A 288,358-nucleotide genomic window follows, 5' to 3' on the forward strand; every position below is an offset into this window, starting at 1 on the left:
TTTGCAAAGTAAAAAAAGATAGTTATATAGTGATTTCATTCAGTTAAATTCATTCCACTCAAAACAACACATGGGTAGTTCAAAAAGAACAAAGCCATAACAAGCCAGATGGAAATACTTCACATCCATTTACAAGATATTCTAAATTAACTTAGAAATCTCTGTTTAAACAGCCTGTAGTAGAGATGGTGTCCTTAGTTAGCTTTTGCACACAAATACTATGCATTTACTTTAACAAAGATAAAATCAGTACAAACAACTGAACTAAAATAAGCCTGTTAATCATCCTGCAATATCTCCTGCTCAGCAAAAAGAAGAGGGCATATGATCCGCAGAAATGAATTCCCAGCAGATTAATTAAGTTAGTTTTATAATGTCACAGTGACAACTGTGGTTTGGAAACAGAGGAATGAGCTAAGCAGAAGTCTCTTTTAGTAATATGAAAGCAGAGTGCATTATAGAGAAGCTGGAGAAAAAGCAAGCATTTGTTCTAGAAATAGATAGATGAAAAACAATTTTAAAACCAAATGTACTGTCCTATTTCATCAATAGCACCACAACTGTAAGAGTGATAGTCACAACAGTAATAAATATTTTGCTCACTGAATTGCAATAACTAGAAATGTATGCACTTTTGCAGATACAACAACTTAAAACATTTTTCTCTAAGAAAAAGACCTTACTGTACAATTATTTTTCCACAATATATTTATTGCTGTTGCAAAATCTGTTTAAATGGGAAAAAATAATAGGCAAGATCAAATAAATTTCATTGCATTCCACATTACATATAGATTTTGATTCATTTATAATCTTAGATAGTCTAGCAATTTAATTTTCAAAAGTTTTAAATCCTATTGACTGGGTCTTCTAGTAATATATTTTAGGTATTAATATCTCTAACAAAATAAAGTGTCAAAGTCTCCACTATAAATAATGGGTTTTTCATATGCCCAATTACTGTCAGTTTGGTGTAAATGTGTGAAAACTCCCCCGTTATCCAAAGATAGGTAATTCAAAGGGAGTTTGTCTGATCAATGTTGGGGTCAGATTCTCAAAATCTCAGTTTCTCAATCTGATTATCCAGGTCGTTTCCGCTGCCAGCTTGCAATGCAACTATATTTGTTGGTAAAGGATATTTATTTCAGAGACAAAATTAAGGAAACAATTAAACAGATTCATATGTTTATTTTAAAGAAATATGTAATCAGCACTAATCAAAATATTTCTGTGGTTTTTTTGTTTTTTTTTTTTTAATTTGGGATTGTTTTGCTTCCTGAAACATTAATCTCTTGCTTGAGATTAGTCTTCTTAATTAATATTTCAATCTCAGTAGATAAACCTCGATGTACCACATTACTGAACAGGTCAATTTTTAATAATGACATAACCTCCAGAACATCATCCTTTACCTGTCTTAAAGATTTTCTTTTCTATGCTTTCCATGTGAAAGCCCTTGGCTGGTTTTGCTAATTTGTTTGTGCCTCTGTAAAGTACATAGTACACATTGCAAAAGCAGAATTTTCTGCTCCCTGGTTTCAGTTTATGTAAATGGAATATGTGAGCCACAAAAGTAGCTGACATTGATCCAGAACACACATACAGAAATTCATGTTCATTATATTCACCCTGACACAAATGTGTCTTCACTAGAAGCAAAATCAGGATCATTTCATTTAGCAACTTTCGATTACTATTTTTCCTTCTCTTCTCACAGTCCCTAATTCCCATAAACTTTCAGCATATGCAATATGTTTTGAGTGAAAGAGTTCCACAGCTTCTCTCCACATTGTTTAAATAAACACTTTTGCGTTATTTTTGAGCTTCCCAGTGGCTGGATTTGTTTGATGACCCCTGCTACTGCACACTCTATGCCATCCATGATCTTGTCACTGTACTTCTCTTTCACACCTCTGTTGAGCAGAACAATTACCTGCTGTCACTTCACAGACAGAATCAAATTGTACTATTTTATTTTTCTACCTTTTCATTCATTCTCTGAAGCTTTTTCAGTTTGATCACATTTTTGTTTATTTGTTTGCTTGTTTGTTTCCCAGTCAAGGAACTTGGCACAGTGTTTAAAAAGTTAAATATTATATTAGGCTATTGCATATCTGTTGCATACAATGATGTATGCAATGTTCACTTATTCTCTCTGCTGCTTTCCTAATAAATGTTAACTGCATACTTCCATTTTTTCTGCCCTCCTAAGCACAAGACCAACAATTTCACAGAAACATTTAACTGGTAAATTAAAGCTAAGTGAAATATATAAAATATAAAATTGTTTTAAAATCAGTTTACTATTATCTTCATTCAATTTAATTTTTAATTTTAATAAATTAAAATTAATTTAGTCAGTCATTTAGGACCTCTCCTATTTACCACCTTTATTAACTTAGTATGATCACCAAATTACATAATTATACACCACTTTTCCAGCATATTCACATGTTCAAATATATTTTGAGACACATGGATCACAGAATATGTCCCTTGGAACTTCACTCTTGGTCTCTGTCGCTTGTGAAAACTGACACAAAAATCACTATTTTCTCCAATATTTTTCATCTTTTTACGAATGCAGGAACTTTCCTCTTAGCAGTTTCTTTTGTGTTTTCTCTTAGCCATCTGTGCAATATCCTGCGGTGTTTGGTAATATTGACACCGTTAGATGTGTTCTACCTCTTTTTAGAGAGATATTATTAAAGTTTGAACCCTTTTGCTTCATACTGATTTAATGGACCATACCCTTTCAATCTAAAACTGGCAATATAGTTGGAACCTCACATCTCAAAAGGTATCAAAATGACTTTAAACAAAGAATTTCATTCCACAGGTACGATTTGGCTATTTCACCCCTGAGTGTCTTTAAAAATCTTAGCTTTATATCCCTTCATTTTGTTCTGTACCACCTCAAACTGGCAAACCATGACGTCATATGAACTCCCCCACAAAAAAAATTAATGTCTGAGAACCTACAAAAGTTCTTCCATAGCACGAGCAGAGTTAAAGTGTTCTGACCATTTTGTTCTTAAAGCTTCTTGTAAGTGCTTCTGTTTTCCTTGATTATCTTTCAGCATTACAGATGGTCTCCCAGACTTCTCTCTGCTCAGCTGTAGAAAGAGAATTTCTTAATTCTAGTTTCTTTCAACTATTTTAATTGAGAAATCTCTTAAGTATCTTGGAATTGATTTGATTAATGTTGCTCTGGGTTTGTTGTTTGGGTTTTGGGGTTTTTTTTTGCTTTTTAAATTTGTATTTAGTCTTACATTTAGCCCTTACACTTCCTTTAAAAATCTTCAACAATCTGAAGGACATCTTGCCCTCAGTAGCCTCTGATACCCTGCTGATTAGCCGTGTGGTTTCCCTTTTACCCTTTCTCAAGCCTTTCTAGCTAAGCAGAATGTATTTACTCTCTTCCTTCAAGAATACCTTAAATAGTCTCTATGCCACCTGCCATGACTTTACCCTATTCTTTCCAGATTCTCCTGAACAGGAGACTTTGTTTATAGTTGTCTTTTCCTAAGTTCAGCCCAGCTGTGGGGATATTTTATGGCTTCCTTGCAGATCTGCAAGGATATTGAATCTAGAGAAGTATTTTGAACAACATCCATTTGTTTCCCCTCTCAAGGCATCTTCAACAGTCCAGTCCATGAAAATCATTGATTTAGTCTCAGCAGTCCTCCAAGATTCCTTCTAAGATCCAGTCTCAGTAGCAGCCTCCTCCCTAGCAGGATGCTCTCGGGCAGAGTGGTGGCTGTCCTTCCTCCACCCCTCCTTAGACAACAGCTTACCACTATCTTGCGGTCAGCTTTTATTAACAACATCACTGCCTTGCTACGTACCCAGCACATCACTGATCAGAGGGCTAAAAAAAAAACCTGTCCCCTCCGGATATTCTCAACATGTGACACTTGGGGCAGCTCTGCCAGGACAGGGACACTTTTATATCACCCTGGTGATCACCAGGTTTTCATAATCTTTGTCTTCCACTCCACAAAAGAGCTATTTTAACATATCCCAATTTTTCTCATGAATGATGGTGATCCTTGTCTCTTAAAAATTTCAAGGGCTGAAATTCTGTCTTGTAGATGAGTCTAGAACTGTCAGCATTTTGTTTTGCACACCTCATCCTTTCAAGCCTATTGGCTGCTCCAGGTGACTTTTCAAATGCCAGCTAACGAAACAATGCACTATTACTCCAGAACTATTTCTGTAGGTGTTTCTTATATGCATGACACATAAACCAACAAAAGGACCCATTAATTGCTGAAAAGTCATCTTAGTTGAAAAAGTTCTGCTGGTCTTGTCAGTATGCTTGAATGAACATAACAGAAATACCACAATTTTTTTGCTGTTCAATAAGATAATATAATTTTATCCTCTGGTTTTAAACTACAAAATTTCAGTGATAATTATTTGCCAGCAATTTCTGAAATTGTGTTGAAATGCTATCTCATGGGAGTATCTGCACAATATACAGACATAATCTCAATTTATATCCAATATTGAACACTTATCTAAGGATTTAATTTAAATCTATGAAAATCAAGCTATCTGAATTTCTCCCAGTGACACTGCTAGTAAAATAAGACATGATATATAACACTGTATGAGTGTGCACGCACACTGAAATGTACTTTCCAGCATGAAGTCCCAGTTAAGCAGAGGTGCAAATAACAGCATGTGATTAATGAGACCTGTGGTTTGCAGTGCTATCTTCCAATTACATTTGTCACTTAAATTAGGCCTACATGTTGGTATCTGTTCATCATTTTTGCATTGCACAAATTATATAAAACCACTCCTGGGACGAAGTAATTATTTTTCATATCTCATGTATTTTTCTGAAGAAAACTGAGCATTGTTTTAGGTGGGTTTTGTGCAATAAAAATTTTACACACAAGCTGATCTAGAACTCAGCATAGCAGAAAAGTATTTGCAAGTAGTAACAAATTATTCCACTGGATTTTTATTGGGCCATTTCAAATACAGATGAATGCATTTTGTTCACAAAAATAAGAGCTTTTTCATGTGTTATTATTAGGCAATGATGGAAGTGTTTGAAGTATTATTCTGAAATTTTCTTATTGTTTCAATAATGTTGTCCCCTTCTTAAACAACTGAATACTTGTCTCAAAGAAGAAGTTCTCCAATTTTAAAATACTGATTATCCAAAAAAGGAGGAAAACCAAGCCCATGCCAGTTATGTGTCAAATAACGTATTCTAATGACACAGGAATGACATCACAGTAAGAACACTATAAGCCAAAAGCTGAATTGTGTGTGAACAAAACACAGACATCATTCTTTAACAAATACAAAGGTTGCATTTATCCATTGCACCAAAGGAAATTGACCACTAACTTTCATAAAAAGAGTCAAATCATAAGATCATCCCAATTTTTGCCAAATGAGGGAGCCTAACATAAACTTACTTAATTTTCTGATTTCCTGACAAACTTCAAAAGCTGTTTATGGCTTCAGAGTCACAAGCAAAGACAGAGGCCAGGTCTTTCACCAAAAAATACAGTAACATGAGCATCTTTTGCAGTAACAGGACTTGTGGCACTTACTTCAGCAGAGCTGGCATTTCATTCATGAGCAGGTAAGGGTGCCATGCGTGCACACACACACACACAAACATACACGCATAACACTTGTTAGCACATTAGAGCAGAGCAACACATTTTTAAGACATCTGCCCTTCACAAAGTTAACCCACAGCTTTTTTGAAAATTATTTCTGTTGTCGAAAGGTATTTTTTCTGTTAGTGAGCACTTAAATGCTTCCATAAAGCAATCAACTGAAAAAAAAGCTATTCAGCTTTAAAAATCACATACATATAACTGGACTTAAGACAAATTATTTAAGTGAACTGGGAACCAAATGCATTACTTTTCTCTTTGAATTACACATAGGGTAATGCACTAAGGAAAAAAAGGAAAAAAAATATTCAAAACAGCTCTAGCATTGAAATGTTTAATAACTCTACAACAAAACACTGCATTAGTTTGATAACAATGACTGTTCTTAACTGCAAACTGTAGATTGTTCTAAGAAACAATCTTTTATTCTGTAGCTTTTCAAATTATGAGCAAATAGTATCAAATTCATGGTCCTGTCAGTATGCCAAAACAAACAAAATACCAAACAAAAACCTTAGCACACACACCCCCCAGTAAAACCCAACCCCCCAGATGATTAAATCAGTTTTTGAGTAAAATGAGACAGCTGGCAAAAGGTCTTTGTATAATTTGGGAAACCAACATTATTTGACTACATTCATTTCATTCTTAAACATCCAAATTTTCACTTAGTAAAATTCATTGATAATAAAAACCCTATCCCATTATATATTTAATTTCTTCCTGTGGATATTAAAATAAACTATGTTCTGAAATTAAGAGTTAAAATACCTCCTTTTGTTTTCCATACATATTTGCCTATATAAATATACTTCATCATTTTACAAATTACAGTATTTATATTAAAGCTTTCATTCAGCAAATCATTACAGTTTAACAAGAACAAACAATCCCTGTGTTTTGGTTCTGTCTTTAAATCACTTTTGGAGATAATGAAAACCAGCCAAAATGAGTGACTGCAAATAATACAAACAACACATTTATTTAGAAAAATAAACTGAAAATGTTGCTTGTCTGTTATATTTCTCCATGAAGTAGAGACAAATGGCTAGAAAAATTTTATGTCAAGTACATATTACAAATGACTTCTTTAGCAGTAACTGGGACTAAATGTCAATGTTCAACAGGAACTTTTTTTGATGTATAATTCAATAGATTAAATTTCTCAGCTGCTAATATGATAAAAAAAAAGGATGCTATTAAAAAAGATTATATCCCCTTTTTAAATACACCTTATCATGTTGCTGCTTTTTCATATATATACATATGTATATATGTATGTATATGCATGTATTTATTTCATCCTAAGAAAGGACTGTAATCCTTTCTGTGAAGAGATCCCCATAGTGAAAGAGAGCATAAATGTCTTTCGTCAGTTCTAACTTTTTAATTCCATTTGGAGCCCTGGCAAAGTATAGCTTGTTGTGGTCAAAAATCTCCTGGGGCCATCTGTGCAAATGGTAGCACACATCATTACCCTGAATGGAAAAGACAGTGCAAATAATAGAAGTGCATCGAGATGCAATCTCTAAGAGCGGAACTTCCTCAAAGCTGGGTGGAGGACAGGAGTCAGCATCCTTTTAAGTGACTTAACTTCACTTATGCCCTGTTCCTGTATGGCTTTGAATATATACAAGGGACGACAGAGGTCTTCTTCCCCACAGACAGTAACATTTCTCTGTTACAATAAATGTATCCATTTTCTGAAATTACTAAGTGCTTCCTTTTTCCTTTTGGCTACATATTGAAATATTTGTTGATGCTGGCTGTACCCATAAAAAACTCCTTGTTTGGTACTCTGGTTGGTCAGCACAGAACTCAGGTGTCAGGCTTGGAGACAGCAGTTTCTGCAATGGGGCACACTGAGTTCTCTCATCCTTCTTTCCCACTGAATGGAATTTAAGGCTGTGGCTTTTGCCGGGACTCAGCTTGGAGCTGTCAGATCTGAGAAAGATGATTCAATGCAGATTACACTAGTGCTCAGTTGTGCTCTGACTTCAAGGGTTCTTCCATTCTCCACTAAGGGTCAGGTTTCCTGGTTACTTCTCAGATCTGGCCTGCAAGAAGTCAAAATGATGAATCTGATATGCAAATTAATAGACGTGCCTCCAAATATAGATATTCCTTCAAGCCTGAAGGTGCTGTTAAAAAGAAAAGAAGGGCAAAGTTATAAAAAATGTTACTTTAAAAAGACAAGTTAATAAACAAAATATAATTTTTAATGATAATTTCAGTTTTCATGTAAGCAGGAGTTCAAAAAATAATGGTATTTTGAAATGATCTGTTATAGTGGCACTTTATTATGTATACAAGCCTTTTTTTCTGGGGTAAATGGCTTTGACTTCAGTGGTGTCTTTGAAATCACATTATTTACATCCCCTGTGAAATCTGGGCTCTAATACTTGTTCATAAATTAGATAGAAAATGAACTCAGTAGAAGCTCCCCATCTGACGAGTAAGTTTTCTAGTCACTAAAATATTATATATAATTCTGATTTGGGTCTTTCATATTCATTTTTGTGAAACTGTTTTAATTTTTATAAAACACTAATATGCTGCAATCTAATGCTGAGGTTCACTGACTTACTGAGTTTTCCTAGCTTTATTTATTAGGGAAGATAAAGCAGCAGTGTCTAAAAAAGACACCTTAGAATACTTACTTGTTGGTAGCTAGGACACTAATTTTGGTTAAAGTATTAAATTCATATCTCCTGAGGAAAAGAATAACAACTTCCTCATGCACTTTTGGTGACTTACACCTGAAGGTACAAACTTCAATGAGGAGGAAGATCACTTCTTTGCCATTAGCTTTGTAAATCTGGCCCCTCATTCACATTTCCTCATATTTCTTACTTGAACCACTTAAATTGATGAAGATTTTCATGGGGTAGGACAGAATTGCACTGTCAGACAAAAAAAAAAAAAGGAATTTGAATTTGGTGCAATGTAAATTCTTTTTGGTTTTTCCCCCAGCGCTAAACAAAAAGATAAAATATTCAGTGAAACTTATTTAACACTCAGAACTGTTACAGTGGCCCAGTGTAACCCAATAGCCTAGCAAACATGGTAGATTTGTGATACCACTGGCTTAGCAGAAGTTGTTTTCCTAGTCAAGTATTCAGGGTTTGAGTCACATTGTTAATGAAAGAGTGTTCCAAACATCTGTTAGCAGCTTACTTTTAAAATGAAGTCAGTCTTCATATCACTGAAAACACACAACACTTTCTCAGCTGTCACAATTTCAAGCTTCAATTACATTTGGGCTAATGATTCCTGTATGTTATTACCTCATTAGAATCACCAAAAAAGACAATATTATCCATAAATGCAGCTTAATTCTCGGGAACAAGATGAATATGGTGCAACTAACATACATTTAAAATAATAACAATAATACTCACAAAAGAGATAATGCAAATAATATTTGTTGTCAGAAAACAACTTAGATTCTGAATACAGTAAAATACAATGCTGAGCACAGTAGACATGAAGAGCAATATGATCTTTTCCTCTGAGTTGTAATTCATAAAAATAGACAATCTCATGCTGTCATAGTTTAATCCCAGTAAGCAATTAAGTAATATGTGGTTGCTCAATCATTTCCTACCACACAGTGGGCTGGGGAGAACTGAGGAAAAAATTGATAAACCCAAATAAAATTTAAATATTGTAATAATAATGATAACAAAAACAACTGTAACAAAAGTGACACTAAAAAAAAGAAAAGAGAGATAAATAAACCTCAAGAAAGAAAAGGGATAGACAAATCAATATGGCTCACCAGCTGCTGACCGATACCCAGCCTGTCCTCAAGCTGTATGATCAGCTCCCACCCAACTCCCCCAGTTTATTGGACGTGAGTTTGTGGTATGGAATGTGCCTTTAGCCAGTTTGGGCCACCTCCCCTGGTTTGCTCCGTCATGGCTTCTTACGCACTTCCTCACTGGCAAAGCAGAGGAAGCTGATTTAGGGTACACATTACCAAGCAACAATAGAAACACCTGTGTGTTAATCATCATTATTCTTATTCTAAATCCAAAACGCTACTAAGAAGAAAATTAACTCTATACCAAGCACACCCAGGATGACTGCTTACAAAACCAGGAAGTGATTTATCAAGTATACGTGAATTTCTCCATCATTTCTGTCATTGACTTTTCAACCTACACAATTCAATTCACTCCATGGTTATGAGACATCCACCCTCATTTCATCAACATTCTACCAAGAAAGAAAAGACTGCCTTCTTTTCTTTATACTAACTGTGCTAAAGAGTAAAACTATGAAAATATTTTGCACCTTTCCATATTAATAAAGAATATGTTCAAACTAAAAATTACGGTTAAACTTGCTCAGCGGAAAATTCATTAGGTACCAATGCCTGCATCAAAAAACCAGCTGTACCTCTTGCTACCTCCCCCAAAAATCTATATTTGCAAACCATTATTGTACACATGGAGAAGTTAGCAGCAAGAGAAAAAAGGCCAGTCACTGAAAAAAAACCACCTGCCTACTAATTACAGACTCCTATCCTGAACTGTCTAGCTTTTAATCCTATAGTCTGTACTGTTTTTGGTAGCAAGGCTGTACATTCAGATATGTGTATTTAATTCATCATTACAAAATAATTTTGTTACAGCATACCCTATCAATAAACTCATAATAAAACTCTGACCCTATTAAAGTCATTATTAGGGAGCTAGGGCTCAGACAATTTATAGGAAACCATTTTGTTCACTCACGTCCCTTCTCCTTTTCAGTACTTGGGCAGCATTGCCATGTCAGTCTCTTCTTTCTACAGCATCATTATTAAGCCCCAAAAGCTAGAGAATCAAAGAAACCAATGTTGCTCTTCTCCCCATTATTCAAAACTAGATAACCACTCTTCTGTACTAAAAAAATAAATTTCACTTTGCTGCGTGTATTACCTGAAAATCATCTATGTCCTTCTGCACAGTTCTTAAAAAACTGAGAGAGAGAGTCTAGTCCCCTCTACAAGGAATCCTCCTTCTGATCATGGCCATGACCATATTGAGTCTGGACAAATTGCTATGCAGAGCCCTGTGAATGGAAAATGTTAAGGGACAAGGCTACGAAGGGAAGCCTCCTTTCAGCCTCAGACCCATGAAACAGCTGCCCCATTCTCAGATGCAGAGAAGCCACTGCATTTATTGATCTTTAAATAAAGTCTTTAAATAAAGACCAATAAATCCAGTGACATGATTGGAAGACATCAAGAAAATTATACAGAAGACATCACCAACTTTGAAGTGATATGCACAGTGAGGATGTCAATAATCACAGAAAGAAATACTTTTAGTGATGCTTTCTATACTGGGCCTCATGCCTTTATCAAGAAAAAAGGAGAAAACAACTATGAAATGTAATTCATGTTCAATTGAGAAAGGGAGATTTACTTGATTTTTACTAAGCCATGTAATTTCTGCATCATTTTAAGTCTGGTAGAAGCACGGGAAAGACCAGGCAAAAAAAAAGCTTTGTTATTTTGGCTATTTTAGCCCAGACAGTGTAATTTGGACATATGTTATCATCTGTCTTAAGTACACTGCAAGTCAGAGCACATGCCCTGTTATTAGTTGTACTTACATATTTAGGAGTACAACAAAAGTTCTTATGTTTTGAAAAAAAAGTTACAAAAAATCATATAGTAATAAATCTTCCTAAACATAGTGCAGGTATCTTCTTGGTATTGTTTAAATACTAATGGCATCTGTTAAGTTGTTGTAGTGGTTTTGGTTGGCCAACTTGAGTTTTCCTGGCCAATGCACCAATTCATTGGTGGGTCTAGCACTGGCTAAATGCCAGTGCAACCCACTAGGATATACTTATTTCCTGCTGTGATACAGGATTAGGAGAAAGGAAAAGCAGGCTCAAAACTTTAAAAGGGTATAAAGAAAAGTTTATGAACAGAACTAAAAGAATAATAAGAATCAGAAAAAAAACTTCAGAACACTTCTCCTCTCCCTACAACTTTTTCTTTCCCACTACCAATGTACAGAAACAATTCAGTCATTTCATCATCTCTAGAATACTCTTTCTTCAATTCACTAAGGGAGACGAGTCCCTCTTGTCATTTCATGGAGACTTCTCCAAAAGAAAATGGTTGGCTCGTGGCTTTTAAATTCCATGAATAGCAGCCGCGCAGGAATCTGCAATCGTGAGGTCCCTCCCTTCTTTTCACAACCTTCCCACAGCTGCATTTATGGGCCATGTCAACTTATGGTGTACTGTTTTAAGGATGACCTGTTGAAGAGCAAAGATTCTCATTATCTATCTGTAAGATCATCTTCATCTCTGGGAACGGAGGTCGTCTTCTTTCCCTGGGGGCAAAGAGTCTTCATCACTCTTCTCTCTCTTTCTGTTCAAACTTCTCATGGGATCACAGCTACTTCAACATCTGCTTGTTTTAGCATAGATGCCTTTGCTACAATTTGAACACTTCATCCCCCATACTTTTCAATGAGTTACAGGGAAAAAGAGTCTGATATATCAATTATATTCTTCTCCACAGCTTTACAAGAGGTTTTCAGACCAAAACTAAAGGCATCTCCTCATTCTCCTTCCCATCTGGAATTTGACTTCTTCTTTACTGACTTCAGTGTCTAATGTTGCCTTCTACATGCCTTTACTCTCTTTCTTTTCTTTCACTCAAGTAAGCATCAATGCTTTGCAAGTTTCATCTATCTGTGCAGTGAAGAGTCAAATCTCACCCAGGCCTGCAGGTTACCCTGTGATCCCTGCCGGGCTGGGCCGGAGCACTTATAGTGATGTATTTCAGCCCGCACTGGGGGGGGGGCTGTGTCAGGGTTGGTCCAAGACCATGATTAAAGTCTGTGGCTGGCTTTGGTTTTGCTGCATTCAATTCCAGCTGCAGGGCCACTCTCTGTTCAGGCTGCAGGGCCGCCTCTGGCCTCAGCCGCAGGATCTCATGAGCGTCTGTCCTGGGAAGGGGACCTGGCGACAAGATGTTACCAGCCATGGCCCAGCCCTGCCTCGGCCAGGGCCCACAGCCTCCCCTCTCTCTGCCTGGCAGCCGCTGGGGCCCAGCCTGGCCAGGGTAGGGCCTGCTGGGCTCCACGGAAAGGGCTCAGCTCTGTTATAGATGGATAATGAGATGATTGGCTCTCACAATTAAAAGATAACTATTGTTATCTTTTAACTATTGTGTGAATATTAAGAAAAGCTTTAGTGATGTATAGTTATGTTATTGTAGTTTAGATGTACTATGTTCTCCCCATAGTTCCCCTTTCCCCCCTGTATTGTTACCCTCAGACAGCCAGGGTGGTTGAGGGCAGGTAAAAATAAGGCGTGCACGTGTGTCCCTTGCATGGGGCAATTGGGAATGGACAAGCTTGTTGCTGAGGGGGTGCAGCATGGCAACACCTGGCCTCCAATCAAGTTACAAGAAAAGAGTTTCTGCTGATAAATGGCACAGAAGAGCTGACTGACAGACTTTGGGAGGGGCCAGGGCTGGCTGATGCAGCCCCCAGGGGTATAAAAGACTGAGCATCCATCTTGAAGATGAGCCAGCCACATGGTATGCACACAGGGCAGTTCCCAGTGCTGCAGCTTTTTCCTTATGCAGTCCTTTTGTTGTATTTTTGTTAAGGTTTGGAAAACCTTTCTACATTTTCAAAGTGAGCAGTTGTTTCTCACAGCCCTGTGGCAGAGCCCACCCAGCCCGACGCAGCCGAGACCAGGGAGGTCAAGCCAAGCTTGTTACTTGTTTCCAGGCCTGGAGGAAAAGAGAGCATTCCCGAGGTTTGTTCATTTTAAAATGCAAATCTCACAGAGGTGGATCTAGTTTTTAATCGGTTATTAACATAGCCAATTAAAAAGCTATGTTAAAAAGCTAGCCAGCAATTGGTTTTGCTAGGCACAGAGAAAGCTCTCAGCAGCTCTTCTCAGAAAAAATCACTTTTGTGGGTGGCTCCTATGCAAAACCAGCGCAGTTGTCTGTTGTATAAATTACTTACTTATTCCTGAAAAATACAGAAATATTTAGATTCAGACATGACTATTTTATTTATTTTATCTTAAAATTTTTACTCTTTTAGGTAAGATTAATTACTATGCTAAATTCCTCATTTGAAGAATTACTAAAAGTAAAGGGAAAGCTTCCCTAAAATCATGGGAATTTTTGCTAGTTTCTACTGTCCAAGAAATCCTCATCATGATACCTGTTGAGACATCTTTTTCTGTAAAAACTAAACCACCTAAATCTAAACAACACAGGATGCTAACAAACCACCACCAAACTTTTTTGTAATTATTCCTACTTTTTCACCAGAAGCTTCAGAAAACATATTTATGTGTGATTTCCCATCCTGCTGTTTTAATCTATAAATAATTTATTTGTCAATGAGTAAATAAGAAATCCCAGTTGCTTATTGGAAGTTTATCTTTCCAAGCTTAGGAAGAGATTGAAAATGGCAAGAAAAGTGAAAATATTTACACATTACAAATGAAATGTACACATTTCCCTTTTCTTCTTTACATACTACATTAATTTATGCATTGACAGTGTGTATTAGCTTCTACAATGGTATTCTTGTGATCTCACTAGCCACTCCTAGCAACACTTCCTATTAAGTTCTTTGTCATGCCAGTTTTGCTATCTCCAGAGCTTTCCCTATTCAAAGTTCTATAAATATAATCCTGAATAGAAAACCATAAATTATGTCAGAATGTATATGATGAGAGTATTTACTAAATACAGTTATCCAACTGAACTCCAACTGTTTGAGTAGTATATTCATAGATATTTACTATCTTTGTCTGCTTGCACAACCAAATGAAGACTACTCATTGACTCTGAGAGCTACTGTAATTTTTTATAGTGAGAAGCATGCAATCAATGTCAGCGGCAATGTGCTTATCAATATATGACACTCATAAAATCTCCTGCTTGTTACTGCTTGTTAGTACTGGCCACATTTATGTAGTGCTTGTCCTGGTCAAGTATCAAACAGTTTAGATTTGAGAGAAGTAATATTGTAGGACCTACAACATGCTATCAAGCCTTTTCTTTGGTTTTTTTGGTGTTTTTTGTTTTGTTTTCGAGGTATTTTTTGTTGATTCCACTAGTTCCCAATATAGCTGATATCTAAGCAGCCAAAGTTACAAGTTGAGAGGTACCATGTGTCTTGACATCACAGGAGTCAGTAACTTACACTATGGGTTGCTATGATGAATGCAAAAAATGACAAAATTCCAATAAAAAAAATGCTAATAGGGAAAAGAATGGTACTGGGAAAAGACCTAATGATGTATCCCGGGAAAACCTGGCAGTCTTGTTCACTGGTCAGAAGCATGTCACCTTTTAAAAGAAGAACACATAAATTCTAAGTAGAGTAGTATGTACAGGATGCACAGAACGTACAAATTAGATTTTTAGAATTCCTCAGACATACTTTTGGCAGTGACAGTACACTTCTGTTTACCATTTCAAATTTTAGAAACATTTTCATTGGGTAATTTTTCTTTACATGAGTTTATTTTCATTTGCCTTTTTGGTTCATTAGGTGTTAGAAAACTGTTTTAGCGGTATCATAATGTATATTTTAAGATAGAATTGGTTATGCCAAGTGTGAACACAGTCCTGGGAAGCTTATTTATTTTCTCATGACTTTTTGGCTATGTTATGGTACATCTTTCATGAGAAAGGTACTCAGATATTTCTGGGAGGGTGGTTTTGATTAATTTTCTCTCTCAGATATACATTCACCAGCTCCCAGAAAATTATTGTGCTTTTTCTTTGTACTAGAGCATAAAATTTGAGCTATGCCTTTCATTTCAAATTAAGAAGTTATAGCTCGTCCCAATATTTATTGGCAGACAGGCTTCTGATGTAGATTTGCTTAAAAAGCAAGTCTAATTACACATAAATGCTTGCTTATCAATTGTTGCAATAGAATATATATGTCAATATGTAAATATAAGCATTTATATGTATATTTATGCATTATTCATGTGTCTTATGTATGTGTATACATATAACGTACATACAGACATATTAATTCACTTTTTCTTCTACTCCTTTGGACTAGATGCTGGACAAATCTTGGACAATACCCAGACGACTGCAGCCAGTTAGTCTGTAGTTCACAAGGTCACATCCACAAGCTCAAGTGGCCACTACAGTTGTGCCAACAGCAGCAACTCATGTGAGAATTACACTGGGTGGATGTCTTTATGCAGAAGCACTCAAACTTCAGCTTAGTTCCATCCCTAGAAGATACATCCTAATGATAACATGGAAATTACTGTGAACTGACAAATACTTTAATGTCTGGGGTGGTTCTTCAACAGGACATATCAATTGTCTAGCTATAAGTTCATTTAAAAAGAAAAGTACTTGAGCATTGCTTCATAAGGGGTTATGAAATAATTTATACCATGTGCTTAGTAGACAATAATCAAACCATAAAGCCAGTTCTTGCATATGAGGCACTTCACTCTGTAAAAGAAAATTTGGCTGCATTTCTGGTTTGGTTGCAGATTTTTTTTGAGATCCAAGCAATAATTTTAATCAACATGCTACAAGCTAGCATTTTATTTCACTCTGTCCTTTTCAGGCTCTACAGATTTCTGTTTATTTTCAGAAGTGAATAATTTGAAATATTCAACCTGCAAGCCAAAACACTCAAAAATAATTTAGATGCTTGTTGAGGTTTGGCTACACTTGTGAAACAAATAAACCCTGCAATGCTAGTGGTGAACAACTTGTTTCTTCAGCATCCTTCCCTGAATATGGAGGGATGCAGATGGACATTTACCTAAACCTGAGGCCTACTGCTGTTTTCCCAAATTAAGGCTGTGTATCTGAGATGCTCCAAGGGAATCTCCTATGGTCCAGGGAACCCACCCATTCATTCTTATTGCATTTCTTTTAATATAAGAATTAGGTAATATCAGATACTATTTTCATATGCTCTTATTTTTGCCTGCCTTTTCATGCTGAGTCAAAGCAAATTTCCTTAATTAGTTTGAATGCATATCTGTGTCAACTAGAGGTAGAACAAAGACTAGTAAAAGAAAGAAATGAACATTTTATTTCTAATGATTAGTGAAATATAACTACTGAAACACTTGGGAAGTTGGTTACAAAGTTTGTCTACATGGGCAGTATCATAATAAGTAAATATTGAAACAAAAAAATATCAAGGATGAAGGAGGTTTGCATTTGGAATTACTTCCAAAGTATGACACATCCAGTATCTAGCTCTGGGAAGTTCCATATCAGTGCTGCACCTAATACCTCTTTAATTAATCTGAGGACCTTGCCATCTCTGCCTTCCAGTTCATGGCAGAAAGTAAAAGGATGGAAGATGTGATATGTAAGAAAATATACCAGCACCCTGTACCCCATGTAAGTCAGTAATTTTTCTGTAAAAATTCAGGTATCCTGTGGCATACTTTTGAAACAGTCAGTTCCTGGAGCTGATTATACAACAGAAAACAGGATGATAATAAAAATCCCTGTGAACCTACACTCAATGAATAAAAATAAATTACTTTGGTATACAGCATAATCTACTTGACAAAGGAAAAACCTTTTATCAGTCAGGGAAAGGGACATTAAAATCATTACAACTGAAAGTTCACACAGAATAGTTAAATGCTTTAAAGACTTGCCTCTGCTATTATTTAAAAATTTTTATGTTTCAATTTTTAGAGTTTTGAGGTTTTTGTATAATTACATGTCTTAAAATGACCTGTGAACGGCTTGAAAATCATTCTCCCCTGAGTACATCTTCCAGTTGACAGGTGTAACCTTTTCTTATTCAGCCCGAAGCTAGGAAGGATAAATGATAAGTGAGCTGGCAGCTCTCCACCTCCTTATTTTTCGAAAAAAATAACTATATGGGTGAAAAGAGACATGTAGGACACAATGTAACTATCAGTATTTCTGCTTTTTTTTTTTTTGTGACATTTACAGATCTTTCATCTATTTCAAATTACTCAAGCAGTCCATCACCCTTGTAGGAATAGGCCTACTTTGCAAGCCAAAAGGACTTTAAAGACATCAGAAAAAATCCATAAATTCTCTGATGCATTTTTTCTGCAATTTACCTGTTGAGGGATGAAATAATTTGTGATTCTAGCTAACCATTCACTGTTCATTACCATGTGCTTCACATAATTTATTTTTTCCTTTATCATTTGGCACAAATATTTTGCCACACAAGAAAAAAGTATTCATTTCACTGACGATAGATATATAGAGATTACTGAAATTACATTATCCTGCTCTCCCTAAACACGCCATTGTGACTAAAGGCACACAGTGATTCATTATTATTACTATTAATTATTATTCTGGTTAGTCAAAATACTCAAATTCAATTATTTTCTTTCTGTGAGGTTGCTGGACACTGGGATGTTCTGTCTTTGTTTCTAGGAAGTTTTAGCTACTAGAAATTACTGAGTAGCTCACAACTGAATCTTGGGCAGAAATCTCTAAATCTAGTAGAGGTCCTGAGGCCAACAAAGAGAGTTTACTACATAATTTAACGGCCTGTTGGAAGACTTCCCACCCACCCAATCACAGCCCTTTTCCAGCAGGTAGAATAGTAAGGGTTCCATCAACTCTTGAGACTTTCTCCACTGTGAAATAAAAGTACTAAGGCTTCTATGCATTCATTTACCAAGACTTAACCAGTTACTATCTTGAGCTCCCAAGGAAATTATGGTATAAGGAAGAAATGGAACATAAGCCACAACAGAGACTGAATATATTTTTAGATTGGAAGGTGAAAATAATATCAGGGTATTATTTGGTATCTTCATATATGTTGTACTTTCAGCAGCAAATATGCATGAAAGAGATCAACCTGGCATGACACTTACATTGAAGATATTTGGAAGTCTCCTTATGGAAAACACTATGTATTTTCCAGGAACATTAACCTTGGAAAGAGCTCTAAGTTTTGATTACTCTACTAGAATGTATGTACTTACAGGATTATAAAAATAAATACAGGAATGTATAACTTTTGCAAATATACAATGATTCAATGCAAACTTTCTTTTCAGGGGTCAACTTTTGTTTCAACAGCTCTTGCAAATACCCGTATATAAAAAAAGAGATGGTCCTCTTCAGCCTCTCTTAAAATCTACTTATTAGTTTTCTTACCTACCACTCAAACACAACAAAACATATGAAACTGACTTAAAAAAGGATGAAATAGCAGTTTATCAGAAATATCAGTATTTACATTCTTCTTAGGCACTCAGAATTATGCCTTTTAATTTATTTTGAGCAATCCTAGAAATGAGTTTCCAGAACTGGATTATGTAAGTGTGACATAACATTGTTAAAGGTGTTACAGACCATGTGATAGGAGCAAAAGGGGAAGGAAAGACTCCTGAATCTATTATTTGGATAATTCCCCCTGCTTCAGTCACAATGCACTCTGTTTTGTTTTCGTGGTGGGTTTTGGTTTTTTGGGTTTTTTGTTAGTTTTTGTGTGTCTACGTGTGCACATTGTGTATGCATGGAAATGTGCAAATAATTGCGTTTTGGACAGCACAATGGAGAGGGGAAGTATTTACTGAAAATTCTTACCTAGTTAGAATAGTAATGAAAAGTAAAATGGCTTCATGTTTCCCCTGCAAATTCAAGGAGAGAAGGCGTAGTTTTGGCCTGATGAAATTTTCTTCAAGATTAATATTGAAAAATATATTATTCCTCACTAACACTTCCCTTTAAAGTTATCTAAGAGCCTCTTAACTCTTAATGCCTCAAAGAGCATCTAAGGGCAATACAATAATTTTTTAGTGATGAAAACTGGAACAGCTGCTTTTATGTCCAATTATTGTATTTTGTAGCCACAAACATGTCCTGGATAATAACCTGAATCATCTGTATCAATAATTGGAACAACATAGTTACTGCTTGCAAAGAAATACTGAACTTTCAAAATACATTCCCTATATAATAAAAAAGGCATCAATTTATAAGCATCACTGAAAGTAAAGATGCTAAATTTACTTCTGTAAACTGTTTTATCTGTGCCATAGTAATTCTCCAAAAAGAAAACAAGGAAACAGAAGAGCAGGAAGAAATATAGAAAATTCTTAGCATGTGAGCATATAAATCACTGCACTAACCTCAACTGTAAGTCAGCAATCAGCTGAAAGCTCAGTGATGATGTAACAAAATTTTCATGTACCGTATCAAAACTGCAAAAAATATAATGTACAAATGACAAGCTGACAGCTCCTCTCTGAAAAGTCTTTTTCCACAACACCATCAGACTCCATTTTGAGTGAAGTCTTACCACTCCTCCCACCAACATAGAGTGTGTGCTGAACAGTAAATTGCTAGCTACGTCCTTCTGAAATTTTCTATTAAAAGTCTCAGGACAGCCAAAATTATTTTACTTTGAGAACCAAATTTTAGGCTATTTTAAAGAATGTCTAAACTTACTCCAGGAGAGAATGGTTGGCTCAGCTGCCTTTGTTGCTGCAATAAGTGTCAGGTAACTCCACTCCACAAGAGAATGTGGCTTTACTCAAAGGACTGGGGGGAGAGAAGTTAAAGAGTCAGAACACTTCACCTCCTCTGTAGCTTGTGAGAAGTCAGCTCCTGGTGTAGGACCTGAGAAGGAAAACAGAATTTGCTGAGGTTTTCACTGGCTGTTGAGAAAGAAGAACAGCTGGCACAAAGCATGACCTGGCTGGTGATCACATTTGCAGAAGCAGCAGCTCAGGGTCTGAAGGAGATCTGATGGGAAACTGTGGCTAATGGGGAGGCTTTACGGGTGATGCCCTTGGAAGTGCTTACATAACTGCTGGACACACTGAAGAGGGTGTGTTTGTGGAGGCTGCAAAAGAGAAATTCACCCTATCCCTCAGGTATAGGATACAGCAGATGAAAAAATGGATACTCTGTCTTTTCAGCATGATACTTGTATTGCTTTTCCAAAATCCAATGATCATCTCAGTACTCTCTCTTTTTTAGCAGCACCTTCCTCTACCAAAATCTCAGAGCAGCCATGAGCAGCTGAAGCCATACTGCTACATACAGAAACACAGAGCATGCTTCAGATACAGGGAGCTGTGAGTTTAAAATGCCTCAGGCAGAGGAAGCAAGTCAATTTGGATTTCTCTTATCTGTAGCAACAGAGGGCAAAAGAAAGGCAGTCTATAAACACCATCTCCTTCTCCAGCAATTTGTAAACCTAGCACATCTGTCCCATGCTTTATTTATGAGTGAATGAAAAACAATTGGATTTGTGTCAGATAGAATATCTAAATGCTGAAAGGAATGACAGATTTTGGTTTTTCATTTTGGCCATACAAATACACAGTTCATGTTTACTTTCACTACGAGTCAAAATCCACTGTCTTTCCTTAGAGTTATAATTAAAAGGATGGATAAAAACAAAACCTTTGGCCCTGCTGGCTTGCATTACTTGAAACAATGCCACCTCAGGTAGTTAAAATATTGGAAAACTAAAACTGCCACTCCTCTTTTTCTTTTTGATGACTTGGACTCTGAGACCAGTAGCGTGTTAACTATATTTCTCATGTTACTAATTTCAAGGGAAATGTCACCGTAGAGCTACAGATAGCAACAAAAACAGTGAACCTTCTATTTCGCCTGTGGGCTGAAGTCAAATTATACACTAGTTAAAAAAGGGAATTACATGGTATGCAAGGATTTTCTACAGTGGAGATTAGAGGTGAATAATTCTTTCCATGTATTATTCTCCTTCCTTTACCCCAAAAATAGCTCCCATAAATAAGAAAGTTCAAAAACTGTAAATTGTTTAAGAGTTAGCTGAACACTGTACTAAATGATAAGGACGCATCAGAAGTAGCTAAAATCCATACTGTGCTTTAGAAGCTTTAATTGAAAAACAAGTCTTCTGCTGTTGAGATGGAAATTAATTTATAAATCTATGTGTAGAAGCAATTACAAATAATTTTATTTTTATTGCAGCTGTCTAATAGTGGCACTACAAAAACTAAGTTGGATGATGGTATCTCAGATAAGTTTTTTCCCTTTAAAAAATAAGCAATCAGGAAAAAGTAAGATAAAGGCTTTTGCAGAAGGATCAATATGCTCTTGATCTGGTTTGAGAAAGTACCAGAAAGTTCTCTCAGAAAATCACAGGATTATACAGACAAACTCCCTTTGTTTAATAGGATTTTTAAATAATCACAGAATCACAGAATTTCTAGGTTGGAAGAGACCTTTAAGATCCTCGAGTCCAACCCATCTTCTAACACCTCAACTAGATCATGGCACCAAGTGCCAGATCCAGTCTTTCTTTAAACACATCGAGGGATGGTGACTCCACCACCTCCGTGGGTAGATGATTCCAGTATTTGATCACTCTTTCTGTGAAAAACTTCCTCCTTAATTCTAGCCTGTATCTCCCTTGGCGCAGTTTGAGACCATGTCCTCTTGTTCTGTCTGTTGTTGCCCGGAGAAAGAGACCGACCCCCAGCTCACCACAGCCACCCTGCAGGAAGCTGAAGAGAGTGATAAGGTCACCTCTGAGTCTCCTTTTCTCCAGGCTGAACAACCCCAGCTCCCTCACTCGTTCTTCATACGGCTTGTGCTCCAAGCCCCTCACCAGCCTCGTTGCTCTTCTTTGGACATGCTCAAGCATCGCAAAGTCCTTCCTAAACTGAGGAGCCCAGAATTGGACACAATACTCAAGGTGTGGCCTCACCAGTGCCGAGTACAGGGGAAGAATGACCTCCCTGCTCCTGCTGGTCACACCATTCCTGATACTGGCCAGGATGCCCTTGGCCTTCTTGGCCACCTGGGCACACTGCTGGCTCACATTCAGTCCGCTGTCAACCAGCACCCCCAGGTCCCTTTCCACCTGAGCACTGTCCAGCCACACCATCCCCAGCCTATAACGTTGCAGGGGGTTATCGCGGCCAAAGTGCAGGACTCGGCACTTGGACTTATTGAACTTCATCCCATTGGTTTCTGCCCATCCATCCAACCGTTCCAAGTCCCTCTGCAAAGCCCTCTGTCCCCCTAATAGATCGGCACATGCTCCCAGCTTAGAATCATCTGCAAATTTGCTAATGAAAGACTAAACCCTCATCCATGTCATTGATAAAAATATTAAACAGAACTGGCCCCAGCACAGACCCCTGAGGGACACCACTGGTGACTGGCCGCCAGCTGGATGCAGCACCATTCACCACCACTCTCTGGGCCCGGCCATGCAGCCAGTTCCTAACCCAGCAAAGAGTGCTCCTGTCCAAGCCACGGGCTGCCAGCTTGTCTAGGAGTATGCTGTGGGAGACAGTGTCAAAGGCCTTGCTGAAATCCAAATAAACAACATCTACAGCCTTTCCTGCATCCACTAGGCGGGTTACCTGGTCATAAAAAGTGACCAAGTTGGTTAAACATGACCTACCTCTCCTAAATCCATGCTCACTGGGTCTGATACCCTGGCCATCCCGTAAATTCTTTGTGATGGCACTTAATGTAAACTGTTCCATTATTTTGCCAGGTACTGAGGTCAGGCTGACTGGTCTATAATTACCAGGATCTTCCTTTGCACCCTTTTTGTGAATGGGTATCACATTGGCCAGTTTCCAGTCATCCGGAACCTCACCAGTGAACCAGGACTGTTGGTAAATGATGGAGAGTGGCTTTGCAAGCTCATTTGCCAGCTCTCTCATTACCCTGGGGTGGATCTCGTCTGGTCCCATAGATTTATGAACATCCAAGCATTTCAGTAGTTCTTTGACTGCCTCCTCTTGGATAATGGGGGGACCATTCTGCTCCCTGACACCATCTACCAGCCCAGGCGGGCAGGTGTCTTGAGGGCAAGTCATCTTCCCACTAAAAACTGAGGCAAAGTAGGCATTAAGCACTTCTGCCTTCTCCTCGTCTCCAGATACTAAGTTCCCTGCCTTGTCCAATAAAGAACAAAGGCTGGTCTTACCCTTCCTTCTAGCATTAATGTATTTGTAAAAACATTTTTTATTATCCTTTACAGAAGTCGCCATTCTAAATTCAAACTGAGCTTTGGCCTCCCTATTTTTTTTCTGCATACTCTAGCAGCCTTCTTGAATACTTCCTTAGAGACCTGACCCTCCTTCCAATGCTGATACATCCTCTTTTTATTTCCAAGTTCCTCCAAAACCTCCTTGCCCAGCCAGGCTGGACGTTTACCCTGTTGGCTGATCTTTCGGCACACAGGGACAGTCTGTTCCTGTGCCCTGAAGATCTCTGTTTTGAGGCATGCCCAGCTTTCCTGAACTCCTTTGTTTTTAAGAGCTGCTTCCCAAGGGACTCTCTGAATAAGTCTCCTAAACAGGCCAAAGTCTGCCCTCTGGAAGTCTAATGCAAGGGTCTTACTGGTGCTCCTCCTGACTTCACCAAATATTGAGAACTCTATTATTTCATGATCACTCTGCCCCAAGCGACCTCCAACCACCACATCTCCCACCAGCCCATCTCTATTTGCAAACAGCAGATCTAACATAGTCCCTTCCCTGGTAGGTTCACCCACCAGCTGCAACAAAAGTTGTCCTCCATACATTCTAGGAATTTCCTGGATTGACTCTTTACTGCTGTATTAAGTTCCCAGCAGATGTCTGGTAGGTTGAAGTCACCCACAAGAACAAGGGCTGATGATCTTGAAACATTATCTAGCTGCTTATAAAATAAGTCATCTACCTCTTCTTCCTGGTTGGGTGGACGATAACAGACTCCCAGTAGGGTGTCGGCCTTGTTGGCCTTCCCTTAATTCTTACCCATACACATTCAACTCCATCTTCCTTAGTTCCAATTTCTACAGCATTGAAAGTCTGCTTAATATAAAGGGCCACCCCTCCACCTCTTCTTCCTTTTCTGTCTCTTCTGAAGAGCTTGTATCCATCCAGTGCAGTACGCCAGCTATGTGAGTCATGCCACCATGTTTCCGTGATGGCAACTACATCATAGCTCTGCAGTTGCACCATGGCCTCCAGTTCTTGTTTGTTGCCCAAGCTGTGTGCATTGGTATACACGCACCTCAGCTGGGCTACTGACTTCACCCCTAACTTAGCCTTGCAACCCTTGGGTCTGCTTACAGATAGCTCAGCTGCTTCCCCTTCCCCCTTCAAACCTAGTTTAAAGCCCTCTCAATGAGGTCTGCCAGTTCATGAGTTAAAACCTTTTGCCCTTAACTGAGAGATGTACCCCATCTGGTTCCAGCAGAGCAGATGCTGTAAAAGTTTCCCCATGATCAAAGAATCCAAAATTATGCTGATGACACCAACCCTTAAGCCACTTGTTGATGATGCGGATTCTCTTGTTTCTTTCATCATTTTCCTCTGCTACCAAAGGGACTGAGCAGAACACTACCTGAGCTCCTGCCCTATCAACTACCTGACCCAGCACCCTGAAGTCCTTTCTAATTGCCTTGACACTCCTCTTTTCAATTTCATCACTGCCAGCCTGGAGTATCAGCAGTGGGTAATAATCAGAGGCCTGAATCAGCCCAGGGAATCTCTCAGTGATATTTTGTACCTGGGCCCTGGGGAGGCAAGAGACCTCCCTGCGGGATGGGTCTGGTCGACATATGGGGCCTTCAGTTCCCTTCAGAAGGGAATCACCTACAACAATTACCCTTCTTTTCTTCTTGATGTTAGAGGTAGTGATCTGTCTTACAGATGAATCATAACTGGAGGGTTCACTGGGCAGAAAATTTTCTCCTATATCATCTAGTTGGGTCTCTAGATCCAGGACCTCATACCTATTCTGAAGTGGCACCTGTTTGAATGATGGGGATGGGGGGGAGTTTTTGTTATTATTAAATAAAGGCCTGTTAACTGAGATGGAATTAGAAGGAAAATCCAAGGAGGTTATTTATGTTTTCTGTATTAATAAAAATGTAATTCCTATTGTTGATTCCTACAGAAACCTGTGCAATAATGATGATTAATAGAATTTTAATTTCTCATATAATTTTCCAGCAATTAGAAAATCTATGTTTAAAAGCACCCTAAGGTGACATATTCTTAGTGAATACGTTAAAAATGTGTCTTGTACCCAGAAACTGCACTTATTCATAAATATACTGGGCACCTTTCAGTACTTACAAAAATGCATGGGTACTTAAAAAGCTAATTTTAAAACATCAGCTAAACTAATAATTGTTTGATTTAATGCTTTTACAATAGATTTTTTATTTTATTCCTTCTGTCATACCTTATTACTGATAAATTGATGGGTTCTGATGGAAGATACAGAAATAAAATTTGTATTAACTGTTTCATGCTGAACCATTTATGCTCCATGTGATCTAGTGCAGATTGATTTCCACCTTTCAAACATGCCTTTAAAAAAGAAGCTGCATGGAAGGAACACTGCACCTATCTTTGGGTTGTTCTACTCTCTTCACTGTGGTGATGCCTCAGAATAGGTGGACACCTCCCCACCTACATAAGCTGTGCACCTGGGACGACGGAACAGCCTGGACATAGGTGAGAGATCTGCACCAGGAAGAAACAATCTACAAGAGCTGCAGATGCAGCCCCATGGCAGGGATGTGGATGACTTGTACTGCCTCTTTGCAGGCTCCCCAGAGTGTGTCTACACTGCCACCACGGAGTGCAGACACAACAGCCTGCTGTTCCTGCCCCAACATCTCCCTGTATCCCACCTGCCTGGCAAGTCTCCAACCCTCTGAGGGCAGGCAGGCTTACACAAGGTGCAGCAGTTCAATGTGGTACACACTTTTACTTGGGAAAATCACATTCCAAAAAATTCACAGAACTGAAAATTAGTATTGTCATTTAATTTCTTCTGGTATTTTCTGGAATACTTCTATCAAGACATTACTTAATGAAGGTGGAATTTGCTTCATGGAAAAAATGCAAATGTCCTCTCCATGGAAAGGTATATTCATAGTCTTGAAACCTTCTCAACATGTTGATCCTTACTGCTATTGTTACATTACTACTTTGAAAGACTAGAAGACACTCCAATATTTCTGACTTTTTCCTAAAGACTGACACTGTTGTAAAACATTCATGTACAAATGGGTCTATCTATCTAATCTCTCTGGACTTTAATACTTCCATAGGCATTTATGGAATGGGACATTCTGGTAATCTAAATTTAGGTATTTTTCTCTTCATTGACATATAATACATAGGAACTTGTCACATGTGAAGGAGGTGATAACCTCAGAATGGATTGTTCCAGTTATGCAAACTCATGTAAGTTTAGGTAATGCTAAAAGTAGACTAAATTTTTCTCCACAAATGGAAAGTTTTCTTTTTATTTTGTGAGATATCTGAATTGCTAGCAGTCCCCTCTCCAATTTTTCATCCATACTAATTGTGCTTTCTGCATGGTTGCCCAGCCCTTTGCTCTTACACTGCTCAATGCCTGTTGGCTGTTCTGACAAAGCTTCAACGAGGAGAGCACACTCTCTACCCATCACATGCATGTACCTTCTTCCCACAAGTTTACATCACTAATGACTTACAAAATTAAAACATTCACTGGTTACACAGCCAAAAATTCACCTCTATTTTCTGTCATAGTTTCCTCTTTGTTATGAATTCTCACGGATCTTTGGAAAAATCATTGAAACTCTCATCTAGCTTCTTTCTGCAGTTCCTGATGAATTAGTCAATGTTCACCCAGTATGGGGTCAGCTGATTTGCACTCAGAACCATCTTTTATTTAACCCTGTAACATCTACTAGAGTTGCTGAAAGTACAATGGTTTTCTAAAGCACAAGCATTAGAATACTATGAATTTACAGAGTTTCTCATAGTTCAGTTCAACCTCAAAGCAAAAATAGATTTGTAGAAGAAAATTAGTTAAATAGTTTGTTTTTCTCTTTGATAAATTACATGCCCTGCTTCAATTTAAATAATAGAAAGAAAAAGAGATATTGCTATGTCCAGGAAACACTCCTGTAGAATATGGAATTTATAGACATATTTCACACTTAAAACAAATGCACTTATAAAAGTACTTTGAAATTGTATTTCCAAGTCTTAGTAGTTTTTTTCCCTGTCACTTTTCTAAAATTCAAGGTTAATTAACAGTAACAATGCAATTTGGCCCTGCTGTCAGATGTCACAGCATTAATTATTACAGAAAATACATAAAACAGTGATACCCAAATCCTAATGCACAGGAGAGTTATTCATTAATTTTAAGAAGGTTTAGCAAGGAAGCCTAGGTTGAACATAAAAACTAAGATGAGATTTTAATGTCTTTACATCATTACCTACTTCAGGGTGTATGTCAAACTCATAAAGCTCTCATTTCATACCCATGGCAGAAATCACATAGCAAGCCAGAACTTTCTAAATAATGTATTTAATAATTTATTCATAGGATATCTAAATGCAAATAGCTGCAAAAGATTGAAAAAGGTGCTCTCATAACCCAGGGTTTAGTTAGGAAATGCTTATACTACTTAAAATTTCAATGTTTTAAAACTTACATTCTATAGCTTCATCTAACCTACAGGGGTTAATTGTAACATTTCACAGTAACTATTAGGAGGTATATTTTCTTTAACCCCTACTTAATTTCAACAAAACCTGTTCAATGCACAGCTAACTGTTACATTGATTCATTTTAAAGGTAATATGAAGATAATGTAAGACTCTTCAAGGCAATTAGTAATATTATTATATTTGCTTAAGCTGTCCACCTGATTGAATGCCAAAAAAATCCACTAGTCATCTTCAAACTTTCTGGTAATCTTATTTCTGTCTAGACACTATGCTTTTTTTTACTGATGAAATGTCTGTAAGATACAAATTTCAACAATCTGAAGGTGCAACTGACACGCATAAGCATAAGAATTTGTAGATCACACAAGATTTGTACTACCTGAAAAAATACATGATCATACTAACATAACTGTAGTCATCTTTAAATGTTATTATGTGTGACCATCAGTATAGAAACTGCAAAAAAAAGTATTTTTCTTCATGTTTGATCTTAACCATTCACGTTTTCATATCTGGTATTTTCTTAAATAATTTTATTTATTTAAGCATTATTATCCAATTCTGATCATGACCACAGGGCTGAAATTGGTTTGTTCTTCTCCCAAATGCCTACTTTTTATTCAGCTTGTGACATAACAGACCATGAACTCTGAAAGATGTTCTGGCTTACAAACCACACATTTCTGTCTTCATTAGAGACATGCAGAGGACAGATAACATGCCCTTTTTAACTAGCCCTCAGCTGAAAATTAATACTTCATTTTAAACTATTTTCTCAGTAATTGAAATTCTAAAAGTTTCTCCTCCAACAGGTGTCTCCAAAAGAACTCAGAAATGTGTACTGTCTGAAGTTCATTTCTGCTCCAGAATTAATCTCCTCCTGTAACTAGACTTGTTCTTAAATTCATCATCATTAACACCCCAAACTACTTGTACTGCTTTCTATCTGACCCATGTGGTTCCCAAGAGAAAGAAAACCTGGGTATTTTTCCCATTCTTATTGGTGATCCTGAAATGAGAAAAATGCTAAATTATTTTCCAACAATCCCTCATATATCAGAAATGCAAAAAATACATCCTACAACTCATTCTGAAGGAAACTGCAAGACAAGCTTCTTGTTCAGGATCTGAGTACAGTCTGAGAGGTTTCTGTGCCTCAAAGTCAAATGCCACAGCCATGGAAACTTTCCACTACTATTTTCAGAGTGATTTCTAATAAAAAGTATTTATGGCAAAATTCTCTGTTGAACTTGCCATGTTGAACTTGCCAGCACTTGCCTGTAGACAGAAATCTCAGGTACCCTTTTGATTTTAAGAGCATTCACCAGAGATATGAGCTGCAGTACCAGCCCCAATGGTACTGATTTATCCTGTCTGCTTGGAGGACCTTCTGGGAACAAACTGGATTTTTATAATCTGTAAACTTTATATATCCTCATTTTGCTGTGACATCAAGTGTTGTTCCTCTGATCACCATCTTCCCCAAATGTCAGTGTTCCAGTGAGCCAGGACAGCAAAGAAGCAAAGACACACACACAGTGAGGAGATCAGAATAGAACTATTACTATTAAATCATACGCATGATATGAGAACTGGAGTCTGTAATATTACTAACAGAGAAAAAACAGAATGCTCTCCACAGCAAAGTGAAAAGCTTGGACATTCAAAAGCACAAAACAAAGCTGCCTTTTGTGGAGTAGGGGAAATTGTAACTACTGGGAAACCAAAACGTAACAGAAGATGGAGAAAAAGCCTGCTTGGGCCAAACTGTATTTTGATTTGCATGATAAAGAATGCAAATAGGACAGAATTTAATCTGATTGTACATTGTGACAGTGGTCACAAGGGTTCTTGGTTGAGGGAAGAGATGAGAATGTTGACTCCATGTTCAGAAGGCTTGATTTATTATTTTATGATATATATATATATATATATTACATTATAACTATACTAAAAAGAAATAAAAGGAAAGGTTTCCTCAGAAGCTAGCTAAGCTAAGAATAGAAAAAGAAAGAATGATAACAAAAGCAGCTGGCTTGGACTGAGAGAGAGAGAGAGCCAGCTCTGCCGTGACTGGTCACTGAACCAAAACATCCACATCAGACCAATCACGGATCCACCTGTTGCATTCCACAGCAGCAGATAACTATTGCTTACATTTTGTCTCTGAGGCCTCAGCTCCCCAGAAGGGAAAAAATCCTAAGAAAGGATTTTTAGTGAAAAGGATGTCTGCGACAGTACATGTAAAAATATAGGTGAAAACCAATCAAAACAATACCAAACAAGGGTTCTCATGGGTGAATATTTCTAAAGAAAAAACGTTATGCATACCAAACTAAAATTCCTAAGACACAAGATAATACACAGACAATACCATATTTATCAGGATTTTACTTTGCGTTTATAGGTAAGTATCATCAGCCAACTGAAAGTATGATCTCTATTACGTATATTCCATGCAAAGCAATTTCAACTAGACCATTCCAAATACACAAGAAAAGCAATCCAGTAAAATTGAACAGCAAGAACACTGCCCTGTCAAAATGAAATAGGGCAAAACAAAATAGGAAATAATAACTTTGCTTTTGTTCCTAGACATATCTGAAGTTTGCCAATAGTTATTACAATTTCAGATAGTGATGTGGTACAAATCCACTAATTTATCTTAGAAGGCTCATTGGAAGTTCACCTAGCCCTGTGTTACATGCCACAAATAAACCTGGTAACACAGATGCCCAGAAAAAAATCACAAGTACAAAACTGCAACTTACTACCTTTAAATGTCTATTTTTAGTGACTACTGAATACCTGGGATTCAGAAACAAACATTCCTGTAAATAATTTCTCTATGAACACAGATTTTCATAGTAAAAACTGACTAGATCAAATCCACTTGAAGAGCTTGCCCTTTGTTTGTTTCTTTAATCCATCCAGAGAATGTGCATAGAAGAGAAAGGAAAGGGAGAGACCTCAGAGATGAAAGTAGATTTTAAATGTCAAAATATCCTTCTAGTAATGAGAAAAGCAATGTTTCTTTCCCTCCTGTGATTGGATTTTAACCCTATCGTCTACTAAGAAGACAAACATGATTCCAAATTACTGTATGAGATTTTCCCTCATTGCTTTTGGTGAAACTATGCAACTTTTTCAGACAATAATGCACACGTCACTGACAAAGAGACAGCATGACTGCAGTTAACTACTCACTACAGACATAGGGAGCATCCTGATGAAAAAGGATTATAAACAAAGAAACACATTTTACACTGAAACAGTCTTGTTCTCTCATTCCTATCCTAATACTGTGCTATCCAAAAGGATTTTCACAGCTACCCAAGGGCACTAAGCAGAGAAATTATAAGCAAAAATGCTTTCTCAGGACCTGACACGGGCTGCAGTTTTCAGGTGGATTCGCCAGCATACTTCCTGAGCAGAACATGCTTCAGACTCAAAAACTCTTTCCATTTTCAGTGTTGGGTTTCAGTAGAGATCCTAGACTATGGTAACATTTGAAATAGGCAATTTGGTTCTTCTGGAACAAAATGAAAATTATTTTGAACAGTCTGCCCTTCCTCAGAACGTACCTCAAGGCCTCCTCTACACTCAGCATTATTTGGTAGCTTCCTACAAGTTAACAATCCTCAAAAAATAATTTCTTCATCTTTTCTTTTACTAAATAAGTGTCTATTTCTTAATATCTGCCAGTGGCATAATGCTAAATGTTCTCTGTCTGTTCAAAAATTTTCATTCCACATGCCCAAATCTTGCTCTGCAGTACACTTTGTTCTCCTCCCAAAAACCTGCCCCCATAACCTGCTGTACCTGCAGGACCTAATATGATGCAAAATATATGAAAAATATATGCCCAAAAATATATGAAAGGACAGACAGAATAGTTATACCAGCTGTCACACAGAGACACGTCCTAACAGAGTCACTGCAATTTACCTCATGAAGGGAAAGAGCAAAAACAGAAGTCTCATCATGGAGTCAAGCCAAAGTCATCATATCATTGACTCCACAGTTTGTACTCTTATTGACTGCTTCAACTGGTAATTTCTTGAGTATTTGCAAGGCTGTAAGGCTTGCAAGTAAGGCTGGTATTTCTTGTAAATGCCTTTTTGTTATACAGCAATATAAGAAAGCAGGTAGTGTTTCCTGGGATCTACTGATGACTAATAACTAGCTAGCTAACTAGTTATCATAACTACTACTATAGTTATTGCAGATTTTATAACTACACATAATTATTATTATAAATAACTTTAGATCTAGCCAGGTAGACAGGAGCAACAGAAAAGTCTGGATAATATTTTCCTCAGGTGCTTCTCTGGATAAATTTTCCAGGTAACTGAATGCCTGAAGAGAGAATCTAGATTAGGGAAGCAATCTAGATTAGGTTTAATGTCAATCAAGTTACTGCAGTAAGAGACTTGGGAAGCAATTGAGTGCTCTAATTCCACATAATTTCCACCTATTTGCATTCATCTGTACATGTAAAGTGCCTGAGCTGCTGTCCATAGTAATTTAATCACCACCATTCCCAACCTTTCATCTAGCCTGAACATTTTATGAGCTAGCTATGGGATTATTTTATGCAGTTGTGATTTTCTCTCTCTGCAAGGCAAATGAAAGTGCAAAGTAAATGAATACTTTCATGAGAAACTATTCTAGAAGATCTGCTGCTATTTCAGAAATTGCAGTAATTTTCATCCCTCAAAAGAACAAACTGCATCATGGGTTGCTTTATCACAGGTGATATTCAAGAAAATAATGTCTAACACTGATGCTGGAATATAGTGGTAATATTTGCAAAGTGATTCTAAGTGTGAAACACTTTTGAGAAATGTTGAGTGTCTATTGAGAAAAATGGACTTAGAGGTGACTAACAGTAAGGTAACTTTATCTGTTCCAAAAGTTTCCAACTGAGGAGTTTGGAGTTTTTTCTTTCTTTTTTTTTTCAGCAACATCTTGCTCAAACTTTTTGTAGTAATATGACAAAGTTATCCCTCATGTAACTTTTGTTAGTAAATTCAAAAAAGGAAATACATATCTTAGGCAAAAGAAGTAATTCAGATTAAAGCATCCTTTTCTGACCAAGTTATTTCTGCATGGAACTTGCCTCTCAAAGACCACCACATCCAGTCACTAACTCTGCATACTACTAAATTAATTCAGTGGGCTGGAGCATCTTTGGACAGTACACTGGCAATATCAATGAATATTGGAGCAACAGAAGACACATTCTTGGATTCAGGACTGGAAAGACAGGAAGGATTGAGCATAAAGACATTAGTATGGGAAAACTCTAGGAAGGAAGCTAACAGTGTCACTAATTAAAATCAATGAAAATCCTAAATGCCTTTATTCTCTCTAACTATAAACAACCATGATATATGGTACACAGCAACACAGTGTTTTCATTTCAGTTCACAAGACAACACAATTAAGAATATATGTAGTGGTGGAAAAACTGAATAAAAACTGTGGAAAGTGCTCAGTGAACAGCCTGAATGGAGAGACTCACATACTTAGAGCATCCCTAGAGGAGGAGAAAAATGGTACTAAACATGACTTCAGACAATACTCAGTGTTAAGACAGTAAGACTGAAGCAGAGTTTACAAATTTATGAGGAAAATTCAGACTCACAGAAACATACACTTCATGATTTTGCCACTTTTCAACTAATTCAAGAAAATTAAAACCAAACTACCCAGAACCACTGCATACACAAAAGAATTCTAATATAGCTTTCTACAGCTTGCTAAGCCTGAAACAGCCCATCGCATACACATGCATTAAAACCTACCTATCACAGTACATTAACCTCTGAGCAAAAGTAGTTTTAGTACATGGTTTAGAAAATACATAGCAATAATCTCAAACATATCTTCTGGAGAGAATTTCACTATTAAACTAGACATTATTATTAACGTCTGCCTATTAGTGAAGCTCCACATGTTGAGGAATGCTGAAACAGGCAGCAACTTTCTGAGCCAATTTTTATTAGATCAGTTTAGTCATCTCCAATAAGCTCCTTGAGATAAAAAGATCAGAGAAAAACTGGAAGGAATAGGTGGAGTCCAGTCCATATCAGAGCAGACTTTAGAGCTAGGCCAGGTTGATTTAGGCCTTGTCCCAAAGAATCTTTCCAGGGACTTGGCATGTTTCTATGGCATGCTGAGCCTCTGCCTTCAGCACTTACTGACTCTCAGCGTAAGAAATGTTCATAAATAACTCTGTTTTCTGATGCTTGAATGCACAACCGTAAAAAATTCTCAAATTCTGGGAGGGTTCAAGGCTGGGTTAAATGGGGCTTCAAGCAATCTGGTCTAATGAAAGTTAAAATTTTAAGGTATATAGGAATTTAATCTATAAAATGAAAATATCTAAGAAATATCTACCAGTCTGCATTAGGAAGCAATACCAGTTAGATGGTATCTCCTCCCCTGTTTCTTTTAAGATGACAGGAAAATATATTAAAAAAACCCTCAAACCCAGAAAAAAAACCCTAAAAATAAATACAAAAAAAATCAATTACCACAATAAAATATACACAACAACTATGACTATCAAGGATAATTCCACTAATGGAAGTTAAGTTTTAGTATCCAGAATAGTACAGGTCTTGTTAATTTACAAATCTGCACGAGCACTACACTGCTTGGAAAATTGCATGTCCTGAAACAATGAGTATGGTCCAGAACAGCATATGTGAGTAACTGCAAATTTACTTTGCAAGAAAAGTATTTTTATACAGCAATACAATAAAGTTTATGAATTTATCAAAAATTATGTCATCTTTTCAGGTGGGCTGGAATGAATTTTATTTATTTATTCTTGTGGTTAATCCTAGGAACTTCCGCAGCGCAAATCTTCCCTCTTGAACACGGCAAATCTGTGTGTAGTCCTGGAAAGAGACAGAGCCTGGTTTAATTCTGGAGGATAATCTGTCGCAGACTTGTCACAGCATGTTTTGTCAGCAAAGAGCAGGGGAGAACCTCATGCTCCTGCTGCCAAAGGCCAGACCCTGGAAGAGCTCTCCACCACTGCCCAGCGACTGCTGTAGAAGTGAAGCACCTTTCTGTGATTCTTCAAGATGTTTGCAAACTTACACATTTCAAACTCAGGAACTATGCTGCAGCCTTGCTCCTGAGTTGCTAGCACAATTTTCTGTAAAGTGGAGTATCTGAGTTGCTCTGCCAGCTCTGTCTAGGAGGTCTCTGTTTAAAGAGACAAACAGTTGAAATTTTATTATGCAGATTTCAAACATGTTGTTTCAAGTATTTTGAAATATCTGTCATTTGAATGTAGCTAGTTTCAATAAATACTTAATTATTACTTAATTCTTTAAAAATCTTCTTACCCTGTTCCTCAATTACACGATTAGGCCTTCTTTTCCTAACTATAACATAAGCTGTTCCAGATAGACCCTATAATATAAACACCACCATTTTCAATAGTTGACCAAATGTTATAACAGTTCTTAAGAAACAATGTTTTATAACTCTGCACAGAGCTGACTTCTGTAACAAAGACAGTAAAAAACCCCTTTTTGTTCTCCTGTAAATTAACCTTTTCAAAGAAAATAAAATTTTTATTTTCTTTTAAAGAAGATTTCTTTTTTAATTTTTGTGAGTGTACACCTAAGTTGTCATTCATCTTCACCTTAACTTTAGAAATGCAATTTTGCTTTATCTTACACAACTCAATGTGAAATTTAACAACATTTAACAACATTTCACAAAAATTTTAATAGGACTCATTGTTTTTCTAGAGATGGTGGGTTTATGTTAAACCTTTAAAATTTCAGAAAAAACAGGCATTAATATGTACTTAAAAGCAATGCCCTTTTAAACTATTCCAGGTGACTAATTGAGAGTTGGCATCCAAACCTGAGGAAATCTGCAGTAATTAATGTTCCAGAGCTCAGAGAAACTTTTTCATTGAAGTGTAAGACGTCTAAGGATGACTTACATTGCAGGAACGTTGAATAATAATTTCAAAGCTGTAATTTGGACCAAACACCCTATTTGTATAAATAGTTGTACTTACACTGGTGAAATCTGTCTATTTCTGCGGGTGCTGAATTTGGCTATGGGTCTACAACAAATGAGGCTCCACAACCACCCTTTAACAGAGAAAAGCAACAAGCAGAAACCTACTGCAAATGCTACAGGGTTTTCACAATGAAACAGAGCACTAACTTCTCTTTTTGAAGTGCAGTGTGAGATTATAGAACAGAGCAGCACAACTATTTGTGGCTTTAAACCTTCAACAACATTTACAGCAGATCACCATGAACGTGAAATATTATCGTGTCACAGATGAGCACATGGATTTCAAGCTGAAAATACTAGAAAATCAAATTACATTTTTATGTGATTTGTGGTGGATCAATTGCAATTCCATTTTGTTGGACGTTTAACTGAATAATGAAATATTTGGTAAAAATCTGTGAAACTGTGGATTCATTTATCAGCCTCCAGATCAGTCCAATACTTTTACAGATTGCTACATAACAAATTCCAGCAAAACAAAACTTCCCTTACACCAATTAAATGAAATGCAACAAAAACAATAACACCACCCCCACCCCCACCAAAACCCAACAAGCAAAACACCAAACCAAAAAACAATATTGTGTTTGTAATATTTGCAGCTGATTTACCATAAGGTTTCAACTACTTCTAAAATATAGAAGCTGTCGCTACCTATGAGTATTTGCACTATGAAATCATAAATCCAAAGTAAAAAAGGAAACACTAATACTCCTATTCATTTCTTTCAAGAGGTAACTTTGGGGGAACAAATTAAGCACTGAATGGTATCCCAAGAATAAATTTCAAGGATAAAAATTTTTATTTCTGGAAAACCAGTATGATGATTTTGTTATCTTTGAAGCAAACAATGGTAACAGAATGTGCCTATACTGAATGAAATATGATATATACTGTCCAAATGAAATTTGATATATACTGTTCTATTTGTACCACAGAAAATGCTTGGAATTTTTAAAAGTATTGATTGATTGAAAAGATAAAATTAATGGCATGCAATTTTGAGCAATTAAAGCAAAAAGGGATAGAATAACAACTGAAAATGATCAAAATCTTTGGGGCCTTCAAAACTCTTACAGGTGAGAAAGGCCAAGTGAGGATCACCTCCTCAAGGCAACTGGGACTTCAGTATCATCACAAAAAGAATAGCACAGAGTTGATGCACACTTATCTGGCATTTTTGGCTTTATTTAATCTAAAATGGGAAAAAAGCAGGTGAATTTCATTTCCTGTATTTTCAGAGCTTTGGAAGATTCAAGTCATACATCCTGTTTCTCTGAATATTTTAATGACCAAAACTGCACTTTTCCTGGTGTAATGAAAATCAGAAATATCAGTTCAGCTAAATTACACCTTTGGTTATCTGGTATATGTGGTTTAGTACTTAGACCAGCCCTGGAAGTGGCTTTCAAACTTAGTGCAAGTCTAAACAGCAAAGGAGACTAGTAGTTCCAGTTAAGCTCATATAATGTGCTCCTTCTACTAAAGAGTTTTTGAACTATCATGGAATTGTCCAGGTTTCATTTTACCTGGGATTTCTACTGCTAACTAATGCACAGATCTGTGACTATGTATGAATCTCAGAATCCATATTATGTTTTTATGCAACTGGTGACTGCCACCAGAAAGAATCCTTGAATCAATGCCTCAAGTTGAAGTTTTCATCTCTACACTAGACACATGACTTTCTTGAGTGCTTACCTTTGTGCTAAATTATTATAGTGTGATTTAAGTGGCAAAAGACTTGGATACAGCAAGTACTGTTTTAAGTCTAATCAGAAATATTATCTGGGAAAAATCACTTCATGTCTTCTCGCCGCAGGCAGTTGGGTACATGGCCTGGAATACATCCAATGGCCATCTGATGACCTCTGTCAGTAAGTATCAGTATTAAATACATTATTTACGGCAGCATTAGTAAGAGCTTCCTAGAAGTAATCCCGTAGTAAGTGTCCCAGCACCAGAGGCTTCCTCTGCCTCACTACACTGTGTAAGCAGCTAGTTTCTCTGAAGTTCTGTGAAAACAGTCTTTTTCAATCTGGAGTTATGAAAAGTACCTATAAAATTACTTCCATAACCTTAATAACCTGGCACATGCTGAATGAGGCATGCAGGTGCTGTGAAGCAGGCCCTCATCAACCTCAGGAGCTTCAAACAAGGCCAAGTGCAGGGGGGTTCTGCACCTGAGCTGGGGCAACCTTTGGCATCAACACAGCCTGGGGAGTGAACACAGGGAGAACAGCCCTGCCAAGAGATATTTTTGGGTGCTGGTGGATGAGAGGTTAGACAGGTGCTGCCCAGAAAGCCAATTATCCTGGGCTGCACCCAAGGCAGGGTGGGCAGCAGGGCAAGGGAGGGGATTCTGCCCCTCTGCTCCGCCCTGGTGAGACCCCACCTGGAACCCTGCATCCAACTCTAGGGTCCCAGCACAGGAAAGACATGGACCTACCTGTCAGAGTGAGTCCAGAGGAGGGACACAAAAGTTGTTGGAGGGCTGGAGAACCTCTCCTATGAAGAAAGCCTGAGAGATTAGGCTGAGATTGTTCAGCCTGGACAAAAGACTAAAGGGAGACTTCATTGCAGCATTTCAATACTTAAAAAGGGGGCTTACAAAAACAAATGGGGACAGACTTTTTAATAGGGCCTGCATTTGTAAGGAGTAATGGTTTTAAACAAAAAGAGCATAGATTCAGGCTACATATAAGAAAGCTTTTTTATCACGAGGGTAGTGAAAAAATGGAACAACTATTTGAGCAACCAGATGTAGCTGAATCCACCCCTGCTCATGGCAGGGGCTTGGAATAGATGATCTTTAAAGGTTCCTTCTAGCCCAAACTATTCTATCGTTTGATGACTGATACACTGCAAAATATTAAGAGACAGATTCAACATGTTTCAATATTGCCATTTTACATCTTAATGTGGTAGTGCGTAGAAGAAGAAATGTTAGGGACATTAGATATCACCTGCACAGATTGTTTTAGCTGAAGCAGTAAGATATGCCAATCTCTCTTTTCCTTCTTCTTGTTCCTTTGTGTTTTTCATCAACTGCCTTGCCCAGTAGCTACTACATAAATGTATGACTCTAAAAATTTTTTCTGACATCTGTTTCCAATTCATCTTTGTTCATGCCTTTTCAAGCTCCATATCCTATTGGGCCCAATTCACCCCTGATGCAATAACCTAGGCACTGGCTCTAGGGATGGTTTTAGTCTTGTCTATTCAGAGGGTTAATTTCTGTCTAAGCTAGTTAAAATGATATTTCAATGCAATTCCCTTTTAACTGTCATGTTCTATATAAGATGCATCTGTACTTCTGTAATTTCATTTACTCCCAGGACCACTTCTATGGCTTTTATAGATTGTTATCTACTTCATGCTGCATTTCTTCTATTTGAAATCCCAGCAATGCTCTTAGCTTTCTTGTGGTTATGTTAGTCATAAAAGTTCAAAAGAAAACTTCCTGTTTAGTCAAAGGACTTCCAGGCATTATGAGAATTAAAAAAAAAAAAAGCACACACACTAAGATACAGAACTAAAGCAAATGTCCTCTGCTCATTCCTTGCATATTCAATAGAAAACCAACGAATGTTAAATGTTTTATCATTTCATGTCACATGCCTTTCAGGAAAGAAATTTTGTGAAGAGATCACTTAGAGATTACCTTCAAACCTAATCTGAGATGGAATGTCAGATAGTGATGATGAAATTAGAATATTTTCTGGGTTAGCTTGTTATTCTTGCATTCTTCTTTCTTCACCTCTACTTCACCCTCTCCTTTCCATTTCAGTGTGGTCCTTCCTTTCACTGCCTCTTAATCCTGTTTATGCATCTTCTCCCAAGTTCTCTCCTTTTCAGCCCAGCAATGCCATGGCTGGCTTTGACAACGGCATTTGGCCATGTAATGCTGTTTCTGAGCTGTAAATTAAGGCCTTTGGAGGGGGGAGTAGGTAATAACTTCCTATTGCTCTCCACAATACTTGCTGCAATCAGCAGCCCCTTAACAAATGTAACCCTTGACAATGCCCCAGGTTCCAATATCTGATGCTTAATAACCTTTGACAGGTATTAAAGGGATTCAAATCATAACGGCCCAACAAAATTTTATGTCTTAAAAAGGCAAGAAATAACAGCATAAGCTTGCAGTTGTTTGCTACAACACTGTTATGTACAGATATGCACACAGAGAAATGCTTATAAATGTTTTTAAATTTTTCATGTTTGAAACAGTAGCAAGTTTCTCCATTCAAGTTGGGGCTTTGGTTTTTTAAAATAAATTATTAAAGCATCATTCTAAAATTATGTGCCCAGAAAGAAGTTTCATACTTTGAAAGCTTGACCAGAGGAACATTTTTTCTAGTTTTTCCACCATTCTTGTTAGCAACACTTAAATATTTGCTTCCATACCAATATGGGCATGCCATAATAACTGAGGAAAATAAAATAGTTTTAAAATTTTAACACTAAACCAAAATACTTGCTACTGACTGTGTTGAAAAAGCTTCTAATGCAAAATGAATGTGGCACCTGTATAGTTTGGACAGCCAAAAAGCTCTCTGACAGTAAGCAAAAATGATGAAAAGTGAGTATGCAAAATTTCTGGGTTTTAATACCTCATGTCACTTTAAGCTCTTGGGTTTGGAAAATCATTAATAAATAATGAGAAATGACCAAAACCCTTCTCCAAAGGAAAGAGGCCAAACAAACTTTTCACTGTTGTGCATCACAAGAAACAGATGGTAAGTGATAAGTTACCACAATAAATTGGACCCATACCAGGGAACTAGGGAGTAAAGTGAGCCACTAAATCCCATGTCCCTGTGGCACATAATTTGTTCACCCACTATGTGCACTAGATTTCTCTCCCTTTCAGCTCCTCAAGAAATAAGTCAGGGAAAATTCTTCTAATCACCCTTCCCCTGCACTCTTCATCATCTCTTTACACTTCACTGCTGCCTGCCTTTAGGTGGATTCAATTTGCCCAGAAATTAATTCTTCTGGGTTCCTGCTGTAACTTATTACCAGTCGTCAAAAAAAGAAAAAAAAAAAACCAAAAAAAGGATGTGAAGAAGATTAGGTCTACGGTCTACAATAGTTAGCTACATTAACAATAAACATTGTTTATAAATGAAGTTTGTACTGTAGTATCTGCTCCATCCAATAGCAATCACATTTGGTTGCAACCAAAAATCATGTGTTCTGCTTGCTTATATTCACTGCAATTTGTAAGGTTCCTCTGAAGATACATAAAGCTGACCTCAGATCCCTTATTTAGAAAAGGAAGAGGCAGATCTATCTGAGGTTCTATCACAAGTAAGAGATTATACAGTATATAATTTCATAATCAAACAAAAGTTTTCTGAAAAACTTGTTCCTGTGCTGTGATCCTCCTATTTAGTCCTTTCAACATAAAAGAAATTGGAATTGTTCTTTTAACACAGAATAAAATAAATGTGAAATTGAAATGTGAAGAAAATTTTCCTTTGATTTTGTTCATGTAATGCATTATGAAAACAGACTGCAGCACGTGCCACTGTGTTCAAGCTTCAAACTGTGGATACATTTGAGAGCTTGGGCCATGAGAAGAAAAGCCAGGTACACAAGGTAGGCCAGCCCCTTCCAATTTCCATGTTGCACCAAACCATAACAATGGCATCAGGCTCATATTAATGAGAGTGCCCTTTTTTGCCATCATACAAGTACCTAAGCAAATCTCAGTGGGAAGAAATGGTGAACATGCATTGCATTCCAGCTGCTATGACTTTCACCTGGGCCAGGCTTGGGCACCAGATCAACTCCACCACGGTAGTGCCAGGCTGGTGAACATGAGTCCCTTGGTAGGCTGCCCTCAGCCGTGCGCCCACTTCACCAGGTGCCCACCAAGTCAAACTACTGCTCTTGTCCTCAAGTGGATGGGGGGGACAAAATATGACAAAATGCTAATGGCATAAAGAGGTAAGGACAGGGAGATCCTTCATCTATTACCATCACAGGCTCAAAATTGAAAAATTTTGAGACTTGAAATTGAAAAATTCTTCAGACTTGAAAAATTTGACTACTGCTAGTCAAAGGCCAGAGTGGACTAATGGGAAATAAGGATAATACATTATCACAGATGTGCACCAACATGGTTTACAGCTCAGCTTTGGTCAGCTGCAGATCCATCTTTGAGAAAATGGCTTTGTCTGATGTGGGGACGACTTCTGGCATCTTTTCATAGGTGTCACCCCCACAGCCCCCACCCTTTTGCCATGTAAACTGGACATACGCCGTCATCCAGCCCATCTAAATCTGGGACCCTAGGAAATCTGCGAGTTCCCTATTCCAAGTCTGAACCAGAAACTACAAATCCCTGGCAAAAGCAAAGAGCACAGCAGTGTCCTTAATTGGTCTTCTATTTCCATGCACCAGTTTCTATAAAATGAAAATGTAGGACAGGTCATAGGTCATAGTTGACCATGTGTGGTTGTATCAACACAATGAGAAGACCATCTTCTACCATACAGCAAAGAGTCACAAATTAGAGAAAAAACAAATCACAGAATTCCAGAATGGTTTGTGTTGTAAGGGACGTCAAAGATTATCTACTTCTAAGTCCCCTGCCATGGACAGGGACACCTCCTACTAGACCAGGTTGCTCAGAGCCCCGCGCAACTTGGTCTTGGACACTTCTGAAAATGGGGCATCCACAACTTCTCTGGGAAACCTGTTCCAGTGCCTCACCAATCTCACAGTAAGGAATTTCTTCCTAATATCTAATTTAAACCTACTATCCTTCACTCTGAAGCCATTCCCTTTTGTCTTGTAATAAATCTTTCTCTAGGTTTCTTACAGGCTCCCTTCAGGTACAGTAAGGCTGGAATTACATCATCTCGAAGCCTGATCTTCTCCAAGCTGAACAATCCCAATTCTCTCAGTCTTTCCTCTTAGGAGAGGCGCTCCATCCTATTAATCACCTTGGTGATTAGTCCACCTTGTTCTGGACTTACTCCAATAGGTCAATTCCTGTGCTGGGCACCCCACAGCTGGATGCAGGGTTCCAGGTGGGGTCTCACCAGGGCGGAGCAGAGCAGAGCAGAGGGGCAGAATCCCCTCCCTCACCCTGCTGCCCACACTGCTTTGGTTGCAGGACACGTTTGGCTTTCTGGGTTGTGAGTGCCCATGGCTGGGTCATGTCCAGCCTCTCACCCAGCAGCACCCCCAAGCCCTTCTCACAGGACTGCTCTTCTCCCTCCATCCCCCAGCCTGGACTGATAACAGAGGTTGTCCCAGCCCAGGTGCAGCACCTTGCACTTGGTCTTATTAAACCTCATGACATTCCCACAGGTCCACTACTCAAGCTTGTCCATCCCTCTGGATGGTATCCCATTGTTTAGGAGTGTCACTGCACCCCTCAGTTTGGTGTCATCTGCAAATTTGCTGAGGGTGCACTGGATCCTTTTGTCTATGTCATTGATATTAAATGATACTGGTCCCAGTACACACCCCTGAGGGCACCACTTGCCACTGACATCCTCTGGGACTCTGAGCCATTGACCACCACCCTCTAGATGTGACCCTCCAACACATTCTTGTCCATTTAACAGCTGATCTGCACAATCCACACCTCTCCAATTTAGAGAGAAGGATGTCATGGGGGCCCATGTCAAGGCCTTACTGAAGTCCAGGTAAATGACACCCACAGCCTTTCCCTCAGGCACTGATGCAGCCGCTCCATCACAGGAGGCCACTGGGCTGGTCGGGCAGGACTCACCCTTGGTGCAGCTGCACTGGCTCCCTGTGCTCCACGTCCCTCAGCAGAGCTTCTAGGAGGATCTGTCCTGGGATCTTCCCAGGCATGGAGGGGACACTGACAGGTTGGTGCTTCCCAGGGTCCTCCTTTATACCCTCATTAGAGATGGGTACAGCAACCATTTCTCCTGTCACCTGGGACTTCACCTGTCTGCTATAAATTTTTTAATATCAAGAGAGTCTTGGGAACACCATCAGACAATTGCCTTGGGACTCTGGAATGCATCTAATTGGGACCCAGAGATTTATATATATTTAGTTTGTTCAGGTGGTCAATAACCTTGGTCTTCACATAGAGTGGGAGGGACTTTGTTCTCCCAATCCCCTTCCTGATGTCCATCCAGCCAAGACTTGTGGGAAGAGGGGTCGCCAGTGAAGACAAAGGCAAAAAAGTTGTTGAGTACTTCAGCCTTTTCCTTCTGAAGAGCTGATGTACAGTTCATAGTTTTTCCAATCAATATAGATGAAGCAGAGTTTGTCTTACCAAACAGACAATTTCCTGTTAAACAGAAAGCTAATACCATAGCTTTCTGCTCTTAATAAATAATAATACATACCTCATACCTTTTTTTCCTAGAATCTTATGGCACTATGATAAAACTCCCTGCTTTGTGTTTCTGACATTTAAAGCTTCCATTCATAGATCAAATTTTCCTTGAAAACACACCACAAAGCACAGGTGCTGAAAGCTCATGAAAGATTCATTTAAACACAATTTAAAAGATTCATTGCGTGTCTGAGAGACAAATAATTAATGTCCTGTATGCATGGTTAATGAGTGACAGCAAAAGAAAATTGTTAAAAACATACTAGTACATACAATGCTTTTCTAATGGTTTTCCTGCATCGGTCTGTGAATTCGGACAAGATCAACAGTGAAGCTTGCTACACTGGCCATCCTCTTTCTAGAAATCAATTACTTAATTTATTTACAACTTTATTTCTTATCTCCCTAGCATTAAATAAATGACTGAACACCATGTCTTCTTACAGTTGGAGCTGAGTACCAAAAAAAGAAGTGGATGAAAATAAGCAAGGTATGTAAAAAATGCATTAGTACTAGAAAATTTAAATGTTGAGACTAAGGTTTATATGTAGTTACTCTTCTGCTGCAAGACTTTCCTTGTTTAATTCTTCTTCTACCTAAATAATACAATTCAGGCTTTAAATGCTGTTTCCCACTCGGAGACTGACTTACTCTTAAGCCTGCGTGTGATCAGAATCTATCTCAGATTATAACAAAGATACAAACTACTTGGAACAAAGATCTCCGTCTTCTGAACTTTTGCACTGACCACTGGCATAACTGGTCTGCAGATCACTGTGACAAGTTCAAACCTTAATGAAAATAAATCGAAATAGATGTATTTTAAGACCTCTAACAAGACAAAGTCAGTGTTGCCTGATGGCTTTCAGATGTAGACACTGCTTATTTTTTTAAAATTATTTTCTCATCTCTTCTGGCCACAATGACATGATAAACTTATGCAAATAAATAACAATTTTCTCAACAAATTTGAACACAAGATTTTGCTAATTAGAACAATGTATTGTACTATCATAAAATGAGGACTACTTCAGTATTTACAGCTCTTTTGTAAGTCTTGGCAAACCCCAAGTTTAAATTGTTTTCAAATAGCACAGCTGGTCTCCAAGCAGTGTCCAACAAGAAGTCTGTGACTTAAACATGATCTCAAAATACTACTCTTATACTTAAAAATCAGGTCATGACAGGAAAAAAAAAAACCATCAGCCTCTAAAGTATTCAGGATCATATTCAGTTGTATATACAGATTCCAAATATATAAATTACAAATTATGTATTATCATAGCTGTACTTCCTCATTTCTTCAGTAGGTGTGATTACTGGAAGTGTTAAAGACATCTATCAAATAGTGATATACTTCATCAGTAACATATTATGACTGAGCTTACAAAATTATTTTAAATACATTAATAACAATTCTGAATTTATCATGAAAAAAAATATTTTAGGTTATGAAAACAAGTGCACCACAAAGATCTGGCCTATTGGCTTACATGAGCTGCTTTCCTGTAGAGACTCATAACCAGCATAATGAATCAGTCACTAGGTCAATGCAGGTACATACATATGACATTCTACATAAGCTGTTGGAGGAGTCCTACAAGTTCTTTTTGTAAACCTTGAACTCTTTTTGTCAGAACTCATGAGAGCCCTGAATCTTTATCAGATGAGTCTCTTTTCCAGCCTGTTCAGTAATTATGGATATATGTTTATCGAAATTCCACCGAATTTATTGTTCTGTAAATTGTTATTTTAATACTTTTTGTATGTCAGTTTTTCACAAACTACTATTTAAATTGTCAGAGTTCCTCAGAAGGTGAAAATGTAAGCATTAATAATGTATTTAAAAATGCTAAAACATGCTGTGTTTTATATCACAAATAAATAATTTTTTTTCTTTCTCTTCTCTCCTTTTTTTGCTGGCTGGTTGGTTGGGTTTTCTAGGCTTCTGTTTTGTTTTGTCTTTTTGGGGGGGGGTTTTGTTTTGTTTTGTTTTAGTTTTGTTTTGGGGTTTTTGTTTTTGTTTTTGAAGGAACACAAAAAGGACAACTAAAAAGAGAAAAGAAAAATAAGAACACATGACTTCCATGTCATGCTTGCTTGGAAAAAAATAAAAAAAATCCCCCCAGAAATAAAAAAGTCCTTAGCGAGAAAAAAACCTTGACTACTATCTTACTAATGCGAATGAGAGTGGTGTTTCTTCCTGTTGTAAAAAATCCATCTGTGTTTCATTCATATCTTCAAGGATTATGCTTTAGAAAATAAACATCCACCAGAAGCTCTTCTTTATGTATTTCATACATGTGTATAAGATATTTCTGCACAACTTGGTACAGAAATATATTATAAATGTCTCAGAAATAGGATGCTAGATTTCCTTAATCCTTATAAAATAGACCTATTTTACCAGAAAGATTCATTGCATCACATCATAACACAACTCCAAATCTTATTTTGATTATACTTTGCACTTAGTTATTTTGGTGAAGCCCAACAACATATTTGAAATATTTCTAGATGCGTATACATGAAAACATTTCTCCGGCATTCTTTTCACACTTTGTAGAAACAAGCCAGGTCAAGGAAAAGCCCACATCTCTGTGACAAGGTTGATTCTTTTTCCACTCTCCTCTTTCTGAGGAGGTGAGTCTGACTGATTGACCAATTTTGGGGATGAACATTGTTTCAGACAGCCTGAGCCACTCAACTGGTTCACTGCTACACTGCAAAAATGTTTGTAGTGGACTTATTATAGGAATATATATATATATATATATATATATAAAATATATAAATAAATATTTTTATTTATTCATGTTTATTTATTTATATTTAAATATAATACATATAGGATGCAGGAATGATCAGCAAGGGTGGGTTGGGAATTTTTTCCCAGAAACAGATCAGGGTTAAATAAAGTCACATCAGCACTGGAATATTAAGAGTGTTTGTTTATGGCTGCATCTATTGACTGCTCCTGGGATCGATACCTGAATAGCTGAGAAGCACTTTGGCTGCCAAATGATTTATCTTTACAGCTGATCTAGAGTATGCTGTTCTGCTGCAGATTTTCCACACAAATATAGAAAGATGGTTTGTTCTGAAATCGTAATTCTGGATGGTACAGAAGCACTTCCATATATATTCATAAAAGCCATCCAACACATTCCTTTCAAGTCACCATGTAAGTAGAAGCAATTCATTAACACTCTGAACAATTTGTACTGAGTTGTGCCTGTCTATAAAAAATAAAGTTTGACATTTTAATTTTTTCATTGCTTCTGGCATGCTTAACTGATTTTTTTCATCTCTCCTCTCTGTCAAGTACAAAACTGCACCTGCTGGCTACATCAGAAATGTATATTTTTCATCTGTCTTTTAATGAAAGGTGTATCAGTTCTTTTAATGGCTAACAGTGAGCATTAGAGTAAATTACTTTGCCTTCCTGCTTACGACTGTAGTATTTTCCTTAGACTTAGTGTGTCCCCTTTTTAGAGAAATGCAGAATTAATTCAAAGACTTCATACTGTGGATTACTGACTACTTTTCCAAATAAATTCTTCTCATCGTGAAGGATTTTAATCTTATTTCTAGTTGGATTTTATTAACTCAGACAACAATATCTACTTTTTTTGCAATATTAATGGATCCTCTGCTTTCAGAAGCAGTATTTCCACTGAATTAATGAATAAGCTCCCTCTAAACATTTAATCATTTAAGTTAAAGCATATAATATCCAGAAATTTTTAACTTTTAATATGAAATTTCCTTTTCTGAATTTCTAATTTGCACTTTTTCTGAAGATCAGTTATAAGGAAAAGATATTTTCCAGTAACAGCTCACTAGATCTTGGCACTCTTAGACACTGCTTGTGAGGTGGCTGACCCTAGCTGGATGAAAGCGCATGAAAGATGTTCTTTTACTCCCTCTCCTCAGCTGGACAGGGTAGAAAAAATATAACAAAAGGCTCAAGAGTAGAATCAGGTAAAGGAAGAGACCCCCTCACGAATTACCATCACAGGCAATACAGACTGGATGTGGAGAAATTAATTTATTACCAATCAAATAAGAGTAGGAAAATAACAAATAAAAACTAAATCTTAAATCACCTTCTACTCCTTCCTTCTTCCTGGGTTCAACATCAGTCCTGATTTCTCTACCTCTTCTCCAGGTTAAATAATGCAAAGTCCACCAGTCTTTCCTTGTAGCGAACCCTCTGGTCAGTTTTGAGGCCCTTCCCTGCTCCCATAGGTCCGTGTCTTTTTCATTCTGAGGACTCAGAGGCAGATGCAGTACTCCAGTTGGGATCCCACCAGTGCAGAGGAGGACAATCTCTTTCCTTAACCCACAGGTCACACTTCTGCTGTGACCAGGGTACAGCTGCCTTTCTGGGCTATGTACACACATCACCAGCTCACGTCCAAACCCTGATCCCCCAGTACCCACTGAGTCCTCAGCAGGGCAGCTCTTGATCTGTTCATCTTGCAGCCTACATGGATACTGGGGGCTGACATGACTCAGGTGCAGCATTTTGCACTTGGCTTTATTGAACCTCATGAGTTCTTCCCATGGGCCCACTTCTCAAACCTGTGCATATCCCTCTGGATTGCATGGTGTCCTTCAGGAGTGTTGCGGCACTACCCAGCTTTGTGTCATCTGCTGAGGGTGAACTTGACCCTTTCATCTATGTCATTAATGGAGATATTAAATGATACGGGACCCCTGAGGGCACCACTTACAACTGATCTCCATCTGTACATCGAGCTGTTGACCAGTTCCTTCTTATTTGGATGTGACCATTCAAATAATTCCTACTCCACTGAACAGTCTATCCATATCTCTCTAATTCAAAAGAAGGATGTTGGAGAGAACTCAAATGCCCTACAAGAGCCAGATAGATAATGTCTGTAGTCCTCCTCCTGCCCACTGATGCAGTCTCTGCATTGTAAAAGATCACAAGTTGATCAGCTGTGCTGACTGCCTCAAATCACCCTCCTGTCCTCCATGTGCATTCTAGGAGGATCTGTTCCATGACCTTCCCTGGCACCGAGGTGAGACTGACAGGCTGGTAGCTCCCAGGCTTCTCCTTTCTACTCTTTTTTAAGATGGGTTGGTTCAATGCTTCCCTTTTTCCTGTCACTCGGGACCTCCCCTGACTGCCACAACTTTTTGAGTATCATGGAGAGTGGGTTGGCAACTACAGCAGCCAATTCCCACAGTACTCTGCGATGCATCCCATTGGGTCCCATAGACTTAGATACATTCAGGTTCTTTGGGTGCTCATAGACCTGATCCTTGTTTACAGTGGGATGGACTTAGCTTCCATCCATCTGAGAATGGGAAGAGAGGTGGCCATTGACTGAAGTGAAAAAGTTTAGTGCCTCAGCCTTCTCCTTGTCTGCTGTTGCCAGTTTGCCAGTCTGTGTTAATCAGAGGCTGTATACTTTCTTTGATCTTCCTTTTCTGTCTGATTAACCTATTGTCCTTATTATTCTTTGCATCCCTTGCCAAATTCAGCTCTCTCTATGCCTTGTTCTTCCTGGCCTCACACCTACACAACTAGGCAACCTCTCCCTAAAATCTTCCCAGGATACCAGTCTCTGCTTCCATTATCTCTGCATTTCCTTATTTCCTTTTTGCTTAACCAGCAGTTTTTGATTAATCTATGCTGACTCTTGCTCTGCTTTCCAGATTTCCTAAATGTGGGGAATGAGAGCTCCTGTGCTCCATGGATAGATCTTATAGTCTTGTTCTGCTTCCTTGTTGCAGTTTCCTAGGTTTGCCCATTGGTTCACTTCTCAAAGAGCTGAAATGTTGATTTCCTAAAATTCAAGGTGCTGACTTCACTCTTCTCCTGACTGATGATTGGTACTGAATTCCCATCCAACTTGCCTCACCTTCACAGCTGTCCTTATAGAACATGATATGAGGACCTGGAATCTAGGGAGCAGGGAAATGAGAATGGGGATTGAAGTTCTTCTGGGATGGACAGGTTGCCTAAGTCAGAGAAGCCTATCCCCACACCATGACTTCCTGAATTAAATAAAAAGAAGTCACTGGTGACTCCCTTTTGAAAGGAATGGAGGGCCCAATATGCTGACTAGACCCAAGCCACAGGGAAGTGTGTTGCCTTCCTGAGGTCCACGTAAGAGACATTGCCAAGAAAAACCCAGCCTGGTATGGCCCACCGATTATCAGCTTCTATTGGCTTTTCAGGTAGGCAGCAATGAAATCTCATCAAGGGCTTCAGAGAGTCAAGCAGGTCCTCAGGGCCAGGAGACAACTGGTCTAGGGATCTGGAGTACCAGTTCTGTTCTCTCTGTCCTCCCATTTGCAGGCAATGAAGAGAAAGAAACAGGAAAATCATGAAGAATAATACCTGGCTTAGAGACTGGTGTGACCAGCAGACTTTTGGGGGTTTTGATCACAGGTCAGTTTCTACAATACCAAGACTACTGTCAACAAATAGGGAAAAAGGATCTTAGCTCAGGAGTTACCAGGATTTGTTGAGAGAGATTTAAACTCTATTTGAAGGGATATAGGGACATAGACAATCTTTTAATTCCAGTATATGACTGTATCATCAAATCATCCACATCATCACTGTATTTACCAAGAAGAAAAACCAAAATATCCTGAAGGCGTTAGAGATTTATACAAAAAAGACACTATCATAATGTTCTGGTTTTCACATGCTAATTTGTCCAAGAAGGAGGCCAACACACACAGCTTTTACTCAGGAAAATCAGTGCTGAACTGGAAAGGAAATAAGCACTTCTATAAGAATTTCTGTCACTGACTGGCTTTTTCCTTACCACAATGTAATTATTATATTAAACTCATAATTCAAGATTTTCAAGTAATGTTAAGATCTCTACATGAAGAAAAACAAGCTCTCATATTGATGTTGTTATCATTATGTAAGCACCACTGAGGAATATACTTAAATACATATGTTGAAAGGGGTTTTTTCATAATTTGCCTATTATTTTCCCTTCTTATGCAATTTTTTCCATTATTGCTTGCAAGATTACATAAAAAGTTACTCAAAATATCAGACAAACGACATCTAGAGGCAGCTGTGATATCAGATAGCTCTTACAAAAATGTTTTTTTCACAAATATAATTTACAAGCAACAATGAGATAGATTGGACTACCAATATTTCAGGAGTTAAAGAAAAAACCTCTTGCCATAAGGAGAAGATGCAGCAATTCCTGGACCTTCCTGGAGTATTTATCTTTCCAAAGAACGGCAGCAGAATGATTCTGGTTTTATTCATTCCTCAAAATACTGCTCTTGGCTGGCTGTCGGGTGCAATTTATGTTCTACTTTTTTCTCAGCTAACTATAAAAACTATTTTCATGCAGCAAAAGATACACAGCCCTTCAATAACAAACCAAATCCCTCAAAGTATGAAAACTTCTACTCCACCTTCATCATGGCTGCATGATGATTTTCATCTTATTTGTACAACCTGACAGGAGAACGATTACCTCAAAAGTAAGAAAACCTTTCCTTCAAAATTTCTAAAGATTCAGCATTACAAAAGACCAGGGAACTTAAATACAGCCATGCTTCACCACTGAAACAATACAGCTCAGCTGATGAACACAGAGCAGGTGTAATTTCTTAACAAAACTCTCCCACATGTAGCAACAAGAACATTGCCATACATGAAAATATGCGAGGGCTCGGAGAACAGGAGCAGACGTGCACTGGCTGACTCGAGCACAGGCCTCTCGCCTGCAGCAGGATGCATGGTCAGGTCCATTCATCCCAGCAGCTCCAGTCTCAGCCAACAGGAGAGCTCTTTGACCAGCATGAGTTAGAGACATGTCAAGCATCTAAGATCTGAAATGAAAGTCAGCTTGCTTGTGCTCCCCAGAGCTATCCCAAGATGGATTACTACAATCCCTTTCCAAAATTATGACTGGTGGAGAAACTTGCTCTGTTGGACTATTAGCTACCATAAAACAGGTGATTGGGATAAAATCCCTGCTACTTTTTGCCAACTAAATCCTATCAACATGTAACTGCTACCAAAGATGAGGCTGTACTGCAGTTTGCAAGCACTGCTCCACAGGATACTGACCCAGTAACACCAGTGCTGTTCATGATGCTGCTGCTGCTGTTGCTTCAGTTGTGGTCTGTGCCAATACAGATACAGAAATTTTAGGCTGCAGCATGTAGATATTACATGAGATAGATCACAAATATCCCTACAAAATATGTGTTTATGTAACAGATACCAAATATTCTTTTCAGATTGGGTATTCTAACAATTGCTCTTAGCAAGGTTAACCATACATATTTCTGCCACATGCCTTTGTGCACACCTCACTTGCAAGACCTTTCTGCACCTGTGAGCATTATGTCTTCAATATTGTTACTAGTCTGAGCAGCGGATAGGTATTTTGCTTCTAAGCACACAAATACTGCCCCTGAAAAAGCATGGCTCACAGCATATATACAGGGGTGTCAGAAATGCTGCCTCTGCAAAAATATGTGCCCAATACTCATGCCTACTTTAGGACTACATCAGACAAGTGACACAGCAGCCATGGTATGGTTTTACACGAACATGTAAGATTACTGTTTGTGACATTACTGAAAGGAAAACCATAATTAGAACACGGAAAGAAAGAGATCTGAGCAAACATCCACATAAAATCTCTCTGATAATTAAAGGAGTCATACTGCTCTCTGCTTCAAAACCAATAAACAACTTATCTGAAGAAAGCTAATAACAAGAGCTGTAGTGTGCTTGACTTATTTCACATCACATTTTAAATAAGATATTGATTTAATAATAAAAAAAATCAATGATGATTTGGATTTTTTTCTTGTTTTTAAGAAAATTGATGAAGTGATGAATGGTATAACAACTCAGACAACAAGAGAAAAGAAAGAACAGTGACTTTTACCAGGTGGCAGAAAGATCCACTATCTTTTTGAAGATTCCGACCTTGCGTCCTTCAAAAGGATTGTTATTGGATTTTACTCTCCAAGTTTTCCTTTCTTGCAATGCATTCATGGGTTAACCTTTTTAATGAATGCCATTATTACAAATAAGGTAATTTTCATTTTTTTATACTAATTTTCCTAAACTTGTCCCCTTCATTAAACTGATGGAATCAACCTTCTCCTTTTTGCATTTGGGAAGTCTAGATCTGGACAGTTGAGATTCTGAAGTACCTTAGGGAACTAAAGCTATACAGCAGACTGATGGGATGGCAAACACTGAATTAAAGCACTGCGTACTGCTACTGGACTTTCATTTCTTTCAACTATAAACATATTTGCAAAACACTAAATGTAATCTCAGAGAATATTACATTTACATTACAAATGCAGACAACTCCCGTCCAGTTAGTTTATTGGGTTTTCCTCACTAAAGTGTGAAGCACACTGTTTTGTAGGTGTTCAAAAATGCTTCACATACTTTACATTCCTCATATAAAAGTAAAAAATACTGCTAGCTGAATGCACTACTGCATTTGTTGTTACACCATTTCTATTACCAGTTTCCAAACAGTGCTGCAAAATTTAAAGTTAATTGTTTTGCACATTTTGCAAGTTTACCTGTTTTAACATTAATTTTATTCTGACATGTTATTAATGTGAAATTATTACTCTGACAAAAATACCTTACAATGGGACACAGGCCAGAGACATTCTCATTAAAACATAACTGATTCAATGTTTGTATTATGATTTAACAGAGACCTTGGAACATGTTGTATTAAGGAAAGCCTGGGTTGTCAAACTTTGCTCAAAAACAATGTTTTTCCACCACGCTGTGAAGCTGCATTGCTGGTCAGAGATTGCATTGCATTTGAAAACCCACATCTTTTCATGGCACAGCCATAACATATGAAGGTACTCGGGAGGTGTAGAGAAAGAGATAAGAAAGCACTTCTGAAGGAGAAGACAAAGTATGAGATGCAAGATGTTGGGTACCAAAACTGAACATTAACTTCTAAAACTTGGATGCTGTTTAAGCTTTCCAGAGCTGACAGCTGTAACAAAACTGAAGTTTACATGTACATCAGTCCACATCCACTGAGTACAGCATCCAGTCTGGAGGTGCTAACATATTCATGAGACTCTGACAAGCCCAGAGGAGAAATACAGCACTCTGTTGTCAGACGTGAGTTCATACGAAAAAAAATTAAGCCAAGTGAGGTAACACATATTCACCAAACCATCACCCTCTAAAATTACTCAGCATTATTTCCTTTAATATTTTATGCGCAATATTTGATTTGCATTATCTTATTTCTTGTAAACAGTAGCTTGTATAAGAATGAAAAAAATATTAAACTAGCTCATAACAGGTGTATGATCTGTACAGCAGTGATATTGTAAGGACAGCAGGAATTTTCTTTTTAAAAGAAAATCCTGCAGTCATGCAATGTGGATATATCTGCACATTGTTCCAGTGATTTCAAATGCAGCTTTCAATGTATGAGCAAGGGAGGTGCTGTGGAGTTCCAGCACATGAGCAGAATCCACCTGCCACAATCCTGATCTGGGCAGCAAAGATCTTGTACAGATGCAGGATGAGTTCCTGTTTCCTGCCGAAAGCGCCTGGACTCGCTGCCTTCGGCAGCAGCTCTCGTGGGATCAAGCACAGTCAAACAATACCAAATGTAAAGTGCATCATGAAAAACACATGGGAGACATGAGAGGAAAGCATGATTAAGAATTTAGGATGATTTCCTTTCTTTGCCTTTTATGCAGGGAATACTTCATAAGGCTTTAGACCCTGGATGTGTATTTGCACAAAATAAAATGTTTGCTTAATGCAAAGATTTACAAACAGTAGTCATCTGATGGGACTATTGTTACAATTATTCTTATTATTTTGGTTTAAATACTAGAATACCTATATAAGGGAACACAATATCTGTTTAATACCTATTACTAGATATAAATAGAAATTAAAATTCAAAATCTGTTTTGTCGGATTTTTTTCTGTTTTGCCATAAAGTACTTTTTATATTTCAGCTGAAATAAGCATAATTTTTTTTAATATAGCATTTGCTGTTGGCCATTGAGACTACTTTGGTACATGTTTTGTAAATAACAGATTTATGATCAGATTTATTAATTGACTGGATTTTTTTTAAACTCTAAATCCCTGCAAGTCTCTTTGTGAGAAGGAAGGATATTCTGCCATAAAATAATTAAAAACGCTGAGGACTTTTTTTCAGCTAGTAAGAATATTAATTGGGTTCACCATCAAAATGTGGTAACATGTAAAATATCTTGTTTTGCATGTTAATGCTCCATAATTGCACAGAGCTTTTCAACTTCAAAGCTCTTTACATGAATTAAGTGGATGTCCCTGGAGGCCTTAAGCAACATTTTCTTTGCCTTCAAAAAGAAGATTTGCACCAGACAAAAGCTTCGTGAAAAACACAGGACTGGGCTTTGTTTTTCCAGCCTACTGCCATTGCACAGTGAGATAAAATATCACTACCATTTTGCAGATGGAGAAAAAAGGGGAACTTAATGGGACCATCCCTGCTCATCTCAGACTCGGTACTTTAGATCAGGAGCGATGCACTGAGACAGGGAGAAACAAAACGCAACTCAGTTTTCCAGAGCCACGCCAACACACATTTCAATTATTTACTTCCCCATCAAAGACCAAGCTGCTGAGAGTCCAGTGATTACCCCCTACTGCAACCACATCACATACACTGAGTTTGCTCAAGCACGCATGAAGAGAAAAAAAGCATTTGCTAGAATTCAGTCAAAGGGAGTTACCTGGTACTCCACTTGGCTTCATCAAAAGACATTTGAAAAGTACCAAAACCCAGGAGAGAAATGGTTATATCCTTATATCAGACTGAAACCTATCACATATCACTATGCAGTATTTTCACACTGAACTTTCTTTTCATTGTCTTTTAAACCACGCTACAACTAAGAAACTGCTACAGATGTTTACAACATCACTGCTAAAGAATTAGTATTTTTCCAGCACCCTTTGCCAAAAGGGTAAGACCAACAAGTATTCCTCGTTGTACTTACCATGTGATTTTTATGCCACTTCACTGGACACAGGGTGTAATACATTGGGTCTTTTTATTGCTCAAGTAGAAAGTGCTCATTACCTATTTATGTTTATATATAGGAAAAAACAAAGAGTTATTACAAGGGGCATACTTCACACTGTTGTAGTGGTTGATTTCCTCAAGATGGTCTTCTGGGGTTTTGGCGCAGTTTGTGGAGGCACAGTTGCAGGTCTTGGAGGAGGAAAGCTATTACTGGGACTTATCCCCAGCCCACCATTTTCCAGAAGAAATGGAGGCAGTGGAGGTGGAGGAGGCGGCAGAGGAGGGCACTGGTGCGGCAGCTTTCCTGCAGCCCGGGCCGGCTCGCTGTGCAAGTGCACCTCCCTGTTTTTGATGTTGTAGCGAACGTCACAGTCGGGGCAGTATCCGTGGTACTGCACCTTCTCATTGAACCGCACGCGCTCCCTGGCTCCCGCCTGGGCACACCGCTCCTTCTCCGCCCTGTGTGTCAGCGGTGGCATCACCACCTTCTCCAGGCCACTGTTCGGCACACAGCACACATCTCCATTTGGGATCCGGCCCGGCCCCGTGGGCAGGCCCCCGTTCCGCAGCAGGGTGCCATTGGTCTTGAGGGGGTTGGCCAAGGGAGGCAGCCTGGGGGGCTCATCACACCTGACGGGCGTCAGCCGAGGGGGAGGAGGCGGCGGGTTGGGCTTCCGCAGCACGGTGAGGATGGCAGAGGGGTGCGCGGGTGGCTTGATGAGGGGCGCGCTGCCTCGCACCTTCACCTTCTCCAGGCTGGAGGCTGTTGTGCTGCTGGAGCTGCTGTTCAGGGTGTCTGTTTTGGAACTGTCTGTCATCTCATCCTCCAGCTGCAGATCACATGTCAGTGTGTCAATCTGGTCAACCACCTGCAGAACAGCCAGAGTGAGAACAGTGAGAAAAGCACACCTCAGAGAAGGCACAGAAAAACTAAACCATTCTCCGCTATCAGCTTGTCTTCCCCAGAACTGAAGCATCCAATTTTTTTGACCATTATTTCATTTATTCTTGTCAATGTAATAAAATAATCATAATAAAAATGATGACAACAATAATGACAAGGATGGCTACTTTGCTAGCTCATCACCTGAATACAAGAGAAATATAACTTGAAACAGTCTAGAATGAAATTCCCTTTCTTTCCCTCCAGGGTTTACTTGGTAATATCATAGTGAGTGAAGTGTAATTCTTCAGCATTATGCTTTGCCTTCCGGTGCAGGAGGAGACAAAATTGTTCAGCTTTAGCTTCTACATGACAGCTTCTGAACCCAAAAATTCTGCAGAGCATCTTTTAGCTCTGACCTTTCAAACACTCTAGATTTAAACATTCATTCTCTGCATAGGTGATGTTATACGTGTGGAATTGTATGTTTGATACACAATTTTCTGACATTTTTTTAACATAAAAGAGACTCTGAGAAACAAAATCTCTTTTGTGTTATATCCCTTTATTATGAGCATTTTCCATAAAATCTGAAATCCTCCAAAAAAGTCCTGAAATCGCATTTGCTGAAAGAGAAAATGTTGCTTGGTTTCCACTCACAAGTATTTAAGAACTCATGCACTTTATTTGAAGTTTTCCTCTACCTCCCAGAATTCTGGTTTTAGATTCTACATTGCTAGATCTTTTCTAGTTTTCAAGAATCCCTTCTCTACTGATTTTTAATATGGCATGAAACCAACGGTGCATTTACCTGGTAGGAAGTTTTTCATATGACAATTAAAAGCCCTTCCTGCAAAGGGCTTTAAACTACATTAAACTCAGTACCCAGTTGAACAACTGTAGTTATCAGCTACACATAACTACAATAGATGCCCCAGGAAGTAGCACTGGGACACATTTAAAAACTGATATCTGTCCTTCACAGCCTCCCAGTGTGTACCTAAAGTAATCAGTACCTAAAATGTTGCTAACTAACTCTGGTGCATGAATAAAAACCTGAGCCATTGCTTTGGATCCTTCTGGGAGGCCTGTGATGTTCTGGAGGAGGCAACCCAATACATCTGAAATGAAACCAGATGTGGCCATTGTGCCACAGAAACTTCATTTCTACTTCCTGCTTTCAATAATTTGGTGCTGATACTACTGATTTCAAACTATTTTTAGGCATATGAGCCACATAATAACTGCAAAAAACATGAAAGCCACTACTGAAAGCAGTGACTCTTCATTCAGTGAAATCAGTCCCCCACTTATGTGTCCAGCAGTAAAAGGTAAATAATAAAAGCAAAACCACCATAAAATGGAAAAGCACGCCAGCTTTCACTGCTCATACTGTAAGCTGAGTTGCATAATACAAAATTTAAAAAAGTTCATATGCATCAATTCAGTTTAGTGGTCTCCTTCTCCCCAAACCAGCAAACATGCAAATAAGCATCATTCAGAGAGCTTTCAAGCATTTTGAAAAAAACTGTGCAATAATTTTTCTCTAAAAGTACTGCAAACAACTAATTTATTCAATATTCTAAGTCCAGTATCATGTTGCATTTAAATTTCTATTTTTTCTCAAAAAAAAAAAAAAAAAAAGAAAAAAAGAAAAAAAATATACCCTTAAAACAGAGACATTAAATCCCTGAAATAATAAGGATTAAAAAAATTATTTTAGGAGTTGAAACGTACAGCTGAATCTAGTAGCTGCCAGATCCCACACATCCCCTCCAGGGTACAGCACATAAGAACTCAGGAAAATTTCAGAATAAAGGTAGACAAATCCCATCTGTACCAAAATTCATTCCAAGAATGACAGCTTACAAGTGAAAGAACTCTTATTATCACCTTCCATTACATAAGCAAAATAAGGTAGAGAGAATTTCTCAGAAGGAAACAGGAACAAAGACAAAAAAGTCAAGTTCTGGACAATAAGCCTGAAATTTAAACATCCCTCTGGATGGATTTGTGTAAATATAAGGGTCTGCCTATATATATCTAAATATCCTACTGCATCCTATCATCTTTTATTATATTATAACAGTGATAGAATGCATTGATGCAACACAAACCAAAGAAATTCCTTGGCAGGCAAAGAAACAGAAAAATTATGCATTGCAGAGCAAAAAGTTTTCTCAAGAGTAACAGGAAAGTCTGTTTATGAACTACCCTTCAAGTTAATGACTACAGAGTTTATTTCATGCCTTCTGGGCAAATGTGTAGTACACATCAAAATTTTTTTTGTCACTTATCCGTTTGTAGAACATAAATCCAGCATGAAATGGCTCTAACACAACAACACAGTTTATCTGTCTAGATTCATTCCCACCATGAGTTGTGAGTCTGTGTGCTGTTCTTTTCTTCTGCTTTTTTGTCCCAGAAGGTAAAATTCAAATAAGATGAAAAAGCAACATGAGAACTCATGACTAACACAACAAAACTCTTGTAGTTTAAAAAAAACCATTCCTTGTTTCACAGTGCATCTTCTATGGAAGTAAGAGAAAGAATGTTAATTAATAAAAAAAAAAAAAAAAAGGAAAAAAGAAAAAGGTGCTCTAGTTGTGCAGAAATGTGTCCATTCTTTCATTTCTGAATAAAACAGGACTTGATTCACATGTACAAATATTGGGGATACCTAATTTTATAGTTCACGGAGCCCCTTAGCCATTAACTGGATTTGAACTCTGCAGATATGCTCACTTCTACCCTGCCAGCAGTATCCTGAGGCTTCAAGCTTTGTAGAATCCAATGTGACACTCCTGAATGAACCAGGACATCAGTCTATTCTTATCTAATATATCTAATTATCTTAACAATATTAGGTGCCCAGAGTTGAACTTCTCTACCAAAATACAAGATTACACCCTTAGCAATATGCATTTGGACTCAGAAATTCTGTGCTGCAACTAACAGAGCATGGAGAATTAACCAGTAAAATCAAGTTCAGGTAAAAAGGAAAAAAAAACTATTCAACCCCAACTAACAACAAAAAAACCCCTAAAATCCCCACTGAAGTTGCAAACCATTTGCAATGCAAAGACATTTTACAGTTAACCCAATCCTCAATGTTACCAAATTTTTATATAAAGTTGCTTAAAAATACAGAGCTAGCATAATATATTGTTTTTCCACTGAGATCAAATTGCAGTTCCTGTTTAAAAGAACTTCAGAATCTAGTCCAAGAAAAAGTCTTGTGATTATTAAAAGCAGCCTGTTCTGACCTAATATTTCCATTGTTTGAGCTGTACTTGTAAGTTTTGTCTAGTTTTTAGTTCCTCTGTTGAAGGCCTTTTGTGGACAAATGTCCTAACTTGCTTATACCAATACTCAAAACTCCGTATTTCTCACAGGATGCCAGGATCTCATTCCAAGAATCTAACTTTGCAATCATAAGACTAAAACAAGACACAGAAAGTAACACTTACTTGTACTTCTTGCTTGTATTGGTAAACTTCTCAGAAAAGTGTCTCTACAATTAGTCACAAACACTTTTTTTCACTGTTTCTTTGTGTGATTATCTAATATACATCCAAAGTACATTTATGGAGAGTTTTGATGTCTCCTTAAAATAAATGCTTCACTAGCTTTGTTTTTCCTCCTGTTTAAAGGAAGGTCCCAATGTTCAGTGAATATAGCATCCACTCTCTGCCCTCAATCCACCACATACAATTGTTGAGCTTTTTTTCTGACACTTAAATAAAAAAACAAATTGCTTTTCAGGAAGGAAATTAATATACATTTAAAAATTCATGATTTTTAAAGTTCACAGAAGTAAAAAGGTGTAATATTTCTTAAGATGTTCAGCCATTTGCATTTTTTAAATGTTTTTCAAAGATTCTCATGGATTTACCAACTAGATTTCTTTTGGTTTTTTTTTTCTTTTTTTTTAATTACTTGCTTCTATACAGGCTAGTGGCTCTCAAAAAAGCTGAATAAGCAGGATGGAACTTAGGTGATATTACTTCTGAGATGGAATAGGTATAATTTATGTAGTACTCTTTCGTACTACGCCATAGCTATGTGCAGCTATGAGATTTAAAAGTTTGCTGAAGCTTACTAGAAAATCAATAGTAATGGACAGATGCTGAATTTGATTTTAAATCAACCAAAATCAAATCATGTCATGAGACTAGTTCTTGTTTGGAGCTAAAATAATTTGTGGTGAAATGAAAAAATTGGTGGACAAAATAAATAGAATAAAATGTATTTTCTTTTTTTATTTTTAAAGCAATGTCAAAAACTTGCAAAGTTTGACATAGACAAATATTGCACCATTTGTGCAAAAATTAGCTACCTGACAAGCCACAAAAATAAATATGTAATTAAGAATAAAAGCAATCAGCTCTACCATGAAGAGGCTGCTTTTGGCTTTAAGTAAAGGACCGGGAAATATGCTATATCAGTAGCTCTAACATCTCATGATTGCACCTCTCATCCTACAAAAATTGTTCACTTGCTACAATTAGTACCAGAATCTTCTAGAAAAACTGTCAAACTATTTACATTCCCATCACTTTAGCTTATGATTTCCTGTAGAGTTACTAGACCTTTGTTGACAAAAATGAATGTTCAATATATTCGGGTAACATGAGATTAGCCCAGCTGGTCAGATCATGCTGCTAATAATGCCAGGGTTCTGGGTTTGATCTCTGCATGGACCATCCACTTCAGAGTTGGCTTTGATGATTCTTGTGGGTCCCTTACAACTCAGAATATTCTGTGATTAAGTCTGTGATATCTAAGGACACAAAGTTTCTTCCTTACAAAGTGCCTGTAAATCCCAATCTACCCCAGAGTTAAAATGAATGAAACAGAGGTCCCTGTTAACAGTGAGAACCAATATCTCCCTTTACAGTTTAAGCTGCATAACAGCAGAATAATAACCTTTTTTCTGGTGCTTGCATTTCAGCTTCAATCCATGGTCATATCTTTTGTATTTTCCTACTGCAAGCTTCTCTACATTGCTACCTGTCCCCTTCCCTACCCCCAATCCCCAGAGAATACATCTTCCAGGTCAAGAAGAAAAAGAACCAAAATTAGACTAGAAACAAGTGTATAACACTGTGTAAGCTAAAAAATTGCCAAAAGAAAGCAAAGGAAAAGCTGTATCAGGAGAGACAAGTGGTCTACTTAGTACAATATTGTGAAAAATTACAAAAAGCAAGTGCTCAGGACAGAACACTAGAAAAGTCACACTGAAATATTTGTGTAGAACCTTATTCCATTCTCAAACAATTTCTCACTCAAGAACTTCCTAGCTGATGTTGTACTAAGCAGATCTTGACATACTTATCTACAGTGAGCATGTGAACATGCCTATATCTGGTTGAACTTGCACCAGCTTTTGGCATCTGCCCAAGTATCCTCCAGTTACCTGCCTTCATTACAGGGAAATGTCTCCTACACCTCTTTCGCCTTGAGAAAAAAAACCCAGATGCTTTTATAGACAAAGTGCTTAATGAACTTGCATAAACTCAAGCTGTAGCTGTTTTGGGAAACTACAGCTACAGAATTTCTCTCAGTCTTGCAATTGGGTTGTGGGTTGTTTTTTTGTTTATTTTTACAATGTATCCATCAGCATCTTCGTATATGAAGCTGTATTAATAAGTAATGTCTGTTTATGCTAAAACACTGTAACAAAGCACTGGGGATTAATTCAGTATTTGAGTAAATACAAACTTCCAGGCAGATTAGTTCAGCTTTCTCTTACAGTAGTATCTCAGCAGCTTAGTCACTCATCCTGCAGGAGCTGGAAAGGGCAAGGCTGGTGTGAAGCCCTTGGATGTTAGAGCATCCAAGAGATCAACCGTATCCTAAGCAAACTTACAGATATCAAGTCTTTGCCACCAGAAAGTTTTGGGCAAAGAATACATTAGTAACATCAGGAAACTAGTATTATGCTTTAGAGTACACTAACACATAGTCACAGATACCCTAGGCTGGACAAGGTCTCAAAGATCATCTAATTCCATCTAATTCCAACCCCCTGCCCATGAGCAGGAACACCTTCCACTAGATCTGTCTGCTAAAAGCCTCATCCAACCTGGCCTTGAACACTGTCAGGAAGCAGGCACCCCCAGGTTCCCTGGGAAGCCTGTTCCAGTGCCTCACAACCCTTGCAGAAATGGATTTCTTCCTGAGATCTAACCTAAACCTACTCTCTTTCAGTTTGAAGCCATTTCTTCTGTATTATCATGCATGCCTTTGCAAAAACCTCTCTCCATCTCTTTTCTGATACTGGAAGGCTGCAGTGGGGTCATCCCACTTTTTTTTTTTTTTTTTTTTAAAGCCTTCTCTTCCATGACAAAATAATAAGAAAAAAAAATTACAGCAAGCTGCTACTCATGTTCCCATTTAAGAATTTGACATAGCCGTGGCAATTCTCCTGTGAACACTTTTGGATGAAGTCTCATAGGGATGTTGTTTGGAAGAACAGAGACATGAAGGCAGATATGTAGCATGTATTCATGATGAATAGTACAATTACAATTCTTGTCACACACAGAAGAAGCCTGATAAAACTATGATAAACAAACAGAAACCCTGAGAAAATAAAGTAAAAACCAAATAAAAATCTTTCTGAAAAAAGCAAGTTCAAATAATATTTGTAACAAAAAAATAGCCATTCTAAAATATTAATCAGAATAAGTCAGTTTCGATTCAGTCTCATTTGTTTTTAATGGCAACAGAATTTCACACTTCCAGTGAAATACTGGAAATGAGTGATATAAAATACTCACATAATCTCATATTTGTCAATATAGGAAAAGAAATAATTTCACTAAAAATAAAGCAGATTAAATATCTTTTGTCACATCTAGATCATCACAGAATGATGACACTTGTCTTAACTCAGGCAAGAAAAGCAATGATTTCACGTGTAGCTCGTTACCCAGGCTGAAAGACAAGCTGCAGCTCAGGCTCAGCACTGTGTAAGCACAGCAAACCAGTCCACAGACTTGGAAAAGCAAGTACAATCCATGCCTCTATGGGCAGCAGTGCTAACTAGCTAGCTGAGTTAACCCAGTGCTAGCCTGGAATCTGTTCAAAATCAGATTGTGAGAGCAGCAGGTCTGGTACAGCTTGTCCTGAACGCTGAAAAAGTACTCAGGACTAGGAAATAAAAACAAAAGCCTTTAAGTTCTAAACAAATGAATGAATTAAGACTGCCGTATAAAATATAAGGAAAATTTGATTTCACAACTCACAAAGAAAACTTGAACTTAATGGGAAATAAGCAATTTCTCTTCTACTGTAATTGACTGATGTCAATTATACTCCTTTATTTTTCTTAGTCTTCAAATTTAGATTTGACATGGTAGATGTAGCCAGCATGACTATTTAAAAAGAATATCCAAATTTTATCTTTATATTATTAGATAAGGAAAAAAAAGGATTAAGCTGGGCATATGAAATATACATCTGATAGATAATTCTGCATACAATTATTTTAAATTCATTGGCACAAAGAAGGAAATTTAAAAGACAAATTGCTAATCAGAATTCTATGCTTAAATATGCATGTAATAAAAGTAAAAGGTCTTCCCTGTAGAAAATTTTGGGGAATTAATATTAAACCCTTGTTTACATGTTTTAGTTATACTCCTTGCAGCTTACTACTGCTTTTCTTTCTCAAAATGTAACAAAATTGAAAATGTCTGCATGTTGACAAAAACCAAGGAATGGTTAATCTGTGCATTCTCATTATTGCTCATGTTTTCTGAATAAACATGTTGTAAACCAGCTGTAAACACAATAGCACAAAATCTTAGAGATTTTACTCCCTACATAACAATCTCTGACATAAACAGTCATTCACAACGACTACAAATACAGTGATTTGCTTAATTAGAAATCATATTAATTTAAATGAATGCTAAATATTTGTCCAAGCTCTTAACTATTAAGGTAAACAGAATGTAGGAGTTCCAAAATGTATGTTAATTAATGCTAACCATGGCAACTGTGGAGACTAGAAGTTCCTTTGTAGGATTATAAAAATCACATATTTTTATAAATACTTTCCTAGGTACACTTTTCAAATATGTTAATAACAGCTATCGTTAAACAAACAAACAAACAAACAAAAAACCTCGTAACATTATAGCTCTGAATTAAGTATTTACCATACCTCAAAAAAATTTGCTGAGAAGCTGATAAACAATTCTACTGCAATTCTTTTGTTAATGCTAGTCTAAAGAACTGGGTATATTTTTCTGATTTTAAATAAACCATCTCACTATGCAGAGTATTAACTGGCATCCTTCCTTTTCCTCTGGCACTCTAAAATAGGCTCCAGAAATAAATGTTTATCATTCTTTTGTACTAAAACAAAAAAACCCGTTCTCCAAGAACACCCAGTATTTCTTTTCTGAGACCACATGTTAGGCTGTTGGACTGTATGATTTAAAGGATTTTATTAGTAAAATACTCCTTTGAGTCTAGATGGTATCCATATTTTAGTATTTCAGCACATTCAGGTTACAGCTCCAAAGTCACATTTAAACTCAAATAAAATGTGGAAGAAATTTACATTAACCTGGAAGTACTTACTCCTGTTAGACAGTTTTTAAAATAAAATTTCAACACAGATGAACAAAACTAGAGGACTAAATACAAAATTTAAAGCAAATTTTAGATGAAGTGACAGCATTCTCTGCTTTTTATACACAAAAAAATGGAAAGCCTGCTAAAGCAACAGACTTTCTTTCAGACATACCTGCAATACTCTTTCTGTTGATAAGTCCTATCCTTGAAAGATGTTCTGTTTATGCAACAGGTTGAACTATCTGCCTGGATAAAAACAATGCTACAGGTAATAATGATTATTATAAGAAAGTTTGCATCTTTTTCTTCTGGGAGGTCTGAAATGCACAAGCTCCCACCTCACCCTGCTGGTGAGGTGCACATAACACCAGGAAGTAAGAGTACTACAGACATTTTTCCAAGAATGAGAGATCACAGAATATTTTGCAATAGTGACCCTATTGAAAGCTTCTTGGAACTCAATCTGATCTTTTCCATCTGGATCTACTGGGCAAAACACATCACAGGATACAGCCCATGGTCAGCTTACACCACTAATAAATAAAAGTAATGAATCAGCAAGCTCTGTTAACAGAGAAAGTAATTGCTATGAACCATAAAGGTTTAAAATTAATGTTTGCCTTTTAATTATTTGTTGCTGCAAGTTAAATGACCTCGGCTCACAGTGTATCACAACATATTTTAGTAATTTAATTAAAACCATATTTTATCTTAATATTTAAGAATACAGTTTTTTTCAGATTCCTTTCAATAAAATGCTACATGGGCACCTGAGAAGTATATACAAAAACTGTTTTATCTCATTTTTGGTTCTATATATTATACTTTTGTCTGTTTATTAGACATCTAAAACTGAGCCCCTCAAGTGATTATAACTAATGTATTTCAGACAGTGTAAGAAAACTGTAGCTAAGTATTTTAAATAAATAATTAAATTATTTAACAATAATTGCACATTCACATTATCATAATAGGATCATTGCCAAGAGAGCTTTTAACAAAATTCAAAGCAAACAATGTAATACTACGTGTTTACATGGATGGTCAGTTGTTTCACAGTTAAAGCTGAATGTGATCAAAGTCACTTAGAGTTCAAAGAAAGCTATCTATCTGCCTTCCAGTCCAAAAAGAAATTAATAAATTGGGAATGCATGAGGAGCAAAGGTAAGGGAGCAGAATTTTCAGCTAATGTTTGAATGTTTGCAATGATATACACTGCCCCCTCAAAAAAAAAAAAATTAAAAAAAATTAAAAACACAGGAAATCTCTAGCTCAGGTATTTCCAGAACATTTGATGGAGATAATCATTTCAGTGTGTCAAAATACAATACTGCAGATGCTTTTTTCAAGCTAAGACTATTAAATTTTTGTCCTTATAAGACCATTAGCTCATGTTTTTGGCACAAGTAGCTGCTGCTCCAATTCTGCTTCTTGTTGCAGATCAGCTAGCTAATAACACAAAAACCCAGAAAATTTTCTTTGCTTTTGCTTTTGCTTTTCTTTGCTCTTTCTTTTGCTTTTGCATATCCCACAAAACTGCTGGGCCTATTTGGCTGTAACATACTTGCACTTCCAGCAATACTGAACTATTAGAAGAGAATTTGTGCATCCCACAAGGTACATGGTGTAGTACTCAGTACCACAACACTGTGTTTTTACTGTTGGTGGTCCAGTCCCTGTCCTGTGTACTCAGTTCAGATGCTTCTGCATCTGTGGCATAGGTTTCCTTTGGATAAAGTTAGTTTTGCTGTTTCTAATCCAAAAGAGAGGCATGACTTTCAGAGGTATTAATGACAGGCTGAAGGTGAAATTCTGAAGAGGTCTGTTTTCCTAGGTAAGTCAGTAATTGCCTTACAGAAGTAAACTACAGTAGTAGAATACATTGTGCAGGGAGTAGAAAACCATTTCCAAACAGATTTGGAAAACAGAGTGGTGAGCAGGGTGGGGGAGTAACTGTCTGCCTCAGCCATGCAAATAACAAACTGCAGTCAAGATTCAGTACAGCTACCACAAATTTCCAACCAAAGATAAAGTCAAAATGATTCACTCCTTTAAAAGACTTGCTGACGTTTAGCCTTTGAAGCCTGGTTTTGCTTTTTGGCTTTCATGAAAAGAGTTTTCAGCTGAGTGAACATCTTACTAAAAATTATATAGAATATTTAATTTAAATTTCTATATTTCATTAATTATTTCTATAGTGATTTTGACTATATATGGAAAATCTGATCCAAACCTCAAGACAAGAGGAAAAAAATAGCTGCCTATATTTGCTGTACCTTCCTTTCACAATGTCTTCTGGGGTTTACAAGACAGGAATACTTTTTCCTTCCTTTCCCTTTCCCTCTCCCCCCTCTCTCCCTCCCTTCTTCCTTTCCCCCTCTCTCTTCCCTCCTCCCCTCATTCCCCCCATATATCAGAAATTCTGCTCAGGTCAATCACACAATGCCTCAACTACTAAAGCATTTCTTTGATTGCCAACAACCCACTTTGAAGAGTCCTCACCTCATCTCATCCTTATAAACCTCAATCCCTTTCTTATAACTGTAGTACTTGTGGCAGCAGGAATGAAATGTTTTGTACCTGGTATTTTGAAGAGGTCCTTAGATGTAAAGATGTAAAAAGGGAATTTTTCCAGTGCAGCTGGCAGGATGCACAGAGAAGAACTAGAAAGACAGATCAAGTGCCCCCTTCTGCTGCTATCCAATAGAGGTCATCTTGGCTGGCTTTGATTCAAAGAAAAATGCAGTTCCAACATTCAAAAGAACATGGTTGGTAAAATGTTAAGCACACGAGACCCCTGGTGTATGCATTGAGAGATACCATGAATCTCATCAGACACATTACTGTTCAAAATCTTTCCAGATAGCATTGAACAAACAGTTGTTTCATTTTCTGGGCTATTAGTGAAAAGAAAATTATACACGTAGACTATAAAGCCATAACTCATATTTTAATACTGAGACCTATTATTCTAGAGTCAATATTTTCCCTTTTGGCAAAGCAAAGGCAAGTTGTGAATGTAGACTTGGGGTTCAGGCCCAAAAAATGCACCTGAATACCAAGGTAAAAAGCCTATCTTTTTAACTTAAGAAAGTGCTGCAAAATGTATGAAAAATATAATCTGTGTTTGAAAAATTAATCAATCCTGAAATGTCTAAAGAAAGGTAAGTATTGAAAATTATTTTACAGTTTCAAATGAACATTATTAAAATATTATGGTTTGCACCTGATTTTTAAAAGGCATAAGAAATATTTTGACTAGGTTCAGTCAAAAGAACTACATTTACTTAAGTGCCATAAGTTCTGAGACATTAGGTACTTTTAAAAGAGAAAACCCTTTATACAGAGCTAAGTAGATTGCATCTTCCTGGTAGGAATTAAGACATTTCTTTCGGACTAGATGTAACATATTGAAGATGGTAATTCAGGGATAAGGAAAAGTTAACATGAAATTAAATTTATGAGTTCTGAGGGAGGTGATAGGCAAATTGCTATGTCCCTATCCATCACACTTGAAAAATCATGGCAGTCATGTGAAGTTCCTGATGACTGGAAAAAGGGAACTATAATCCCCATTTTAAAAAAAGGTAAAGTGGGAGACCTGGGGATATATAGAGCAGTCAGCCTTAGCTCTGTGCCAGGCAAGCTTATGAAGCAGATTCTCCTGGAAACCATGCTAAGACACATGAAAAACAAAGAGGTGACTGGAAAGAGCCAGCCTGGCTTTACAGAGTGGAAATCTTATCTTCTGCAATGGAGCTATTGGTGGATAAGGGAGCACTGGTGATAAGGGCAGAGCAATTGACACTGTCTACATGTACTTATGCAAAGCTTTGGACACTGTTTCACAGGACATCCTTGCCTCTAAATTGGAGACACATAGGTTTGTTGGATGGACCATATGGTGGATGAACAGCTGCCTGGATGGCTGCATGGAAAGAGTTTTGGCAAAAAGCTCCTCATCCACACAGACCTGAGGCCAGCAGTGATCCCCAGGGTCAGATCTGGGGCTGATACGGTTCAACACCTTTGTTGGTGACAGGGACAGTGGCATTGAGAGCACCCTCAGCAAGCTCCCTGATGACACCACGCTGTGTGGGGCAGGGACATGCCCGAGGCAAGGCATGCCAGCCAGGGGGACCTTAGACAGGCTTGGAAAGTGGGACTGTGGGAACATCAAGAAGTTCAACAAAGTGCAAGTGCAAGGTCCTACACCTGGGTCATGGCAGTCCCAGACACACCCACAGGTCGGGAAGAAAGTGATTGGGAGCAGCCCTGTGGGGCAGGACTTGGTGGGGATGGCAGATGGAAAACTCCACATGGGCCAGCAGTGTGTGCTCACAGCCCACAAAGCCAGACGTGCCCTGGGCTGTGCCAAAAGCAGTGTGGCCAGCAGGGCGAGGGAGGGGTTTCTGCCCTTCTGCTCTGCTCTGGTGAGACCCCACTGCAGGGCTGTGTCCAGTTCTGGTGTCCCCAGCTTGCTCCTACATGGAATTGTAGGAGCAAGTCCAGAGGAGGAACATGAAGTCAATAAACGGACTGGAGCACGTCCCTTACAATGCCAGGCTGAGACAGCTGGGGCTGTCCAGCCTGGAGAAGGGAAGGTTGTGTGGACACCTCATGGCAACCTTGCAGGATCTGAAGGGGCCTGCAGGGAAGCTGGAGAGGGACCCTTCATCAGGAACTGCTGTGGCATGACAAGGGTGAATAGGTACAGATTGAAAGAGAGCAAGTTTACATTAGATGTTAGGAAGAAATTCTTCACTGTGAAGGCAGTGAAACCTGGAAGAGGTTGCCCTCGTCAAAAGTGGATGCCTCATCTCTGGTCACGTTCAAGGACAGGTTGGATGTGGCTTTGAGTGACCTTATGTAGTGGGAGGTGTCCCTGCCATGGTAAGGGAGTTGGAACTGGATGATCTTTAGGGGCTTTTCCAACCCAAACCATTCTCTGATTCTATAAATAAGATTTATATTCTAGAGATATAATTTTGTACATTCAAATTACTGCCAGCTGGTACTTTATTGGTACTACATTAGTTGTTCCATTACTTACTAAACATTGCTATTGAATATCTATGGACTGTGACACACACCAACTACCTTCTTAACCAGAAGTACTAAGGAAAATGTCACGAGATAAAAAACTCAGCCTTAATGTATAAACAAGGATCATAGTTGTTTGGATGGTTCCTAACATCTCTTCTGTTAAAACCAAAGCAGCTTTCCAAAACACCACAGACATTGTTAGGCGTACAGATTTTCTTCATCTTTTATATACCTTTTAATGCAAGTGTTCTTATGTGCTTATGTGCACTATTATATTCTATTTTACACCTGCTGTCAGATATTTATAATATATCCAGATAACCTGATGACCACTGTATCTTGTTTTTCTTTCCTCTAGGTTAGTAAAATCCAAGGGCAAAATTACATTTCTAGCCTGACAGTTACAATAGAGGCCTTTTTGCACTGATAAAACCATTACAAAAAAAATGTATCGACTGATGATACCTCTCCCCATGCTTAGAGCAGGTAGCTTTGTTGATACCTCCTCAAGTATTTTCAAGATCAAATATCTCCCCCTTGTCCAGATAAAGAAGCTTAAAAACAACATGATCATACTGCAAAACCAAAGCCATTAAGTCCTTCAACATGCTCCTATCCATTCAGAGGTATTGCAGCAGTAGAGATAATACTTTTTTAACAGAAAAATAAAATCACACAAAATGCTTTGAATGTAGTGGCTGCGTATTCATATACTATACAGGTTATCCTAAAGGAGACCACAGCAGATTGGAGTCTGCCCAGTGGTTTCTGATTTCCACCTCTGCTATTCATGTAACTGCTGTGTTAACTCCAGAAAGGAGCTCAATCTTTATGTGGCACCATTTTTCTCTTCTATTTATTTCTTATCCATTTACATTGTATGCTGTGGAACAACAGTTACACCTCTCATGCAACCCTTTCTGCACAATGTGTGCTACTTTTTACTATTATTCTGTTAAAGTACTGCAGAGTGGAATGGTTTTGGGTAATCTTGTTGGCTAATAGGTTCTCCTGACAGTAGGATAAACAAAACACAGTCAAGTACCAAGTGTAGATGTTCTAAAGTTCAAATATCCTTTTCATTAACATTTCCTTGCAACATATGCATTGGAACATTCATTTAGGGACAAAAAGACAACAACCAACAACAAAACAAAGCACTCAAAATTCCCTACATCTAAAATCTTTTGGGGAGTTATTTTTCAGATAACACCTGTCGTAAGCTATTGCAGAAATTACATGTTTTCCAGAGCCGGGTGTAAGTATATGATATATTAGGTTATGTAAAAGTCTGCATGGCAATTCTGAACACATCAAACCATTCACAACCACTAAGTGAGGTTCTCATAGACACTGATCAGCACACCTAGCACTGCCTGGGTCTTAGATCCTGCTGGCATTCAAGCATTACTCATATCTACCTAAGAAATGATATAAACCTCTTGTCTGAGAACCCAAACCTCAAGAAGAAAACAGGATCCCTTTTTTTTTCTAAAGAAATACAAAATAAATATACACATTAATTGAAAGAATTAAATATTTCCCTGCATAAGAGTTGTAGTACACACAGGAACAGCTGTGTTTAATGCATTAGAGAAAATACTACTTTTTCCCATGGAGGAATATGAGAACTTATATTAAGCATTTTTCCAATGAACAAAAATAAACAACAGTATGGTGTCTCAATGACTAGCAAAAACAAATATATGCTACACAAACGTGCATTTGTTTCAAAGCAGAAATTACAGCAAATATTATTAAAAAACTCCGTATGTTGAATCCATATATACAAATAGTCACAGCAGAAAGGTAATGAAGCATATTAAGCATTAAAATTGCTCAGCTTATTCATGAGATTGCATTGTGCGGGCTGCCTTATGCACAGGTATATAAAAAATTCAAAATTTTCAGCACCTCTGACACAAAAAAATATAAATCACAGAACGAAAATAATGCAGTGTACCACACATAGGTAGTCATGGTAGCATTAAATCAGCAGAGACTAGAAGACAGATAATTTAGTTGTATTGGTTTAGGAATTTTTTGTGCTTTTTTTTTTCTTTTTGTAGAGTGAGGGGGTTTGTTTTGCTTTTTTGGAGTGGATTTTTTTTTTTTTTGTTGGCTGGTTTGTTGTGGGTTTTTTGGGATTTTTGCTCTGGGGTTTTTTTGTGTAATAACTATGAAATCTGAAAAGTGTTTGTGGTATATAGTAAAGATGTCATTGCTACTGTAGAAGAAAATATTCAGGACTTTCAGAAGCTTAGCAAGGAAAAAACACCCTCATGTTCAGATTATCTAGTTGCAGATTACAGGCTTCCAATTAGAATAAACTGAGTTAACAGGCAGAACAGAGTCCTGACATCTAAAAGACTAAATCTTTAAAGCATTACAACTGTTGCATGGTTTAAGAAAGCACACCCACATTGCAGATAATGAAATAAAGCTTTTGTTCTCTCCTTAATTAAATCAACCTATTTCTATTCACTGACATCAGATCCTGATTCTGCAGATGAAACTAGGTTCCTTACTACCAGTAAGTATGATTTGAAAGGGTGGCACTGTTATCTCAAAAAAATAAAAAAGAAAGAGAATGATGAATGCATCATGATGATATAAAGGAAGCAATAAAAAGGGGAATCCATGAGCCAAGATGTACAGACACAGAACATGTTCATTCATGCTGACAGTTTTTACTGATGGAGTGAAAGAGGGAACTGCAGAGCATAAGAATCTGTATTTTTCTTCACTGGACTGTAGTAGTGAATCCTAATTAGGAACAAATTCACTAATAAAGTTCTTTACATTGCTATTAATAGCCATAGAGGTATCTTTAATCCTCTGTAAGGGCAGAGTTTAAATATGAGAATTCATGACCACACAAATAAATAATTTCAGGCTGTGGAAATTAATCTTCCAAAGAATACATATTTAAGAGTCTGTAATTATTTTTTGTATCCATATTAAACCAGGAGATTTTACTGAAAACTATATATTAGGGTTTAACTGCAAAAGACCCCTTAGCTTGTCTAGACACTGAAGAGCATTTCACTTCCCGATTAACATGTTTCCTTACAAGAAGAAGCAAGCAGTAATATCTTTGTAAGCCCGGCCAATGGCTGGAAAAAAGCACTCGGGCTTTTAAACATACAAATTTTTTACTAAGCAGGAAAAAAGAGAAAAAGGAAAAGGATTTTCGGCTTTCTTTCCAACATTCTGACCAGTTCAACTCCATTATACAGATCTACTTCCTTCTCTCAATAAAATGAAAACTTTGAAAGAGAAAAAAATCAGACTTGCTCATCCAAATTCTTTACTAAAATCAGACATTCCAACTTCTCATTTTGTGCATTCTACCAAAAAAAAAAAAAAAAAAAGAGGTGAAAATTAATTCTTGTGATCTCCAACGTCAGGGGAGAAATAATTTCCTTTCATCACAGAAAATGAAGACCTAGTTGTCTTTAATCCATGAGTTATGAAAACTTTTGATCAAAGAAGCATCATTCAATGAAAATCAAATTAAATTCTATTTTCTGTTAACTCACATTGCCTTCTCATATATTTTGAAATCTATTATATGCAAATATTGTAGCTATTCATTACACTGCCCACTTCTATTACATTATTTTTAATCCTCCACCTTGTTTTGATTAAACACATGGTCAAAATTAAACACAGTTTTTCACAACTTCAGTATCTGAATTTTCAGACACCTATCTGCTTTTCAAATCTTTCACTGTTATCTTTTGCCAAACAACTTTCCTGAAGTCTTGGGTTCAGTAAAAAATATTTAACATTTGAACCAAAAGCAAGAGCAAAACCATGTTAGTTCAAAGCATAACTGACATTTACACTGTCCAACTTTTAAAGCAGCTATGGCTTTACACAATAAAAATCACATTATTAAAATGCACTAATAAAAGAAAAGGAATGCTTTTTTCATTGAGCTCCTGTTCTGGTCGCTAGCAAAAGCCACTACGTTCACGTTCTTAAAATTTGAACATGGGGATTTGCGAATTGCGATTCGTGCTGCGACATCAATACTCCAGATTGCATCACTCTGAAGTACCGCAATAACCACACTGACAATACTAAAGCAGTCACTGAAGCTTTCATACACAGCAGTACCATGCATATGCAACACCCAAGTAGCAACTAAAATGTACAGATTGCTCAAACTTTAGCAGTCATTAGTAGCACCAACACTAAGAAGAAACAAACATGCTGTCTTAATAATGTTCCATGCCTCAAAGCTACACAGGTCTTAATCTTCAAAGTAGTGAGTGTATCACTGAATGAACTGGCTGTTCCAATAGACCATAAGAGAATAAGCAGGATGCATCTTTGCATGAGAAAGTGTAACATACCTGCTTGTCTTGGATGTCTGATATCTAGAAACACTGAAATAGGGAAGATTAAAGGCAGAAAACTACCCGACAGTGATTATAGCCATATGAAATTAACACTACTACACAAATCAGCCATATATATATTTGTATTTTCCCTTTCTCATTTTTGCAAGTACAATACTAACAAGATGATAGAACGAAGACTTTGAAGAACAAAACTTCTAAAAGACACGCTAATCTTTTAATTTAACTTAAAAACTCTCCTGAGGATGTTAGGAATCCATTACTGTTAGAAATGGGGAAAAAAAACCCCAAACTGCTCATCATCTGAATGCAAAGTGGCTGTGAGACATATTGTGAAGCCCTGGCAGAACAAAACCTGCACCTTACCCTATTCACCACTCCTGTACCAGCACTATTTACAGCTGCCAGGCAGCACAACCACCTTTGCATGTGCCCAAGCACTCCCTCTGCAGCGCTGCCCACCCTGCAGCCCACATTGGAGCATCAGGCATCGTGATCCAGAACAGCTCTGAAGTTCTGATGGCCTAACCACATTCAGTAGACCTTGAGGACCAGCCTAGCACTTCTGACAGCAAAGCCAGGGATCAGCCAGCACCATGTCAATGAAAGGAAGCTCGTGTTGCCTTGTGGTCTCTGCTGCATTGTGCACAGCTGTGCCCTGGAAAAGCCTTCTCCAGTGGCCCATGACAAAGGGAAGAGAGAAAAGGCTTTGCCAATCAAAATGGCAGAAGACTACACTGCAGCTTTGGAGCTACTTCAGACATCAAAAGTCATTTACATGAACTGAAAATAAGTAGGCAAAATCTCCAGTCTCCAGGGCTCATGCTGGATAAGCAATGCTCACACAGTTTCCCCACCAACTGTGGAATTCCCAGCTCAGGACACAATCCAGCATTTTCTGTTAGTTCTCCTGAGACATGTGGGAGATGTATCTGGCATCCCTTACCAACCAGTACTCTACTGAAGTTTCCCTTGTACCACTGGTCTACCAGTTTTGGAGACAGAACAATAAAAAGCTTTTCTGTCCCTTGCAATACCATAGATCATGACCAGGACTGGTTCTGAGGGAGGATTCTGTGAAATTAATTTTATTAACTTCTGAATCTTAAACTATAGAAAACAATTTGTCTGTACTGAATGAAAGAACTGTCAGCATAAGAAAAATTCTAAAAATATAGTCAGTGCTGAAAAGTAAGTATTCTTCTAATTTGATTTTTCTGATTGCCCTAAAAATGGCATGGTATCAAAAGATAGCTATATACATTTGACAAATAAACACAATTTATTGTTTTTAATGTACAGTATAACTTTACTTACTGTTCTGAAGAGTATCTTGGTTTATTTAGTCTGAATTCGACATTGTTACCATTTTCTCTTAGTCTGTTTTTGCACCAAATACTACTTCTGATAAGATCCCAGGGCTTTTTTTACTGATTAAATGAACTTCAGAAACAAGCCCTTACCTTCCCACACCCCCCAAACGTCTTGCTCACAATTGCTTGTAGTTCTTTCTGCTGCTGTGGAACACTGTTATTTAATTTTATACCAAGTTTAATGAACTACAGAGTGTTGGGGAGTGATACTATATTACAGAAAGCAAGCTAGTAAACAAAATTTGGACCGTTGAAGGTTGGCTGGGTTACGTGAAAGGTTCTGTGTAATACATTACTTGAACTATTTTTATTCATCTTCAAGAGATGAGTAACTGCCCAAGCAGAAGCCACAGAATTATGCAAGTTCACACACCAGTGAAATGTAATGTGAAAATATTACATTTGTCAGAGTGTGTGTTTGACTAGGTGCTATTCTTAGAGCATGAGAGAAAAATTATCAACACAATTTTGTGCTTCTACTCCTAGAAATGCTGGCCTAGTACTATAGTAGGAGGAATGATCTGGAGTTATTTCCCTGCAACACTTCTTACGTACCAGAGGAGATTTATGTAAAAAGCTAGAGGGCACCAAGAAGAGTCATTGAGAAGATATAGCCAAACACAAGTTAACTTTTTAATACATCTCATTGGTCAAATGGCCTTTGAGAGGCGACTGAAAATGAAAATAATTATCCAGGCAATTTACAGGAGAATCAGGGTTCACAAGGCTCAAAGCCCATTTCACAATAAAGATCTCATATTTCAGGAAGTGTTGACTGGCTGTATATGTCCAGGCATATTGTGAAAAGCTGGGAATTTTAACTGCTTTTAAATTCAACAGAAGTGGGAATAAGCCATTTAGAGTATTTCATCCTTACTGAATATACTGCTTCATCTCAAAAGCATTAGTCTGTACTGTATTTGTCCTGTGTATGACAAATGCAGTTTTTCACAAAACAGGACTATTTTTCAATTTATATGCATATTATATATGGTCCATTATGAACATTGACACAGACTCATATATAAACACATCAAGTATTCAGCTAATTTCATGCAATTACATGCAAATTTATAGTCTATATAACCACAAAATGCCTAACTATGACAATTAAAGAATGAACTATAAGGAAAAATTTAGCTGGTGCTAGCGATGGAAAATTAATTTTATCACGAATGAAAAATAAAATAAACCTCCTTTCTTAAAGATGCACATGCTTTTCAGAGTATAGTACATATATAATGTCTGAATGTGGCAGCATATTGGATCATTTGAGATCACCTAAACTGTTTTTAGAAGGTAAAAGCTTCTGATAAGTTTTTAAATTATTAAAGCACCAAACAGATCTAAGTAACTCCATATATAAGGCACCCAAGATCTGATTCCCAGACCTCACTTGTAAGGACCCAGGCAGCTAATAAGCCAGGACCTCAGGGCCAGGGAAAGAACCTGCAGATCTGGTGAGAACAAGGCAGTGAGGGTAACACTGAAGTGGCTGGAGCAGCAGCTGCTCCAGGGGAAACTTCTAGGCTTTCTCATGTACTACCTAAACCCCCTGCAAAGGTTTCCCCATGCATACACTGAGTCAGACATACCATCATAAACTTAATTAGACAACAGAAGATAAACTTTTTGAAAAATCTCATTGTGCCTTTCTTATAGCAAGAGAGGGAGTAAGATGGAAAGAATTAGGCCCTGGGAATCGATGAGAGTCATGTTAACAGTCCCAGCCCAGGAAACAGGGAAATTGCAACAGCAGTCTCCTGCTCTAGAGAAGAACTGACAAAATTAAAAAGCTTTTTCTTTCCTTTCTCTCTATGCATCTTATCACACAGAAAATAATAAAAGTGTATGCAGGGATGTCAGTCATGGGAAATGCTTGTAAAACCACAGCAGTTTGGGACATGTAAAAAATAAGCTTGACAAAGCATTGCCAAGATCTTATGCAGTAAAATTTTATGCAGGATCATCACAAAGGACTTAATAAGCCTGATTTCCATAGTTGAGGCCAGAGCTCTGTGTTGACTACTATATGACTACTTTTATAGTAACAGCATAAATTACTGCAATTCCATGCTTACATCTGTATGCTGAATTCACAAAGAGGCATTTATTAATTCATTAATACTTGTGATGATAAATGGCCTATTTGCTCATAAAAGTTTATGAAGAGAAAATCCAATGAGTTCACCTCTAGAAATACTAAGAATATCAGTACATAAATTTTCCTCTGAACATCCATCCTACAAACCCAGAAGAAAATTCTTTTGCGGCTCACAAACAATGACAGATTAATGTCCACCATGAGAAAGACAATCACTCTTATCGTTTACTTACTCTTGGTGTTTCTTATTGCCACTTTCCAGCTAAAATGACAGCCTGCAAAACCAACTTCTTAGAAAACTGCTAAGGTTTATAATAACACAGACCTCTACACAAAACTGCTTAGTGTGGTGTGGCAAGTCTTCCTGGAAGAAACTTGCTGAATGGGGCATCATTCCTCATAATTCCTTTTCTTTTTCATGTTACCCCCTGGAAATATTCAACAATGCCTGGAATCTTCATAGAACAGATATAGAAAAAGATAAATAAATCTTTAACAATTGCTATCTGATAAAAAGCACCATGCTGCTTCTAACTTCAATAAGATTTAAAAATCAGAATCAGAGGAACACCCCCAACCCTGTTTTGTTTTGAGATGAATAGGCTCATAATCACAATTGCTGTTTTCCAAATAAACGCTAACCTTACACGTTACAGGGAGTAATGTTATGAAATTCCCTGAATACTTCAGTACAACTGCTCCAAGCTGAAATGCATGTTTATCCTTTTTCTCCTTTCCTTTCTTGTTCCTCCACTCTCAGTGCAGAGAAGATGGTAGAAATTCAGTCAGGAAGGGTCCCAGCACAGGGTAATCAAATCTACAAACCAAGTGAGCTAACAAGGTTTAAAAGTTTAACTCCAACAAGAATTTAGTCACTGATGGCAGGAGGCCAGTGAATATATCCAAAATACACTGTATTTGGACCAGTGTCCTCAATTCTGGCATCTCATCCCAAAGATGGCACAGTGGCATTAGAAGAGGTAGCTAGAAGGGCAACTGAAAGGGCAACGAAATGGCTTTTGTACAGAAAAGATAGATAGATAGATAGATAAATTAAGTTTCTTCATCTTGGAAAAGTGGCAGCTGAAGGAAGATCTAATCAAATCACAAACTGCTGTTCACCAACACCTTAGCATGAGTGACTAATCTTTTTCCTATTCACCACTACCAAGGAAAAGATTAGTCACTTGCTCTCATAATGTAGAATGTTAAGAATTAAATGAAACTATCAAGATGGAATTTCAAGACACAGCATCACTAAAATTCTTGTCTTAGCTAAAGTCAGCCATTCTTTTATGTTTCCTACACTCCTTCATTTCAGAAAATCCCTTAAGAAAGTTGAACTATAACTTGAACGTTTTATATGTTCATATGAACGGATTATACATTCTCCTCCAGTAAGTTCCTCTTTTTTCTTGCAGGGAAGTGGAGTTGGGGAAATACACAAAGTCCTAGGATTTAAGGTAAATATTAGATTTCCAGCCATGCACCATCCCCTGACTTCTTCACCCAAAAAGGCAGAGCCACGACTTACTGAAAAAACCTGCTTATCTGGGGCAATTAAAGACATGTAAGTGCAAGTTTGTTCTAAGAGTGGGAGAGTCATCCTGTTCTCCTGTGTGAATAAACGTGAAATAGGAAGGACTAATGAAAAGATAAGAGTGAACACAGCTGCAGATAATTGCACTGTCAAGAAGTAAGACATATCTGGACACTTACTGATTTAACTGGTGTGTCCAGCAACCCCAAACCACCACATCCCTTGAGTACATGCAGGCTAAAGACAGATGTCAGGGTAAATGGAATAACATGTTCGACTGTACATTTAAGATGTTAAAATTGATACAACCAGCTTATTGTGATGAAGCTACATCACTTATTGTCAGCTTATTGTCACTTCAGCTCATCTGCAATACCAGCACACTGAGGAAAACATGTTGTTTAAAAAAAAGAAAAGGCATTCACAGGTAAGAAAAACACTACTTGTAGTATGTCTGCTTTATTTATTGTAACATTCATTCATGTAAATTCAGTCACATCTTAAGGGAATACCATTATTCCAGGTTAACACACAAAAATTAACATATGCTTTTATTTTTCACGCATTTTTAATTGGCTACCTTTAGAATACGCGACTTCCTAGCACAAAATATTCTAATTTTCTTGCTTTTCTTTTTTTTTTCTTTAATGGAAAGGAGGAAATAGAAATAACAAAACAATAACAGAAAAACCAACAAACAAACTTGATGAGTCATAAGTCGATGACATGAAGAGATAAAGTCAGTGTCAGTACATTTCATAAGTCATCAAGTACATTTAATTTTCTGTCTCACATCTTTTCTACATGTTTGCTGAGCTGGCAATAATTTCCTAGACTTCATCTTACAGCTGGTGAGCTTCAAGCTACCCTTTCCACAGAACAAGTTATATAAACACAATTTCTGTACTTCTTCATTTATGCAGCAGAGGCAAAGAATTGTGTTACTCCTGAAACTTTATTTATCCACCTTTAGTGAGGAGAAAAAGAAGAAAGTGATCTTGATTGCCATTTCCTTTTACCCTGGATTATCATATAGTAAGTCCAAAGATTCTTTTTCCAGTTATGTACTATGCCTTTCCTTGCCTAACTTGTTCTGAATTCTTAAGTACTTTGAAAACCAAGTTTTAAGAAAAAAAAAAATCTCTATTTTAAATGCTGTAATTGAGTAACACTGTCTTCTGGGAAATATCTCCATGAAAGGAAGATCAGGGTGTTTTGGCCCTAATATATAGGAATTATGCCTACAGATGATTCAAATTAAAGGCAATCATTCAGATTTTAATTATAAATTAAAAAGGCCAGTCACTCTGACTCTTATTTTGGAGAAACTTTAAAATACTGCATTTTGTTGCTTCTTGAGCATGTAGCTTCCTTCACAATTGGAAACATATCATGAGTATTACTGATACCTAAACAATGCCTGTAAGCAAATACCGCAATAGCTTGATGGAAAGAAAACCAGCACTGAATTTACTTGGAGGCTCATATATTGGCCATCATGGTCTGTTGTTGGAAAAATGTGACATTTTCAATAATATGAAGAGTACTAAAGTATTCAAACAAATGGAACAGATGAGTTCAAACAGCACAAGCCTTGCTTAGATGGACTGACTGAATTAAAGAGCATCTGACTTCTATTCACATCATGTTGACTGTAAGATAACAAATGTGATGACTGCATGGCTCAAAGCTCCCAAGAAAGACCTGGTCTTTTCCTATTGTCCTGATTTGCCTGAAGCATTGCTTTCCTTACGTTGTTGTATAAGGCAAGAGTTCTTAATTTTTTTGTTCAATATTTTTAAAGGAATGCACTTGAACACTGGTTCCCAAAATAATACTGACTGGAAAATAGGCTAAAGGGTCTCTCAGGAGTGCAGAATCTTCTAAGAAGCTGGCTGTGCATTCACAAATGTGGATATTCACACAAAAAACTATCAGACTTAGGAGGAGTGCAAAAATAGGTAGTTGGAATTTTGTGCATATTAACCACTACAAGGGAGCTACAAAAGCCAAGACTTCTTAGCTTATATTAGAATCAAAAATCTTTATATGCCATTGTAAAATTAGCCAATTAATTTCTCATGCCCTATGAATATAAAATGCCCTATGAATCTGTTTACTGGAAATCATTTCTAATTTAAAAAGGTTAGTGAGCAAGTATTTTTATAAATGGGAGCTGATAGTAATTATCAACTTTGATATGATTTATTATTTGTCCTTGTGTATTTGTTGACCTTACTGAGAGATCAGCTATTCCAGCTTCTGGAATTAAAGGCATGAATTTCTCATCAGATAACAATAAAGAACTTTAATTTTTCCTCGTACCTGCAGCCTACCCTAGCAAATGGATTTAGAGAGAGTAGAACCTAATTTCAGCCAGATGTCACAGGAGAAGAGGCTCTAATGTATATTCAGTTTGTTTACTCTTTGCTGATGTTTAATTCTACATGAATGGGGAAGCTTATTTTCAAGCCATACAAAGACCATATCTCTCAGCTCACAGTTACAGAACTTCTGTATCATGGTGGAATAAGTGAAATTTCCTCTCATCCAGCTGCTTGTTACTTACTCTCCTGAGAAAGAAGTTTAAATTCAGAAACCTTCTTGAACTGCACAGTAGCCAACATTGTGACTGACAGTGTTCCTAGCCGCACAGAAAAAGATTAAAATTTAGTAGGTGACATCTGTGAAATTTCAGTTCAAGTCAAAAAATTTAAAATCACTGCATCTAAAAAATTTCATGTACTGATGAATGGAGAACATCCTGAAATCAAGAGTTGCCAAACTTTATGAAGATGTATTCACATTGACGATTTATGAAAAAACCAAAAAGCTCAACATGCATTAACAATCAAGTGTAAGAGCATGTGAGATCACTTGAAATTTCCTGTCCAGGGTCTTAAACATATCTTTAACATTTCTTCAAGCTCACAAGAAATACTAGCATGGGTCCCAGCCTCCTAGGAGGCAATGACAGCAGGGAATTTGCAGCATGTATGTGCTGGTGGACCACGCATGCCACAGAGGAACTGAGCAATCTGGACACTGTCAGAGGTGAGAAGAAAGAGATGGACTGTGTCTCCTCCAAGGCCTTGTGGCTTCACAGGCCTCAGCCTCTGAGCTACCAAAGGTAGAGCAGGCAAAGACAAAATTATCTAAGCAGGAGTCCCATGCAGAAATGGGCTGGAAGCACATGACTTCTGGCATCACGTGGCTAAGTGACTGGAATGAAATTTTGCAGAGAAGGACTCGTTGGACACCACGCTGATCATGACCAAGCAGTGTGCCCTTACAGCAAAGAGTGTCAGTAGCCTCCCAGGAGTTGATCATTCCCCTCCACTCAGCACTGATGAGCCACAGCTAGAGCCCAAGGCACAGTGCTGGGCTCTCAGGAGGAGATAGTGGGTCTTGCTGTGAGTTTTTGTTTTGGTTTGCTTATCTTTAAATGATTTGTAAAGAATTCACATCAATGTGGCAGGAGATGCTGCCTTGTTTAATAGTAACTTGGCAAATGCTGAGATTCTGTGTGTTTCAGCCATAAGAAAATATTGTTTAAAAATTGTGTTAAATGTTTTATCATTCTAAATCTAGTTTCAACATTATTATTAACAATAACTGCTTGAGAAGCAAGGCTGGAAAGATTTGGGGGCCCCATGTAAGTTTCTATTTGCGGTAGTGGCTGTAATCCTGCTAGAAGCAAGATGTCCCATAGCATTACATGTACATGCTTCCTTCAGGGACATTGCAGAAGGGTAGGAATAACCTAGGACCAGTGCCACTGCACACATGATCCTAACCAGCCCTGATACTCACAAGAGGAGAGGTCAGTCAAGCTGGCAGGGGACAAGCCTGGGTTTCATTTATATGATAGTGAGAAGAGACGGAGTGATCAGCAGAGAGGCTGGAGAAGTTATGGCATGGATGACTGAGTCCTTGCTACAGAAACAATTTCAGTATTAGGGCAGTAGCTTCTCACTTCTGGACAAGTGAGAGGAAAACACTGACAACATTTTACACAAATAGACAATATCTGGAGGATTTTTAACTTCATAACAAAAATGGATGACTCTCACCTAACTGTGAGAGTCTGCAAATGTCTCTTCTCTAGATATTCACTGATGCCTGCCACTGGGAGAAAGCCTTAACCAGCATAGCAGTAATGCACCAATGTAGAAAGTATCAAATTTGGAAAAAATTTGGTTTTGGATAAATTTGGATAAAATTGGTTACTAATGTGGATGATGATGCACTAATTGAAGCCGTAACAAGAACCTTACTCTTTCCTCTACTTATCCCACCCTCTAGATTCAAAAGGTGTTTGAAATTACACTGAAAGGCATATTTGAAATGTTGAAGAACTCAGCATCCAAAGGCATTCAAAAACCTAACCATTCTTCAACCTACCAAAAGTAATAACTTATTCTGATAGACTGGAAACAGTTGTTTTTTGTTTTTGTTTTTTTTTTGCAGGCTTATATCGCCTAGAAAGCTTTTAATCTTGAACCATACATTTCTTGGACCTAACACTATTTCAAAAACCAAGTTTCATTCAAGACATAGTGAGGTCCGGAAAAGCAAGAAAGGGTCTATATTCCGTCATGGACACAAATCTGACTCTGACATTTCTTTCCACCTGAAGAATAAGTGAAAAAAACCAACAACCACTTCTGACATTAGTTCTGATTCATTTAGCTGAATGGCAAGACACTGTACACATCAACTGGAGATGAGACTTAATGTCTCCTTTTTTAATTTTATGTATTTGTCTTTTGTGGTCTGACACAGGAATGTAATGGAACCTCTAAGCATAATGAAGCATTTATATGAAGGCCATAAATTATCTTTTTTAGTCCTATCAACTGAAAGACCATATATGTGTTGAGAATTAAAATAGAAAAAATGTGTCTGGGAATACAATTGTTGGCTAACATTTTAAAATTATTAGAACATCTCCTTCAACTCTGTTCTTGTTCTGCTATTCCTCCACATAATTGCATTCACCCAATATTGAAGTTTAATTGCTTACCACTGTTTTTCCTCAGCATGGGAACTCCAGCATGTCTGGAGTATATCCACAAATTTTTAACACATTACCCATATCCCTACCACTAGATAATACAAAAGTATTTTGAGATATACTCTCTCGCTTAGAGTATGATTTAATTTTTTCCTTGAAAGTGTTCAACTGGATTCCCACGGTACTTTTTGTTTCTAAAGGATATCTTAATAACCCTAACTGAAAATAAACAGCCATAGAAAATAATCTCTTCTAGAGCTACTGGACCATTTTATTAAAAAAGTCTTGCTAATGTTTTCCTTGAAACAAAAGGAGAGGAAAATGGATTCTACAGTGTGATTTAAAAGCCTCTCTAGGGCTACTTGTTCATGAAAAATAATGAAAAGGATCTATGAATCACAGAACGGAAAAGCACCCTCAGTCACTAAATATACAATAGGAACTGCAACTAGAAGCTGTCCACATACCTTTGTTAAAGCTCCTCACAGATCAATTAAAATTAACAGTTAAAATAAATTATAAGGCACCTAAATGTTAATGAAAAATTACTACTTGTTTGAGGTTGATTAAAACAATCCTTAGATTTTTTTTTACTCTAATGAGTGAGTTTTTAAAAATCCATTAATATGCCCTGCTTTCTAGGCCCCCAAAAAGCTGTCTCATCATCTTTGCTGTGAAATTTCTTATACTTGATTGGAATTGCTCTCCTTGCAATTTGCCTGTTGTCCTGATCTTTTTGTTATGCATGTCTGGGAGGAGTCCAGTTCCACTTTCTTCAAAACCTCCCAATAGGTAGCAGAAAATGCTCACTAGGCAGCCTGTGACCTCCTTTAGCCTCCTCTGCAGAATGAAGGAGCACAGCTCTCCCAGCCCCCTCCTCATGCTCCAGGCAATCACCTGGAAAGCAGTCTGGGCTCTGCCCAGTTTGTCAATGTCTTTTGTCTCATACTGTGGCACCAAAACCAGACACAGGCAGCCCAGATGTGCTCCAACACACACACACACTGCAGCACTGCTAACCATTTCTAGTTTCAACACCCTTTGAAAAATCAGTTTCCTTTCAGATAGCTGGTTGGGATTTGAACCCAGCATTAACTCTAAGAAGCAGTTAAAACTGATGGATATTACCACAAGTAATTTCATAGAGTTACAGAGGAGACTGGGAATGATGCCAACAGTTGATTTTGAGAAAAATAAATCATGTATATAAAAGAGTGGTAAATACAAAGCCTCTTCCTCAAGCAAGCCTGCCAAACTGAATTTATCAAAGTAGCATTTGTCAAGGAAAAAAAGAAGAACAAGAGCAAACACCAAGTGCAGGAGAACCAATGTGATTTACAGAGGCAGTCAGCTTTAGCCTCCCTCAGGTACAAGAGACGTGATTGCAAGAGCAGAATTCCTTTGGCTTCAAATTGCTTTCGGAAGCACAGACCTCAGAGACTCCTGCTGACTGAACAGAAGACCTTTAGGCATATTATGAAGCAAAAAGCATTTCAGATGCTCAGGGCTTTCATGGGTTTACTAGATATTGTTTGTAACATGTCTGGCCAGCATTTGGGACGCTCTGAATGCTGCACAACTAAAAAACTCCACAGCTTTGAGCACATGGGTGCAGTTTAGGTGATGCTGTAAGAAATACTGCAGATTGGAAAGACATTCAGTTCACCTACACAACAAATAATCTCAAGAGCAAAGTATTAATTTTCTCTGCACAGATAAAACAACCCAAAGCAGTAACCTAACAGCACCAGAGTCACAGAAGTATTTTGCAAAAAGAAATTCCTGGATAGTAATGACACATCAGTACACTGATTACAATTTTTCATAATCTTACTTGATTATGTTTCGTTTTTCTAAAGTGTTTCTTGGGTTTTTCTTGTTTGTTTTTTCTTTTACTTTTTTACAATAGTTTCTAGGTTCAATGCATTCTTGAGATTTCAAAAAACTAAACTATTAATGATTTATATCAATAATGTATTCTTTTTAAAAAATCTTGCTGATACACTGGTTCATGTGCTATAATTTACAGTAAAACTTCCTTGCGCGAGAAGTTGATACTTCTTACTGGAATTCCAAAGAACAGCTTTATACTGTCATAGACAAAGCATTTCTAACTGCATGGCAATAGCCATCTCATTTTTTGCACTTAAGAAAAGTACTTGAGGATAGAAATAAATCTTTTATTTCAAGAAACCTGATTTGTTAGGTTCAGAAAGCATTGGGAATTTTTTACACACTTACTGATCATCATTTATAATTTTAAACAATTGACACTGTTGACACTAAAAAAGTATCAGTGGAAAAAGTTTTTTTCCTTACATTTCAAATATGAACGCATGCAAGCCATGGACAGGTCCTCCATTCGTCAATTCTGTGATTTTTCAAAAAAAGTAGAAGTCATCTTTCTGCTTCCTATTTTGCTGTCTGCATCTTTCCATTTTGTACATTTAATATTTACATATTAAAGAAATACCAAACACTATGGTTCATGGTGCAAATAATACACAGGTCTGAATAAATACACTTCAGAACACTCCCTGAGACTTAGTCAGATTTTTCCTGATTTTCAGACATATTTTGTAAGGTCTCTAGCCATTTATAGTCCCAGGAAAAATAAAAGGGAAAAAAAAAAAAAGGCAGTTTGAAACACAGCATATGGTTCTCAGACAGATTCTATTAATACAGCTTCACAGGATGCTGGTACATACACACAATTGAGTAATTTCAATACGAAAAAGAATGCAGCAGGTCAGAAACAAAAATTTCTGTGTTAAAAATAAGAAATTTTGCATATGCATCTCAAGTAAATACCACAGTAAAAAATAACTAGCAGTGGGGTAGGATGCAAAGTTCTGAAATTTCAACCAAGATTTACTTCTTCCCCTACAGTTTCCACAAGAAATATGCTCTATCCCTTCTTTTGTCAGATTCTCTCATAAAAGGTCAGGTTCTCCCATGACAACATGCTTCTCTGTTTCAGTGTCTGCCATCCTGAAAAGCACAAACTTCATTTTCAGCCAAAACATAAAATGCAGAACTTTCAAGGTTATTAGACTTCCAAAACTCTGTGGCTTTTAATGGCAACTACAATATTATCCCTGTTTTAGCCTTTGATAACTTCCCTTGGTAGATGCCAATTTTCAGGCAGGAAGTTTATGACTGCCTTGGCAAATTCAGGATTTGTCATTTCTGACTCATCATTTTCTGCCATTCCCAACTTATTAATACTGAGATACTCAAGAAAGAAAGACTGGTGTCATAAACATATAAAAGCCGCAAGAAAGACTTGAAATTTATTTCAGTAATATTGAGGGATCTGATATTTCCACTGAATTCTCTAATCCAGAAATCCCTTGTTTGGAGAACACTCACAGTTAAGGCTACCACTCAGAACAGGCATTACACAACGTTACTTGAGTTTTAAATATGTTTAAAGATCCTTGGGGAAATTGCTAGGCAGATTCCCAGATCTCACATTTAGACAGCCATTTTTATGTAGTATCTGGTATCCAAAGATATAAAACCAAGTTCTGCCACAGTTTTCTTAAACTATGTAAAATTAACAATGACAGAAAATGGAAGAGAACACAGAAATTCCTGAAGAGGGCTACTAGCGAGCAGTCTTTAACTTCAGAAGCAGTATTTGGTCTTACAGTAAGACATTTCTTTATCACCTGAACTAGGAAAGGAACCATTAAATGCTATTACTGTCTACTTTCTGTGAAATAAATTGAATCTTTATAGCCAGCATCTGAGAAACCTAATTTATCTAATCACACACAAAATGTTAGCTTCAGTATTGTTCTTTTTTGAAAACATTCTCCAATATTGTTCCCACATTAATATTTTAAGAAAACATTTATAAATAAAATAAACCCTTCTAAAATAAATAGTCTGCCTTCTGTTTCCTGTTTTTTACTGAAGAAAATCATGAGTCAAAGCAGAAAAACACCTAAAACTGGTGTCTCAAGAGCACTAAGAATTCATAAGAAAGGAGTTCAGTCTGTAGAAGCTCACGATGAATCACCTGCAAGACTTTCACTATTCATCCCATTGGTATGGGACAAACAAGAGACTTTAGACTTCCCTCTACCAGAAGAAAAATTACAGAGAACCATACTACTGAATTTCACTACTGAAACTGGTTTTCTATATTGAAATATTCAAATCCATACCCGAGGTCCTGTGCCCACATAAAAGAATCCATGTATTTGGAGAAAAGAGGACAATTCCATAACTGTCATGTACAACTGTCTAATTTTTCTGGAGAGACATTCAAGACAAGTCAATTCACAGGCCATCAGCTGACCTAAAGAGTACAGAAATATCAAAATTCAGGGTTCTGGGTTAGGCTTTTTCAGATATGACAGGTGTGATTTTATTTTTAAGTGGCACCAACTGTCTTGTCAAAGTACATCTGCCCCATTTACACTTGGGCTAAAATGTGACTCCTCTTGAGCAGTCTGGTTAGCTGATTCTTATCTGTAGGTAGAGAAGAAAAACATGGCTCACTTTTCCTTCATGCCCTAGCCCATGGTGATAAGCTCTTTTCTCCAATATCTGTTACCAAAACCACTGGTGCACTGTAAATACAGGTTTGATGTAGTATTGAACACAAAGTTATCCTATAATTACAAAGCTTCTCCCTGACCAGATATGCCCTATTTTACTGAAAGCATGGTTTCACTCAAAAGCTTTCAGAGAACGAAAATTTTAACAATATGTCTTTTCTGCTCTCAGGCACTATCTTTAAATGGTTGTATTCATTTGAGAAAGAAAAATCTGGTCCTCAGTAGCAATAACAACAAAAAAGATTAGTAGTAGGAGGAAAACAATTCCCAACTCTGGAATGTTGCAGATGGTGAAAGATTTAGGTTTCACATCAGGTGCAGAAACCCTGGTAATGAAGGACAGGTAGGAAAAAACCCCAACATCCTTAAAACCTGTAATCAGCATCATGAAAACAAATCTATTGCTTGAGAAAATGGCAACTTTGAGAGTAAATATGCCTACAAATAAAGAGAAATGGTATTCTGTGGAGTACTGATTTTGTTCCTGTTCTCTGAAGTTCAGGGATCTTTCAAATAAAGGTGTTTTTTTCTATTTTATATCAATCAAACTGCATAAGAATCATAGATTTCCCAGCTACTTTAAAGAAATTTCCTGTTCATTCCTATATCACCTCTAATCTCTTCATTCCATGGCCTCTGGTTCTTCTTTCTCACAGTTGTAGCAGAATCTATATATTTCACTATATAAAGAGAAATTAAGCCTACAATTATAGAGGACACACTTAAGATTACTTTCACCAGAGACCTAGTAATTTAATTTGGTTCAACAAACTTGTGAAAAGACTGCAGTAGAAAACAAGGTACAAAAAACAAGAGGCAGATCAAGAAGCTGCAAATCCCCATGAATGAATATATATGCACAAACCCATCAACAATACTTTTAGTCCCTGTAGGATATTAAAAAGATAGGGCTACTTAGAATTAGAAAATGTAGGGCTAAAGTGAGTAAGGCAGTTGAGAGTCCGTTGGTTTAACACTGCAAAGCTTTCCCTGTTCTGTTTGAACACAGTAAAAAAGACTCATATTGCAAGACACTCTTCTGAAAGTTCCAGAAACACTGACCACATAGCAAGCTTTGCAACAAGCCATGGAACACTTCTTGTCTGGATCCATGTCCTCTAAAGAACAGGGCCCAGAATGATCACATTTGAATTAATTTGCAGTTTCAGGCAAGCTAAAGAGTAAAACCAGAGAAATCCCATGAGGTTCTAAACATTAGAAACAGCATGACAAATCAGTGTGGAAATACCACCATCGCCTATGTTTCTGCAGCATAGAGACTCCCAGGTTCCTCCAATCTCGGTCCAACAGACAGGATCAATCATCATATATATGGTTTTATTTGCATAACTATTACAAGCTTTTTTTTCCTGAGTCTTGCCCTAAAGCAAGCTTGAAACCTAGTGACATATTCCCCGTGCTCTTCTGTCCCACCTTCGAGCATTTCTAGCCTCTCTGTGCTCAGTTTCCTATTCTTCTGTTTTGGTGCATTCCTTTAGAGCCAATATTAATAACACTTTCTAGATCTACTTCTTTTTACAATAAATGTGGGGATGATGCTTCTTGTTTAATAAAAACATAACTTTGGTGATGAATATCTCTTCTGCCTTTGAAGTTGCGTCACAAGCTGGAAAATGCCAGAGTTTTTGAACCCTTCTCTTATTACCATACCTCCACCAGGCCTTTAATTACTTCACAGCTGGGTTTCCTATTTATTTAAAAGAGCTCCTGACTGTTAGGAATACTTTAAGACTGTTATACAACAAATTACTCATCATATGAAATATGCATTGCATGTGCTTTGTATTGTCACTCTGTAGCCTTGTGACTACAGCATCACCAGCACAAGTAACACATGTCCTAATGACTCTGAAAGGCCTTGGGACTTGTAAGGCTTCGTCTGAGTATGTCTTGGCTTGCACAGAGATTTGGTTTTGCTGGTTTAGCTATAAAAACCTAGATGCCTAATGTCTACTTATTTTTTAATTTTAATTATCTTTGAATAATCACTTGGCATAACCAAAATTTTTATATAGTTGGTAGTGACAAGCAGTTAGACTGAACAGAATTAAATACTTATGATCCTGTTACAATGGTGTCATCTGCATTTAAAAGAAAGGAAAAAAACAAAAGCAGCATGGTGTGGCAACAGCAGCCTCAAAAGTGTGGAAACAGGATAAAGTGCAAAGGAGTACAAGCACTGTACCACAACAGTGGAATAGAGCATTACAATGGAGATCCTGTAGCCATAAGCAGCCCTCTTGCCATCAGCTGAAGTTATTGAAAACCTGGGATCTACAAAAAGCATTTTTCTTAGGGACAGCAAAGGGAACAAACACCAACATACAGAAAACCCACTGGATGTATCAAATTCTGACAGACCAGTAAAACTGAGCCTGGTGTAAAGCATGGCGCACACCCATCTCAGATTTCAAGGAAGAAGGAGATCCCAGCAACATCAGAGATTTCTTGTCAAAGAGGAGGAAGAAACTGTGACTGTCCTGGCACATGTGGATGCTGACCTGGTATGTGCATGCAGACAGCTTGCTTAAACCAACACCACCCACCCAAAACCACAGCTGACCACCTTAGGGACCAACTCACTCCATGGCGATAGAGGTTGAATGTAACACTAAGGAAAGGGCAGACAGAAGGAAGGCTGTTGTAAGAATTGTAACAATCTTGATAACAAGAATGTATGTCAATTGTGCTGAAATGCTACAGACCTCGGAGTTCTTTTCTCCCACTGCACTGCAAAAAATTGAGTTTTGTTGATTTTGAATGGCCTTACTGCTAAAACAATTGTTTATGCAGATTTTGTGTGCAGGCAGTCTCTTCATATCTGGTTCCAAAATCTTTTCCAAATTCAGAAAAAAATTGTTTCTGAAAGATGTAAATTTGTCAGGCTTTAAATAAAACTGGCACTGGTAAGGTAGCTCATAAAATTTAATCAGAATTCAGGTTCCCATTTGCAAGGGTTGAGGCAGACACACTACTCCTCTTAGATAATCTTGCTAAAACTCTCCCCAAGCTGTTGCATTGTGTGGGGAAGAGGGCCTTGTTGAAAATTAACTATGAGGCTGTAGCTCACAAAACTAAACACTAGCTTGTCAACACCAAGTTTAAGGCTATATTTTGTAAAAGGTTTTTACTAATCGCCATCTGCACAGCTAAGGAAAAGGCCCTTTGCCAGCTAGGAACTACTCTGCAGTTACTGTCTCAAACTAAGTGTGATCCTTCTGAAATGAAAAGATTATGCAAAAAAAAGCCTGATCTGGCATACTCAAAATACATCTACAAGAAGGCAGAGCGAACCCTTGCCAGAAAGGGTAGCAAGATTTTATTTTGCTTTTATTACTCCATAAGACATATAATAATCACTAGCAAATGAGTGATTCCTGCAGAATGGCTACTACCCAGTCAAAGCCTACACAACCATACAAAATGAGCACTCCCATGAGCAGCCAACAATTCAGTCCCATCAACAGACCAGATTATAGAAGCAGTAATGTAACCAAGGTACTATCTGAGGACACATATCCCACCAAAGCCGGATCCTAAGCTGTTTGGAAACACAGAAAATTAACAGGTGAGGCAGGGTCCATCTCCCTCCCTATGCAAATCTGGCAGGGACAGCACATTTTGAACACTGATTTCTGCCTGTGCATGTCTCTAAAAAGTGATCAAGCGTTTACAGATAATACCTGCCTATGTACAAAGCACGTAAATTACCTTCAGTATAGTATTAAAGGCAGCCTAAAGCAACTTTCTCTTTAAGAAGCAAAAAACACTCCTAGTGAAAAGGCAGCAAGTATCCTCTGGAGAGTCAAAATAGGTCACCTTCCTCCCTATGTACATCTTAGGCAGTATTCAGAGAGGTTCTTGGGCAGGCTCCTGCAACTAAAAATAATGTCTGTGAAGATAAGCAATATGACCACTGCCAGTGTCAAAATAAGGTATATGAAACCAGGCAGGGGCTAAAATATGGTGCTATACACATTATTCTTCATCAGCGCAGCTGCAGGAGCACAGGAATGTGCAGGAATACATGCCACAACAGAGAAAGGCAGAGGTGAGGCAGCAGCAGCAGCTTGTCACCAAAAGCAGAACAACCTGTTTGTGAGAAATTCCAGAATTCATGGGGACATAAACACTGCCTAAAAATACACTCCTCCTCAGCATCAGGGAGAACTGAAGCTAAACATTCATTAAGAAGCTTGACAAAACTGCACTTAAGATTAAGGAAAATGAAAAATCCCATCATCTCTCCCTCAGGGTATTCTTCCTTGCAGTTACTGCTGCAACGGCAGCTCACATGGATATACCAAATCCAGCTTAAAATTGCTAATAAGGTCTCCACAGTAACACATAGCTCAGCGTTTGCGAATCATCTCCATGGATAATAAATTGGTTATATAAAACTTGGGTGGGTTTTGCACCTGATATGCTCTCTGTGTTGGTACGACAATGCTGCTTGCAGAATCTAGTGAAAGCCACAGAGCTTTTTAGACATTTACTAGAATAAAAACAAGAGAATTTAGAAGATGGTCATATTTAAAACCTGGCAATGTCATACTTAAAACACCTTGGCAATGTATTTTTGTGTGGTTTTGGTTTTGGTTTGGTTTTTTTGGTGGGGGGAGGGGGGTGCCATGTAGATCTGCTGTCCTGTGAAACTGGCGAGGCTGCAGATAGGAGCTGTGGGAGAGAATTGAAATCTTGTCCCACTGTATTTTCCACTGCTTGCAGACTGATCACAAATCAAGATTGGTGTGTCTCGAAGTATTTCAAACAGCCATTTTCAGCTTTAACTTCTTTCCTCTGTATCACAATAGCAGTAACCAAATGGCATCAATACAGCAGCCACACATGTTGCCAGACTATCCCATGTCCTGCTGCCCCTCCCACATTTTGGGAATTTGCAAGCTGTCCTAATCTCCCTCTTACACTCAGAGACCGCACACATCAGAAACCATTTCCTTGCACCAGCCAGGAGCATCAGCTCCACGTGGAGAATAAGGTCACAGAAAAAGCAAGGAAGTGTAATGCTTCACTGCCCTGGAACCTTTCCGGCACTCAGGACAAAATACGTACTTTACCCAATGCAGACATGTTTTAACTGTGATTCCTCTCTCATTGTGACATTTGCTTAACACACATGCTTCTCACATGGGCCAGCACATCAATAGGAAAACGGAGGAATACTGTACCTTGCATGACCATCTAAATCTATTATTAATAAACAACAATGTTTCATGATATTTTATAGAGTCACAGTCCCTCTTGTAAAAAAAAGCAAACCAGAAACAACTATTTAATTTGCATGTATATGCAACAAGCAACTTCATCAACTTTCCAAAATCACTTTAGGACGTAGCATTTTATAAATCAGAATTGTAACAATTATAACAGAAATATCAGTTGAAAAAGACTGGTTTAGCTACCCACAGAACACTGTGTGTGCCACACACACACAGAAAGAGCCACCACTTTAAAGATAGTATGTACCTGAGCAACTACAGGGTCACAGAAAACATATATAACTTTATGAGGAAAATCGACTTGTGAGATATATATTTTTTTAAAAGAAGGGCAGTATTTCTTGCCTAGCAAAAGCAGTACAATTTGCTTCAAACACCCATGAGTTTAATTCAGTCTTCCATAATTTCTTAAGGAAACTTATATTAAGAATTATTACCCCTCATGCCTTCCTACAGTTACGGCTATTTTATTTTAAGATAATACAAAGAAACCTATAGCAAAGGAACTGAGATTTGAAAACAATCAGTACAGACACAACCCATCAGTTACCTGGTCTTTCAAAAACCATTAATCTGAAATTATTTTAACACTCCCATTTGACATTTACTACCATGATTTTGGAGGGAAACACCCTGCCCCCAAATATTAGTTGTTTAAAACATGACAAGTTGACTGCACTGCTGATAACTACAAATTCAGTATTAAATAAACGTCTCTAATGAAAGTTCAGAGAATATATTAAAAAAAAATGAAATCAGGGTTCAAAAGTGAACCGTCTGCCTAGCTACATGTATAATATACTCATCTTTTTTTAAATTTTTTTTAATTTGCAACAAGCAGGTTTGCTTATTTTTTATATTATAAACCTTTTTGTGAATAATAATGTTTGGTTTCAGAGCTCAATGAAATTTGTATTTTCCTGAAATTTAAATTTTGAAAATTTTAAAGTCCATCTCAGAAAAATTACAGTTTCTTCTAGTTTCTTGGAAACCAATTTATGCATTTTTTTTGTAAGAATATCAAGCCAATTAATTTCAACAGTTAAAACATGAGACAGAGTCAAGGCATGAAACTGAAAAATCGGAGCCAGACTTCTTAACTACCTTGTTGGGAGTTTAGGAATTTTAAGTTTAATTGTAGGCATTGCAGTCTGATCCTAACAGTCCGCAGGTTACCAGTGCAAACCACTACAGCAGAAGTTATCAGAGATCTTTTACTCTTGATATCAAGTTGCTTAACTTGCTGGCACCAGGTTGCACTCTGTGTTAAAGCAACTTCTGAACTACTATCTGTCAATCTGGACACAAGGGCACTAGCTGCACAGAAGAGTATTTTCCACCTGGAGAGCCTAAGGTCTACTTCTACAGTTATGTTCTCAGCTTGCAGGTGGAACAGTTGCATACAAAGTATTTTAGGAGCCAGCTGGATCCTTAGTAAGAATATTGATTAGCCATGAAACGTGAGATTTGTGCCCCTGAATATAAACATAACCAAGCAGTTGCACCCGCGATTTCTCCAAGCTGTAAGGACTCTGAGGTGCTTGATGCCTGGCCTGTGATTTCTTATTCTGGTTTAAGTTTTGGTGGGGATTTTGGGTTTTTTTTTTTTACATCCTTGATACAAAGCACCAGGAATTTCACCTTCACAAAAATTCTCATCATGAATTAAGTGACGAAATACAGAGCATAATGGCTGGCTTGCTTAGCAGCAGTTGCTGCCAAAAATGGTGGACAACTGTATATAATGCAATATTTATTTCTGCAGAGAAAAGTCTGACCCCAATGTCCTGCTTCTCATGAATCTTATTCTTTCTTAACTTGAAATAAATAATCTAACAACATACAGTTGTCACTTCACTTTGCTGTATTTTTTTTTTGTTACCCTTCTGTAAAGTTGCAACTGCAGACATGCTGGTAGAAGCAAAGAAATGTGAATAAATAGGAATCCAAGTAGCACGAAAGAATGGAGAACTGTTCTTCCTTGAAGTAAGTGAATCACAGACCACTGAAGGAGACAGGCTAACCATTTTCAAAACCTGAGATGTGAGATGACTGGAAAAGGGTGAAAAGAATATTCACCTTTTAAAATTTATACTATTGCTCCCCGTAAATTCCCTGTAAATGCAAGGAACTACTAGAAACTCCTCAATTCCTAAAAAAAAACTTCTGGAAGAAACAGTGAAAGTGACTACTTGTAAACACAGACAAAGCAACAGACTGAAGAGTAATAGCCATCACTGGCTATTCTGGTCAGGAACAAAGCATGTCAAAACAAATCTAATTTGCTTCTGTTACAGGGTACCAAGTGTAATGGATAGGAAAGACACAAAAATGCGGTAACTTGTGGTCTTTTCCTCATGTGTCATCCTCAAAATGACAGTCTGCAAAACACAGTCTGCAACAGGTATGTTTTAGGGTACAGGCAAGTTTTATTACTCCCTCACCTCCACTCCTGTGTGTCTACTTGACACTAGACCAATTAAGGAACTAAACTATAAACTTTTCATTAACCAAGGAAAAGGGAGAAGAGGATGTCTCAGGAAAAAAATGAAAGTCTAGATAACATCTATTCCATGACACTGTCACATGTCTTGGAAATAGATTGTGCTACAGAATTTAGGCATGATGTTTTCCTGCACAATCCATCAAGGTTAAAAATACCCACATGACATTGATGCTGTGAGTACCTGAGTTATGCAAATGCTCTTCTCCCATTTTTGTAAGTAGGGCTCCAATTTCAGACACTGGAGCCCAAAGTAAGGTAAAATATGAAGGCTCCTCCATGTCGGAAATAATGCCACATTTAGTGTCGTAACAAATCATTCTCAGACAGCCCTGTCACCCCAACAGCTGAAGTGTGGGATAACCCTGAACACCAGAGAAACCTGAGACAACAGTCCTGGCACCCTGCCATCACTCCCACAGCCTGCTGACAAAGGAAAATTTGCTGCAGATATTCACACACTCCAATCCCTCTCAAACACGCATCCCACCACAGCACCAGCAAAACTCCCTGGAACACAGTACCAAAACACCACCTGCCAATGGGTCATTACCACACCAGAAAAACTGACCAAATCAGCTCGGGTATGTGGCTTAGGTCTGCTGCCATCCTGCATTTTAAGTAACAACATAGAGAAAGGGAGACTATCCTTTTTTAGATCCACAGGCACTGGCAATTTAGTAGTTTCATAGAAGAGGATCAGAATTTAAATCACCAGCATGGGATGTGATCTGAAATAGGTAAGATGCAAGTCAACAATGTGCTGCTTCTACATAAGAATATGATCAGCTGGACAAACACAAGATGAGGAAGAACCACTTAAGTCAGAAAAAAGGACTTTGGACCCACAGTTAACCATGTATTATTCATCAAAGCAGATTTTTACATTAAAAAAAAAACAAACAAAAAGCCCAAACCAAAACAAAAAAATAAACAAAAATCCAAACATCCCACAATCAAGAACACTGAAAATTCTCCCAGATTCCCAGTATACCAGAAAGAGGTCACAAAAAAGAAAGTGTCTCCACAATATCTGTAACTTTCCAGGTGTCTCTAATAGTGCCAATGAATTCAAAGCTCCAGCAACTTCATAGATTCAACAATGTCTATAAACTTCTTGTCACCTGTTCCTGAACTAATGAAGCTCCACCTCCATAAGCACTCTTCTTTTTAAAAAATATTTACCTCAGAAATTAAAATACATTGAAATGGACAGGATATTTAGCAAAAGGATAAAACCCACATTTGATACAGAAAGAAAAAGGACTAAACATAGTGCGGGGGCTACTAGAAAAATTATGCAGGAATACGGGTTGTCCTTATCAATAAAAAATATGTATATATAATTTTTTTTATTTCTATTTCCACAGTATGATAGAAAAGATGCATCTGGAAATCTGCAGATGTTTACAAGAATAGCAACCTCAGTGACCTTAAAGCCTAATTAACTTTTAGGTGCAACAAGCTTCCATGAATGCCTAAAGATACTACAGTATTAAATAATAAGAAAAAGTTTTTGTATAAAGCCATGCTATATGAAAGATTTTTCTCTGCTTTATATTCAGTATTTCTGGATATAAAGTAAGTCATACTAAGTAAAATAGTTCCCTAGGATACTGTGGTATTTTGCTGAAATTACCCTACCCTGGCAGACAGATTAAAGTGCTAAAACAATTTCTCTGCTAACCATTGGAAATTCTTGCTTCCTGAAAAACACCTCACATACTGTTGTATCCTGTGGCAAACTTTGAGCCAAGAGAAATATTAACATTTTGTCTTATCTGACTTCATTAAGTGCAGATTTAAATTTTCTATATATGGAAGGCTTTAGAAGATTCACTTTAGAAGAAAAAAAAAATTAAAAACTGCTCATAAGACTCTTGGCTACGTTCAGAGACTCTGAGAGATGGAGCACCAGCTGTGAAACAGGGTATATGGGTAGAAGAGCTTACTTAGAGGGTCACAGCATGTACAGGATCATAGCAGGACATCTACAGAGTTCACAGTAAAAGACACATATGTGCTACAATGACTGAAACACTCAAATAAAACCTATGGATTTGGCTTACTTTAGGTTGAAAGAGAAGGGGACAGGAAACTCCCTTTGAGCATGGGAGTGCCATGTGCTGCTGCACAGCTGGCATAGCCCTACAATGATAAAAAATGCTTCCTGACTCCTAGTATGTTGAGAAAAGAGTTTAGCAGACATAGCAAAGAATTTTTGTCACCAGGTAGCCTCATACATAGGACAATGACAGTGCTCTGTCCAACCTCCTGTGTACAGAGATGAGGAAGGAACCTGATGCCAAAATTCACATATACCAGCAACAGCTCTGTGTCATGGGTTCTGCATTCAAGAAAGCCCAGTGACATCTGAAACTTAGCTTTCTGTTCTTGATGCTGCTGTGGTGCTTACTGATTCTGGAGGAAGCAAAGCAGACCCTCTCTCCATGCCCATCCCAAATCAGAACAGGAAAAGAGAGAACATGAGCTTTTGTTGATCAGTCATCAATTTTATTTTGCCATTTGCATCAACCATAGTTTTTTATTAGTAAAAGAAGTGGATGGATGGAAACATACATCATCATGTCAGCATCTCAAACAAACAGAACACTTTCCTGGCAGGTCTCTCTACACAGCTTTCACAATTACATTAGCAGAATTCTGCCTTTTCAAAGCTGGGTAAGACTGATATCCTTAAAAAAATAAATCCGTATAACTTTTAAAAGAGCTAGATGGAACAAGAATTATTCTCCAAACACACATACAGCTATCAAACTTAAAAACTAAAATTATGTTTAAATAATGACTTCTAATTTCTAGATTTTTTAAATTAGATTTTTTAAATTCCAATGCAGTCAGTAAGTACATGCTGTCTCAATAACTGTGTTTATAGTGGTGTACTATTCCTCACTTATGTATCTTATTGGTTTGTGACCTTTCTTAATTAAAGAAAATTGAGTAAAACATATGGAAACTTAATGATATAAAATGAGTTGAACTTTTCATAGGCTGCCATCAGCTCTCAACATTCTGCCACATAAATCTGCAAAGAAAAATTTTTCAAACATCAGTTAAAAATAAAACAACTACAGGTTGAGAGGGATCAAAATGAAGAATCTCTTTGATATAAATGTTTCTGGTGCGGCTGTCTGTATACTACATATTAGGTTAAAAACTTAAGAACAGCTACAGCTAACGGTGGTCTGACATGGCAACAAGGAAGGAAAATCATGTATTTCATCTTAGGAAAGAAATATGGCACTTCTGCCACAGCAGAAAAGTGGAATGAGTATTAAAATAGGACCTCATTCAGAAAGCCTCTTGCATTTCATTAGCTCTGAAAGGTGCATGAATGATAGATCCAGAAACAATATTGTATTTCTACCCAATACGAGTTTGACACAGCTGGAAGATATGCCCCAGAAATTTCACTGCCTATGCATTTCACTTCTGCCTTACAGAGAGGCCAATTCACATTTTAATCTTAAATTCCTTGTTATCTTCACTAAAACTGTCAAGAGGGGAACAAATTTGTTCCAAAAAGGAGGAAATTCTCAGATACAGCCATCTGACCACAATAAATCAAACAAAAATCATTAGTCTGTTTTACCAAACCACTATATAACAATTTCCTATCAGTATAAATCCAGATGTCATCCAAACTACCCATTTTTTATGTTGAATGATCTGTCACTAAGCTCAGTAAAACTGTAATCTCTATCTCACTATCTTCTTTATACTTTTCTGCTGCTTACTTCTCTTTTCTATAGCTCTCTTTCCTACCAGTCTTGCATACACCCAGCACAGTACACTGAAAACTAGAAAAAGGGATCAGAACAGTTGAGAATAGTTTTCTAAAGCTGCTGACAGACATACCTGCAAAGAAAACTGGAGATAATAAAGCCACTAAACACCTAAGATGTAGAGAAAAAGTAATCTGCTTAAAGTGCAGCTAAGAGGACTCCATTAAGAAACCTTTACAAGAGAAAGGGCAATGGAACACTGAACCAGATCAACTGAGAATTTTGTTTAGTCTATATATTTTCAGAAATTCATAGAAGACATAATTTTGATCCAGTCTTAGAGCATAAAAAGAGGAAAGGATAATCTCTTTTAATTTCAGGATTGGAGAACTTTTTATTTAATTCCTTCAGGAGAAAGTATCTGAGAAAATCTGTTTAGTATAGAAAAAATAATTTTTCTTTTAAATGAGAAAGTGTACAATTTTGCTTACAACTTTAGCTATGCCTTCTAAGACTTTGTGCACATGTGTATGTACTGTAAATACTGTAACAAGTGTATCTTAAACTTGAACATATTTAATTTTGGTAAACACAGCTTGATATTGATAAATATGCAGACGTGCATCATCTTAAAGGTATTGTGACTAAGGATTAAGAAAAAGAAGGAATTAACGAATACTTTGTCTTTAACAATGCAAAAAATAAATGCTTTGCCATTTTAGTGATCCTTAAACATTAACAGACATGCAACTCAATATACAAATGTATTTCACTATCACATCTGTCCACTTGAGCCAAAATTTTCAAGTTTTCTTCAGTTTTATTTTTTCAGGCACTAAAACATAAAAGATAGAGTAGACTGGGCAAATAGCTGCAATGTTGTCTATTTGCAGCACTGGACTACTGCAGACTAGTCTCAACCATTTCTCCTGGAATTTTGCAGACTGAAAAAGGGACACATATTTCCTGATCTACCAATCTTCCACCAACTTTCCTCCCTCCCAATATTTCTGATGAGCCCCCATCTGGGGTTTTTAAGGTTGATCAGCACCCAACAGCCTGCTGCTTCCCCAGCCACCAGCACTACATGGCTTCTAGATCCATGGCAGAGGGAAAGTGCTCATGTAATCAAACAATGGCAGAAACATCTCATCAGAGGCTCATCAGTATCTGTGCTAAGAATTTTTACACCAAGTACAAACATAAGCAATCAGCATCAAAAATATGTGCAATAACTGAGAGATAACATCAAAATGGAGACTAAAGCCTGCTGTGGTTTCCCTTGGCTGCAGCCTTTCCACTCTTTCCTCTTTTCTCTGTGTTCCAAAATAAATCCTCCCACCAGCAGAAAGCAATTATCACTTTTATTTTTAGACACCACCTCCCATACACTTCCTGACATTTTCTATAATAAGTGATGCCTCTGCTGTTTGTGAAAGAAAGAACTCACATTAGGAAGGAGCTGGACATCCTACCTGTGTCCAGGAGGCAAGATTAAAACCCACAGCACCAAAAGCATTTTCCCATGACCTGTCCCATCTGCTGATTGCTGCAATCCCCACTTAAATATACCTGCATCTCCTGAATTGTTACACAAGGAGCTTAGGTACTCAGGCCTGTGGTTTCATGTGGCAGTTTCCTATCTACTCCATGCAGCAGGGCAGAGCACAGAGGTTGGGAGCCTCCTTCCACACATACAAATGCTACTTCTTCACAGAACTTGAAAAAGCTGAGATCAAGGCTTACACTTCAGGAGCTGCCAGAGAACACAAATAAATAGTTTCAAGACCTCAATGAGCGTCCATGATAAATGAGAGTCTTTACAACTGTATTATCTTTAGTGGATGTTTCTTTACCCAGTGACTTTGTATCCACAGCACATCTACAAAGGCCTGCTTACAACACTTAGAGGTTCACAGCAGCCGAACACCTTGAGGAACAATGAAAGGTAAAAAACTTTAAATTATCACTTTAAAAAGTCACAAACAGTGAAATGTGTTTAGACAAACATACCACCAAATACAAAATATATCAGTCAATTTTCTTAAGAAAAATTGAGTTTATGGCCAGCATCAAATAAATTGTAAATATTAACTGAGCTAGCTTTTCAAACTGCAGTTTGTGCAGCCATCTTTCCATCCTTGGTCAAATGAGTCTCTACAAACGGTCTTTAAACAGAATCAGGTTAATCAAAAGCACCAAAGAACAATAAAAGCAAATCATGACATCAGGCATAGAGAAATACAAACTAGTGCACAAAGACTTCTCTTATTCTTTTACATGAAATTGATATATTCAAATAATTCTTTTTTAAAGGTAAGAAACCAAATATAAGCATCTTTCTTCTTCCAAATATTAAGCATTTTCTATCTGCAAGAACCAGAAGCCTAAATTATGTTTTTCCTGCAAGCTTTAGTGCAACAGAATTTGACTCTTTCTGATCATTGTTAATTTTAGCAAAATACCGAACATTTTAAATTTATCATCTTTAAACTTTATTCAGTAAAAACCACTAGGGTACTCCCAGCTGTTTACGGGGCTACTGATAAGGGACAATTTGCTCAATCAGGTTCAAGTGAGACAACAACAGGCAGCACTTTTCACTCCTGTGCTAAAAATAGAGACAAGCCCCTCCCAACTCAAGCAAGAAGGTTTTCTCTTCAGCTTACTTCTCTTTCTAACCAAGCTTCCTTCAGCTCTTTCAATATCTGTTAGCAGTGTAGCAGGAAGAATAAGTATGTCCCTTGTATGGATAATTAACCTGGGCATCTCTAGATGCATGCAGGCACTATCTGCATTTTTCTTTGTAGTTGTCTCACTTTTAGAACTAGGAAGAGTCAGCAAATACATTCACACTAACATTCTCCTTCTCCTTTAATATTTATTCTTCAAATTTTAGTTTCTTGAGTACTCTGTATCCATTTCAAGGACCAGGCATTAGAAGGAAAATTAAGGTTTTCATGAAAAATTAAATCTCAGAGAAAACAGGTAGGAGAGCATGAGAGATGCCTTTGGAAACAGTGCTAATAAATTGATGGAAAAACTTTTGATTCACTTGTTGCAAAGTTAAAATTTCAAGTATGAAGGAGATGGCCTGAATTTCCAGCACAGGTCTGATTTACCAACACACGTAGGCCACAAAGTAGTTCAGACTGAAAGGGATCTCAAAGATTTCCTAGTTTCAGTCGACCTGCCATGGACAGGGACATCTTTCACAGCCCCATCCAAAATGGCCCTGAATACTTCCAGGAATGGGGCATCCACAATTTCTCTGGGCAGCCTGGTTCTGTGCCTCACCACCTTCACAATAAAGAATTTCCTCCTAAATTCTAATCTAAACCAACTCTTCTTCATTGTAAAACCTCCCTTTGTCCCTTGCGCTGTCAATACATGCTCTTTTCTTTTAAGAAGTTCGTCTCCATCTTTCTTGTAGCTCCTTCAGGAAAGGGAAGGCCACAATTAGGTCACTCTAAAACCGTCTCTTCTCCAGGCTGAACAATCCCAATTCTTTCATTCTTTTCTCATGGAAGAGAGCGTTCCATCCCTCTGATCAACTTCGTGGCCTCCTGTGGACTTGCTCTAACAGATCCATGTCCTTCTTGTGCGGAAGATCCCAGAGCTGGACAGCATCACCTCCCCTGACCTGCTGGCCACAGTGCTTTGGATGCAAGTGACAGCTCTTTACAAAATCAAAACTAAACAGAATACTAGAAAAAAGACATTAAAAACAAAAGAAATAAAGAAAGAAACATACCAAACCAACCAAACAAACCAAAACAAAAAACTCTATGGGAAGCAACAAAATATATTTCTAACTTTGCTGATCCAATTTATGATTTACACTAGTATCACCTCCTCCATGTAATGACTATTTCTGCCTGCCCTTTGTTGGTGTCCTGTTTTGGCATCTGTTCACAGAACTGTGTGTGCCCCAGTTCCCAAACCCACGTCAGCTGCCTGTGACCACCTGATGGAGCTGCAGTTCAGCTGATTCTCTGCTGGGGATGCAGCATTGGCCTGGCTCTGGCCAGAAACTCATGTTTTGGATTTACCCATATTTCACTGCTGTATGGGAAAATATTTTACCCATATTTCACTGTATGGGAAAATGGACCTGAAGTGAGTGAGTACTCCTGTAGTTTTCTGAGATCTTTTCAAAACTGCAGTAATCACCTGCAGAAATAACCCAAAACTTACACACATTGTCGTATTTCTCCCACATAATCTTTTCTAGGTTCATATTAAGATTTGATACCACATGATACCAAATTCTTGTTCAATTTCTAGTTAGGTTGCTTAGAAAAATCTGATCATTGTTCCACAAATGTCTGGTAAATTACTATAATTTCAACATTAATTTTTTATAGGAGTGATCTGAAACAGCTCTGAAAAGGTATGAAACAGATCAAATCACCACATATATCAGTAAAGATTAAAAGATATATCTACCTTTAAGTTGCTAACTAGTTGAAGAATCATACTAGTCATTTTGACTGCTAACCACAGTTCAACATTCATAGTTCATCAGTAAAATATAATGCACAAATTTCTTTTTGAAAAACACTGAATCTTCCACATAGGTATCTCTATAGCTGAGAAGTATCTCAGTTTTTTGCAATGAACACTTTGTTCCAGCAGCTGAGTTCCTATAAGTTGTCTCAGAAATGAATTACAGTTCTTAAAATACAGCAAGCACATGCCTGGTTGTGATATTAGTGCATCATTTTTAAAACTTCCAAGTTACTTCCAGCCAGAAAAATGCATAAAGCTGATCTTTATTTCCACAATATTTCTTAAAAACACCACCCTATCCTGTGATTTGCAGGCTCTTAGGAATGGACTGGTAGAACTAAATAAATGATTGGTTTCACTGTAATGCCTTTTGTACTTGTACTAAAAGCCAGAGTTGCCTTGAGAAAGCAGCAATTTAAAAAAATCTATATTAAACTCATGAAAATCAGTTAAAGATGCAATGACACAATATGGTGACATTTCTTTGAAAGTTCATTGCATTTATTCACCAACAAGTCCAAACTCCTCATTCTCACTCTCACTTTGATCTTTTCTTTTATGAGCAGTTCATGCTTTAGCCATTCTAAAACAATGACTTCACACATTTCACAAGGAATTCATGTTTGCAAAAACAAATGCAGAAGTTCTGTTTAGCTGATTTTTTTTGAAACACCTATATCATTAGTCCTAAATGCTATCAACAGTTAGTCATCTCTTAAAAAAACTGCCTTCAGCAAATCACTGTTCACTCCACTGGTATATTTGTCCTCAATAAATCCAAAATAACATATACCACCTCTGTTCCCTTCAGCTGGCTCTCAAGAAGAATTGTTCCCTTCAAACATTTTGGTCTTATATATCATTTATACTGACTTTCAGTCAGCCCTCCCTGAATGTGGGAAGATCTGTCCACCCTCTGTCCACATGTACTACAGCAACTGATATGGCTGTCATTATCAGCAAGTTTGAAGAGCAAAATCCTACCTCCAACTCATCATTTATACCAGCTTCCTACTTTCCCATAACTAGTGAGTATATATCACAGAGGTTTATTCTACACCTCCTACTAGACCTTCTCTAAATCTTTGTGTCTGCTTTAACAAAATAATTCCCAGGTTCTGTCATCCACGACAGATGTTTTCCATATTTCAGTCATGAAGTTTCTTGTTTTGTATGGATCACAAAACTTTGTTTGAAGTATGTGATGATAAGCCCATAAATTGAATTTTAATCAATCAATCTGATTTTGAGTGTTTTTTCTTCTACTTTAAAACTCCACAAGAAAATCAACATCTATAGTTTCAACATCTAAAGCTACGGGGGTTACAAATACTAAAATAAGTTCAATTAACTTCCACTAAGTCTTCCCTTCATTTTGTCGTGACTAGGTACTACAACGGTTTGAGATAATCTTAATAGGTGTTTGCCAGTTATTTCTGTTAGTCTATTAATCAATACAAAAGCTTTATTTCTTGAAAAATAAAATCCATGCCTTAATCGACCAGATACATTTATTTAATAGTTGCAAAATACACCAGAGATTATTTATCTGTGGGGTTTTTCCAGTTACATCCAGAGTCTTTACTTATTGACAATATTCTTTTCAGTCACCTGTAGAACTTTTTCCCCTAAGGACACAAAAGATATATTTAATATAAAATGACAAAATTAAATCTTTCTGTAGACCATTAACACTATGGTTCAACAGTGCCTTCAGACCAACGTGCACAATATTTTAGGATTCCTTAAACCATGGATTACTGGCATAATGGACTACACCAGCTTGTGTCAATTCCTACTTATGTTACTTTAATCAGGATTACTGGCACAGGAAAAGCATCAGACCTTCAAAATGCCTATTATGCTGTATTCTGTAAATGAAACATTTTCATAAATGCTAATACTGTACCGTGTCTTAGCATTACATTTTATGCATCACTGCCCTCCTCCAAACTGAGTATAAATGATCCACATGAACACTACAGTCATAAATATGCACACTAAATAATTTAAACATACAATATGGTGTTTTGTTTTTACTTACAGCAGTCACAAATATGAAAGCTACCTGAAAATTACTCAAGAGCAGCCTTCTCCAGCTTACAGAGAAGAATGTAGGTATCTTTTGCTACATTGAAAGTACTTCACTTCCTGGTTTAAATTTCATAATTAAGTTTAAAAATACGGATTTATTGAAATGCAATTGAATATGACAGTGGAAGATGGAAATACTGTAACTAGTTTATTAACGTCTAACTCAGTTGTGCATTGCCTCTGAAGAAATGACAAGCATACCAGACATATCAATCCACAACTAAATACTGCATTTTCCACAATATCTGTCTGTGCTATCACAAGATCAAACAGGTGTTTGACTTTGACTGTATTGCATACCAAATTGTAATAAAGTACATATTTGTGTGACTTTAAAGAAAATTATAGTAAAATTCTGAAAAATGCTCCATTAGTGATCTCAATAAAAGAAGTAACAAAAGGTCATTTGAGAGGAAGGTTATGGCAGCCAAAATTTAAGAAAGATCCTCTGCATACTAAATTATTCAAATATTTGATTTTATCTCTGGAAGCTAAATCAAAACTAGTGATCCAGTCCTAATTCTAAAGCCTCTCAAGAGAAGTAAAATGAAAACACTAGAACTTGACAATACTGCATTCCAATTTTTCATGCCTTCCACTTAAAAGTGAATTCAATTTCACCAAGGTTCTCTTAACTGTTTAACTAATGACTCCACAAAACTGTCAACATTGAAAATCTCCTATGAGTAGTGAGTATTATTATCTGCCTAAAAAGAGAGAAAAGGTAGTCAGCTCCCATCACAATAAACACCCCAACAATTTGAATATATTAGTATTCAGTATTCACAGATCTTAATATTCAGAAGAAATACCACAACTAGCAAGAAAGTGTAAAATTAACAACAAAGACATCAAAGGGTATCTTAGTATTTTTACTGACAGCTTTTGAAGTCGAGAAATGACATTTCAAGCACTGGAACAGGCTGCCCAGGGAGGTGGTGCAGACAATATCCCTGGGAGTGTTCAAGAAATGAGAGGACGTGGCACTCACTGCTATGGCTTAGTTGACATGCTGGTGTTCTGTCAAAGGCTGGGCTCAATGACCTTGGAGGTCTTACTGAACCTTAATGATTCTATGAAATATCAACTTCTTAACCTGCTTTTATGGATCTCATAGTTGACCAAAATGTTTTATTCACCCACTTTTGGCACTAGACAGGATTTTTTAAATGTGAGTTTGGCCCATTGCCAGGTCTGGCTCTATATCAGATCTGTGCCACAGCAGCTCCATGTTCCATGTGCTTCTTCTAGTCTTTTTTATGATTTAACGCTCTTACACTAGTAACTCTCTTACACTGCACCTCTCTGAATAACCAAATACAAAGCAGAGCATGCCACGCAGAAATCACAGGTTTCTGCACTGAAAACAAACAAACAAAATCCCCGACTACAAAAAGCAGACCCTGAGTATTCACAATGAGGAAAACAGGAACAAAAGTTGTGGAAATTACTGATTTCTACACTATTTATCTGTCATTTTCTAGAATGAGAACTAAAATGGAGATTTTTTTTACTTCAGTCTAAATATGCCCCCAATCCATAACAACCACAGATTTCTCAGGTTTGGAGAGGGTTTTTTTTGGTAATTTGTTTGTTTGCTTGTGTAAGTCTAGCACCAATTCTGTAAGAAAGAAAACAGAACAACTACTCCAATTCAATCACATTTTCATAGCACCAGTGAAAAGATATTTTCTTTTTATAGAAAGGGAAATAAACTATAACTATTCTCATGATAAAAAAGTAGTTCTCAACATCCAAGACCTCAGCAAAAGGCATCCTTCTTGTACTACAAAACAACTACTGTCTTTTCACTTACAGTGAATCAGTTTACTCTAGATGAGAGTTTAGCTCCTAGTATAGGAGACTGGCTTGTCAGGACTCAGAACATTTACACAACTTTGCCTCAAGTGCTGCAGCTGCTGTTCCCAGATAATCAGCAAAAAAGTTGCAAGACTACCAAACCTGAGTTGCTTTAGTTTCTGTTGATACTTACAGTTACTCAAGCTGTGGGAAAACTTTCTAGCAACATCTTCACAAAACCCCAATAGTCTTAAGATGCTCTTAAGAACACAACAATCTTGAATAAAGGTGTTGTGCTTAAGATCTGTGATTTTAACTACAGTATTTTTTATTAACAGGTACAGATAATGCTGTGGTGGTAAATGATGTACAACATCTATTCTTTTAATCCAGTGCTTTGAGCATTTGAACCACGTATCTTCAGCGCACCTCCAGGAAAGACCATTACTCGTCAATGGCTTGGATATGAAGCAAAGGCAACAACATCTTGTATAAAAAGAGCAGGATTTCCTTGCTTCTACTCAGACCCATTGGACCACTGAGTCTAGTCTGGGGCCTCTTACCAGTAGGAAACATTGATAAATCACAGTAATCAGCTCAGTGGAGTCACACCAATAAGAGTCTGGCTGGAGCATTTCCCTGCAAGGAGAGGCTGGAGGCCCAGCGCTGGTTCAGCCTGGAGACGGGGGCAGCTCCTGGGGCACCAAATCCCTTCAGGGCCTGTGAAGGATTGTCAGGGAGCTGAACTCTTCTCAGCAGGACGGTGAGGGGCAGGTGAGACTGGGAAACATTCTCCATGAAGGACAAATGTGTGGTGGCTCAGGCTGCCGGGAGCTGTGCAGGATCTCTCCGAGCCCCCCTGGTCTGCTCCTTGCTGCAAGGACAGCACTTGGCAGCTGTCTGTGCATCAAGGAGCAGACCAGGGGGAGCTGGTCTGCTGAGCTCCCAGCACACAGGTTACCCCACAACCCCTGAGGCCACCGAGAGTCTGCAAGTGACAGACAGAGGCCCTTGGGCACAGCCAGAGGATGCAGCAAGGACAGACAGCACACAGAGAGGCTTCACAGGTTTCAAAAACATGCAAGAGCCCAGAAGTGGATTTCCTGACAAGTCTAGCAAGCGGCTAATGTGCGAGGTGTAGATCAATGCTGGCACGATGGTCAAAAACCGTAGCTGTGCTTTCAGTGTTGTTAAAATGTACAAAAAAGATCTAATGTTTGTAACGGTACCGTTCCACAGTGGACTGCACATGCCACGCTTGATCATATTTTACCTGATACTCTGCTCTCAGATACAGGTTCATAAGCATTTTGAAAAGAAGAGAAAAATCCTGCCCTTAGAGCACCTCCACTTTTCACAGTAATACACAGTCCTCCATTTATGACATGGATCATAGAAACTGATACACCTAGTTATTTTTTGATTCAGCAACTAGTCATATATGGGAAGACCAAATAAATAAATCAATTAAATTAATAAACCACTAAAAATTAAATACCTGGTCTAGTAAATACCCACTGAGGCAGACCAGAAATACAGGTAAGTAATTTTATTCCCAGTAATTTCTCTTCTTTTTATAACAGAAGAAAAAGGACCCATTCATTTTCATAAGCATTCACAATTTGCATGTTTCACCCAAATCCTGATCAGTATTTTCTTTGTAATCTCCACTTTCATATGTAGCAAATTTCACCGCACACTAGACATTCTAATGGCCCTCTATCTTAGCTGATCCTCTCAGTCACTCTATTTTTTCCATTTTGAAAAGCAACCTAAAATTGGACATTGTGTTCCAAATGAGTAATTTCTAACATATCACTTTCACTTTGAAACTTTAGTGTTTCAAACCTCCTCTTAACATATTTAAGAATCCTACTTGCACTGTCAGCTTCTGTTGCTAGATGTAGTTAATGCTAGATCAAGCTGTGATGTTTTCATTGAAAGAAACAGTAACCCTCTAAGTACTGCAATTATTTAATGAGTATCAGAAGATCATGCATGTATTGAAATAGATGTCAAGACAGAAAAAGACACTCTTGCTGAATATATTAAATTTATTAGGTCCATTAATAATAGCTCAGTTCTGGTGATATAAAGATGGTAATTTCATTTTTGCCAGACTATACTTTTCATTAACAGTATAGGCCAAATACACAACTGCAAGAATTGGGATATGACAAGCTAGGACTGACTGTAAGAAAACCTTTCTCCAGGAGGACACAGAAGTGTTGGCACAGGGACTGTGCCAGAGACTGTGCATCCTGAGGATGAAGCCTCAGGCAGTCTGGTCTAACCCTCTGGCTGACTCTGCTGTGAGCAGCTCCTTTCACCAGACACCCCCAACCTCCTTCCCCACTTAAGTAGTCCAGTGTTTGTAATTTCTATTCCAGTGCTGGCAAGAGGAAGAAGCTGCCCTTAAATCTTCTCATGCCATGAGCAACAGGACGAACAACCAATGCCAATTACTTACTTCCCTCATAGACACTGGATTTCCTCCAGACACGGTAATGCCCAGACCTTTTTGGTTTTACCTTTTTAATAAAAACATCACTGTGACATCAAAGGACCATTCCACTTTTAAAAAACAGCATGCCACCTCTAAAATGATGATCTGATTGTTTTAAATTAAAAGAAAAGAAAATGTTGGATGCTTTTTATGATTACTCTTCATGTCTAGGTAATGTATGATTACATTACCTAGACATAAAGTTTGTCTAGGTTGAAGGATTTTTCTACAGTACACAAGTTAGGTTTATAATTACCTAGTGTTCCTACTGCTTCAGAAATCTGTGTAAAGCATTTAATTTTGCAATACAAGATTGTGCTAATGTCAAGAAAGACCTGACTCTATCCTATTGGTCTCCTCAAACCAGCTTTACTTACAAGCACTCGAGATCATATCTAGAATGTCACAATATGCTTTTAAAAAAATAATGTTACAATGCTATTGACTTGCTCTGGAGACAATTTATAGAAAAGTCTTTGTAGAGGTGTGGAAAACAAAAACAATCCATACAAATCTAAAGGGGATTCTACATAAAAGAGTGATCTATTTTCATCAAGTACTGCACCAAAAATATCTTCAGAAGGGCTGTTGGCTAGATGAAAGCCATCAAGTATTAAAAAGAACAAAATACAGCAGTTAGAAACGAAACATACAAGTCATTTGAATTATGATTATCCCTGGTGTGATGTTAATTAATTATCATAGAAATACTAGTGTAACATTTTGGGGGTTTATGTAAACATCAGTATCCAAAGTGGATGCCTTTCTTCCTGTATTTGCAGCAAACCTTACACTTTTAATACAATTTTTTATACCTATCAAACTCCGGTTTTTCTAAAGGTCACAATTCTCTGTTTTCAAATATAAATAGAGTTTATATTACATTCTGAGGAGCTGAAAAAGTAAGGGATTTAGCACTGGTGTACACTTAATTCTCAAAACATTTGCGTTTCAAATGCATTTTTTTTGTACCCAGGTAAAGCCCAGACAAGCTTACAGTGACATCCTCCCTTCCACTCAACCTGAAACAAGTATTTTGAAAATTCTGTCCTTCTTGCTAACTGTTTCCTTAGTGCCTTAACAGATAGTGTGCACCTCTAGTCAAGTGACATGACATTGTGATTTGACCCGAATAAAAGTTATGTAGATGATTTTATACAAACCTAAAATATGTCAATGATTAACACAAGCCAAGAACCTATCTAACTGGGTTGTTCGTCATACAACATCTCTCAGACAAAGTCTTGCAGAATTGCATTAATTCATTTATAAGTCAATACCATGTCTACATATATGGAGTAATTATACTAATATAGAGTAATTGCAGTAACTATATATTCCACACATTATAGTCTGTTCATCGAGGCATCATGATTACTATTCACAGGTTTATGATTATTTTTAAGTAATAAGTGCAATCCACACTTTGCTGTATTTAGATTAAATACAGAAAAGTGATTAATGATAGCATTTAGGAACTGTACTACTAGGGAAAATTAGGAACGCCTGCTATGCAATCTACAGCTGTAAGTCTATCTGTCATGCTAGACTGTGTAGCTGCTGTGCTTCCATGCCACCACAGCTGTCCCAGATGCATACATATTTCAAGTGGGCAGGAACTTCTTTTTTCCACTTCTTTAGTCTACCTTTTTATATACATATGTATATAATGGAAGCCATTAAATTAATAAAGTCTCTCCAAGATGTGATACCTGATTTCCTGATCAATAAACTGGGAGGGGATATATTAATGTTCTCTAAATCGGTACTTGCCTTGGCAAAGGTATCATTTAGAGAAGAATTAAAATTACGTATTATCTATTTTAAGAATTGTTTTAGTAAATCACAATCGAACCACTGGGTAAAGCAGGTCATCTAAATCCTTACTATATTTTTCAAGCAAGACTGACATGACCCACTTTCTGTCCCTAAATCAATCTCATGCTCAAGCTTGGCATGGGTAATCCATTCAGATATCTGCCTCAGCATATCAAAAAAGGTATAAAGGGAACCATCTTGAGGAAAACAACCTGTCTTAGTTTAAATCTGTGTTTGACAAGTGATGTGAGCATTAAAGGAAAACAGACTATAAACAAGAAAGTCACTAGCAAAACCAGCATCTGCTGAAGACAAGCAGCAATGAAGCTGCAAAATACTACACCTGTATATTTTTAATTTCTTTGTCTTCTGCCATTGTTAAGTGGAATAATGCTCAAAATGTGAATTGTTATGAAACAACAAACTAATTTTCAGGAAGATGAATCAACAGGAAAAACATTATTGTGGAAGAGATATCTAGAAAGACAGTACAAGACTGTGTAGAATTGCCTACACAGCATGTTTTTATTTAATTTTCTTTTGCCACGAAGAGCAGGCCTGGGCCAAGCACCATACCTGAACAGCCTTGCCTGAATCAGGGGACACATCCATCTGATGCATCATTTTTTCAATTCCCATCTAGATTAGAAAGAGGACTGCTTTCAGTCTGAGCAAACTGTGCTGTACGGCAGTGGTTATCTTGCACCAAACACCACAATATTTTGCTTAAAGCTGCAGTGTCAAAGAGATCCACCCAACAGACCTGCCACATCTTTGGAAAACTACCAGAAAGCTCAGAAGCCAGCAAACAAGATGTGCTAAGCAGTGCAGAATCCTGTAACCACACTTGCCTTGGCCTGGCCTTGGCTGGCCCTCGTTCCTGTGGCACCCAACTCACAGGTAGCATTTCCTAACAGACTACCCTTTCCTGAGTCTCTAGTGTCACCTGAGACAGCCTGAAATAAAGGCAAGGTGAAAATAAAAATGTAAGTATGAAAGTTATGTAAGTATGTCTAGTATAAATATAAAAATTACATAAAATTATAAGTAAAACTTTTCCATGGGGTTTGACAAGGAGCAGAGAAGCTCTCTCTGTAATTTCTTTCATTCATTGAAGGGCTTGAAAATCCTCATGGGTTAAGGCTGGGGAAGCTGTGTCAAGAATACAGCAATTTGCACATACTGGAATGCGGATCAAGTTTTCCAGTAACTTCTTCACTTCCCTCTATTTTAATTTTATTTTATTTTGAGATAAAAAAATAAGATAGACCTCCATCAGAGAACAGGACTATGAGCTCTAAATTATTTAATCTGAGCTTAAATTTAACCAATAACGCGACATAAAAAGGATTTTTAAATAATTTTTGTATCAATGAAATGGCATTTACCATGAAGCATTCTGTTTTGTCAGCTTTGAGTATAAAATATGTAATCTAATTTTAGATCTGCAACAGAGTGGGTCTTTTCACTTCAAGAGGCATTCACATCTTTGAAAGCAAATTAAGTTATGCTTGTTTGCCAAGCTTCCCACTGTCTTGCCCTATGAAAAACAAATGGGACTGTATACTTCACCAAAAAGGCTTGATATTCATCCTTTCACACAAACACTGTTTTTGTTTACAGATCTTTTCCAAATAATAAAATATGCCAAGACATAAAATGTAAGAAATAGTTATGAAATTAATTCACAAATACACCTGCAGAGAAAGAAGAGTAGTGAGTACTGGAATTTATCTGTAAGATTTACTCTTCATTATGAGTGTCAAACAAACCCTGAGCATGAAATTATTTCACAAATCAAAGGATTGGTAAGGTTGGAAGGAATCACAGTGGCTCATCTGTTCCAAGTTCCCTGTTGAAGCAGGGAACTGCTTCATGGCTTTAAACTTGAATTAACACATATGCTGACAGTTCACTAATCTGCAGAAGATTTTTTCTCAAATGTTAATTACCCAGTACTAAAATTGTTACAAATTATGATTTATTAAACTACTAGGTTTACCATTCCTACTTGTCCTCCCTGCCAAATAATTAGGATGTACCAAATTTCACCTCCTTTATTATATTTACAAGATATCAAATTGAAATTGTGGAGCATTTTTAATGACATAGTCTTTTGGAATACAATTTTTAAAAAAGGAGCAAAGAATGATGAAGAAAATTTCTGTATTCTAAATATCTGTGAAATTTAGATATTATTGACCCATACGAGGACAGCTTAGGTATTCACTGCACAGCTGAAGCACTGCTAACTTAAAAATTTAAGGCAAATAAGTATTTTTATTTTTCATGGCCAACAAAGAGAATAGTGAAAGGAATTAATTAAAGGTTATTTTACCTAGCTTCCCTAGTTTTATGCCATTTGAAGTCTAATTAAGGTAAAGTGGATTCTCTGAAATGAGAAGAGCAAGTTTACTTTGTTAGTTTTTAAAAAAAAAATAGGTTCCATTAAGTAAGATGAAAATTAGGATGATGTAAAAGCAACTTACTGGAAGTCATGTCATATTTCCAAAACCTAAAAAAAGACCCAGAACAAAGCCACTCTTCAGGTATTCAGGTATTAAATACCTTTTTTTTTCCCTATGCATCTTTGGTCAAAGAGGCCAGAACACTCCTAAGATACTTATTAACCTAAGAAAAAATAATTCTCCAAAATTACTAATAACATTTCTATCTCAGAAACAACCACTAATATCAGAAAAGATTAAAATCATGTAAGATTTAAAGAGAGGAAGGGAAATCACACTTAGCAACTTTGAAAAACAGAGAGATTCATCCATTTTACTTAACATTACACTGAAGGTAGTCAGCATCCCTGAATGGAAGGAATGAAAAAATAAAAACTGTGTTCAGAAAATAAATCCTTTTTAGTTATGGCTGCTATCCTTTCCGTCCCTAACCTTCTAAATAAAGCACTGAACATTTTCAGTACTCTGTGAAGAGATTAAGTAGTAAAACACACATTGGTTGCACAGACAGAAGTCCTTCAGTTTCTATCTGCTAACCTGCCTCTAAACATAGTTCTGAATGATAAATATATGTCTAAACAAATTTGCCTTCACCACCATCCTGCTTGCATATTCTCTTTAACATATGAATTAGGAAATCAGGAATTACAAAGATTCCAGATGACATCATTCTACTTCAACTACAGAAAGAACCTGGAAAAAACCCCAACAAACTACACCACCCAAAACAGCACCCCATGAACAGTAACACAGCACACTATTCCTTGCTGAGCAGAAAACTGGGAATTCCATGAGCTTTGTGAAGAACAGCAGCTTTGGTTCTGAGAGTAACTATCTCAAAAGTGCTCTGGCTGGCCCAGGGAGCATATAAAAAGCTAAGCAGAACCTGCCTTTGTGCATATTTTGTAATGTCTGGACTGTTTTTGCCAAAACCTCTTACCCTAAGAATATGCAAAACTTCAACACTTCCAGTTGCATTAAGGATAATGGATGCAAATCAGGAGACCCAAAAACCTGCCTGGAAATATGATGTGCAAGGTCTGCCTGCTTGTTGACTTGCAAGTCACACAGAAAACCCCCTATGCAGCTCCCTGCAGATTGGGTCTGTCATTACACCCTTTCCAGATGAACAAACTGCATTAGGGCTGTGGAAGGGCACTGCCAAGCCAGGTAGGTAAGAGACAAAGGACAGCCTGAGGAACACCATCCTGAGCCAACATCATCATCTCTCATAGTGGACAACCCTATGGATGGAACAACTGAATTCCTGGAAGAAACCTGGTACTGCTTCTGTGAACATCAGGTCGTGCTGATGTTCATCAGTTCCTCAGTAAAGCTCAGACAACACATATGGGATGCAAAAGAAGCACTTTGTGCAGCTGCCTGCCTCAGCAAGACCCACCAGGAGGGCAGTAAAACAGCCAGGATTCATATTCAGTGCTCTATGGAAGACAGCAATTTTGCCTTTGTGGGTTACACCAAGTATTCCAAACAGATTCCTTTTCCTTCTCCTCTCAAATAACACTCTGTTTCTTCAGGCCTCATTATTCACCTTTCATGCTGCAAGTTTGGAAATCTTGCTCTGGAGGGCTAAAGATATTGCATAACGATCTCTGCCTCAAAATAAATGTTTTTAATTATCACAATAATTTAGACTTTTTTCTAGTACTAGAGAACTAGAGAAATTTTTAAACTTCCCTTTTTAATGTATTTAAGTGAAATTTAATGCAGAAAAAAAAAAGACATTTTACCAGGAAAAGGGAACTCAATGATCACCGCAGGTTCCCATAATCTTGTTACAGGAACATGCACCTGACTGGACTAAATCACTTCAACATACCAGAGGTGGGATTCACCAGCCACATAAAGAAAAGATCACAGAATCACAGCTACTCAGGACTGTCAGTCACATTAAAAAAAAAAACCAACAAGTTACAGTCAAAATATTGCCTAAGCACTTCCAAGAGATCTTTCTTACATTTTCCAAATTGCCCATCTGATATGCAGTGGTGAAATAAGGAAGTGATGAGCCTAAGATGGCTTTTTAAATGAATAAGCCAGGTAGTTTCTATGAGTATTTATCTACATCTGAAAATAAATTACATACTTGCAGATGGTTCCTAAACTGAGCTTTCAAACACTACTTATTACAACATAAAAATTGTCAAACCTCTCCAGCAAGCTGAAAAGTATTTCCTGAACAAACATTTCCTATCCATTTCACGGAAAATGGGAGGAAAGGTAATTGAAGAAACAAGACGCTACTCACATGGTAAGACATATAAAGTCTAGACAAGGAAAGGGAGGCCTACCTCTGTCAAAACACTTGGACAAGTAAAACCACTGAAGTTGCTTTCAAAGCTGTGTTTATATTTCATTCATGTTCTTCCATATCCTCTTTCTTTTTCTCTCCCTGCCTCAAGCTAGATGAAACCCTTGGGGAGGAAAAAGCATTTCCCACACACATGTTCTGCACAAAGACAAAATCTGAGAAAGAACAATCACACTTCAAAATACTTGGAAAAATAAATATTTCTAGGTGATATATTTTTATAGGTTTACTCTTTTTTTATTAGAGTTTTGTGATATTTGTCTGCAAGAGTCACTGGCTTGACCTGGTGGCGATGCTTATTTCACAGAACCAAATTAAGCTGGCTACAGTCATGCTGAGAAGTCACAGAGAGCTCACAAAGGAACATGTTCATAAAGGTAAGGAGTAACTGCCTGAACTTTTGGAGCTGCCAACTACAAAACAGCAACACAGCCAAAGGAAAACATCTGCCAGCTGCAAACAAACCCCCAACAAAACTCTACTACAACGCTGGAAATACAAATGCTGGGAGTCTCAATGAACAAATTAACCCACATTACATCAGAACAAAATTTGTTTCTTCTTCCCAATGCGAATTTTTTTCATCTTCCCAATTCAAAAACAACTTATACCTAATTTTGAGTTAAGTACCTTTTCTATGTCATTTACAGAACACTGACTAAACATTATCCCAAATTCATTCTGTTTTATTTATATGGTTTAATAAGATTTCTAAAGCTGACATACTGCATTTGCACTACGTAAGTAAAAGGACCTATCTGTACTATGTCTGGGTTTTATTCTTAATAACTCCAAATCTATTGAAAGTTTCAAGGCAATTATTAACCAGTGATACACTAGAACTCCTTAAAAATTAGTAGGCAGCAGGCAGATTTCACTAACAAAAGATATACTCAGAGAACAAGAAGAACATCATTGAAATAGGCAACTTTTAAATTTTTCCCAATGACTCACATGCTCTTTAGTATATTAGGTCACTTTGAATTAATTCAGAAAGGATTATCAAACAGTATTAAGCCATTTCTTTAAACTCCCTTAACTAGAAAATAACATACACAAATTCCAGCACAGAAAGGAAACTGAACTGAAAAATATTTCTAATACAGGCTCTTTTGCTAAACTACATCTTAAGTTTCCTGCTGTTCTTCCTCTGTATTTGAATTGCAACTAAGAAATATTATGATTACAGACTTTACAATAAAATATATAATTAGAAAATGCTTTTGAGTGATACATAACAAAATTAGTTTCTCTCTTTAGAGTGATTCTAATAAGGTTCAAGCACATGAATCTTTAAAACCACCAAAAAAAAAAAAAACCAAACCCAAAACTGAGAAAATTTCATGTCAAATATTCACATTTCTCAGGATCCAATGACAACAAAAGTTAATGCAATGACATAAAGAGTGATACTGGACGTCTATTAGTCAGCTGGACCAAACCCCCCCCCTGCAGTTTGTACTCTGTGCCCACTGGCTCTCTGAAGGAAAAGAAACTTTATGCATCCAACTGCATGATGCACAAAATACGTTTAACATATAAATACTGGTTACTGACTTCACGCTGCATCTCTTTAGTTCTCCTTTCCAGCAGTTTTCTGGTAGACAGACTCCTGTCCCTGCTCATGCTTTCTCTCCCATCATGAACTGAAAGTAGCTGGCTAAAATAATGTTGCACTCATTCTGAAGTTATGCTGTTACATATCAATTTCCCATTAGCGGTCCCTTGCACTAGAATCCTACCTTATGTGTGCAACATAAATAGCAGAAAGCCAGCAAAAATGACATTAAATACTTGGGACCTGGCACAGACTATGTTTTGAAACATAAGAACATGTGTGATAGGTTGTGGCTGCACTAAATTTTCGCCCATTTAACACTTGGAGGCCTTGAAATAACTTCCAAAAAGCTTCAAATTTGTTTTCGGTACAACTACCATTCAGATAAACTCACTCTACCCAAAGTAAATTCAGAATTCAATTCATTAGAGACACCAGTTGAGAATGCTTTAATCATTGTCTTCTTATCTTGCCATACAAGAGCTTAGCAGTACAACTTCAGTAAAATGATACTCAGTGTATTCAAATTGTTAAATATGCAGAAATTTACTAAATACTTCTATTTAACAAAAAAAAAATTCTGATTTGTGCTTTATTTTTGACTTCCACAAAGTTCTTTAGCTGAAGAACAATAGCTGTCAAAGCAGAAACTTACAAAATTAATTATAAAAAACATAATAAAAATTGCATGCTAAAAAACAATCTTGAGAGATTAGGCTAATAAAAATAAATGTTTTTAACCTTCCAACTACCAAAAGTGATCGCTAAAAATGCAACAATATTTAAAATCTATATTCTCCACAGTTATTTTGTTCATTATCAGCTTTCTTCCTTTATTAAGAGTTTAATGCCTGACCCCTTCTTTCCCCCCCAAAAAAGAATTAAAGCAATACCCTTTATACTTTTTCCTTTGTCTGATAACTAGAAAACAGCCTCTAAACCCAAGACCTGATCTAAAATTTTACTACTTGACAAGTTTCTGTAAGCTATTCATTTTTTCTTTATGTGGAAAGAGAACAAGATGATGAAAAGAGAAGCCATTTTTTAAAGCATGCATTTTTCTTGCTCTGCCCTTAGCACTTCTTTTCTCAGCATTAGCTTCCAGGAACTCACTTTTGTTTTCTCAGCTTTTTTCTGATGACAAGTCATGTTGTGATAAGTCATATCAGGCTGCATCAGTCATGCAGCAAATACACTGAAATGCTGAAAAACACTTTCCCCCTCAAAGACATACTTACAGCAATAAAGAATTTAAAAGGAGTTTCACAGGAAAAATCATTCCTGCACGGTCTAGGAAAAAAAAAGGTACAGCATTAATGGCCAGTTTAAGCTCTACATACATCCTGGTTATTCACTGGAGCTAAGCATAATTAATTTCTGATGCTTGTCCAAGAACAAAATCTCAGTCTGTCTTCTTGGTTTTATTTTGGTTTTTTAAAGCCATTCGATAAAGCGGAGATGTCTCAGAACTGATCTGCATAAGGGAAAAGCAATAGATTTGAAAAACATATCTGCACATACACACAAGTAAACCTTGAAAATGCACAGTGCATCACATACTTTAATATATCTCCTCCATTACCTGAAAAATGGGGAAAAAATCAAATGTACAATTAACATACAAGATATTTGTAAAGTTGGAGAACAAAGATCAAAATAAAACAACAACCTTCATACAGGCAGGGCATCAATGGTATGCTGTTAAGAGTTTTATAAAATTAGGATCTGTAAAACAATCTTCCGGAAACAGATACTGCACACAACTTGACACATAACTGTACAGCTCAGGGGGCTCATGAATTTCACCTCCAGAAACCTTAAATGATGCAAAACTCACTGCCATTACATGTGATGATCACAGCTGGATGTTTTCTTGCCCCATCTGACAACTTCCTCCAAAGATCATTGCTTTACAACTCTTAAAATGATCCTGACAGAAGTCATTCAATCTCTCTTCCTTCAGGGAAACTCTTCACAGCCTGTTGGAATTATTTACTAGTAATTCTGAGATTTGTGACCAAAAGACCTGAGGTGTGGCACCACACCAGAAGAGGAACTGGTAAGATAAGTGCAAACTTGCCCAAACACATGGGATGTCTTTATCTTGGAATAAAGAGCTGAAATAAAAACTACTAAACTAACTATTAAAATTCAAAAAGCATCCAAAATTCACATCAATGGTTTAAAAAAAGAGGGGACCTGAATGGTGCATTTGAATATATGCACTTCCAACTCTTCATATCCCTCAGGTCTTTGCAGCAAAGGTACTACTGCCCCGATGACTAGAGGTCTTGAAATCCTCGGCATTCACCCACCATGAAAGTGGTGCCAGGAATGACACTTGACACTGAGACGGAGGGCTGGAGATTTTAGGAAAACCAGACAAACAGAAATCACAAAACATGTTATTGCTTGTAAACTTGGGTAATCTCAGAGTGCAAAAATACAGCAGAGGAGCTAGAGTGTTTGGGGATGACATTATTTGCAAAAACAGAGTTGGGCCAGGTTTGAAAAAGAAAACTTCTGCAATTTATTGTTTTGTGGTGGGTAAATGGGGGGGGGGGGAAGAATAAATGATGTCTTCTGTCCACTGTAATTTCTGGCTTCACTAGAGAAGGCAATAATTAATTGATAGCAGGTAAGCCATCAATAGCATTCTAGCATCAGTTCTTGCTGTGCTGCAGTCACTTGTTCTTACAGACAGGCTCTGCAGCCACTAAGAAATACAGGCTTCCATTCCTCAAGGCAGAGTGATTACTGATGGAGAAAAGGCAGCTGTTACAAGTTTTTATATGATCTGTAACATCTGTGCACTATGCTGGGCACTCTTACTCATACACCCTGCTGAACAGTTTTCATAAACATCACAGGCCAAGAAATTTTGTTATGATCTGCTGTAGAAATCTTACAGCAACGGCAGAGCTTACTGCAACATCCTTTTCCCAGGCCTTGAGGAAGATAAACTGGCCTCAGCCAGAACTATCCTCAACAGTGCAGGTAAGATGGCTAATCTAAAAGTCTTTTTGAAAGCATTTCCTCTCTAGTGGATCACATTTTCAAGCATTACCTGCTTTGATTTCCCTTCCCCATTCGCCACTGTGAGCTCTCACTTAGCCTTGCAGCAGGAACAGCAATTGCAGCATATCTATGATTATCCCACAGTGTTAATTTTCAAATGAAAATTTATGACCTTTCTCCAATGATATCCCACAGAGGTAGGCTGGATATATCTGCAGAGAAACATTATCTTCCTTCTACCTCCTCCTACAAAATATGCAAAAAGCCACAGCTGAACTAATCATATTGATTAATACTGTTTTCCTGTGCTTCCAGTTAATACTCACCCATTGATTTTTGTCTTATTGTCACACTGCAAACCAGCAAGGACATTCTGCTACAGTATCTGGTGAATATGGTCTTGATAGATAACCAGGTAATAGAAATCATTTTGCACCACAAAGTACTTGTGGAAGCAACCTGTGGATTTCTTTTCCTTCATCACCCAACTGTGCGAGTCTATTCCACCTGCCACGCTCAGTATTTTGTTCTAAACAGCAGGGTAAATACACACACAAAAATGGAAGCCTAGCGCCAGGATTCAGCTTGTCCCTGAAGCAAAAGTCTGTACATGGTCACAGCTGCGTACAGACTCTTGGCTGCTGTTTTCACTTTTGCCTTTTCCTCCTGAACTAAAATATATCACATCTCAGAATTTTAAAAGGCCCAGATATTTCATTTTCCTGCCCTCATCCCATCCAGGGCTCAGAATAACTCAATGCTTCAGATCAGCTTCCCTGAATGACATTCTGTAGCATGCACTTGCTCACAAGATAAACACATTAAATGAACAAAAAAATAGTGTACTTGCTCAACATAAAATACTTTGTGTATACTTCTCAAGTGAGGGACTCAAGGAGTCACTCATAAAGGTTTATAACTGCCATTTCTTGTCTATTTCTGAAATTTACATACTGTACTCTTTTGACTATGCTTCTAGCTGTAAGTTCTCCTCATCTCTACTGCTCCAGATACTTCTACCTTGCCATGCTGATGTTAGGGGACTCTAAAATCAGTCAATTATCAATCATCAATCAAATTCACTTTCAGTCAGAAAATAATTTAAAAATCACGTTTTTTGGAAAGAAGTGTGACCCAACTGATTTAATATTATTTCTCTTTCCTGTAAGGTGTCAGTGTTTTTCTTATAAGGACTGAATCTGATGTTGTTCAGGCTGCTGACTTTAAAAGCTTATTATTATCAGACCTATTAAAATAGTAGTTTTATACTAATAATGACTATCTTCTGTCTCTGGTATTTCAGGCAAGTCAGAATGAGCTTCAGGCCCTAAGAAAGTCTCTTAGCTCCTGGCATAATGCCATCAGTTCAGTGCTGAGTGCCACATTCCAAAGTACAAGTTCCTTCTGCAAGGAAATCTGCAATGCCCCTCTGAAGTGCAACAAAGCATTTATCTAGACCTGCTTCTCATCTACAGCAACCTCAATCCAAATGTCCTCCTGAACATGATACTGTAATAACACTGAAGATATCTAATTCACTGTGAATTAAATGTCAAAGCTTTGTTAACATTTCAATCAGAAAACAAAATTATAATTGTATTAAATTTCAAGGAAGAAAATATTTATGGAAAAATTACCAAGGGTGCTATAACAGTAATGCCATTGAAGGAGACAGGGGAAAAACATCTTGAATCACACCAAAAAGAAACCTGCCAGGTATCAACCCAGCAGGCTGAGCAGACATCAAATCTGCACTATTCAGCTACTGACCTAGCAGACTTTCCAGTAATCAGCAAAAGCAAAGGTCTCAGAGCTTCCATAATGTTTTGAATTAGATCAACAATATTAACTGTAATAACACAACAGGCATAATGCATTTCATTGACAAGACATTATTCCAATTTTTTTTTCTGCATAAAGAGGGAATCCTTAAATTAAACAATTACAGCCTTTATGTATTCCAAAGTCACCAGTGGAACTCAGAGTCTTGAACAGTTTCATGTCTCCTAATTCTGACAAGAGCTTGCACCATATCTTGCCTTCAGTATCGGGGTGTCCCGTCAATCAGAGGTACCCCCCTATTCAGCTGTACACTTGATTTAGCCTCTGTGCTGCGCCAGCTGCCCAGGTGCTGGCAGGTGAGCTCTAGGGTGGCCCCTGTGAGCAGACACTGTGCCAGCACAGCTGCTCCAGCCAGCTCCAACGGGCCCACCCCAGGGCACAGCTGAGCGCGGCAGCCAAGATCACAGAATCACAAACTGTCAAAAGACACCTTTAAGGTCAGTCCAACTACCCTGCAATGATCAGAGAGACCTTCAACTAGGACAGATTGCTCAGAGCCTCTTCATACCTGACCATGAATGTTTACAGAGATGAGGCATCTACCATCTCTATGAAAAACCTGTCCCATTGTTTAACCATTCTCATTTCTCATGTGAAAAACTCCTTCCTTATACCTAGTCAAAATTGACCTTCTTTAGTTTAAAACCATTACCCCTTGTCCTATCACTATGGGTCCTGCTGAAAGCAGGTGTTCTATGTATTGGATCCGAGAATTCCCTACAGCCCACGACAAAGACCATGGCAGAGTAGAGACCCATCTGCAGGAGGACCCAGGTGGAAAAGCCCTGGAAAAGCTTCCACCCACAGCAACCCCACGCCAGAGAAGGGTCTCAGCAAGAGCTGCAGCCTGGAGCCCACACAGGAGCAGGTTTTCTGGCAGGATCTCTGACCCACGGGGGACCCTTGCTGAAGCAGCCTGTTTCTGAAGGTCTGCATGAAGCAGGAACAAGGGAAGTGCATGAGGAGATAGGAGAAGGAACCCCAAATTAGGAACTGACTACAACCCCACTACCAATTCCCCTGCACCACTTGGGGGGAGGATATAGAATAGCTGGAGTGAAGCTGAGTTTGGGAAAGGAGAGGTATGGGAGAGGTGGTTTAGGTTCTGCCTTTGTTTCTGACAATCCCACTCTACATTTTTAATTGGAAATAAATTATTTTCCCCAAGTATGTTTTGACCTTGTCTGTGATGTTAACTGCGGAGTGACTTCCTCTTCCCATCTTGATCCACAAGTTTTTCCATCTTACTGTCTCTCCTGTCCTGGTGAAAAGGGAGAGTGACAGAGCATCTAACAGCCTCCCAAGGTCAACAGCCAAAAATTGTTTCCTTTCTCAGTCAAGTAGATTTACAGAACAATGCAAGACTAAAATAAGAAATCCCCAGAAAATATTTTTACAGCATTATAAATTCTTAGCATTTTAACTTTTATAGAATAAATTATTGTGTTTTCAAATTATTGTGTATTTCACAAGGCCTGAAACAAAGTAATTTCAGTATCGCCTTAAAATTTAACTGTCATTTAAAAAAATCAGAAACCCCTACAGCCTACATTGTAATTCTCTTATCTCAGACAAGGGCCAAAAAAGAGTAAGTATACAATCTAAATCATCCAGACTGTTAAACAGTCACTAGAGACAAACCATTTAGCACTTAATGAGATAAAATTAGGAAGACTAAATCTAATTAAGGGTCTTTTTAAGAACAGTCCACAAATGGCTGCCTGTCACAAAATTTGTAGTTATCATCAAAACCAGAGAAACACAGATTTTGAACCATCAAATAAGACTTATGACTACAAAACCATTTTACATTTTTAATTCTCTTCTCCCAAAATTCATTGGAATTATAATCAAAAATATGCAGCAGATTTATACCTAATAAATTTACAATTATAAAGAAAAGGAGAATGTAGTATCTATTAGCAGAAACACAGTCAATTCTAGTACTATTGTTAGTGTTTCTTTAAACTTGGCATCAGCAGTTTAGACTTTCCTGTGCTGGTGGGTTCCAATAAATCAGCCACAGATTTAGAAAACTATGTCAGTTATTGAAACATACCTCCTGTCCTTACTTTGATGTTACCTACAGGCTTAAAATTCCATGTGTAACAAACTTACTACTGTAAGAAATCCTTCCTTCTAAGAACTATAAGCTGGTTCATATCCTTATTGGAACTAAATCGTATTGCCTTTGAATTCAGCTTCAAATTAATGACAAACTCACGTCTGAAACAGTAATGGTTTTGGTACAGAATTAAGGCCCTCCTGCATGGCCAAAGTTTCTGAAAGTAGAAGGGAATCCTACTTCCAAAAACACATCACAAAATCTGTTGTATATTAATGGTAAATAAACATCTAAGGTGTTACACAAGAAATACAGCAGATTTCCTCATATAATCCTGTTCCACACACAGACTGCAGGAAAAGTGGCAGAACAGTGGCAGTGGCATCAGCAGATCAGGTACTGTACAGAACGACGGCTCTAATGAGGCTCCACGATTTGAGTGCCTGGAACTGAAAGGAGTGCCTTGGACTACATCCAACTGTGGGCACTGATCACACAGTCAGAATTTTGTTCTGAGGAATAAACTTCAACACGTATCAGCATTCTGCAATATTCCATTAAGGAATTACGAGTTATGGGAAGACAGCTGCTGAGGATGATGCCATTATTGGTCCCTGTGCTAGCCATTTAGTCCAACATCCAGCTATTAATGAGAGTTTCGATTAAACTGCTACAAGCTGTAGAGTGATTTATAAGGAGTTTCATTCTTCATCTCTGTTTCACATGAATTCTTATATCTGTCTGTTTTGATAGGTGTTTATGTTTTCCTGCTCCACGTCTATGTTTGGTTGATCTTGGAAAATGGAATTTTTTAGATTTACACATCTTCCCAACAGTCCTACACTGGTTATTCAAATCATGTCTTTGAACTATCTGCAGTTGTTTCTACCACTATGAGATGAGGGAAGCAGTCAACTTAGTTACACCCAAAGCTGATGGTAACTTCACACAGGTATTTCAGCTACACTCCATCTATTCCAACAATTAAGAGCATATCCTTTCCCTAGAAGCCATTTCTCTCCATGCTGTTCCTGATCCTTCCCATCTATTCATTTGAGTCTGTCTAAATAACTACCTGTAAGACTAAAAAATACTTCAATACAAACTGATTACAATACTGTTATTCTGACAGGAAGTTCAGAAAGGGAAACACACTTTGTAACTTGCATTTTTATTTATTTTATTAAGTTTCAAGAGAACAATGTTTTTCATCTTGATCAAAGCCATAAGTAGGTGCAGTTTTAAAACCCCTGAAATGTGCAAATGAATGCCATATGAAGTACTGTAAGCAAGGCTTGTGATATTCAATCATTAAGTTGTAAGGACAGTGAAAAAAGCTGGTTTGGGATGGGAAGATGATTAGGAAAGAAAGTGGGATTTTGTTTGTTTTGATGAGGTTTTTTTGTAATTATAAGCATCTAGAAAGGGATAAAGAGGAACAATTAATGCAAATCAACTAGCACTAGAAAAGAGAATGAATATACACTACATTACAAACACATCAACCTGATATACACATAAATACTAAGAGATCTTTTTAATGGGTCTCTAAGCAAACATTGCTTCAGTCTCGCTAACAGCAAAATTATTTTTGAAATTAAAACAAAGGTTTCTTACTCTGTGATCATGATTCCATATCATGTTGTAATTTATAATTTAGGTGTATAGGCTGGAATTACTGCATATAACATTAAGAACAAAATCCTTATGATTAATACTTCATGTATAAACACTGGCTCTCCTCTAATCCTTCTCGTTGGATAATTATTATGGTGAGAATAAAAAGAAAAAGAAATAGTCCAAATTCTGGTAATCTCTCAAACAGTCAGACTTGTCAGAGGTGTATTTGGGAATCAAATACAGGACAACTGTGTGAACACTGCATCAATCATCACTGAATGAGCGGATTGGGACACCCTGTCCCTACCTGCCCACAAACCACCAAAACACTCTTGCTTTTATCTAATAGTGTTCTGATAAAGCACTAGAATTTGACCAGTACAAACCTCAATATCCTTTTAAATTCGTGTTTATTTAAATCTGTTTAAAGTTGCTGCTCTTCAAGAAACCTCCTACGGTTGAAGACCTGATCAGAGAATCAAGTAGGCTGGAAAAGATCTTTGAGGGCTGTTTAGGCTGAAGAAAAAGACACTCGGGTGAGACCTCATCTCTCTCTCCACAACTACCTGAAAAGAGGCTGTAGCCAGATGGGGATTAGTCTCTTCTCCCAGGCAACCAGCTACAGGACAAGGAGACACAGTCCTAAGCTGCCTCAGGAAGGATTTACATTGGACATTAGGAAGAATTTCTTCACTGAAAGGGTGACTGAATGTACTGGCCAGGGAGGTGGTGAAGTCACTGTCCCTGGGAGGTGTTTAAGAAGAACCTGGATGTGGCACTCAGTGGCCTAGTTGACAAAGCTGTGTTAGGTCATGGTTTGGACTCAGACATCTTTTCCCTCAGCTGCTCCTTATTGGTCTTGTGCTCCATATCCTTCCCCAGTTCCACTGTCCTTCTCTGGACAAGCTCCAGCACCTCAATGTGCTTCCTGAAGCAGGAGGCTCAAGACTGGATACAGCACTCGAGGTAGGGCCTCATCAGCGCTGAGTATAAGGGAAAAATGGCTTCCCTGCTGCTGCTGGCCACACTATTGCTGACAGAGGCCAGGATGCCACTGTCCTTGTTGCCACCTGGGCCCACGGCTGGCTCATGTCCATCAGCTGATAATCAGGGCCCTCAGTTCCCCTTCTGCCTGGCCCCTCTTTAGCTGCCCTGTCCCCAGCCTGCAGCACTGGAGCTGGCACTAGGTCTTGTTGAAGCTCATGTTGTTGGACTCAGCCCAATGACCCAGCCTGTCCAGGTCCCTCTGCAGAGCCCTCCTATCCTCCTGCAGATAAACACTTTACCCCAGCTTGGTGTCATCTGCAAATCTGCTGATGGTAGGCTCAATCCCCCCATCCAGGTCATCAATAAAGATACTAAACAGGACTGGACCCAACACAGATACTTTAGCCATGAGGAATACTGAAGCTATGCTGAGGTTTTGCAGCCAAAACCACAAATGTTTAGCCTCTTTACCACAGAAAAGGCATGACATATTGATTTATGAAAATTATTACATGTGAGTACTACACCAAAATCCCAGTGAACTGTGACAAATTCTTGACAGAAGGGTGACATAAGATAATGCCAATACTGTTTCAGTCTAACTGCGATCACACATTCACCTCTTGACATGGTTTAATGCTTAGCATCTTGAGTGTATCTTGTATTTCTCAGACCATTCGTCCAATGATTTCTTTTTATTTAGAACACAACATCAATACATAAGAAGAGAATGAGACATAGAAAGAAAACAGACACTGCCAAATTCAGCACATTAAATCCCAGAACTCTAGATTTATTCCTCATGTTTGCAAAACTTCGCTTCAAAAGCTCTGGTTACAGCTCGGTTACCCTGCAGATGCAGTTTTTATGTAATGCACTATGTAAATACACTATGCATTTGAACAAGACAAAGCAACGTCTTTATGTGTTACTTGTACAATCTTTCTGTTTGAAGAGTTTGAAACTATTCTGACAGGGAGGAAAAGGTTCTAAATTGTATCATTTAAAAGGCAGACAAGAATGGTATAAGGCTAGAGAACACAATCTTGCATGTGCTGTAATGCTACCATTTATCTGCAAGACAGACCTGATGGATGCTGTAAGAGCAAAGTTTCAAGCTCCTGGAAGGAAAAAAAATTGCAATAATTATCCATAAAAGCTTAGTGGAAAATTTTCTTCCATTGGTTCTATTATAAAGTAATTAGCGCCTGTGCAACTGCCAAAAATTGGCAATTAACATTGCTGCATAGGAGAACACTGGCACTTAATCTGGTTAGTGTTCTCAAGGAAACCTCTAATGTACTAATGCTATCTGTCTGTCTATCTATCTATCTTAGGCACTTACATGGCTCCTATTACTATAATATATAGGCATTTAACAATCTTCACCGCAGTTATTTTTACAACACCCTGGTGAGGTCATGAAATACAGTGAAACCAAGTTCACAGATGCAGAGCTGCATTCAGGCTATGTTACACAGCATTTAATTTACAAAATCCTTTTTCAGGAGGTATTTCCAGGTGCATTATACTTGTAATAAAACACAGAACTAGGTCAACCAAGGAAAAATTATTAACTTCAGAGCTTAGTTTCAAATTTAAAATCACATTTAGATAGCAAAATCGTTTTCCAGAGAAGAATTTAGTGAAGCTCATGTTTAGAGCCAGAGCCAGGGCTTGTCTTGTATGTTTGCTGTAACAATTCCTACTTCCCATTGAATTTAATTCTTATTCAGCTAATGAAACTGCAAAGATGGCCCTCCTAGCATCTGAACAGATGCACATGCAATGGAAGGACATCAACAGTCAAGCAAGAAAGTTGAAAAATGTTCTCTGAACGTGCCAGACCTTGAAGAGTGTCACAATGATTATGCAGAAAGGTTACTAAAGGATCCAGTTTGAAAGAAACGTTTAAAAGAAACCAAACAGGTAAAAAAGTGTATTTGTAAATTTGTGTATACAAAGACCAGCCAGCAGTACACACATATCAAAGCTGTGCTAAACTCTGTTTTTCTTAAAAACCCTAAAATAAAAACACAAAAGCTATATAAAAGTCAACACAATAACAATATAATCTGTTTGTCAGTTTCAACTGCTGACTTAGGCATAATTTTAGCTATATGTAAACTAGCAATTTGCCACCTCTAAATATAACAAAAATGTAGGAAAAAACCCCTCCTTTTCCCTTATTTTGAAGCTGGGAAGTCTTGCAACATATGTGAAAAAAAATAATACATCACTGACTTCTTGTTTATGCTGCAACACAATTCAGGACTGAAAACCAGTTTGAAGCAGTAGGTAAACAGTGTCTTTCCTCATGGTGTATTACACCAGAAGCTTCATTGCCTTTACCAAAAAAAAAAAAAAAAAGTTGATATTATCCAGTGAAAGAAATAAGGGGCTACCAGAGATAAAAAGAGGAAAATATTAGTATTTTCATTTTTGGTGTTCTTTTATTACAAAAAAGTACACTGCATGGAAACCAATGTGCCATGGAAATAACATAGAGTGTGTTACATAGTTCACCTACAGAAAGTACTTCCTTTTTCCAATATGCTTAGTTTTTTCCAATTTAAATTTTAAGAAGCATCCACCCTAGCTCCTCAATGGCTTTGCTTAAATAAAATTACAATAAAAGAGTGTAACCAGTCAGTTTTCACAGTACATGCTATAATGAAGCATGAGCAAATTGCACTATTTTTTTAACTTTTCTTCTGAAAGGGACCAAGATCATCCATAACGAAGGAACAAAATATTCTCTTTGAGTGTCATAGCATGATTGAAGGAGATTATTGATCTAGTTAGCAAGGTAAAACAAGAGCACATTTTGTCAAGAACATGATACATTTTTAATAAAAATAGTTTAGATTATCTTTGATAAATAAGATAAAACAGGATTGAAATTTTAACAAGGAGATTTATATAATTTAGACTATAGAGAAAAAATTATATACCAGCAGGACAAAATGTTGATTTAGTAAAACTATGCAATTCAGATCATTTAAAAGGGATATTTGCAGTTACTTTATTCAACCATAATCGAATATACAGCCATAGCCTGATTAGACTCCTCAGATTCTGAAATACTTTTAAAATAGCTACCTGATGCCTTTGAGACCAGTGAACATTACATGAGCATTACAAGATCCTTCTAAGAAAAAGGTTCTGAGAACACAGAATAATGAAAAGACAATTACAGAATCTCAGAATAGTTTGGGTTGGAAGGGACTTTAAAGGTCATCTAAGTCCACCCTTCCCTGTCATAGGCAAGGCACCTTCCATTACACCAGACTGTTTAAATAGAAAGGTGAAATATCCTCCCAAAAATACAGCCAGCTTTTTGGTGGTACTGTCTCCTCTAATGCATACTGATTTCAACAGCGCTTCAGATGAAAACAGCTAACAGATAGACAAACTATTACAGTTCTTCACAGTTCTGTTAGCTAATTTCAGCTAGCTGTGGATTTGTTTTGCATAAATCATCTTGGAAATTGCCATTTTACAGTAGCCTCGTTTCAGTCAGGGATTTGGTTTTAGATATTGGTTTCCACTATGTATGTTTCAGTTTTCCTGGACCACTTAATTAGTAAAATTTTGCATGTCATTAGCATCCTTTCTACTGGAGTCTAAACCTTAAATATTGGGGCATAAATTTGGATAAACAAAATTGCCCCTAGAATTTTAACTGGAGCTCCTGACACATGTACTTGTGGTCCAGACTTAGGACTTTCAACTAAGACCAACGTGACTGAACACCAAAAGTCAAGCTGGCCTGAGACTAAAGCAATATCTTTTTGTAAGAGAGCTCTGAATTATTGTTTTGGAAGATACAAAAGCAAAAGAGACTTTTAAAAATACCTAAAAGGTGGCAGGAGGAAGATCCAGTAACCAATTCAATAAGTTTCAAAAATATACTGATCCTACCCCTGCCTCTGTCATACAGCTTGGTGGTACCATAGGATGTAACTGACATCAAAATTGCACCTATCTTGCAGATGTGTGTTTCTGATTTTCTGATTTGTCAATGATAAACCCACTTCAGCTAAAGTAAGGAGATCCATAAAGTCCTTAATACACAGAAAAATAAGGTGTTTACTGATTTGTATTTGCTACCCTCCAGTCTTATATCTGTGAACGGGAGATAAAACCCCCTCACCTCATAAATGTATTATGAAAACAAACTCATCAAATATTTATGAGAGTTTCCAGCACCACAGTGACATTTTCCACAGAAAACACCAATAGAGAATTAATTCTTCGTTCAGAAAAGCCCTGAATGTCATGCTATGTATAAGGCAGGGCTATCATATCAAATAATATAGTGGCATAGTATCACACAGCTAATTACTAACACAAACCATCACATAATACACTGAGTAAGGCAGGCTTACACAAAACAGCTACGGGAATGCAACTGAAAACTCCATCAAAACTAATTAAGAAACCATTTTTAGAATACATAACCTAAGCTTATGTTGCATCTCCTAGTTTAAAATGCAAACCAAAATAGAGGAAAAGACCAATTCAATCAATTGATACTGCACTGATAGTTGTGTCATGTAGATTGCCATAAGACCACTGGTACACAATGAAACAAGAGAACTGACACTCATGATATGAGGGATCTGAAAGACTGAGGCACCTTTTACTAAAGGGTTTCACTCATAGGTCAAGGTCCAAGAAAATCTAGGACACTGGGATGTCACATACATCCCTTTCACTAAAATCCTTTCTTTAGGATTTTTTCCTTCTGAGAAGCTGTGGCCTCAGAAACAAATGTAAACAATAGGTTATCTGCTGCTGTGGAATGCAACAGGTGGATCTGTGATTGGTCTGGTGCGGATGTTTTGGTTCAGTGACCACTCACAGCAGAGCTGGCTCTCACTCTGGGTTGGGGCCAGCTTGTGTGTTATCATTCTTTACTTTTCTATTCTTAGCTTAGCAAGCTTCTGAAAAGCTCTCCTGCTTTTTCTTTGTAGTATAGTTATAATGTAGTATATATATATCATAAAATAATAAATCAAGCCTTCTGATAATGGAGTCAACCTTCTCGTCTCTTCCCTCAATTGAAAACCCTTGTGACAACCATCACACTGGGAGTCTTTTAATTCAGCACTCTGAAGAAAAGGGACTTCAGTACATGACTTCCATTCAAAACTCTCAAATTTCCAGTCAGACTTCTCTTCTTCCCAGAGCTATCTAACATGTACACCTCTGGTCACAACTTTACTCTTATATTGGTATCTCAATTCCAGTCATTTTCCACTCCTCTATGACAACCTTTCCTTATGAAAGGCAAACTGTACTTACAATTTAGGTGCACCACAATATCTTAAGCCCAGTTTATCTTCAACCTTCTCCTTTCACTGGAGGTATGCATCTCTCCACCAACACAGCCTACCATAGTAGCATGGCTTACTCAGGGGAGAAGGAGACAAAAAAGAATCTTGTTACAGCAGCTCAGAGGGAACATTTACATCCCCTGGTCACGTCAGACAGGCTTCTGTGATCAAAAAACTACACTCTAGCAAAGGCTAGACTTCTTTGCTAGAGTACAGAAAGGAAGCAGCAGGGGGTTGGGGGTGGGGGGAAAGCTTTCAAGCATGAAGATGACAAGCATGATCAAAACCATGACGTTTTCCCAGGCTTATTGCTCTGAAGTAGATCAGCTACTTAGTCTAAAAGAAAGGGGGCTTTTCAAAAAATAATAACAGCACGATACAGAACTCAGCATTGAAAAATTCTGTTTGAACTATTTGACCTTAACAAAATAACTGAAGGTGGTATTTTATAATGGGAAGCATCTGGCAGCTAGCGATGTGTTACACTTTCTATAACATTACATTTGTCTTCAAAGCAAAAAAAAATATTAACAAAACCAAGTAAACTCCAGAATGGGATTTTGTGCATTTGTAAATGTATCCAGCCATTCTGGACAATGCTCCTTTGACATCAACATACAGTCTTCTATAGCAAATTTGTCCTTCCGACACTATTTTACTTCACAGATAGAGTAGGTTTATGCCAACATGCAGAGACAAATTCTTAATGTGACTCCCTCACAGAAGAACACCACTTAAATTGCTGTATTCAACTACTACTACTCTTACTTTTAATGGAGTATGCTGATATAACATTTCCCAGAGCCTGAAATAAAGGAGAGAGCAGAAATAGGGGAAAAATTATTGGATAGGAAACTCTAGTCCCAACAGGGTGCTACTCTATGGCCATAGTTTCACACAAAATGAAACCTAACCCTCCAGGAAGACAGGGAACCTTGTGAAAGTTAACTGTCCCCATCAGAGTATTAAGGTGTTGCCACAAAACAAAACAGGACAGGACACCTAATGTTTAGAACCATTACTTTATCTTAGAATAAGGGCAGAATTTAAGTCTTGTAAGTAGCATTTACTCTAACATGGAGGGAGAAAGGAGAGGCAAAATAGAAAAAGTCATTTTGAAAGATGCTTTTGGAAAATAATCATGGTATGAAAAAACAGAGAAAATTCAGAACCACAATATATGCTTTCCTAATGATGCAATATACAAGAGAATGTGACATTTGAATATCCAAAAAACAAAATTTTGACAAAAGAATCCCAAAAGAAATAGAAACATAGGCCTATAAATAATAATAGACGACTACCACTAATAATAGACGAAAAAAAGTGGGCATACTCCTTCATGAAAATAAGTGGCAATTCATGATTATGGAAAGCAAGTTTTTACAGGAAGCAGTAAAAAAAAATAAAAATAGCAAGGATAAACTTCGTGAAAATCCTTCTGAGGTTGTAGTCCTGACATTTCAGATTTCATTGCCAGACCATACAGACACTGCTCAGATTCTGTAGACCAGCATGTTTCCTTCACTTTTTTCTTGCCTTTTCAATTCATCTCCTTGCAAGCTCAACTTCTCTAATATATATTGGTGGAACAGTAATTTAACAACACTACAGGACTGTAATCATTCTTTCACAAAAATGCTTGGTAATTAGAAGTCTTTGAATCTAGCCCACAGAATCTACTTCATTGTCCAGTAAAGTACTCATTCACTGGTACTGGCATTTCCCAGCTCCAAATATGTCCATTAACACCTGCAACATTAGCACTGCTAATGGTAATATACAAGTATTCCTGAGGTGAAAGCAGACAAATCCTTCTCAAATCCTGCTTCAATAAAAGATTATACACACACAGACCATTTCAGACCCTGTAAAAAAAGTAATCATAGAAACCCTGGCATACAGTAACAGCAGATTAACACATTTAGATGGAAATAAATAAACAATTTTAAAGCCTTAGACATAAAGAGGCCTTGCATTTAAAAAATACAGATGTTGACAGAAGCCATTAAATAGACCGGCCCCATCACTGAGACCTGAGGAACTCAACTGGTGATGGGCCATCAGTAATTCCATTCACCACCACTCCCCCGGCCCAGCCATCCAGCCAGTTTTTTACCCTTCAATTAGTACACCCACTACACTCCTGGAGAAGCCAGTTTCTCCAGGAAAATGCTGTGGGTGACAGTGTCAAAGGCTTTACTAAGTCTAGGTAGAAGGAGATGCTGAAGAACAGAGATGCTTTTCTATGGCTTTAGAGAACACCCTCTCCTTAATTTTGTCTGCTCTCATCTTCAATGGATAAAACCTTATATTTCTTCATATTGTATAGCAGCAAAACAGTCTACAATTTAAGTACACAATACCTGAAAAGAGAAGTCCAGATGGATTGCTGATCACTTTAGAGTTAATTTGTTTTCTAGATATGCAACAAGCAGTAGACTTGGGTCATGAAGGAACAGTAATGAAACTCCTTAACCAGACTTTGGCTGATGTCATACACTATTTTTATTAATTATCATATCACAAAAGTTGCAAATGCTCTCAGCAAATTTGCTGATGCAGGAGACCTAATAGACAATACACAAGGCATGAAATAAGTCTCTCAGATACTTTAGAAGTGGGATAAAATTCCCTTTGTGCATTATCATAACCATGAGGAGAAACTAAGTATCTTTGTGCTACAGACTGGAAGTCAAGAAATTCATAGAGCTCTTTGCAGGGGTTTCATCATGGAATGGCTGCCAGAGGGCAATTTCTCACCAAATAGAAATGAAATGTCAGAATCTAGCAAAATACAGTTCCAGCAAAGTTCTGATTAGATCTCACCTATAGTATTGTACACATTCCTCTGAAGAACAACTCAAGCAAAACAGAGCTAGAAAAGCTCTTTTTCATCAAATATGGAAAGAATCTACCAAAGAAATTAAAAAAAATAAAAATTCTTTACTAAGGTACCAACATACATGAACAACTAAATTAAAAAATATTCAAGAGCTACCAGAGCTGAGCGGCAACATTAGCAAAAAGAAACTGCAACAACCTCAGTATTGTTATTTATTTGTCATTATTTATTTGTTTCTCCAATGGAATTACTGGCCTAGATCAAACAGTTTCACAAAAACAAAGTACTAAACTTCCTGTAGGCATTAAATGGCAATCTGCAGGAAGAAGCATGTGAAGTCTCATAAAATACCTCCTCCATTGGAAGAAAGCCTTAAAGACCTACACACCTGTTACAGCACAAACCAGGAGAAAGCAATGTTGTCTCTCCTAGCCACACAGGTTACCAGCTTAATACTACATTCTTCAAGGAAGAATTCTATAGAAATGTTGCATGCCTATGGTTACAGCACCAAAAGCAAGGAAACAATTTAATATGTTCAAAATAGACATTCAAAATTATAAAATCCACTTGATCAAGATTTAATTGCAATGTATCAGCATTTATTTAACAGATACAAGAAATCATGCATTTAAGGAAGACTTATCATATCTATAATTCAGAATGACAAAAATGATGCCTCATTCTTGATTAGTAAATTAAACTGAAAAATAAAAGATGAACATGGCAGAAGTACTCTGCCTGTACAAAACAAGCTGTTATTAAATAAAAACTTGATTTTTAGAAAATTAAGGATCAACAATGTTCCAAATTCGCTCTGGGCCTTGCCACTCGTCCAAAAGATTGTGATGAAAAAACCAAAAGCCATTTAAAAAGCTGTCACACAACACCAGGGCATCACTCCTAAAACATGAGATGTCACTGTCAAAAGCTGTGAAACTTAAACAAAAGCCCATTACACATTTAGCAAATTATTCACAAGACCTACGAGATTTTCCTTTCTTCATAACAGATTATTATTAACTACATTTGACTCCATAATACAAAGCATCACATCAACCTTACTTACATTTTCCCAAAGAAAGAATAAAGAGGCTTATTCATTAAATTTTTATCTTAGTACCCTGTTTTATGCCTCTGATTGACTAATTTCTGTTGAACATACAAATTCAGAAACAGTTTTTATTCTAAACCAGAAAAAATCTTTTAGAAGACTACCAGATTATGGGAAAAATAACTAGGTAAGTCTAATATTCTGTTGAAATTATCATAAAGTAGCTTCTGTTCCTATAATGATGTACACTGAATAAACTCTGACTTTGATAGAGCTGATATAATTTTTTCTCATTCGTTAGAAACTTGAAGTAGATATTCATGATGCCTGCCAAGTGCTCATCTCCTAGAAATAGTACACAGCTGTCATTCATTGAAATACAGTCTGTTTTCTTCTATGACGCTTATACCTCTCCTACTTGCAATCTAGCCATAAACACTCAGAAAAGATTCATTATTGAACAGAAAGTTTCAAAACTACCATTAAGAACTTTTAAAATGTAGAAGGTATTTTTAGATTTTTTAAATAGCATTTCCATAGGTTACCTCATATTAAATGTAAAATTTCTATGTATGCATAGCTTTAATCAATCTTAGACTACAATTCTTTTGTACGACATGAATTTCAGGCTTAAATAAAAGAATGGGAACTTTATCATTGCAATTATAACACATTACTGTCTATACAAATACTGGGGTACTGATTTCTCCTAAAATTAGGTATGTGAATCCAAAACACCAATTTTGCACACAAACATATACATTAAGTGTCTGGAATGACTGGCACTGCTTAAGGACAACAGCCAAGCTAATACAAGATGGCACAGCTCTATCAAAATCAAAGCTGTATCACATCAGAAAATATTCTGCTTGCTAAGATTTAAGGCATCTAAACAAAATAAATAAGTGTTTGGATACAACTTAAGTCCTTACAATTCCAGCATTCTTTTTTTATGATTTTTTTCTTTAGTAGACAGAATCAAATAATCACCAACTGAAAAACAAGCACATGCAAATCAACTGTCAACAGGGAACAAGAAATAATAACAATCATAATCTCCTCCTTCTTTTGCTTGAGCAGGAACATCCCAGACTGGTCAAAAAACAGTTTTCTCTAAGTCTTTCAGGTTCATCCCAGCACCTGTATTTTGATTTCAAGGAACAGAAAGTTATTACTTCAGCAGAGGTAGATATAACTGTATAATTTTCTAGTCTTAATAAGCTATCTAAACAGTGTGTTCATACACAGGTTATTTCTTAATCCAAATGCCATAGTTTTACTGAATCTTAAAACATGCCATAAAATTACCTATAAGCATTGAAAGCCAAATAATTCTAGACTGGACCACCCTAGATATCACAGAAAAAACTTAGCACTAGCAGAAACCATCTGCTATGATGAACTTACCTCATTCAAAGCATCTCAGCAATCCTCAGCAAAACCATGCAAAGAATACAGTTTAACTGGTAACTGAAAATCATTTATTTAAGAGAACAGTTATGTAGTATTTTGAGAAAAGATCAAGCAAACTTTAGAAAACAATGTTAAAAGAATCTATCATAGTTGGCTTTTGCAGCTGTAATAACAACCAGTTAACTTGAATCCAAAAAACAGCTTTCAATCTACATTAGATTAGAAACTGAACTAAAAACAATTACTAACAATGAGCCTACACATAAGAATCTCCAAGTAGACACAGAAGATGCGAGAGGAGAACAACTTAGATTCTAAGATAAATGTCAGAGTCACTGGAAAATTTTAGGACTATCTTGAAACTCTGATATTGACTTTCGTGCGTCAACTTTCGAGAGTGGAGAGACAAGCACTCTAATGTTTAGGAACACAGACAGATGATGCTCCTAGCAGTCCTACAATAACACCCCTACAATAACACCCCTACAATTTCTCCCACCTGTTAGGAGGGAGAAAGAGGAAAAGGACTAGGAAAAGAAAACAAAGAGCCTCAGAGGAATGGAAGGATTACTATGAGATTAGCAGAGTGAAAATGAAAGTGAAAATTAAGCAGACAGGCAAAATTAATCTGAATTGTTCACAAACTTGAATAATTACGTTGTGTTTGCCTGGACAATTTCATTTGAAGGTGAGGAAAAGCATACATCAGTTTAGTGTAGAGATGTTATGAGAGCAGTAGCACTCCTATAACAGAAGGGGCTGCAGCCCTTCCTTCCAATCATCACTGCCTAACATGACACGGGAGGCTCCAGTGGCTGCACCCTCAAACACCAGCTCCAAGCCCTTGGTGTATACACCCGTTATATTCATATAGGGAGATATGCTGCAGATCTGTTGTTTATTATTCTGTCTGAAATTTAATAAAATCTGTCTTTGGATCACAGGCAGTGAGAAGTACACAACTACTTATTGCTGCAACTTTGATGAAAAAGTACACTATATATTCTCATCCAACACACACACCCTGACAGAGGGAAGCTGTAGGGAGAGATCTGCTGGAGGATTTTCTCAGCCTTTCTACCGGGTCTGCTTTTCTTCTTCCCCTGGGTACAGTAATAAGTGGCATTTTGAAGCACTGCAGGTCACAGCACCAAGAATGACCAGTCAATTTTGTGTAGAGATGGACAGGTGCTGTAATTAGGAGGTATGCATAGGCTGTAGTCCTTTATCACACATTTCTTACCTAAATAAGAGGTAGCATTTTACTCATCGAGAAAACAATGTACATTAACTGCAACTTGCTGCGTCTATTAAAAAAAACCAAACAACAAACAAGCAAGCAAAAAGCCCAACTATTACTAAAGAAAAATAAAGCCCTGTCTACATATAGGTAACTAGGTTAGCAGTAATCTGCATGGCTGTCAGGCACAGGCTATGTGGGAAAGCAAGCAGTCCATTTGCAAATTAGACCCCCTTCAGCAACCTCTGCTGAAGCAAGAAAAAGAAAAGGGAGAAATCTGCAAAAGATACACACAGCCCTGTGAGGTTACTGAACATTTAGTTTTTCTCACGAGCATTTCAAAGAACAATTGTAACATTAAGAGAAGACTATGAGCCATGAATATTTTGCAACTCTAAAAGGAAGGAAAATTGGAAGAGAATAGTGATGCTCATTCACAAAGGTATTGTGAAACAGGCACTGTGGGAAACCACTCTAAACTCAGGGACAACATCTGCACCTCTCCCACAGTTCTCCCAAGAGTGGTACTAATTAGTTGTACACAACACATGTGTACAACATATGAAGTAATTTGGCTGGAATTTTTTTACTGGAAGTTGGAGGAGTATTCCAGAACTTTGTCCAAGGTGAGTAATGCGAACAGAAACATTGTATCATTGCCAGAAGAAAACGTCAAAAATCTTCAAAGCGTCAATGATGCTGTTGAACCAAGTCACTGATGTCGCACAATGCACTCGTACACATGTGTAGCACCAACTAAATTCTCTAAGTTTTGAAGTTTAAATACAAATTATGCAACCCAAAATTAATTTTCATCATTCAAATTTAGTTTTCTTCCTTCCAAAGTCAATGGAAAAAATCCAACTGCAACAGACTGAAGTTTGTGCCTCGCTATTTCTGTTTCCTGTATCACAGTCAGCAGTGCACGGACTGTGTGAAATTCAAATTTTACAAAAACATACATATTTCCACTGAGGTACTGTTTTTATTTGAAAACTGAATTTATATATGCTCTATTTACCTCCAGACTGCACAATACACATTGCTGTCAAGAGTTCAGTACTACATATAAGGAATGAAGTAGCTAACATGAGTTTAAACATAAAATAGGTAGCACAAATTAGCAGTGTCAATTCCCTCTGTCAAGTATCTTGATATCAATAAGCAATTCTGTACAGGTATTCTTTTCATGGGGTTACACAATACAATTACTGATTCTTGGTAGACATGGTTACAAATCAAGATGTGGAGCAACCTCGCCCTGCCATGCATCAGCATATATACCACCTCAACACATGGGGTTTTTCAAGGTTCACAGTTACCATTTAGCTCCATTAGTTTAATTGACACTACTAACGTAAGAGTTTTATCTTAGTTCATTGCAGGTTTTATTGTCTACAACTGTATAAATGCTTCACAGACCACAAGAAATAAATGGAAAGAAAAAATACAATACAGTTATCTGCAATGACTATTTATGGCCCTCTTTGGACCTCTGCACAGATCACAATAAAGTTGCTGTGCAGTACTTCTCTCACATAATGAATCATACTCTGCAGTCAAACATCCAGGTACAGTACATGACTGTATCAGGCACAAAGGAATAAGTGCAATAATAAGAAAAAAAATCTGTTAATCTTTGAGAGATTAGCAAATTTTGGAATGGCAACTGCCTTTATTCATGCAACACCTTGATCCTGGTACATGAACTGGATCCCAATCACAGCCACAGCAAAAAAATTTACAAAAAAGCTTCAGTCCCTCACACACCTTACTGACCAGGATCTGCATACGCAGCCAGTGCATGCACGGAAGAAAAGACTCCAGAAGGAACACCGTTAAGAGGGCCTGCATCTCTCATCCAGGTATAAGTAGGGCATCTGCATTTAACTGGATTTCTAATGGCAGGAACGCATATGCACAAAAAGCTCCAACTGCCACTACCTTGCAAAAAAGAGTGGCAGGTCCTCGACACCTGGATAGAATCCAAAGAGGCAGGAGAAGAAGGAATGGATTAAAATGTTTTGCTATTTTTCTACCTATCCTCAGTTTTCCATATAGTATTTCCTGTACCTATGCTGTAGTAAGTCCCCACCTCATCTTCATGCAGCAATGTGAACCCAAAACACTTTTATATTGGTGCCTTCACTGCCTGCACATCAGAGATACTCATACGTGATTTTTTTTGCAGTTGAGTATTGAGTATTGCTGCTCCAGCCCTGTTGGTGGACCTGACACCTCCTAGTTTCTGTCTTAACAGGCAAGAACTTGAAGTACCTTCTGCCATCTGGACAGTTATCGGAACACAAAACCAGAAATAGAATGGAAAAAACTGGCAGTTGAAATTGTAATACACTTCTGCAGTCCTGATCCAGAAATTAAAACCACAGAACACATGACCATCCTTCACTTAAGAGAGTGAAGAGTGGCCTGCTTATGGAATCAGGTCGTTTATCCTGTAACAAACTTTGTCATGGTGTTTTGGGGGAGAGGGTTGATATCTGCTAGTCTCATCATCACTTAGAAAATATTTATTTATTAAGTAATGCTGAAATTATATAGATCATATCTATAAAGAAAATAAACACATCAGTTAGATGACAGAAGGTTATGTACTCATTCTGTCAGCAAGACATTTTCACAGGATTCAAAGCAGGAGGTAGATTCAAATGACTGGATGGTGTACTTGCAATGCCTGTGAAGGCTTCTGTTTCTTCTGCACCTCCATTTTGGAGTATTCTAAACACTGGCAATAGCTACACAGCTGCTTCCTTTCGATAAAAGGTTGGAGCATACTTAGCCAATTAAAAGCTATGCAAATGCCTCACACATAACTTCCAGGAATTTGTTCTGCAAGATGAATTTTTATTATTACAAAAAGTATTTATCAAATTATTTAGTTAAGTATTTCCTTCATGAAAAAAAGCACAAGACTACAGAAATGTGTAACATTACCATAAAATGTGAATGCAAGGAAGGTTTAAAAATTATATTATCATTCTAAGGTTATATAAACCTCTCTGCCCTGCTGTTCACAGGTGTACATGTACATCCCCTACAATCTCTTCCAAAGTAATCAGAGGGCTACATAATGCATTCTACAACAGTTTAATTAGCACGTATCTTTTGTTTTCCAATAGTGCATTACTTAGGTACCAGAGAGATAAGTATCAGTTCCAAAAAAAGACCAAATAACCATTTTTCTCTACAAACTCCAGTGAAAAAGGTCTTTCATTCAATCCTCTGGAGGACAACCAAAGCTTAAGGCTCCTCCAACTTAATTTTGAAATAGTCTGGACTAAAGGAATAGAAAGTGTTACTCAATCCTCCAGCACTCTTTTGATTTTTCTTTGGAATATCCATTAAATAACAGCAACTTAAACCATTTCAAATCCATTTTTCAACGCAAAACTACATTCCATTGTTGCTACACACCCACACAAGGAGACAAAAGGGTCCATCCAAGCCTCTCCTAAATTAACAGCACTCTAGAGAAGGCTAGCCATACACCACTCAGACTCTGGACTAAGCACTGCTCCATCCTTCCATGCCTCCCAGTCACCCCCCTGCTCCATCCTAAATCTTCTGTGGTTACCTTAGCCTAATCAGACCAGAACAATAAATAAGGGGGAGAGAGGGAAGGAAGAAAGGGATGTTTCACTTCTGAGACACAGTAATTCTTAAAATGTATTTGTTTTAATCTGCATGATTTAGTCACATGTTTCTAGAGAATATTTATAAACTTCATGGTTTGCCCACCTGGGTTTAACATGCCATCCTCTACTCACCCTCAATCTCCTCTTTTTAAAAACATAAAAAAGTGTTAAAGAACCAATCAGAAAAAGATTCAGAACAAAGGGCAGATGCAAATATATTAATGCAAGTGAAGCACAGCAAGCTAAATGTAGTAAAACATAAATGCTGTACAGCCATGCTACTTACTGCTACAGAGCAGTTCATTTGGAAGCAACAAAATGGTGTTTCATTTTGACAGTATTCTATGAATCTTGAAATAGAAGACTGAAAGGCAGTCATGAAGTCTATCATAATAACTTAAGTGCTCCATTAAGAATAATCATAATTTATATTTAAAGGTAACAAATACGTAGGCATGAAGAGAAAAGAAAGTGTTTTAAAAATTATGTAAATTATGTAAACAAAAAAGTTACAGTAACATTGTATTTTCTACACCACAACTAAATTAATATTACCGGAACTACACAAAAAAGGGCTAAAAAACTTCCATGCTCTACCACTGTAGCAGAATTGAAAACTTTTTAAATAGTAATTAAAAAAATGAAATGCTGTTTCCAGTATACAATATTACTCATTAAAAAAAAAAAAAAAAGAAAAAAAGTAACAGAAAAGGTTGCAGCTCAACAGCTGGGCTGCAGCAAACACCCTGGGGGGAAAAAAAAAAAAGGCAGCAACACCATTTCCAGAAATACAGAATTTGCAGTGAAAGTGGAAAGTGTGAACTTACATCCTCTATTTCTCATTTTGACTGGTCCTACAGTAGGGAACCTAAATGAAGCACAGTCATATTTCTATGTGTAATACGCCAAAACTGACTATAGACTAACTTCCTGTAAGCTTTAACAAAGACCCTATCATTCCTTCCTAACACCTACAAACTACCTGAGAAAGAGACTGGTTATCCGCTTATACTATCACCAATTAACTCACTTTTACATAAGTGAGTCAACGCAGTTATGTCAAGAGTTGTTGTGCAGATTTAGCCCATCCTATAAAGGAAGACAAACTAAAGGCACTCAGATGGCAAACTATTGCAGACTTTCCAAAATAAATGTTACACAAATGAAGCAGATGTATATGTATGCAACTCATAGAAGTTGGAGTATCAGAGCTACCATCTCTGTAAGGCATATTTGGTGAAAAGCATTACTAAAAATCTCATGTGTAGTCAGAAACAAGATTTAACTATCCTTTCTATAAAAACACCTTCATTTTCTCAAAACAGATGCTATTGGCAATCCTTGCACCCTTCAACAGGTACACAGTATTTAACAGAGTTACAGCTCCATTTCTCTACAGATTTTCCTATCAAGCAGAGGTGAATCCGGTTCTCTTTTACAGATGCAGTCAACCAGAACAGACAAGTTTGCTTAGATAAAACATGCCACAGTAAATGATGATATACGATCTCCACTTACAGCGATCCTGTTTGCTCACTAGAAGAAAGCTAGGACTGACTACGTGCAGGCAACGATTTACATTCACGGGACAGAACACATTACATCCTTTCCAGGTCCTGAAAATGTGCTTCTGCAGCAACAGAAGCCAGCTTACGCTATTGGTCTTAGAAACGTTTAAAGAGCTGCTTTATAAATATTGTTTATTTCTATTTCAAAATACCTCAAAAATTACAAAGTATAGACAGCAGAACATTAAGAAAAAGAGAAATTATAGCTATATTAAAAAGAAAAAAGGAGGAACCTGGAATTGCGAGCGAAAAAAGAGCCTAACAGCTGTGATTAGTGAGCCGTGTGTTTATATATCTTTCAACATTATACAAAGCATTGGGTGAATTTCAGACTGCCTCAGATGGCAAAAGACTGTTGAAAGAAACTTGTTGACAATGTTGTTAAAATAGAAAACTAATATATGATGGCAAAAAACCGAAGCCTATTATACATGTCAAATATAGGATTATATAGCAATACACAGAGATTCTGGACTTGAATTTCGGTGCATAATCCAACCATCTGTCGACCAGTTGTGTAGCAAAATCAAGATAAAGAGGAAATCTCCAAAAGGACAGCCAAATTCTTTTCCTTCAGCTACTCCATTTCCCTGCTCATGAACATGCCCGCGGTAATCGCACTCTGCCTGCAGATTAACCTAGAGGAGATGACACCCGCCACCAGCAAAAGAGAGATTGCGAAGGCAATCTTGCCAGATAGGGCCGATAAGCAGGGCGCTGAGCTCCCGGTGAAGCAGGCTGCAGCGGCTGAGGCAGTCTCCGCCGCGCCGGTGCCGCCGCGCCAAGGGCGGCGGGTGCGGGATCACGGCTGCTCGGCGCTCACCGCCGGGCAGGTGCGAGCGGGGCCGGGGCTGGGGCTGCTGGGGCTGCTGGGGCTGCTGGGGCTGCTGCTGCTGCCGCTGCTGCTGCCGCTGCTGCTCGAGGCCAGCACGCCGCTGCACCGCGCAGCCCAAAACTTAAACTCGCTGGAGCGGCAGCGGGGTCGTTCCTGACTCCTCTCCCAGCGCCGGGACGCCAGCGCGGCTCAGCCCGGAATCGGGCACTGCTGCGGGTCCCGCAGCTCCCCTGAACACCGTTGTCCAGCAGAGACCTCTCAGGAGAGGCTCCTCCCGGGAAAAATAAAAACTCTGAGGGGTGCCCTGAGGTGGGAAGTCCCCGAGTAGGGCCGCCTCACAGTCGTGGGGAGCACGGGCGGTCCCGGGGCGCGGGGCTCCAGCCCGCTCCGGGACGGCGGGCAGCGCAGTGATGCCCAGCCGCCGCCCCGGGGCACGGCCGGGAGCTGCCCCGTGCCCGGCCTGGACACCAGTTGCTCGACCCGCGGTGAAGAAGCTGTAAAAGGAGCCTGGGGGCGGCAGCAGAGCTCCGGGGGAAGCCGGACCCCGGCCTGCGGGCGGTGGGGCGCTTGCCCCAAACGGGGCAGACGGGGAATCCGACCGCGCAGCCCTTCGTTCTCACCTCCTTAAGTTCCTTGGCGACATCTTTCAGGTCCCCCAGGACTAATTCCAAATCCTCCACGATGATCTTGATCTGCTCCTTCACCTTGGTTTTGGAGGCTGCCGGCGGCCCCTCGGACGGCGACGAGGAGGAGGATGCGGTCCCCTTGGACTGGGCGGACATCCTTCGGGGCAGCCCGGCGCGGCCAGCGGGGCACGCAGGTCAGGCGAGCGCGGCGGCCGCCGGCCGCCCGGCCCCGTCCCTCCAGCTCCCGGAGCTGCCGCAGCCGCTGCCGCCACCGCCGCCTGCCCGCCCGCGCATCCCGCGCTGGGGGCGCCGAGCCGCGCCGCGCTCCGCCGGGCGGCCGCGCTGTGCAGCTGCCATCGGCTCCCGGAGCGGCGCGGGGGCCCGGCTGCAGCCCGCCGTGCGCCGCGCCTGCGCCTCGCCCCGCCCGCGCCGCCGCCCGCGCCCGGCCCGCCCCGGCCCGGCCCGGCCCGGCCCGGCCCCGGCTCCGGGCGGCAGCGGGGGCCGGGGGAGGAGCGCCCACCGCCCGGGCTGCTGGGGGGCGGCGGAGGCGTGGCGGCTTCCTCGGAAGAGATGCTCTCCCCTCTCCTCGGCGCCCGAAGGCCCGTGGGGGTGAGAGCACCGTGCTGTATCGCCCAGAGGGTGCGCGGCGCTGCCTGTCCCCGGAGCCCCCCGCCGCTGTCGGCGGGAGCGGGACGGGTCGCACCGGCTCTGACGGGGAAAACGTCAAAACCCGCCAAAACAGCCCCCAAAAAGGAAACACTTTTCATAGCTGGCTCATTGAAGAAGACAACAGCAGTGCCTGTTTCTGCTGATAAAAGTCATTATTGGAGGGTTGGCACTCACACCCCTGTGCTGTTGAGTGACCGATTTGGCGCGTCTGGAGTGTACATGGCTCGGTTTGGACTAAGGAATGAGCTATGGAAGGACAGTGTTGTGTAAATGTCACCAAATCGGTAAAAGGCACTTTTATGTCCCTACTCACCTGCATAAACTGTGCTGCAGAAACAGAATGATCGGTAGACCCTGTTCTGGTTGGGAAGCAAAGGTTGTGTATCACACCATATAGAAATAAATGAGGCACATGAGCCAAAGTATCTTTCACGAATATTGTAAGGGGCTCTTTCTCTGAAGTACTGGCCAGTGCCGCTTTGAACACATCCTTCCCCTACCACTCCTCAGAGATGGATCTGTGAAGCAAAATGAAGAGATTGTAAGATATAACTAATCTCTGGTGGTTTTCCATTTTACTGCAAAAGAAGAGAAAAGGAGTTGGTTTAGGTATTTCTATTTTCCACTAGCTATGAACAGCGAGAAGAGGGCATGCAGCCAAGTCCTGCTTTGAACATCACCCTGCATGGCTGCAGCTGACTTTGATGTTGTAAATGTTTCTAAGAGTTTTGGCAGCCTGAGATGTTTTAACCTAGCTAAAGCAGGACAGGAAAAGCAACCTTGCCCAGAGCAGTGTGTCTGCACGTGGTAAAAATCCCAGTTGGTGACGAACAGTTTGTCTCTGGGAAGATTCTGGGGCTGGGATATGAATAGAGAGGGCCTGACAGCACCTGTTACTGCCTAGGATAAAGTGTAATTATCTTTCCACATTTGGCACTATAAAATTTGTGATATTTGGCTGAAATTATGAATGTTAGTGGGCATGGAGTTTAATTTTTTCCCCAAGTGTCTCAAAGATGTTTCTAACAATTTCAAGGAGGTCATGTTCAAGAAGAGGCCCTGTCTTTCCTCTCAACTTCTCTCAAGTCAAATGAGAGATTTCTTTTTCTTCTCACCAAGTGAAAGCTCTTCCAACACTGACTTTTAAAATCATTCCCTCTGGTTATTTTTACTTAACTGTTTCTATATGAGCAACAACATCATATGATTTTTGAAGCTGGCTAAGTCAGAATTTCCAAACTGCAGTCACCACTAAATTAGAAAGAAAGCAGCCCACAAGTTGTTGAATAAGTTTTAATTAATGTGTTTGAATATTATTCCTCAGGGGTATTGTATGAACAGAAAAAAATAAAACATTTATGAAAAGCTATCAGTGGAATTACCTATGCAGAAACCAGCACACATCCAGTTTATAATTAGAGAAAAAAGCCTATTTTGTGACAGAAGTTAAGGTTGCTGTATGACAGTATACCTGGCTACACACAACATGGCTTAAATAGATAAGGGGCAGTTTTCTTACTGTACAAATAATTATCATTGTCACAAAATTGCTACCAGATTTGCTACAGACACAGTAATTTGAGCATTTCATAGATTGTCTCTGTATAAAGTGTTGCCATGTCTCACTGCTAAATATTTTTTTAAGAAGGAATAATCCATTCCTGTTCTATATCATCAGTTAGTTTTAAGTCATGACAAGACTTTACCTGTAATCCTGTGGTGATCCAATTCCTGTAAGCCTGTGACCATCTTTGGAGACTTCTCAAACTTTTGAAGATATTAATCATGTTCACTTTCCCAATCCTTCCACTTCTGTAGTGACATTCTTCTAAGTGCTGTGCAGGACTGTACAGTGGCACTACATTCAAGTTTCTACTGCTTAGCCCTGAAGAATACTGCCAGCGCTTCTAAGTCCTGAATAAAATTTATTGTCCTATTGGTCTTTAAAGGAATTTAATGCCTTTGGAAAATATTCTATACTTTGCCAAACCATGTCTTAGTTAACTAATAAGTCCTTTCCCACAGCAAAGTTATCTCTCAGTAATTTCAGTTATTTTTTCTTCTGTCTCTGCATAAAATGTTATTTATTAATGTGCTGTCAGTTTATTGTTTTTATAGTCTTTCTGTCTATACCTTCACCAAACCCAAACTGGCTAATCAGGCAAAATAAGAGTAACTCCTTACCAGAAGTCGACCTCTATAGGGTACTAAAGAGACGCAGAGGATGCTCAAGAAGTCCCCCAAGAAATTTTGGGGACAAAAGTTATTTAAAAAGTAGAAATCTTATGACATTCAAAGTGCAGTTCACTGATTTTCCATTAACACTTGAAATCCAGGAACACTTACTCGAGAAAAAAAGAACCCAAAAACCCACACAACACATTAAATACATACTTAGTGAGGTGCCATATCACTGTGTCAGTGGTGATCTCAATTAATTAAGTTTGCAAGTTGAGTAAGGCTTGCAGTAATTGGGAAGGACCTCTCTCACAAAAATCTGTTAAGATGCTGCAAAGTTTTGTTTTGGTGATTCAGTAGATGGCACTTTTCCTTCTGGAAAAAAACGTCGTATATCTCAGTCAAGTGTTACAAATAGAATGAACTGCACTCACACAAAGCAGTGATTTTATCATGCTGTTTTGTTTATATTATTTATTTTGTGTATGGAGTCACTAAGATTTGAAAACTATGCAGGAAATCATGAGTAATCATAAAATGTACATGAATCACAGAAATGATTTTGCATGACTGTCAGCCACAGCAGTAACATAAGAAAAGTTATGACTTTTAAATTTAATCACTTTTCTCTTACAAAAAACCAAAAAAAGCCCCAGATGCTTGCCTACTTGTAGGGGCTTATTTAGCACTATGAAATCTATGTAGTTATTCTTGTATGAGAATAGAAACCATGGGAACACTTTACAGATTATAGATGTAAAACTACATCCCAGTTTCCTCCAGTTGTTAGTATTTCAGATAAATTCATTAAAAAATAATTTGCTCTTGCCTGATGCAGGAATTTTGTTTGAAGCTTGGGCTATTTATCAAAGGCAAAGGTTCCATAAATCCTTTTAGGTCAAACAAGATCTGGATGTTCTGATTAATTTTAAATCATTGTGAAACTTTCCAACCAAAAGCAACTAATTTACAGGGCAAAAAGATGTTTACATCTTAATTTGATGAATGATAAAATACAACCTTCATTTATTTTCTATCTCTCTTTAGAATGTGTCCTTAAAGGAAATATTCCGCTTATCCACATACAAGTTAGGGAGGCGGTAAAACAGTAAAACTGTCTTTTTCTTGCCAAATGAAATTGTGTGGAAGAAAGCTTAAATCAGTTGCTAGAGGCTTGAATGTTGGACACATAATATTTAAAATATTCAATAAAATCTTCAAAATTAATCATAAGTTAAATTAAAACAATGGCCTAAGATAAAGTACAATGCCACTAACTTGCATTCCACTCAATTGTGAAAGACAGATTTTCATCTTTCATAGTTTTCATCCTAAAAGAACAGTATGATAATCTCTTTTCAAAATGCTTCCATACTTAACTGAATATTATGTTCTTTTCTTAACTCTTAGATTTTTAATGGTTATGATGAGAAAGTCACTCTGGCTGCTCATGTTCCGAACTGTAGAGTTCTAGTTCATTTGCACAGGACCTGAAAAACTTTTCAGTTAAAGGAAAAAAATTAAAACTAATTTTGGAGGTGGTATGATGACATTATATTCAGATATAATAATGACATTACATTCTTCCACTTTTTTAAAAACAGGTTATTCCTTTAAAAAAACCTCAAGGTCTCACAAAATAAAAAACATGCTTCTGAAAAAGCATACTTCTGAATTCAGGTCACTCATTTCCAAAATGTAGCTCGAAAACATAGTGGAAGTCAAGACTGGGGCAACACCACCCTTTGCACCAATTACTTGTCCTACTTCTCCACCAAATTGATTCAAAATCATACATACCATACGTATAACGTGAAAGTCATCCCTTTCTGTCAAACCACAGATACTTCTCATAAGGATTTACATGTTGGTAAACAAAGTTCAGGATTGATTATTTGTGAAGCAGAACTCTAGGCGTGGAGCCAAGAAGCTGAACACACACCTAAAACTATCTTATTCTCCTTTCAAAGTAAAAGTAGAGCAGAGTTTTATGGAATCCAAACCTTTTTTCCTTGCATGTTGTTTGTAATATGTAAAATGAGGATGGCAATAAATGTTACTTTTCTTATCTGGAAAATCCTTTGTTCAGTGATGTTGTGAAAAGAAAGAGTGGTTATTTTCTCCTAACTTAAAAACATATATTCCGTAACTTTTCTGTTAAATACGAATAAAATGTATCCTATGCGTCACTTATGTTCCTTCAGTCTGCTCAGAATGTCACATTTATTAACCCAGTTTAAAGAAAATCTATATTAATGTCTCAGTATTGAATGCCAGCCCACAAGATTTACTCCAGTTTCATGGGGAAGTGCTGGAAGATAAACATGTTGAAATTAAGTCCTCCTTTGAATCACTTCTGTTCTATCAGGCTTCCTTCATGAGCTGTGAACAACCATAACATATGAACCCTTTCTGCATCTGGGATATTCCTCAGGCACTAAATTGCACTGGGTTTTTTTCCCATAAAATTTTAACTAGAGGTAGTTCTATAAAAATGTCAAAACCTTTGAAAAGTGCACAAGGGAAAGAATTTGAACTATTTATTTTCTCCAAACTAGTCCCTCAGTAGCTAGACAAAGAAATAGAGCATGTGATTTAAAAAAAAAGGTATTAATTATGCCTGTGATTTGTTTTAATTCAATAAAGATACAGTTTTCAGTGTAAAACTCAACCATGTACTGCCTATGGATTTAGTAAGATAGGATAACAAAACCAAATTCAGTCAGAAAACAAGTATCTAGAGATGATGGGAACTTTGTCAAAGTTGGATTTTGTGAATTTTGTCCATCTATATTATACCATGACTTCCAACATCGTATGAATAATTCTCTGTGGAATTCTTTGACTCAAGAAAGATCCACTGTATAGGCAAGCATAAAAAGCAATCTACTAATATAATGTAGGAAAATAACAAAAAACTGAACTATATGAATACAGAGCCTTGAAAGATGTAAAAATGTATTTGGTCTCACCATAAGTACTCAGTTCACTGTCACCTGCTGTTGTGGGAAGAATTAACAGAAATGGCTGTCTTAATGTGAATCAATGGGACATTATAGGGAAAAAAATGTTAATGGGTCAGACAAGGAAAAACACACTTACAGCATGCTTATTGCATCTCTCCTGCTAACATCTATCAAAATGCTTTTAAAGTGCAGGAATGGAAGGAGATAAAGAATATTTTTTTCCTGTCTTGGATATGTCCTGCATAATTGCTTGGAAATAATAGAGGGTTTTTTTTCCTTTTCAAAATGTAGAGTATGGTGGTAAACAAAGTGGTAAAACTGAAAGGAGTAGGTTGCCTGGATATGTTTCTGCAATAATCCTCAACCAGTAGTTTTTACTAGTAATTTTTAACATTTGTTTTTCAAACTCAGTTGTAGGAAGTTATAGACTTAATTTTAAGTTTACCAAGATTCGTTCTTTCTTTACTGGTTAACTGTCAGCTAACAAATTGGTGCCTTTTTTTCCCCCTAAGGAGCTGTTGGTTGGTGTCAGATGCAAAGTATTTCCTGTGGAGGAGTATCCTTTTACTGCTGGCATTCACTTCAGTAATCCATTATTGCAAACATCTGGAGCACAACAGAAAAACACTGTCTGGATTCTTTCCTAAAGCACCTCCATTAGAATAGTCTGAGCTAGAGAAATGCCAAAGTAAATGAGTAACCCAAACATGGAAAAGTACTAAAGCACAGTAGCAAGACTACAAAGGTAAAATATGCAATTCTTTAACCTGCAGACCCACAGTGGATTTATAGAGCCTTTATCTCAAAGCCCACTCCAGCTACTGCAATTTAAAAAGCTATTTCTTCTGTCATACACCATAAAGCAAAGGTGAACATTCACATATTTGAGGCTTTAATTTTAGATTGATGAATTATCTATTGACAGACAATGAATCTCTGCCACTTCGTCCTCCGCTCCCCAGATTCAAATTATGTTAAAAGCCATAGTGCAAACAAAGAGAAAGAAGCCAGAAACATAAATGGGAAGGATCCATTACTCACTGGTGAACATTGGGCTGGACTGTGTGAGTGCCAAGTAGTCCATTGATGAACTGACTGTTCTCCAAGACAAGGTGCAAGAAGACACTGGTTCCGCCCATGCCTCGCTGGACTGGATCTCTAACATTACATACCCAAGCAGCCAGGGGCAACAATTGGAATCTTCCAATTTATGGAAATATATTCCCATGTTCCCCTTCTAAATTCAGATAATTATGATTTTAAGTCTGTGAGCTTTCCAATTTGCTAATGTTATCTGTCGTCATACTCATTTAGACATTAATGCTTTATGATTTTTTAAATTTGTTATTGCTTTAAACAATATTTTCTCTAAAATAGTCCACTTGTAAATTTCCAGCATTAATTTACCTGGAATCTGTTACATCATTTCTTGTAGTCTCTCAGGACCTATGACCTGTCTTCAAAATGTCAGTCGCACAATGATGCATTCAGATACTCTATCTATTGCTTCTCTGAGGAGTCATGCCAGGTATTTTCAAAGAAGTAATGTTTTCAGTGGATATCCAAATATCCAATCCACCAGTCTAATTCGAACTAAGTGACATCATTGTTTACCTCAGCTTTGAATTTTTTCTGGAGAATTTGCAATTCTCTGCAGCTGTGCTTCTCCCTAGGTAAGAAATATTGCTAACAGAAATCTTTGGAATCAAGGGCATGCTGTTTGTTTCCTTGATAATTACCATCAATTAGCTAGGGATTTAGGAGAAGGAGTTCTGGAGCCTGTGCATTCTGGATTATAATGTCATTTTACAGGTAAATAAAAAACAACATAGTGAAAACACATGAAAACCAACACAGAAACAACTTTTTCAGGTATTTGAATATCCATTTGCTTTCAAAACTATGGAATAGTTTCTGATATTTTTAGCAAGCATCAGGAAACAGCAGTAGCATCCTCGTGTCAGCCAAAGGCACTTCTATCTTTTTTTTTTAAACACAACATAACATTGCAAAAATTAGGAACAGAATCCAGATCAGAATGAATTTTTCCATTCAAACATAGATTTTTTTTTTTCACAAACCAAGCCTGGTAAGTTGATTAATAGTAACCACTTGATTAGTAGGTAATGTGTAGGGAGAGAAAAACAGGCTAGTTGAACTTTCAGAAAAGTCACAATAATTACATTTATAGCTCACATGCTTGAGCTTTATTACTTAAAAGTCTGACCCACAGCCTATGACCCTGCTTTAAAGAGGGAATCAGTTTGGTCTAAACATGTGTGAAATTGTTTTGTGACAGTCCTTCAGTATATCCAATCTTATCTTTTTGCAGAAATATTCAACTCCTATGAAAGCCAGATCACAAGAAGACTCTGTCTTAAATTCCCCTACAATGTGCTCTGGTTTTATGCCACTGTCATTTGGTTCTGTGGTAATTCAATACCAGACACAGGTTAGTGTGTTAAAGGGACCTTACCTCTAACCCAGTACATGTGATCCTGAGGTTCAAATCATACAATCACTCTAAAATTATATTGCTGAATACTTCTATCTGACCAATAAGTGTACCTAAATTAATTTTGCTACAGGTGTAAAGTACCATATTTAATAATTTGCCATATAAATCTCTCCTACATTTTTTTAGCATAGAAAAATGTTAAATATAATTAGCATTGAATATTCTTGCCTTAGAAGATGAAAAAACTTTATTCTGAAAAGAAATTTTAAAAATACAGTGCAGTGAATGAAAAGAAATTTCCACATATGATTTCCAGTCTGGAAGGTGGTGAAAATCCTGGGTTTGTGATTATTTTGTGTAGAAACAGCAAACTTAGGTTTCTCTGGTGTCCAAAGATTAGTGAAGGAAGAACAACCTGATTTTTCTCTCACTCTTGTTATTACTCAATCTCTTAATATTTGAAGATAAGGTTTTGAAGTTTTTCACACAAAATAAGATTTCATCTAGAGATAAAATGGTAAAGATCAGAAGGCTTAATATAAATATACTCATTTGTGCCTCTCTGGTAATTTCTATTTTTTTTCTGCGCTAGCAAAATAACGCATCAGTGAGCGAGCTTGACAAATCCAGAAAGGCCCATTTAATTTAATTTACCTTTGTAAATATGTGACTTCAACCTTGTCAGTATTTGAATGAAAAAACAATCAAACAAACAACAAAGAAAGAGCTACAAAGGCAACTTCTTAAAACTCTGCTCAATTTTGCAAATTGTTTGAACTTGTTGATTAAAGTTTTCAAAAATATTTTATAGCACTAACCTTCTGCTTCAGAAGTTACATAAACTAGAGGCACTGGCAGCAAATACAATTCTAAACCTGTGTGATCTGATAAAATGGATGATCAAGCCAACAGTTAGGTTACAGCTAGTTTGGTCTTCCTCAACCTACTACACAGACCATCTCTTCTTTTTCAGTGAAGTTCAAAGGAGGTTTTCCTTGCTTTGACAGATACAGGAATCCATATTCCTATTCCTAAATTTCCATGTCACATTTCCATGCCTTCTCTTAAATTCACACATGAACCCAATGCTTAACTGATAACTTGCACTTATGATTTTGGGAACCAAACATTTTGCTACTGCACAAAGCAAGTACTCTAAGTACAAGGAGAGATTATTTTTCTGAAAAGATTGCATTTATATGCTCTGTCCAGTTGATGTAGGAGCCAAGGACCTGAGATGTCAAGGGCCAACAGGTGAAGCATATTTTTAGGAGTGTGCTTAGACTGGACAGATTGCTCTGTTCTCACAGGTTACCCCCAAGCTGGAGCAGAAGTCCTTTTACTGTTGTGCAGGTTGCATACGGGAATAATTTCTCAATGCGGGTTTGATCAGTAGGGAGAGAAACAGAAACTTGTAACTCTTGCCTTGTTTAAGACTTTTGACATTCAATTCTATTTTCTGTGACAGGAAGGACGTAATTATTGTGGGTGTTTATTGAAGAAGTGAGGGAAAAATGCATTCCCATTCCCACAATCATTTATTCTGAAGTGTTTAATTTTTTATCAAGCCTTGGCTTTTATATGATGAGGCCTTTTGAAGCTGGTAGGTCTGTTGTTATGGTGCAGGAGTATATTATAGCTGAATTGTTTTTTGCATGTCAAAACTTCTAAGTCTTTGCACTCACCAAGCTAAGGAGTAAAAGATGAGTATAAACTGTACAATAGAAAGAGGTAAGTGTAGAATACCATCTCTTTGATTTGACATCATCTTTGACAGGACTTTATACATGTACAGACACAAAGAAAAGAATCTTAAATCAAGGTGCAAAAAATTTCTGTGCAGAATTAACTGCTATGGTTTTCTTATGCATCATTTGGACTAAGGTGACTCAGCTTTGTTTTTCTGCAGCATTGCCAAATCACTGCCAAATCAAGCATTAGAAGTCTTTGTAACTCAGTTTCTGTTAATTTTTTTCTTACAAAAGTATTTTAAACTGTGAGAGTTAGAGTTTTAAGTTTTTATATTTACAATTGTTTTTAGTTAGTACTTTTAAAATGTACTCACTATCGTAACTGTGTTTTAACCCATGGACTGCTTCCTGTTCCTGTGGAAATTAAACACTAGAGCAGGGAATAGACACAGGACTTTGAACGCCTAGCAAGAAATTCTGATATATGGGACCAAACCCTCATAAGCTCTGAATGCCTATTTAGCTGATGCTTACAAATTGCAACTGGCACTTCTAAAGTTTCAAGACAGCTCAAAAACTCCTTAGTCCATCAGTTTATTGAAAAGTGCCCTATGGACTTGGGAATAGGCCTTGTCACATAAAAGCCAAGTACTAGATCCACTGAAACAAAGAGGATCAACTCCAGAACTCAGCGAGGCCAAAGGCAGCCTGAGGCCACCTGGGACAAGAGGGGACACAGTTTTCCATGGCTGTGTGTATGCTGGCCCCAGGAGGTGTGCTGGATTTGCAGGCAGGACTCGAGCACCTTGAGAAGTAGGCACCTGAGGATACAGATTCTTCCTTCTGGAGCAAGGCTTCTGGGCTTCCTTGAGAATAGGTACTTAGATTCCCACCTTTCCCAAGTATAGATGTTTGAGAGGCCACAGACTCACATTCGGGTCACACCTGGTAAGTATTCTGTGTGGAAATTAGTTAAAATGAATATTAACAATTTGTTACTCTCTTTTCCCTTAGCTTCAGTTGTTGACATTTCTGAAATACAGGATTTACAATTTGTAAGTTATGCAAAAGCTCAAAAATTGTTTTGCATCAATATATCATCAATAGGATAACACTAACCTATTTCTTCGTGGCCTACTCCAACTAATATTCCCTGTTAGTGGGTGAACAGTCTAGCACTTGGTCAATTTGCCTTTTAAAGATCTGGCTATTTTTACATTACTATAAGAAGGAAGCATCCTTTAGAAATTATTATATCCTTAAAATTTTAAAATAGGAGACAAAGCTTTATGAAACTAAGTATATAGTCTGTATTTTTGCCTATTGTCAAATAATTTGGGTACTATTGCAACATGCTGGTACGTTCAAAAATTTAGAATAGTCTCTAAATGTGAGAAGAAAGTCTGTCAACCGAACCGTCGTTCTTAAATATTTGGTTGGTTGACACTCTTAGTGAAAGGAATCATACAAGGATTTAAGCGAATAGACAACATTGATTCACTTCTTGCTAAAAAGATACTTCCATTCTTATGCTTCTGCTTCCCTTTAATGCAAAGCAGCTGGCTTGAGGAGAAAAAGCATTTGCTTTCTTGCGTGGCATACTTGAAACTTTTCAATATCCTGACATGTCATTCTTTGGAAGATATCCGAAGTACTCATGTTTTACTCCAGCTAGCATGTAACATATTCCTTTCTCTGTCAAGACCTGAAAAGGTTTACTCAGAAAGTGTATAAAATTTTGTTGCATCAGAAACAGTCACTTTTTTTTCTTTTCTTTCTTTTTAGCTCTAATAGCAGTATTTCTGACTCCCAAAATAATTTTATTCTTTGGGATTTTTTTCCTTCTGACCTCATTCTGATGGAAGTTTAAATACTTAAGGAGAATAAACCTTGAAGTTGTGAGTGTCCATATTGTAATAATTTTGAGAGATTCTTTTGTGCATTATCTTCAGTTCAGATGAGGTAACATACCAAGAAGAAAAAAAAAGATTCACTTTACATATAAATTCTAATCTAATCTAAAAAATTAATTCATACAGCTAAAAAGACTAAGTTATAATCTCCAACAATTTTATTGAATAAAAGCTTGTACTTTAGGTCAAAATTACTAGCTATCTATTAATGTATTATATCAAATACCGAATAAAATACAGAACAGACTTCTGACAATGAGAAGCAGGTCATTGCCCTACTCTTGAAACTGTAAAATCATACTGCTATCTCCTCCTTATGACCTTAGGAATCTTCTCTGTGAAACTCTGAAGAGACCTCCTGCAACTCAGTGGCTTCTGGACTGGCTTCCACAGTTCATATACCTTGGAGTTGATGTTACAAAGGGTACTCAGATGAGAACAGATCAAGAATGTCTTTGGAATTATTTTTGATGAAGCAAAGTTTTCTTAAAGTCTGTAGAGGTGAAACTCCCTGAAGATATTAAAATATATTGCCTTCTGTTTGTAATGCACAGATCAAGTCTTAGTCACTGTAAGATTTTCAAAGAGCTGTTACATATCTTATTTGTGCATTGAGTAGAAAGGTGTGTATTATAAAAAGGCAGAATTGAGGATTTTCTTGAATTACTAGTGGTTCTTAACTTATCTAAAGACACCCTCGTTTTCAACAAAGGAAATACATTTTTCCTTAAGACATTGTATTTATCCTTTTAGAAATATTGCTTTGGTCTCCATTCTGACAAATTTTTGACAGGTAAAGCTAGTGTCTGTGGTTTTTTAGATTTTTCAGGAAAAGATAGGATTTCATTAGTAAGGACGTGATGTTGCAAGCTAAAAAGCTGGCTTGGTTGACTTCAGTGGACAGGGGTAAAGTGGCAGTAAATGACAGCAGCCAGAGAGTGTGCTTGCAACCTAGATGAGAGGATCTGAAGGATCTGAAGGTGTGTACCCAACCCTCATTGTCTCTTTCTGAGAAGAGCATCTGGAAAGTTGCACCTAAATCCTGGTGGCCTACAAGGGTGATGTGGCAAGGCACTTTTGCACTTCGGGCCTTGAAGCAGGCTCAGTGAGTGCTGAGAAGGGGAAGGAATGAGATTGTTGTCTGATAGAGTAGCTTTGCAAAAGAAAGTATTTCTGTTCCTGGAGCTGCAAATGACAGTACAGTGGATCACTTTAAAATATGAATATATAGCAAACACAATAATTGATTTTTCTCCTGACACTAATGTCCTCCATTTATTGCCATACTGGTTTTAGAAAAATTATTTTTCCTGTACTGTTTATGCCATACAAAGTTACACTGATTTCAGCTGGGAATTTGACAACAGAGCTGTCGTCAAGTCCTTTAAAACACAGGAAGAAATAGAAATACCTGCCCTAGAAGGAGATGGGGTATGCTCAGGCAGAAGGACAGTTCTAATGACAGTAACTTCTTCTATCTCTGGCTGAATGAAAGTGGGATTAGCATCTTGTATGTATGCCTTTTTTTCTAAAGATGTTGAGATTTTGAATTCCAATTTGAGAGAAGTACACCTTGGAGCAAATCACTGAATTTATAGCAAGAAGTAGAGAAGAAGACTAAATATGTCCCAGTTTAGCAAGTGAACTGTGGAGGACCAGCCTCACAAATGCCTAGCTGTCCCTAAATAGAGAACAGGGAGCTTGAACACTGAACTCAAAACAGCACATTAGTGGTCCTTCCTTCAATTTTTGCCATACTGAGGTTAAACTGTTTTTGGAGATGTTGTGATCTTCCACTCCATATTTAAACAAGTTTTAATTCAGATTTATGTCTATAATCTTGACTTCAGAAAACTGTATCATCAAACACCATACTTACAGAAACAAAATATTTACTAAGTAGATTTAAAAAGATATCTCAAATTTAAGGTGTTAAATTTAAAACATGATAAAAAATACTGAAAGCATTAGTAGTTCCTTACAGTAATACCTAAATAACTGTCATGCCATAAGTGCCAAATTAATAAGTATTTCAAATTCTTACATTGATAAGGCAATGTCTTTTACGTCTGAAAATTCACAGGATATCCACTTCCTTAAGATATTCTCATTATTATTATGTAAAATATTTATGCTAGTTGAATTAATCTTCAACAAACTGTATAAATTCCTTGTAAACACATATTATCAGCACTATATTTCAATAAACAAGGAATGCATCCTCTTGTCACAAAACAGTGGGTTTCAACAACTCCAGCTTTCCTAAATCATACTTAAAATGATTGAAACCATCTAATTTTCACAAAATAAACAGTGGAAAATTAATTTAAGAACACATTTAGTTACACATATGTTTGCAATCAAACTTGTTTTAAATTACTTAATTAGAACATTTTGTCATACTTACTGGAAACTAGCATAATAGTAGTGTTAAGACCACAAAGTCAGAGAGGGATTGAAAGGACTGTGAGTGAAAGGAAAAGAGCAAGTGTTTTAAAATTCCCAGAGTTTAACAGTTCTGGAAAAAATTAATCAATTCCAGTCACATATCCCTGTGTGTGAACACACATATATGTTTTCTTATGGTGAGAACTGTAAATGTTCCGTAACTGTAAAAATTTGGTTTTTTCAAAGTCTTTCATCCTCAGTAAACAGTAATTACTAAAACTGTGTTGAGCTATGCTACATATCTCACAGTGGTACCACACAGAACAAAGGAAAAACATACAGTCATTGTCATGGCTTTGCCTCCACGGGATTTTCCACTCAGAGCTTTAGTTACCAACAGTGCTCCTCAGAAGTCCTTCCAAAACATTATGGAAGCAAGATTGATGGAAACATCATGGCATAACAAACATCAGTAGTGATGCTCAACAAAAGTTTCAGGAATTCCAATGAAAGTCATTCATTGTGACTTCTGCTGACGCTGCCAGAGCAGGTTTCTCCTTTCAGATACATTTGGAACCAGGATCTGACCTGAAGGCTCTCTGCACTCACATTTCTAACTAGCCAGAAGCTCATCTTGTGAGGAATTTTAAAAGATTGCCGGACATAATTTTGTTTCCCCACAAGCTCACTAACTTTTATTCAAATGCATCATCTTGTATGTCCCAGGTTCAGATTTCATAGTATCGGCATTGATATGACTATACCACAGAACCTCACTTCTTCAGACGCATACATTTAGATTTAGATAAAAACTGAGGTATTGGACATCTTCTTTGCCTCAAACTTCAACAGCAAGACTGGTGAAGTTCAGGGCAATAAGCCCTCTTAGCTGGTATGCAGAGACTGGGAGCAGACTAGATCCCCTGAAATACGAGAGGTAGGAAGTGACCTCTTGAGCCATTTAGACACTCATAGGTCTCTGGGAGTGGATGCAGATTCTTCCAAAGGTACTAAGCTAGCTGGTGGCAGAGCTCACTAAGCCGTCCTCCATTATTTACCATCAGTCCTGCTCACTGTGGCGGTCTCAGATGAACGGAGGTTGGCCAATGTGACACCCATCCAAACATGAAGAGTCAGAAGGAGAATCCAGGGAACTACAGGCCTGTAAGCCTGACCTCAGTGCCCAGCAAGATTACATAGCAGATCATCTTAATTGCAATCACTCAGCACGCAGGGGACAACCAAGGCGCCAACATGAAAGCCAGCATGGGTTTAGAAAAGGCACGTCCTGCCTGACCAACCTGGTCTCCTTTCGTGACCCGGTGACTTACCTGATGAGTGAGGGGAAGGCTGTGGATATTATCTACTTGGACTTCAGAAAAAACATGGACACATTTTCCCACTGCATTCTCCTGGAAAAGCCATCAGCCCAGAGCTAGGACAGGCATAATCTTTGTTGGTTAAAAAACCAGAGTGCTAGTGAATGCAGCTGCATCCAGTTTACATCTAGTCACTGATGTCTGACAGGAATCACTGTTGGGCCCAGTCCTGTTTAATAGCTTTACTGACAGTAAATAATATGGATGAGATGATCAAAAGTATCCTCAGTAAGTTCATGGGCAACACTAAGTTGGGTTGGAGTGTTGATCTGCTGGATAGTGGGAAGGCTTTGCAGAGGAATCTGTACAAACTAGATTGGTATGCTGAGGCCAAATAGATGAGGTTCAACAAGGCAAAGTCCAGGTTGACACTTCAGTCACAACAGCTCCAGTGCTGCAGGCTGGGGATGATGGTCAACAGCAGGTAAACATGAGCCAGCCATGTGCCCAGGTGGCCAATGGCATCCTGGGTTACACCACAAATAGTGTAGCCAGGGCAGTGACCATCCCATTGTACTGACCACTGGTTAGGTCTCACCTTAAATCCTGTGTTCAATTTTGGGGCCCTCATGACAAGAAAGACTTTGAGGTGCTGGAGTGAGTCCAAAGGAAGATCGATGGAGCTGGGGGAGGGTCTGGGGCACAAGTCCTGTGAGAAGCAGCTGAGGGAGCTGCTGTTGTTCAGCCTGGAGGAAAGGAGGCTCAGGGACCTTGCAGCTCTGTACAACTGCCTGGATGGAGGCTGTAGCCAGGTGGGGGTTGGCCTCTTCTTCCAGGTAAAGGAGCGACACAGGCCTCAAGCTGTCCCAGGAGAGGTTAAGGCTGGACATCAGGAGGAATTTAATCATGCAAAGGTTTGTAAACACTGGAACCACCCAGGAAATTGGTGGTGGCTGTGTCCCCATCCCTGGAGATCTTCAAGAGAGAACTGGACGTGACATTTAGTGTCTAGCTGTAGTTGACAAGGTGGTGAACAGTCAAAGGTTGAATTTGATGGACTTGGAAGTCTTTTCTAACCTAAATTATTCTGTCACTCTGTGATTTATATTTTCCATTATAGCTCTCAATCCTCTTTTAAAGGAACTCTAGAATATGAATATCATTTGACAAAACTAATGAACAAAAAAAATACATTTATATTTTCCTTGCTGTTACACAGACTGAAGGGATACCTTTTTATAGTTTTCCAGCAGCTGAAGCTCCCACATTTTCAGGTAATTATTACTGCCTTCAAACATGCTGTCACAACAGCAGCATCATATAAAAAAATTGTGCGTTTGTTTTCACAGAGCTTTGTGTTCTGCAAAAATCTAACACTATAAGCACAATATGGAAGGTTAATCACGCACTGAACATGCATTCAAATAATCAATGTACCTCAAAGCATTTTAAACATCAAGGAATAATACATAAAGAATACATCAAGGAATAATACATGTTTTAGTGGTGCAGCTGTAAAAGATGTTAGAAATTTAAGAAAACAAACTGATGTCTCATGCAGTGCTCATTTTCATTGAGAAAACTAACTGACATTGCAGAACATGAAAGTTAGAAATATCTTTTAGAATCTCAGTAAATACTTGCATACTAGAAATTAATGAAAAATGGAAATTTCTTCCCACCAGAAGTTTTACTATAAAGAAGTACCCTAAAGAGAATTTAAAGCCAGGAATTTCTTTGTCATTTTCTTGAACTCTTTTTTTTTAGTACCAGAAATCAAAAGAAGATTCTATTCCCTTTTCCCCTTCCAGTTTTAGTATCTTTGAAGTAGGTTCACAATCCATTTGTCTTAAGACCTCTTTAATGTCACACCAATTAGTCAGGTAGGCAGATTGAGAGCTGGGAGAAAGCAAACACTTGGTTATCACTAAGAATTGCATTCTCCATGCTCTTCTGCCAGACACATTTTCCTTCCTTCCTCTGTAAATGGCAAAAAAAAAAGAAGAAAATAAAAGAAAACAGTCAAGCTCACTTGGGACACAGTAGAATTTGACAGAAAATTCCCAGTCAGATGCAACTTGCTTCACTTACAACTTAATGGTGGAATTTATATTTTGAAACTTTATTTATAGGTTAATATTACCCTCTAACTTTGATTTCATTTGGTTTTTTCCCCCAAGTGTAAGAGTACAAAACAGTTTACAAGAGTCAACAATCTGGAGCTACAGGTGTGTCATTAGTAAAATGCACACACTTAAAATGATACAGAAAGAAAATTAGGAATATCATCATCAGTCTCTCTTATGCCCATTTTTTATCAGAAACTGAAGGTGTCTTCCAGATACTAACTAATACATTTGAATTTTTTTTGCATAGTACTCAGAATCAGTGTTGAGTCTGAATCACAGATGGAGTGAAATAGAGAGCTCTTGTCTCTGTCTTAGTTACATATGGCTTTACTCAAACAGAAATTGCAGTTATCTTGTCTGTAGTATGGCTTTTTTCCCATCAGCACAGTCTTTAAATTAAACTCTTCTCTGCTAAGGAAAGATTGTTGTACTCTTCTTCCCTTTCCTCTTCCCCTTAGTCTAAATTAAAAAATGTCTTCTGAAGTTTACTTTTATTTTTATAACATCTGGACAGAGAAGGAATTATATTAGAATTTAAGTGATGGAGAGCACTGGCAAGACTAAATCTGATCTAAAAGGAAGAGGCTCAGAAAAATACTTAAAAGATAAAATAAAAAACCCAAATCACTCAAAACCAACAGCAATTTTCAGGATAAAGTTTAATTTTTGTGTTCTCAAAAGCAGCTGTCCTTTTATGAAACTGGCCATTTTTTTTGTCTTTAAGTAATCTATCTGACTCCAAATGAAGCATTTGTTTCTCTGTTTCTGTTTTGAAGCAGAAAACACATGACTCCTGTTCAATTCCTGAATATGAAAAAGGCGAACAGCAGCAGTCTGTTAAGGAAGAGATGATGTCAAATGGAAATCAGTGGTTATTTATTCTTGAGGCGAAGTAGTAGGGGATTTATAAAATGAGGAAAAAAATAAGGGGGTTTATGTGTCAGCAAATCATATAATCTGTCTCCCATTGTTATGTTTCTTAAAACATCTTCCCATGTTGCTGCCAGTGCCCCAAGAAGTGTAGCTCGTTAAAAGATGAACTTTTCTGAGGTGTTTATACTCAGCTCAATGTGCATTTCAAGCTTGTGAATCTTTGGGAGGCCACTAAAAGTTATTCAGCAAGAAGTCTGGTAGAATTAGTGAACAATTGCTGTAATAAAGAACATTAGAGAATAAACTGGCTGTCATACGGTCCCAGAATCATAAGCACATATTTGCTGGGCTGGGAAAATTTAAATCTTTCCAAGTCCGATACTTTTTTTGACTTGATGCTGACTTAGAAGACAATATATTAACATGCTGTCATTGCACATAAGGTCAGTAAGCTCCAGCAGTGCAATAAATGCCAGGTCCATTAACAGAGGAGATATGAAGTAGCTTAGTCCCTTCTCCTTGGGTCATATGTGCTCTTTGAGATTCAGGATTATTAAAAAGAGGTAGAAAGATGATGATGTACTACCACTCCATGTGTCTGTCTTGCTGAATCCTAAGTTACATCAATAAACAGAATTTTTTCTAATTTTGACAAAGATGCTGCATGAAAGCTGTGGATAGCTTCTACAAGCCCCATGTAGAAGAGAATATTTTAGGTGATTATGCAACTATACATTGATCAAGTAATCAGACATCCTGTTCCTTTATTATTACATGGTATTAGACTTGTTGTCGAGGAATTGTCCCTTGTTTAGTAGGAAACTTATCTTAAGACAGAATAATAGTAATTTTAAATGGTGAGTGGGGGACTCCTGCTTATAGCATTTTGGGTAGGGTTTTTTGGGGAAAATAGATACTGAAGAGTTGAAATTGCAGAGAGAGGCCACAAGACTAGATTTCTGTACCTTTCCAAAATTTCCTCTGAAATTTCTTTTTTTTTTTTAAATAATATTAGAACATACAATTGTCTTTTATCTAGGAAGTTCTGCTAAAAGAGTGCTTGGGCACCTATTGCTGAAATGGATGATAAGCTGCAATTCACTTCTAACTGAATGTGGGAACAGAACAAAATTAATTCATTGTCATCATCCATGGTGAGCTAAAAAACAACTTAGCATCCTACTAAACTGAGACCCAAGGCACAAAACTAATCTTACTTCAAATAAATATTCTGCAGAGAAATGAAGACCTTAGAGTAGACATGAAAAAAGAAGTTTTGACAATGCAGCAACCCAGCATCAAATCTTCTGGACACACTGGAAAGAGATATATTGGTTTGGCGCAGAAATTAGAACAAGTTTTCTCAGCTTCCAGAAATGATTGACATTTTTCCACGTAGTGACAGAAAGCAGAAAAAAAAGGCCATAAAAGTAAACCAGATTTTATTTCTTATGAAATGTTATTATAAAAAATACATTCCAAACACATTTCAAATCGAGCAGTATTTTGCAGGAAGGGTACTTTCAATATGTAATGGACCCAGACTCCATTGCCACCAAGACTAGTGAAACTTTACGTTTAAAAGTGATAAAAAATTGTAAATAGGCATTGTCTTTTAATTTTTTATACATATGCAAAGACATCATCAGCCTTCTCCAAACTAAAGTGAAACTTTTTTAAAAGAGAATGTCACCCCTGATTCTTCATTTAGCTTGTGTTTTCTGCCTTCCTGGGTGGGAAATTTAAGCCTTTAGAGCCCACAGAATGGAAAGTACTATGAAAATATGAAATATTACAGCTCTGAAATGTTACAAAAAAAGATTTAGCATGGTTATGAATCAGATCCAGCACCTGTTTGCATCACTTGGTGACATATTTCAGTGATATGACTGGGATATTGCAAGCAGCACCAGATAAAATACAAATGTTTGTTTGATGTATTGGACAAAATAAACTGTTAGAGGGTAAAAATGTTATCCCAGCCAGTAGGCTGATGAAGCTTTTGTAAGCTGCGGTACTGCATTAGAGAAAGCATCTGTTACCGCCTTCCAGAGAACTTCAGATGATCTCCCATGAATTTTTTTTTTTTTCCTAGGGACAATTATTGCCTTGATTGGAAATAGTATTTTTTGACAGAAACAACACTGGACTCCATTTTGGAGGAAAAAACCAAGCATACTATGACTACTTCCCTAATATTATATGAAACCACTGTGAAATGTTTAGTAATTGATGATTTAAGAAAAAGAATTCCCCTAACTAGCCCTATATATGACTTTTGTGATAGTCAGATCCTCCATAAGAGAAGAGAGAGAAAGAAGAATAGATAATGACATATGTTAGTTTCCATCAGGTGAAATGTGGAATTTTTCTTCACATGGCAGTGAAGATATTCAAAGAAAAGCAATGAGATGATTTGTCAGCTGTTAGTGGTAAGTAGTTCCAGTTAGCCAGTTATTGGTAAGTAGTTCCAGTTCAGCCATACAGATATGACAGGACTGGGAACAGACTGTGTTGTGTCCTGTGAGTGAAAACATGGTAGTGGCACTATCAAAGTTTCTGTACTCTAAGATTTGAGATCAATCATTCACTACAAAGACAAGTTGCTTGAATTGAATCCCTTTTTCTGCAATATTCTGGATATATTCTGCCCTAAGTATTTCTGTGGAAATGCTGTATTTGCAATAGCACAGTAGGTATTTATCCCAAACCCAAGAGATCTGAACACAGGAAACCAGGATATCAGAGATACAAAAAGCTGTACCTGTATCAGTCAGCAATAGAATTACAGTGGTTTTCTTACTTTAGCACATGTAAGTAGGAACTAACTTATTTCATTTAATACCTGGCAGTAGTCAGAGGAATCCACATTACTGTCAACTGTTACACTAAGCAGATACCTGAATGGTTGTAATCTAATGAGCTCTGTTCCACCCTTTCATGCGCCATGTTTAACCTTGCAGAAGTCCTCATGCAGGTGTACCCTCCAGGCACCTGCTTTGCACTACCCTACTGTACAGGCCCCTGAAACTGGAACAGGACTTGGAGCCAGAAAGATAATTTTTCCTTTCAAATGTTGCAAGTCTCCTGTTCTGTGAACCCTACAAAAACAGCTAAGGGATTTACGGTATCTACACATTAGATCATGCGAGTGCCCACAGCCAATGACATGTTGTTAACATCCCATTCACGTCGCTAAAGGAGTGCAGAATTCTGGCCCAGGGCACAGACCTGAACTGCTGTTCCCTGCCCTGTAACCTTTGTCTGTGTCCTGGGAGCCTGGGTTTCTAGGCCACTCACTGATCATAAAGCATATCTCTTTGCAACAGCACAAAACTGCATTGTTAGGCTTTTAAAAATGTGTGTAAACCAACTTTGGCTAAGCCTTAGGATGAAGTACTGAAATACAACAAAGAGAAAAATGTTTTGAAGCATTTTAAGAAGTATCCGCACCTTCTTTTCCCAGTACAAATGTCTTTTAAATAACTGAGAGAAGCAAAAAAGTTATTTCTGGCTGTTAAATGTAATTCTTCTGCTCTGAATATCAAAAGATCAGTGCTTGAAGTGATATCTTTGAGTGGTTTAAAAAGGTATAGATCCTTTATCAATTTGATAAATTTATTGATTTTTTAAAAAGTTATTTCATTTCATCAGAAAATTCATTATTAAAATAAAAGCATGGTACTCTTATGTCAAGGTCATGGTTTTGATCCCCGTACAAGTCATTCACTTAAAGCTGGACTTTGTGATCATTGGGGGTCCCTTCTAACTCAAAATACTTTGTGATTCTGTGATTCTGTGATAATTACACCAAAAATAGTATCTTCAGTAAAATATTATTCAGTCCATGAAATGCAGAGAAACTATATGAAACTGTATGAAACTCTTGGTGCCCTACAGAGAAATACCTGTGATATGATAACCATCCTCCTTCTTTCCTAACCCAAAACTCATTTAGGGTCACCTCAAGTGCTGGGGGCAATTTTGGTTGCCTCAATACAAAAGACATAGTTATTAGAGAGGTATGCAAAGTAAGGCAGCGAGGGTGGTGCAGGAAAGGGTAAGCCACAGGAGGAGTGGTTGAGGTGACTTTGTCTGTTCAGGCTGGAGAAGGGGACAGTGAGGGGAGACCTCACTGCAGTTACAGCTTCCTCATGAGGGGAAGAGGAGGGACAGGCACTGAGCTCTTCTCTGTGGTGACAGTGACAGGGCCCAAGGAAATGGCCAGATGTGTCAGGGGAGGTTTAGATTGGATATTAGGAAAAGGTTCTTCACCAGAGGGTGGCTGGATTTCCTTGGCTCCCCAGGGAAATGGTCACAGCATCAGCCTGACAGAGTTCCAGAAGTGTTTGGACAATGTTCTCAAGTACATATTGTGCCTTATTGTGGCTGTCCTGTGTAGGACCAGGAGCTGGACTTCCATGATCCTTCTGGGTCCCTTCCAACTCAGGATATTCTATTCTGTGATCAAACAATCCTAATTTTAGATACATGTTTTGCATGTCTACTTGTTTTATCCTCTCATTTGTGAAATTAAATGGCATTATGAAATATGCCATTTCTTTGTCTCTTCTGCTGAAATTTCCATAGCTATTTTACTAGTTAGTTTTCTTATTCCTCTGACTATTTTACTTTACTGCTCACTGTATGCGTACTTTACTTAAAGAAATCTTTATAGTTGGTTGAAATATTCCCTGTAATTCCACACTCACTCCTTCCTTATGGTTTGTAACATTTTTATGACTCCCAGTGTTTTCCCTTTCCAGATTGTTTCTGTGACTTAAAAACCTTCTGCTTATTACTAACTTTTTATATCCTCTAACCACATTGCTCTCTGTTTCCCCATTTCCTGTCTAAATTTAGAAGGAATTAATTTCTCCTATAATATCTACAAAATTATTTCTGTATTGTCCAGTGTTCTGATGGTGACCTCACAGATATTAAAGGATTCAGTAGTAAGACTTCAAACACTTTTCAGTCATCTGCTATGCTAAGAATTTTGAATAGATTCACTATCATCATGAAACATGACCCTTTTTTGCACTATTTCTTACTATTTTTTTCTTACAGTATTGTCTGGCCACATATATCCACAGATAAATGTTGCTTAAAGAAATGGAGGGAGGAAAATATTCAGGGAACCAAGCCCACGTGCGTTATGTGATTGCTGCAAGTCCTAGTTGTGGAGTTGGCAGCGTTCTCTGACCCTCTGAAGCAGCTAATTACCAGTGTCTGTTCACTTGCTCTGCGTGTTTGAACTAAGAACAATGTCTTACCTTCTAGTTTAGTGGAGCCCTTTTGATACCTGCTCTGTGTCAGGTTCTGAGATGTAAATCCTCCAAGTAGAACATGCTATACCTTACGGATCAAAATAATTGTGGGTTTAGTTTCCCCATGGAACTTGTCACACATTCAGTGTCTTCTTGTTTAAAAAGAAAACTTATGCAAGAAATCTTATTGCTTTTAGGTTATTGTTATCTCTCTGTTTTGGTTTTTTGTCATTGTTGTTTTGTTTGGGGGTTTTTGTTTTGTTTTGTTTTTTTTTTAATGGAGGTGTGTTGTGAAAGCATTTATTAGACTGAAGTTAATTTATTGGGGGGCTTTTTGGGTGCTATGGGTCATACATTACTCATTTTTTATATTAATTTAACAGAAGCAAGAGGTTTTATTTTGAATTAAAATTCAAGTCACCACTTTTGGGGCATTTTAAAATTCCAGTCAATTATCATTATATCAAGAAAATATCATCACAGAATCTTGGGTGTAGCCTATTTTGTTTCAGTGAATTTTACTTCAATTGAGGGAAGTAAAACCTGGTCCTAGGTTGCCAGGCCAATATTAGACAGAGAGTTTGGAAAATGTAAATATTCCAGTTCCAACATCAGCATATAGTTTCAATCATCCCATGGAGCAGGCACAATCACTGTAAAACATCAGTGTAGATGTGTACAAAAAGCTGGAATTACTGCATTGGTGTTTTCAGAAAGTGAACACAGATAAAATCATTTCATAGCACTTGCAAAGAAAGAGGAGCAAATACATTTAGAGACTTTTCCACAGCCACTTTCCAAAGCTCAAAAATAGAAAACCCAAGACATAAATATGCGTTTTGCCAAAAACACTCTGAGTACACCGTCCCTACATGAAAACATCACTAATAGTAGGACACAAAAATCAGCCCCTGTCAGATGACAACTCTGAGATACTCTGAAATCATATTCTGAAAGAAGAAACTGTGACAGAATTATAAATTTACATGATGATATACTACAGTTCTGTGTGACATGGATACATTTGCATGATAAAACTTCAATTATTGTATTAATAAAAATTTATCTTTAATGAGTAGATGCTCCTGTTCTGATTGCACAGTGACGAAAATTTTACTGTGTATATTTGATTTCCTTTGTAATATTTTTTTTTTGATCTGGATCAAAGTGTCACAAAACTAAACAATTATGCATTAAATTTCCCATGATGAGCAAGAAGTACTTGTTACACATATTCAGACAATAATTTAAACACATTAAATATGTATGATTATTGTGAGTGTCCTGAAAAGCTATTTGGATATGTTCCAGAAGCAAAATTGTCCCTGTTGCTGAATAAAATTATTCAGATTAAAAAGGAGGAGAAATTAGAATTCCAGCAATAGTTCAGTGCTTCTCTAGTGGCTGGAACTAGATGGTCTTTAAGGTCCCTTCCAACTCAGATAATTCTATTGCTCTGTGATTCAGAGCCATCAGTCCTTCCTTCCTCTCTGATAAATAGTACACCAAAGATGCCAGCTGTGAAAATTAAATGGAATATATTCTGGTCTCTGATTTAAAACAGGAAAGAAAGGCAAACAGAGACCATTTGAGAAAGCAGGTCAACAACCACCCTAACATGGAAAGAGACAAGCCAAGGCAATAGGGTTGGAGAGTGACAATCATCACCAAACTATAGGGTCATAAATATGCAGAGAGAAAAGAATCTTGGAAGAAATACACATACTCCTGTACATCCTTTAAAATGGTATCTGCAGGTATTTTGGGAATAGTACAGAAGCCTCATCACTCCACAGCATCAGATTAACATCTTTATCAAGCTACTATACTAGCAATGTGTGGACTGCTCCTGTACGGTGAATGGACTCTACTCCTGTGAAATAATAAATTATTGTGGAATAAGAACAAGCTTTTTATACCTAGTTATCAACAACTGGTTGGAACACCTCTGAAGCATGCTCTTTCAGATTGCTTTGGCATATATTCAGGGGGAAAAATGTCACCTGCTTGAAAATCTCTTTGTGATTGATTAAAAGGCTTGTAAAACCCTATTCCTCAGAGAATGATTCACATGGCAAAAAAAGACTGAGGGACAGAAGAGAAGTTTTTAGTTAGGGGTGGCTTCCTCTTTGTCAAAAATCATCTCCCTGTCTCATTAAACTAGTCAGAACTGAGCAGCTCAGCAACCCCTTTGGTTCTAAATAACCTCTACTTTTTCATTAAGGGAGCTGTCAGAAATGACCATAATCCCTAATCTGCAAAAATGTTTTTTAGTCCTCTCCAACTCATCCACATAGTTGGCCAGATTTCTACCCTCCAAAATTACAGCAATAAAACATGTCATTATGAAGAGGGACAAAATTCTCAACATCTGATGCATGAACATCTGCTGTTTGCAACCTAGATGAAAGTCCTCTGGTGTTGGCTCAGTGACAGTGAAGCTGTGCTATCTAGGCCTCCTGTTGTTGGGGGACAAAACTTAGAGGGATATGTCAATATGTCAACCAGCAACAGGATTTAGAGAAAACAGATTAAACTAAACAAATAATAATAATTTAAAATCCCCTTAACCTTCCAATTTTTCCTCAAGTATTACTTCCATTTGTTACTATGAAGCAATCTTTTAAGATTTCACCCTGCAGTAAATTAGGGTAAATTACATGCTATCATGAGCAACATAATCTTAATATGTTAATATCTGTATGAGAATAAAAAAGGAAATAACAATTTCTTGTTTATAAAAGCTGTATATACATACTTTTCCCTCATGAAAATAAGAAATCACAAGGTAAAGACAAAGAATCAACTCTCATATTTTTTTCAGGACCGTTATGTAAATGTGACAGTTAACAGAGAAGAATAGTATAAAAACATTAATCAAGCATTCAGATTAGTAAAGGGATGCTTCCCTGTGCATGAAAAATTATTTTAAAATTGTCTTTTCTTGAAAGAACATAATATTGCCTTAATATGGAATCCAATCAGTAAACTGGAAACCTTTTCCTTTAAAGATTTAGCTTTTCTTGAGGTTTGCTGTTCTCTGATCTTTCTTTAGTAGGCTGGATCACTCTTTTAATAAAGAGTTAGAGTACTTATTAGGCAATTCAGGAGAGTGACACATTGTGCCTCACAACTCACAACAGCCATGGTATTAGCCCTATCTAAGAAGATGTAAAACAAAACCCGTAAGTACCAGTATTATGCACATCAAAGGCCAGGCTTGAGTATTTGCAAGGAAACCGTGCTTTACTTTTTGAATCATCACCCAGAAAGCTATTTGTTCTAGAATTAATCTATATTTTCAAAACTCTTGAAAATTAGAGGGCTTGGGCCATGGAAAACTCTGAAAACATTCAAAGAGTTCAAACAATCAGAAGAAATATTAACAAATTAGGCTATTTCTCTCTTTTCTTCTCTGTCTTCAAAATAGATAGATAAGAATGCTTATATAATCTCTAACCTGTAACTCTAAACTCTGTACATATATTATATCGGGGCAAAATAAATAAACTCCAGATTAAGTCTCATAGCTACAAGAATCAATCAGGTACTAAAGTTAGAGTAGGTCCATCTAAGGATTCATCCAGTGGGTTTCATTCCAAAATTTAGTAAAAATAACCAGTGCTTGAATGTGCAGTGTTGAACTACCATAGCCAGACATGAGCAAATGTCACTGATCAGAAAAATCAAGGCTAGATACAGCACCTCATAACTTCCATTTCAGAGCATATTAACATTGAAGGAATACTTAGCAATTGATAGGATAATTGCATAAGACCAAGTAGGTTGTCTCTTTTCCTGTTAGACTCTTAATTAAAAGCTATTTTGCAGATTCTTATGTACTGCTGAAATTAGATTTCTAGACCTCTTAAGTTTCCCCCAGCTTCCAGAAAAGATGTCTAAGAGCTGGAACACTTTTCCAGTCTTTGGAAATATTCTCAAAGTTTGTCTCTTTTAGATGGGATAGTCACAAGTCTGAAACTTTCAAGTTGCCTGTGTGCCAGACAAAAGGTTCATCTTGAAACAAACCCAGAAACCTAATTTCAGATCCCCAAAACTGTGTCATTTTGGAGTGTTGTAATGCAAAAAATAATGAACCCCTAGATAAAACCCACCCCAAAACAAACAAAAAACCATTTAAATAATTTGCTAATTTTCAAGATGATATATACAGAATTTCTTTCCTGATTGAAAATAACAACAGAAGGTACTGTACAAGGATACTGAAAGTGAATTCTCAAAGGAAAAGGAAGGTTTCTGATTGGTTTGCTGGTACACTACAAGCATTCTGTACTCTCTGCACGTGACAATCTCAGACATGATTATTTAGCCGATTAGAAATACCTTGCTAGATAGGATTGCTGTTATCCAATTTTCCATAGGAGACATGAACCTCTGGTGGCCAGCAGGTACCCAGCCCTGCAGGGTCTGAATTGAACATAGCTCAACATTCTTTGTTTGCCGAATAAATGAGAGATAAATGGAACTGTCAAAAATAAAGATAGAAGATATAAGCAAAGGATTCATTTGGAAGTTTTGCACACACTTGTAAGAAGAAATTAGGACCTTTCTGAATCATTCTCAGCTTCAACTGAAAATGGAAACCACCCCCCTTGCCCCTACACTACACACAACTATATGTGACAGACTATAATCTTAGTGTGCAGTAATATTAGAATCTTCTTACATTTCTAAATCATGAGGTAAAATATTTTCCTGAAACATGGGACAAAGTACATGACCTTTTCTATGGTCTTTGCTGTAGGCTGAGTAAGGTACAAATGACTGGAAACTGGCACACATAACAAGGCTATTTTATTTTGTACCATCACGTTTTCAGACACTTGCCTCCAGGCTGCATGGCTTCCTTTTTAGAGCTTTTGTTTTTAACTTGCTGCACACATATTTTTAACTGTATGGTTCTACAAACACAGTTAGATTTTTTGTGCCACAAAATAGTGCCTGAGTGGTATAGTTAAATACATTCTTCCCCTTGCAAATCCTTCAAAATCAAGACAGAATTATCGGCAGTATCACATTTTTGGAACTAAGTAGTTGAGGGGAAGCCAAACAGGGTACCATATTACAGGGGTTGCAATTTTGAATTCATAAATATTCAGGTGTTCCTGAACTCTTTGATTTTTCCCTCATCTGTATCAGCGTAATCTATTAATCTGAAGTGGGACTTAATGCACCTAGTGAAACAGGAGGGGTCCATTTACATGAATAATAGTCAACTAAAGAGAAAAAACTCTTTTTCCTCAAGACGAGTAATTACTAGAAAAGAAAATATTTTTAGTTAACAGAAGAGGAAAATGCTCATTCTTACAAAACCAATCTTCACCATATTCTTTCAGAGGATACTGTTGAAAATATTGTTTGTACTGTGGTTGTGCTGTAGAAGTTTCAGTAATTTTCTGGCAATTTTATGGTGTTCATCACAAAGTGGTGCATGGAGGGGTTAATTGAATGACTGTTTCACTAAGTGTGTTTCCAAAGGATGTGTTTTGAGCCTGGGAGAAAGTAGAGGTGTGCTAGAAAGAGAGAATGATAAGAACTGATATTATGAGTCAAGTGAAAGTGAGAGTTAATTAAAATGATAGTTGATGGGAAAAATGGAAAGGGAAAATGGGAATTACAGATTTATTGCTGAAAAATTAAAAGAAGCAGATAACACTAGTGAAATAACCATAGATTACTGGGTGAAAATAAAAAGATGAGAAATTACTTCTTATAGCAGAATTCTGACTCGTATAAGCAAAGCCACAGAAAAGGGTGCTGCAAAATCTGAAACATAATATGATGAAAGTCTGGAGGAGAGTTTTAGCCATATGGCTACTTGGGAAAGAAATATCCATAACACCCACATCTGAAGTTATTATACTCACAAAAGCATCAGGTTTTTGAGCATGTTCCAGATTTGAAAATCTAGAAATTGAAGAAGAATGTCACAATCACATTATATATTTGAGTGATAGGCTGGATAGTAGTACCATCAGTGCCAATCAAGAAATAGAGAAAGGGAGTGAGAAAAAAAAAAGAAGGCTTTGATTAGACAAGGAAAAGAGAGGAGAAGAGAAGCTGATCTGCAAGCTGTTGTCATAGAGATATTCACTAAGTTCAGGCTTATAGATTAGATCAAATCTATTTTCTCTTAGAGAGAAAAATTACAGGAATTGCCTGAAGAACCATTGAATTTCCTTCTGATGCTGCACAGGTAAAGGAACAGTGATAAATACTGAAGATGAATTAGTAGATGACAGAGTATTGTAAGTCAATAAAGGACAAGGAAGACCACAAATAATTTCAGATAAAAAAAAAAATTAGTTTTAAAATTTATCAAAGAGAAACAGTCTTAATAAAAATTGAGACAAGGTAACTCAAAAAAAACCCCACAGGGAGCTAAACCAAGGAAGTTTCCAAGCTCAGGTGAAACCTGACATAGATACCAGCAAGAGTTTTAAATTAGCTAGTACATGAAAATTAACAAGATAATCAGGCTATTATTGTATTTTATTTGTACAATCCAAATAATATGGGTCTCGTTCAATGAGGCGGTCTTTCAGAGAAGTTAAAACATATAGGTATCATACAGCATACCAAGAACAACCACTACTAAAATTGTGCCGCCATAGTTGAGCACTCAGTTGAAAAACATTTATTATGACTCTGTCCCAGGTGAGAATAATGAATTAAATGAAAAATGTAAGGTCATAATATCTAGTTTAAATATACATCTGTACTATATTTTTTTTTGTAGACTATTATAATCTCTGAACATTTTTAGAGATATGTTCAGTAGGAAAAAATCCAACTGGGCTGAACATCACCGGTTTGAAAAACAGGTACAATGTCATAGTAACAAGCAGGAGATAATTGTAATGTAACGCTTTCCAATACTCCAGTTTAAAGTCACTGACAGTGATCCCAAATCCAGAAACCTGTAGGCTGCAAAACATGTAAAATATTGCCTTAACAACGGTTTCTTAATAACCTACCTGAATTAAATATACACCAGATATATTAATTGTCATGTCCCTATACATTGACATACCTGAGAAACATGGCTTCACATTCAGCAACAGACAAAAAAAAAAAGCCCAGAGAATACTGCACATCACTGGGAAGGATATGGAGAACAAGACAGAGAACATAATTTTGCTCTATTAAAGAACCTTCTTCACCAACATTTTAAATGCTCTGTGCAGGTCCGATTTCTGTATCTGAAGAAGGATATAGTGCATTTAGAAATGCACAGAGACAAAAATCTAAATAACCTCAGGAGGAAAAAAATACCTTGTATTTTTATACCAAGTCATTACTCAAAATATTGTAATTCTTTATGTAAAATATTTCAATTCTTCATTTAGGCAAAGTATACCTATATATGATCATAACATATATGATTAAAGTCATAAAAGCAGATAAGGTGAGTGACACCCACCAACATACAATAGCTAAGGCTCAGTCATTGAAACTTGAAGGCAATAAGTTTAAGAGAGTACACAGCAACTAAGAAGTTTTTTATCAGGCATCACCAGATTGAAGCATGCCTTAGACAAGCTTATGGAAGAGATAAGCTGGGGTGTAACTTCCAACATTCAAAATGCAACACCTGTAGACATTGGCAGAGGCAAGTAACATGGACCACCCAAAACGGCCTGCATTGAGAGGTCCAGCCAAAGGAGCACTCCTGCTGTCACCAGCTAGCTGAATTGATCTACTTACCCAGAAGGTCATGTCCATTATGTGAAGGTTTTTAACTGAACTCAAGTAAGTGGTATCACTGAAATCCAAAAACTGACTGATTTCTTGTAGCTCTAGCTGTGCCTTACAATTCCAATGTCCATTCTTTCTGACACAGTGTCCAAAAGATCCGTACCTAATTGTTTAACGTGTCCAACTAAAACCTAAGCATTTTAACAACCTGACTCCTATTTTCTGAACTCTCTGGCTTGACTTATAGTTGATTTTGTTTATGATGGGACTATGCAAAATGGCATAAGTAGAATAGGCCTTTGCTAAGCTTATCTTCTGTTGCAAACTCATTCTACAGCTCTTGGCACATAAAAATTTGCTCATGAGTACTACTTAGAAATAAATTGCCACATCATTTCTGATGCCTTCATCATAGATTTCCCTTAATTAAAAAAAACTAAATTAAAAAACACAACAAAGAACTGGAAGCAACCATTCCTGAAAAATTTTGAATCTTCATCAATGATATTCAGATAGGGGTTGTTTTCTGGTTTTGGTTTTTTTTTTTTTTTGACTTTTCCTTTCACAAGGTATTTCTATCTGGTTTAGTTTGGCTTCCTTGCTTTTCTAGCTGGACAGGTTATCAGAATTTTAACACTTGCTTTAAGAAATTTTCTTCTAACATCTATTTATTCCTTCATATCTTATTGCTGATCATTTTGTCAAGTATGCAATAGATCAGTGTTTATAAACTTATTTTCCAGTGATTTAGAAACTATGATGGTCAAGACCATAAATCAGGCCAAAATCTTCCCTGATACTGTACATTTTTATGGTTATCTATCCATAAATACATACAATTTGATTTTAAACTTATGTAGAAAATCAAGCATTCTCACTTGATACCTGTAAGTTGATGCTGAAAATTCTTATGGTGGTTGCACTCAACATAAACTAATAGTCAATCACACTTTATTTGGCTGAGTTTTCTTTAAAAGCACCGTAGCTATAAAAAGAAATCAAAGGAATTGCTAAGCTGTGATATGAAACTCTATGGTTTAGTAGGGTTAAAAATAAGTTTGAATGTTTAAATCTTTTAAATTGCACAGAACATTAAACCACACTCAGTACTCTGTCCCTGCTCTTGGTATTGTGCCTGTGAGGGATTGGAAATTCTCTACAGAGGTCCGTAGAAATGCAAGAGTAAAAGGAGGAAGATTTTTAGCTTGCTGAAATTTCAAACAAATGCCATCTGGACTAATTGTGAATCCAGTAACACCACTTCAGTTCAGCTCAATACACAGGGAGATATCTGAGAGGGAGTATGGTAATACAAAGGAAAGCAATTGACCTGTCCCTAATTCATGTACTTTAGGAGTTCTCTAATATTTCTTAAGAGAGTCTCTTCAATAGGTTACAGTATGTTTGATTAAGGCAGTAACAAACATTTGTCTCACTGGAAATAAAGTCACAACTCTAAACAAATAACTTGTCCATTTGTCTTCTGATTTTAGGCTGAGAGGAGTTCAGCATGCATTATGCTGTGTGGATTGCAGCAGCTGTTATGGGACAGTATTTTGGATCTGCTTGGATGTTGCTACCATCTCTTTAAAATATCACTTTTATACAGGCTGTCCTTACTAGTTAGCCCATAGCCTAACTTTCCCAAACGAATTATGAAGCCAAAACTTTTTGGGCCCTAAATAATAGCTGTATGCTTCCTATCACCATCTGTTGGTTTTGGATACAATGTAGTATGTCATGCTTCCAGAAGGTCACATGTGCTTCGACTATCAATCTGGCCATAGCAAATTTTTCCTGTAGTTCTAGAAATTACCTAATGAAACATCCAATTGTATTAGGCCACATACACTCACATGATTTATTTAATATAAATATCTGGTAATTTTAAAATAAACTTTTAAATGGAAATAGTCAGATGTTGGTTATTGCAATGTCAGTTTTGATTGTCCCTGATCTGTAAAATGCAGTGTAGCCAAAAGAAGAAAAATAACGCTCTTTTAACAATCTGAATAATTCAGATAAAAACTCTTGACTATTGCTGATTAGTTTCTTATGCCAAGAATGAATCTCAGCTATTTACTAATATGAAACAAATAAAAGGTACCTCATGTAAAGTGGAAGAAAACCATACTTCACAAGAGTTTCTAAAACTGTAATTGCATTAAAAATCTAAATTGCAGCAATACCCAGAGAATGGCTAATAAACTTAAACGTATGGATCTCACTGTGATTTTATCACTGTTTGTTTTGTAATCAAATTCTTCTCTTAATTCCAGCAAACAAGCTATTGCAATCAGATGTCAGACATTGTAACTGGGATTTCACTCACGTGGCACTATGTATAAATAGTAATTTATCAAAAGAGAAGTATTGTTGATAAGAAAAAGACAATATTTTTGAAGTTATTTGGAGTTGTTTTGTCTCCAAGCACCCAAACATCTCTGAAAGTCTCTATTTCATAATAATTTCTTGCTGTGGAACTGATTGAATTGATTCTGTGATTCCGATAAGCAATAAAACTTGACAAGACATCTGGGCAGGCTTTGACTGACAACACAGTTCATTACTGATTTACTTTGGGGGAAAAATGTATTTTTCTTTTTTGACTGAAAATTAAAATTATTTCAAAGAATCAATTATGTTGGAAAAATCCTCTGCAATATCAAGTCCAACCTCTGAATTAACACCACTTTGTCAACTACACCGCTAAGTGCCACATCCAGTCTTCTCTTAAACACCACCAACGTGAGCAGCCCATTCCAATGTTTATCCACCTTTTCTGTGAAGAAATTGCTGCCAACATCCAAAGAAAACCTCCCCTCATACAGCTTGTGAATCAAGACAAAAGCAAGAGCAATGTTTAGAGACTTCTGGGAGCCTCAAAAGTGTACTTCAGGACGTCATTCAAAATACAGCTGTCTACTAAAATTTCATTTAGCAAGTGACAGGCAGTATGAGAACCAAAACTCAGTAAAATCTGTTTCTGGTCCCTGGGAATATTCCTCTCCAGAGAGAGGACATTGTTGAACTGCATTGGATGTCTGTCTATGCCTTCTCCAGCCCCCAGCAAACTGCTCAAATAGGCAAAATTTTTCCATGTATCATTAATATGTGGGTCACTGCTGGTGCACGCAGCCTACGGAGGGAGACATTCACAATTCAGTAGATGATTTAAATGGTCATAACTCCCTCAAACCAAAAATAAAATTACTTCCAGTATAGGATTTTTTTAAAGTTTCATTTTGACAGCAGATTTCTTCTTGCAAGAGTCAGCCGCTTTCAGAGGAGTGTTCAAAAATAGGTCAGTTTTCTATATTGCATAGATCTTACTGTCTTCCCCCACTTGTACTCATTATTACGCTGAAAATACCTAGGCTTTTAAAATACAGTGAAAGGCAAAAAGCAAATAACAGAAGGAAATATTTAAGAAAGGATTTAGAGGGGAAATCCATGGATAAGTTCATTTAAAAGAGAAATTATTACTCTGTTGTTTTAAAGAGGGCAAAATCTCAATTTGGTTATTTGATTTATTCCTTTAACTGATACTCTTCCTCCTTTCTATGTTTTTTTTTTCTCATTTCACAGGCTTTCCAGAGGTGCTACTATCAAAAATATTAGCTGATTAACTACAGCAAAAGAGCAATTTTGCATTTTCCTGGTGCAAAAAGCATGAAAGAAGTGCCTGATGCCTCTATGCCTAAATCTCCCCTAGTAAGACCAATTAGTGGGAATCCAAGGCTGCTAATATGAGAAGGAAAAGTCTGGAACAAGGGAGACTTCCTCTAAGAAGAGGAGCAGGTTAGAGGAGATTTAAAGAGATAGGATGATGGGGTGCACCCCCAAGTCCTGGGTGAGCTGGTCAGTGTTATTCATAGGCCACTCCTGAAATACACAAAGGACATGGATGTTACTAGGAATGGTCAGCTTGGACTTGTGAAGGAGGAATCCCCCTTAACCAACCTCACAGGTTTCTATGTTGAGTTGACCAACTCAGGGAATGACAGAGAACAGCAGAGGTTGCTTACTCTGTCATTAATCACCAACACATTGAATCTGGCAATCAGTTTTCAGTCCATCTCACTGTCCATCTATGGGACTAGAAAAGCAACAAAAGGAGGGGTAAGGAGAATCTTTATCTTTTATTGGATGTCAGGGAAAACACGATGATAAAGGATGAGGACAGGGCTGATGTACTCAACACCTCCGTTGCCTCAGTCTTTAAAAGTAAGGCCAGTTGTCATCAAGGTACCCAGCCCCTGAGTTGAAAGACAGAGATGGGGAGCAGAATGAAGCCCCCATAATCCATGAGACAATGGTGAGTGACCTGTTGTGCCACTCAGACCACAGAAATTCATGGGATTCACCCAAAAGTACTGGCAGAAGAGCTCACCAAACCATTTTCAGTCATTTATCTGCAGACCTGGAGGGAGGTCCCCAGTGAGTGGAAATTGTTGTATCTGACATCCATCTACAAGAATGGCTGGAAGGATGATTCAGGGAATTACAGGCCTTCATCACTACAGTGCTACTTTTGAGTGCAGGAAAGGTGATAGGGCAGAACTCCTTGAGTACCATCAGGCAAAAAGGACAGGACAGCCAGTGGGTCATGGTTTCATGACCCATTGTCCTGGAGAAAATGGATGTCCATGCCATGGGCAGGTACACTTTGGATACCATAGAGGCTGGATGGCTAGGCCTGGAGAGTGTTGGTGAATGGAGCAAAACAGGTGGCAACTGAGGTTCCCCAGGGCTCAGTACTGCATCCAATCCTGTTTAATACCTTTAGCAACAATCCGGACAAGGGGATCAAGTGCATCCTCAGTGAGTTTGCAGACAACACCCAGATGGGTGGGAGTGCTGGAGGGTAGAAAGGCTCTGTAGAAGGGTATGCATATATTGGATCTGTGGCTGAGGACAACAACATGAGGTTCAACAAGGTGTCAAGCTCTGCCCTTGGGTCAGAACAACCCCATGCAGCACTACAGGCTGGAGGAGGAGTGGCTTGAGAGCTGCTAAGCAGAAAGGGACTTGGTGGTTGACAGCCAGCTGATATGAGCCGGCAGTGTGCCCAAATGACCTAGAAAGCCAATAGCATCCTGGCTTGTATCAGGAATTGTGTGGCCAGCAGGATTAATCAGTGATTATTCCCCTGTACTGGGCACTGGTGAGGCTGTACCTGGAGTGCTGTGTTCAGTTTTGGACCCCTCACTTCAGAAAGGAAATTGAGGTGCTGCAGCATGTCCAGAGAAAGGCAATGGAGCTGATGAAGGGTCTGAAACACAAATCTCATGAAGAACAGCTGAAGGAAGAGAGGTTATTTGCCTCAAAAAAGAAGACTCAAGGAGGACTCTGTACAGTTACCTGAAGGGAGGCTGTAATGAGGTCGGTGCTGCTCATTTTTCTCAAGTATCAAGTGACAAGATAAGAGAAAATATTCTCAAGTTGTTCGAGATGAGGTTTAGATTTGATATTAGGAAAAATTCTTAACAGAAAGAGTTGTAAAGCATTGGAACAGACTTCCCAGGGAGGTGGTCACTATCTCATAAAATGTTAAAAAAAATGTGTGGGTATGGCACTTAAAGCAATCATAGTACTGGGTTGATGATCGGATTTGATGATCTTAGAGGTTTTTCCAACCTTAATGAGTCTATGAGCCTATGATTTGAAGTCCATCTCCTTGCCAAGAACATTGATTTACAGGAAGCAATGACTGTCACATTGCAGAGAGAAAAACACATCCTTCACTACGTCATTTGATAAGGGATTCTTCTGAAGACACTCTTATCTACCATGTTCATCAGTTAGGTCTGAAATTTATTATAAACTTTGAATGATTGCATAATTAATCTATGCAACAATAGGAGGAAACTGAGAATTGACCCACAGCTACATTATTATTCCTGCAAGTACAAATGCAATTGTTGTGGTGTTTCACTCTTTTGCTGGTAATTAGGGGCAGTGCCCTTTTAAAAAGATGTAACCAGTTTCCTAAGCTGTGCTGTAATAACTGCAATAAAGGAAGGCAATACAAAGACTTTAGTCATGGAGAACTAGCTAAAACTTTTCAATTTCACAAGGACTCTAATCATGCAGTTTCTGTTTGAGGTGTGCCCATTAGAACCCTTCATTCTCACAAGGCTCTGCTACAGGGCACTCCTTCCAAGTGCCAGGGAGGTTTGTATTCTAAAAATAAATCTTGTTTGTATCCTATATCTTTGCTTCATTTTGCCGTAGCATTTGATACCATTTCAAACAAAGATGACAAAATAAAGAAATAGATAACTACATTGTTGCAGAATTCAATAACCATAATGTCTTTCAGAGATGAAATGTTAAACCCCTCTGGATACACAGTGGTGCAAAGCAAATGGCTGAAACCAGCCTTTGTTCATGAATTTATTAGAATATTTAACAGCCCTAAAGGACTGAATGTTTCACCATCTTGCAAAACTTGCTGCCTTTTTTGATACATAATATTCCTGCTCCTGCTCCAATAGGTATTTTTCTACATCTACACTGTTCTCCTGTAGTATTGTGTTGCCTCCACATCAGGGAAAGGAATAGATTTCGGAGCATATTGAGATCCACCATCCAAACAAGGAGATTATTGCATTGGTCAGAGAGGAACTGGTAAAATCACTGCATGAAGGAGCAAGAAAAAGCAGGATTGTTAATGTAGGAAAAGCGTACAATAATAATTTGCCCATTTACTTGTATTCTCTTTCTGTATTGGTTTAGGAAAACCACACTTAACTACTTTAACTATTTTTGTGTGTTCTATGTAATAAGAAGGATTATTTTAGATATACTAAATTTCTAAGCAATGAAAATATTATTATTAAATAGTATCACACAAGGGACTCTGGCCCAATTCTGACAGCCCTAGCTCACCCCTATACCAGGGACAATCTCACTACCTAACTTCACCTGTTCTTGTTATGAAGTTGTGTGATAGTCTCTTCTCACGCAATAAAGAATTGATAATTTGTCTTTTTAAAATTTAACTCTACTACTGAAAATAAGTAATATAGTGACCTTATGGGTCACTCTTGCATTTTAAACACAAATATTGGTGACTTCATGTATTTACTTTAGCAAGAAGATAATGTAATTTCCGTAAGCTTTAGTTTTTAATAAATTATGCTTATTTCATCTATATTCTGAGGTACCTATTAGGAATTTCAAATATTTGACAGAAGAAATAAAAACAATTGTACACCACTGAAAATAAGCAGTTTGAAAAGACTTCAAGGACAGAGAAAAAAATTACCTTAAAGAAAATGCAAAGGAAACAAATAAATTCTTTGGCTAATTATTGTTTTCAAATGGCCATAAAAACTAAAACCACGAATTGCATAGAACAAGCTCCACTGCTTAAACCATGACTGGACAATACTGACCCCATACAGAGAATCAGCTAAGGATCCTAAAGAATTCATTAGTTATGTCAGTGTATCTAGAGTATCCTGTAGAGTATAATTTCATTATGTGAAGAACAGAAAAGCCAGGGTTAAGGCTTTTTAAGTTTCTTTTCTACAAAGCTGAAAAATTTCATTTTCATGAACTGCAGCTACTTGTGCAGAAGAGCACCTGGACAACATTCCCTTGATTCCAGCTACACAGATTCAGAATAAATTAGCTTCCCACTGTGGTCTTTTTCCAGGAATCATTTTTTTCCCTTGCACATGCATTGGACCAATTTGCCCTCTCTCTAGGAGCTAGAATTTTCTGTCTCACAAAGAAAGAATCACTGATTTAATAACTTGTCAATGAAAGAGTAAATTAATTGGAGAAGGCTTCAGGATGACCTTACTTGGACTTGATCTCCCACTCACTACAAAATTTATTTGGAAAAGGCTATGCTGTCTGACTTTCTAACATGGAAAAAAGTGCAAAAACACTGTTCAACAGTTTTGGAATTGATTGGTTACTGTAACATTCTCAGGTCCTTAGTTGAATCTGACACCTGAGAAACACAGACCCTTGACATCTTTTTTTGGATCCAAATAAGTTCCAGCAAGTAAAAACCACGAATTTATGTAGGGTATTACATCATTTGTTGTGATCTGCCTTCACAAAATAGAAGAAACCAAATCAGATCTGTCATCCCCAGTGATAACCTCCAAGGATGCATCCTCCTGCCTGCACTATCCACTTTAACTCAGAAAATAAACAGAGACAAGATTATGTCAGCAGAAGCAGTGCTGCCAGTAGCTGCATAATCACAGTCATCAAAGGGAAAACCACAAGGATAAATTGTAATAACAATGAGAGATGGGAGAGAAATGAAACAATTTGGTTTGAATTGAAGGGGGAAGTAGAAATGTATAGGTTTCCAGGGAGGAATTTCAGAGCAGTCTCAGCATGAGGACATGAATATATGAATAGTCCTGTGATTGTTGGCTACTAACAACATATGACAGCAGAAATATCCCACTACATACACCCAATTTTACACTCTGTCCTACAGCAAAAGTGATGCAGCCAAAATCAGGTAATTATAGAATCATTAAGGTAGGAAAAGACTTCCAAGATCATCAAGTTCAACCTTTGACCAACGCCACCATGTCAACTAGGCCATGGACCTGAATGCCACATTCCATAATTTCTTGACCACTTACAGGCATGATGACTTCATGTCCCTGGGCAGTTCATTCTGATATCTGACCACCCTTTCGGTGAAGAAATTCTTTCTGTTTTCCAACCTGAACCTCCTGTGGTATGGCTTGAGCCTGTGCCCCCGTTCTGTCACTGGTACCTGGGGGAAGAAGCCAACCCCCTCCTGGCTACAGCCTCCTTCCAGGCAGTTATACAGAGCAGCAAGGTCTCCCTGAGCCTCCTTTCCTCCAGGCTAAGCACCCCCAGCTTCCTCAGCTGCTTCTCACAGGACTTGTGCTCCAGACCTTTCCCCAGCTCTGTTGCCCTTCTCTGGACTCGCTTCACCACCTCAAAGTCTTTCGTGACCTGGGGGCCAAAACTGGGCACAGGACTCAAGGTGTGACCTCAGCAGTGCCAAGCAAAGGGGGACAGTCACTGTCCTGGTCCTGCTGGTCACACTATTGCTGATAGTGGCAAGGATGCCACTGGCCTTCATGGCTACCCAGGCACAGCTGCTTCATGTTGAGCCACGTTCAACCAGCCCTTCCAGGTAATTTTCTGCTGAGCAGTTTTCTTGCTGCCCAGCCACTCTGTCCCAGCCTGTGACACTGTCATCAGCAGAGCTCAGGACCCTGCACTTTGCCCTGTTGAGCCTCGTACTGTTGACCTGGGCCCATCTACCCAGCCTGTCCCAATCCCTCTGTAGAGCCTTCCTGCCCTCCAGCAGATCAACACTGCTACCAAAACTGGTGTCAGCTCCAAACTGCTGACACCAGCTTGAGCTCCTCATGCAGATCACTGACAAAGATATTAAAGAGACCTGGCCCCCACACTGAGCCCCCAGGAACACCACTAGCACCCAGCTGCCAGCTGGATGTAACTCTGTTCACCTCCACTCTCTGGGCCCAGCCATCCAGCCAATTTTTAACCTAGGGAACAGTGTGCCTGTCAAATGAATGTTTGGCTAGGCAGATTTTTGGTGTGAATCAAAATGGAAGAATATATTTTACAGTCTTCCTCTTGCTCACAGTTCAGGCTATCATATCTCAGTACCAGAACAGATATGAAGCACTGTGATAATTTACTTTCCATTGCTCAATTTGAATGAAGCAGTGTACCCAGCTTGTGGTCACTGATGTGGAATCAAATTCTATGCTGAATTAAATTGTAAGGCTCAATGGTTTCCGGTGTGCACCCTTTACAAACCACACTGAGACATAATTTTGCTTTATTGTAACGCAACTGGTATGAACTGTTTGCAAGTGATGAGGATTCTGGTGAAAAAAACAAACAAACAAAACATTGGGGGCAATTCAAGAGAAAAATAACCAGCTTTGTTCTTCATTTGCCTGAATATTTACAGAATAAGCCTGTTGTGAAAATAGGTATTTACTGTATGTAGTATTCTTTTATAAAGGCCTCTTCTGGGTGTAAAGCATATAAAAAATAATAGTTATTCAAAGCCAAAAGTAAACAGACACATACAAACAGTATTCTCAACTTTTTCTCTGCTTCTCTGAGACAAATTCTATTGTCAGCTACAATAACACAAGCAAGCCTGAATAAAATTGTCAGGTTTAGCATACTTGCTGTGGGTATTTACCCACAGAATTCTGCATACATATAAAACACAGAATTTATCTCCTTATTTACAGTAACGCAGTAATTTGGCGGGGGGGAGGGCCAGGGAGAGCAGTTTTATATGAGGTCATTTCAATTCTTGAAAATTGGAACCTGAGACAACTTTAGTTACTAGAAACTAGAGTAAATAGCAAGAACAGAAAGATCAGGTGGCACTTTTCAAAAAAGTTTATCTGTTCAGGCCTTTTTAGAATCTGTAACATTTGACAGTCCTCAAAGATTTCAAAAAGGCAGAGAGATCAGGGTTTGTAATATTAGAAGCATGCATTGAGAATACCACAGAAAAAAGAACTGTATCTACATGGAATTAGGCACAGCTAGTGTACTTCTGTTCACGTCATTTGGGCATCCTTCTTAGTGGTAAAATCATGACTGTGCAAGCAGAAGCATGCTGAAGCATGGGGCAAATATTTCTCCACCTGTCCTATATTTTTCTAGTGATCAGCCAATCACTTGATAGTCATACTAGATATTAAAAATGCTAGATTTGTTTGTTTGGTCTGTTTGGTTTTGGTGCGGTTTTTTTGGGGTTTTTTTTGTGCAATAGCAAGGACAAGTTTGAACTTACACTGATTCTCTACACTGTTGTGTTAAACAGTGCACCTGGCCGTTAAAGAGTTGGTTTACTCTAACAAGATGTCAGTCAGCACAGTACAGAGAGCAGCAGGTACAACATATTCTGATCAGAAAGCAAGGCCTTTACTATCCAAAATCCTTTCACTTGCGACGTGTGAGAAGAGACCGACCCCCAGCTTGCTACAGACTCCTTTCCAGCAGTTGTAGAGAGCAATGAGGTTCCCCCCAGCCCTCTTTTCCTCCAGGTTAAACAACCCAAGCTCCCTCAGCAGCTCTTCACAAGACTCATGTCCAGACAGCAGCTCCATTACCCTTCCCTGGACTCACTCCAGCACTTCAATGTCCTTTTGAAGTGAGGGGCCCAGAAATGAAGACAGGACTTGAGGCATGGCCTTACCAGTGCCCAGTACAGGGGGCCAGTCAGTGTCCTGGCCCTGCTGGCCATGCTGTTGCTGGTACAGGCCAGGATGCCATTGGCCTCCTTGGCCACCTGGGCACATGGCTGGCTCAGATGCAGCTGGCTGTCAACCAGCACCCCTCAGGCCTCTTTCTGCCAAGCAGCTCTCAAGCCATTCTTCCCCCAGACTGCAGCATTGTTGTGATCTGTGGCAGTATGTTTCTGTAAGTTTTGCAGTTGTTTTATTGTAAAAGTTAGTTATTCAGTGTTAGTTAGGTACAATGACTCAATCCATGTACCCCTGTTTTATCCCCTCATGATGATTTCTTCCAGGTTGTTTACTCCTGTGTTTTCCTGACACTTGTCTGTCAGTCAGTGTGTCCATCTTCCTGTTCCTCCTCCTCCTTTCCTTTCCTTGTATGGCCCTGTCAATCCAAGTTGTGCCGCCCCCCTCCTCTCTGTCAACCCAGAGCCACCCATTTTATTCCAGAATGTTCTATGTCAATCACCCTGGTTCTAACAGTTGATTTGTCCTTAAGGCTTCTCGCCTCCCCTGTGCTAACTCTATTGGTTTGGTCAGGTTCCATACTCCTCCCCAAGGGTTTCCCTATCGGTTGTGTAATAGTCCCATCCCTTGGAGTGGCTCCCTTTAAGAACCTTAGCTGGATGCTTTGCCATTCCTCCCCGATCCTTCCCTGGAATAAATTTTCATTGGATTGCAGACAAGCGTTCTCTTGTTCAATGCCCTTTCTCGGTACCCTCGTAGTTCCCTGTTGCAGTGTCACCCACGTTGCTCCAGTCACTGCCGCCCAAGAAGCCTTGGCAGAGGCTCAAGGGCAGCCTCTCTTGTGTGTCCCTCTGGTCACTCAGGGAGCTTGCTACCTGACATTCCATAGCTCCGTGACCGAGGAGAACCACAGTGATCAAAGTGTAGCACTTGGCATTCAGGCTTGTTGAACCTCGTGAAACTCAGGATCTTGATCCAGCCTGCCCAGATCGCTTTGTAGAGCTTTCCTGTCCTCACCAGGTTAATGCTACCCCATTAGCATTGTCTAACAACCTGCTGAGGAGCTGTTAAACCCCCTTGCCCAGGTTACCCATGAAGATTTGAGACAGGACTGGAACAATGCTGTGCTGTGGGAAACCTCACTAGTGGCTGACCTCCAGGTGGTTTTAGCTGCATTCACCCCCACTCTCTGGGCCCAGCCATCCAGTCAGGCTTTTACCCATGAAGATATGCGTCCATTCCCACCATGAACACTTAGTTTCTTTAGGAGAATGCTGTTAAAAGTGGTATCAGGAACTTTGCTAGGAAAAGTTTGGGTAGAGTAGGATATCTCTAGGTAGTCATACTAGGATTGTGTTTAGGTACGCACATCCACAATATTTCCATCATCTTCTAAGTGTGCCACTTTGTCTTAGATGGACTTCAGGTTGGTCAAGCAGGACCTGTCTCCCATAAGCCTGTTTTGGCTGTGCCTGAACCCCTGGCTGTCCTGTATGAACCGCATGACTGCACTCAGGATGAACTTCTCAGTGACCTCTCCCAGCACTGACATAAGTCTGAAAGGCCTGTAATTCTCTGGATTGTCCTTCCAGTCCATCTTGTAAATGGGCATTACACTGGTAATTTTCAGTCAGCTGTGACTTCTCTAACTAACCAGAACGGCTGGTAAATAATTGAACATAATGCTAAAGTAGGGAAAAAAATTCACTGATTTTTTTTTATGCGACTACATTTTTTTCAATGGACTCAGTTGGAGATTATTATAGTGGCTAAGTTCTCCTTTGTGACTCTGTGTCAATAAAAGGAGAGCTGTGTCAATAAAAGGAGAATGTACTGCTTACAAATAAATGGAATTTTTAAATATATGTGATTTATAAAACATGGGCGTATATATGGATTATGCTCAGAAAACACTGAGTAGCAGAATTTGCAATACCAAGCTAATGAAATCTATGTAATTAGCCTGCTTCTCCTTGTTGCTTATGATTAAGCAGTCAAATGTTTCCCTATTATTCAGTGTGAGCTATTAGTCTTCAAGCTGGGATAAACTGGTGATATTTTGTTTTCTTTGAAGATTATTTTCTAACAAGCAACCTAACATTGAAGAAGGCAGAAATATAAATGCACTCCATCTGATGAAATGCAGACATCAGAAGAGGTATATGCAAGAATATGTATGGAAATTTTCAGAAATATTTGATTAACACTGAAAGTGACTGGCCAGAAAAGCACTGAAAGGAGAAGAGGAAATTGCTGTAAAGTAATGTGAAAGAAGACCGAGGAACAGAATTTTATATAATTTTCTTTATTGTGACAAAGACTCCTAGTTATGTCAGGACCCATCAGTAACTCTTGGAACTAATACTATTTGCAGAACCTGTGCAGATAAAAAAAATTATATTTGAAAATATAAAAAAAATAAAATTGAAAGAAACAGCAATTGTATTTAGCCTAATATTTTTTATCCTGTTTCATCAAAGATGGTCTCAATTTTGTAATAAAAAATGAATACTGAACGTACTACAATGTTGTACTAATACCAGTCTAATAAATGATGAAATATTGAAATGTCAAAATCCATTATTTCTGATTACTGACACTTACAGACACAATAACCCACATTCCAAAGTATGCCATTTGACTTTTTGCTCCTAGATAACTTTAAAATTGAGAAATGGTGGGATTTACATTTTTTTCTTGTTAAAACCATGACAATCCACGTAGCATGAAATGAAGGATAATCCTTAGTAATTGTTCACAATAAGATATTGTACCATGCTAAATCATTTCACTTAGTATTTCTGAAGAGAAGTTCTCATTATGAGCTTCTTCTTTTATGTTAGTAAGTAGGCATCTCATGATTCAGATCTTTGCCATGTTTTAACCAGGAGAAAAATTTCCATTGGGATCCTAAGCTTCAAGGCCAATATTGCTGTTTTGGTTTTGTAATAATATACTTTGGGAAGTACCAAAATACAGAAAAACAAAACCAGACAATACTTCTCATTTATCAATTGCTTTCTTGACAGAAACATGCTTATAAAAGCATTATATACACAGGAGAAAAGCTTGTTCAGTCTTTACAAAATGACCATCTAATTCTGATCCTTCCTGTAGTTTTGTGGATTTCTTTTGATGAATATGTAGGAATAGAAATTCTGTACAAAAGCATTATTTTTATTAGCATTTTTGGTCATGCTTTGTGTGTAAAATAGTATTTTTGGTTCATTTTTTGTTGCCAAAGTTTAATCCTAAGTGGTTTGTGCCTTTATTATGTATGTACTAATTGACAATGCAGAGTCAGGGATCAGCAGAAGGAATTTTAGATTAATTAAAAAAGACTCCATGGGAATATTCACTTAATGGTGGTAAAATTCATTTTCATGTGTATTCAATGTTATCTTAAAAATTACAAAGTAATCAATTTGGAGAGGAAGTAATTCTTATAATTTGTTGGTCTGTTAAACTGATAATACATTGAGAATCTGACTTGTAAGTGGCTTATTTTATGGTGCAGTGAACTGATGATTCTAGAATACTTAAAGTTGACCCAGAATTAATCATCTTGAACTGCTGCAGGGTTACAAATCTGACATTGTTAATTAAAGTTAAGTATTTTTCTCTACTTGCATGTTTGCTACCATTGGCAAGAGGTCTTACCTGCCTTTCACTTCTGAATGGCAGAATAAAGTTTTGGTAGGTCTCCTGTAATTTGCCTTAATGGGCAATTCTGTACCTCTGTTAAAAAGAAAAGAATAACGGGAAAGATGAAATTCTGTGTATTTTGACCAATCCTGTAAAGAGATGCACATTTCTTTGTCACTTGATGCTGAATTGTGTTAGGTGGTGACTCTTACTCCTGCCTGAAGTTATGTTTATTTCATGCATCTGCAAAGGATGGACCAGAACCTGACCCTTGTCTACAACTTCGATAGCTTGTTGTGAAATGCGCACTCCAGTGGAAGTAAACAAACGGGGATATAGAGCATTTGCATCTTTTGTGAGATTCGTGAAAAATGAATCCACACTGTGGCAAGTTTATAAGGATTGTGTGCAAATGTGTTTGGTTTTCAGGCTTTGCACAAGGAACCTTGTTAAAGATACATATTTCTTTCAGGGCTTGCTTGTCTGAAATGACTGTGACAATTGAGTTTAGCAGTTTAAGGGTCTTTCTCCAGGCCAGCAGACTTGCATTTCCTTAGTTTGTTTCTTTGATTTATTTCTATAACTGCTGCCCCATGATGTAAGAGGAAGTGATGTTATCTAATCCCTTCCACCTTCAACTGAACTACCAGAATTTCTCTCCCTCATCTGTCACATCCATTAAAAAGAAAAAGAAAAAAAAAGAAAAAAGGAAAGCATTTATCCACAATATTTTTAACATCCTTAATACATTATAATGTATTCTCTAGAAATTTTGTCTGTACACCTATAAATCTTGATCCAAAAACACCAGGGAGTGTAAGGGTGTTGCTATGGAGATGCAAAAAATTGACGGCTGCACGTGCGAGGTAATAATGCGAGGCCTTGTAGTATAAAAGAAGTTTGAATCCTTTACTCACAGTAGCATAAGCATTGACATAAAGAAATTTCAGGGCAAATCAACATGAATATCTGACACATGAGAAAAAAGCTTTCTGCTACTAAGGTGGGAAATTTAGGGCAAGTGACTCCCCAGTTTTGTAGTCTACACTGCCATTACAGATTCAGTGACACTAATTTACTTTATGGATTCAAGAATAGAATAGCTGAATAAACACACCAGAAAATTTGTAACAGGAATATTTAGCTACTGCAGTTCTTCTGTCCAAAGGTGGTGTTGTACAACTCAATATATAAAGATAAAAGTACAGAAAAGGAAAGCCAACTGGGCAAAGTACACAGATCTTTGTATTACTGTAATAGCAACTGACACAACCCTTCATTCTTCAAGAAGGAGATGTAAAATCCTCTCCCTAGCTTAACCCAAACCATCCCCCTATGACCAGCTACCCGCTCTTAATTAACCTCATCATAGCCCTCTCCTATGCCCTACCAATCTTAAACACAGTAGCTTTCCTCACACTAGTAGAACGCAAAATCCTAAGCTATATACAAGGCCGAAAGGGCCCAAACGTTGTTGGTCCCTTCGGACTCCTACAACCCCTAGCAGATGGTGTAAAACTATTCATCAAAGAGCCTATTTGGCCATCAACATCTTCCCCAGTCTTATTTATCACAACCCCAATACTTGCCTTACTCCTAGCAATCTCAATCTGAACCCCACTACCCCTTCCATTTTCCCTAGCAGATCTCAACCTAGGCCTGCTCTTCCTGCTACTTGGGCTGATAGTAGTCCTCTTCCTCTGATACTTCCTCTTCCTACTTTTTGGGCTGATATGGAATAGTAAATTGCTACTACTTCAGTGGTCCAGATTTCTTTCTAGATTTTGTGACATCAACAGACCTTTTCACAAATACATATGTAGTAATGGCAAGTCACAACTTCCAAAAACTTGTGAGGACATGTTAAACTAGACTGCACTATTATTTTCCAAATGTATTTTAACTCAAGTATCTAACATCTAGAGAAAAAGAAACCTTTTTTTCTAAAAAGTCTTTTTCTAGACAAAAAACTTGATTGTTTATCATGCTGACTGTAGGAAAAATATAGCCCTGGATAAAGCACAGCCACTACAGTAGTGTATGAGATCCACAGGAATGACCATGCTCTACAACTTCCTGAAATGAGATTGTAGCCAGGTGAGGGTCAGTCCCTCCTGCTGGACAAGCGGCAGACAAGGAGACATAGTTTTAATCTTCCCCAGGGAAGGTTTAAATTACAGATTAGGAAGAGTTTGTTCACAGAAAGGGTGATTAGATATTGGAATAGACTGCTCAGGGAGGTGATGGAGTCACTGTCCCTGGAGATGTTTAAGGAAACACTGGATGTGGCACCTGGTGCCATGGTCTGGTAGATGTGGTGGTGTGTGGTCACAGGTTGGAGCTGATGATCCCAGAGGTCTTTTCCAGCCTATAATTATATATAATATATGTTATTATATATTTTTTCAGCTCCCAAAATAAGCACACTACTTTAAAGTGTACTGTTTCTGATATAGTTTCTCCACAAACTCATGAAGTAGTTCTGCTATTCAGGAATATTCATACAATTCTAGAAAATCAGAGATCCATTGCAATTGGTTAAGCTAAAAAACCTAATTCTTCCAAGTTCTTATCTCTTATTACTCAAATAGAAAAATAGAAGATAACACTTTGATTTTATACAGAATAATAGACCAGCAATGACAATCTCAAGCAGTTACACAGGCATAGTTTTGCTATGTGAGAATTTAAATAAAGTAAAAAAAAAAAATTAAGACTATTGACTTAGCTGCCAGTTTTGATTGATATGCATGGTCACTGAATATTGAATCATAGGAATCTAAAACAAATGCAGTTAGAATTTGTGTGAGACAGAACCTACCAAAAGTAATTTTTTTCCCCTGTATTCCAGTGCAGTTGCAAAGAGAAAAAAATACCTCAAGGTCTAAAGATCAGAACTTAGAAAAATTTTGAAAATTCTCTTGTTGTCCTAACAAAAGCTCCCAACAACTAGAAGCAATAAACATGGCAAAAAAAAAATATAACCCCACAGCTACAAAAACAGTGCTGCCAAAAAAATTCTAGTACCTCCAAGCAATTTTCATAAACTACCAGGTTTCCAATAAGAATTCACAAAGTATGAAGAAAAGAACTCCATTGGGCCAATTTAACTTCCAGACCTCCTCTATCTAGTCTTTTATCCTGCAGTCACATTCTTGGGCACATTGATTTTCTGGAACAGAAGGAACATTAGAAGATAGTAAAAAGAAAGAAACTCTTAAAGAAATCTTGGTAGAGTGCTTGTGGCTTTGGGTGGTTGCTGATTTTTTGGGTGGTTTTGTTTATTTTTTTAAGCTGGACAAATGGCATTCTCAGTTGAAGGCTCATAATGAAGTGAGGGAAAAAGCCCATTGAGAAAGGTTCTCAGCCAAACCACTCTGATAAGGAAAAGCACTGTCTACCAAATGTCTACTGGCACTTACAATCCAGAGGATTTGCCAAATGGACTTCAGCGTCAAATTTAGAGTTGCATTTGCTAATGAATTAGCTAAAAATAATGGTAGTTTCATATGAAATCCACACATTTTTCAAGCATGTTCTCTGTTTTTAACCTACGTTCTCTGTGGGGGAGCAAGATATCCAGAAAAAAAAGTGTGTTTCAGCAGCAGTAGGATGTTTTGTAACTCTTGTTGATATGAAAACTAAATAAAAAGAGAGACATTTCTATGCAGAATTTGAGTTATTACAGGCAGTTACCATATTTTAAAAACTCCTTTAGTAAACATTTCAGTGATACATATTTAACAAATCACTTTTAATCTTTTCAGACAATTTAATGGCAACTTGAATGCTGACCTAATCTTCCCTTACAGTGGTTGTCTGAGCAACAAAGAGTTTTTTGTGCTTCTTGGCAACAGATCCCCTCACAATAGTGTACTAGTGTGAAAGACTGTACAAGAATAACTTAATTAATACCATAAGATATTGATTGTTTTCTAGATGAATTTTTCTCAGGAAAGAAGTCCAGGGCTTGTTGTGGACTTTTTTGGCCTGTTTCTTTTTTTGGTTTTTCTGTTTCTTTTCCATCAAAGAGCATATACCACAGGTTTTAAAAAATCTGTAGGAAAATCCACAACATTGAAATATTTAATATTTATTCTTTTCAATACTTAAAGGTCCTTAAGATCTGTGTTATTCTAGTAAAGTTACCTAAGCACCTGCATTTCATCTTGGAGAATGGTTGATGATACCTCACTTAATTACCCAAGACCAAAGAGTCTTGATAAATTATTCAGTGTTCTATATATATTTATTCAGGTAAATAATGCAGTATATTCTCTAGATTGTATCATTCACTTACAAAACTAGTGTTGTAAATGAATGATATTTTCCACATAACATTACAGTTAAGATACCTGTCTAAAATGGAAGAGAAAGATGAAAAACACAGCAAGGCCTTTTTTCTGCTGAAGAGCATCAAATCCACTTCTTCCAGTTCTAAAAGACAGTGTTTCTTGATCCTTCCTTTCAAAAATGCTCCATTTTGTACAAAAAACCTCTGGGGCGGCTACAGGGATATGGTGGCATTTCTGTCACTCTCGTCTGACTACAAGCTTTTTCATTATTCTTATACCATCTCCTTCTTTGATCTAATATTTCATTATTCATGTTGATTGTTCCTTGAAGCTCACAAAGCTATAACAGCCTCAGAACCTTAATTAATGGAGGAGCTACAATTGAAAATTGAGTCTCTCTCCAGGAATACTATATAGTAGTTAGAGTCTAGGCAAGTCACCTGGAGTGTCAGCCCCTGATGTGTGGGAAGGTGTTAAAAAATTAGGTGAAAAAGCACAGAATAATAGACCACTGCCTAAGTTTAGTATATTCCATTAAACTGCTGTCTCACTTATTCTGAGTACAAATCTCAAGAAGCATGAGGAGCCTGTACTAAATAAGCAATAAATGAAACCAAAGATGCACGTGAATTAGAAGATTTCTTTTCAAATGATTCTAAGTTTGATGTATAATTGAAATATAAGCGTATCCAGAAATATATCTTGTCCCAACAGAGCTTATATTTACATTCAAAATGGCAGGGTATGATCAAAAAATCGAACAAAGAACAAAGAACCCCCACGCAAAAAAAAACACCAGCAAAACCCCACCAAATAACAACAAAGATAATTTTAAAAAGTAATAATGTAAGATGAAAAATTCAGACTATGTGAAAGTAATGGAAAATATGCAGGATGTCTGTGCATAAACCTCTGAGGTTTAATGTTTCAAAACCAATGAATATATTTTAAAGCAGTAAACAAGAATACTAAAAGTAAACAAGAATACTAAAAGTAAGAGAAAATGGCAGTTTTGCTGTTAAACTGAATACCTGAATGACTTTTTTGTCATGCTTTGTCTTCTAGTCTCCTTCCATGCTTTCTCTGGCAGACACCTGACAAGGGAGGCAGCACACTCAGCCACTCACACAGATCAACCAAGAGAGCGCCACCGCCCTCATCACCACAACCTAGAAGCAAAGTGCCTTTATTTCTCCTTATTAGTGGTTGCAGGAGGTTGAATGTGCCTGCTACAAATGGTTTCTACCCCTAGTGATTTCTCCTTTGATGAACAGGGGGGGTTGCACACTTTCATTCACATACCATAGGTGCGCAATGTGCAGTAACCCAGAGCCACTCGACACCAGTATGAACCTTGTGCAGAGACACAGGAAGGAGGTCGCTCACTCGCTCACTTCCAGCTCTGACTCTCTGGTGTCATGTAGAACTAGATTGTCATTCACAGGCTTGACCACCATGGGACTAATTATAAATGAGATGACTCATCTTGATCAGCTTCTGTGTAATAAGGATAAAAATAGGGCCACTGGTATTACAGTGATAACAAGCTGATGCAACAACAGCTCTCTGAAATTGTTGCATCTGCTAAAATAAGAGGAAGCAAAAATGTCATCTTAAAAAAATGGCATGAAAATGGTTTTTTAACTCACTAATTATAATAGTTTTCCCAATGGAAATACTAGAAAAAGGCATTTGAGTTCAAAGACAGAGCCCTCATCTGTATAGCCTGAAAGAGGAAATTGCATGATAGGTGGATGCTCCTGCACAAGGCTTCTGCACATCAATTCAGGTATGTACACCTTAAATTATAAACAGGTGTTAAACTAGGTACATATTTTAGAGAGTGTTCATAATAAAAGAGAATTTCCTCCTTTTGCTGTGCATTTTTGAAGTGAACTAGCTGGTGTTTGGACAGAAAAATTTGTTTCCCCTAAAATTACAGAGGAGGAGAAGAAGAAGAAGAAATAGAATTTTCTTTAAAAGAAAAAGCTTTAAATGGTTTAACAATACAAGAGCAGTCTTTAGCTGCTAAAACCTAAGGATGTGGATAACAGAGTTTTGACTTCATTACCTAACCAGGAGAGGATCAGATATATTTTAAAAATGCGTGGAGGGTGAAGAGCTGCTTGCCAGATGCATATGATGTATTTCAAATGCTGCATGATCAGCTAAACTCATGTGATCAATTTAGGGTCTCCTTTTCTATTTTTTATCATGAGGAATTTCCACAGTAGCCAATTCATTGTGCCTGTGGCCTCTGAATGCCTATATGACATGAGATAGTTATTTTCAGATTAAAGGATTCTTAGTCTGAGCCACGGGGCTTGAAGGAAAATTCTTCCATTTGACTGCTAATGCTGTGAAAATGGGAACTAAATGGGTTGTGGATGCCTAAATTTCCTACATGAGATCTGTTTCCAACTAGAAACTAGATGGGAAAAAAATAGTTCCTATAGTGTTAAACCTATAAGTATGTGATACAAAGTTCACACTTCATAAATAAGAGAAGTTTTCAATTTCTGAAAATCAATTCAGTCAGTTCCCTCCTATTTTTAATAATGCTCATTTCCATCCCTTATAAAAGTAGCTGAGACATTTTGCATTATCGTGTTTTAATACTTAAACTGTGATTTCTTATTTTGTTGAGAAAGCTGTTTCACTGGACATTAGAAACACTGAAGGCATGTCTGTTCTGAACAGTTCAAATAGATTGCTTCCATAGATAGTGTAAAGATAAAGACACAAGTAAATTCATTCTATCCATTCTCTTTCTGTTTGGAGGGGATGATTTCTGTATCTCCCTCATTTTTCTCTCCTTTTACTCTCTCTATCCTCCCATTGGCTCTGTTAACTTTATAATGATACAGGCAACTAGTCTGAAAGATTTTGCCATGGATGAAGCAAAATGTAAAAAACTCCTATTGAGTTTAGCTAAAGTTGTCTGCTTGCTGGCAAATTGAACTAGCTGTTATTTGTGGATGAACAGCAGTCTAGAAACTCTGTGTTGATTTCAAGTACAAATATTTATAGGTTTGTGAAATAGCCACTTTGAGAGTATCTAACTGTATAAGTGAAAAGAGGCTGGTGCTTGAAAGTCGGAAGTCACTTAGATCTCTAATAGAATTGTCTTCTGTTTCAGGAAAGAAAATGTGATAAAGACCTAGTCTAAAGATAAACTTTAAATGGACAGCAACAAAATAAAAACAGTCCTATATTTTGTGGAAAACACATTGTCTTCTCGAGATTACATTTTTATTGCAGAATGTAGCATGAAACAACATTTTACAGCCATACTGTAAATCATTAGAAGAGGAAAGGTCTCAAGGGAGAAAAAGAACTCTCACACAACAATGGCACAAACAGAACTGGCAGTCATTTATAGTAGTTTTAGTGAGCATCTGGAACTCTTCTGTTTATTGTTGAAAATTGCCAATATCTAAGACTAGAATGTAGGAGGGGTTTGGCTTCTATCAGGAAAGAATAGAAAGAATATTAAAGAAACATAATTAAGAAACATCAGAGAGTTCTACACAGTTTACAAATGTTTTATTTTTGCTTGTACAACTGTTCATTGCTCTAATGCAATCTAACTACAAAGATGGAACTCAAGTGTAAGACAATAATTTTTAGATGTACTCAAGTTTCACACGTCCTCATCAATACCACTAGAAGTTATAATTAGCAGATATTATTAATAAAGTGAATTATTTTCTTTTTGTGGTGAACACAAAGAATTTTAAATATGGAGGATATCATTGTACAAGATTGTCTTGTATAATATGGAAAAATACAGCATAAGGTTAAGTAATATTTCAGTACAAAAAATATCTTTTTGGAAGAAGACTATACCAAGAGACAGATTATATGAGCAAGAATTCTCCTCTTCATTATTCTGCCACATCTTTTGTATGGCCATTTAGAAACTGTAGGCAGCTGTAAACTAAAAACAACCTCACCAAACAATCTAACATGCAATGGAGAGGGTCCTAAAATGTATCTCAACTTATAAACAGAATAAAACCCCCACACCTAAAGATTACCTTTGCATGTTCTCAGCTGTTTTCTTCAGTTACTATTATTGCAGACATAACATAAAATACAATTATAATCTGGGTCACAATGGGCTGTGAAATTTGAACCTAGTATTTCTACTTGGTCTCACCTTGGTATTGTGGAATCAGAAGAAAGAAAGAGCTTGATAGAAGACTCTAATTACCCAAGCAAGTCATCAAAAAAACCCCCAAAAAACTACAACATTCTATGCTGATTATGTATTTTGACACAAATTTTGAAAATGTCTTGTTTGCTCCTCTTAATAACTTTCTTCATTTTTCTAAGAAATTTAGAAAACAACAGACGAGATTAGAAGCTAGGAAAAAACCCTCAAAATTTATGGTGGTTTTGTTTCTGCTTTGAGATAAGCAGGTGCCTGTGATACTGTGACCTTCTAGTACTTCTGTGTACATAAATAGGAAACAGCAATGTTGAAATTTCACATTATTTTTCTGGGTGATCACAGCTGTGATACTGACAAAGAAGAAGATGAAGATAAATAAAGCCAAGCACATAATTCATAGTAACTTATTTATTCATGTATGCTTGAGGAGACTCTCATGAGCTAACTGAAAGAGAGGCACATGCATATGTTTTCTGAGGCACCTTCTTTTCTCATTCTTGCATGCAGCTTTTTGCCAGCAAGTAATTTCATTGATTTCAACAAAAGTGATTTGTAGTTTTAAAAATTTTAACTGAGTTGGGTTTGTGCAAGTAAGGAATCACATTGACATGGTACTTCATATAACCTCACTTGCCTATTTCAGGGGAGGAAAAAAAAAACACTTCGGCCATTACAAGGGGTTTTTTGAACATTTCTGCATTGGTTTTCCTAATTTGTGGGGAAAGAGCTAACTTACTCCTAACTCGAAATGTGTATACTGAGAGTCACAGAATCATACAATGAGCTAAGTTGGAAGAGACCCAAAAGGATTATCAGGTTCAACTCCTGGCCTGCACAGCAGAGCAGAGTCACACCATATGTCCGAGAGCACTTGGTCCAAAAGGATTATCAGGTTCAACTCCTGGCCTGCACAGCAGAGCAGAGTCACACCATATGTCCGAGAGCACTTGGTCCAAACACTTCTTCAGCTCTGTCAGGCTGGTGCTGTGACCACTGCCCTGGGGAGCTGTTCCAGCGCTCAGCCACCCTTTGGGTGAAGAGCCTTTTCATACCCAAACTAAACGTCCCCTGGGCACAACTTCAGGCCGTTTCCTTGGGCCCTGTCACTGCCATCACAGAGAAGAGATCAGTGCCTGCCCCTCCTCTTCCCCTCACAAGGAAGCTGTAACTGCAGTGAGGTCTCCCCTCAGACTCCTCTTCTCCAGGCTGAAGTGACCTCAGCCACTCCTCACACAGCTTCACCCCAAGGCCCTTCACCATCCTCGTGGTCTCCTTCGGACACTGTTTTAAAACTCAACATTTTGTGTTGTGGCACCCAAAAGTGCCCCCAGCACTGGAGGTGAGGCCGCCCCAGAGCAGAGCAGGACAATCCCCTCCCTTGCCTGGCTGGTGATGCTGCGCCTGATGCCCCAAGGGTGGCCCTCCTGGCTGCCAGGGCACTGCTGACTCGTGTTCACCTTATCATTGGCCAGATTAAATTTGGATCAAAGGATTTATTGTAAGTTTTCAAGCTTCAAAACAAAGCGCTCACAGGAAAAAGAAATTTAAAAATCAATATTACTATAATAGTGGTGCAAAACAGAATAGTCTGCATTTTACAACCCTGAACATCTGGAATTAATGTGTTTACTCCTAGGCCAGTAGGAGAGTGTACACATTATTGTATCCAGTTGCTGGCTTTTTTTTCCCCTCATGAAAATAACTACTCCTCACACAAAAGAAAAAAACCAAACAAAACAAAACAAAGCAAAAGAAAACAAAAGTCCAAATTATATAATTAAAATCTAACATCTTCTTTGGAAAAGGACAATCCTGATTTAAAGATTTCAGTTACCTCTGAATTTAATCTTTGCTTCTTTGTTCCTTTGAGTCTTTTCATTTTCCCTTATCCTACCAAGGCTGTTAAAAGAGACCCAGCCCAGAATTTACACCCCTGAGCAGATACACACTCTGTCACAGAGGAGCGCTGCAAAACTATAATCATCTATGAAGATACAATGCACACAATTAGGTGTAAGCTGCAGTTCTGCAGACTTTCTTTCCATTGCCAAGACTTCCAAGGGTAAGGAAGAATCTTTCACAGCTATTTAAACCATTAGCTGAGAGCTATGTTCCTGTTTCTCCTAAAAATAATTACTGTAATTTTTTCATTGTCCCAAAATAAGTGCTCCACAGAAACAGGAGGATGAGAAGTGTTCATGTAAGCAGAATACACAACTAAAGGAGCATATTAATGTTACACAGAAGAACAAACATTCACATAATTTCCAGAAACTGAAAACGCTAATCAGTTTTAGTAATAGGCTCAAGCAAATCAGCTTTTAAGGGAAATAAAAAAGTATACTATTAGTTTTTGTTATAATTAAATGTTATTTCTAATGATATCTGTGGTAGTTGGAGGCACATATTTACCAGTGTAAGTATGATTTGAAAATAGTAAGGAATATATAAAGTATGTTTTGCAAAATTGTTGTAGAAAACAAGGTTATTTCTTTTATTTGCTTAGAGTCTTCTAGAGAGTAATTTGGGTAGAACGTATGGTGTTAGTCTTCATTCACTTTCTCTGCTCTGATTCCAAAGAGTAAAATCATCTCTGATTAATAGTTGTACAAAAGCTAGCTGTTACAGGATATGCAATTCCCAGTGCTGCAAATGCAAGTGACTTAAGTGGAAACCAAGCCTGGGTGAAGGAATGCTGCAGTCCATGCAGTGGAGGATGTCAAAGGAGATATAATCACTCTGAGTAGTTTTTATACTGTTTTAATATACCTGTTGGCTCCAGAGAGCTATTAATGCTGTGTGCTAAACTCTGCACAGCCTAGTAGAACCTGCTGAGACTCCTGGGACTGGGTCAGATTTCTATGGTAAGAACATACATTATTTCTAAGAGCAGAATGTGATCTCATGGCAGGGACCCGCCTGTGGCGGGCTGGTGCTGGCTGGATGCCAGGCAACCACCCAAGCTGCTCTATCACTATATTCCACAATAGGACAGGGAAGAGAAAATATAGCAAAAGGTTCATTAGTTGAGATAAGCACCTGGGAAGATCCAAATATTCTCATAGGCAAAACAGACTTGAATTAGAGATATTAATTAATTTTATTACCAAAAATATCAGAGCAGCATAACAAGAAGTAAAATCAAACCTTTAAAACATTTTCCCTATGCCCTCTCACCATCTCAGCTCTACTTCCTCCCCTCTAGTTGTGCAGGGAGACAGGGAATGGGCATTACGGTCAATTTGTTCCCACCGCTGTTCAGGGGGACGAGTCCTTCCCCTGCTCCAGCATGGTGTCCCTCCTGTGGGAGGCAGTTCACCAATGTGAGTCCATCCCATGGGCAACAGCTCTCCATGAACTGCTTCAAATTTTTGTCTCTTTTTCACAGGGTGCAGTCCTTCAGGATACAGGGTGCTCCAGTGTGGGCTTCTCCCCATAAGGTCATAAGTCCTACCAGGAAGCTTGTTCCAGTGTGGGCTTCTCCCCACGGGTATGCAGGTCCTACCTGGACCCCACTCCAGCATGGGATTCTCATGGGTAAGCAGTTTCTTACAGGCACTTACCTGCTCCTGTTTGGGGCTCCTCCCCATGCTGCAGGTGGATCTCTGCATCCCGGCTACCTCCATGGGCTGCAGGGGCACAAGCTGCACCACGGGCTGCAGGGGAATCTCAGCTCTGGCATGTGGATCATCTCCTGTCCTCCTTCTCCACCAACCCTGGTGTTTGCAGAGTTGTTCTTCTCACATATTCTCACCCTGATCTTCCCTGCCTGCAACTACATCTTCTCAATAACCTCTTTTTTTCTTCTTAAATATGTTACCACAGAGGTTTTATTATCATTCCTGATTGATCCAGTCTTGGCCAGCAGTGGGCCTGCCCCAGAGCTGGTTGGTATTGGCCCTCAGACACAGGGGAAGCTTCTGGCAGCTTCTCACAGAAGTGACCCCTGTGCTACTACCCCCACTACTAAAACTTGGCCACGCATGCCCAATACAGAGATTAACACTGTGGGACAGACACTGATGTAGTTAACCAAACCAAGAAAAAATTAAGGAAAAAAGAAAGCCTTTTTCTTCCTGTGTCATTATCCAAATCACAGCTTTGTTATCCATTTCTTGATTCTGATGCCTTAAGTCTTAGCTTTCGTATTTTTCAGATTCTGTATTGCCTTAGTGTGTAACTCTAAACTTCATATAAAGTGTCAGCAAGTTCTCTTGACAGTTTAGTTAGACAAAATAATCATTTTCCAGCCTGAGAACCAAGGACACCATTGCAGCTTTAGGCTCCAGAAATGTAAACAACAGTGAATTGAGGAGAGCAATCTGAGAGGATGGGACTTCATAACTTGAAGCTGTAATTGGACAAATGACCCCAATATGTAAATGGGTCCAAACTTATAAAAGTGTGAAAACTTGTGACCAGCCATCCATCTTGTGTCCATCTTGGGTCCCTCTTGGAGGTAGCCACAGCTGGGCTCTTGTACTGGCCAAGGTGTGTCTTTTGAAGGCCTTTTAATAAATACTTCATTCCTTTAACACTCTCTAGCCTCTGTTCCAGGTAGCCTGTGTCACTGTGCCCCTCCAAGTGTCCACTTGGAGTGTCCTGGCTCGCTCCAGCACAGGGGATGGTGGGGGATGCTCTCCTGTTCCTCGGGAGGGCGGCTAAGGCTCTCTCCTTGCATCGATGAGACACTGAACGGCACTGGTAGAAGCAAAGGAGGAGACTCCTGTCGGGGGTTAATTCTGGATTTACTGAAGGATGATATCAGAGGAATCCCCAACCCAGGGAAGCCAACCAACAGAAAACCCTGAGCTGAGCTGTGCAGCAGCTTATAAACTGGGGAGGATACAAGGGAGGGCCCCACCAGAGGGGCCCACCCATCTACCAATGGGGGTATACGGGACTGTGGAGATTGGGAACACAGACAATTGGGAGAAGCAATAAGGATGATTCAGGGGAGGGACCCTGGTGCCTGAACCTATCACTTGACGCCCCTGGTAGAAGTTTCTAGAGAGAAGAGATGGGCTGCCGAGTGATGGACACCTGGGAGGAGTTGAGGGAATGAATCAGCAGTTTTAAAGGAACCAGGGGTTGGAGGCAAGGGCATTGACAGGGAGGAGGAGGGAGGAGGCAACAGGGGCAGAACCACTTCAACAGGGAGGAAACAAACCAAAGTACAAAACATTATAACAGGACATACAGGACCACAATACAACAAGCCTCTCTAGGCATCACTTCCCTAATTAAAAATTCCAAGTCATCATTTCAAAAGTCAGTCCTGCAGCGTATGTGATCTTTAGCATATACTGAAAATAGGGACTATGCTACAGGATATCCATTCTCCTGCACCAAGCATAGAAAGAAAGGAGAAAAGGACATTTTTTTCAGAGACTTGGATGGACTTATTTGATCAACTTATCAAACATCAAAAATACCAAACACATCGACTTCATGGGAAAATTCAACACCTGACTAAAAGGAAGATCAGCAACAGGTCAAGTATTTCTGTATATGCTTCAGCTGAAGAAAGAATTTAAATAATCCTTTTTTTATTAATAAACACTAAAGTATTAAATTAATAATTTTCTCTGACAAAGACAAAAAGCCACCAGCTGTATCTTATATTCACTTGATGGCATCTTGTTGAACATGTGATTCTTCAGCTGCCTAAACTAAATGACTCAGGAGCATGAATACAACACAGAGTTGCTGTACTGTCGTTGATCTATTATGAGCTATTAGCCTGCAGACAAAAGCTTTTCTCAGGAGCAACCAAATCTAGGCAAATAACTTTAAACTAAGGCCTTCAGCAGCAGAAGATAAAGAGGCCAATTTTGCTAAGAACCCTATGACTAACTTTATAAAAAATAATTTGGAATATTGCCATCTGTAGTGAATGCTGCAAAATCTGTAATGTTACCTTTTTACAAGTGAAAACAAACAAGCAAACAACCCCATTCCCACAGCAATTAAAACCAAAAGGAGATTAGCTCAATTATAACATTTCTAAAGAAAAATCACTTCTGAGTTCTCATACTATTTTCTTAACAACAACCTATGGGATATCTATGTCCATGTTTGATAAAGTTAGGTCAGTGTCCTCACCACTTCTTACCCATTGCTTTTAGCAAATAAATGAGCAAACAAACATTAGAAGTTAATACCATTCTGTCCTCCAGTTATGCTACTTTCAGATAAAGCAAAGAGCTTGATCTGGATATCTTCTTTTTAATGTGGAAATTGCTTTAACTTAATGAACTTAAAACCCTCAAGCATCTTTCTGGAGAATTGTGAGGTGTTGTATGTTAAATACTTTACCTTGAGGCTGAAACAATCACTGATTATTGGCTTCGATAACCTCGTTTGTAAGGGGTTAAGGAGTCATTATAAGCAGTGGAAAAACTCTGAAGTGTTAGATATGCCTCCACCAGGTAAAGTTTAAACAGAAACATATGGTGGGAAGCTATCAAAAAGTTTTGTCGCCTTAGTCATATATTTATCAGATGACAGCTGTTTGTACAAGGGTCTGACAAAATGCACCATGAGATACAGCATGTCTTTTGGCTGATTAACAGGCAGAGTTTGGAAAAAGCAAAGCAGAAAACTTCAAACTAAATAAAATATCTACATCATGGCAGTAGTATCTAGGGTATAAGTGTGTGAAACATTGCCATACTATTGATATATATAAAGCTTCTAAATGGGTTTCATCTGCACCATCTGCGTGCCATATTGTGCATGATATGGCAAGTACCATTTATAACAATGAAACTTTGAAACATATTGCTCTTTCAGGATGTAAAGAAACAATCATCACAGAACAGCTGTGCTAGGCCAACCACACAGCTAGAATGGAAGACACCAAAATGCCACTGCAGATGCTAAGTGGTGAGCCATAGGAATGGATGAGGTAGGCAGGCAGGGATACACAGGAACACAAGTGTGAGCAATATGAATTTCTAGACAGTGAATAATGTTTACTGTCAACACAGAGGTATTCCCAAAACACAGTATTCTGAGTGAGTCTTGGTTTGTGAAGATGAAGTCACTCAATGCAAGAAAAATACGGTTTCCAAAACAGCAATGAGGTTAGCAGGAAGATGCTCCAGTCTGAGTAGAACACACTTCTCTTAAATTCTGCCATCAAACTTTATATCAAAAACACTGTACTTTTTTCTTTTTGTGTGGCAAGACACTACTTCTCAAAACCAAGTAAATGATAGTTTACAGGGTTTTAATATCTTATTTCATGTTGTGTCAAAAACATACATCTGAAATGCAACTAATTGTTCTTATTCTTACCAAGTTCTGTGAAAATTAAAATCTCTGAACATGTGATTTGTTTTGGATCCTTAGAGAGCTACAGTCTTATTTTCCATATGGTGCCAAGTACTCTGAAGTTAGCCACAATCCTTTTAAAAATAAATGATTGAACAAGCCTTGCAGACTATTAGAGAGCAAGACCAAGTATCAAAAACAAGTAATTTTTCATTTTGCTCTTAAAAGACATATGATGTTTTAATGAAGTCTTTAAAAATTACAGGAAGTATACTGTCTCAAAAGCAAGGTATCATTAAGCAAAGCCCTTTATGAACTTTGTTTTGCTTGAGCTCATTCGAAAGCAGGTTGTCATAGCAGCTGAAGTCTCAGCTGAAGTCTTTCATCATGTTTTTCTTTCAACAAATTGTGAGTTCCACAGTTTTTCCTTGTTATACTCTCCTACTAAAAGCCAGATCACTACATATTTATAAATCAGTTATGTTTAAGTTTATACAGAATATTATTGATGTTAAAAGAGAGGCTGAAGCTGTTAACATGAGCTGCTTACGAGAACAAAAAGTATCCTGGCATCATGGAAAAGAAAAAGGTCTCTGATGTGAAAACAGCCTAGTACCATAAAGCATCAAGCAATATTGTATACTCTTTGAAGAAAAGGCTGTGGCATCTTAGAAGATGCTGTGCTGGCTGATCCAGTCCACTGTAATGAAAAACACCTGGGTAGTGAGGGTGTCCTCTTCTAGGGCTTGCAAAACAGATATGCATGTGCCTCAAATCCAGAAGCCTCTGGTAAGTGGGAAACATTTCTTTATCTAGAACTGAATCTCATATCAAGTCCAGAAATGTGAATGTTTACAAATTTAAGGGAGAAGATTTATGTTCCCATTAAGGCTTGGATTCTAATTTCACTCTTGGATTTTCTTCTTAAGAAAACTTGATGAATCATATTTTTGTGCATGAATTGGAGTTTCCTAAATACCAAGTCTGGGGAGCTGACACTCTTTTAACAGAGGCAAATATATTTCACAAAACATCATGTGAAAAAAAAATTATTCACTTTCATGTGACTGTATTGAAATGTATTGAAACAAAGGTAAAGATTTACTCTTTCATAGCACCCATAATAATACTATAGCATCTAGAGATTCCAGAGTATTAAAGGTTCAAGTCCTTCAAAATGGTCCATGTCCTCCAAACTAGTTCATGATTTTCACTTTGCAACTTACTATTTTAGACAGAATACCAAGCAAAGGAAAATGTTGTTATCAATTCTCCAAACAAGCTAAATTCATTTCCATGGCAGAAATGAATCTAGTGATGATTGGTACAGCACGACGAGGTTACTACTGTATAAGGCAGAACATGCTCATTTCAAAAGTCTTTATAACCCCCTTGATAATGGAATATAACATCCAAAAAACTACTATTGAAGCATGAGTTAATTATTCAAATGCAAAATGCATAAATATGGAAATTACTGTAGAGGTCTTAAATTCAGTTGTTTATCCAAATATTCTGAAGCAGCCAGATGTCTTGTCTTCCACAAATTTTGATCTCTTCTTTCTTACATGAATAGTACCTAAATAATCTCAAGAATAATAGCTAAAATATCCAGTCCATTCAAAAACTATTTGTCTGCTGCATTTTCTTCTGGAAGGGCAGTCTTCAAAGAGGAGAACTGTATCGAACCAAAACTGGAAAGATAGTTTACCTGTATTCAGACACTAAAGAAGCCCAAGCTTTTCTTAATTATGTGTGCTTACGAGAGTCATTCCTTTGCTTGTTTGCTACAGTTTTTACTGATTACTACAAGAAATGTTACTGAGACAGCATGTTTTAAACCTCCCAGAATTTCCAAGGTATTACTTCAGAGGAAGATATAAAGGGAAGATGACAGACCATCTGTTGGTCCACGTTTCTTCTAAGCTAGTACTACTGTTATTGAACAATGTTTTGTCAGACAGCCAAAACATGAACAGTATTTTGCTTTCCATCACTGCAGCTTCTTTTACAAGGTACATGCATCACAAGAGCAGGCCTATATCTTCTCAGCTTTTTGTCTTCCTCTCAAGTGGTGTGAATTTTTCTCACCAGCAACTGCAGGTGAAACAATGTTATCAATTTGATCCCAAACATGTTCAATTTCCAGAACTGAAAACTGTGGGAATTTGGGGCATAAGTGAAATTTAGAAACTCACTAATTGTGAGTTTATAAAGTGAAATTTAGAAACTCACTGTTCCATAATGTTGTAACACAAATTATTATTGCCAAAAAGCTGTTATTTGTTGTCTTCCAGGGTTACTAACAATCCTCATACATAAAGCATCCCCCACTACAAAGAACTTTCAATACGTGTTCTCTGCAAAACAGTGGTTGGTTTCTGCAGATGATTTTCCTGCTAGAATTCTGGATTCTGACATCCCTCAACAACCCTGTTTTTCTGCCCTGTCACCCTAGACATTGGAGGATTTAAAGTTCTATCCAATGTCCTTCATCACCAGCTGGACAAGAGGCGTCATGCTGTGGCTGGCTTTGAATTAATTGTGTGATGGCAAGTCTTTGTTATTGTGCTAACCAGCAGGCCAAATGGAAGCAATAGCTGCCGAGCTCAGGCTGCAACTCGTCTCTCTCCATGGCAGTCATTTGGGCACATTTTCTCTACTTATTCAACAGTTTTATGTTATCTGTCTGTTTTCTTTGATGCAAATTAAGGATTATCATTTGCAAGTTAGTTGCAGGATCCAAGGAATAAACATGTGGGCAAGTAGTGCAAGTATTTCTATGTTTTATTACCTCAGGAAATCAGATTAACTTTATTCTACCTTGACTACCATTTTCCCAACATGATCTGTTTCATGAAGCACCTCTTACACCTGCTCAGTATTACTGTCTCACTGTATTTCAAAGACTGCTGGGGAGAAACATCTTGAGCACAGGAGACTGAACGGCTTAAAAGCTTTATGACACTGCTAGTCTACAGCTCCCAATCAGCTATTACAAACTCAAGACACATAACTCCGTACATCTGTCTGATTGTTCTATTTGCCTGAAACCATTATAGACCCATAATCATATTTAGAGAAAAATAGTGTCTTCCTAACTCATGATTTTCAGTGTGATGTTGTAATTTTAGAAGGTGACAAATGTAAAACTTTTCTCCATCAGACTAGTGCAGAATACTTCCATGATAAGAAACAACAAAAATGGTGTGCAGGTTGTTGCGCACTAAAGAAGAAATATCTGGCTGAAAGATCATATTGCTCCTTCACAGTAACTGCTGAAATTTGTAACTTTGCATGCATCCAAATCCTATTGCATTTTAAAAACCTCAGTGGAGATTCCAGAACAAATGTAGCCCGCAGCTAGCTCCAGGGTCCCACTGTTTTCAGGCCCCATTCATTATACAGCTGTCAGCCAAGCATCAAACCTTCTCTTCAGATCTAAAATTTATTAGAATAATACTAAGAGATTTGTTGCAGACATCGTTTTAGGTGATTATTTTCATAAAAGATGCATTCTGCTTTGCAGATCATCTTAATTTTTGCCTGGCCTTCTAAATAGTGAATGCTGCCAGCCCACCTCAAGTCTCTGCTCCTACAGATGAACTTTTTTCGGACCATTCCCATTAACATCGGCCATAGGGGAAAAAAGGCAGCTGAAGGTAGCTGTAGCATTAAACTGTATCTAAATAGATACTTGTATCTTTCTCTTTTAACACAGACATATTTATTCAGAAATATTGCAAACAAAATTGAACTAATTTAACATGGATAAAGCATACATGAGAAAGCAAGTAAAGACTGAAAATCTATCTACTTTTCAAAGTGGCATGAAATCTATTATTTTTAAGAGGACTTTTTGCACACAGATGATGTAGAAGAAAAGAAATGGAGCAACTAATCTTTATTTTTTATGATTGTGCATTGATGTGCAGAAATCAGTAGTACTATTTCAGCAATATCTTGAATCTCTAATTCTGCATGGATGTTAGCTCAGAATAATGAAAAAAGAAAACCCGGACTTTACTTTCAAGTAGCATATGTGCAAGTTTGATTCTTTAATTGTTTTATCTAGAAACGGATAGAAAAGAGAACTTATACAGTATGTGTTTATGGATTAGGTAGACTAAATTTGGAACAGAATAGAAACCAGGAGTGTTTGTTGCAGCAACAGGTGAATTTACATTATAGCATCATATTATTATTCTTTGTATAGTGCGGCTCGCATGCGGTCACAGGAGGGACAAGATGCCGGCTAGCTGCTCCTGGAGCGACCAGAGGTTGCCACAAGAGTGGCCACCCCCAGGCTCTCACAGAGACCGCCCAGGTAGTGGTGAGTGCCGCAGCGTGGGTGACGCAGGCAAGTGCAGGCTATGAGGCTCCAAGACAAAGGAATGAGAGAGAGGACACTTGTGTAGATACCAAGGACGCTTTATTCCTCAGTGGGACCAGGGACAAGTGCCAAAGAAAAAAGGGTCCGGATAGCTCTTATAAAGGGAGTGGGTGTGAGGGGTGGAAACATGAAGCAACCAATGAGAGGAAGCAAAGGGAGGAGTGCAATACTTGACAGAGCCAATAGGGAACATACAGGGGAGGGAAGAAGCCTTGGAGTCAAATCATCTACTGAATTGGGGATGATGGACACAGAGCTTTCTCAAAGAAAATGGGGGGGTGGGGGTGTTACAATGATTGACAGGGAAGGTGGGCAGCACCACTGGGACTAACACAGCCATCTAAGAGCATAAGGGGAAGAACAGAGAGACCGTCACTTTGAGGGACAGCCAAGTGGCGGGAAAAGCAGGGAGTAAACCACTTAGGGAGAAACCATTCTGAGGGGTTGAAATGGGGGTACAGAGGATCAGACCACTTCTCTAACTGATAGAAAATAGCTAACTTTTGTAACAGAAACAACAATAAAACTTGAAAAAACACATGTCACCACAATATGGGAACCAACATACAGAATGTAACATTTTTTCTGTTATAAGTCTTTGTAACAAGGGCAAATAGAACTGAAAAGCAGATTTTGGACATAAGAGTGAGGTTTTATGTTCAATACTATATTCATTTATCTCGTGACACTTTCTCACAATCTTCTCAAGACCTTCTAAAGCATTTCAGTTACATCCAGTTCATTAGTACACCACAAATGCCATTTAATGACTTAATGTATGGCTTTCTGAAAATTGTAGAATTAATTATCTCCATTTAAATCCTGTTTCTCAGACAACTGGGAATTCCCTCACTTGTGCCATGCCAAAAGAGCTTGTTTTATGCAGCATTGCTGTCAAGCACAGGTCAAGCACAATCCAGCCCTACACAGATAACAGTATACTTGTGAGCTAAAGCTCAGATCTTTTTTAAGTGAATGCAGTGGAAGTTTCAGGTGAAAAGACATGAATTGACATATTATCCAGAAATTTAAAATTTACAAAAATTTTTGAGCTCCATAAAATTCTTCAAGTTTCTCAGAAATGTGTTTTCTGGAGAACAATCTCGCTTTGAAGTTAGCTCTGCTTTTAGTAATAGGTTGCACTAGAGACCTCAGATGGTTCTTCCATTCTAAACTACTGTATAATTGTATGATTGAAAGGCAGAAAGCTACTTTGTGTGGGTTGTGGTGGGATGAAACTTGGGAAGGAGATATTGTAGAAAAATAAGTTTATATTTGGCTTGATGATTACATTCCAATATTTTTAGTGCCTGCAGAGGTACTTAATATATTAGAAAAAAAAACCCCAAAACTTGAAAAATATGTGAGTTTAAGAGAATGTAACATGCTGTATGTAAAAAGGAACATAATCTCCAATTTATTATCTCTTGTCTGAAAAAAAACCAAAAGAATTCCTTGATTATCTAAAGCAAAGGCATAATAAATAAGCAACACAAAATGAAGGGTGTATGGCCTCAAGGAACATCCTATGCTTTGGAAAAAAGAGAGAGACAATATCAGGAATCAGGTAAAGTTATTATTTCTTCAAGCCATTCTTCAGCTTTAGGAGAGGCTTTCATATTGTCAAGATTTTGAACATTGAAATTAAAGACCCTAAAATTCTGTATCAGTCTACATATTATTTGATAAACGAAACATCAGAAATCAGTGAAAAGAGTAGAAACAAAACAAGGTGTTAACATGGCTTGCTTTCATCCTTTTCCTTCGTCTTTCTTTTCAGGAAAACCTTTCCCTTCTTTGCTTGGACTTTCCCTGCAAAATGTGTTTCCCATATGTTGCTTAAATATATGGAATGCAGTATACATAGATTTCTAGTATATGAAAACTAGAGGGGGTCATAAGAATTAAAGGAAAGTGAAATTAAAACAACATGCAGTAACTTTTCCATTTAGAGATTTCCAAATGGTAGATTGGAAAAAATTGATTCCTTTTTTCTGTCAATGAACACTATATTTTATCTTTGATCTTTAGTTTGATCGTAGCACAGTAAATTAAATCAGCATCTGGCCTGCAAGGAAATGCAAATTTAAATAACATTTAACTCTTCTCTTTGGCATAAACTTAATTTGGGACATAATTTTTAAAAGTTTTTCAAGACAACATAAGCGAAATATTAGTAAAGATTACTCTTGATTTTAGGCTAGCCAGTTAAAGAGAAGTCCCTAAAACATTAGATTATGGATATGTGTTGAAATATATCAAGATTCATCATAAATCAAAATAAAATTATTACTGATATCTTGTGATCACGGCTCAAAAAATATTTACAGACACATAACAGGCTGAATTGCTGCTGGTATAGTCCAGGGTAAGGAAGCAAAAAGGACCATTGCAAAATATCCACAGATGTTTTATTCAGCCACACAGTGAGATGTTCAGGTCCCCGCACCCACCCATTGAGAGTCTGAGTTTCTCTCTGCCAAGGGGCCTGGAGGCTGACCCTTGTCTCTGGGCAGTACAAAGATGAGGGCCAGTCAGGGAATAGGGAGGAGTGGCTCAGAGACATAGGAACAGACATAGGAACAGGGGAAGGAGCCAATGGGGTCTAACAGCTTTGTGAGGAAAACTTCTTGTGTCTCCCAAAACCAGGGAATGCCACCCCACCATGTCCACAATATTTTTCTTTTTTTTCCTTTTTTTAATCTTTCAGCTTTATCTGAAGTGAATGTTTTTCTTTAAGCAAGCCTGGAATACTTCTCCATGGAATTATGGAATTTTACTTGTCATAACAAAACAAGAACCCAAATCTTTGTGATCCAGGTGACAGCTCTGGGCAACAATCTGATTTCCCACATTTGGAGATCCATGAGGCAGGAAGGGGAAACCCCCAGGAGCTTCCCTGCCAGGAACCCACAGGTTTTATCAGGAGCAACGGGCCCACCAGGCACCACTGGCCACAAAGCAGGACAAGATCCCTCCCCAAGTAGGTGATTGGTAAAAGAACCCACGTGGAAGTAGGTGTAGCAGCAGAAGCTCTGCGCAGCACTGGGGGTCTCTGGCAGCACCCCAGGAGGGCACTGATAGATGAGGATCTGGCGGATCCTGAACACGGCGAGGCCACAGGAAGCAGCAAGGGCTAAGAACCAGCCAGGGTTGGGAGCAGAGGATTTGGGAATATACACACAGACTTTACAAGGAATGCCACGTTTTATACAAGTCACCACTGATAATTTACACTTGGCCCCAGGACAGCCCCAGCCACTCCTCAGCTCTCCGCAGGCTCCGGCTCTGTCTTGAGCTTTTTGCTTCCCAGGACTTGTTCATCAAACAAGTCTCTCTCTCTTTTGCTCACCAGTGGTCCTTTCATGTACTTTTTTTCTGCCTTCTCATAATCGATGTCACCCACGGCAGCAATGGCACAGATGATGGCCTCAGGTAAAAGCACATCTGAGACAAATCTGATGCCATCCTTCAGGGTCTGGTGCAGGTTCTTGGTGTCCATCTTCTTCAGCTACCCAACAACCAGGTCCAGCTGCTCCTCATCCTCCAAATAAGTCTCCACACAGGTCATGTACTGCTTGGAATTCAGGATTTTCTTCAGCCCGCAGGATTGTTTCCCAGTTTTCAAGATCCCCAGGAGATGCTCTTCAGCCCCTTTGGTCTTCACTATGAAATCCACTAGCTTCTCTTTGTCTCTGGCAGCTCTGGTCCCATCAGGGAGGAGCTTCCTCAGCGGTTTCTGGAGGGAGGTGTCTGAGGAAGACTGTCCAGGCCCTTCCTCCCCTGTGTTTGGGAATGTCATCTGCACCACACTCTGGTATCCCTCTTTCCTCACTGGGTAGCTGATATCAGCAGCAAAATACTCCAGGGAAGGACCCGGTGAAAGAATGACAGCCCACTTGGATCTGATAGCCCAGGAAGGACTCCAGCTGGAAGCACCACTCGATTTCCCTGAAATAGTTCTCCTGGGCTTGTTCGATTAGCTCCTCACAGTCAAAGTGCTTCAGGCTCTTCAGAAACACTGAGAAAACTTTTTTCTTCTCATTTGTGGTGCCATCTATGAAGAGCACACGGGCCCTCCGGTGCTTCCTCTTCACTGCTTTCACCACAGCTGGCCACTGCAGATTCCACTGCCACTTGCACCACACCAACATCTCTTCCTCGAAGAATTTGTCTCGATGGGACAGAACACTTGGGAAATTTTCCTCCTCTTCATCTGCCAGTTCTTTCCAATACTGTGATGAAGGATCTCCTTTCATCTTGAGACCTTCATCTTGAATGACATCATTCTCATTCTTTTGCTCCTTGTCCACAGACACCTCAGCTTTAGAAGCCTTTGAGGCAAATTTGTTACTCCAGAGTTTTCTTCTGACTGAAGATTTCTTCTCATTACATCTGCCAACCAGGTTACCGGCTGCTGAAGGCTGGATCATTTTAAGGGTCGGTCTTTGGGCAGCACTGCATGTGGCATCTGTGCCCACATTCTCCACTGTTTGTAGCAGCGTGTGCCTACCATGACTGATTGTATCCAGGGAGGCTACAACCTGACAGCAGGGGGAACAGAGTTGTTTAGCACAAGAGTCCATTTTATTCCCCCCCACACCCCGTGTCGGGGTGAGGGGGGAGCAGGAGGCAGAGGCCCAGGAACCCGAGCAAAGCCCAGAGAGCTGAGAAGGCAGAGAGAGGACACAGACCCAGGGCCGAGATTTTATCAGGTGTCCCATGGGAGGAGTCTAAGGATCAGACCACAGCCTCCTCAGAATGGAAAGGCTCCACACACACGTAACACAGAAACTGACAACTATGGCTTTCATGGCAAAGTTCTGGTAGTGGGAGGGACTGCAGGGTTGGCATCTGTGGGAAACTGCTGAAGTTTCCCCCATGTCTGATGGAGCCAATGCCTACCGGCTCCAAGATGGGCCCACCACTGGCCAAGGCTGAGCCCTTCAGCAATGCTGGCAGCCCAACAGAGTTCAATAGGGGAAAAAAGCCTGCTGAACAGCAGTAGCCAGAGAAAGGAGGAGTGAGAATATGTGGGAGACACATCTCTGACATCCAAGTCAGTGGAGAAGGAAGGCAGGAGGTGCTCAGGTACCAGGTGCAGCCACAGAGATAACAGGAATGCAGAGATCCACCTAGAGCCCATGGACAACCCCACACCAGAGCAGGTGGATGCCCAAAGCAGGCTGTTTACCCCCATGGAAAGTCCACAATGGACTAGGCTCCTGGCAGTACTTATGACCCTACAGAGCAGAGAAGGTGGAAGTGATGGAAACCTGAAGAGAAAGCTAAGGTCCAGAAGATAGGGATGGGTGGGGGCACGTGTCTACATGTTTTAATATTTAGTTTTATTCATCATTACACCACTCTGATTTGATTGAGCATAAATTAAACTAATTTTCCCCAGGTTTAGTCTATTGTACCTGTGATCATAATTGATGAGTAATTTCTACTTGTCCTTATCTCATCCCATGAGCCCCCTTTGTTTTATTTTCCCTCCCCTGTCCTGCTGAGGACGGTGAAATGATAGAGTGACTTTGGTGGACACCCACAACACTATGTCATCCTGTTCAAGAAACTGTAAGTTGCCATAGAATGTTGCAATTTCTAGTGTCATATCTCGTCGTCAGGCTTGATTTTTTCATTTTCAATCTACTATGCAATAGGCTTCTGATCCTTTAGTAAGACAAACTCTAAAGAAACCACCTATGGTTTTAAACTGAGGGATATCCCGTACCATACAACACCATGCTCAGCAATAAGAGCTGAGCGCAGGAGGAGGGTGGGGAGGGCATTCGAAGTGATTAGATTTTTCAGGTCACCTTTAGGCAGGATGGAGCCTGGCTGTCCTGGAGATGGCTGAACACCTGCCTGACCATGGGAAGTGGTGAATGAATTCTGTGTTTTGCTCTGCTTGCGTGTGCAGCTTTTGTTTTGCTTGTTGAACTGTTATTGTCTCAACCACAAGTTTTCTTCCTTTTGCCCTTCCAAGCCTCTTCTGTGCCCTGCTGGGAGGTTTGAGCGAGCAGCTCCATGAGGCTCAGCTGCCAGCTGGGGTGAAACCACCACAGATACTTGCAGTATCAGGAAACATTAAAAAAACTAAAAATATACCTACAAGATGACAGCAAAAAGTATTAATGCTGGACAGAATGGCATCATTAGGGAAGTGTACTACATAATTATTACTGTATAATTAGTGTTCATGGCCAATTTATAAGCATAAGAAGATTTGATATTAAGTTGTCATGAGTCAGTTAGCAGTCATTAAAATAAAACTATACAACCAATATTTTCAGTTTGCACTCATTATACTAGCAGATCCTTTTATCATCATGCTACACAGAAGCTTCAAAGAAGTCATTAGGCCTTCATTTAATTCAATGTTGGTCATAATCTTCAATATTCTAATGTATTTGGGTAATTTCAAGGTACAAGAGAGACATCTGCTTCCAAGAGGATTTTAATCAGTAAAACCTTCAAGAACATATATGCTTTTCAACCAGAAAAGGCAGGAGCAATTATATCACTTTATATTCCCTTTGTAGTACTTGTAATGTGTGCATTGTATGTGTGTCTGATAATGATGACTGAGTTTGAGAATTATAAAGGAATATAGCAATAATATATTTTGTGTTTTGACTATATAATAACATAGTTAAAACACAGAAATCACAGTTTTGCATTTACTTCAAAGCAATTAGAAATCATCTTCCATTTAATTTTAAATATCTTGCCTCCTTACTTAAATAAAAGTCTTATTATGTATTTAAAATGCATACTTACACAAGCAAAAAGGCTTTTGTGGCAATAATCATCAATTTCATATCATTGAATTGGTTCAGAACTGTTCCACATTAGCATTTGATTACCATATCATTAATATGAAACTCAATAAACCATGCCATAAAAAAGTGCTCTCAGAATAGAATGCAAACTGGCTAAGAACCTAAAGATAGTTCTAGATTCTAGCTGAGCTTCATTTGTTAGGATTTTTCTTCCTAGTCAAAATTTTGCTCTTTGCCAAGTTGCAACAATCTACATATTTTTTAAAGTATTTAATTGAATTTTCTATCAAAATTGATGTTTCAGAAATGAGAAAAAGCCAGTTTGATAACTAAAAAAACTGTCTACTGTAAAATGAACTTCCTAGAAAGGACTAACTGTCCCTTCTTTTATTAAAGAACATAGTACACATATGTGTAGTTTATATAACTTGAAATTGAGGGCCTCTACTTTGATAAAAGTCTTAAATAGTACCAGACATATAGTGCATACATGCAGAATTGCTTTAATTTTGAAAGTACAGAGAAGGGATGGGACATGTTTCTGTCTGTACTTTGCAGGTAGTTTCCTCCTATCTTGGATTTAAATGTCACTCAAAACTTTGTTATTGATATATCCTCTGTTGAGGGGAAAAAATCACCATTTTGAATAATACCTGTACAGGGCACAGAGTGACAGGGACTGATAAAAGGAGTCTTCATGGAACTCATCATGGGCAAAGTCTGCAGCTCACACAGAATGCCACGTATTTCACATCCAGGTTGTTTTATGCTCATAAGGTGACATCTGTCTGAGACAATTCAAGTACACAAGAGCAAGAAAGAATTACTTTATTACATTTTATACCTCACTTCAGCTGTGGTAATCTGACAAATTGCTTTAGCTATCAGAAAACCAAATCCTGATGTGCAAAGATCTACACATTGTTCGTTTGTTTTACATTATAGAGGCCTAAAATCCCTGCTCTTAGGATGACACTTGTGCTGTTAAAGTAGTATACAGAAGGAAGTATGGCTTAAAGTGTCTTATATTTAAAGATATACTTTAGTCTGTCACCATATGCAAAATTATAAAAATATTTTGCAAATTAGTAAACTTTACAGTACCTGTAAAAAAAGAAGGAAATCCTGTCAAAGCCATTTCACTATATTGTCTTAAATGAATGTTTTTTCCTGTTAAACTTGTTACTCTAAAACTCCCTGAGTGAATCTTCAGAAGAACAGCAACCGCTTGGTCTGACTAAGACCAATAATCCTATTTTGCAGAAAATTAGGATTTTTAGCAATAGTCTTAGGTCAGTTTTTCACATACATTAAGATTGATCTTAATATGCAAATTTCAGCTGTACACTGCAGAAAACCAAACTTTATTTCTTGCAGTTAAATTACCTAAATAAACATAGCACATTGTAGTGTTCTCTTTAAAAGAATTCTTTTTCTATGGTTTCTGTGCTTCATAACTAAGGAAAAGTGAAGGAAATCCAGTCCGTTGTGCAAATAAAGAGCCTCTTACTTTCAACCCAAAGGCAGAAATGTAATGTTTCATCAAATAAAAAGTCAGTACCCAGCTGTGCAATCTTTCTTCTTTATTGTAAAAGTCTGGGAAGCATTAAAAATCAGATATTAAACTCAAAGGTCTTGACAATGTCAGTTTACTCTTCTTGCTAAAAATAACTTGAATTAGGCATATCACATTCATAAGCCGTATCATCTTTGATGTCCCCTCCATCCATAAAATTATTTCAATTAAACTCGTACAGAATAAGAAACTTTGATAAACCTCTACAACTCTGCTGAAACACTCAAGTTATGTTAAAATTACATCACTGTAGGAGAAAAGAAACTTGTAATTGTTGTATAACCTTTATCAGCTCATCTGTTACAAATTCCGCCTTCACTATATTTTATTTTTCTGCTAATATTTGCTGGACCATTAAGTACATTTTATGTTGACCTATGCCATTTGCTGTTGTTTATTGCAAAAAGTAAGCTGTCTTTCACTACAAAGAGACTTACATTTTCCATCTACAGGAAAGAGGACAATAAGCAAACACAGACATTAGTATGTCTACATTAAATCAAAGATCTTCATGATCAAACACGACTGTTATCCTAAAGTTAATTTTTAATAAATGTGGTAGGTATGCTGCTTTGCAAAAATATAAAATTAAAAAAATCTAAAAGCCAGACTATTCTTGCTGAAGTCCTATTTACAAGGATAAATTCAGGCTCCAATTTCTTAGGTTTTTGAGCCCTTAGTTCAACATACCTGCCATCACTGTACAACGCTTTGAAATCTGTAACCCAGCGAATCCAGAATGTAAATTGTGCTCAACTCCAATGTTGAGAAGGTGGACTACAAGGAATGCTATTTAATTCCTTTCACAGTGATATAAATATGTATCTGTTACACCTACATAAATTAGACCATTTTAGGAAGTGGCTAAATTGGTGTGTTGTGGAACCTGTCTTTTCCTTCCTACTACTTAATAATAAACATGCCAGTGAGATTTTGCATTAAAATATTCTTCAATGGTCTTGCACTTTATTTAGCTTTTTGAGATAAAAACTCATTTATTTTAATTTTCTTCTCTCCATTCAAGTATGTTTGGACCATGTTTGAACGTGTCTTATCATCTTTTCATGCATGAATGTTGTTATACCAAATTTTTGATTGATGTTTCCACATAAAGAACTATAAACACTTAAATAAATACTTCCCAGGTTATTGTGTTGTAGTCTTTGGAAAATTTTTAATTAAAAAAAAATCTTTAATTAACACTTGCAGAAGTGTTTTACGATACACATTTAAGTGTCTCAGAGCTCATACTGAAGATTTTTTTCTGTGTCTCAATCTATGCCAACCAAATATTTTCTTCTACTAAAGCTGCTTGCTTTCAACTCGTAGAAGTTGATAAGAAGTCAATACATGCTAGGCGTTAACCATGGTATGCAAACTGAATGTGTTTGTGAATCTTCCAGTTAGACACATTTCTGCATCTAAATAGCCATGTTCATGCAAAGGAAAATTGCATTTTACAAATTTATTAGATCTTTATAAACCTTTTCAAAAGGAATAAATTAAAGAGAGTAATACAATTTATTTACCCTTGTGTGCTGGGTTGACCTTGACTGGCAGGTAGGTATCCACCAAGCAGTTATATAGTATGTCCTGTATCTACAGGAAAAGGGAAAAAAATAAGATGAAAATATTTGTCAGTCAAGATGAGAATAGGGAGAAACATACCAAATACCATGTTGGGCAAAGCAGACTCAGCATGGGGAAAATAATTCAATTCAGTGTCAGTTAATCACAAAATAGCATCAATAACTGACAGAAAGTAGTGAAAACAGAACCAAAACTATCTTCCCTCTGCTTCTTCTTCTCAGAATTAATTTCTGCTTTTTGTGTCTCAAAAGCAAGGGCACAGGGAATGTAGATTTCAGTGAGATCATAACCCTTCACCTCTGCCACTCCTATTTCCTCATACTCTTCCACTGCTCAGGGATGGTAGTTCTACCATGGGAGACAGTCCTTCACAAACCTCTCCAGGATGAGTCCTTCCTGTAAGCTGCGGTTCCTCAAGAACGACTCTGTTGGAGAAGATAAAACAGGAAAGCATTATAAATATGATTGTCTGGCAAAAGATTTCGAGAATATAGAAACTATAAGCGAGATTGAAATGAAAGCAAGCTTTGAGATACCTTAGTTACTGAACAACTGGAGAACAATGGTGTGGCCGACTGAAGGTAATCCCCTTTCGATGAAACAATACCCTCTGCCTGCAGACAAGTCCAAGGGTCATAGCAGACCCTACTAGCTTGGCAGAAGGGGTCCAAAGAGTAGTTTTTAGGGTTTAAAATGTAACACAGTATGGTAATGTAATGATTCTTATAGGCTGTATGTAAATGCTATAGGATTTGTATATTGTACTAGATTGGTTAGTGAGAATTAGAATATTCAACACAGAAGAAGATTTATTGTATTGTAACAGGAACCTCACTCTCTTACCTTTTTACACTCTTATCCTTTTACGCTCCTCCTTTTTTTTACTCCCTTACCCTCTTACCCTCTTACTCTCTTACCCTCTCATCCTCTCTACCCCTCTCCTCTCTTGGGTCTGCTCTGAGCTGTGGCTGGCAGCTCCAAGCAGGGCCCCGGCACCCACGCCCTTTGCAATAAACCGCAAGTTCCGTGACCTGGCTTCAGAGGTGCTGTCAGCATCACTGCTGGTCTCCACTGCAGCCAGTCACAGTGCTCTTTCTGAGCCAATTGGAATTGACTTTGTCTGACATGGGGACAGCTCCTGGTATCACCTCCCAGAAGCCACCCCTGTGGACCATCTGCTATCAAAGCCTTGCCACATAAATCGAGTAAATCTTTCAAAAGACCTTTGACAAGGTCCTTGACAGGCTACTAAAGAAGTATGCAGGCAGTAGATTAGATGGGAAGAATTGATATGGATCAGGAACTGAATTGGAGACAATAAACAAATATTAAATTACCTATTTTTATCAAAAAGTATTTAGCTGAAAATACAAAAGATCAATAGCAGAGTGTCTGGGGATTCTGTGTTATATCCATGGCTCATAATTTTTATTATTGTTCTGGAAAAGGAATTAGCAATGAGATAAAAAATTGCAGATGGCTCAAAGTTATTCTGTTGGTCAAGATTAGAGAGGAATGCAAGGAACTCCAGTGAATTATATTCAAAGTTAGGCACATTGGTAATACATAATCAAATAAATAGCCAGGTTGATTAAAAAACCTACAAGCAATGATCATTGAAGGGGAAAATACCTCTTGTGTGGTCCTAAATTACCTGTTCCATTGGATGAAATAGTTTCAATAGTCACCGCTCAGCTCAGTTTCATAACCAATTACAGTCAAAACTAAATCACAATTAATAAAGGCAGCCTATGGAATTGCATACAGTGTATAAAAATCTTCTATGTATTTATAATTAATGAAATATAATAATTTTACAATTCAAGAATGTTAATAGTTTCAAGCGGCTCAGAGAAGGATCAGAATAACAAATGTATTGAAAGATCTTAAACAAAAACATACTGAAAAAATTGATGTTGTTAATATCTATCAATAGCAACTGCTTTTCAGAAGGTAAATGGAAGAGATCCTGTTCTAAGTCAAAATAGATCTCAGTTCAAAATTTATTTTCAAAAATCCTTACAAATTTTATCATGCAGAATAACCTAAGAATTTAGTTGCCCAAGCATGTAGTGAAGACGAAGCGCATTGCAATCTTCAACAGAAAGGGATTTTTTACAGACAGATACAATCAAAACTACAACTGTTAAAAATATCAAATGCTGTGGAAACAGAACCTCTTAGTCAAAGTTTAAACTTTAACCCAATTAAAGGCAATTCAAAAATACCTCAGGTTATCCTTTTAATTTTAACAAGGCTATTACACTCTTAGACACTGAGACTGCTGCTCTTTGACAGAAGAAGAACACATCACTAAAAAAAATTATATATTCTCCAGAATGCCAACTCATTTTGTCATCAGTACAGCCCTACGACTGAAGAAGTTTTACCTGTCTAAATTAAAGCAATGAAGCACACTTCATTGTCTGCCTTGTCAAGAAATCAAAGTATTCCGAAGTAGACTATGAAATGAGCTCAGGTTTCTAAGCTAAGTCTTTTAAGTTAAATACATACTGGGATTAAAAAAAAAAAAGATTAATTTTTAAATGATATTCCTCGATTTACAGAACAGCTGAATTGCTCTAATTTTTCTGAACTCTTCTAACTGCTTTTTTATGTGTTTGTAAATGGCAATCTGCTCACTCTTAGAGATGTTAGTGACAGGACTTCTGTTGGGTCTTCACTTTTAGACACACCATTACATACATACCTGTAGCAAAGGGATTTTACTATAATTTTCATTAGAAAATATACACAATGTGTATTTTACAGATTTCAGATTTTTTAAAAATGGCTAATAGTTTATGACCATTTCATTTTGAAAATTGATGATAATAAAATTACAAATACATACTTGGTTGATTTTTTCTCATCACGAATATAGTTCTTCAAAGATGCTCATGTGTTTTCAGGTAGAAATATTTGTGTATAGTTTCAGACTTGAAGGCAGGAGTCTTGGGCGTCTCCATTTTCATAATAATGGCACATTACACACTCTACACCATCAGTAAGTCACTTGATGGATAGAATAGACAGTTTTGCAAGTTGAAAATGAAATAGCCGTATCATAAACCTGGTTGGGTTGATACAGTTCATACAACTTTTTTTCTCAGAACAATTAAAATTGTAATGTAACCACTCCCAACAGGCATTAAGCACTTACAACAGGAGTGAAACAGGGAGCCTTGAGGAGAGAGTAATCTCTTTAATCATCTCTGGCTGAAGGAAACAGTGGAGGACAGAAAGAAAATAATTTTTAGCCAAACTGATTAATTCTTCTTCAAATGGAAAGAAGAGCATACTATCAGAAAAAGGAGATGCATGAACTACTCTGGGCAATGAGAAAAGTCCTACCTATGAGGGATTAGATTAGAATAATACTTGGTCGGATTCTTACTGTCCATTCCCACTTTATATTAGTACAAGAAAATAGTATTTCTTATTTGAACAGAACAAATCAGAACAACAAATCTTTTGCTATCTTTAATAAATTTTATTTTTTACAATGACCTTTTGTCATGGTAGTAGTTTACCAAGAGGGTGTCACTTAAAGCTGTAGTTTGCAGACAATAAAATTTTGGGTTTAAAATTTGAGTTGGTATATTCTTAATGGTCTGTGGATACAAAAGAATTAAAACTTATCTCAACACTACAAATGATCTGTCTCAAAGATTATGGTGGAGCATGCTGCAAGCATTTGGCATCATGGAGACCTTGTAGGCCTGTTAAGCTTACAAGGCATAAGATTTTTACAGCAGATCCAGGAAGCACCATTTTACAGAGCTTGCAAGACCTGATGCACAGAAAGGTCCAATGCCATTCTGACATTGTATTGCTTGCTTCTCCGGAGCAATCTGTGTTACCCAGCTGAGGTAACACTGAACCTCACTCTGGTGGGCAGCAGAAGCAAACTGAGACAGTAGAACATTAGTATTTTATCCATTTAGATTCAGTGCACTTCAACCAGCCTATCATAACCTTCATGGATTCCCCCCAAAAATTAATTCAAGCTTCTGCATGAGTACATGCTCTTCTCCTGAATTGGAAAAGATAAACTTCATGGACTTCTGATACCCATAAACCAGATGGAGTTACACAAAAAAACATGCTGAACTGGGGGTCGCTTCCCCTGCTGAAGGGTGCTTCCCCCGGGCAGGTGCTGTTGGGGCGCCTGCTGACCTGAGAGTGCTTCTGCTTCAGGCTGCACTGACAGTTCCCTCAGCCCACCAGATGCCCAAGCCCTGACGGTGTAGTGGTTGCCTCACCAGAGACGGGAGGACTCTCCACTTGGGAACACAGAATGGGAACACATAAAGCAGGAACACCACCAACAACAAAGGGATCCAAGGCTGGAGAGCAGGGAGTGAGGGAGGGGCTAGGGTATGTAACTGGGGAAGGGTAGGAGGGGTCAGGGTATAAGCAGTCCAATGGGGAGAGGATTCAGGACAGGAGCTGGAGTGGGGTGACGGAGGTGGAACCAATATGAGAGAAGGGAGGGAGTGGTCTTCTGGGGAGAACCAATGGGAAAACTAGGAACATAGAACATACCAGAACTGGGGGAGTGAGCAACACTTGACGGCAGACATGTAAATGTACATGGAGGCGCATGGAATCCTGGGAGATTGCTTTCCTTCCTCACCCTGACTGTGTAAGGGTGTTCTCCCAAGGCATCCCGTCCCTGTTGGACTCTTGGCTCTTTGTCATACTGAATCACTTTAAAAAACAATTGAATAAAAATAGGGCAGAATGTACTGCTTAAAGGACCATACACTTTCTTTGGCAATGTCTTATTTGTCCCTAAATTTGTCACTGCTTTCCCAGTGTCTTTTACGTATTCATTTATTCTTTCCCTTGATAATCTTGCTAAAATGTCTAATAATGAGGGCTGCACATTGAAGTCTTTCTAGGTCCTTTCTTGTTAGAACTGCTCCTGTAAGACTTTTGTTTTACAAAATGAAGATATAAGCACAGATAATAGAAAAAAACTTTTAGTGTTTACATCAAGATTACCTGATTAAAAAACCAGACTTTTGTACAAGTACTGATTGAAATCAAGGTTTTTATCTGCAGGAAAGTAAGTGATGAGAAAGAAACCTTTTTTCAAAACATGTTTTCTTCATCTATCACTGTGACAGAATTTTAAATCATCTTCCTGCTGTGGTTATATATATTCTGATCCTTATTAGCAACACTAAAAATTTGGGTTATCAAACATGTCCTTGAATAATCAGATCATACATAAAGTGAAAAAAGATACAATCTAGGAGAGTCTGCTCTTTCAAACCTTATTTAAATTGCAGACAATTTCTCCTTTCCTACTCTTGTGCTTGTAAGAATTCTTACACCCAGCAGCTGGTTTCGTTTAAGATATCGTGATTATTTTGCTTGATGAAATATACACACAAGGTAGATGATTTATTGCTAATGCTTGAAGAGTTTTGTGTTAATTGGTGAAAAATAGGAAATATGCAGTTGGCTTCTCAGATGTCACTGCATTTTTATGCACAATTTCAGATAAAGAGCAGATATGCCTATCACCTGTATTCAACTGAAACACAGGCAACTTCTAGGTCACTACTAGTACTTAATTCTTCTACAAAGATTCTTGGTGCTTAATGTAAAGTGTGATGGACATTAGCATGATAAGGCAGATGCATGGCAATAATATTTTTTAAATACAAGGAAAAAATCATTGTTGATTCAGTGTGTCATTTTTTTTCCTGTTTCTGCTTTACTTCTTATACTTCCTTCTCCCTGCTTCAATTTATTTTCTGTAGCATACATATAGATAAAAACCTGCAAGTCAGCTGTTTTCCAATGGAGTATTTGGATGGCTTGTTCAAATATTCAAGAGGGCAATGATCTTAGGATACAAAAATCATCACAGCTACTTTGGAGAGAAAAAAAATTAGTAACTTATTTGCATCCTGAAATACTCCACAGAAGCAGCATCAGCTAAGCACCATCTGTTTTTGAGTTTTGAGAAACATTCCATCTGGAAATAGAAAAAACTATGCATTTGAGAAGCGTTTCAGAAGGAGTACGTAAAACAAGTCATTACAATGATATTTTGCTAAAGTGGGCATGTTTTTTATGAGAAAGAGATTTACATAGGCATTAGCGTCTTGAGTAGACAAGGCTGTAACAGCTAAGTCTAGAAGTGTTTGTGGTCATGGTCATATATTTCAAGGACAGATGTAGAGCGTTTGTGTGTAGAGGTACTGATTGTTGAAGCCACAGACTGGGGATCAACACTTATACTTATGGACTTTGATAGAGTCTCCATTGTGTGGGAGTGTGACCTAATTTACAAGGACAGATCTCCAGCCAAAATGAAATATCACAAATTTTCTGCTCTTTGGTTCTCTGAGCTGACTTGAAATGTCAGGACACAGAGATTCAAAACGGCGTACACACAAAGATCATTCAGAATTTTTTAAAATGAATGTAGTGAGTTAGAAACACATTTATACACATATATTGAAATTATTTAATGAAGAAATAATCTTTAACTCCACTAATATGTAACTTAATAAGTTTATTAGCAAATATATGCATATGTAGTATTGATTTTAAATCTGATTGCAAAAACTTCTAAAATATAATGAGTTTGAGGAAACTCTAATACATGGAAATGAATGATACAAATTTCATAGTGGTTTCTGTACATTAAATCTATGATGGAATGTTCTTATATCTTGATCATCACTCTAATATTGAAGAAATTTGTTCAATGGCATATAAAATTTATTATAGGAGCCACAACTCCAGAATACTTGTATTTTATCTATGGAAAATTTACTCTTAAATATTGCTAGTGGGATCTGATAATCTGGGAGGAAAATGCTGGTTTGGATGTTTACTCTTAGCAGAAGAAAATAATCTTCAGTCTCATTTTTTTGTGTTTTGCTGTATGACAACTTCTCCAACGAAGGAAGTGCCTCCCAAATTATACTCAAAAGAGTATAATTAAACTTAAATGGAGTCATAATGTTTATTCTCAAAAAATGATGGGAAGATCAGGAAAAAAAAGAGAAAATTAAAACGGGTTTTCAAGTCTAAGATAAAAAGCTCAGCCATTTACTTTTCACAAAAGACCTCAATACTGTAGTTTGTTATAAGCTTTATGAAGCTACTACTTTTCCACAATTTGACTGGAAAAAAATATGCTCTACAGAACAATTTCCATCATGTGTTTGACAAAGCCTAAATCTGTACTCTTACTCTTGAAACAGGTTTTCTCTGCAGAACATAAGCCAAGATTCATTTGGCTGTAAAAAGAGATAAATTTCTTTCAAGTTGATAAAATGACAGACAGAAAACCTCCAGTATTCAGTCCTTACTGAAGTGATAATTGGTGTACTTTACAGAAAACAGAAAACTTAATGAAACAGAAAAACTGAGCAGCCAGTCCTTGACTTAGAGTTTAGAACTTAAGAACAAACAAACAAAAAAAAAGGCTCAGACTGTAAGGCATGCTGTTCACTTACTTGGCTGCAGCAGTACAGCTGCATGCTTTCCTGTGGGCTGCTTTCACCACAACACTCATGTTTTGTGATCATTTGTGACATGCTTGTTGATTTTTAAGTGCTACCTAAAGTTTCCAAGCAATCTGTTGAGGTACCACTGAATTCTAGAATTAGGATGTTGTAAAATTTAAGTCTCTCCTTAGATGTAATTTTTGATGCTCTCTTTGTGTACCGTGTGAGGGTACTCATTCAGCTGCTTTGGCGATGGTGAGTACAAAACTGCACAATGAATCTCCACGCAAATGTCCATGCAAATTGAGAGGGAGGAAAGAGGACAAATATGAGTGAGAAAAAAGGAAGTCAAAATATGGCAAAATGGTAGAAAAAGCAGTAGGAAAGCAGAGTCTACTTCCATTGCCACTTCATTCCTTAAATTACCCAGTATGTATTATAGTGCTTATATATGTGCTAATTATTTCAGTAATAAAAATACTGTTTTATGTAAGTCAAGTGAAAACCAGCAATTCAAACAAATAGAAGATGCAGCAATTTTTTTAGTCTATCTGTTCTTTCTATGTATTTTCCCAGGAGAGTCTTTTTCATTGTAAGTTATGTTCTTCTGAAAGTGTTGCTTTTGTGTGTAGAGAATTTTGCACACTTCAAACACTGAGGATATCAAAACAGTAAAGATTAGTTTTGAAGTCACTAAAAGACTGTATTAATGTAGAGTTCTTTTATGTTCAAAAAACCAGTCATAACATTCCCCATGACAGTAATCACACTGTCATATTTGTTTTTAAGTAGGCTATATTAAATCATACATAATTATTAAACCATATGTCTTTACGTTCCACTTAAATTTCAGCACTATGGCACTATTCTAGAGAGGAAGAAACTTACTTGTTTTATGGAAAAATTTAAAAACCACCTAGTGTTTTGAATCTATATGACTCTTCATTGTACCATACTGTCATACAAAGATAAAGCTATGTTTTCCTAGCTTTAGAATAGAAATAAATTAAGAGTGCCTAATTTATTGTAGAACTTGCATTAAGTAGAAATTTCTGAAGAAAGCTAAGGAGCAAACTGGTATAAAAATACAAGATGCAAAAATGTACTTGTAGATGTGCAATTTCTGAATAAAGCTAAGGAGCAAACTGGTATAAAAATACAAGATGCAAAAATGTACTTGTAGATGTGTAATTTCTGAGAAGCACTGCATTTTCATGTAAGGTTTTAGGGGGGCAATGATTTTGAATTAACTAGGTGACATCACTGTCTCTAAATGCAAATATCTGTTACTTAATAACAGTTCAGGCATGTCTGGCAGAGCACTAGTGTGACCAGGTCTTCAGCAAAAAAATTACTCATTTCCATGCTAAAATCAGCATCATTTTGATTACTAGGATGGAAATTAATTGTTTAGAGGTGGTTTGGGGTTTTTTTTTAGTTTGTGGTTTTGTTTTTTTTTTATTGAGAAGAGCAGTTTGGATTTTGGTTTCTTACCTCTCTAGGAAGAATCTTTTGTGAAATTGTCTATGTAATTTCAAACCACCATTTTTAATGCAGCAGAATATGGCTGCACTTGATTCCAAATCCAACAGAGACTACTAACTTAAAAAGAAATCCAGGATATTTCTTTCTTCTAAAACTGTATAAAGTAACATGCGTTAAGTAAATTCTATTGCTGTCTGAATGACAGTCAGTGATCAGTGATTAACATTTCAAGTTCATTTAATTATAACAGCATGAATCTTACACAGTTCAGCAAGAGTGCAAGCGAACATTCTGAATTGTGATTCTGAGAGATCCAAATTGATAGGAGATTCAGCTCAAGGAAAGAAACCCAGGCCTAAGCATATTTAGTGAGGTTAATATGAAATATTAAGCAAATATTTCAGATTAAATACACTGATTGATTGGATGTGTTTTAATCTGTTATCATCCCATGTCATTATAAAAATTATTCTTCTGTACTCTAGATTGTGGTGTCTTACAAGCGCCTTATATGCCCCTGACATTGCCATTAGGAGCAAAACCTATGATCCTACTCCTGGAGAGGAAGAGAAAGGGAAAAGGCTATTAAATGTTTTGGTTTTCACCTGAAAATAAAATAATCTCAGAGTGAATTTAAGTGCTGAAGATCAGGACAATCATGGAAGTAAAAAGAATGAAACAGAAGTCAAAAATGCATTTCCACCTAGATTACTAAACATCCTTAGCCAGTCTTATTATCAGGTTTTTCATCTCCACAGGATGATTTTGGGGAACTTACTCTTAAAAATCATGTGTGAATGACACCAGGTCTTGCAGCAGTGCTTCCTGTATCTAACAGGGACAAAAATGCTTAAATCAGAAAGAGAAACTTACGGATTAATTAAAGGCCATAAAAAGAGAAAATAAGCTATTCTCATTTTTAAAATGTGTACTTTAATAATGTAGCATACTTACATCTCATTGCTGCCACCATTTTCAGATAGCATTGTGATTCCCTCTTTGCAAGATGGCTAATCAGTGTGGGAAGGCACAGGGAGTTGGCGCGATCAGTCACATTTGCCCCTATCCCCTGGAGATATGTTGTTTCTCAGCTTTCTGTGTGGATTGATGGAATACAGGTAAAGCACAGTAGTTTCTGCAAGAAAACACAACTGGATTCTGTGGAAATGCGACATCAGTAGGACTACTAATAGAATAAGATAGTATCTCCAAAATAGTTATCAGCTAAAATTTCCAGAGGAGACTCGGAAGAGAACTGCCTAATACATGAAGGCAATTTTCCAGGGACTGAAAAAAAAGATTGCAGATGCTTTTGTATTTCCCAGCAGCACTGGACAGCAGGTGAAGCAGGAAGCTTGCGTAAGCCAAAACCTCCTGTGCTTCCAGACTGAAAACCCCTGCTCCCCACTACCCACTGCATGTCTTTCTTTGTTGAAGCATGCCTTTTAGCTTTAAATGATCAAAGATTTAAATGAGCAGAATTTTTAAAACAATCTAAATGAACTGTATGCGGTCGCTCACTGGAAGTGGCCCGGCACGCTCCACAGAGCAAAGACTCTTGGAGGGAGAATTTGCGAGCGGCCACAGTCTGTCCTGGCCAGAGGACGACTGGCTGTCGAAGGACAGAGCCGATCCCCCGGCGACCTGGGACCCCTGGGCGGTATAGCCGCAGGTGGCGTCCCAGAGAGGAGAGACGACGAGGAGCACAGGCAGCGGCAATAGCGAAGCAGTAGAGCAGATGAAGAACAACGCGAGTCAGTCAGCTTGCCGTGGTAGGAAAAGGGTTTATTGAAGAGCAGGGACGGTACAAAAAGGAGAGAGATCACGACAAACTGACCAAGAACCTCCCCCTGGTCAGGCCCTATAAAGCCGACCCCAGGGGGAGGGGGAGACAACACCAACCAATCAGAAGACAATACCTCAAATGGGGTGACATTAGACAACAAATCAACAGAACTTAAAGGAGTGGCTTTCCCCCCTAGCCCAATCACCACCCGAACCCCGAGGAACTTTCCAGACCCTGGGAGTGGGGCGGGGGTGATGGACAGGGGGGGTCACCAGGGAAACAGAGGAGGGGGAACATTGATTGACAAGGGAATTAACATAAAACAAGGAGGACCCGGCTGATTGACAAATAACAGACACCGTGGGAGGGGGAGGGAACCCTGGAAATCCCCTACTCAGTCACCATCTTAGCTCAATATAACTTAATGAGAATAAAATACAAAACTTGTAAAACTCAACTTCAGAACCATACAATAGTGCAAAAACAACACGCACCCCAACAACTGTACCCCCTATCAGAAAAAAGCCAAAACAAAGCCAACAAAAATCCCCCAAACAAACAAACAAACAAAAAACTGAAAAAACCCCAAAAAGTATCCCAAGTGCTTCATATTTGACCATGTCAGAAATATTGAACCAAAATTAATCTTAGGATGGTTGTAATGCTCTGAAGAAAATTATTTTAAACACACAACTATCTCATAAGTGCAAGGGAAGAGAGGCAAGAGAGACTTCTATCACACTTTAGCTTAAAAAGAAGAATCCACAAAGTTAAGAGTGAAGATATGAAAGGACTGGAGGCATGTTACTTGGTCATGATTCAAACTTACTCAGAGTTCAGCTAAGTTAAAGGTAAAAAAAAATGGTGGTGACCATAATTTAGAAGGAAGAAAGATCTGGAACAAAATCCTAAGCAGTCCCTCACCCCTTTTATATCTGTGATTTATAATCCAAGCCATACTGCCTTGAAATAAGGCAACTCCTGTCAGTGAAAATTATTTTCTTCAGCAATTCTCTGTCACAGAATCGTAAGAAAGGTATTTCTGTTATAGGGAGGAATCTGTCATTGTTTAAGATTTTTACACTACTATAAGTCATTTTATTGAATACATTGCTGTCTTACTAAGCTGGGAGAAAAATGTTGGGCTCAATCCATTAAACACAAGAATTGGTCATTTCAGTTGAACTAGTTTTGTGTCTGTTACTGATAGGTAAGCTCAAAAAGGACATCAGCTATCATAGGCATATTGTATGGATTATAGAGCTTTAAAAATAAGTAAAATTATTTACATTTTGTTGTAGGACCTACAATCTTCCCTACAAGTCAATGTACATTAAATATATGCATTTAATGTATATATAATACACAAAATATACATTCTATTATATTTAGTATCTTATTGTATACAATGGATAGCATATAATTATTGTATATTATATATATATATGCATTTTATATGTATATGTCCATGTATAGATATATTACCTGTCTGCCTCAGTAGCATGTGCTGACTGTTTCAGTGCAAATGAAAAGAACTACAGCGAGATGTGGATTTCTTTCTTTAAAGATCTCCATTTTTTCTAAGTTGTTTATTTTCTGACAATAAAAGTTATGAAAATAAAGAATGAAGTTTTAACTTCTGTGTGATGCTAGATATGTGTGAAGTAAGACAGGCTTTTTCCACTGCTGGGGAGAAGACAGTGATTTTCTGATCATTGCAGGCAAGTCCACAACAATTAGAATGATGCTTCCCTCGTCACAATCATTAAAGAACATGAAAATCAGTATATTAATTTGCATTGATTTATCTTCAGTTGTTGCTTAAATGTCTCTCTGAGATTTACTCTGAAAATTAAATTGACAGAACTATTAAGCAATAAATATTTATGTAGCGGCATATATATGTATATATTTTACATATTTATATTTATATTTAGATATAAAACATCATGTCAGAACTTCCTGAGTCTGATATTGAAGTAGAGGAATGCTACAAAAGGAGAGTCGTTTACATCAGAAGCCTAACTCTCAAAAATTCCTTTGAATTATTGAGGTCATTTGTAGCTGTTCTCTTTCCCATACTCTTCTGTGACACAGACTTTGAAAGACACAGGCGATGTCTGAAAGGCCTGAAATAAAATTGCACTGGGACTGCTTGATGGAACAGAATAGCCCCAAGTCCATGGGTCCTGATGAAATTTACCCCAGTGTCCTGGGGGAACTGGCTGATGTTATTGCCAAGAGGGTCTCCTTTGTATTTGAAAAATCGTGGTGATCAGATAAAGTCCCTGCTGACTGGAAAAAGGGAAACATTTTCCCTAATTTCAAAAAAGGAAGAAAGGACACAGGGATCTACAGACTGGTGAGCCTCATGTCTGTGCTTGGGAAGATCATGGAGCAGATCCCCGTGGAGGTAAGGTCAAGACACATTCAATACAAGGTGTTGATCTGAGACAGGCTGAACAGCCTCACCATAGACAAATTCTGCCTCACCACTCTGGTGGCCTCCTCTGACAGAGGGATTGCAACAGCCATCAGAGAAGACTGACCAACATCATCTACCTCATCTTCCGTAAGGTCTTGGATGTGGTCCCACATGCTACTTTTGTGTCCAAATCAGAGAGAGATGGATTTTAAGAGTGAAATTTCGGTGGATGATGAATTGGGTGCACTCAGGCAACAGGGCATGATCAGTAATTTTATGTCCAGGTGGAGGCTGGGGCAAGTGTGTCCCTCACAGCTCAGATACAGGACCACTTCTCTTGAATGTCTTTATCAATGACACAGCCACTGGGATCGAGTGCAGCCTCAGCAAGTTTGCAGCTGACACAAAATTGAGAAATGCAGCTGACGTAACAAATGTCCAGGATACTATCCAGAGGGACCTGCCAAGCACAAGGAGTGGACCCACAAAAACCTAGTGATATTCAACAAGTCCCAGTGCAAGGTTCTACACCTGGGTTTGGCTAATCCTAGATATGAGTACAAATTGGGAGAAGTCATTTAAAGCAGCCTTGTGGAGAAGGACTTAAAAGTTGTAATGGATAAAAAGCTGAACAGGAGCTAACGGTGTGAGACTATAGCCGAGAGAGCTGATCACATCCTGGGCTGCACCAAAACAGGAGTGACCAGCAGGTTGAGGGAGGCAATCCCATCCCTATACTGTGTCTTCTTGAGACCCCACCTAGACCTCAGCAGAAGAGAGACATGGACCTCTTGGAGTGGGCCCAAAGGAGGATCCATGAAGATGATCAGAATGTGAGAGACCTGGTGTTATTTGGCCTGGAGGAGTGAAGGCTCTGGGGGAACCATATGACAGGCTTCCAGTACATCAAGGGAGCTAATAAAATAAGAGAAAGAGCTACCTTTTATATGCACATGTAGTGACAGGAAATGGGGATATAATTTTAAACTGAAAAAGGATATTTTTAGGTTTGATGCAAGGAAGACAATGTCTACTCAGAGCATAGTGAGGTACTGGAACAGGTTGTCCAGAGAAGCTGTGAATGCCCTATCCCTGAAAGTGTTCAAGACCAGGTGGCGCTGAACAGCCTCGTGTAGTAAAAAGTGTCTCTGCCTATGCCAGTAGGTTTGAAATTTCCAGCCTAAACATTTCAATGATTCTATAATATAACTTGTTATCACTGGCACTTTTCAAACAAGCCAAAAAAATCAACTGAGCTCTTTTAAAGAGTAATAATACTTTATTGATGTGGGGAACTGTTAAAAACTATTCAAAATTTTTAAAACCTGAACAAGGTTTCCGTAATGTTAGCAAGTAGAACATTTCAAGTTTGTTATATTACATGACACAGAAACCATGTACTATTACTAACATCTCATGTGGGAGAGGAATTTCCATATCACTTTTGCACTATGTGAAATGAATTATCATTTTGATCATATTGCAGATAAATGAAACATTGAATTAGTTATTTGGCCTCATAAAGAAGCAGTAGAAACATATAAAGTCACAGGTCTTCACTCCTAGAACATCTTTACATTCATTTCCCCAGCAGTCACATTCAGAGCAATTAAGAATATTAATGTTTTTGGACTGAGAAGAAGATAAATGACTACTTGCAAAGTATAGATAGAACTGTACTCCAGAATGCAAAGTTTAATAGATAACCAACATATTCCATGACTGAATTTCATATTACAGAGGTAGCCAATCTTTCTAAGGCCGAGAAAAGAAAGCACACAATTGAAAGAGAAATAGAGAAAATACCAAGCTAAGTCATCTCTTACGCCACTCTTCGCTTCCTCTCACCTTCCCCATAATAGTCTCTGAGTCACAAGAACATATCACAAGCCTGTACAGTCACACAAACACTAGCTCTTGGCTTCAGCTCAATTCAGAAGACACAGGGTTTTTAAAAAGTAAGAAAAAGGGAGAAACATAAACATAACCTGTGCATCACTCTCTTGGCCATTCCTGTCACAGAAGAAACTCGCTGAGTGAGAAATCAGAAGCTCTTTGCCCAGGAAAAAGAAAAAGATTACCACAAAGGAAGTATGGTCCATGAATCTTCAAACGCCTGAAGAACTGAGAGTTACCTGTGTAAAAGTAAAGCTGAAAATATTTATTTCATGTACTGACTCAAAACCACTCTGCAATCAGTGTTCTGCTAAATATCCTCAATTTGAACAAATTTTTGTTATCATCAGTTCTCATAGCTTTAGGCCTCACTTTCTCGGGGTCTCTAGCTGGTGAGAGTGACCCCGAGAAAAGTTAGAAAGTCTCTTTTCCCAGCCCGGCGGTCAAAGCAGGAGTCAGAGCTCTTAATGTCTCGGTCTCAATGTTGTTTATTTTATCTTATCTATAAAATTCTTTCCCCTGACCTGTCGAGGTCCACTCAGCAAGACAGTCAGAGGCACTCTGCCTGCTCCCAGACAGTGTTATCTTTTTATACTAAAAACTACGTGTACAATATTTACAATTACTTTCCAATACCTATCAGCTATGTTAGTGAGCTTCTACTCTAAATCAATCTAAAAGTGCCAACATCACAGCAGAAGATGGAGGCCAAGAAGAAGACAAAGGCTGGACAGGCCCAGATTCCTCCATCTTGCCCCCTGAACCCCCATTCTAAAAACGCAAAAAAATCCACTTTTCACCTTGTGATAAATTCAGTATCATTCTACTTAAGCTTTCATGGCTTGTAATTCTTCATACAAGTTTGGTAATTATTTTTTCCAAGGGCTAAATCAAAGGGGTCTTGGGCTCTGTGCCAAGGCCTGTGAGCTCCCTGACAGGGTCTCCAGTCCTCCAGGGCAGCCAGAGGAATTTCCTGGGTTCCCACAACTTCTCTGCATTTAAAGGTTTAAAATTTCTTCTCTGCATTCATCTATTGGCAAGAAGTGGCATACCATCTCTGTAATATAAGCAGGGAAAACATAAGAATAAATATTTAGCTCCCACTTCATCAATATTTTCCATAATATTACTTTTCTGAATTTACACCAAGTAGTCACATTGTATTTTTAAATTCACCAGGAGCATTAACAAGGTAGATTTTTGTTTGCTAATTAAAGAAAATAACTTTCTATGCTGACATTTTGTTGGGATCACTTACTATTAAAAGGAACTTGCAAATTAAATACAGGCTACAATAAATGTGATGGGAGAAGATGACAAGCAAATAGGCAGAAGGGAAAGAATTTCTGATAGTAACAAAATAGTTGACCACATGATTATATAAAAGTTCTTGTTTATTGAGAAAAATGCTACGTTTCTAGATTATAGTCCCAATTGCACTGTTTTACTCTAATTTTATGCTTCTCTTTACCTTGTTAATTTGAAAGACTAAGGCTAATATATTGAAGCTGGTAATAAGATATTAAACTTTGCCAAAATGTGAACTAAGCTATCAATTTGTTTGCATTGCTCTGTTGCTTCACATTAATAACTTCAGCATGAAATATTACCTTTTAATGAAAGGCAACATTTGTAACCTACATTTGTTAGAAGGATAATGCAGTCACAATAAATATTTTACCCAGCCATCCATAACAATTAATAGTCTGTATATTAAGAAGAAATGGACAAGCCAAGAAGTTTAAAGCTTTATTTTTCTGTAACCATTTTTCTGTAACTTCTACAGTTTTTGTTGACTTAAAAATTTGTTTCCTCTTGCAAAGACATCTAAAACTATAATGAAAAGCATATTCTATTTCTGCTCATTTTGGAAACAGAAATCTCTAATTTAAGAGAGCGTTGACATTTTAGTATATTCTTGAGGACTCACTAGAAAAAAAATCATTATACGTCTTTCCCCTTTGTGTAAACCATTATTTTCACTTAATCTGAGTAATCTTTTACCAGATTGCATTTGCATTGTAATGGGTGTTCCTCTTTTTTTTAGTGAGGCCTATAGGGGTGGCTTTGACAAGCTGCCAGAAGTTTCCCCCTTGTCTAATAGACTCAATTCCAGGTGCCCCATAGATGGACCTTCAGCTGGTCAGGGCTGAGCCCAGCAGTGACAATGGTAGTGCCTTTGGGATAACAGGATATTTAAAAAGGGGAAAAACATATTGTGCAGGAGCAGTTGCAGACAGAGACAAGAGAAGTAAAATTATGAGAGAAACACTCCTGCAAGGTCAGTGAAGAAGGAGGTGGAAGAGATGCTCCAGGGGCTGGAGCAGAGATTTCCCGGTAGTCCGTGGAGATCCCTGGGAAGGCAGAGATCCACCTGCAGCCCGTGAAGGAGATCCACACTGGAGCAGGTGCATATAGGCTGAAGAAGGCTGTGCAACCATGGGAAGCCCGTGCTGGAGGGACCTCTGAGCAGGACCTGTAGACCTGTGGAAAGAGGAGCCCGTGTGGGAGCAGGTTTTCTGGCAGGACCTGTGACCCCATGAGGGACCCACGCTGGAGCAGCACCGCAGGGGAGGGACCCACAGTGGAGAAGTTTGTGAAGAACTATATCCTGTGGGAAGGACCCACACTGAAGAAGGACTGGACATCTTGGAGGACTCTCTCCTGTGAGAGAGACTCTGCAGTGGAGCAGAGTGTGACAAGTCCTTCTCCTGAGGAGGAAGGAGTGGCAGAGACAATGTGTGATAACCAGACCATAGCTACCATTCTCTGCCCCCTTGGACTACTAGATGGAAGGAGGGAGAGAAAATCAGAGTGAAGATGAGCCTATGAACATGAGAGACATGGGAGAAACACATTTTAAGATTGAATTTTTATTTCTTACCTTTGATTTGATGGGTAACAAAATTAATTAATTTTTATTTTTTGCATGTCCAGTCTATTTTGCCCATGATGCTAATTATTGAATAATCTCTCCTGGTTCTCACCTCCACCCATGAGACTTTTATTGTGCTTTCTCTTCCTGTTCTCTTTCCATTTGAGGAGTGGAGTGATAGCACAGCTTTAGTGAGCACCTGTCAGGCAACCAGGGTCAACCCAGCACAACTTCATTCGATTTCTCTACCAAATCCACTGGTTTAAGTATTGTTTTGAGAATTAATATACTATTTTACTTATATCTGTCATCTAAAAACTTCTGAGATTACCTGTTTCTTCTTTGAATGATTTTGAGTGCTCCTAATATGTGACAGTTTTTGTATCCTGAACAATATTACAGTCACAGAAAACTCCCTCTTCCAGAGTAGAGTTTACTGAGAATTACACTTCACACTGTAGCAGCTCACTTACCAGCCAGAGCAGAAGGAAGAATTCTGAGGTCAGCCTCCAAAAGGAGCAGTATCATTTGGGCCTCCTCTAGTCTCTGTTTTGAAGGAGCCAGGCAACCCTGAAATGAGTAAGATGTGTGTCTAATTTCTGTGTAGAACAGTGTCCTAAAATGTTATCTCTAACCTCTAAGTGTGACATCTAACCTCTAAGATCGAAAGCTTTTATTCTTTTCAGCCAGTGTTAGTCCTACTTAATATAATTAATGTGTTTCATACTTTCAGACTCTCAAAACTGTAAAATATCAAGGCTTTCTCAGAAATACTACTTGGTAGCAGCAACAAGAGCAGTAAATTGCAATCTATCTTCAAAGTCAATTACATCACGCCAATAATTCTTCCTTACTTTTTACTGCAAGTCTACTGGAGAATTCACCTCATGTAAAGATTCATTTAAAAATTCCCAAATGGCTAGTATCACAGGAGCTTAAAAACTAAGGGACTGCCAATAGATTTTTCAGGATTCAAACTAGAGCCTGAGCTGGTGTAAATGCATCTCAAAATCTGCATAACCTATTAATGTGGTGCAACTTCAAAACATAAAATGAGGCATACAGAAACATGGAGAATTGAGATAATTTGGGCCAGTGATATGTTTCAGGAGGTTGTTAGAAGTGTGATATAAACTCTTAAACTTGCTTTTCTTTAAGAAATATTAGAAAGGAAAATATAGTTGGATTTGAACCCGCTATTCATCCTTGTCTTGTCACTACATACCCTCATAAAAAGTTTCTATCTTTCTTGTAGGTGTCCTTCAGGTACTGGAAGGCCTCACTTAGGTCACACTGAAGCCTTCTTTTTTCAGGCTTTTTTTCAGGCTGAACAATCCCATTTCTCTCAGCTTTTCCTCATAGGAGAGGTGCTCCATCCTTGTAATCATCTTTGTGTCCCTCCTCTAGACTCGCTCCAACAGGTAGGTCCATGTCCTTCCTGTGCTGGGCACCCCAGAGCTGGATGCAGGGTTCCAGTGGGGTCTCGCCAGAGCAGAGCAGAGCAGAGGGGCAGAATCCCCTCCCTCACCCTGCTGCCCACACTGCTTTGGTTGCAGGACGCGTTTGGCTTTCTGGGCTGAGAGTGCCCATGGCTGGGTCATGTCCAGCCTCTCACCCAGCAGCACCCCCAAGACCTTCTCACAGGGCTGCTCTCGATCCCTTCATTCCCAGCCTGGATTAATAACAGAGGTTGTTCCAATCCAGGTGCAGCACCTTGTGCTTGGTCTTGTTAAACTGCATGAAGTTCCCATGGACCAACTCCTTGAGCTTTTCCATATCCCTCTGGATGGCATCCTGTCCTTCAGGAGTGCTCCTCACCATTCAGTCCGCATATGTGCTGAAAGTGATTAATAATGATGTTAAATAACACTGCTCCCCATATAGACACCAGAGAGCACCACTTGTCACAGATGTCTATCATCTGAGCCATTGAGATGAACCCATCCCACCAATTCCTTATCCATCTAACAGTCCCCTCTCCAAATTCATGTCTCCAATTTAGAGAGAAGAGTGTTGTGGAGTGTCTATCAAAAGCTTTACAAAAGTCCAGCTAGATTATTTCTTCCCTTACTCATGAATGGAATCACTTCACTGTAGGAGACCACCAGGCTGGTCAAGAAGAATTTGCCCTTGGTGGAGCCATGATAGAAGTGTATCTGCACTGTATACAACATCAGCAAGTGGAACATGAGTCATCAGTGTGGCAGTCAGGAGAGCCAGCAGTGTCCTGGGTTGCTTCACTCACAGCACAACTGGTAGATCAAAGCAGGTGGTTGCACACACTGCCCTGGCCCCTCCTTGAGCACTGTGAGCAGTTTTGGGTGCCTCATTATTGGAGGACATCACAGGAGTGGGTGAATCTCATGGAAAAATATGGTAGTATCTAGCTATTAAAAGACAGGGAGTAGTATTTAAAGAGAGTGCAAAAATCTGTATGTTGGGTATAAAAATGGTATAGATATGTGGTATAAGCTGTAAACATTGGAAAGATATTTCAGTAATGAGGATTAAATACAGTAGAATGGTTAGAAGATATGTAAATTTATTGAATTGTGTAGGACTGAGCATGACACTAATAATATGGAATAAGGAATGGAAACTGCAGTGGTTCTGGCTGGTTTGGAGTAATATTTCCCAGTAGCATCTGTCATAGTGCTGTTTTTGTGCCTAGAAAGGTGCTGATAACACAGGAGTGTTTTGGCTACTGCTGGGCAATACTCCCACATAAGGCTCTCTCTCCAACACCCCCCCTGACCCACAAAAGCCAGAGCTAAAAGAGTCAGGAGCAACATGAATCTGGGAAGAAGCAAGGCATGCTGGGAAAGTGTATGAACATTTGATTTAATTTCTTATTACCCAGTTCTGATTTGATTGTTAATAAATGAATTTCCAAATATTGAGTCTGTTTTGCCAGCAGTGGTAATTGTTGAATAATATTTCTTACCTGGTCCAGTTGAGGAGGCAGAGTGATAGAGCAACTTGGTGCACAGCCAAGTGAACACACAGTCCAGCCAAGGTGAGCACACAGTCCTTGTGGGGAATTGCTAAGGGAATTGGCATTATTTAGCTTGGTGAATAAGACTCAGAGGGAAGATCTTACCACTTTCTATGTACTTCAGAGGAAGTTGTTGAGAAATTTCAGTCTCTTCTTTCAAGCAAGAAGTGAAACCAAGAGAAAATGCAAGAAGTACTAGAGAAAATGGCTTCAAGTTGTGCTAGGGAAGGTTTAGATTATATTTTAGGAATAAAATCTTCATTGGAAAGCTTGTGAAACACTAGAACAGAGTAGCCCAGGCAAATCATTGGTTACTGTCCCTGGAGGCCTTGTACACATGGCCCAGCCCTTAAGGACGTGGTCTAGTGATGGCCTTGACAACACTAACAGCTGGACTCAAATCCTAAAGGTCTTTTCCAAACAAAAAACTTATATAAAAGATAGAATTTCTGCATTCTTATGATCTGAAATATTGATATGAAATGGCAGTACTTTTCATTTAGGAAAAATAGCACAGATGACAAACACATCTTTTAATGCCACATCCTAAGAAAGATGTTTCACGTTCTCATAAAGGGGAAGATAATCTAGAATGCTGTATTCCAGGAAATATATTTCAACAAAAAGCTGTTGCTACATCATTGATCAAGCCAATAGCATTGCATTTAAAAATAACACAGACATGGATACATCTTTGGGAGACAGTAAAACATTATTAGTTCTTCTGTCTCATGTAACTGCTACTACAATTATCAAATATATTTTCCTTAAAAAAATTATGGAAACAAAGGGGAGTTTTCATGTTTCATCTTCAAAGGAGCATTCTTTGATGGAAACACACCACTTTCATTAAAGTGGGAGTTAATCACATAAGAGTGAAGGAAAGTAAGCAGACATAAATGTACTAAGGTGGGTATGTCCTGACAATGCCCTGATTTACTTAATTCTTAAATTTGAGCCACACCTGTTAATTTTCCCAGAAATGGAGTAATTTCAAACTCAGACTACAGCATTGTTATAGTGCTGTCAGTCTGTGTAGTGCTACACAGCACTACAAGGACTGTGTAATGAAAAGGAAAATTAAAAGAAACATGTAATGCAAGAAATAATTCTGACAAAGAGTACATCTGCCAAAACTGTGGCCTTTATTTATTGAGCATCCCCAAAGATTTCAGTTCCTCAGAAGGGTAGCAATTCAAGGGCATTAGAATCAAGACCTCTATAAAAAACTGGCATGTTTACAGAATGGAAACAGCAGAGAAATAGTAGCTTCTAGTCTCAGATTTTTTCTTTTACCTTATTTACAATGTTTTGCATTCTGCCTGTTGCATGGTGTGCAAATTTAGTAAGGTTAATTAAGAGGTAAAAAGAGAATTGATAAAATACTAAATTAAGATGTGAAGAGCTACTGGCTAGAAAAATATCCTGTTTCTTAATCAGTTTTCCTGTTCTTACTGACAAAAGACAGGAGCTGAAATTCAAACCCCTTGTGCACTGAGAAAATATTTGTCACCTGTCCTTTAGATTTATCTCAATACTGTTTCCATGCTTTGTCAAAGTATCTGTCAATCCCAGTTTAGCTCCCTAGAGGAAAAAAGTAAGTTTGTTATCTTTCCCAGCAATCCAACTTTGACAAATTACTGGTGTATTTTTCACTTACAGAGAACACATTTTAACTTGAATTCCTTATTTGATCTTCTGGCACCGTTCAGTCTGGCAAGCAACTATTTTTGCAGTACACATTTTCAAATGTAAATTATTAAAATTTGTTTAGTATAGATGCTAACATTGCTCTCTGAAATTATTTAAATGACCATGTCATTCACATATTATCATCCTCACAGCTTTACCTCTAGGAAATATTACATCTGCAAGCAATATCATATTTTATTTTGAGGTTATTAGATAGATCCAAAATGATCCATATTTCTTCAGTGCATAACCACTAGACATGTTCTCAGAAAGGATATTAAAAGATCAAGAGGCAACATGACAAAAGAAAAAAAACAAAAGCAGGCTATAGAAAAGATTTCACAAAAGTAAATTGAAGGCTGGAAATTTTTGCTCAGAAATAAGGCAAGTAAAAAGAGATATTATTTGACTTTAAAGAATGGCAGATTAAATGCATTTCCAGATATCAGCACGTAGACTTTATTTGGCAGATATTGTGGGGGGGAGGGGTAATGTCTTTATTGTTCTGGCAAGTAGAAAATATTGTTAATGTTTCCCCAGGCATTTCCAAGACACATGCTTGTTACTTATAGGTAACTGTGATGCAAATGGGGTTGGCGTTTTATTTTACTTAGTGGCAGTAAAGGAAAAAGACTTTAATGTCCTTTATAGAGGACATCTAACTGCCTGGTCAGCATGTAAGACAAATGAGATAAATATATGCTTTTCCTTCATAAAAGCTCCATGAAACTCCTTGTGCTTTTTTCGCAAGAGGGGCTTATAATTTATTATTTATAAACTGAACTAAGCCAAAATTAGAGTACAGTTGCTGGTTTTAGTGAGACATGATAAAAATTACAAAATACACCAATAAAAACAGTCATAGTGCTTCAAACAAAGAAGGGATGCATGAAAACTTTGAAATAAAATGCAACACAGGGAGCGAAGTAAGATGCATGACATTAAGATTTACATGGGACTATTAATCTACAACATCTGGGTATCAACAGCTGCATAGCCATTTTTATTACATAGACGTTAAAGTCATTAAAGATTTAGATTACAAAATATAGGAAAACACTCAAAAATGTACATAAGATAGAAGAAGCATCATGGTATTACAGCTGATACACATAGTGAACTGTCAACCTATATGATAACAGGATAGCAGGGAAAATTTAAGATAATCATAAGACACTGGAGTCACTCCAGATAGTCAACAAGTCTACTGGAACTTTACTACTCTTCAGGAGTGAGTGAATAGTAGTTGGTCTCATGAACTTTCCAATATTTTTCATAAAGAAGTCAAATTTCTATTGGAAATATAGTAGCAATCTTTCCTGCGTAGAAAAAGGGATACTACAGTAATCTATATATCATGCTTAATCTAATAAAAACTCTTTAGCTGTATGTTAAAAGCTGTATTTTAAAAGCATTCCAAATCATGTTAGAAGAGAGGCTGTCATACGGCAGGAGCTTTTGCAGTGTATAAGTGAATGGTACTCTAAATGGTCCACAGACAACTCAGAAGCATATCTGTGGGTCACACTATATGGAGATGTGGAATTAATGTAGTTAGTGCCTTATAGATCATCTTGCAGTCAGGACAGGTAACATTTAGGTCTTGGAGGAAGCAAACATTTCCCTATATGTGTAAGTAGTAATACCAGCAGGAATAAATATTATGTTCATATAATACATTCATATAATATCTTAATACAAAAAGTAAGTGGTTGTGACAGATATAAAATTAATCTAAATATTTTTTGCTTACCAGATAGCTGGGATATTTACTGTATCAATAGAACTTTTTAATTTAATTTTGTCAAGAAGGGGATACATAAGGAAGAACATAAGATAATTAACCAAAATAATTTGGCTATAATTTGGTTAAACCTAGTCCTCATTAATGCTTTAGAACTTTGTCAAGATATACTATGAGGACTCATGGGGTGATGGGAGGAGAAGGAAGAGGTAGTAAAGTGCTAAGGGAATTCAAGTAATTGAAGCATTATAGGAGGTGTTTCTTAAAACACTGTTAATGAAGATCCTTCTGACACAAATACACATATAGTTGTTTAAGGAAGCTATTCACACCATCTTGGGTAAGAGGATTTTAATACCTGTAAATATGAACATTCCAGTTTCAAGATTTTTGCTTGCACTTGTTTCTGGTTTTACTTTTAGAACGGAAAATTGTACTCCGTTTCACAATGTCACTATTAGCAACTAGTAAAAAAAGTCCTAGAGAAAACCTCTTCTGTGCTGATTCCAGGTGAGTTTGCTTGACATCATAGTTCAAGAAATAAATGAGTGAAGTTTTGGTAGCAGCGGAAGTCCTTTGCCTGAAGGACTTGGAGCACTCAGCAGGGTCTGGAAAATTCATCAGAAGTATCCTGAGATCTGTAAAGATAAGAGACAAAAATGTAAGCCTATTTGATTAAATATTTAAATCTTATCAGATGCCTACCTCTTCACACAGAAAGTTTAATCCCTGGTCCATGGGATATTTGAGAGTGACATCATGCTGAATTATATCAAATATTTAATTATCAGGACATGGATAATGCCTTTTTAGGTAGCAGCTGGGTCTGCCTTCTCTGTGGTCCTAATGAACTGGTTGTATATTGGTACAAAACAGGAAAACACCAACACAGTCGACACGACAAGTCTATATAAACTGTCAGATTTACCCATTTACTGTTCCACTTCAAGGACTCGTCTCATAAATGTTAACACTGTATATATGTCTTAGTTTCTGCCTGGATTTTAGTATGGATCAAAAAATTTATTCCCAGTCTTTCATGTGCTTCTTGAGAAATCAGATAATTCATTCTGGTTCTATTCTCTGCAGACTGGATTTGCAGGGGCAAATGTGTCTGTGCCATTTACTTAAGGGACCACAACACTGCACCTCACAAAAAAGACTATATAAGTATTTTTATTTTTGTATTCTAGACTTCCCATGTGATCAGGCCATTATAACAGAAGGAGATATTGACTTCAGATCTCTTTGGACAGAGAGAGTAGTTGGATCTTCATTCTTTATGTCTTGCTTGGTCCATTCCAAGGCAATTCCCATATTATATGTCATGTGGACGTTCAAATACTGTCTGTTCAAATACTTTTTCCCCACATAGATTTGATAAAATGTGATAAAAACAAGAGCTCTTAAATAATCACAACGACTTCTTGGCTGTTAAAGTTTGTGTTTGTGTTTTGTTTCCAGAGTTGTTGGGGCTTTTTTAACCAATAGTTATGCAGCAGTACTAACAGTTTGTCTCTCTGCCATCTGTTATTTTCATTAAGTGGTATGTTAGGTTTCATTCTACTTGTTAAATAAATAATAAGGAAAAATTTAAACTCAAATACAAAATTCTGTCATTCAGTATTTTTAATTTTCTGTGAACTTTCTCTCTCCTAATTTGTCGCTGTTACTTTTAAATGAAATTAACTACTCCTCTAACCCCTTTTCCAGTTAGCCCAGATACAGAAAAAGACCCTCAGCTTTCACCACTACACCAAAGTGCTTATTAGTATTTTGTTGCAGGCAAAGACTTTAGCTATCACAGAATCACAGAACTGTTTACATTGGACAGCAACTGTGGATACCATCTCATCCAGCTACCCTGCTCAAGTAGAGTCAGCCAAAGCAGGTTCCCCAGGACCATATGCAGTCGGGTTTTGAGTATTTCCAAAGATGGACATTTCACAGTCTCTCTGAGTGTACAATTTTGGCTAGGATAGAGGTTTTTTATTCATAGTAACTCATATGGTCCTATGTACTTCAGCACATGTAGCTAAGAATTCCAAAATTTCTACTATTTATAACAATCATACAAAAATTTCTGTGTATTTGATAATTTAATCATATGATGTGAAGGAATGGCAATAAGATTAGACCTGTGATTTTGTATATTTAAGTGCAAGCACTAAAAATTTCTCCCATTGAAACTCTCATATTTGGATACTGTATAAATTTCTGAAAGAATCAGATATAAACTGTAGCTCAGTAATTGCACAGATACCTCTATGCAGATTAAGAATCATGTTTATCCCTCTATCAGGTTTACCTCAGTAAATATTTTATTCACCAGTTTCTTTACAAGATGCTGTAATCCAATTACATCCTGAATATTTATCCTGACAGACATGGCCAATTTCTGATACTGTTCTATAGCGCAGAATCAGTGTACTTCTGCTAAAGGTGACTTTGTCTCACCAATTATGCGTGCTACTTTCATAGAACCTAATTCTTAAATAATTTAAGTCTAACATTATGCCTTTAGTCTCCTGCTGCTTGCAATGCTCAGACAACTACTGGATGTATCTGGAAGATGACAGTTTAGCTTTTCAAGAATTAAAAATTTGCTTTCATTCTTTACAGAGCAACTGCAACACCCCTTTGAGCACACATAGTGCCAAAACTGAAATATCTGTTCACAACTCAAACCATCACTTTTTAACTGTGATCTTGGGAGAGTCAGAGCACCCAATCATTTCCTGAATGTGAAAACAATTCCCAGGAGGTTCCAACTTTTTCTGATTTGAGGCATATCATCAATGATATTCCTTAGCTGGGAATCTCGGTTCAACGTAAATCTTTACCATCTCAGAAGGAAAAACCCTCTAGTCCAAATTCAGCACTACATTTAACATGGTAGTATTGGTCTTCTGTCATAACTATGGCACAACTGGCTTTTAGTAACAAAATCTAAACTTGCATTTAGCTAAAAAATAGTATGTAATCATATCTAACTACAGATGGACTTACTTTACCTCTCCAAAGCCCACTGGGTAGGGCACTGACCTGAAAGATACATCCATTTATGCCCTAGTTCTACCTGAACCACATTTATCCCTGCAAAAGTCTGACCTGGCTCCAGACTTAACATATTAGTTACTCTGTGTGAGCCAAGCCTCTAGACTCCCATACCAGCTCATACTGACTCATACTGAAATCTAGGTGTAGCTTTGGCTGGTCCATTGTAGTGCACACTGGAGTTTCACCTCGCTCATCTTGATTTCTGAGGGAAGGAAGAGGAAAGGCAGGTGCACAAGAAAAAAAGATCACTGTGGATTGCACTGGCCCTGTCATAGGAATGGTGGAAGACACCATAATAGGTGTCCACATGGCAGTACAGACAGTATAAACTAATTTATTCAGCTATTAATGGTATTATTAGCTATTAATGGTATTAATGGCGTGCTCTGGAGGAATCTGTCTTCCTTCTTTTTCCACTTACGGTAGACAAAACTAAGTCAACTATTTTTGTCACTTAAGGAATGTGTCTTCAGTGATGCTGCTGTCTTCCTCTTTTCTTCCTCTGTAGCAGCAACACGGTAGAGCAGATGCAAAAATTTTCAGGCTCTTTGCTCACTCTCTAAGATAATTGCTCAGATCAGGCCTTGTAGCTGGTCTGGGAGGGTGCTTAGCCTGAGCACATATACCCTGATTACTAACCTGCACATGGAGCTATACAGCATGTGGACTGGCCCTGGCTCACTTCCAGGAAGCTTGAGGACAGTGAAAATGATGTCTGGCTGCACATCTGTATATTTACAGAAATAGGCAGAATAATTGGCAATTATGAGTCTGCCTAATTATTAATGATATTAGCAGATTAGAGTTCTCATCCAGTTTTTATGAAAGCCTAAGATCCACAAGCAGTGTTACTGGGTATATTCCAGGGTGAAGGGATAAGCTTTTGAGTAAAAAGAACATTAACAAAGACAAAAAGGACTTCAATGGACAGCATGAGGTTGGGTTTGGGTATTGAGACTGACCATGCGTAAGCAGACTGGCCTACTTTCCTTTAAACAGGTCAAATTTTATTTTACTTCATGCTGGCCTGGTTTAGTTGCTTGTCCTTCACTGGAACAAACCAATTTATGCTACTTCTGTCCAAAATTAAGGAGAAGCTGGCTTAGCTTCTTCAAACTCTCTGAGTGAGGACCACATATCTCCAGCACATTTAGATCAGCAGCTCTTGGAATTTAACAAGTTCCTTAGATGCTGCTGGTTCACCACATAAACCTATTATCTACCCCCACCCTAACCACCCCAAAATCATCTTATTACACAGGGAATGAGATTACTTGGTCTGGAATATTGTGGTATCTTTGTCTGCTTTAAAGACTGTACAAATCCATTTGTTCAAGGGCAGTTGTCCGTTGGGAAACTTTGATTTATATAAGCAAATTTGGTGCTCCATTAACAGAACTAAGTAGCAATAATTGGGTCAAAGTTCCAGCTGAGATCCAACAAACCAGGAAAACAAGAATGAAAGTTTTTAGTGGAGAATATCTGCTACTACAGTAAAATTATGTTTCTTGTTTTCACTAAGGAGCCAGTTATTGTTGGAGAATAAAAGCAATGAAACCGAAGATAATTGGGTCCTCTGAAGAACTCATGATCTCTTTTCTAAAGAAACATTAGTGTGTATTGTTCAATAAACTAAACACACAAATAAAACCTTGACCTTATGCTCTCCTACAGTTTCTGATATGTATTTTTTTTTTAAGTAGGAGAAACCCATTGCATACTAATATCCTGAAATACAACTCAGTGATAAACATAAAGGCACTATATAAATAATTGCTGCTTAACTCAAAATCTAGGACTTTAGCCATAAATAAGATGCCTAAATTGCTTTACTGGCCCTTATTGAGTTCAACATACAGAAAAATGTCTAGATTTACTACAGGGCAACTTGCAATTTAACTATCTACGTGACTTTAAAAGCTTCTCAGACTATGTTTGTGCTGCAGAGAGCGCACACCGCAACTTATGTAGAGATCTGTGAGCTAGCTTTCAATTGCTATCCATTTGTGCACCAGAGTATACTGCAAAGCCAGCAGGGGAGTGTGGATGAATACTGCGTTAGTAATGCCAGTTTTCTTGATAAAATTCTGTACATTTTTGTTGTTCAAGTCCTGTCATTTACTTTCAACAAACAGATTCCCCCCAAACGAAACACTTGCTTTCCTACTGATTTTGGTTTAAACAAATGTTTGCGGATAACCATCTGTAGCTAACAAGGAAGATGTCCCAAAATTAAACTCCTGTTTTCTGACTACTGCATATCTTTTTCCAAAAAAAGAATGTTCTGTCTATATAAAGCCATCCTAGAGTGATCTCAAGCACGTTAGAAGGACTTTTGCTTTGATGAATATGAGTAGAAAAAGTCTGTGGTGAATTACAAACTTCACAACATACTAGAGTGATCAGAGTGACTTGTGTAAGGAGGACTTAATAACACCTCAGAACCTGAGTTTCCAAGAAATAATGAGACTTGCCTCCTAGCAATTATTAACCAGTATTAGCAGGAGAGTTTAGAACAAAATGAGATTTGTGCTTACAATAATTGTCTTCCCAAATAGCAAAAATGACCATTGGAAGAACATATCTCAAGAAAATTTAGTTAATAATCCCAGGAATATGCAGTGGCTATCCTTAGCCTGTCTTCTATGGTTTCTCATTTCTGCCTGCTGTCAGACTAAACCTAAATACGTGGAAAATTAGCAACACTGCCATTTCAGGCTATTTGGGATGAAGGAGATATGACACCCTAGAGTAGCTAAGACACAAATCTATTGCCTGTTCATTCTGCAGCAAAAGTGACAGATGAACAAAATGTTTTCAACTGCAGGTTGGAAACAGGTCCTACATAAGAGTGATTTGGTGTCAAAATTTGTCAACAGACTTACTCAGTTGGGCCAAACCTGACAATTACAACAACAACAACAACAACAACAACAACAACAAAAATTCTGGTTAATTGTAGGGGACATTTTGCAAACAACAGGTATCCATAGTCTTAATATGGCTTGGCTGGCAATACAGATATGTGGGAAAGAGTTCACAGGACTCCAAATAGCTCCAAGCTATTCAACAGCAGGATCTCAACAAAATGTTCAGAGACAGCACAAGATAGGAAGCATAATAATACAAAGTAGGATATTTTGCTACTAAGCTGTAAGTTGGAGAGTTACTGTTTCATATTTTATATTAGTGTTAATTAATACTATCTAAATACCATTGCTGGACATAAGCCATAGAAAATAGGTAGGAAATGCTTTGAAACTGTATTCCTAGATCCAGGAAATCCGTAGTCCTCATTGTCTCCCTGTGCACAGCCTGAAATTAAATGAAATGTGGAAGAAATAGTAATTGTTAGAAACTGAATTTAGAAGGCCTGAAAGGAGATGTGGTTGTTTACAGCTAATGGTCCCTGATTAATGCCAGCTGGTGGCTTGCTGCCCTGCTTCAGAGCTGTGCAGTGCAGCGTACCGTGCACTGCCGTGACTCACTGCCCACGGGCAGGGCCAGCCTGCTCCATGCAGGGGAAGAGCTAGCAACAGCACCAGGGCTCTGGCAAGGCAGACAGGGCTGAGAGTGCCCAGTGGATACAGCTGGAACACAGGGACAAGGTTCTTGTGTGCAGCCACAGGGAGAGAATAGCACAGAAAGTAGACTCTACTCCTTTTGCTGCCTTCCTGGCTTTATTTACTGTGTGTTCTGGTATATGGGTTGTTATTTGGCATGTTCTTAGCCTTCCATGCTTGTTGCTTTTGAGATTTTCCATCTTTAGTTACCACTATCCCATACCCATGGGATACTGGGTTGGCACTGGATTCCCCAAAATGTAGAATTTACTGAACTGCCCTTTTGGATATATCACACTCATGTTTATTCATTCATATACTCAACAGCAAAATTAAATGACACGTTTGAACTTGTTTTGTAAATCATCCTATCTAGATCTTTTCTTAATTGAAAATACTTCATCCTCTCCCTTTATCTTTGTAATTAATAAAGACATCTGCCAGTAAGGAAAAAAAATCTCTGATTATATTTTAAGTTTCAATTATTCTTTTACCTCTAGTGTAGTAGCAATAATGGTGTACATTGCCAACTTACATGAAAATGCTTGTATTCCATTTACACATCTTTATATTCCAAGGAAAGAAGGGTACACATTCATGTTGCCACTCCTCACAGAAGTGAGGAAACCTGAATATGGTTGTTGAAAGTTCTGTGCTTTCAAGAGATCACTGACTTTGCCTGTACTGTTATTATCATTCTTTTGGCTGTGTCTGTTCTCTGGTGAATCACCATGTCAATACAGAGGCCAAATAAATTTGCTATCAAGCTTTTAAAAGTCAATAAAAACCCCTAGGAATTGTCATCTTCTCTCTGACTACTTTGGAAGGAAAGTATCTTCAGTATCACTACATACAGCTGCCTTGTGCACCATAGATGACTAATTGAGATAAAACAAGGTATTTTTTCCATTAATATGTTTGTTCTAAAATACCAAGGACCACATGCAGAAAATTAATGACATGTCTTTTCCGGGAGTCATAGTTTCTGATCATAGTAATGTCTTTCGGTCAACTCCATCTCATTTGCATGAATCTTCCTTATATTCCCAATGCATACTGTGAATATGAGAGCGGTGGGGAAAAAAAAATAAAGACAATTATTTGTTTCTCAGTTTCTCAGCTCCAGAGGTTAAAAAACCACTAAAAACTGCCATTATTCATTTTTTAGGACAGATGGTACTCTCACATGCAGTCCTTACTTTCCAAACCCTGTTACAGACACACCTGCTATGAAAAGATCAGCTTCTTATGTTCCCCCCTTGAGCATAGAACAGGTCTGATTACAGCTAATCACATGAAGTACAAATCATTTGAGGATAATTGTGAACAAAGGCAGACTTTTCAGTAGTTCTATACACCAAAATTTCATAGCTTGCTTTATTTTTCATACTTTGTATAATAGTAGAAATTGAGACTGGATAAAAACAGAAAAGAAAACAAAAATCCTCCTATTTTTAGCATTCCTGAGCAAACTTTGCATGTAGTCATTGAGAAGCATAGTTATTAATTCTTTAAGTATAAGCCAACAAAAGAAGGGACAAAGAACAAGAACAGCTACATGATTCTGCCCCTACAGCACAAGCCAGCAAAGATAAAGGGGTGTGGCATTCCTCTCATCCCTTGTCTGAGACAGTAAAGCCTTCACTACCTGACAGGAATTATTGGGGGGCAAATGCTTCCATTGCTTAGGTAATTGCAATGAAGGTATAAGTAAAAAGCTCTGAGTTGGTGGTTATATCCAGGCCTTCATGAGTCCTTGACACAGAGAGTGGTATTTTGATATATGAGTGTCACATATAGTAGCTGCTCTGAAACAAATTGTTCCAGAGGTTCATCCATACAGAGGAAACTGAAGAGTGATAATGGGAGTAAAATGAGCCTTGGGTATTTGAACAAGGCTTACAACACTTCATATTTACTCTTCACATCTAAGGCAGTGTCATGCTGGAATAGATTCAGTGTCTGGTTCACTGCTTTTGAGGAGCTGTATTTGTAAGAAAATGTCACAATAGCTCTTTGTTTTCTCTACATAATAGAATAGGACTGGAACATGGACAATGAGACAGACTTGATCAGACTCCTGAGTTCAAAACAGTAACTCAGAGTGAAGATCAGTTGGTCCCACTTGCTTATAATCCAGAGAATAAATAGAGTGAAAACAGGAAACAATGAAAACTGGAGAGTATACATAACACAGAGTAAACTCCTCTTCAGAGAAACAATTGTGAAAGGCATGGTGTTATGCTGGGCTGGTTAATAACCAATTGCCTTGTCATATGCTCTGGGCACAGGAAATAAGTGAGATCATCATGCTTGGATGCTTCACAAATACTGTGCAGAAAATGTTAATTAACCTGAGAAAATATATGTCATTTAGGAATGCAGTTAGATACTCTCAAAATAAGCAGTTTCCATATGTTCACCTGTGGCACAAATTGCTTTAAAAAAATGAAACCAAACATTCCTGCATCACTGATGGAGTTTATTTGTGTCAGTGAAAAATAGCTCAAAAAAAAATTTTGTACTCCTGGAGGAGAAAATTTGGCCTTTGCTGGACACAGATCTAAACATTAGACAAATACTGTCTTTCGACTTTGAATTTCAACCCTTCATGTCAAACCTACGAAACAGACAGATCCTGTAGACTAACTAAAGCAATTTTTACACTGCCAACTGGCAGTCATGCTTTCCCAGCTTCCAGTTTTATTTTTCAGGTCTCTCAGGTTTGACATAAGAACTTCTCTTTCTCCAATATATCCAAAGAAATTTCTGTAACACCTATTTCAGGTGCTTGTCTCCACCTCTTTGCAATCCAGCTGGCTAGTCTTAAAGAAGCTTCTTAGAGAAGACAGTTTACCTATTTCTACCTCAGAGTTCAAGAGTCTTCCCTCTAGTCCTCCCTTCAGCACCAATTGCTGAAAGTGAAGTCTGTGCCAGCAAGATTAATTTCACTTTCGTGCTTTTCCTTCCTTACTGCCACAGTTTTCAAAGAGAAATTCATTAGAGGAGCAACAACTACTAATCCTCAGCTGGTATCCAGGAAAGCATGGTGCTTTGCCTTACTTCTGTCAGTTGTTCTTAGCCCTTATTCTTTCATTTTTCAGCTGTATCAGAACATCCAGGCACATGGGCCACCTGTAAGGAATAGGAAGGATAAATATGTACAAACAGGAAGAGTGTCAAGGGAATTATATAGAAATAAATCACCAAAAGTCCATATTCCTGGAAGAAACACATTCCAATTATTTTCAAGATAAGGTTAATAAAGCAGATCAAAAGAAGGGTTGTTGAATATACATTTTGTCTAGCGTTTGTGAAAGGTGATATTTGTCTACTGCTCTCTTAATTTCTGACAAACTTATCTATACTCTTATATCCAAACACATAGGTGGGAATTCCGGGATCCTTATAGTTGCTTAGAAGTTGGTGCTGACCTAAGCAGCCTTGATAAGCTAATAAGCAGCCTTGCATTAGAGGATGTGTTGCAAGCATAATAGCTCCACTGGGCAGTCCTTTTCTGAAAAAAGTTATAGCATTTTCTGCTGTCTGCTGTTGGCACTTGGAACAACACCAAAGCACTTACCAGTGATTCATTCAGGTGCCCTTCCAAATTGTACTAACTCTAAGGTAATTGGCTTCCATAAATTTAGGACAAAGGAAATACATGTCTTAATTCAGATTCCATTTATTTTAAACCAATTTGGTTCAATTTTATCAAAAGGAGTAGCACTAAGGTTAAAATTTCAGTATGGCCTATTGTTTAAAACTGGGTTATAAATTTCCAGTTTTACTTATGACAAAACCTTGATAGCACAATATAATATAGATGTACTCAAATGTCAGTATTATTCATGCTGATGTTTAAGTCACACTGTTTTAAACAATGGCAAGATGTTTTTGCAACTGTGAGGCAAATGGAGAATATTAAAACCACCAAAACCACTGTGAAAAGGTGATGTGATGCAACGAGAATTCTTTGAGACAGGCTATTTATTTATTTATGTACCCCTATATTACCTGTGTTTTGAACAGCACTTAATCTATCCATGGCCCATTTAAGTTCCCCACTCCTAAAATTACCTGAAGTCATCAAAGCATTATGTTTGTAATTTCAACAGGTACAGTATCTTCTACAACATATTACTGCAGTAAGCAAACTTTAGAATGGACAGGCACGTTGATTGAAAATTTATCTAGTTCCCTGTTTTGCTGCAAATGATATTCAAACATAACTCTAAAATTCCCTTAATGCATTTTGAATGCATGCAACTTTACTAATCTTATCTTGGAAATAAGCTTTAAAGTACAATTTGTTAAATTTTGAATTATATCAATGATGAGTAAAGCACAGACATGAAAACTTGGGCATGAGCTATAAGTTTCTCATCAATTTCTATGTGAATTTTTCTGTTATGCTTGATGATGTAAAACTTTTGTTAACACCTGGCCTGTGCAAATGAATTTTAGAGATTTTCCTACATCACAGCTTCTCTTGAAGTTCTTTGAGTTTTATAGATTTTTTGTGAGTTATGTAAAAGGCTGATTGAAAAGAAAAAAAAACCAAAAACCCAAAATGAAAGACTTCTTAACACTGTTGTCTCTTGAGAGATTGTCCTAATTTGTTCAGATAATGCTTTCATTTCTGTTCTACAGAGTAATTCAGTGTAATTAGTGCAAATCTCCAGTTAAGACCTGAAATCCCTACTTGTATAACCAAGCATATCAAATGCTTATCTCTTGAGGAAAAATGCTTTATCACATTCTTCCTTCCTGCTAATACCTCAGAAATGCCCTCACTTTTATTAAATTCAGTAGATTCCTTAGCTTTATAGAACTCACATCAAATTCTAATATTTCCTTAGAAGCATTGACATGCTTATTATGGAGGTATTTAGTGTCTTCTAAATATGAAATTATATTTGGGTTGTATTAGAAAATAATACATGAGGGAAAAACATATTTTTATTACAATTACACTTTTCATTAGTTTTATTCAGATGATTTGAATAATCACCTGAATAGAAGATACTTATCTGAGGGGTTTTATATATTTTAATTTATATTAGAAAAAAATACACTTTTTCTACCAAGCATGAGTTTTACTTTGATATTTCTGATTAAAATTGGGCTATCAAAGGTAAAGATTCTCCAATATGATATTATTTTTTAAAAATGCTCTGTATTTCTCAAAGACAACTTTACTTACTATAAAATAAGAAGGGTTCATTGCATGTGTGGAGATAGAAAATATTTGAAAACATTTATGTGAAACAACAGTAAACAAAAGAGGACTCCTTTATAAAATAGAAGTGACATTAAAAGACATTATTTAATATTGACAGTGCAATTTTTGATTTTTCAGTAGGAGCTGAAGGTAGCGACTTCCTAAAAGGAAGGAAAATCTGTGTGTGCTTACTTTCAAATTTTATCCAAAGACAACCTGACTTAAAAGATTCTTCTTATTTTTTAATTAGAAATCTAAGTTTCACATGCCAAGATCTACCAGAATTTGAGGTGACAAGGAATTGACCACCTGTGCTGAATCTGCTTCTTTGAGGACAGAAAGTGAAAACCTCAGCATCACTCCTTAGAAATGTGCCAATATGTAGTGCTCTGATCCAGTTTCTGTGATTCATCCTCAACAGCCAGGTTCATTACTCTGCACATTATTTGAACTTGTGTGTCAGTGTCTACTTGTTTATTACTTATTCTTTAGATGAAAAAAAACCTATATTTGGAAAAATAATCCATGATGTAAGTGTGCTTGCTGGAAAGTTTGATCTATATCGCATGCACTCTAACTGAGACCATCTTCCTTTGGTCCCTGACATACACTCTGGTTTTCGTTATACAACATTTCAAACTTACTACAAAACTATTATCATCCCTCAGTCTTACACATCACAGGAGATAACACAATGTAGAAGAAAGTATGTTAAAATAAGATTGCTTAAACAAATAAGAAATCATTCCTCTAGGTATAACTTTTTTTCACACATGTCAAAAATAATGCAATTTAATTTTTTTTTAACTTTAACAGGCTTTCTTTATGACATAAGAATATTGGCTACTTTTAGGAGACAGGCAATCAAGAATATAGATGCAATATAGTCAATAACTCACAAGAATACAGAGCTGGGAAATGAAGAATTGTGTAAGATTGTCCTTTCCTTCTCACTACACTGAGGCAAAAGTTGGGGTATCCAGAAAATCCTTAACAGATATTTGTCTATCATATTTCAAAAACAAGAATATATTTCCTCAGATCTGTAAGATACCTCACTCTAACCTTTCATTAACTAGAGTAACAGAAAGGCATCCTTAGCATAACATGTTTTCATAGGACTGGCCTTTGTTCTGAATCCCATTGCTTGAAATTGTTTTCATTTCTCACTCACTTCATAGACCATCCGAATTGTTTAGGGTTTTTAGGTTTCATGGTTTGTTTTTAAATTCTTAATATTCCTTTCCCAAATAATCTTCCTCTTTATTATCCCTCCCTTTAAAGTTAAAAAAAAAAATCTAGGTACCTTTTACACCAATCTATGTTGGTTTTATTCTTTATTTCTGACTCAATGGCTGTGTGGATTAAAACATCATGGTGATATAAGAGAGAAACTGCCCCAGAAAATAAAGAAATCTACTCAGAAAATTTTGCCAAAACCAACTATTTTTCAAAAATCTGGTGGTGGAGAAAGAAATGTTTTGTTTGGTCCTGCACAACACCTAACTGAGCGTACAGTTATTGATGGCATGGAAGGCTATAATTTCATTACCTTAAATAGTCTGAGTTAATAAAAACTCAGTGGTCTGTTTTTGTTAAGTTTTAAAAAGCTTATAATGAGACAGTTCTAGGTAAAGGTTCAGAATACTGACTCCAGTGGTTCCAAAATCTTTACTGGTTTTGGTGACTCCCAGGTCTCTTTATCCAATCTGACACAATTTTGTGTTTGGGCTTCTCTGCAAGGGAAAAGGGCACAAGAGATATGTGTGGACTTGACTTACCCCATTACATCTCCAACAAAAATAGCAAACACAGACTGATAAAATGTTGCTTTTATAGGACCGGCGCTATCATACGATTAAATATTATTGAATTAAGTTCTGAACTTTTATTCAATAATGTCCAAATCTCACTACATAATTATATAAAAGAAAAGTGCTGATTCCTCAGCTCTGTATATTGAGAGTGACCTAAATTTGATGTTCAATAAGATATTCAAAAACTTTTTAATTGCATGCAGATGGCAAAGATTAATAAAGTCAGCATTTCAAATGAAAAGGTTTCTGTCCACTGCCTTGGATAGTATTTTCCAGCTGATGACTTCTATACTGACACTCATAAATGAACAAATGAATAAATTGACCAAATGGAAAGAATGTATTTTATAAACTGAAATTTTTCTGTAGAACTACATATTTATTACAGAAATAAGGAAATATAAGATTACACCTAACATTGAGACAATCCTTTACTTCATTTGGTTTATATCCAAAACCATAATAAATCCTTTCTCTTTTTTTCTAACCCAATCTTTGTTATTACTACATCTTGGTGGAAGAGAAGTCCCATACAACAAAATGGGCATTTGTGTTACATTGACATAAATTGGATGGACTAAATGGCTGGATAATAGACATACAGTTAGCATTGGGGTTAATCTATTTGTGAGGAAAAAAAATTCTTGCTCTTATTTTTAATTTGAATACATTTCTGTAAGTATACTTTCTGATGTGTTCATCTAAATCTACATTTTTCTTGCAGCCATAGTCAGTATTAAGTTACATGACATTGGGGGACTTTTATTGTATAGAACACATAATAGCTTTTAGGGAATGTTGCCACTGTAACAAAGCTGTTTCTTGAACGTATGATGTTTCTCAAGTGCTCATTCTTTTGATTGTTAAGATTAACAATAATACTCTTAATTCTTACTGAAGATAAAAGAGTTTTGCTACCTCTTTCTTGGATAAGCTGCTGCATGAATGGCTTTTGTTGTTGATGTTGTTGTTGTTGTAACAATTTCTTACTCCAAAAGACTCTGAAAATCAAGCAATAAAACTTCCTGTTTATTCTGCTGTCCTCACAACGATGCCCTCCTCTGACACCATGCACTCCAGACTATAGGAAGCTAACACAAGAGTTGTGTCACCCTAAAGCTCTTTGACTGGCATCTAGCATACATCAGAGTCTTTTTATACTTCTTGGTCTATTCTGTTTTCACATTTATTACTAGATTCCATTGAGCAATGAACAGATGTTCTTCCTACTGTGCTGTATGATAGTTTAAGTCACTTTTTTTCAAACAGATGTTCTCCTGCATGCACTTCATTTTCTTTAGTTTTTATGAGTTAACATCTGACAGCTAATTTTTGCTTAAATTTAAGGACTACTGTTCACCAGGGAATCCCACCCAGGCCATTGGCCATCATTTCTAGAAATGAGTTGGCTCAGGGTACAGCAGCACACCAGAATACATTGATCAATAACAACAACAAGAAAAAGAGCTATCTAAGGGGATAGCAAGGGAAATCATTGAGTTCAAGCCATAGCAAGTCCACATTCAAAATTAATAGCCTGCAACCAGGCTAATTCACACTGGGAGTCAAATATCACATCAGAGTTCAGAAACAAGAATCAGAACCAGGGAAGAAACTGAAGTAGAGCAACAAACAGACCGATCCATAGGGGATAGAAAAGACACATAGGTTAGATTAAAAAATGTCAGCTAGATCTGCATCATGCATATAAGTAGAAACCCCATCAATGAAAACTGGTCATAATAGTCCTGAATATTTCTGGGGGGTTAGCTCATCCATTAAGTAGTAGTCAAGGACAAAAAGAAGCCAAAGGAAAGCAATTGTTAACGGTCTGGTGGATGTTACCAAACGCCTACAAATTTCCACTAAAGCACTTAACTTTTTCCCAGGAAAATGCTTAGAACTGGTTCACTTAGGAAGAAGCTGCTTTCCAGCTGTTGAAGTTTAAGCCCAGCTGGAAATTAAGCACCACACAGCTACTCACCCTCCTCTTCCACCACAACCCAGTGGAATGGGGAGGAGAATCAGAGCAAAACTCATGAGCTGAGACAGGAACAGTTTAATAGGAAAAGCAAAATCTGTGCACAATAGCAAAGCAAAACAATGAAGTAATTCCTTGCTTCCCATTGGTTCAGCCACCTCCAGGAGAGCCATACCCCATCATGTGCAGGGGTGACTTAGGAGGGCAAACACCATCCTTCCAAATGTCCTCCACCTTCCTCCTTCTTCCCCCCATTTTATGTCCTGACCATGATGTCAGATGGTCTGGAATGTCCCTTTGGTCATTCGGGGTCCCCTGTCCTGGCTGTGTCTCCTCCCAGCCTGCTGTGCATCCCGTGCTGCCAGCGTGGCAGCACAAACAGCAGAAAAGGCCTTGGCTCTGGTAAGCCCTGCTCAGCAATTACAAAACATCTTGCTAGACCTCACATACACGTGAGGAATATCTTACTTATTGTAAAGAAAGTAAAAAAAAAATAAATCAAAGCAGGATAAGGAAACTGTATTATGTGTCAAATCAGACACCTAAACACTGAAAAATCCCCAAATTTTTAACAAATAGGGTAGTGTTTGACCAAGCCTACAACTTTTTCACAAAGTCTCTTGCTTTTTTTGTTTTCTTGTTTTGTTTTGTTTTTGAGGGGGAGGGGAGGGGGGAACAGAATGAGAGGACACATGTCTGAATTTATATTTTGAAGAATACCAATTCTTCAGGGGATTCATTTGCTCAATAAACCAACTATTGGTTGAGAGAGAAGTAGAGCTTTCCATGGATAATCTAGGATAACCCAATAGTTTTGCAATTTTTCCTTGCTCAGGGGTAAGCATACATAAATAAGATATATGAGCTAAAAATCTCCACATGAAACCTATCTGCATTAAAACTGAAGCTAAATTAGAGCCTGCTACTGAACATGAAGTAAGGCTCCTCAGAATACTAAGTCCATTTGGCTTTCTACTTCATATAGCTGACTCAAAACAGAGGGCAGGATCCCTATAGAATTTTGTCACATTTTCACTTTTTCTGTTTTCATATTTCACATTTTTTATCACATTTTTATTTAGCTATGATCGCTAACATAAACCAACATGACTTGCTGTGTCATCTACCCCTAACATGTATCAGCCAGGCTACAAAAGAAGCAGTGTAATTTAAATCCTGCTGCTTCCCTGACTGACAATTCAAGGCCATTCGAATAACACTGACCTATGTTTTCTTTACTTCAATATCTACTTTTATGAATTTTCTTCATCTTTTTAATGTAAGAAGCCTTGTGGTCCAGTATGACAGAGACACTACTTATAGTCTTTATTAACTAGTACAATTCTTACCAAAATGCATAATCTTAGCATATTTTATTTTTCATTTATCTACACATATTCTTATATGAAAATGAAAGGAGGGAAGTTTTTAGTTTAATGGTAAAAAATTGCATAAAAGCTTGTGATCATATCAAAAGGAACAAGACTTACCAATTTGTTACTATCTCCTGGAAGTAGCAAATGGCTTCTCCTTGTTAGTGTTAGACTGTTGACATTTTTAAATAGCTATATTTTCTGAATACATATTTCTGAAAACTAGACCATCTCTACTATACGTTTTTCCAATGCCTAAAACAGAAAGGCAGTCCCAACCTCAGACCATCAACAGCATCAGTGCAACTGAAAGATGGAAATAGAAGGTAAATGTGTATTCTCTGTGATTCCTGTCATCAGATTTTCATAGGTATTCAATCAAAGAGAGTTCAAAGGAAGATATTAACAGGTTATTTTCAAGGAAGTCCCAGTCTTACAGGAAATCATGGGCCAAAATACTGTAGAAAAGCAGAGAGTGTTTAAAATGCTGCCAGTGGTCATTGGGAATTGGAAATAGCTGTTGGCCTAACCAAGGAACATCCAACCCCCTCAGCACCCTCAAGACCCTCTCACAGCTCCTTTTAAGTACAGACAGAGCACAAACTGCTTGTGTTGAGTCCTGTTCTTCATCCTGGAGCAAAGAGAACAGGAGGCTGTTCTCCACAACACACAGGGCCTCATCCCTTGATGGCACAGGCACTGCGCAGACCACAGGCAGTCTGAGCACCTGAGAGGTGTCTTTGGTACTAATGTACACACAGACTACTTCCACAGCAAAATTCAAGGGTGGTTCATAAATATGTTTACTTTCACAAAAAGGTCTGTGAGTCCCTCAGAGTAAAACTACCAGGGAGTCAAACACACAGTTTGCAATGGGACTGTGTCCTGAATGGAGGACTGTTTTGCCTCACTCCTTCACTTCACTTATATCTTCTGGATTCCTGTTGGAGCACTTTGTATTTTCTGCCTCACTTTTCTTTCTGTATTTAATATTTAGCTTTGCACCTTACTTAATAATATCAACTCCTACCATCCAAACTCTTTCCCAGCTTCTTTATGGACAGCTTGAGAAATAACTGTTTTGTTAAGAAATGTTATAATGTTGTTTTTTATATTACTGGACACCATAATTCTGAATACAAAAAAAAAGTATATAAATTTTATTTCTTAAAAAAGACAAAAAAGTAGATTAAACAAAAGGATAAATTTTTGAAAAAAACCCAAAACCTGAAATCTACCATTATAATGCTTTGAGTTTAAAAAGCAGCATAAGTAAGAGGGAAAAAAACTCTTATTCAACTCAGAGACCTTGTACTCAGAAGCACTGTAAATAAATAAAATATAAGGAAGGTTTTGACAAAACAGTAGAGATGAGAAATATCCTCAATTAAAAACACTCCTTCTGAAAAAGATTGAAAACAGAAGAAAGAAAATCTCTGTTCTTCAACCCAGAGCTCAGAGCCAGAGGAAATAACACAAACAGAAAAAATGCCTTTGATAGTGAAAACACTAGGTTTTCCCTAATTTCAAAACGTGTAAAATTTTTTAATATAAAATTTGTTTCCCAAGGGATAAATAGATGAAGAATATGGGGACCAGACAGATCCCCATTATTAAAAAGAGAAAATCCCCAGAATTAAAAAGAGAAAATTCTTTGAAAAACCCCAAGAAAAATAGGACACCTACTTCTGTCAGTCTCAGCTGTAAGATAAAAGAATGTGCATGGTTACAAAGGCTGCCAACGAGTGCCTCAACAGGCAGCTGCTGTGAGATGATAGAATTAGTTAATAAGATCTCGCAGTGCCAAGAGACCAGAAGGTTCTCGCTGTGGCACCAGTTATGTTGTATCACAGCTCGGTGCCACACTGCTCTCAGACAGATGCTTTCAAAAAGACTGCATATGACGCCGGAGCTGAAGTTACCTGACTGTCTGTGGCTCTGAGCTCTGAAATGGGCTGCTCAGTCTGCAGAAGCCAACATATTAACTGAATGGTCTGGCACACATTTCCTGACAGTGCTGCTCTATTTTGATGGAAGAGCCTACAGGCTACTATGGAACACCGTATATGCCTCTCATTCCCCAAATGACAATATATTACAGGTTTCTTACATACAGCTATTAAAAAAAATTCTTTAACCAGCTGAAGCACTCTCATTCATCTTAAGGCATTTTTAAATCAATAGGGTGCTAATTCTCATTCATAATAATTATGTTAACCATTATGTGTAGGGAACAGAGTCACACTCCAGTGGAAGAAAGAAATAATCATGGGTCTTCTTCCACTAAGATGACAATTCAAGAGTGAAATAAGGGATAACAGGTAGATGCAGTCTAGTCAGAAAGCACTAGCAGCAAGGAAATTATATATTTCAGCACAACAGATAGCAGACTCAACACATCCCAGCACAGGATGCTTTTCACAAGCACTGCAGTAGACCTGGACCCAACAAAAGATAATGAGGAATCAATACAGATGTTTGCAGGGAATACCTTCCAGGAATGATGAGTTATTTGCAAAAAAGAATGGAGATGACTCTGAAAAAGTAACACCTGGGGAAAAGTAGACTGATATGAAGAAAAAGATTATGTGTAGGATGAAGTTTGTCTCTAAAATGTCTGAAGGCGATTAAAAGCATCTTATCTTCTATGCAGCACAGCAGAGCACAGAATGCTTGCATTTGTCTTCCCCAGAGTAAAGGATCAAGACAAAAGAAGCTGTGAACTTTGTCAAGTTTTATGTCTTGGCAAAGAGAAAGAAAAGGCGCTACTTCAGATACGGCCAACAAAATCAAAATGATCTAGCTATCAGGATGTAGGACCTGGAAAGGTTTTTAAGCCTAAATACCACTCAATATGCAAAGCTGATCAATTGGTGAGAGAGTAATTTTATTATCTGTCATAATAAAAAATTATGTGGTTAGGCCTTGAAAATGTTTTATTTAAGGTAGCAGCTGGATAATTTTCAATGGGTAACAGACAGAGGAAAGAAAATTGTCACCATGTTGCCATTTATCACTATCAGAATCTTGGGCTGGAATGAGGATCAGTGGAGTAATCTGAAGTCATAGAGGATTTAAGGAAATTCTGTGAAAATCCCACAGAAGCTGAAAAGAAAAAAAGTCCTTCCATCTGAAGTCCAAACATATTCCTTCTGTCCTGGACACTAGAACATGTCTCTGTGGGGAACTTTTTGGAACAGCTCCTAAATAGTGCAGCAGAGACAGCAGAACATGGGAGACTGGTGGGAGGTCTTTTGCCTGTTTGATTGTGGTTCTCTTTGTAACAGAGCTGCCATGCAAATTAAAGTGTATTTTAACTCTGTGAAACTGGAGGAATTAACAGAGGTAATTCCTATTTAAACTCTGTGCAGCTGTAGTCATGGACTTCAAATGCTGAAGTTTGAAGCCACACATTTGAACCCAGTGACTTGAAGAAAGAGGGAAGCCCAGAATGACTAGGTTTCCCAATGTTGCAACAATTAGAGGGAGAGAAGGACAAACAAAGAAAACAAAACAAATAAATAACAACAACAATATGCCAAAAAAGACATGTCACAAGCAAATAGACATGGGTAAAATACGGGCTAATTCTGCTGTTCCCATATTGCAAATAATTTTCAAGGTTTGATCCTAGGAGGATCATAAATTATGAGCTATTTTTGTCAGTTTTTAAAAATTTCCCAATTAAGTACCATCTATGAAGATAGAAAATGAAGATATTTGTTTGGCTCATTTTAGTTATCATATAATATAAATCTTACATATGACAGCTTTATTAGATTATTTTTCCTGAGCAAAACACCCTATACTAGACATTGCCAAATTCCCATTGTATTCATTAAATTATAATTCCAAGATATGGGGAACTTCGTAACTTTTTTTAATTAGAAGAAAAGCAATATTTTTGGTATGTTCTAAAGTAACTAATTGAGCTCTAAATTTGTATAATCAATAAAAATATATCCAGAGAAAATAAAGTAACATACCCTAAGTATTTATTTTTTTAAAATTTTTAAATAATTTTAAACTTTTAAAAATTTAAGCTTTAAATAATTTAAATTTTTTTAAAAGTTGAATAAATGGTTAAACATAGCAATTTTAACTGTATAAAGACAAAATTGGTGGCATTTTGAGAACTATTCTAGTCTATGGCATATGAAAACTTACCTTCTATATTAGAAACTCCTGTGGTTTAGCAGTAAAAGAAAAAAGACAAGCAAACAAAACACAACTGTTTCACTTTAGCGATACAGCTTTTCTTTCTGTTGTAGCAGTGACATTTTGGCAGCAGCTGCTATTCTGGCATCCCCTGGTCTTGCTCTCTCTGTTACCTTCAATCTCAGTGGGATTCACGTCTTCTGAGCGCTCTTCTTTAATCTCTTCCTTTGATTTTCTAACTTAATTTCTTGAAAGTTCAGCTATATCCCTGTTTGTGAATTGTTTTCTCTTTTATGCTTTTCTGAGAGTACAAATACACAAACACTCTTTTCAGTGTTTTGGTAACTCTGCTCAATCAGAGAAGCAACAAAAGAGATTCTTTGCCTCTGGAATTTAATTCCTAGCTAAAAATTGAACATATTTTTGTATCAGGTAACAGATATAAGCAAGCATACTTCAAATTAGCTAATAGAATGGCATTTTCAAGTTATTTCAAATATCCTATACATATCATTCAAATGACAAGCCAACATTTTAAACCACAAGACTATATCTGAGCTTATGACTCACAACAGAAAGCTGAAAGAATATGCTACTGATGATGATCCAGTTTTGAATCTTTGGCAAACCCTGAGATTCAATGACTTAGAAACTGCTGAATGAACATACAGTTCCATTTATAGTGTTTAGTCAAAGTAACTTTTGTGTCACTGTAACTCCAATTATGAATGAAATAGTCATTAGGGTTGGGTCTTAAAAATTCTGTGATCCTAATCCAAATGAAAGTAGATACTACAGTGTGGTTAACACAATGTTTTGGAGACAGTACAACTCTTAGTTTGAATGACAAATTGTCAGCCTAACTGGATGAACATTGAATCATGTCAAGCACAGCAGTCTTTATGGTGGAATACCTTAAAAGTAAAGGTCACTGTAGAAGCAGAAATCCTTTGCAGATTATGACTGGAAATAAAGTTTTCATGCCTAAATTTTGCATGAAATATTTTGCTTGAAATATTTTTGGTTTTGTTTAGGAAACATATCTATACTACTCAAAGTTATTTGAAAAAAATAACTGCATGGATGCTAAAGATAATTATGGAAGTTTGAACTCTTAGGAACAGGCACTCTGAAAAACAGAGGAATAACCTTCCAAAAAATGCAAAGGCTAAAATAATATCAAAAGGTCTATATTTTTGGCATCTAACACTGATAGCTGCAATGGTGTGTTTTTGTACTATAGATCCAATGCCTCAAAAATTAAGGGGGAGATGATCATACTTTTAAAATCCTACCATCCATTTTCCGACTCCAGAGTAGATCTCAAATAAGTATTTAATTTGCATTTTAAAAGGCATCTTGATTGGTTACTAATTAAATATTGGTAGCTCAAAAACACATTGAAATTTAGCAGGAATGCAAGAGATAAGTGAAGTTGCTAAATTATTTATACAAAACTACCACTGAAATTCACATATACTTACATTGCTATTCCATTAATGAACTCTTATTGTTGTTCAAAAGGATATTTAGCTTTTTAAATGGTAGTAATAAAGCCAGCAGAAGCTTCTTAGTTCTTAATTAATATAAACTCTTCTGCTCTTGGATCCAAATTGCAGTTCATCTTCTACATCAAAGCAGACTGCAGAAAAAGAAGAAAACACTTTGTTTTGGCTCTGTTTCTCTTGCAATTTGTTATTTCCTTTGTGCTGAGGCCCTGCCCACCTTGATGCCTACCCCAGGAACTCAATATGCTTATCTCGCTCATACTTTCAACAAACCTCTTAGTCAAAATTATGCACTCATACTTCCTGTGAGGAGTAAGCCATATAAAACTGATGAATATTTTCCCTGTTATTGTAGCTCCATTTTGGGTTACTCACTCAGGTTCATGTTAACATGAGTAATGCAGAGTCAGAAATTACTCATCCATTACAATAGGATGGAAAAAGGAATCTGAATTAAAATCCAGTAAATTAACAGTCTATTATACTGCTGCTGTGGACATAAAATCAGCATCTTGGGTTAGACACTGATGCTACAAACACCTACCAGGAGCCAAATTTAGGGAAATCAGTCTTTGAAATTAATATCTGGAGAATATTTTACTGCGCCCAGGCAGAAAATGAAGGGATATTCAATCCAAAACTAAAGTTTTGAAGATACAACTTCTTTAGGGGAAAAAAACCCCAACTCTCTAGTGGAACACACCTAAACCCTTTATTTTATCTCTTCTTCTTGGATGATGAAAAATATAGCAAGTAAAGAGAGAGAGTCTATATATTCCTTAACTTATATTTTCATAATTTTTTATGCTAAGAACACAGCGACCTACTACAAGTACACAGAAAAAAATACCTTCTTTAATGGAATGAAAGATGAAATTACGGAAACAAGCTTCACTACTTTCTTCAGAGATGCTGTATTTCTAGTGTGGTTACTTGGCCTAAGATGATGGTTTGTGGCAGCTGTATGTTAGATTCTTTCAAATGCAATCCAAATAATTTCCTCCAACTGAGCTGCAATGGCTAGTTCCTCATGCCTCCTGTCCTTTCTCATCTACTTACAGCCTTGGGGCTGCGGCCATGCCAGGAAAAGATAAATTATCAGGATTATAGTGGAGACAAAAATGATGTCCGGTATATGCTCTGATGGTTTTAGCTGTTGGTCAGTAGACTCCAGTGGATCTTTAACTGCAGGACTACTAAATCAGGAAGTTTCTATAGAGCCAGTAGATGAAATGAGGGAAGTAAAAGTCAGAGTAATTAGTAAGTTAAGTTTTCAGAAGCTTATCCTATCAAATATACACATCCAACTAGCAGATTCTCTCTAATCTTTAGTCTCCATTTGAAGTAGCTGAATAAGATTTATATCTGATTGAGTTTTATTTCATGCCTTTGTTTATTAACATGTTGATACATTTGAAAGGAAAAACTCTTTTCTTTCCAACTGTGCAGAACATGTAAAGATAGTGCTCACAAATTCAGATTATAAGCTGATATAAATTTATGAGGCAGCCGATGAACCCCAGACAGACCAAATGTCTGTCTGTATTAGTTTGGAGGGTGCAAGGGCCAGACCACGCTGACAAACCCTTGCCAGCAATGGTTTGGGCCTTCAGTGCAGAAGGCAGCCCACAGCACAGATCCCTGCAAACTTCATGTTGTTTTGTAGGCTGAGGCCACAAGTGACTCTGGCAAAAGGCCTGGCTTAATTCTTGATCTTGTCTAATTTAATTGCTGGCAAGGGCCACAGTGAAACAAACACTGTCCCAAGTCAGAGAACTTGTCCTTTATCCCAGCTGAAGAAGTAGGGCAAAGGCAAACCTTCCTAGGCATAGGCTCAATTGCAAGAGTTCAGAAACCAAATGAGCCTGAGCTAGAAACTTCACTTAAAAGAAGGTATTAAAGTATTTAAGGCACTATTTATCTTCGAGTTTTATCTCTTTTTTAAGGAAATTCACTATCCTATCCACAGGATGAAAGCAAAGAATGAGAAGAAATATCAGGAGAGTTAAAATAAAAAATATATAACTTAATTAATTCACAGCTGTGCAAAACATGATTAAGTAATTGAAAGGATAGAATCAAGGAGAGAGGAGATTATTTTAGGCAGTCAGAAGTGTGTAATTATGAGTAATGGGCTAAATCTGAGCAAAAGAAAAACTTTAAAGATAAAGCCCAGAAAGAAATTCTCACTAGTCAGCTCGACTCATGCACAAAATAGCTTTTGCTGGTGTAACCACAAATATAAGTTGGGTAAATGTGTGCTGGGGCATTCAGATATCATAATCAAGAAAGAGTTATGCCAGCTCAAGAAGAAACTTGAAGCAGGGTACCTGATGCTCAGCCTGAGAGAATGTTCAGATTTCACTTCAGTTCTGTTAATATCTGAGGCATTGACTCTTCAGTTTTATCATTTTCTGACATTTTTTACAACAGATAATCTATCACGTTGATGCTGTGGGCTTGAGTTTCTGCTGATGAGAAACTGGAGCATGGCCAGAGAGAGCAGGACTCAGGAGTAAGAGGTATCACTTTCTTCTTTCTCCCAATATTCCACAATTCCAGGGGAGCATTCAGTGGCTGAAACTAAATAAATCCAGAGATCAGCCAGATACAGCAATGTTCTGGCTTTAACATTTCTTCTTTGCAGTGTAGTGATTTAAAACTATTCAAGGATTGCAGTGGTCCAGAGGCACCATTCCTTTTCTTTGGCTTTAACAGGTTACATATCTGACTCTTTTGTCCTATCCATGTCACTAACTGGATGCTCAGTTCCCATGGCTGCTTCACTCATAGTCCAAGCCTCCATGAAAAACTCTTCCTGTTAAGGAAAGCATACCACAGTTTTTTCACACTATTCTCCAGAAGGCTGGAGGGAGCACATACAGTTCATAAATTTGTAACAGGAATACTAGCTAAACAGGAGTTTAGCTAGTACTGTCATAAGGTCTGACACAGAAACTGCACTCTGAAGGGCTCTTACCAAATCTTCACAAATACCTGATTTATCTGGTTACTTATGAGACAGCAAAACTTTACAGGGGACAGAGAGCATATGAATGTACAGTGGAAAAGATGCTGTGCTATATTTTAAATGATCACTGCATTTATTGGTCTGTCTGAATTTTGGACATTTCAAGTGGTTTTAGCACAAGATGCCTTTTAGAACTCACATGTACAAAATGGCAGCAGAACAAAATGTCCAGGGTCTGCTCTGGTAGTCCCCCTGCCTTCTCTTCCACACGTTTAATATCTCCCTTAACCTCTGGACACCTCAGGCCTTAGCTGAAGCACGGTTTGCCAGAAATTCTTCATTAGATATCCTCACAGTCTTCACAGATTTTTTAATCACTCTCTTTCTTCATTTTTAAGGAAAAAGCGGCAAAATGGTGCTCTGTGCAAAAGGCTACTTCTCCCCCACTCTTCTCCTGTCATCTTCAGAATGCAGTATCTCTTTTGACTGCTAAGAATTTAAAAATACAGTTTGAGCTGATTAAAAAATACTCTTATTCTCTGATAACTAGCCAATAGCTGTTGTGAGAACAAATCATGCAGCCACCAAGCAAGCACACAGTAATTCATAGTTTCAGTTATGATTATCAGATGAAGTCATTCAATCTAGCTATTCAAAAGCTTTCACTAGCAATATTGCACCAAGGGGACTGCTTAAACTGGGATTTACTGTCCATCTTCTACATTTAGGTAATCACATTTCAGTTTAAACCTTGCCATGACCCCAGATTCAAGGGAATGTAATGGTCTGGACACGTGATAATCCTGCTGGGTTATGTAAGGAAATGATTAAGGGTTTCACCATGTCCTGTCAGCTCTGAGCACTAATTCCAAAAGCACATTCTGCTTTCTTTGACAGATTTTAGGAGTGTGCATATCCTAAATGGCAGTTGGTTTTCATAATAATCTGAGCCATTACACTCAATACTTTTATATAACACTGCCAATAGTGGTTGTTTAAATATCATTCTTTTAAGTGTTTTATATTATCAGTTTGTGGCTTCATTCACAGCTTTAATATTTGGAATTTCTTCTCCTCCACCATTTAGACAAACATTCATTGTGACATGTTCAATTTTCAATATTTAGTAACTACATTAGATTCTAAATTCAGAAGCTCTTCTTTGTAATATCCAAAGACTTACACAGGTATGAATTTAGAGGTATAATGTCTCAATATTAACTGATATGGCAAACATATATGATTCCAGCAGATCTAATCTTTGAATCCCAGTAATAATCAAATCTTAATCTCCTGGAAATAGGTCACAAAAGCAAACACACCGTTTTAGTTTACAGCTCCTTGAGAGTTTTTGTTCCTCGAGATATTCTCATTACTTCAAATGTGCAGAATTTTTCAAATCACATCTTTAGCCTTCTGCATTTTCATATACTAAACATCTGCATGCAAAATTGGGAATACCTGCCACTTGGATTTGTTTCCTTTCTAAACTCTCATTTTCATGGTCTTAATTTTAATTTGGTTTTTGTGGTGTTTTGTTTTGAGTTTTTTTTTGTTTTGTTGGTTAGTTTGTTGATCTTTTTTGTTTTTTATAAAAATATCCTGAGTAATGGATTCCACTGAATTTGTAATTACAGGCTAACACAAAAAATTGAAGATAGTGTTGAAAATATGGCAGTACAGCAATTAAGAATGGAGCTTTTGACTTTGCCATTTGCAGTCCTAAGAGACAAGTAAATGTTGAGTATCTAGACTAAGTACCTAAGGATTAGAACCCTTTCTTTTTAGGTCTGGCATGCATGATCCCTCTATTCTACCTATGAATGCTCACAAGTAGCTTTATCTACAAGTATGCTTTTAGAGCACACCCAATTACTTGGTGGTAATCTAAATAAAGTGGGGCTGGAACCAGCATGAAACACAACTTTGAAATGTGGAGTCATACTTAGCACTTTGGGATTCCTTTATTTTCTTCTCTGTGCTACAAATGCCAATCCATGCTGTGCTTATTCCACTAAAGTTTACCTGACAGCAGCCCAAAGCTAAACCTTTGAGGGGTTCTTGCAATTTGAACCATGCTGAAATGTGTACTTTTCAGTCTGAAACTGAACTGGGGAGCTTGTCACAGACTGTCATGGAAGACCAATTTAAAATATGGATCAGTGTAAGACTAAACCACATCACAGAGCATGGGTTTCTGCCTCAACATCAAATATTTGGTAGCAGCCATTGATTCATTGGTTGGAGCTGAGGTTATATCAATAGAATAAGTGAGAGAATAACTTGCTCTTGCTATTAGCTTAAATTTTAAATACTACAGCAGAAAGATGTTTTCCTCAGTATTGAAATAAATTTGCCCTCTTGAGGAAGATTTTTTTTACCATTGAAGAGTGTCTTTGAATGAGTTGCACACATTCACTTATTCTGCCCTGTAACACATGACTCTCAGTTCATATGACTCTCAGTTTTGAAACAAGAACTTAAGAGTCAACAGGGAAATTTGATTTAAGATAACCCTCTCTTCTTGCCTTGTATTTTGTAGCCATCTCCCCCATTTCTCTCCAAAAATCTATCAAAGAGTAAAATTCTGCTGAATTTCCCCCCTCCTCACAATGTGAAACATTTTCTAGATTTAAGAGACTTGAAAGTTCCTGAAGACCTCAGAAGAATGTGGGGGTTTGTTTGTTTGTTTGTTTGTTTTGGTGTGGGTTTTTGTGTTGTTGTTGTTGTCGTTGTCGTTGTTATAGTTGTTGCTGTTGTTACTTCATACTGGAGATGTTTTTGTGAAAAAATTACATTATCTATTTTTAATGTTGTATCTGATAAGTAACATAAACACACAGTAATATCTCTTTAAATTTCTTAGATTTTGGGGTTTTTTTAAAAGAGGTTGAAATGTTTTTTACCCCTACAGCCTTTTTCTTATAGAATTATGTGAACATATTTTTGAAGAATGGTGACTTGTCTGATCTATTAAAAGCACAATTTGGCATATTGTTTTATTTATATGTTCCTATTGGCATTAATATTTTCTACTTTATATATAAATATAGCTATGATGTGACAGCAATTCCTATGAGATGCAGATGTGTCTGTTAGTACCATCTGATTTTGCAACTGGCTCAGTAATAACAGAAGGCTTACATAATGTTGATATTAACACTAAACTACTTTATTACAGAAAAGTCAGGATTAAATTTTTTTTCCAAAGTACTTATTAGATTAGTCTGTTTTAGCAATATTCCATTTTCATAATAAAAATAATACAACTCTAGAACCAGATATAGAAGTTCTATAAGTCAGTCTTTTCTCATATATATCCACTGATAAACACTTTACTCCTATGAATGTATATTTTTATTCTGCAAATAGTAAGCAAGATAAACACTACCATGTTCTATCTAGATCCACTCTGATAATATTAATGTGTTTTTAAAAATTTACCTATATCCTAACAATATTTTAATACAAGATTGAAAAAGGAAAATGTAAAATACTGAGTTATAAGTAAAAGAGTATTGATACTAACAGATGCTGATCTGTTAATAAAACTAAAAAAATCAATAAACTAAATCAACTAAATCAACGAAGTAAAACTGAGACAAAGTATAGATACATTTGTGAGTCCAAAGTAAAGTTATCACTCTATATCACAACAGAAGAAGATGAAATAAAGTTTCAAATTAAGATTATGTGTTGAACTGTGAACAGTCATTAAGAATATAAATAGAATCCATAGCCATTAGAGAACAGCTTATGCAGTTTTGTAGTTTTCTTTGAAGGAATATGATAAGGGCACCACAGCTTTTTTTTTGTTTCTTCCATCTGGGAATAACAGAATGTTGTAATCTCACATGTTTTTCTTCATCATGTGTGGCTTGATTTCTCTGTTTATACAGAGGATATGTCCAAATATCATTGTACACCACTGCAAAGCCAAAGAAACAGGCAGTTAACAAATTAGCAGCAAACTAGACAATCAGTGAGATTTTCAGGTGCACCCCAGTTCTGAAAATGAAAGGCCTCACACAGACACTCTTATTTTAAATTAATTTGTTTCTGCAGGAGTACAAATGGAGCATGTAATTTCTAACCTTAAGAAACAATAAAACCCTTCTTTGAGTATTTCTATTTTCTATTAATTATATCTGTTATAATGGAGGTATTTACAGTCTATATATATTTATCATGCTGTTACACAGATAGCAGTGTGAGATGCTCTCTGGCAACTTCCTGAAAACAAATAAGTAATACATAAAATTATCTACAGTGTCACACTTCTAAAGTGTACCTCAGATAATCTTTGAATTTACATCATATCATCAGCTTTGTAATCTCAAAGGAGATGCCACAGTCAGACCAAAGCCCATCGAAGTGCTCTGCACTACACAGCTGTATATGCACAGTAGGAATGCAGAACACAAGCTGTTCTTCCCCAATTGCCTTTGATAGCTCTTGAGGTACTTCAGGTGTTCCACTGTAAAGTGGTGAAAAATTTATGGTCAATGCAAAAATTGTGGCTATCTGACAGACACTAAATTTTTTCCCTAGACAGGTCTGAAACACACTGAATATTTTAAGACTTCATTTTTCAAGGTATCTATTCCACAGAGCAAAATGAGACTTATAAAGCATGATCTTCAAGTGGAAATGGCACACTGCTAGGGTATATTTAGTGATACGACTTCCCTTGTATTTAAGATGGGTGAAAGTTATAACACCACAAAATTATTTTGGTGTTTGGTTTTTTGTTAATTTTTAAAAACACCTTCATTTGCAGTTTAAAATAATAAAAATTCTCTCAAGTGCCACTATATTCATAGCATTACCACAAAAACCATTATCATGTAAATATAAAGTGGCATATGTTCCAGAAAGATTAAAAAAAGCTGTAAAACCTAAAACCACTAACTACTTTGTAAAGACTTTTCATGATCCTTTCACATTTCTCTATATGGTGTGAAATATGGATGATCATTCCAAAGTATAGGTGATTATGCCAACACAATCAATAAATCTTCAGCACAGAGTGATTTCCCCCTAATTAGTTATCTCAGTCTAGCAGAGGAGGAAAGCAAGGGCTGGATTGTCAATAACCACTTAAACAGAACTGATCAGTAATTTCTGCTCTAGGTTTTTAATGGTCAAATGTTCCAACTACTCAAAATTTCACACAGGAAAATAAACACTTGCCAACGTTTTTAGAGAATCAGTCAAGAGAAATGAAGTGTTATTTTTTCTTTGGTGAGTCAGCTCATACTAAGACTCCCTAATGTCTTGGGATGAAATTTGTTGTTTCTGTGTACCCTATCCGCTTGCAATTGCATTTTGTACAGGCAGATTAAAGACCTGTTATGTGGGACATAAGACATCCTAGCAAGCTCTAGATGAGTTATTCCAGAAAATAAAAGTTAGTACAGTTTTCACAGTCTTCTGTTATATAGGTACTATTTTTGTTCTGTGTACTAGTAGGCACCAAAAAAACAATAAATCAGATTTTCGAAGACTCCCATTGCCTATATAATTCACTGACTATATAGTGTCTGCATTTTATGATAATAGGTGGATTATGGGACAATATCAGAAATATAAAGGCATATAAGTGGAATAATCTCTTTTATTGAATATTCATCTCAATTAAATATTTGTATCATACTTAGTTGACTGCCAGTATACTAGCCAAGATGTCCATGCCTTCACATATTTAATCTGGGCTCCTTTTAGACTGGGGGGAATTAGAAATTTTTGTGGATTTTCCCAGCATAATGATTTTTTTCCAAAACGATTGATTTTTTTTTTCCAGGAATTTGAACTGTCAAAAGCAATGTTCATCCATAAGACTAAAAGAAACTGCTGAGGTCCTCATTTGTGTATTAGCCCAAGCTTTTGAGGGTCTCAGGGGGTAATACTCAGTTAGCAACACTCAAGGAAGACTACCAACAATTTTTTTAAAAAAAGGTGATTAGATTGGAAAAATCTTGATCAAAAAGAATACATAGGCTGATAAAATCACAAAGACACTATCAATTCTTACTTTTAAATTTAAAATGCTTGTTCTGAAATGATGAGATAAATATTTAATGTTCCTAATCCATAACTATAATGGAGGAATAATTTGTCAGAGGAAAGGCTACTTCCTGTGTCATATTTATTTCCAGTTATATAAACTTGACACTTGAATTCCTCAGAAAAAAATATCTGTGTGAGTCATCAGCTTCCTTCACAGTTTGCTTTGCTGGGCTAAAAAAATGTTACCTGGTCATTAACTAGAAAAAAAACCAAAAATGAAATACAGTGAAAAGCATCTAAAGCTTGAGATTCTTTCTACTTATGTTTAGCAAAACTAAACAAAAATTTATGCACAAACCACTCAACTCCCTAAGGTCATAGAAGCAGTCAACAGAATAACTACGAGCACCAAGACATGTCATCTGGCAATGAGGCTCAAAATAATAAAAATTCAAGAGTGTTTCACACAGAAGCCATGAAATTTGAAGTAAAAAAAAATTATGTGTGCCAAAGTTGAGAAATTTGATAAACTCTTGGAAATATATCTTGCATTTGATTATCAAAGAGACAGAACTTACATTTAGAGGAGAAAATCTACTGAGCTGAAAACAGAGGAGATCTGGAATGTATTGCACACAGCTCCTGAGCTGCATTTATGACTTCTCCTTGTGTCCACTGGTTAAATCAGCTACCTTGAATAAATTAATCTCTGGTTAGGTGCAGTTTTGCTGTTTTTATGGTTTTCCATTTAGCCACTAGGAAATAAACATTAAATATTGCTCTTTTGGGACTATTTGTTCTGTGCATTCAATTTGGCCACATTTTTACTGGAATGAATGAGAAGACAGTAATTTTTTGACAATTTTAATTACATGTTTGTTTATGCCCTCTTCAGAACAGGAATTGTTCAGTATAATAAGAAATAAATTACAATAATCTTGTCTTTGTCAAATGCAGTGGGGTTTCTGATATTCCCGGAAAATCAGAAATTATACCACTAAGTAGACCACAATTTTAAATCTAGCTTCTAGTCCTGGGAGAGATTGCATCTATTCCTGCAAATATTAACAAAAAAACCAAAACAAAATAAAAACAAAACAAAACAAAAAACCCAAACAAACAAAAAAAACCCCAAAACAAAACAAAACCCTGCCAAATTTATACAAATATGCAAACTTTTCATAGTTTTTTTAAAAATTTAATGAAGAAACAAATTTCAAGGTAGAGAGCCATTACTTTGTGTATGTGCAGTTAATTAAAACTGAAAATTATTATCTAAGGACTTGTATGAATGATTTTTTTAGGTCAGCATACAAAGCCATTAACCAGGAAAGAAAATTTATAAATTGCAGGCACAGATCACTGTGCAATGTTTTCCTTAGGTCTTGGTCCATTAAAACAAAACAAAACAAAACAAAACAAAACAAAACAAAACAAAACAAAACACAACAAAACAAAACAAAACAAAACCCCAACAAACAAAAACCCTAACAAACAAACAAATAAAACAGCAAAACAACCTCAAAAAGAAACCATCTCAATTTTAACAAGAGTTCAGACTATTCAAGACCTTGGTAACTAGTTAGCTAAGAGAAAAGATGTCACATCCTTCTTACCTTGCACCATATTCTGCCACTCTTGCAGTTCCCCACCTCAGTCACAGGGAGTGCAGAAGCATGGGAAACCCTGAGGTGTCAGAACACCATCATCCCTTGTCACTGTATTTGGAGTTGGGGGTTAGGATAAGAAAAAATTAAAATTTTGACTCTCCGTCTCCAAATCCTTCTTTTAGGAATTCTAAAACAGAAGAATATAAATTTTAACTACTTATAAAAAACAGTTTATTGATCTTGCTTAGAAAAGAATTACAGTACTGCAAATACCCCAGTGGGGGTGTCAGTGAAGCGTGTTCTCCATTGAATTAGTGCTTAAAATTTTCTATCTTGATATTTGATTTTTATCTGTTTTAGTTCCACAAGAAGTCTGAAACATCATTTAATGTTTGCTTTAAGAGTCTTCCTGAGAAACAGATAAGGGGGGTAAATTTGGAAAGGAAAAGGTTTTGTTTGAGGGGGTAAATTTGAGCTATTTAGAGCCTTGTCAGCAATCGTGAAAAAAAACAGCAACACGAATAGAATGACTAATATTTTTGGAGGTCACTTGTATGAGAATAGAAAAGTGTTTTTACAGTTGTGTGCCCCAGCACTGTATACAAAAAAAGTATTTTTAATTTTTCCTTTGAAGAATTAGAATCTCAGACCTTGTCACAAAAGCAATATCAGTTGTGTGGTCTTCCAGACACATTTTTAAGTGTAATTCTATTATTCCAATTGGATCATGAACATAAGCTACTGAAATTAATTTCTGTAGGGTATGATGTGGGCACTCTTACAAACAGTGTTTGCCTTCTCCATTTTGAAATAACCTTAAGCAAGACAGCTTTAATTTTCAGGTTTAGTCATGAAAATAATTTTGGCACAATATTCTATTTTTTTTTCTATACATACATTTACTTCTTAATAGAAACAATGAAAAGGAGACCAGCCACACTTGCCAATGTTTCAACACTGCACAACCATTCTTCTAAGAAAAGGGGAAATAAATGCTGCCAAAGGAGTATGGTATTTTAAAATAATTTAATAGCAACTCTTAAGCTCAAGGGCACTGTTTTATTCATCATTGACAAGAATAGCAAGTGGTGAGTCATGAGTCTTCTCTGAAATTCATTCACTCACTTTACGTGCCTCTCTTTTTAGCTGCCAAACTTGCAATACCATCTGCTTTCAGCCTTCAGTAACTCTAGCTGCCTCCAGCTAAGACCAAAGCCATGAATATTTAACACCTGCAAACAGAAGCAGTAGATGGCTCACGACCTAAGATCAATGGAAATTTGGAATCCTCCATCCCTAGATGCAGACAAGGACCCACGTGACAAATTCAGTAAACACAGAAGGAGATTGTGGTGACTTCTCCAGTCTCAAATCTCGGGGTGAAGGTCCATGTCCAGCAGCACTCCTGACTCGGGATGCACTTACCTTTCCTGCCTGGTGTCTCCTCTTGTACAATCCTTTTCTGGACCCTGACGGTCAGGCAGCTTTAGGTGTAACAGAGATCTGGACAGAAAAGGGAGAAAGAAAGAAAGAAAGAAAAGAAAGAAAGAAGAGAAAGAAAAGAAAGAAAAGAAGGAAAAGAAAGAAAATGAAAAGAAAGAAAAGAAAAAAGTAGAAAGAAAGAAAGAAAGAAAAAGAAAGAGAGAAAGAAAGAAAGAAAGAAGAAAGAAAGAAAGAAAGAAAGAAAGAAAGAAAGAAAGAAAGAAAGAAAAAGAAAGCAAGAAAGCAAGAAAGAAAGCAAGAAAGAAAGAAAGAAAGAAAGAAAGAAGAAAGAAATAGAAAGCAAGAAAGAAAGAGAGAAAGAGAGAAAGAAAGAGTGAAAGAAAGAAAGAAAGAAAGAAAGAAAGAAAGAAAGAAAGAAAGAAAGAAAGAAAGAAAGAAAGAAATAGAAAGAAGAAAGAAGAAAGAAATAGAAAGAAAGCAAGAAAGAGAGAAAGAGAGAAAGAAAGAAAGAAAGAAAGAAAGAAAGAAAGAAAGAAAGAAAGAAAGAAAGAAAGAGAGAAAGAAAGAAAGAAAGAAAGAAAGAAAGAAAGAAAGAAAGAAAGAAAGAAAGAAAGAAAGAAAGAAAGAAAGAAAGAAAGAAAGAAAGAAAGAGAGAAAGAAAGAAAGAAAGAGAGAAAGAAAGAAAGAGAGAAAGAAAGAAAGAAAGAAAGAAAGAAAGAAAGAAAGAAAGAAAGAAAGAAAGAAGAAAGAAATAGAAAGCAAGAAAGAAAGAGAGAAAGAGAGAAAGAAAGAGTGAAAGAAAGAAAGAAAGAAAGAAAGAAAGAAAGAAAGAAAGAAAGAAAGAAGAAAGAAATAGAAAGCAAGAAAGAAAGAGAGAAAGAGAGAAAGAAAGAGTGAAAGAAAGAAAGAAAGAAAGAAAGAAAGAAAGAAAGAAAGAAAGAAAGAAAGAAAGAAAGAAAGAAAGAAAGAAAGAAAGAAAGAAGAAAGAAATAGAAAGCAAGAAAGAAAGAGAGAAAGAAAGAAAGAAAGAAAGAAAGAAAGAAAGAAAGAAAGAAAGAAAGAAAGAAAGAAAAGAAAGAAAGAAAGAAAGAAATAGAAAGAAGAAAGAAAGAAAGAAAGAAAGAAAGAAAGAAAGAAAGAAAGAAAGAAAGAAAGAAAGAAAGAAAGAAAGAAATAGAAAGAAGAAAGAAGAAAGAAATAGAAAGAAAGCAAGAAAGAAAGAAAGAGAGAAAGAGAGAAAGCAAGAAAGAAAGAAAGAGAGAAAGAGAGAAAGAAAGAAAGAAAGAGTGAAAGAAAGAAAGAAAGAGAAAGAAAGAAACAGAAAAAACAAAGAAGAAATAAGAAAGAAATAGAAAGAAAGCAAGAAAGCAAGAAAGCAAGCAAGAAAGCAAGCAAGAAAGCAAGCAAGAAAGAAAGAAAGAGAGAAAGAGAGAAAGAAAGAAAGAAAGAAAGAAAGAAAGAAAGAAATAGAAGAAAGAAGAAAGAAATAGAAAGAAAGCAAGAAAGCAAGCAAGAAAGAGAGAAAGAAAGAAAGAAAGAAAGAAAGAAAGAAAGAAAGAAAGAAAAAAGAAAGAAGAAAGAAATAGAAAGCAAGAAAGAAAGAGAGAAAGAGAGAAAGAAAGAGTGAAAGAAAGAAAGAGTGAAAGAAAGAAAGAAAGAAAGAAAGAAAGAAAGAAAGAAAGAAAGAAAGAAAGAAAGAAAGAAAGAAAGAAATAGAAAGAAAGACAGAAAGACAGAAAGAAAGCAAGAAAGCAAGAAAGCAAGCAAGAAAGAAAGAAAGAAAGAAAGAAAGAAAGAAAGAAAGAAAGAAAGAAAGAAATAGAAAGAAGAAAGAAGAAAGAAATAGAAAGAAAGCAAGCAAGAAAGAAAGAAGAAAGAAATAGAAAGAAAGCAAGCAAGAAAGAAAGAGAGAAAGAAAGAAAGAAAGAAAGAAAGAAAGAAAGAAAGAAAGAAAGAAAGAAAGAAAGAAAGAAAGAAAGAAAGAAAGAAGAAAGAAATAGAAGAAAGAAGAAAGAAATAGAAAGAAAGCAAGAAAGAAAGCAAGAAAGAAAGAGAGAAAGCGAGAAAGAGAGAAAGAAAGAAAGAGTGAAAGAAAGAAAGAAAGAAAGAAAGAAAGAAAGAAAGAGAAAGAAAGAAATAGAAAAAACAAAGAAGAAATAAGAAAGAAATAGAAAGAAAGCAAGAAAGCAAGAAAGCAAGCAAGAAAGAAAGAAAGCAAGCAAGCAAGAAAGAAAGAAAGAAAGAAAGAAAGAAAGAAAGAAAGAGAAAGAAGAAAGAAGAAAGAAATAGAAAGAAAGCAAGAAAGCAAGCAAGCAAGCAAGAAAGAAAGAGAGAAAGAAAGAGAGAAAGAGAGAAAGAAAGAGAGAAAGAGAGAAAGAAAGAAAGAAAGAAATAGAAAGAAATAGAAAGAAGAAAGAAATAGAAAGAAAGAAAGAAAAGGACTGTTTCCATCCCATCAGTTTCCTAGCCTCCAATGCAGAAAGGGACTACAGAGAGCAGTACCAGCGAGCCAGAAATCACAAGTGAGAAGTAGCAATACTTAAGCCAGGCTCTTTCACCAGACCATTTCTCAATCCAGCTTAATCAGATACAGCATTTAAGTACAGACTGAGAGAAAAGGCCTGAAAAAGACAGACAAGAGTGATAACAGACAATTTAAAAATACTTGAACAATTTCAGTCTTTGACATTTTATGTAAAATTATAATTTCTTTTATTTACTTATTTATTGATGAACTGATTTACTAAATCTGTTAAACCTATTCACAATTATTTAATGTGAGTGTAAGTAAAATAAAAATCCAAAAGATTGGCCAGAGATGAAATATGACAGAGTTACATGGATACTTTCCCGATAAAAATGTGCCCAAAACCTGGGCTCTCTCAAAAAGATTTTCCTTTTCCCACAGCACCACTTGAAAAACTGCAAGGAAGAAAAAAAGTGACATAACCATATCTGCTCATATCTGTCCAATTTCTGGCATCTTTTCACTACTGAAAGGAGAAATTTCTGTTCCATAAATTTAATTCTTTTTCATTTGGTTTCTAAGGAGATTATGGATATTTTTGAATAGTCTTGTAGAAAATTGTTTAATATTTTTCTAAAGCACCAGGAATGGTAACTGTGGAAAAAGAATAGGAAATAAATTCTGTGAACAGTTCTCTAATACCTAAAAGTGCATAAATCAATTTAGCACAAGCTTCATGGTGATGCATGATGAATAAGTTATGCAAACGACCTTTAGTGATATTTTGGAAAGTAATTTGCAAAACATAGTCCATACACTGTATCTCTTCTTTTTTTCTCATTTGCTTCTGTTATTGAAGCGCAGCCAAGTGTTTTCTTAACCATTCTTAACTGCAGCAGTTAAGAAATAGTTTCCTAGACTGTTCTGGAAAGGCAGGAATTTGGGCAGTATTTATGAAGAAGAAAATCAAAACCTTTTTAACTCAAAATATAGACCTCTCTTACTAAAACTGTACACCAGAGTTGCAGGCATTTTTCTGTGGTGGGTTATTTAGAAACAACAGCAAAAAGAGGTCCATATAGCACTCTTCAGAAACATAAGTGAAAGTCATGTATTTTAATGCTCAGCAGAAACTGGTTATCTGGAATTTTAAAAGCCTCGGTGGTTGATAATAATTTTGCTGCACCAGGAAACAAGATAAGTTGACCTCTAAGGTAGCTAGTACAAAGAGAAGGAAAAGGATCATTCCTCCACAGAAATTTTAAATTTATGGCAATTGAAATTCAGTCAATTTTGTAAAATTACAAGTTTAATGCATCTATGACACCTGACCTAAATATTGGTCTAATTGCTTACTATTAATGCTTTTTTAATTTATTTACCCATGTGTGATAAGAAATTATGTAATGTGTTAGGGCTTATGTTAAAACATTGCTCTTTTATTGTCATGACC

General features: G+C 37.5%; 1 protein-coding gene and 1 pseudogene across 3 annotated transcripts; both read right to left on the reverse strand.

Annotated features, from left to right (window-relative positions):
• Window positions 1-3,946: 3,946 nt before the first annotated feature.
• PRR16 (proline rich 16) lies at window positions 3,947-149,031 on the reverse strand. 3 transcript variants are annotated; one of them, XR_004061518.1, is made up of 4 exons: window positions 148,800-149,031; window positions 56,710-57,469; window positions 20,107-20,277; window positions 3,947-7,792 (listed from the first exon to the last, which is right to left on the reverse strand). XR_004061518.1 is itself a non-coding variant. In XM_030969393.1 (3 exons), the coding sequence occupies exons 1-2, from the start codon at window positions 148,959-148,961 to the stop codon at window positions 56,711-56,713; spliced, it is 921 nt and encodes a 306-aa protein (XP_030825253.1). In that variant the 5' UTR covers window positions 148,962-149,031; the 3' UTR covers window positions 3,947-7,792; window position 56,710. The 3 variants fall into 3 exon arrangements, 1 of the variants encoding a protein (XP_030825253.1); XR_004061517.1 differs by lacking the exon at window positions 20,107-20,277 and having other exon boundaries at window positions 56,575-57,469; XM_030969393.1 differs by lacking the exon at window positions 20,107-20,277.
• Window positions 149,032-218,653: 69,622 nt separating this feature from the next.
• Window positions 218,654-219,974, reverse strand: LOC115915758 (annotated as a pseudogene).
• Between the last annotated feature and the right edge of the window lie 68,384 nt (window positions 219,975-288,358).

Source organism: Camarhynchus parvulus, chromosome Z, assembly GCF_901933205.1.
Source record: "Camarhynchus parvulus chromosome Z, STF_HiC, whole genome shotgun sequence".
In the NCBI taxonomy this organism is placed as follows: Eukaryota; Metazoa; Chordata; class Aves; order Passeriformes; family Thraupidae; genus Camarhynchus; species Camarhynchus parvulus.

Excerpts from the sequence above, each read along its gene's own strand:
- PRR16 (XM_030969393.1), bottom strand. The coding sequence starts at position 148,961 with ATGTCCGCCCAGTCCAAGGGGACCGCATCCTCCTCCTCGTCGCCGTCC. Across the intron at positions 57,470-148,799 it reads TCGCCAAGGAACTTAAGGAG|GTGGTTGACCAGATTGACAC; the intron begins GTGAGAACGAAG and ends GCTGTTCTGCAG.